This window comes from Micropterus salmoides, unplaced genomic scaffold (genome assembly GCF_014851395.1).
Source record: "Micropterus salmoides isolate LMB-PRFRI ecotype aquatic unplaced genomic scaffold, ASM1485139v1 Ms_hic_scaffold_10, whole genome shotgun sequence".
NCBI classification, from domain to species: Eukaryota; Metazoa; Chordata; class Actinopteri; order Centrarchiformes; family Centrarchidae; genus Micropterus; species Micropterus salmoides.
In genome coordinates this window covers 10602707-10812653 of record NW_024040041.1, presented here as the reverse complement: position 1 = coordinate 10812653, position 209947 = coordinate 10602707, and the positions used below count along the sequence as shown (strand labels likewise).

Here is a 209947-nt window from a genome sequence, read left to right as displayed (position 1 = left end):
GTTTCTCCATTCCTGTCCTTTTTTTGCCCATTCATCTCTGTTTACCGCCTGTCTGTCTAACCTTTTCAGTTTGCTTTGGCTGCCTCCCCTGCCCCCTTCCTTCTTTTTTTTTCCATTTTCACATTATCATTGAGCTTTCATCCCCTCTCCTTTCATCTATTCTCTGGTTCTATTTCTCCTTTCTTCCCGTGTTACTTTCCTTTCCCAAAATGCCTGTCAGTACTACAAATTAGAATAGTGGTGCTGTAATGTGCAGGCATGAGTGCGTGTGCATGTGTGATGCATGTTTGTGTGTGCATCTCTGTGTGTGTGTGTTTGTGCCAGTGCGTAATTACTGCGCTAACACCTCGGCACATCCTCGTCCTTGTGTGAGCACGTCTGGAACACGTGTGTTGCTGCAGTCTATCAGGGCTGATTTAGGGAAAGAGAGAGAGAGCGGTAGATGGAGGGAGAGGAAGAGGGAAGGAGGAAGCGGGAGTGAGAGTGAGAAAAACAGAGAGGAAGAGGGAGGCAGGAAGGGAAGGAGTGGAGGGGAGGAGAGAAGAGCACATCAGAGAGAGAGAGAGAAAGAGGAGAGAAGGGGCTTGACAGAGAGGAGCAAGGGAGGGAAAGAGGAGAAGAATTATCGCAGGGGAGGGAGGTGGATTAAGAAACGTGGGGAGAGCAAACTGGAATAGGAACTGACAAAGGGATAGTGGGGTAGAGATACAGATAGGAAGGGAGGTGCAGACAGGTATGAGGAAAAAAAAGAAAAGCTATCTCGAGGGAGCATGACATATTAGACCTGGAGAGAAGGAGAGAGATATTCTGAGAGAACGCAGGAGAGAGATAGAGAAACTGTCAGGCCCCAGAAAAATGATTGAAGAGAGAGACTGAGAAGAGAAATGTTTTGAATTTTGAATAATCCCACATTTAATGTTGAATATGAACTACAATTTGAAAGAATTTGTGCCTTTGGGTCTGACAATGAACCGGGCAAAACTCATCAGAAAACATTGGGGGGTGGGTGCCAGCAAAGGAAATACTGCTAAATATTTCATTCTGTTTTTAAGTAGTCGACATTATATTCATCTTAAATATTCATTTTTCAAACTTTCTTTTTTTACATAAAAGCTTGAAAGCATTTCACTAATTTCCCTCTCCTTTTCATCTTTTTCTTTTCACCTCCTTCTATTTTCTCTCACACATTCACTACAGAGTCTTGTGCATTTGAGCCACACTGTCTTTTATGTGTGTTGTTTTTACCACCCGTTTCGAATGTTATTACTGCAACTACCCCCAGCTCATCTTCGCTTACTGTTTGTACTCTGTCCAACCCTCTCGGCCTCAATTCACTTAAAATCTCTGGCAAAGTGCATCGGGAGCTATGTCAAGAACACACACATACATACACACACACACAAAATGCACACAAACACACTCCCATGGCTTCACACTACAGGTATGTGATGTGCAACAAATCAGCTCATCCTCTTCCTTCCTGCAGTCCGACATTAAAATGCCCTCAGCACATATTTTCTCTCGGAAAGCAGGTCATTAATTTACAAAAAGAAATCAAAGTTGGACGGAATTAAGATTGGTTTAATATATCTGATGACAGTGAGACATGGAAGCAAAGGGCGTTGGCTGCACAGCAAGATGAGAAGGAAAGAGGGATGAGATGGACCGAGAGACAGAAAGATGGAATGGGAGGAGGAGTCCTAGGGGAGACACGGAGGGCAGAGTACAGATTGAAAGGGAGATCTATCTTAAATTGTTTCCCTCTCTGCTTGGCTGTTGTCTAGTAGCACACATTTCCAACTCTGTGTTTCTATTGTGTTACTGTTGCTCTCCTTCTACTGCACATCTTATACAATATACACATACAGTATCTCTCAAAAGTGAGTACACCCCTCACATGTTTGTAAATATTTGATTATAACTTTTCATGTGACAACACTGAGGAAATGACCCTTTGCTACAGAATAAAGTAGTGAGTGTACAGCTTGTATAACAGTGTAAATTTGCTGTCCCCTCAAAATATCACATCACACAGCCATTAATGCCTAAAGTGCTGGCAACACAAGCAAGTACACCTCTAAGTGAAAATGTCCAAATTGGCTCCAAACTGTCAATGTTTGGTGTGGCCACCATTATTTTCCAGCACTGCCTTAATTCTGTTGGGCATGTTCACCAGAGCTTCACAGGTTGCCGCTGGAGTCCTCTTCCACTCCTCCATGACAACATCACAGAGCTGGTGGATGTTAGAAACCTTGCACTCCTCCACCTTCCGTTTGAGGATGCCCCACAGATGCTCAATAGGGTTTAGGTCTGGAGACATGCTTGGCCAGTCTATCACCTTTACCCTCAGCTTCTTTAGCAAGGCAGTGGTCATCTTAGAGGTGTGTTTGGGGTCGTTATCATGTTGGAATACTGCCCTGCGGCTTTCCAAAGAGAGGGGATCATGCTCTGCTTCAGTATGTCACAGTACATGTTGGCATTCATGGTTCCCTCAATGTGCTGTAGCTCCCCTGTGCTGGCAGCACTCATGCATCCCCAGACCATGACACTCCCACCACCATGCACACTGTTTGCAGGCTTTCTTGTGCATCATCTCTGCACTCAACTTCTTTGGTTGACCATGGCGAGTGGAACTTGTCCTGTTGAACTGCTGTATGGTCTTGTCCACCATGCTGCAGCTCAGTTTCAATCTTCTTATCGCCTAGGCCATCTTTATGTAGAACAACCATTCGTTTATTCAGATCCTCAGAAAGTTCTTGCCATGAGGTGCCACATTGAACTTCCAGTATGAGGGAGTGTGAGAGCGATAACACTAAATTTAACACACCTGCTCCCAATTCACACCTGAGACCTTGTAACACTAACAAGTCACATGACGCCGGGGAGGGAAAATGGCTAATTGGGCCCAATTTGGACATTTTCACTTAGGGGTGTACCCGCTGTTGTTGCCAGCGGTTTAGACATTAATGGCTGTGTGATGTGTTATTTTGAGGGGACAGCAAATTTACACTGTTATACAAGCTGTACACTCACTACTTTACATTGTAGCAAAGAGTCACATGAAAAGATATTAATCAACATTTATTTATATAGCACTTTACAGCAACCAGCAGGTGTCCAAAGTGATTTACATCAACCAAGAATAAACAACACAGCATTCAATAAAAGACAAGAAAAAAATAAGGTTACCTAAAATCATCAGAAGAAGAGGGAAGTTGTTGCACCACTTCTGTGTATTAAAAGCCATTATAAATAAATAAGTTTTAAGTTTTGGTTTAAAATTAACAACATCCGTTATAGTGCGAATGTCAGGGGGGACCTTGTTCCAGAGTTTTGGGCCAGCAACAGCGAAGGCCCGATCGCCCTGCTGTTTGTACCTCAACCTCGGGACTTCTAAAGCCCGTTGATCCGAAGACTGCAATAGCCGATTGTGCCCACCCGAAGTTAAAAGCTCGGACAAATACTTCGGGGCTAGGCCATTTAAGGATTTGAAAACAAACGATAAAATCTTGATATCGATTGTAAAACGCACCGGAAGCGAGTGTAGTGTAAATAGAGCGGGAGTGATGTTTGCACTTCTAGATGTATTTGTTAAAAAGAGAGCAGCAGCATTTTGCACAAGTTGAAGATGCGAGATGGATGTTTGACTTAGACCAACATAAAGAGCGTTACAATAATATAGCATTGAACTAATAAAGGCATGAATAGCCTTTTCTAGATCATGCCTCTTAAGAAAAGGCTTTACTTTAGCCAGGAGACGAAGTTGGAAGAAGCTCGTTTTCACAACATTGCTAATCTGCTTGTCAAATTTCATGCTGCAATCAATATAATCAAATATTTACAAAACTGTGAGGGGTTTACTCACTTTTGTGAGATACTGTATATATATAAGACTTCTAGGGTAATTATCTAAAGCTACTATCTACATCTTCTTTTACGCCACAATAAAATCTATGTAGGTGGAGTGCAATGGAAGTTGTCCTCTAGATTAATTAATTTCCATTCTTACATTGTTTTGAACTGTCATTCTTGCTCCTAATATGTATATGTTAGCTGCCATAACACATTTGGCACTCGATAATATTTTACGCACACAAAATGCACAACAAAGCTCAACTGAGGGAGTTGCACACACATAAAAATGTCAGTGTACCTAAATGTATCAGAAATAAAATATGATTTGTATTTGAATGAAAAGAAGGAAACACAACTGAAAAAGAAAAAAGTAAGTCTAAAGGGAGTTAAACTGAAAGCTGAGTAATTGTTAATTGTCCATGTAAAGGAAATAGAACAGAATAGAACATTTTTCTTTATGAAATGGAGGTTGTGCATATAATGAGAGGACGTTCACATGAACGTGAAAGTTAAATAATTAGAAAGTGGTTGACAGAAATCTGAAAAACTCCTCAGGCCCATTTTGCACGCACTTTGGACACGATCCTTCACTTCAGCATGTCAGTTTCCCGTCTGTCACTGTCAAGTCACCAAGGCCACGCTTCAATATCGGATCATGACGTTAAATTAACACCTGTGCAACATCAGTCAAGCTTTATCCTGCAATATGAGTTATAGTAACAATAGTAACTGTGAAGAAAATAATTGCAATGTTTGTGCCAAATTGTGTCAGTCTGGTCCCTTGGATGTACAGTGGATGCTGTTCAAATGTAGTCCTATCCATTTAAATCCTATTTTTTATTTTGACACCTGCATTCCATTTAAAAGAAGGCTGGATTTTTTGGTCACATTCTGACAAAAGCCAATAAAAGGATACTCTCTCTCCTCTTATTCCTCTGCTCATCTTCTCTTTTCATCTGCTCTAACTCTCTCTACATTTTTCTTCCATTTCCACCCTCTCCTACTCTTGCATTTGTCAGCTCTCTTTCTTTAGTTCCATGTCCTTCTTTTCTCCTCTACTTTCTACTCATCTTTCACCTTTCTTCACCATTTCCTCTCCTCTACTCTCCCACTCACCCTTCATTAAATTTAATAGAAATCTTAAGGAGGATAAACAGGTTAAGTTTCCTCAAAGCCAGCCTCATTCTTTCTCTTCTTCTCTGTCACCGCCGCCTCCGCTGCCACTTCAAACCGTGTCCCCTCTTTACCTCCGCTTCATCCTTTCCTCAGTCTTTCTCCATTCCTCACCTCGTCTTTCCATCCTCTCATCAAACAGTCTCCCACGTCTCTCAAATTCCAGTGTGTGTGCCCCCACCACACCACGCCTGTCACTCCTACTCTTTCTTCCCCTCTGCTTGACTCCCTTTCACGCTATAGCTGCTCGTCATTCCAGTACTCTCTGACTGTCACTCAGCAGAGATCAGTTCTGGGTGGAGATGAACACAGAGAAAAAGGATGGAGTTATGTGAGGGTAACTCAGACAAGGCCATGATACAGCGAGAGGGAGCGAGAGATGAAGGGATCTAAAATAAGGGACGGGCCCTGAAAACAAGAGAAAGTGGAAGTCTGAAAGCAATGACATTGGTGATTACCAAAAGAACGAAGACATAAATCAAGTGAATACGTTAAAGTGAAATACTGAAGTTTGATGACATCTGTAGGTTGATGGATGTCTGCAGTTGTGTTTGGCAGAGTGTTTTTCTTTTTTTTATTTACTGCCCTGTACAGTACCGTCCCAAGCCGGTGCCCTCCCATAACCTCGTCCTTGACTGCAGGGGCCAGACATTGTATACCTGCCATTGATTCGGCGCCAACACACACACACACACACACACACACACACACACACACACTCACCTACACACACGCCTAAACAAAGATATTGTACTCCTTAGAAGTGGATCAAGACAGGATGGAATTCAATGTTTACCCTCTCCATTGTTATTAGGAGTGTTTGTGCCGTGTGTGTGTGTCTCTGTGTGCATTTGCTGCTTTATTTTATTGCCATTATCTCTCTGACCAGACCAAAGCACTGCATTAAAATTAAACATGCTGCTGATTATACCGGGCAGACACTGTCTGGTTTAGAATAGAGCCAAATTTCTTACGTTGTTTTGTGGCATGTCAAACATGTTGGTTGCCTGTTTTGCAGTTTGAGCAGTTCTACAGTCAGCAATCATAGCGTTAGTTCAGGCAAGCAGCTTGTAATGCTCCTCCACCCCAGCTCCTCCTTTCAGACCGTATCTGATAATCATGTCATTCTGTTATTGATGCCTGCTCTGTTCTGTACCCTGGGGGGTCTTTGCTGCTGCTCTCTGCCTCTGGCTTCATGTGCACATGCACATGATGGACAGGGACGTGCTCTCCCTGTCTTATGGCTGTTCCACATATGCATGTGGAAGGGCAGGGAGATCCCAGGACAGACCCATACTGCCAAATATAACTTATTATGCCGCATTATTAGTTACTTTGATGAAATTTCTTCTGACTGAACTGTAGTTTTGACCGTTTTAGAAAAGTGAACAAACCATTTCGTCTACATCTACCTGCAGCTTCATATTTACTTACTTTCTATTCATAGTTGAATTGCACAAAGTAATGCTTCTTTTCTTTCTTTTTGTCAACATTGTTGAGGATGCAGACGCAGTTGTCTTGCTTGAATAAACCTCATTGGAATTATCGAATGCCAAATCCGACCGGGGGTTTCTGTGTTTATGTTCAGTGTGAGCACCACATTGTGGTCACACCGCTGATCCGTACAGTGTGAGCATAAAAGTCACAGGTTCTGGCCATACAGAAAGACCGATCAAATGTGTAGTGAGAGTAAACACAACGTAGAAGACGAATAAAAAGTGTCTGCCCGGCTTTACCCATGTATCAGAACTATATACTTAAGAGTAAGTTTAAAGGGAGAGTAAGTGATTCCCTTTAGTGTTCCCTCAGAAGCTCTGCCCCCCAGATTTCAAAGCTCAGAGATTTCTACAGCGTTGAAACGCCTTTGCCTTTGCCTGGTCATATAACTTTCTTCTCTGCTTATACTCGTCAGACCTTTTTTTCTTTGGCTGTTTCTTGGCCATCTCACCTTCTTCACATTGCCGGGAGTCCAGTACGTTTGATTATGCTTTGTATAGAACTCTCTCTCCTACTACCCCCCTCCCCCCCATCACTCCTGTGCACTAAAGCCACCTGTTGCTGATTGGTAGGAACAATGATGTGTGGCAAGGTCCACAACACTTTTTTTGTTTTCCATTTATTATTTAATAGTGCGTCATTTTAGGAAATATGCTTCTTTGCATTCTTGCCAAGACTTAGATGACTGGAATCTGAAGCTACAGCCAGCAACCAACTAGCTAAGTTTAGTACAAAGACTGGAAATGGGGGAAACAGCTGGTCCTCTCCAAAGGTAACAAAATCCACCAACCAACACTTAGCTCACTAATTGACATATTATATCTTGTCGGTTTAATTCATACAAAAAACTAAATGTAAAAATAACAAGATGTAGTTTTAGACTCCTACTATTTTCTGGCAAATATGTCAGACTATTCCTTTAAAACAGTGCCACTTTCCCTATACCTCCTAGGTAGAAATTAGCTGACAGTGTCTGACAGAGTAGATTTCCAGCCACTATTACAGAGTTGGGTCTAATATTATTTGTGTCTAATATTATCTCAAAGGTTAAAAAGTTCTTCAAAGTAACACTGTCTCACTGGAGGTAAAGTGGTTCGAGGACTCTCATCATTGCAGCTCTCATAAAAGTTTCAGTAGCGGATGAACCCCCCCCCCCCCACCACCACCAAACACGTGGGTCTGCTGCCTCTTAATCCCAACCGTGGGACTTTTGTACCAGATCCCTCTTTGTAACCCTCTCATCTTTCCATCTTCTTCAGTCACAAGAAAGTACACAAAGAGCTCACACTATCTGTTCCTCGTGTCAGACAAAAAATAGAAATGGCCTGCTGTGAAAGGAGAGCCCTGCACTAACCTTTCATAAGGCAATGTGGGTCAATTTAAAATAAATAAATCTATTGGGTGTCTTATGTTTCCTGTTGTATTTTCTCAATTTATTATTGGAATGCATAACTTAGCACTACACGGAGTAGTGTTATAGTGTGTTTGTGTATGCACCATCCTCCATTTCCATAGCTTGTCTCTCTTTTCACTATTTACCTTTGTATTTTACCCAAGGAAGTCTACCACAAATGCTCTCCCACGGACAGATCAATGACTACTGCTAATGTATTTAAGAATTGATGATCCTCTTTGGACATTTGTTAAACAGCCTGTCCAGTGTTGTCAGTCAGCTATCCAAACAGCCATTTAGTTTAATGATTGCCAAGCTTTGCACACATCAGCGAACATTTAAGCAGTCAACAAACCTGAAGACACAGCATAATCAGCTCAGTTACATCCTTACTTATGATCAATATGGTTTAAAGGTATCCAGTCATACACTCTGACCTGTCACCCAAAAAAACACTATCAATTTCTTCTTGCCAGGCTCTGGTCTCAATTTAACATTTATTTGGCAGGGAATTTTCCTTCCGTGTACACAACATGCTGGACTCAATTTGTTTTTAGTTGTCTCTTCTTCCGTTCATCACAACTCAATCTCCATGTGACCCTGTATATATAATGGAAAGATGGATAAAAATCAGTCAGAGGACAGCAAGACTCAGCAGAGATCTGCCAAACAACTAGCAAAACGCCCAAGGAGCCACCAGGCTAGCTAACTAGCATGCAGTGAGCCAGTAGTCATCAATAGAGGGGATTATCTGACTGCAGCTCTGTTGGAGGTCTATGTCATAATTAGCTGTCTGTCTCTGTTTCATCCTAACACAGTCTGAGTACCCTGCAAAGCCATTCACTGTGTGTTTGTGTGTGTGTGTGTGTGTGTGTGTGTGTGAGTGAGTGTGAGTGTATGTGTGCGCGTGTGCGGGACAGACGCTGTAACTCAATCAGCCAGAGATGAGATCTGTCCTCACTTGTGTCTCAGAAAGACGGACAGAGTGCAGAGAGATGTAGAAAGAGAGTGTGCCAGAGAGAGAAAGATGGAAAGAAAGGTCACCCAAAGGTGAACAAAGGTGGGGTAGGTGATAAAAATAAGGCAGAAAAGGAGCTGAAGGAGAAGGGGAAAATAAAAAAGCAGATGCACAAATGTTATGCCTGGACGGTCTCTTTGTGGTTATAGTAGTTTTTTTCCATAGGTAGTTTTTGTCATTGTTGTGTCAGTGTTCATTTTGCATGTTTTTGCAGTTGTTTTGCATCTCTTTGTAATCATTTTGAGTCTAGTTTTGCATCTTTTTGTAGTTGTTTTCTGTCTCTTTGTAGTCTTGTGCTTGGTAGGCCTCAGTAATCTATCATGATGTCAGGACATGCTTCAGGGAAAGAAATGGAGACAGTGACAGAAGACAAAAAGAAAAGGAGCTGGATAGAGTCGCAGTAAGAGGACCTTATTGATGCAGAGACACCCACTAACTTGCCCTCACTTGCTCCATCTCTCCTTTAGCTAAAGTTTTTTTTACACAAAGCGGATTTGTAAAATTCAGTAGACTTTTATAGCAGCTCAGTGATCTGTGCGCGCACATGCATCCATGGAGGTGTAAAGTCCTTAAATGAACATGTTTGATAAGCTACAGAGTGTAAGGTCTTGTAAGTCACACATGTATTAGCACATGTAGTCTTCTATATATAATTCATTTTAAATAATCTATGCAGGCACCACTTTGATTTAAGTATGTGTCTGTGCTTGTGTGTGCACAGTTTGAATTTGTGGATTTCAGTGGATTAGCCTAGTTTAGGGCTGATGTTTTCATCACCGAGGCTCCTAAACTTGTGGATGACTCATATTTGGTCCAATACCGCTTATGACATCACCGTGCATCTCACAGTGCTTTTCCCTGGAGCTGTTTATCCAACTCTATATTTATCATCCTATCACACTTACAGAAACACATTCCAACTTGTGCTGTCGATTACCTACATGCCATGAAGAGCCCAGGAGCATCTTTAAGCTTTTGTGAAGGGCTGTAAACTAGAGAAAATCTCATATATTTCATAGCGTGCAAATACGGGACATATATTGGAAAGCAAATTGCCTCAGGGAGGATATTTTTCCTGATCTAATCAAAAATGTTCATGCTGAGATGGCAGTATCAAAGTCAGGGCTTCCTCTTTAATTTGATTCTTTAAACTTCTTCAAAGGGAAAGTCGAGTCAAGGAGGCTTATGGCGGTGTCTCAGTTACTGAATCCTCTTTATTTCTTGAGAGGAGAGAAACTATGAGAATGTTTAATGGTTGATTCCATAATTTGAACACTGAAATATTCAGAATTAGCCAAAATAATTCATTGTATCCATTCAAATATTCATTCAGAGAGATCCAGCATTCATAATTCAGTTAGACACTCCTGATTTAGTCACCATATGTGTGTTATTAGCCACTATGGGCTACAAACTTTTCATGCATCTGGTGTCATTGGGCAGTGGGGGTTGAAGCATGTCTGTTTCTTTTTCCTCAGACCCCTTGTAGTTGCCAACAGACCCTTAACTCTTCCAGTCTAACAAATTCAGCTACTCAACCAAGCGATTTCTCTTTTTTCTGGCTTAAAATGACCACTTACCCAGGATACTCCAAAAGATAACAGTCCAGGGTTGCGCCGTATGGTGTGAATCAGAGATTTATTAGAACCACTAGTGATTTTGTGGTCGCAGTAAATCCCTGACGTCGACAACAAACTGCCCCTTTTTTCCTTCTTTTCCCACAGATAGTAAGCTTTGAAAAGAGAAATATTTTTACAGTAAAGGCACCTTGGAGCTAACTAAATTAAACTCCTACAAGATGCAGTCTCATTTTCTCTTTTATATTCTAAACTTGTAAGCCTTCAAAGCTCACTTTTCACATGAGCTGGGAATGACAGACATGTTTTCTTCGCCTTCATCAAAGCCCGCGGCAGTGACCTCATTATCCCTTTTGAAATTTCAAAGCTCTTCTGAAATTGGTTCATCACAAAATCCATCTCTACCAATCACAAACAATTTAAATCAAAATGAGATTCTCCAGTGTCGCTACAGATAATATCCATGTTCCTAGAAGAGGAAAATAGATGTTCATTTTAGGTTTAATTTAAAGTCAATTACCCTGAACACAACAATATCTATCTGAATACATTTTACTTAGAGCCATGTTCTTTACTTCTTCAAACAACACACTTGCAAATCAATTGCAAAAATCATATTACATCTCAAAATGTGTCTTATTCTATTAGAAAATGTAATATTCACTTAACGTGAGAAATTTTAAGATTAGCTTATGTGCTTGGCGCATTGCTCAGTGCATCGCCATGACATCCACTGCAAATCTTCACTGCTCACAGCGACATTGCACTCTCTATCACAGTGAATAAAACAACATAAATATGAGGACAGCAGGGAGTAGTCTCATATTCAGTAATATTATCATTCTTATCACAAAGTGAATCCATCATTGTAAATAGGTACTGTGAACCCAACTTTATTTATGAAGGTTGTAATGTTCAGTTTTTGTTAGTTGTGGGAATTCTGGCTCACTTTGAACATTATTGAACAGAGCACAGTCTAAAACTGCTCTATATGAAAAATGCAATGAGATGACTTTTGTATGAATATATGAAATAAAACTGAATAGAATTGAATTGTTAGAACTGTTTTAGAGAGGTGTTGGTTCAAATGTGTGGTCATTTTGGAGGCTAGAGTCTGCAGATCTGTTGAACTGTATTTAGTTATACTGGCAGATATCTCTATTACTTTGTCCACCCCATTTATATTAGTGGAAGCTGCTAAACAACAGCAGAAAAGCAACATGTCGAGCCTAATCTTCACTGGCTCGTCCATCACAGTTCTGCACCAGGTTATTTTTGGTCTCTTAGGTTTCCTGGAAGACCAAAAATAAACAAAGGATAAAAAACAAAGAATATCATGCGATTTCATGTGATTACTATTGAGGCCTCCCTTGAGGATTATGTCCTCTTTCAAAAATGAAAACAAAAGTCCACACAGGCGACATCTGTCTTTCACAGTGGTCCTAAAGCAGATGTTTCACAGGCAGACTCTCTACCGACATTTCCCAGTGGATTTCAGTGCAAACACACATCACAAAGAGAGCAAACACCGAAATGTAATATCATTAGAAATTCATTGCATATAGGATGACATGGAGAAAAGGTGTGAGTGTATGAGCAGACTTTGATAGTTTGTCTGTGAATCCTGTAAGATCTCAAATGTGCAACAATGTGCTGATGAAGTGGCATCATTTCATCATTTCATTTGTTTTGTACTGCTTAGTGAATGTAATCCATGAAAGGACTTTAAATAAATCCTCTCTCCACACATATCTACACATGAAACCTCACTCTACAGATAATCTTTAAACACCAGATCTCATTATCTGATCACACATACACGTGTGAGTTTTCTCACTCACACACTGGCGCTCACACCATGTGACTTTTCCATATAGTGTTTGGATGCTGTGAATGTTTATATATGGTACATGTCCGCTTTTACGGAGAATTGGTCACAGGAAATTCAAAGGCAAATGTGCATAGTGAACGCATTTACACATAAGCACATGCAGTGCTCACAACACTCTTTGGTCTCTCTTTGCATCCAGTTAACCCCTAGAGCCATTTCATTAATGACCATCACGAGGTCATTGCGCAGTCGATAAAAAGACTTGACACACAAATACAGAGGGAAACACACACACCCTCTTTCTCCTGACGAATTAGGCTTTAAATCTTACACCACCACTGTGAAGGTTTATCTCAGATGTAATCAATAGTGTGTGACTTTCATTACCTTTGTCGCTGGTAATATAATCACATCATAGCCCGAGACAACTGTAGCACAATCCTCTGTCATCGTAATCACCATAGTAATTGTTACTGATGTAAGTTGATGGATATTTAAAACACAGGGAAGCACTATACTCGTCCTTTGGAAGATCAATTATTTTGAAGTTCTGTTGCAAGACCTGTTATACTGATCCAATTACATGGGTGAACAGACTATGGCAATGTATTCCTTGCATCAAAGAGAGGTTAAACATGTCGTAGAGGACATACTCCAGAAAATTGATTAATTTCTTAACTTAATGATTGGACCCAGTCATTTTCATTCATTAATTTCAGTGTGGAGGACCTAACATATGAATCATAGGTAAGTTTGCACTTAGTTTTACTCTGCATTAATAATGGACAGTTGTTCCCATTGATATAGTATCACTTCAAACAAAGTGAACATGGGTTATATGGAGTTGTGTGAAACTCGGTTTGGACGAGGAAGTTTTTTGGCGATACTTTATGGACTCCTTTATAAAAGTATTCAGGTGCTTCACTTCAATAAAAGTAAGCAATACTCTGTTACGTGTTAAAGTTTTGCATTTGAAATATTACTTAAGTAGAAGTACTTGACTGTTATCAGGTAATGTACTAATGCAAGTATCAAAAGTGAAAGTACAGCAGAACAGAAGTACAGAAGTACAGAAGTAGTATAAGAAGTACTTATAGTATATATAGTTATATGTTTGATTGTAGATTAATCCTAATCCATCATATTTTATAAAGTGATATTATGTTTTGTACATAAAATCTTAAAAACTGCAAAGTAATTAGTAACTATAACGGTCTAATAAATGTATTGCTGCCTTGTACCAAATAGTACAAAGTAGCATACCAAAATATAACTCACAACTCACTTCACAACTAATCTGTTATTCTGCATAATAACTGTTAGCATGAATGTTTCTTGTCTATTCAGACATTTTGGTGGGCTGTTTACACTGGCACAAGGTGAAACGTGGAAAGTGGAGTCGTCCATTCTTTATAGTATCTTTATAAAGTGGTGGCAAACACTGCATTGACCAGTACCACGTCTCTGCTGTGACCAGTGCAGAAACACTGAAAAATGCAACATTAAATTGATATTAGATTGGAAATATTTTAATACTTTAACTGGAGCATTACAAATGCTATAAGATAATGGTTGATGATTAATCTGTTTTTCAAGACTTCAAGAGAGTGTAAAAAAGAAACAATGATGTGTGTTTGCTGTGTGAATTAGATTAAAGGGTACTTTGCTAAAAAACACAGTTTGTGTGAAAAATCCTCAGCCAACTGTTAAACCTTTGTTAAAATAACCCCAGGCCAGCCTACGAGTGTGCTATGTGCAAAGCTCTATTATGGCTGCTCATTATCTATCAATCATTAGACTAAATTGCAGATCAATTCTTATAATTGATACTAACTGGTAATTGGTTACTATGAAATCCATGTTACCCTGCATGACTTATTATAAATTCATAGAAAAGCTGCCATTCAGCTGGTGTGAGTTCATGCGAGTTCACATGAGATTAACCTGTCATGCACTGCTGTGCACATTAGTTCCCGTATGGATTTGGGGGTATATAGGGCCTTGGTCAAATTGACATGCAATAAATTTCCATGACTGAGTTACTGAGGAGGGGTCATGAGGCCGTCTGTCCACACAGGGAACAGAACTCATAAGCTCATCCAATCAAGGCCAGAATCACACAGCATCCCCATACATCTGTCGTCTGAGTGATCAGGCAACGTATGGCACAACAGCAAATCAGCAGCCCTGCATCAAGGTTCGTGTGCAAGGCTAAGGAGTTTGTATTCTCAGAGGACCTTTCTCTCTCTCATCCTTTCTTTCTTTCTGCAGTTCAACCACAGTGCACTACCTCTGTTACATTTCAAAGTAAATCATCCAGTGATGATGCCCAACAAAATAATTACAGGCATGAAAGCAAAGCACATTACAGATTGCCATGAAAGTCATGAGTCATCAGAAGACATTTTCTTCCACAACAGCTGTGTTTTAAGGACAGAGATTAGCAGCATTTTTTTTTTTTTGTCATTAAGGAAAAATAACAAGTATTGCGTAGTTGTAGAAGCCATTTGCCCTGTACGTTGCTGTCTGTGTGGGAGACATGAGGTTGAATCAGCTGATTGTGGTGTTGGGATTTAGAGAGTGATTATATTTGACATCCTGCTAACAATCCCCCTTTTGGTGAAATCATTTAAAGGTACAAATAGCAAGATGTTTCACTTTTAGCTGGGGGCATATAACACAATAATAGCATCAGCTGTCAGCCGTGAAGACACTGTCGGGAAAGCAAGCATTCAGCTCGCTGGATGAGCTGTTGAATCAGGGGAGGCTAAAACGCAAAGATGGAGAAACTGTAAAGAAGAGGGGAGCTAAGGGACAGAGAGGACTGGGTGAAAAGAAGGTGCCTTTCAGTTTAATTAGCGGTGGCAAATTAATTAGCAGCAGGATGTGAATTAATTAGTGTTCCGAAGGCAGTTTAAAGGCAGCGCCATAAGGAGCCACTGTAGAGGTCCCATAAGGCTTTACAGTTTGTTGCAGCCCAAACATTATCCTATTAATTAGCAATTAAATGCTTCTTGAATCAGCCTTTCTATCATTTTCTCCCTCTGTTTTTTTTAATCTGTATTATTTTTGTCTCTGTACACACCTTCAAGAGATAGAAGTGCAAGGCCCCCCCTGCTGATATCCATAGTAAAAGTCCTCTTAGCACTTGCAGCTGTATTACACATTTGTGCAACTCACTAAATTTGTTTCTCTTCATCCACACAGCATGCAAACGGTTACCCTCAGGGTCTTATTTCCCCATCGACAAAAAGCTATCTTAAGTTTAGGAGAATCAAGGGTTTTCCAATATTTCTTTCTAAAGATTGGAATTGGAGCGCAGAACAGAGCACTATTTGATATTCTCATTGATTTTTAAAAGCCATCTCATTTCCCAAGCTCTCACTCCAGTACTTTTTGCTGGTTGCTTTATAGCCAACATAACCAGGTTGGTGTGTGTGCATGGGTCAGTGCACGGTGTAAAGACCGGCCCCTGCATGCTTTGGTCTTTGCATACAAATGACACTGCTTTTATTGCAAAGGACTTCAAATCAATCACTTCAATTTATGTCATTCAAAAGGGTGCAATGAAGGAGCACTGTGGGCTCTTCATGCTGATGGCCATGTCTCATAGAGACTGAGTAACATTTGTGGCTTTTGTATCACGTATCACCCTGCTTTTCTCTTTCGCCTGCAATATGAAACAATGTGGAATTAATTGGACACACAAATACAAACGTTTTGCAACAAGGAAATATCAAATGGAAGTGTATAATGATATTCGTTGAGGTTAGCAACAGAGAAAGACTCAATTAAACCCAATGATGAAAGCATCTTTATGAACATAGGATATAGGAAAGGATCCTCCAGAGTCTAGATGCTGGTGATGATGGAGTAAAACCTGCATATGAATTATTGAAACCCTTAGTTAAATCTCCTTGAACATCCAGACATTAATGCTGATGGGGTGGTGGTGGGCTGCGGAACTGCAGGCCTAAAAGAAAGAATGACAGAATATTTTTTAAGGGCGTAGGTTTCATTTCAACATTGGAGGGGACAGGTAAAAATCAGGGGTCTGGGGCTCCACCTCTATAAAACTTTGAGCATTAATCACTTTATTTCCTGCATTCTGGGATTTTGTTTGTACCAATTTCTGCCCTTTCTGCAATAATTTAACGGGAAATTGGCAAGTGACAATTCAAAATATAAAAATATAATGGAGTATAATGCACTGGGCTGTCAGGCATTCTGAAATGCTTTCAAATACGTACTCATCTGTAGATCAACCATCCTTGCTAAGTCAGCACAAATGTGGCCATGATATAATTTTCTTTCCTTTTTTGTGTGTTTTGTTCGGGAAAGTAACCTCTTTGTCCATGTGGCACCTACTCACGTCAAAGATAAACTAATTCATTTTGATTTATTTAGGAACCCATGGACTTTAATAGCTCCTGTGTTTCAGCAAGTTTTCTGCTCATGTTCAAACCTTTTTGCACACTCAAAATCACATATCTGTGTTCCCTGACATGTTGAGAAAAAAGGTCATAATACTACGAGAATAAAGTTGTAGTTAACTCATAATTGTTTCTTTTTTAAATCTACCTGCCTGAAAGTCTTAATACTGTAGGGCAGGTAGAGGTGGAAACAGAAACTAACTGAAAACACTTCTGATCAAGCAGAAATCTCCTCACAAATTCACACAAATGTTAACTTCACCACCTCCCGACTTACCACACAATAATAATAAACATCTAACATCCCATAAAAGAACATGTCACTAAAGAAACAATTAGCATCTTGAAAAATTATAACAAAGTAAGGCTGGCTATTGGTGGGGACATGTCCTTACCAAGAAACCTTTATAATAGCCTAAGCATCAACAGCTCTTTGAGACTATACTAAGTGCTAACGTCAACGTGCTAACATGCTAACAATGATAATGCTGACATCCTGATGTATAATGTTTGCCATGTTCACATTTTAGTTTTACTTTTTATCAAGCTAACTTTGGCATTAAACACAAAATACAGCCCATGCAGGTGGGATTGTCATAAACCAAAGCACTGGACAACAAACAACAATTTTGACCTGATGATGGCGCTAGATAAACAGTTAATGGATAGCTAGCTCATTTGTGTCAGCCCAGCAATAGAAACAAAACTGTATACCCTGAATAACCATAATAAAAATATCCATCTGCTTTTTTTATATGACGTCGAATCTTTTATTTGAGGATTCTGTGCAGAAATACCAGGTTTCATACTCTGTGGGTGGAAATTGATTTTCTGTCACCAGTCAGAAAGTTCTGCTAGATGAAGTGGATGCAAGAGTCTGGGAAATTTATAGAAAATTGCAAGTTCACATCTCCATTGATTTGCTCTCCAATGCAATGATGTTAATATAGTGTGACACTTATGTTCATCATAACAAATATAGGGGAAATAAACATCACGACAACCTCCAGCATTTGTTTACAGCAACAGACCTTACAGTGTGTATGTTATTTAGTGTTCCATTTGTAGATCATTTCAAGGTCCACTTAGTGTACAATTCATTACTCATCTCTCTTTTGCCTCGAGCTCTCTTTGCTGTCTCTGCCATGCTAACATTTTTTAAGTGTGTGTGTGTGTGTGTGTGTGTGTGTGTGTGTGTGTGTGTCTTTCTTGATGATTGCTCTCTGTGGCCCCACTCGGCCCCGCAGCGGGAAAAGCATCATCTGTGCTGGGGTTGGATAGTTGAATCTGTCGTCACTTTCTGTTTTCTTCTCCTCTTCCTGACTCAACCTGAAGAAGCGGTGCACCCTGTGCCCTTCATGTCGAGATGTGATTGGTGGCCCAAAAGTAACAGTGCAGTCATTTCCATGGGAACCAAGACAATATAAAGGGGAGAGAATGGGGCATCCAGTTTTCTGAGATGAAACAATTAGAACCATAAAACTGCTGCCATCTGGTTCTTGTTAACATGATCTTTACTTATTTTGAGTAAAAGCTTCAAATAAATGTCTAAATGAAAAAGATATATAGAAATCAGTAACAAAAGTAAAGTTAATTTGAAGTAGACAGGCCACCTGTTCAAGCCCTGTTTAAATTGTAACAGCTTCTCCGCATGCAGCTTAGCTCAGCCTCAGGCTACATATTGTTTCCAGGCAGACAGCTCATCAAGATGAGAAATGAGCGTTGGGTGGTGAACTAACCGAACTGAGCATCAGGACTAACAATACACTTCCTGCCTCGAGGCATAAACTTGCAGTATTGTAGCTTTTCATTCCTAATGTGGAGACTCTCTGCTGACTTTTGGAGAAAGTGAAAACCAAGCGATTTTTGTTTATTTATCCTTTCTGGATCAGTCAATTTCTAAAAAACTCAACAGGCTTACATTTAAGCAACTTTTCAGCAAAGTAATGTAATGGCTGACTCTCTCCTGGGTCCTCAGATTTCTAAGACGTAATACAGATATAGCAGAGTTAATGAGGTTCAGCTGTCACTCACTGCCCCAACTCAGGAGAGCGACTTTACGACATGACGCTGATACAGTTCAAACCCTCCTGTGGCCACAGACTTCCTTCTGGTCATCTCTCTCCCCCGTGTTATGTAACATCAGACTGGAGCTGACCATCGATTCTTAAAGCTGAATGTGTGGAGTCATGGGTGCTGCTCATCCCCACACAGCTGTCACCCACCATTGGTGACAGCAGCCCCTGATCAATGTCAATGACACCACATGTGCAGCATCGCTACAACTTCCACCTTTTGCTCATCTAGCACTAACGCACGCCAGGGGAAAACTCTGGGGCGATCGATCTTAGATGCTGTTTCCTGATCCGGGGATGCTGCTACACTGTGTGCAGTTACAGTACTTGTAGCTCTGAGACAGCGCACAGGCTAACATTTGTAAATACTACCAGTGTCATGACGCATTACTTTCAGAAGCAAACAACTTATCTTCTAAAAATTAGGTTTCTACTACTTTGCAATAGCAAATCTTTTCTGAGAGATACGTAATGTGATTGTTGTTAATCAACAGACAACTCAGTGCAATTGGTTGGGGAAAATTGTGATTTTGTTTAAATGCTGAAAAAGTCAGCCCTGACTTCAAGCATGAGAACCTCAACTCAAATGTTTTAATTGTCTAAACCTAGCCACATGCAGGACTCTGTTTTGTACACCCACAATCCACCCCACCCACCTCCCCATGCTGACTGTCCTCATGAGAAAAAAGACAGCATCTCTTAATTCAGCAAATACCCAAAAACCTCTAGTGCATCCAGGAGTTAAGACTCTTGAGCAATAGAGGAACTAGTGGGAAGTTCTGTGGCCACAAAGCCCACATAGTGGGGGGTGTTGGTTTGGTTGGAGGGGTAAACAAAAAGTTGGACCACTGTTCATTTCAGCGCTTGTTTCTTTTAAGCACGACAACAAATGTTTTCAACCTTTAATGAATCAGTTATTTCAATCTTGGAAATAATTGATGGAGATCTGAAAATACTTACATTTGTCATTCTAGAGGGCAAATAAAAACTCATTTAATCTGGAGGGACTTACTGACAAAATTTTGATTTAGTCATTTCTTGGTAACAAGCTTAAAAAGTCCCACTTACTGAGTTTGTTTACAAAAAACACCCCACAGGGCACCTTTAATGGTAAATGAATGTGTGCTTGCGACATGCAAACATGCTTCTCTCAGTGTGTGTGTATACGTATGTGTTACAGACACACGCACACCTTCTGCAGTCCTCTAACGTTATTTCTATGCAGTCTGAGAATCCTCATTAAATGAGGTTGAAAAAATACAGAGGTGCCAGGCCACCAAATCTGAGAGATTGGAGGGGATGATAATAATACTGGACTTTTGAGTCAGCAATAAATCACAGACTGATAAGGTCAGCTCCGGAATGATGATTGTAATAATGTGATGAGTTCCAGCCATGAGGCATGACTTTTCTTTTCTTGGGCATAAAATTGTTAGAGGGGAGCTCACACGCACACGTCCTGTGGAACGACGGTGTATATACTGTAAATGTTTGTGTTTGTGTGTGGGAGGGTCTGGTGCATCTGTATGTGGATTTGCATGTGCATGACTGAGCGATTGTGCACTTTGGATAGGTTTACTGAGAAAGCTCAGTTTGGCAAGCCATCCGCCTTTCCCATTCTCTCCCAGCCAGGAAACAATAGCTCCTCTGCTAAATATAGAACGTCTGCATTTTACCTCACTCTTCTTTCTCACTCTGTCCCACCTCTAACACACAAAACACACTTTCTTGTCTCTCTAATATATGACTCAAGTCTTCCTCACTCTCCCTATTTTCCCCTGGCAATCTCTCATTGTTTTAGCTGTGATAAAGGGGAGGCTCACGGGACGGTAATAGCGCTCAAATAGTTAATGTGTGAATTCAACACATATCCTTAGCCTTTGGATTGGAGCAGATCTTTACGGTCACCAGGATAAATCCCCATGGCTCACTGAATTATCTTCCACTTATCCATCATTTTAGCTCATGGCAAGATATCTCATAAACTGCTACTCAGTAAATGTTAATGTCAGCCTTAGTGCTGAATATTTTGCCAAACATTCACTGGTTCCAAATTCCGAAATATGGGGGTGTATTTTTATATCATTGTAAATTGAATAACTTTGAGTTGTAGATTGTTGGTCAAAGAAATCAAGCAATATAAAGATATTTTTAATGACATTTAATGGATTAAACAGTTTAAAAAAAAAACTACATTCACATAACTTTTCACGCTAAACTCATTTAACTTAGCATGTAGTGTACATTAGTATGAGCTTCTTGACCTTGATGTGTAGACCTTGAAAAGCATACTGTAGCCATGTTAACATGTTGATATTGTTAGAATGATAACACGCTTTGTCCTCTGGTTGTCATCACACACTACCTGTCTTCTTCCTGCGCTCCTCCATGCTGTTGCAGAGCTGTGATCAGAGGACGCTCAGCTCGTCGTCATAGTAGCCAATGAGGTCAGGCTGATGCTAATAGCTTTGATGAGTGTTTTCTCGTTTGCTCCACACTCAGCCCCACTGCCCCATTATCACGCTTCCCCCCCACCACTCACTGTGTCAGCATTTTCTCATGCCGCATTGGCATATGCAGGGGAAATGTGTGTGTGTGTGTGTGTGTGTGTGTGTGTGTGTGTGTGTGTGTGTGTGTGTGTGTGTGTGTGTGTGTGTGTGTGTGTGTGTGTGTGTGTGTGTGTGTGTGTGTGTGAGTGTGTGTGAGTGTGTGTGAGTGTGTCTAAGCCGGGGAATGTGTGTTCAGTTTTACTGCTTGGTTGTCGATGAGCATTGATTCAGCTGCTTGCAGTCACATTTCGCTTTGTGTCAGATGCTGGAAATGTTAGTCTCTGTACTGACTGCATGACGTGAGACACATGCAGAAATGAAGGGAAACCAATTAAAAATAGTTGTAAGTAGGACAGTCTCTCTCATCACTGTTATGAGCACAAAAATATGCTGATGGGATGGATCTACAGTTTTTTTTTCTTGAATTCATCACTGCTACAATTTCATCCTGTTCCAGTTAAGGGTTAGAAAATGAGATAAAGTTAACTCAAATAGATGGGGATTTTAATATAACTTTCATAGTTGCTTTAAAAACTGTAAAACACTCAACATAAAAAAAGCCCTTCACAATTACTGTGTATCTCTTCTTAAAATGAGATGGTCAACGCTGGTCACATTTACCTGAGAGTCAGTGAAAGGTGCATTATTGTGGACCTAAATGAAGACATATGTTGCAGCTAAAAATGTAGTCCAGTACAACACCACCTTTAACCAGGATCTCAATAATAAACATATAATTTAATTTATACATTTCTGACAATATGATTAAAAAACTGAGGCAGAATTTATCACAGAGCGCTTGTATTGAGCTGCAACAAACTACACTGAACAAAATTATAAACGCAACACTTTTGTTTTTGCCCCAATTCATCATCAGCTGAACTCAAAGATCTAAGACTTTCTCTATGTACACAAAAGGCCTATTTCGCTCAAATGTTGTTCACAGATCTGTAAAAAATCTGTGTTAGTGAGCACTTCTCCTTTGCTGAGATAATCCATCCACCTGTTAGACAGCATGGGTATTGCACAGGTGTGCCTTGGGCTGGCCACAATAAAAGGATCATATAAGAGGTCATATTATGCTTTCTGGCTTTTTCCCTCTCCTTTATTGAGTTATATATCTTTTTTTGTGCATGTAATAGGTTTGCAAAGTGAAAAAGTCTCACACAGAAAACTCTGCTCTGAACTGCCTGAAAACAGCTCGTTTGTAGTCCAGCCACTTCCCTTTCATCCTACAAACGAGCTGTTTTCAGGCAGTTCAGAGCAGAGTTTTCTGTGCAGTTTTCAGCAAAATGCGCCTCATATAACGCTCACCAAGCGGCTACTCCAACACGCCCTCAAAAACACCGGTGGAAAAATACTAAGCTGCAGCACACAACTCTGCTCTCCCTTCCAAATACTAGCTACCCTCCAGGCAGTCAATGGACATAAGTTGTTACAGTGATATAGAGACAGAGCTCAGTTAAAACTAACAAATTAATAACTCACCACTTTGAAACTCTTGCTCCTGTCCATGTTGCTAAGGTGGTAAGGAGAACATGTACAGCTAAACCGAAGCTGTGTTTACCTGCCCTTCTCTGCTTCTGATTGGCTAGTAGTCCGTAACTAAGAACTGTGCATGAGCAACGGCCAAGAAAGATCATTTACAGACAAGATGTATCACTCCATAGCTAAAACGAAGCCTTGAACACACAAGGTGAAAAGAGGATGCTGCAGCATGGTGCAGTAGGACAAAAATATGGTGTTTTTTTTTAAAAGGAAACCATGTAAACCTGTTCTGGTACAACCCCTAAATAAAATGATGAAAATGAGCATAATATGACCTCTTTAAAACATTTCCAGCCGACAAGAGCTGCAGATCAGCTGGCAGCACTCACGCCTGTGTCAGCATGAGCGTCGGAGGAACGGGATTTTTAACAAGCTATTTTACCTGTTGTAATAAGTTGGTCCATTTGTTTTGAAGAAGAGGGGAACGACTTCAGTGCCTTGTAGAAACCTCCTGACTGATGAAAACTTAAAACAACAACTCCAGACCCAGTATTTAGCGTAACTCCATCAGCTGTTAGCTGTAAACACACCGCTGCATACTGGTTGCTTTTCCCAAGCTATAAATATAATTCCAACATATGGTCTCAGGCCGACATCTACGAGACTTGTGCGTGCTATCCTTTTTTATACACAGTGTATGGTGATATCGGACTGTTGATTGTGATTTATTGGTTTGCAAACAATGGTGGAAAAGAGAGGAGCAGTGATAGAATGCTCTATTTAAAGCCGTAGCCTCCACTGGATTTCCGAAATCCCCCTCCCCCCATTTAAAGTTAAACCCGACTTACTGTATATGTCATAGAGTGGATTATGTGAGAGGACGAGTTGGTCTATGAGACTGCTGAATGTGTTGGGGCAGGAGTGCAGGGAACAGGCAACAAAAAGATCAATGTCTGCGACGCCTGAGACAAAGTGTGTTCACATTTTTTGAATTACCATCCCCATTTTTTCAGCACGTGGAGGATGGATGCCATCATCCACCCAATCACTGATTTACCCGCTTAGCAGAGATTCTTCAAGATAAACAGCATCCGTGTCTAAAAGCCAATTACCACATGTCAGTAAACACCCTTAACAACACAGTGTTTATTAACATGAAACATTGTGAAGGACACGCGTGCTATGAAAACAGGAGAGATGGCACTCTGTTTGACAGGCTTTGTTTGAAATGTGATAGTTGTGATATATTTATTTGTTGGGAATACATAAAAGGGGTGTAGAGGGAAGTAATTTCCTTTCCTGTCAGGAGATTTTAAATGCAATTTATGCCATCAACAGAGCATAACAGAAAATGAGGATATTCTGAGAACATTCAGCCATCTGTCAATAACAACTGCCTCCTGTAAAGACAACATAGCTCCACATTCAACAATGTCTAAACTGTAACAAACAGAGAAAACAGGCTTAACAGAAACATATTTTGTTATGAGTTCATTGCAATCTGTACATGATTTTTAAATTTTATTGAGAAAGGGGTAAATGTGTGTAATACTTTGGCTTGCTGACAGATGCTGTTTATTCATCCAGTTTTATCTCTTTCTTTGTAGGCACAGAGCTCTTTAATTTACAACATGACAGCAGCAGTGATCAGGTCAGTATTTACAATGTTTTCATGCTGTGGTGGTGATCAGGATAACAAGCAGGAGGATAGAGTAGAGGAAAGAGGGAGTGAGAGAGAGAGAGAGAGAGAGAGAAATTGCATTTGAGGCAAAACTGTTGGTCACTTCAAACAGCAAGGCACCACAGATGCAGGAATAACACAAAAAACTTAGAACATTTGTTTTACTGGTGCGGTGAGCGCCATGACAACTGATGACAGTCCGAGGTGGCGATGGGAGAATAACAGTTGAATAATCTTCTGTTGTCATTCATGATGATTCTCAAAAACCACACTGAGACATATGATATGCACTCACACAGTCTTTCTCCACAGAAATGAAAACAAAAAAGTGTTGCGTTTTAATTTGCAGCATTACTGCCAGCTCTGTATTCACATGCTCTGCTGTAGGTATCTGTGGTAGGCCTGAGAGCTAGCTGCACAAATCCCCCTCTCTGCTGACACATGTATTGGAAATCAATTCTGTGCAGGCAAGCTATACAGACAGCCCGCACGGGGGCTTTCCAGTGTCCCTATTGTGCCTTAATGCTACAGAAGTAAACACTGCTCCTCCATCAGAGGAGTCCAATTGTCTCTGCGATTAAAATTTCTTTGTTAAAAAACAGACAAAATATATATGTGGCCGGATTTACTAACCCCCCGATTAAAGAGTACTAAATTGTGTGTGCATTCTAAAATATTGCACGTTATTGTAATACCTGTTGTAGTACCTGGGTGATTAAGTAAGAATTATTGCGTCAATGACAACAGGAGCAAACACAATGAAGGTGGCAGTATTTAAATGAGGGTTTTGTGTGTTTTAATGGTTTCCGCCATGGAGAGTCAGGAGGCAAAGCAGCCACTGCCTAAAAACCTTGGTTTGTTTCATTCTGTGCATCCCGAGTATGTGGAAATCGTATGTACCTGCCAGGGCTGACCCCCAATAGTCAAAGATTCGATGCTTCGATGGGCAGTCTCATAGTCAATCTGGGGGGGGTAGGAGGAGGGGGAAGAGGATGCACGGCATGCACGGAAAACTCACACAAGTCCAGTGAATGGCAGGTGAGAGAGAGAGAGAGAGAAAAGGGTCTTCAAAAAGCCTCAGTTTAGCTGGATATTTACAGTGAGTTGAATGAATAGAGACTGCAGCTCTGCAGCTTCTCAAGATTAAAGCTGAGCTACCGTGTGTAAACCCCCCCGCACACAATCCCCACACACAAAAGCACACATGATTCAACTATCAGTCGACTATAGGCAGGACTTGACAATTCTGATTCGACTATGTAAATCCTTAGTCAGGGACAGCCCTAGTACCTGCCCATCCTGGCTAAGACGCTTCGCTTTTGGCTCTGGCGGTAGGAGCTAGACGAGGGCTGAGCTCATCTTTCTTCAGCCGTCGCCGTCCTGGACCCAGACCGGCGGGGAAGATACTGCTCAAACGCCTCTCCCTGCGTTTTGACGTGCTTGAACCTGCTGACGACAGTGTCCACTGCCTCACCAGTAGTCGTGAGGGGTGCACCAAGGAGGAAGGCCTTTTCCTTCTCCTGGATGCCCGAGAGGTTGAGCCACAAATGGCGCTCCGTGGCCACCAATGCTGCCATGGAGCGGCCAATGGAACGGGTCGTCTCCTTAGTGACTCAAAGTGCTAAATCTGTAGCTCTACGAAGCTCGGCTATATCCTCCTCAGAGGGGCCCCCCCTTGGTCACAGTCCTTCAGCAGATCGGCCTGGTATGCCTGCAGGATGGCCATAGTGTGCAGGCTTGCACCAGCTCGACCCGCCGCTATATAAGCCTTGGCCACCAGAGTGGATGTCACCCGACATGGCTTGGTGGGCAGCGCCGGCGTCTTGAGGGATGACGCTAGGGTGGGAGAAAGGTAGCTTGCTAATGCCTCCTCAACCCGAGGCATTGCTCTGTAGCCGCGCTGCTTAGTCAGCTGTTCAGGAAAGGGTTTATTCCATGATTTACACAACTCATTGTGCAAATCAGGAAAGAATGGCAAGGACCGGTGTGGGGGCGGCGCGCGGTGCTGCAGAAAACGCTCATTTAGTTTACTGCCGGCCCGCTACTCCTGCACCGCCTGTGGCCAATCAATATTCAACTTGACCACAGCCCGCGTCACCACCTCCAATAGTTCATTGTAGCTGAGCGCAGACTGATGACGTCAGCTCAGCTCCCGGAAGTCATCCTCCATGATGCTAAGCATGTCCAACTCCTCAGAATCAGACTGTGCGAGCCTCTCCGGACTCATACCTCGGGCGGGAGAAGCTGAGAAACGGGCTCCCGAACAGGGAAGAGGGGTGTGCCGGTGTGCTTATATACGCCTCCAGTTATGCCGTCACACGCTACCGTCCTAGCAACACCAATAGGATTGGAGTAGTTTCATTCATGATTCAGCCCTGCCACGCCCAGAGGCGTTCCCATAGTGTACTAACTAACTAATGCCATTCCCGTCAGCCTTTTGTACTGCCATACAGAGCCACTAGTGTGGCTGCAGACTCTTGTTAATAGTTTTTGGACAACAATGGAGCTCTATGGCTAAGTAATAACATGATTTGGCTTATAGCCGTAAGTAGACAAATATAGAACGCTAACCTTATTCTTTAATGGCAAAATCTGCAGCCACCTTTGTATTGCGGTTGTGGCACTGGCTCGGATTCAGTATCAGCATATTGAGATTTGTCAGATACATTTCTAACAACATTTCCTAATTATGTTAACAGAAACAAAGCGTTGCAGCATCCCGTCGTATATTTTGACTTGTTCACCAGTTAGGAAGCCAGTCATTGAAAGTAATAGATAAGAGAAATCTCATTAAATTGAAACGCGTGCGCAATAAGAATAGGACATCTGTTGTTCAGTGATGCATGCAGCACTCACTAACCTGATTATTCATTAATAGGACTTGAGCACATGCATGCATCATGTTAAAGAAAAGCTGACAAAGCACAAAAAGATCAATTACTGTGCATCTGTGCACAAGAGGTCGCTGAGCGCAGGGAATAACCTCAAATTCCCAGTCTCTAATTAGATGATTCTCTCTCAGCTCCCTCTCGCAACAATAACTCAATTTCCTGATAAGTGATTTCCTCCAACATGAAGAAAAGACTCTGGCCCTGCTCAGTTTGATTAGCTAATGCTCTTTCCTTATAACAACTGTTCTTTCCCAGCACTCGCAGTATTCTATCTTATCTCCAACAAAAGGATTTAAATGGGCTACACTGACCGAGACTTTTGAACATGGCCTATTTGTTAACATAGATGTCATCATCTACAGTTGTGAAAAAAAAGGAGCAAAAGAAAAGAATAATTTGTAGTCTGACAGTTTTATAACTGGTGCAGACATTAAATGAAATTTGCAAAACTATCCACTGTCAGCCAGATTCATTGTAATAAGAACAAGTGCATCAAGCTTCTTTGAGTGTCAACAGAATATGCATAAATTAATTAAACATTCTTGTGCAAAACCACCTGTGGTTTGTGCAGGGGGACGCTTTGATCTGTGTATGTGTGTGAGTCGTTCTTCAACATTTCTAGTTGGTGTAGCTGTAAGAAGAGTTTTGCAGTATAATGTCATCTTCTTCTCTCTCATCACTGCACTTGTACCCATTTCCTTGTTTCCCATATAATCTCACTTCTTTATCAAATCCTACTATTGTGTTGTTGTTGAGGTGTTGGACTCTGCAGGTGTTAGCTGTGAACTTGTGACAAAAATTTGTGTTTTTAGAAAAGAAGTTGGAGAAAGATGGATGCTGGGTGTGGAGAGAGTGAAAGAAAGCGGCTGTGGTCAGGAAATGGGAGAGAGAATGAGAGAACACAAGGTGAAGAGATGAATAAGGACTGACTTACAAACGAAGGTGAATGCACCAGAAATGTATGTTAAAATCAGTGGCGTAGTAGCGTCTTGGTGGTTATACTGTATCTTCCAGAGAGGGAATAATTGTACTTTTTGATTTTAGTATAGTTACTTTACAGATTACAATTTTACATAGAAAACATATGATGATCTATAAAAGATGTTGACTTGTTATAAATTAAACTTTCCAACCGAATATAAAGTAGTTCAAATTAGCTCCAGATGCTACATCAGAAAAATGCTGCTGCTGTCAGTGCCATCATTTTCAGACAGTGTTTTGTTCTAGACAAAATTTAATAATATTGTTGCACACAAGGACACAAGGGACTTCCAGGCGTGCATAAGTCTAAAATCAATTCCTTTACTTTCTTTTCTCTATACTCCCTCTAGAAACACAAAGACATCAGCAGAACGTTGTGGCTACCTACAGCAGGTTGTTTATGTCTTCTGACTATGTTATAAACATTGTCTATGTATGTCTACTTTCACTCTAACACTGAAAACACACACTGATAATATTCTGTGGACACACAACTGATATTTAGAAGGCTACAGGTGGCTATAGTACTGATTTCCTCATTAGCATACTCGCTAATGTACTGTTTGACACAACATGTCATCTCATTTCACTTGCAAAACTGCAAGATATATCTAATTTCTGCATTACCGACAGTCTGTTATAGCTACACATTCATCATACATTTGTGTGGCATTGTTTATACATCTTTTTATCACTTTTGCTTACTTGGAAATACGGAAACACAAGCACATCAGCAGATTTTTGTGGTTACGTACAGCAGGCTGTTTACATCTTCTGACTGACGTGTGTGCCCTCCTGCTAAACCCAATGGACCCTAAACGCTGCCCCAAGTGCCTGTGTGAGCCTTACTCATTATAATCATAAATTGACCTACTAAATTTTTACAGTCATTATTGCACAAGAACATATACATCAGATTACCACATCATACTGAAAACAATAAAAAAAAAACAATACATCAGAATGGGGTTGCTCACGTTTTAGTGTTCATCAATATGCCTAACAGAGTCCATTAACATGGCCAACATTACTGTGGGTCCCTCAATCTGCTTTCGTGTGTCGCGTTCCCATTTACAGTTGTGTGTGCATGATTAACTAATTACAGACATTTTAACAATATGCATCCATTTCATACCGCTCCATTAAGCTTGTAAGTTGTGGCAGCAAGAAAAGGGACTTTTGTTCACCAGGCTTGGTGTTATGGGGGCTATACTAATGTCTCCAGTGAGGGAAACTCCATATCAAAATCAGAAAAAAACTTGCATGAGGCCTTTTGTGGCTCCAGAGAGAGCTGTGTGGAATCTGATAAAATGCTTCAAGTGATGTCATGTGAGTCAGCATTGGTTGGGTCTGAAAACTAGTTTGAAAATTAAAAAGAAAAATCAGTAGGAGTGGAGTTAGAAAGAAGTAATCTTACCTTCTCATCTCTGCTTGAGGCTAGCGACTAGAGGCTACATTAGCCGCTACTAGCATAACACACCCGAATCTCAGACTGAACTCAAGTGGTCTAGTTGTATTGTGGGTAATGTAGGCACCATGTTTTGACTAGAAAGAAGAATGTGTGTGATAAAAAGACTACATCTCTGGTTCTGCAGCATCCATTTTGATCCCTTTTTTTAAACTGGCCATCGTGAATCCAACAGTGTTATATAGCAATGTGATGCTATATTGCTTGAGTACTTCTTGAAAGGGTAAAGTCAGGAAAGTCAGGGGAAAAAAGTCATGTTGTTGCTGTCACCTCCAAATCGCCATAAAAATGAATGCTTGGTCAAAGAAGTGCAGTCTCTCTCCTGAGTAGCCTACAGGCGTGTAGGCCGACCTGTGTTTTCTGATTTGAGCTAAAGAGAACCAGAGAATATTGAAATGATGTGGTAGATTATCTGCAAAAATAAGTGAGATAGTTAATTGAAGATGGAGAAGTAAACAGAAAACAAGGAAGAAGGTTATAAAATGTTTTCAGGGAATGTGTGATTGTAGCAGGCAACAGCAGACATTTTTTAATGATAATGACACAAATAGCTTATTTAATAGCATTTCATTTTCAAAAACCACTCAATCACAATTACATTTAGTATACAGAATTTACAGATTATGCATCTATAAGGGCATGGGGAGAACAGATAAACAAAGACACTTTTCATGTCACCAGACAAAGCAGATGAATGATTTTTACCTCCTTGCTGCCACTTGCTTCCCCCACAACATTAGCTGCCACTGGCTGATGAACATTATCAGTATTACTTTCTTGTCCTTCACCCTCCACCTATCAATCCCTCTTTTTTCACCTCGTTTGTCAACCACATCACAATTATTGGGCTTTCTAAAGAAGCTTTGAACACTCAGCTGCCATGACATTTTGCAAAAGCCAGGTTATGTAGCAATATAGTCTACCAAAGTGATGGCTAATGCCAGCTAGACAAAGCGGTCATACATGTGACTGTGGCCGAAAATGTATATTTCCTCATGAAGAAATGAACAAATAAAGAAGTTACGACAAACAGTTGATTTTGTGCCCCATGTCCAGCTGGACTGCTACAGGTGGTCAGCATGTGGTTATTGACATGTGTTGTTGTTGTTGCATGTGAGTTACCGTTACGCCCTTAGTCTTAATCTGTCAAAATGATGGTGGGCCTTTAGATTTTTCTTTCAGAATCCAATCATTGACTAAGAATATTCAGTTAACGCAACCCCTGGTCCTGGGTAATTGATGTCAGAATTGACTCATAAAGTGTCTGACGTGTGTGTATGTGTAGAAGAGTACATTTGTTTCAAATATGTGTTCCCTTTTGTGGCTATATCACAGGTTATGTTGCAAAGACAACTTATTTAAGCACTTGGACTAATTATTTAAATGTATTTTCTTTTTCAGTTTATAATCAGACTACTTTTGCAATGTAGCGACATAAAAGTTTTGAAACTGTGGTGTGTGCGCTGTGTCAAGTATACATGCATAATGGGAATAATAGCTCGGACCCCAGGCCCTAGCTTCCTTAAAATGTGGCACCCCCAACAATATAGTTGCTCTAATCTTTGAGCAGCACGTCCTGTGACACAATCCTCTTTGCTTTATGTGTGACAACAGGTTTTAACAGACAAAGACTATGTAAAGGAAAAGAGCAAGACAAGAAACGAAGATGTTTGTGTGTATGCCTGTAAAATGTGTGTGTTCAGGGTGTGTGTACAAGTGTGTATGTGTGACGCTGACCTCATTCCCTTACAACTTAACAGTTTCCTTTCCCTTCCCCTGAGAGGAGGATAGACTTATAATGAATCTAGTATAAACACACACACACACACACACACACACACAATAAAGCAAATAATAACTAATAATAAGCTAATAAAACGACATTAACAAATGGATTGGTAAAATAAAATTTTTGCACACTGTCTATACATTGCACTAGTGTTAACTCGGCTGAATAAGAATCTCATATCTGTTTTAAAACCATGTTCTTGACCATCACCTTGACAAACCAATGCCTTCCAGAGCAAAGAAAGTTCAGAACCATACCGCTATACGAATGATCAGATTTATTATAATAATAATATCTGTTTACAGTGTGTGTGAGAAAATAACCTTTTGATAAGTATATAATAACCACAACACACCAACACATGCTCATACCTAAACAACAAAAAAGGTCAGCTGACCCTTTGCTAAGCCCCGCCCCCCTTAATTGCTGTTGCTAACTTCGACAAACTGTCGGCGCTGCCACTGTCTATCACTGCGCTCCCCAGAGAAATATTGTCAAATTAGTTGGAAAAAGCGATCTCAGAAAGAAGCAGACAGCTTTGCACTTGCATTATACATTTGAAGGTTGTATTCAGGCTGTCAAACTGACTCAGACTGACGTGAAAAAAATGAAAGACAGAAACCAAAGCCTACCGATCACACAGTACAAGTGAACCACCGCATCCCCCGACGATTGAGACAAAAGACAACGATATGAACAATCAACACTGGGTAGGCCTCCATTCATTATTACACTCATTAAAAAGCAGAACAGCAGGGCTTTATTACGTTCCATTGAGTAGGAAGTTAGTTAGCTAACTAACATTACATTAAAGATCCACAGCCGACAATTTTCTGGACTTATTTTAGGTTTTGGAAAGAGAATAAATCATACTTCTCCTATCAGCCTCTCTGGGTAGCAACTGTAACTATTAAGTTAATAAGTGCCCCAGGACTCTTTTTACATTAGAGTCAATGGAGTGCAGCCATGAAAGTGTCAGACTTCAGTTAGAGCGAGTCCTATACTGCGCTGTGATTCGCCAGCTGTGTATTTGGGGCGTGGCTTAGCAAAGGGTCAATTGACCCTTCGCTAAGCCACGCCCCCCTTAGTTACTGTTGCTAAGTCAGACATGTCGCACTTTTAGCACGGCGAACACTGTCTGATTACAGCACTCCCTGGAGAAATATTGTCTAATTTTTGGAAAACACGTTCTCAGAAAGAAGCAGTTTTGCAGTTGCATTGTGCATTTGAAGGTTTATTCAGACTATCAAACTGACGTGAAACAAATAAAGACAGAAGCTAAAGCCTACTGATCACAGAGTAAAGGTGAACCATCGTATTACCTGTCTGAGAACGAGGACAACAATATTAAGGATTAACACTGTTCCTGGACAGCTGTGTAGGTCTCTGTTCACTACTACAATCATTAAAAAGCGTTAGTTTGGTTGGATTTACGTGACTAAACTACTTGGTTAGGTTTAGGAAAAGATCATGGTTTGGGTAAAAACAAGTAAATTACTTATGCCATGTGACATAAGTAACGTAACTCATCTACAAAACGTTATTTAACTTCAAACATATCAACTTTGACTTTCTTCCACATGGGACTCGGCCTTCTGAGTGAAAGTTCTGAGTTTACTTGACCCATCCAAACACCCCACAACCCTTCTTACTAGGACTTAGTCGCTCTTTATACTACGTCACCTAACTTCTTCTGCAACTAGAGGTCGCAGCCTAACTAAAGTAGCAGATGCCACTGTGTAACATCAATGAACACTACAAACAGCTTTACTACCAACAACTATAGCAGTTATACAACTTTGCTGTAGGTAGGACATAAAACTTTGGCCTGTAGGAGAAGGAAGAGATCAGAGAGAGAATAACAAGATTTAAACTCTACCTTCCACCAGTTGTCATGGGAAATGTGTGGTTGACGAACAGGAGGTGGATAAGCTCTGCCTTGATCTTCACTCTTTGGGAATATCACAAATGCCTCCTAATATGCTTGACTGAGAATACAGGGGGAAAATGACTCATTGATAGTGCCGCAGGGTTTTCAGAGAGTGTGGGCAGACTGAGGGTAAAAAAGAAACTCTTATCATGCTGTGGTTTGGTTTCTGTGTGAATTTAAGATGGTCTGTGGAAGCAGTGAAACTGTTTACTGTGGGAGAGAGGAAGATGGTGGACAGCAAGATGTTAAGATATCAGATTAAGGCTCTGCCTGGTCAGGCAACACCTGCATGAGTCATACGTCTTACAACTCTAACCTGTCATCACATGACAGATAGGGAGGAGAGAATACAGTGACTCTAACAAGGGCGAAACGGAGAGAGAGGGAGCAGCAGGGATACATATCTGCATAATCTTTTAAAGTTTGGGGTTGCACCAATTTTCTTCAAACTGCTCTAGGCAGGATTTCTGTTTAAAAATACACATTTCTTATCATCATGATTCACAAAGTGGGGCTCCCATAAAGAAGAAATTTCCACAAGATTTGCAATGTAGGTCTGATTTGTTTGGATTTGGAAATTATTCTAGTCCCTCATTTTTGTTTAATTGTCAAGAACTGATCCATGGACTGAAATAGTTTGATCTAAATTTGCACTTGCTATAAACTTTCTTCTTAAACCAGCCACTAACAGGTTCACATAGTACAGTGTATGACTGTGACTGAATGCTTGCTATATTCTGACCCCCTGTCAGGGCTTTCACAGTTCAACATTGCACAGAGCAAAGCCATTATTTCCAACAGAAAGAACGGCTGTGCTCTCTCTCAGGCAGCTGCGTGAGTCATTGTGTCGAGCAGCACGATCATGTTCTGCTAGGTTTTGAAACCAAAGTTAAACTTTATTGAACTTTGTCGATAAGGTCAGCCCAAACAGGCTGACCTCAACGACACATCATTGATGAACTATTACATCTTTCATTTAATGACACCAGCACAAAAGACTGTAACGCAGCATTAAAGCATAAGTGACATAGTCACACATTACAACTACATACAGTATATGTAGTACAGTATACAGTAGTATATCTTCATAGGTAGATACATACCAGTGGTTTTCAATACAGAGAGAGACATATGGCTAGAGCCGCTCTCTCCACAGCCAAAGGACAGACGGATATAAACACAGACAAATGGACATACCCACTTATGAGATCAGGCATATAGACCTGACAGAGACCCTGACAGGAAAAACTGCATCACCATAAACAGATGGGAACTCTGATTACAGCGCTGTCTGTCTTTGTCTTTGTCTTTCTGTGTGTGTGCGTGTGTGTGTGTCTCCTCTCTCTCTCTCTCTCTCTCTCTTTCTCTGGCAAGGGTTCAGCAGTTTTGTCGAGCAAAGGGAGAAAGTATGGAAGCTGTCAGGCGCCATATGATGCTGCCTCTGCAGTTTACACATGGAGACAGAAAGAGAGATTGATGGCAAGAACACTGAGACTCCCATGCAAAAGACAGTCAATCTCATACATAGGGTTGAAGGTGGAATTAAAAACACACAAACCAAAGTGAACGGCCTGTCGATTTATTTTTTCAACCCCTACATGTGTCGCCATATCTGGAGTTTGTGTCAAGTAATGTGTATTGTGTGCAGTAAAGGTCAGTACTGTCTCCACCACTTGGCTGACCTAGATTCAAAAGGCCCTTTATGTGTTCATGTAATGATGTGCACATTTGTCTGTGTTTGTGTGTGTGTGTGTGTGGGTGGCTTGCCACTGTCTCTGTATAATCCCCATGGTAGAATTTGGTTTCAAGCATAAGTCAGAGAACAGTCAGGGACTCAGTTTGCAATACGCCTGACCTACATCGGCTGCTCACAGTGTTCTTAAGACGACACATGAAGTCACATTTACTCTATCTTCCTACAAAATGTCTGCTTTCAAGGGCGTGTGTGTGTGTGTGTGTGCGTGTGACACATACAGACACACACACACACACACCAAGGCTCAACAGTTTAGTAATGATGGTACTTCCACAGAAAATGCTGCTGTCACATTAAGGCAAGGATTAAATTCTCCGTAAGCTTCTCTCACCAGGCTGCCTCTCTCCAGGTGGTTAACAGGAGAGGTATAATCTCCACACACACACACACACACACACACACACACACACACACACACACACACACACACACACACACACAAACACAGACACACACATGCGGAGACAAGAACCCAAAAAGAATTACAGGCAATGAAACATAGTGATTTGATGTGCAGGAACTGTCTGTTAGAGGCAAAAAAGTATGGGGGGGCTCGTATCCTGTACATGAATATATACTGTACACAAGTATATCTACACAAGGATAGACACATGCACAAACACACACACACACACACACACACATCTCTCATCGTGTGCTATTTGGAGCTATGTGGCAGCAGTAATTAGAGGTGCGACAGTCAGACAGGTAGAGGTGATGATAATGGGCCGCAGCTATTTCTGTTCTCCATTCTCTTGTTCTTCACCTCTCTGTCTTCTCCCTCTCTCTCTCAGTCTCTTCCACTCATTTTTTCTCACTGTCAAACACCCAACTCTAGTCCAGGTGGAACTGAAATGTTCCTACACACATGCACAAACACACATGCAGGCACACGCTCCAACACGTATCCCTCTGTCTTCCCTCATTCCCCCTGCACCTCTACCTCACTCCTCTCACATTTACCTCTCACTGTTTCATTTTTCTAAACTGCTTCTTTTTTCCCCCTTTGTGTGTTGAATTGATGCGATGTCAGCGTTTTTTCTCCAGCATCATTACATTTTTCAAGTCACTTCCTGCATGTTGCAGAAGGGGGGAAGGTAGACACTAGTTGTGGCACAAGAGACATTAATAGTCCATACGGCACTTGAGGGAGATTATGTCATAGGTATTGTTGTTTTTGCATCTATGTGTTTGTATCTATTTTCCCTTAAGGTGACGTCACACTCTACCTGCGGAAAATAAGCCATTCTCTGCCTTCCTAGCTGACAGATGCATTAATATGGACTGCTGAGGTTTAACAGAAAATAACAGTAGCACCAAACCTACAGTTAAATTTCACCACATTCTTGGATATAATGAATTAAAAGGTGAGAGGAAAAGTGTTCACCAACTGTTTTGGTGAAAATGTATTTGCAGGGTTTCATATTTGATGAAATAAAACCTACATTTATTGATTTTAGCCACTTGGTGCAGGGCAACAAGAGGTAAACACCCTATATGGCAAACATGTTCTCAAAGACATGCTTTGTCCAGACACATCCAGCAGACACAGAGCAACATAGGCATTCATTTGGAGTCATGTTTGTGTCCACCTTATAAAGGTCCAGTATTCAATCTGCTTTTAGCTCTGTTTTGATCTCCACCAACTCCTGAGGTAAAATACCTAGCTGCTGAACATTTGATTATGTTCAGCAGCTAGCTGCTAACTTTGTCTGCTGATGATGGGTGACGGGCAAGTAGTGTAAAGTGTTTTATAGAAGAGCCTTTCCTGATTTTAGTTGATTTTAATCATCTATTTTTCTTTTAACTGTATTTTAATTTCATAACTTTCTACCTGCTTTTGCCGTGCATCTTATTTTGTTTGCTGGGTTGTATTTTCTTTGCTCTTAGTAAAGCACTTTGTAACATTGTTTTAAAAGTGCTCTATAAATAAAGATTATTATTATTACTATTATTATTACAGTGGGTTTTTAGATTTTCTTTCACTGAACAGCTTCTGTGGGTGCAAAGCTAATGAGAGTGATGACAATGAACCAAAACAATGAGTTAAATAACAGTGATCATTCTCTCTAACTACAAGCGCCCCCTTTCACGTTACACATTCACACACGTCATTTGATCCATTGTTAAATGTGAAAAAATATTAGTCAGAGCAGCTTCAACTAGATATCTGTGTTTGTATTTGTTATAGATGGTAGCATAATGATTGTGCTGCTAATGAAGTTGAACTAAATAGAAAACGTTACAGGTTTTTTTTGTACACAAGATGGTCTGTCATCACTGATCCTTCTATTATTGTAACATTTGACTGGTCCCTTTGTCCCTTAAGCCATGCTGTGGTCAAATAAAGCCTGCAGCTAGATGTGGTATTGTAGCTAATTAGCTAATTAAGGTAAGAAACAACCAGGCCTAATTTTAAAGGATGCACCTGAACTCATATTGATATGGATGAGAGGTGTGGGTGCATCAGTAGCACCTCATTATAGATTTGATTACATTTTAATTTCTTTTTTATTACTTCTGCAGTGTAGGGGAATTGTTCGCTAGGTCACCAGATCTACAGGTCACTAGTTGAGTTAGCTGAGGTTTCATGTGCATGCTGTCATTTTTTGGGAATTTAAACAAATAAGCAGGGGCAATGTAGGTGGCACATTCATGTAATTTCCTGCAGCTCTACAAAGTGAAGGTGAGACAGGTGGTCAGTGGGTGGAAACCAGGCACCCCTTAATAACTGATTCATGAAAATGCAATGAATCCGCCATTCTTTATGACAACAGTGCATTGCTTCTGCCCTTTTTAATATGGCATGCAGTGCTAAACTGCAACGCAAATTTTCACTAAAGCCTTATACTTCGCTTGTATCAATAATGCAATGAATACAACAATATGAGCATGCTTGTGTAACAGTTTTGTGTGTGTTTGTCCTTGTGCTTACAGCCATGTTTTACTCATTCACATGTGTATCTGACAGCCGCTGTCAGCACTTTTGTCTGTGCATGCAGCTGGAGCTGAAATCTGCCACATTAGGGTGTGTGTGTCGGTATGAGCAGCAGGTTTCCATTTGAGCAGTCCAGATTTAGCATATTGTCTGTCATGTGAAGTGAGACTGCTGTGACCTTGAGCATCTTAAGGTACTAAGAACATGTTATACAGTATTCCACTTAGCTGTTCCTCTGTTCTGCTCCCTCCATCCTGTCTCCTTCCATCGCTGTTAATCCCTTTTTTTCCCTACCTCCATGTGTTCTTCTTCCATCTTGAAAGGATGTTGCTTCAGTAGGCAGATATTCCCCATTCCCCCATTGTTACATTTTTGTAATGGCAACCAACCACACATTGTGTTGATGTCTGGTTGGTTGGCCAATGTCAAAAAGCAGAAGAAAGCAAAAGAAGAAGGAGAACATGAGAAGCTCCAAAAATACCAAGGGCTGAAAGAAAGTTTGTCAGTCCAGTCTATCCATATGTTGTTCTTGGGAGCATGGATCATGGAGCATGGATCATATCATATGATCTAAATCAGCAGATGAGTTTGCCCATTTCTCATGGAACAAGACAACACAGATGATGGTCTGCAAAATGACTCCTGAAGAGTCTGGAGAATGTCTCCTCTCCTCTCCTGCTCTGCGCTCCTCTCCTGTCTAACAACAACACATGACTCAAATAATGAAGATTAACGTTACATTAGCGGGACTAGATATGTCAAAGAAGCCACCAATGTTTGAGAAAAACAAACCGCCACCATCGATTTTGATGAATTGTTTTCAACAGCTTCAGTGACTTTAATAGTTTTTTGATGTAGCAATTCCCGGAACCCACAGATGGTCATTTGAGTGGATCCCAGGAAAATTACGTGGGTAGGTGGGTATTGTAGTAATATCATTAGGATTTTATCGATAAAAGTGCTTTTTACAACAAAAAAAAAACATTATTTAAAATAAGGATAAATTCAGAACAGGATTAGAATTTAATATTTTAAATATAACTAAATATTTCTAGAGCATAAAACAGTAAAGTCACTATATACTCTTGAACAGGTTTATTGATGAAGCACTGCCTTATTTACGTGAATGTTTTGTTGTACTTACAGTAATCAGCGTAGTTGTTGTCTCAAGGGTAATCTTGGAGATATCTTCACTGCTCTTCTCCAGCGCAGCCTCTCTGCTCTGCTGACCACTGACTTTGCTCCGTGTGTGTGTTTGTGTAGGATTTCAACATAGATTTGTTGTTCACAATGTAACGTTAGCACAATCACGGGAATAATAGGGTGCATCGATGGTTTTTCGTCCTTTTGATACATTAGAGACGCAGGACACTTACCTCACTGCAGCTTCCAGCACACCTGTAGCCAGTAGCGATGACAACACTAATACAGAAATCCTACTTTGGGGACTAGTTCCAAAGACCCTGTAATGTCACACCTTTGCATTGACTGTATGGGCCGTGTCAAGGTGCGTTCAAGCACAATCACTTATATTCGTTCCATGAATGCGCTTTAGAAACAGCGTAAAACAGCAATAGACAATTTCCCCTAAAAAACATTGTATACATTTTCGCAGGAACGCTGTACCCTCCAGACTTTTACTCCCGGAAGGGCAATCCCGTGCGTTCCCCCAACCATTTCCACCACTACTCCTAACTGATTGAACTGGTTTTCCCCCGTAGGAGTCGTAGAATACATATGTCTGTATCTGTGCACTCCTGTGTTTAAGAATAAATGCCTGTTTACTTTTTATGTGTATTTGTGCACACATGTTTTCCTCTGTGTGTGTTTGCAAATACTAACATGCTTCCACATCACAAGCAGCCCCCACTGTTGTACCGAGACGCATCAAAGCATCTGCAGAATTACTTCAGGCTGCCTGATGGCAACACTCTCTCTGAGCCCAGTCCAACATCATAGCGTTAGATTTAGGGGTGTATGTGTGTGCTAATGAAATTGTGTGTGTGTGTGTGTGTGCGCGTGTGGACACCACTTCTTAATCTTACACCTCTGGCTCATGCCAGTGGTAAAGCTATGCATGTTAGAGAAAGTGGGATAACAGGACGTAGCAGAGCAGAAGCTTGCAACTTGTTTTTTAAAATGCCTCTCATAACCCTCTGCACAAGAGGAGTTTGCGTTCCGACCTGCTGGAAAAACACAAACTGCTCAATTACTCTGCTGTCAATCAAAGTGGATGAAAACTTGAACCAAGACTTAACACCCATTCGCCTGAAGTGCATTTTAAAGCAGCCAATTAAGCCTCAGAAGCACTCTCAGCACTGAAGTTACAGTAAATCATCTCATTAACTGGAGTGGGAAGTGACGCTGAGATCCATTAAGAGCACTCAACACCAAATTAATTGCATCCATAGTTTGTTTAAAATACCTTGTGATAATCTGCAAGAGACTTTCCACAGTTTGCCTATCCCACTTCAGTGCTAGCTTGTTTTGGAGAAACTTAAGGGTGGATGAAAGGAAGTTAGGAAAGGGTAAAAGAAAGAAGCAGTGAAGGTGAAGAACAACCACCATGACCAAAAGCTACATGTCTGGTTTGCGAGAGAATCCAGCTTTGGGGCTTTCACATTCATACAACATCAGTGGTTGTGTACGAGTATGCAAAAATGTGCTTTGGGAGCTTTTTAGTTACACACACACACACCACACCACACACACACACACACACACACACACACACACTGTGGAATAAATGTTAGCCTGGCATCCTCTGCTCCCCTCCATTAGCAGCTACAGATTTGTTATTAGCCAATCATCCGCCTCCCTCACATTCCCACCCATTTCCTGGTCTGGCAAAGACGCATGTATTTGTTACTTTTCATATGTTTATATTTGAGTGTGTGTGTCTGTGTGTGTCTGTGTGTGTGTGTGTGCTCCTTCTCCTCCGAGCAGAGCTGTAACCGTGCTGTCATCTATTTTCCCGCCCAGCACATTTCAACCGCCCAAGTGTGCATGTGTGTATCATTCTTTGACAGCACATGAACATGAAGACAGTGGTGCACCGCTTGCACTCACGTAGGTGGTGTTAGCGTGCGTGTTTCTATGTCTGCGACCTAATGCATCTTCAGAGATAAGTAGCAAGGATGAGGGTGTGAAGATAAACACAGCTATACATTTGAGCATGCAATTATGTTTAGTTATGTACTTCAATGTCATTAGCTTTTCTAATATCACAGTATGTTGCAACAGGCCTCATTGTTGATTTTGTTTTGTTTTTTTAAATCAAAGCTTCTCGGGTTACCATCGGACAGTTCAAATATGTTAATGTGACATTTTAAAAACTGCATCTGCCAGAAAGCCATCTACTAATTATGAGACAGAGTAGGCTACAGAGTCAGAGAATAATAACCATTTACAATATTTACAGTTTAGTAGGCTAAAACTTGAATGCAAATTTTTTTTTTTTTTAAACAAAAATGGAAATTGTCTTTCTCATGGATTAAGGAAGCTGGCGTGTCTGTCGCCGCTTCTCATGCTCACAAACAATATGCACAACTCCAGCTACTCTGTGATTCTAATCCTGCTGCTTCACTAAGATGGTTTTCTACGTTATGCTACTAGTTGGATTCAATTTCTCACACTCTGCAACTGCTTTTTTTCTATGTGCTCTAGTAACGCTACGGGATCTGCTAAACCAGTGGCTTTTTCCAGCTGCTACATTATCTTGTAGAGTTGTCAACAGGCTACTTCCAAAACTTGGCTTTATTCTGTCGATCCCCAAACTGCCAACAGCTATAATTACCACTGACAACTGCTTTATCCTCCACAGTAGTCTCTGTTGAAGCTTGGCCATGATTCTCTGGTGGATGGTCTGTGGCTTGTAAGCAAATGCCAGCTAGCGTTGGACAAGCTAGCAGTCTCCTCCGGCGTCATGGCTTTCATAAGGTACTCCGCTTTGGAACTCAAGAATCTCCCCTCGCACATCGTACCGAGTTATGTTAGCCTTGAGGTGATTAAATCTCTCCATCTCTTACGTCGCCCCACAATGTGCACAGGGCTGCCCGACATAAGTTTGTTTACATGGAGATATCCCCGGCTACTCCTGCTATTCGGTGCATCACTACTCAGCGACGACGTCTTCAGAGTATGATGCGCCTACGTTCATTTAGCCTACGGCCCTTGGAACGGGCTGTTGATGTCATCTCCCATGCCAATACATCTGTTCATAAGACTGCCTCATTTATGCTGCTGAACACTCGCTCACTGAATAAAAAAGCGCCACTCATACACGACATCATAACAGATAGGAAACTGGATTTCCTGTGTCTGACTGAAACTTGGCAGAACTAAATGGACTTTCTTGCGCTTAACCAAGCCACCCCCAAGGATATAGTTACATTCAAAAGCCCCGTAGTTCTGGACGGGGTGGGGGACTGGCTGTCATACATCATGCGGACATCTTCGAGTGCATTCACTTTGCTCTGTCTGGGCCTCTGCAGCTACAAGATTCTTGTCTATCGCCCGTCTAAGGCATCTGTTAGTTTCTTGCCTGACCTTTCTCACCTTCTTGCTCTGATTTGTCCCACCTCTCCAGCTACCATCCTACTTGGTGACTTTAACATCCATGTTGAATCCAGTGATGTTTTCGCTGCATAATTTCTTCACTACTGGACTGCTTTAATTTCATACAAAGGTCATACATTGGACCTGGTTATTTCCGATCACCTTGCCGTCATGTTCTCTGTTTCTGTGCACAGGACCATTACATATTGAAACATCAAACAAGTGTTCATGCCTAAACTATCCTATACCCTTGCAGGCCATCTTATCAGCTATCCCCCAAACTGCACGGTTGATGACTTAGTTAATCACTACAACCTGGCCCTGTCACGTAGTCTGGACTGTGTTGCCCCCCTCATCACTCGATCTGTCTCCTTATCCTGTCCTGCTCCCTGGTTCACTGCTGAACTCCGCCTTATGAAGGCCACAGAGCAGAGGCTGGAGAGGTACTACAAAAAAATCTGGCCTCTCCGTCCGCCAGGAAGCCTACAATGACCATGTTAAAAGCTACAAAAATGCTCTGTCCAGGGTAAAAACTAAACTATTACTCTACACTAATTGGCAACCAACAACATCAACCTAAACAGCTTTTTTCCACCATCAACTGTCTACTCTGGCCACCTAACCCTCCTCGACCATCTGACGCTGCTGGCCTTTGCTCCAGGTTCCTGGAATACTTCCAGAAAAAAGTAGAAACCATCCACCAGCAACTGCAGCTGTCCATCTCCTCCCACCCAACCACACTACTGCTGCTGGACACAAACTCTTTAACTGTCACATCGAAGGACTGCCTCTCCTCTTTCTCCCCGCTCAAAACAGCTCAAGTTCTTGAGCTAGTGTCAAAAGCAAGGCCACAACCAACAAACAAGATCCAATGCCGACCGCCTTGGTCAAGGCATGTCTTCCAACTCTGGGTCCCACAGTGATCAACATCATCAACACCTCGCTGTCTTCTGGGGTGGTCCCCACCAGCTTTAAAACTGCTGCGGTGATCCCTGTACTTACACAAAAACCTGGCCTGGACCCAGATGATCCACACCACTACCACCCAATCTCCAACCTACCTTTCATATGCAAGGTATTGGAAAGAGCTGTGGCTGACTAACTCAACCACCATATGCTACATCACAACTTCTACGAGCCATTTCAATCTGGTTTCAGGACACGTCATAGCACAGAAGCTGCCCTCATTAAAATCACAAATGACTTTTTCATGGCAGCTGACTCTGGCCATGTCAGCATCTTAATTCTTCTCAACCTCTTTGCAGCCTTTGACACTCCTTTCCGAACTCATGGGCCTCACTGGTACTGTGTATTCTTGATCACACCAACAGGTAACAATACTTCATCCTTAAGGGCATTTGCTCTGAATTGGCACCAGTCTCACACGGCGTGCCTCAAGGATCAGTGCTTGGCCCACTACTATTTTATATCTACATGCTACCTCTTGGGATGATCATCCGGAAACATGGACTACACTTCCACTGCTACGCAGATGACATCCAGCTCTACATCAGCACTAAATCTCTTACTCCCCTTTCACCAGTGCTGTTTATACAACTGCCTGAACGACATAAATAACTGGATGGAAAATAACCTCCTCAAATTGAACAAAAACAAAACAGAACTCAGAAAGGTTGGTGACATCACACTGGATGTGGATGGCTGCTCAATCTCTGCATCCCATCAAGTACGCAACCTGGGCATCATCATGGACTCCACCCCCTCCTTTCAACAGCACATCAAAAACACTACTAAAACTGCCTTTTACCATCTTAAGAACATCTCCAGACTCCAAAAGTGCCTTTCCAACTCTGTAGCTGAGACCCTCATCCACTCCTTCATCACCTCCCGACTTGACTACTGTAATGGTATCCTGTTCGGTCTGCCCAGCAAGGCTACTGACAGACTCCAGCATGTCCAGAACTCGGCTAGGATGCTCACCCACACAAAAGCGCCCTTGGGTTTGTGAAAGGCGCTATTTAAATCAAATTCATTATTATTATTATTATTATTTTCAATTACCTTGCTGTCTGTTTCTTCTCCATGTTTGCACAGAAAACAACCAGCCATTTGTTTAGCAGTTGATTGAGTATCATGGGAATGTGCGGTTAATTAATGGATCAACATTTTGGGAAATATGCTAATTTGCTTTCTAACCAAGAGTTAGATGTTGAGACTGATACCACTCTCATGTCTGTAGCTACAGTTAAATATGACCAGCAGCTGTTAGCTTAGCTTAGCACAACGACTGGTAACAGGAGGAACGAGCTAGTCTGGTTCTGCTCATCGGTAAGAAAATCCACCTAGCAGCAAACTCAGAAGATCACTCAACATATTATACGTTGTATGTTTAATCCACACAAGTATAAAAAATTGCTGTTTTACGAGGCGGAATGTGCCAGACCAGTAACTTCTTGGAGTATGCCAACTGGCTGCTAGCTGTGGCTTCACAGATATCGTACAGACATTGCAGGGGTATCAGTCTTCACAAGTTAAAGTTATTGCACAGTAATGCAATTTTAAAATTAATAAACAACACCAGTTTGATTGATATTCCCACACAAAAAAATATGATTTAGGAAAATAAATAAAAACAGAGATCTGTTCTTGCACATTGTAGGTAAAGTGAAGGATAGCAAAATTGCATGTACAGTAGCAGTGCAAGCAGCAGCCACATTCATCTCATAATTTAAAATAATCAAGAACTTACCACACCAGAGTTAATTATCCTCTATTTTATTAATAAATGCTCTTTTGTTTTTAGAAAAAAACAAATACTTACAAATACAGTACGCAAAAAGCTTTGCCCCTAATTTCCAATGACTTTTTCCTAATGTAACACAATAATTTACACAAGGTGGCTCAACACTTACAGGAACACTACAGCAAAAAAAACAGACTTCCTTATTTGAAAGTTTGACAGGGTTGAAGTGTGTTTGATACATCATGCCAGGCACTTAAAATCCTTGGAAAAGCCAAATGACAGGTGAGTAAATCATGCACGTGAAACCATTTAATATAACATAGTTTGCAGTATTTAGCCTAGGTTTGGCATACACCATCTGACTATTTACTTAATACTCCCTTGTAGCATGATTTTTACTATTAACTTCACTAGAATCAGAAACTCAGTAAATCAAGGAGGCTGTACTGGACAAACAATAAAACCTGAAGCAACCACTATTCAGCAGTGTGAATCATACATCTTTCAGAAAAATAATGCAAAAAAATTCAGTTGCACCATTTTGCATCCCCATCAAATAAGGCAATCACCAGTAAAACCTGCAAATGGCACACAATGTGGCTACCACTTAACTATCCAAAGTCTTCTGAATTTAATTTTGAACAGAATAACAAAACAGAAACGAAGTTTTTTGATTTGTTGAATGTACATAATTGCCTTCTTGTTTAATGCTGATTTGTAATTTGATATAAACTCACTCAGAGGCCGACCACAATTTCAGGTATTCAAACCCATCAAACAGAAAGTGAGAATATGATTACAAATGTACAATATGGTGCAGTGTGTTTGTGGTGACAAATGCATAAAAGCATAAAATGATAAATTCAAAAGATGGTGTGAATCAGAAATTACCTTGCGTGTGTTTGTGTTTGCAAGTCTCCAAGGTTTTCTCCAGAGAGGTTTTGGATTCACAATACAGACATTTTGTCAGAATAAGTCACAGTATACACAAACTGGTATAACTAGAGTGTTCCACAGCTATAAATGGAAAAACTATATTAACAAATGTGTGTTATAATACACTTTCAGTGTATGAACTGGTAAATGACAGCACTGTAAAATCTCAAAGAGGGAAAGGACTTGTCCCTATTGACAAAAGTACTGATACAGTACAGGACAGCAAAATATAACCAATAAGATCACCAACCAAATTACTGCAAAAATCCCTATGAATAAGGCCCTACTGAATTGTGTCAAGAATCTATAAAGTGTCCCTTTCCTTTTATATAATGTGTAGTTATTCACTAGAACAAGTGCAAACAGAAAGGGAGTGAACAACAGTAAAGTGTCCAAAATGACCCCAAAAACCTGTTGGTATCGTACTGTATTTAAACATGAAGCATTGTGAGCACAGGAGTAGAGCTTACAAAAAGTTGTGTAGTTCATGTAAGATGCAGTAATGCGTTAATACAGTATATGCCATATGTTTATATTCAGAAGATTGAAGACCAAAAACATTCACACATGAAATATAAACACAAAATGTGTTTAGATTTTTGGTATGTACATGCTATAAAGTTGCATTATGTCAATCAGAATATTAAGACACTGGGCTTTGAATGTGACATATTCAAAGTACATTAAAAAATGCACAACATTCTGAATATGCAAAAATATTAAATATCAATAAATAACTCATTGTCCAAAATAAATTGGACAAAGTTAAGTTTTTCCTTAATAATACCCTTATTTGATTAGAAGAAGTTGGGTTGTGTATCACAATATCTTCGAACACATCCTCAAATAAGTAAAGTTTTCTTTTTTACGTCATGCTTTTTATCTTATATAGTTACCTGAAATTAGTAAAACTAATAAGCTTTTATACCTTCTAACACAGCACAATGGTGTGCTGTTCTATCACTGTTACCGCAGCAGCTTGAGTATACAGCATATATGCAACATTCACAAAGTGCTCAATACTTTTTCTTTCCCAAAGAAAGGGTGTGAGATGTTTCTTAAACATGAGATAACTATAACCTTCAGTTAAGCTAAAGCCTGAATCTCAAGGAAGTTTTGTGCAACATCAGGGTTTCTTTACCTGACTTATGATGATGACAACCTATTGTGTAATGTTACTGTACTGCAACACTGGTGTGAAAATCTCATAGTATTAACACTGTACGTCATAATATTGAGTTAGAATCTCTAAATTTTCAATTAGTAGGTACAAATTTTGACTTTCCTTCAGAAATGTCATACATTCTTGTATTTTGTTGGCAGATATTGGATTCCAGACACAAGGAAACCACCATTACAGTTAAAAAAAATGTGTACAACAGATGTATTTCTTCAGCACTAAGAGAGAATATAAATTAAATAAAAAGTTCCAAAGCATTGGTTGGGGCCTGTTGTATATATGTAAAGTAACATCCATCAATAGAAATATTGATTCAAACTGCAACTCTCAGTGCTGTAACCCGCACAACAACCAACAACACGTCTAAAACGTGGAGATGTGATTGACACGAAAAACACATGAGATTCAGTAAAGTGCCGCTTCAAATTACAACATATTTCTAAATTATGGCCATTTAGCATTGGAACCTCTACTCCACCCTACAAACTATTATACTGCTAGAAAATCATTAACTTTGGTTATTGACTAGCTGCACCTTTTCCTGTAGTGGTAAACTATTGTTTATCTTTACTGCAAAAGGCAACTAAGGATTTGCACTCTGATTGGACAAATGTCAAAGAAACTGAATATAGTACTCCTCCACTGTAACACACTGTTGATAAAGAAGCAAGGAAAGATATAGGACCTGCCTAATAAGTGTCTTCACAAGAATCTATATTACAGTGTGTAAATTAAATAAATAAAGGTCAACCTGCTTGAAGATCCAATATACCAGCATGTGAGAAGTGCTCTAATCAAATACTGAAGCCTCAGCTATCAATTACATGTTGTTGTGTGTGTGTGTAAATGTGTAACTGGACCTTTGTTTTCCGGCTGCTATAAGCTATAGGCAGGAGTCCCAGTGTATCTGCAAGTCGTAAGTGTCCAGGAAGTCCGTGGAAAACACACTAGGGGGTGTCTGGGGAGCCAGCGGGGCCAGCGTGGGGGTAACCTCTCCCCTGTCTCCTCCCATGGTAAGGTCCAACCAATCCATACCGTCAAGCCCTTGCTCCACATCCGCTGCCATGTCGAAGGTATCCATGGGAGATGAGGGATGGTTCAGGATACTGGGAGTGCACAACATTTGACTGTGGAGGTCATCAATCAAAGTCAACAGGCCACCAGGCTCCACCCCCAGGAGAGGCTTACCGGTGGTGCTTTCTAGAAAGTCCTCCAGGCGTCCATTCACTGAGTTACTGACGTGCTGTTTCTCTTCTGTGGTGTCGGCCAGAGTCTGAAGCTCACACCGCACCGAGGAGGCCGACTGTGGCGTGTCGCAGCTGGGTGGGATGGGTGGTGATAGCAACAGCTGGAGTGGGGACGAAGGAGGGGAAGAGGCAGAGGAGTGTGGATTTAGACGGTCCAGAGAAGCGTCTGGCGCTGGTTTGAAGTTGGTCGACATTTCTGAAGGGAAATACACAGAATTTTCAAAATGAAACGTCACTCCCAATCCAACAAATCACCAAACTGCTGAGTACCTTTTTTGAAAAAACTATATTACTTAACAGACAGAACAGACAATGTTGTTGTATCTCACCTCCTGTCTGAAAAATGATGTCAATAAAATCTTGATGCTCTGTATCCTGAGGACAGTCACACAGAGGGAACAACAAGTTAACCTTCCAAACTGTATGTAACACATAAATGTGTGACATGAGCACTTGATGTGACAAGGCATGATGCGACGTACAACAGCATATCAAACAGGAATGTAGAGCAACAATGTTTTGCTTAATATAGGTTAATAAAACCTAAGAGACACCCCAGAGGGCAGTAAAAATCACACATTTTGGATTATGTACTTTACATTCATTCATTCATTGCACAATGACACAATCGGACATGCAGTGCGCCATACTTTGTTATCAGGTGATGAGGCAGCTGTCTTAATGGAAGCTGGAGACAGAGGACTAAACAAGACATCCAGACTGGGGCGCACCTCCTAGAGGAGAGGAAAATTAAGTGAAAAAACAAACAAACATTGCATCCAAAGTTATCAGGAGATCCTTTACAATGTGACTGGGTGATATGAGTCACCTTGAAAGATAATCCATGTCATCCGGATATTACTTACGATTTGAGAGGGAGGTGATGAGGTGTTTTTCCCTGAGGAAGCCGTCTCCTGGTCCTTGAAGAAAGGCTGCAGACTGGGAGGTGCTGACAAACAATGAGCAAATTCCTGCTGAGGCTGGGCTACAGATACCTGAAGTCCCCCATTCTGTGGCTGCAAATCATTTAAAAGGGTGGAGAAGATATAAGTATTTCTTACATGGAAACATTATTCGGAGGCTAATAGAATACTAATAAATCACTCATAATGTCCCTACCTTTGATGTCATTTATTTTTGCTGAGAAATGCCCTGCAACACATTTAGTGGCAGTCGTACACCTGTGCAAGGATTTTAAACTTCCACTGATAAGACTTCTTCACTAAGCTTTAGCCTACTCCCACCCCTGTGTTAAAGTGTCACTGTAGCGTTAAAAATATCACCAATATATGCAATGAGCACACAGTGTTCCACTAAATCTTGGCATTTTTCAAGGCAGGCTTTACCCCCAAAAGACCGAGTGCTCAACTCGACAAGAGATCCTGTACATCTCAATTAGCCAAGATGCGATGTAGTCTTTGTTCCTCCTCTATTAACAACATAAATCATAGTAATGGAGGATGTCATTAGAGTAATTAGCAAAGCAATAATAGTCAGCATTGGGCAAGTATTAGACACTCTTATCAAGGACTGCTGTCACTGGTCTCAAACAGCATACATCATTAACTTTCACTGCTACTAGACCAGTTCTCTCTCACCCTCATGTTTCTCTCTCTTTTTAAGGAGCATTAACAGACAGCTATTGCTCCAGTGACGGGAAAAAGAGGCCCTGGGGCCGGGGCTGAGAATGAAGTGTGTGTGTAGTATGATGGAGATCTATGAAATGTGTAAGAGATCATTTAAACATTTTAAACCACATTGATTTGTGGTGGCAGGAATGCTGCTTTCTCACTAAACCTTGGTCATAGCTAGCCATGGAGATAGTTTTGTTTTATCTGTTTTGACATATTAAACTATGAGATTGATACTACCACCCAAACACAATGGAACTTTGTTTATTGCACTCAAAGCAATCCTTCATTTCAGTGTGCCTTTTCAGAAACAATTGTTGACAATTCAGATCATCAATATCATCAATAGATTTAAACGTCACCTTTGTCTTTTGTTGTTTCAGAAATCCCATGTGCATGCTCTTTTTGGTTTGATTATCAGCTTTAGGCAGCTTAACAGGGTGGTGGCCAGGAAGCTTGGCTGGAGTGGACTGTAGTCGCTAGAGGAGAGGGAGAAATTGAAACAGTGTATTTAGTATTAGTTTTGCTAAGTGCTGAATATAACAATAAATTACATCAGAAAATAGCTTTTTTATGAATCAGTCTTTGCATTCACACACTAATGTATATATTTCTGATCCATAATGCTCATGTGCATGTTATTAATGTTAAAGACTATGTGCCTGTATATCTGGAACTTGAAAGCATGAACACATTACACCAGTGCTGGCCTCGCTCCATTGGCTCCCGGTCCATTTTAGAATACATTTTAAGATCTGTTTGTTTTTAAGTCACTGAAGGGTTGGCGCCTCACTACAGCCAGACCTCTTACACGTCTACACCCCCCCCCACGGTCACTTAGGTCTACTGACCAACTTCGGCTAGTCGCTCCAAAAACCAGGTTAAAAACCAGGGGCGACTGTGCTTTTTCAGCAGCAGCCCCTAAATTGTGGAATGAGCTACCTCCACAGATCCAATTGGCCCCGACCCTCGAATGTTTTAAATCCCGTCTTAAAACCCACTTGACCTCCCTGGCTTTTAACCCAGCATGAGAGCTGTGTAGCCTTGTTGTTTTATGTGTTTATGTTTTATTTCTTGTTCAGCACTTTGTAAACCTATGTTTTTTAAAATGTGCTATATAAATAAAATGGATTGGATTGGTAATTGGTTAACCTGTTCCATCAAGCATACAAGTTTTCAGAAGCATGCACTGAACACATATTCTGAGGCACCACATATAATTGAAGAATCTGGATTTTTTCAGGAAAAAAACAAACATGGCGGCTGCTCAAAGTCATGTACCTGCAGCGCGATGTGATTGGTTGCTTTGCTCTCAGGTGCATCGATTCTTTGATTCTCAGTGGTGTGACTGGTCAGTGCAATCAGGAAGTGGTTACCGTTGCTGTCGGTGACCAGAGTCGGGGTGGTGTTACTCTTAAGGAGATCCAGTGGGAAAGAAGAGCCTGACCCTGACTGCTGGTTGAGGTCCGCTTGAGACATCTGTGCAAAACCAACAACAATTTTTAGAGGAAGAATCTTAGTTCGTGTCCATTTGACTTCATATTCTTTACAAGCATGCCCAAAATTCAGCTCCTCTTGTGATTCAACAAATGCACTGATTTTTTATATATTCTAAGATCTGATCAGGAGACCATTGCTTAGCAGCATCCTTAACAACAGGACTTTACTGGTATCATGAGGAAATCTAACGCCTGTCTTTGTACTGTAAATTATATTATAAAAGCTATTCCTGACCTGCGGTGACTGCGGCTGCGCCTGTTGTTTCTGCTGTGTTAGCATCTGTTGTTGCTTCAGACGTATCTTGGTCTGTATCTGGATTTGTTGCAGTTGTTTAGTCTGCTGCTGCTGCTTATTTTGCTGCTGTAAATATGATTTTTGTTGCTTCAGTAGAATCTGTTGCTTCAGCTGCATCTGCTGTTGGTGTTGTTTGGACTGTTGTTGATGCTGCTGCTGCTGCTGTGACTGCAACAGTTGCTGCTGCAGTTTCAGCTGCTGTTTGTGAGACTTCTTCTTTCTCTGCTGAGACAGTTTCTGGAGGTTCTGCTGAGTCTCCAGCGTCAGACCACGGTTCTGAATTGTCTGCTGCTGGGTCTGAGTGTTGTGCTGTTGCTGAAGCAAAAATGTCTGTATGGCCTGTTGCTGGGCCAACTGCAGAGCGGTTTGCTGGAGGCATATGTGCTGTTGTTGTTTTGTCTGTGTGTTCATCTGCTTGATCTGGTGCTGAATCTGCTCCTGCACCTCCTGAGTTTGGGTCTGCGGTAATCCATGAGCGTCTGATAATGGGGTAGTTGTCTCAGACACAACTTCCTCTGCCTCGATGGCTTCCTGTTTGACAGTTACATTGGCAACATCCATCTCACATGAAACGGATGAAGGCTGAGGGGAGACTGGTGGAGGGCCAAAGGAAAGAGGGGCACTGGGCTTATCAGGAGGTTCTTGTTTAACTCTTAAAAGAACCAGCGGCTCTGGAAGTCGCCCCCCTCTCTTCCCATGCTCCAGCTGCATCCTCAGCACATCCACCAGTCTCTGTTTCTGCATTAGCATCCTGGTCAACTCCTCTATCTGCTTGTCCTTCTCCTGCAGCATCTTGTCTTTGTCCATTGCCACTACTGGGGCTGTGGTTGTAGTGTTGGGGGCAGCTGATGAGACCGGGCAATGTTTCTGCAGAGAGGCTGGCTTTAAAGAGAACTGACAGGGTGCTGGCGTGGAGCAGTTCGGCTCTTCTTTAATGTTCTTTGCAAGCTGAGCAGTGGGATGCGGTTGAAGGCTCAGCTGGGTGAGCGGGGAACTCATCTACACAGAAAGAGAAAAAATAAAATTAGGTTAACATAGAAAATCTTGAAATTAAACTGACTACTAAAATCACATTTAGTTATAGTATTTCAAATGTATATTAATTGATGTCCAAAATAGATTAGGTAATATAATTTAAGAATACTGGTAAAAAAAAAAAATTCTATACTAATATACAAATATCCTCTTAACTATATCATGAGACATAATTAAAGCTGGCAACTTTGGAGAAACAAGCAAGAGACAGTTAGATTTTAAACGTATCCAATCGAAAAAATCCTACCCCCTCCCATCAGGTAGACAGGTAGCCAGCCAGTCATTTCATTTGGATCGTATGAAATGACTGGCCATGCTTATTACAGTCCTGCGACGGCCACAGATACAGGATTTTTGTTTGATTTGATTTATTCATCGCTGTCAGGATGTAAAGAGACCTTCAACAATTAAAACTAATAAAACTAAATTAAGTTGTAATTAAGTGTATTTAAAGTTGTAATTAACTATTATATAATATAATATAACTAATTACATATGCGACTACTGACATAAATAGCAATTCTAGGTAGCTTTGGATAAAAGTGTCAGCTAAATGAATAAATGTTAATGTTATCAATCAATATTGCAAATGGAAGTATAATTAGTTTACTTAAGTTTAATGTAGCCTTAATTTGCAAGTAAACATTATGTTTCTATGTTATGATGATCACTGAACATGCAAGATCTGCTATAAGCTGTAAATCAATATATAAAATAACATATAGTATTTATGTTTCAATACATTCTTGTGGTTATCTAAGATCAAGTAAATGTATTACAACAACAACAAAATTCAGACCATTTCCCCCAATGGGTCGCTGTTAAAGCTGGTATCTTCTGGGCTCATGGCAGCCGGCAAGCAGTCAAAGGGGGGGAGCGAAACGATTGGGTTGGACATGAGCTGCTGAGGAGTGGCAGCAGCTGGGGTGGCACTGCTACCTGCACCAGCTGTAAGAAAGGATGATATGACATTAGGCAGGAAGTACAGAGATAATACATCATCTCAACTGTTTTCTCCATCTTCCTTGTCTGTTATCACTTGAATACAGCTGTGTTGAGTGGGTATTGATTCAATCACTTGACTGACCAGTCATAGAGGATGTCTGATGGCACTGAAATTGTTGCTGTGATGTAATGTTGTTGGTGGTTGCAGCGGTATTGGAGGATTTTCCTGCTCCTTCAGCCCCTGGCCCTGTGGTACCCCCTGCTGTTGGAGAGGAGGTAGTGTCACGGACTCCATTCAGCTCCTGGTAGGTCCTCAGCCTCTCAATGAGGTCATTTTTGGTGCCGGAGACTGGCAAGCTGCGCAGTTTCAACTCGGACTTCAGTTCCGCAACCTGATAGAAGGTGGAGTAAAAGAGAGAATTTGAGGACAAGATAGAGGGAATGCGAGGTGAGGATAGAGGTGAGGATGAATATCAGAGGAAAATTGAAAAAGGTTCAAAGGAAAGAGAAGAGAGAAAACAAAAAGACAAGAGTGGTCCATCACTCTCCATTTCTTTGGCAGCTCTGAGTTGGCAGACCACTTTACGGTGACAGAATTTTGTCAACAGAGAATGTCAACTTCTATCCACCACTTACTCCATCGACTCATGGCTTGTAGACAGCAGAGAGAGCTGTTGGTCTCCACTGTACTGATTCCAGACTGAAAATGTATTATGAGTGCAGCTTTCTTTTGGATTTGTATGTTGTTGTGCGGCTAACCTTCATTTCATCCAGGTTTGGAGGTAGAGACGCTGGTTTTGTTCCACCTAAAGGAGCAGTGCTCTGACGGCTGTGACTGCCCAGGTTAGGGGGGGCCGTTGAAGGGGCAGGTCGAGGTGGAGTGGAGGTGGCTGTGGAACTGGAGGAGGAAGAGGAAGATGGCTGCTGATCTGTCTGAGGTCTGTCAGAGGGTGGAAAAATACAGTAATCTCTAAGTCTTAAGACAATTAAATACAAGTAAACGTTGAATTCTGACACTTGTTCCCACCAAAATTCCCACCAGACGAGGCCAACATTACCTAGCTCCTGTAACAATTTGTCTGGCTGCTTTAGATTATGTGTGCTTGATACATGCTCCAAACCAAACTCCCCTACCAATCCCAGGCAGCAAAAGGTATGTTTTCCCCAGGTGTTACTATAAAATACAAACTTGACCATGCACAAAACATACTTGGGTGGTGCAGGAAGGATGGTGTGGTAGTTGTAGTGCTGCTGCTGCTGACTGAGGATCTGGAGCTGCAAGAAGAGCTGCTGCTGGTGGAGGATCTTGGCATAAGATGAGTCCAGATGGGGAGGAGGCTCTTTATCTCCCTTCTGGTCAGGAGGGATGTACTGATGGTACTTTAACTTTTTAATCTAGAGGACAACACAAAAGTACAACAAATAATCGTTTTACAACTATATTGCTGCTTCTATGACCAATTTGTTTCCACTTAGGTTTGAGGTACTTTTTTAGCTACCGTGTGTATGTCTAAATACATTAACAAAAAACTACCTTTGGCTTGTTGTCCTTAGGTTTCTTGTGTCTCTGATTGGAGCGGTCAGAGTTCGGTTTAGGCTGGGACTGAAAGAAAGAGGAGAGAGCTGGTGCTCTAAAACAACATACCTCATTTTTTATTTGATGTCAGATTAACAAAGACCATTAAACCTGCATTCATTTCTTTGACCACTTCAGGGTAACACAACAAGCTGTTCCAACATAGACATATTACCACTTTATAAAGCTGATTAGGCAAACAGCTGCCTTTTTACACATCCACTGTGCAACATTATCATTCATTTGGAGTTGTGTTTCTGGCCACCTGATGAATGTAAGTCCAGTATTCACTCTACTTGTAGCTCTAATTTCCGAGGAAAATATCTGTCTCTTTAGCTGCTAACTGCTCCACAGTGTTCACCAGATAGTCACAAACTTTGTCTGTACACTATTTGGTGTTGGGTAGATAGTTTAAAGTGTGTTAGATGAGATTTCTTTGCTTGGTCTTGACAGATTTAATTTACCTTGATCTGTAAGGTTGCACCTGTCCTCTGGGCAAATGGTGCTGCTATCCCATTGGTCAGCTTCAGTGAGGGGGACGATCCAGAGATTGGTGGGAGAGGAGGAACAGAGGGAGGAACCTAATTGATTTAGATGAAAAAATAAATAAACTTATCTAGAGCTAGACAAAAAAATCAGCCAGGCCAATATATCACCTGATATTATCTTATTGCAGACATATCAGTAGGGGTGTATATGTCAGCCCATAACAAGACATTTCAGCTTAGAAATGCTAAACTAGGTTTAAAAAGTCTCACTTTTACATGTTGTATTACAGATACGTCCACAAGAGAGAACCCACAAGCTGACTTTGAAAAATGCAGTTGTAACATAGTAACGTAGAGTTTACTACTGTAATGCAATTCACTTGTTTTACAGTCTTGCATCCATGACACACAACATGTAAGTCACGACGCGTCTGCCTCTCATTCCCGAGTGCTCCTACCTGTGTAGGAGATGGAACACTGCTTCCAGCCAGCGTCTCTGGTGGAGAGGGCACAGGTACCAGGCCCAGAGGAGACTCCTGGCTTACCGGCTGTTCTGGAGACAGACTGTAATTGCTGTCCTCATCACATGACGAGTTGTCGCCTGAAAGCTTTGTAAATTGTGTCTCTGTGAGAGGGAGAGGAGGGAGGAGAGAGGAAAGGATTGATATCTAGGCAGATAAAAACATAAATGCAACTTCAAAAAGAGCACTTGGTTTTTCCAACTTGTGAACACAAGTTACTGTATCTACCTCTTAGCCTGAGCTGCATTTACTGGTGTTAAGAGCCATTGTATTGCTCCTGACCATGCAGACATACTGCACTGTGCCAATAAACCAGCACTCTGTGAGCATCCCTTAAGTCAGCCAAAATGATCACCCGTGCTTCTTCTCCAAAGTCTGCTCCAAAACTGTCAACAGTGGATTTGTATGACAGCTGCTGCAGAGTGATCTAAACTCCTTGTCCTCACTGCCTGCACATCGTGCCCTTAAAAGCCCGTTTTAGATGATATCTTCACTTAAATAAATGCTTCTTTTGTCAATAGTGTGGCCAAGATAAGTCAAGCTTTATGCCAGTGATAGTTCTCATTCATCTAAATTCACTTTCAGCACAACCAAATAAGGCTGGCCACCTCATTGATAGCAGTTTTTATGTGACAGATGGCATCTCACTGAGGAATGACATTATGCTGAGAATTCTGGAGGATCAGTTGTGTAATTTATGCTATGAATGCATTAACTGTTTATGTGAAGGCTCCTCCTGTTTATGCCAGCCTTCTGTGCTGCTAATGACATTCTCTTCACAAAATGTTTCCCAGGCAACAAATACTTGTAGCTGATAAATTTAAAAATGGACTTAAAATCAGGGAAAGTATTTAAAAACAAACTGCATAAAAAGTAGTCAACCACCGGACAACTGTTTCAACATCAGTCATCATCGGCATCAGGTTGAAATGTCTTCCAGCACAGTCATGGTCCTGCTGCTAATTTTCCCCTCAGGGATTTCATATAATCATTTCATTATTATGCAGACTTTTGAGTCTTTACAGGGATTTAAAAGAATAAAGTTACTGGCGTAGATGTCCTGGACTAGGACAGAGGCTTTTCTTTTGCTGGTGGATGTGTGTTATTTAATTACAGGGCTGCTGTGGGCCAGAGCAGACAGCTACATAAAATACACCGCTGGTCATTAATTCACCATCAGCAGGTGATGATGAAAAGACAACATGGGGCTGATTTAATACCCTCTGATCCAATAATGTGATGACTTCCCTACCGCTGTGCTGTGCACGTGTGTGTTTGTGCGTCACGCTCTGTATGTTTGTGTCTTTACATGTCGACTCTGTGTAACTCTTGTGCTCCCACTGCTCCTACAGTAAGTGGCGATAATGCAATTGTGTTTATTGTGCGGCAGTGACAGAGATGGATAGTCCACTGACACTGTAGGTTATTGAATCCCAGCCTTCTTCCCTCCACACATCAATCAAGCCGCTGGACCCACTGTCCCCGATCTCATCATCTAATATTTGACAACAATGGTGCTGGACTAAAGATATATACTAAAAGTTGAATAGTACTGCTACTTTTTTCATTGTTGATGTTGTAATGGAAAAGGGTGAAATTGGGGTCATTCTATCTGTCACAATACCTAAACTGCAACTGAATGATATCACATTCATTCATTTACAGTCCTATTTCTTCAATTAGTATGTAATTATCCTTATAAAAGATAATGGGTTTTATTAACAGACACAGTGGCCATTTAAAATTGACAGCAGAGAAGGAAAAGCTTTCTTCACTTCCTGTCTGTCAGGCACGGATACATACATGATTTACTATTTCCTAGTTTAACGTTTCTAATCCCACTGCAGTTGCTTTTTGAAGCATGAACACTATCCTGTCTTGTGGTTCTTGTGTACATATAGCATGTGAATGTGCATGTGTACCTTTGTTTAAAGAGTGTGTATTTCGCCAGCCATCTGTTTGTCTGCCCGTGCGTGTGTGGCGAGCACAGATGAGGCATCTGAAGCATCAGTATGTTTATGATAGCTGGAGGACGGAGCCAGGAGAGACATCTTGTCAGGAGCCTCAAAGTGTGGGTGTGCTGTGATAGATCACACTTTAAAATTTATATTACACCTCCCTCCTCCACATATATGCAGGGCATATTTTATTTAACGGTGTATTTAGTATTTCTTGGCCACTAGGTGGCAGAAAAACAACAAAACGAGCTGACAGATGGAGAGCCAAGTTGTTATAGCTAACATGTTAGGAAACGTTAGTTTAAACATGTCATGTTCAACATTCACTCTTCTTCCTGCACTGTTTACCTCAATGTCAACATCAAAAATATTGTTTAATTTCTGGTTTATCGTATTTATTTGCTTTTGTTTAACCCTGTTTTAAAAAATGTAATAAGGACCTTTCACAAAAGACTGACAGGAACAAAAATAAATTGCCGTGGACTGAAGAAAAGCATGAACAGAACTCAACAGTGTCTCAAAAACCGATGGAGCCTGAAACCAGCCTCTATTACTACATCTGCACTGTTACAGGTGTTCTACTGTAGCTTGTTCCTGCCACATTGCTGGTGTTGCTGGTGATCAAGGTAAAGGAGGCTGCGGTCAGCTTAATCAAACGTAAATAATTCAACGCCTATGTCAAGCTTATAGTTGGCTCCACTAGTCTGAAGTGATTGTGAGAGGAGTTAATTGTAGTCCAGCTGAAGATGGCAACAATCCAAGAAACAGTTCATTTGGTGAAAAGTAATTGTAGAAACACTGAATTGTCTTGGATGGTTTCCATATGTCATTTAGAGTATAAAGATGAATCGGAAACCTTGCCTGGCTTACCAATGATAGCCTGTTTAATACTGTTGTGAACAGGTAGGATGTTTTTGTGGATAAGCTCCATGGGCCCCGGCCGGTGGGAGATCTTATCGTTCAAATCATCAGCAAGGCGAGCTCTCTTCAGCTGCAGCTGTTTGGCCTGAAGTGACGGCTCTGCTGACGTCTCTGGAAGCACGCAAAAACCAAACAACGTAAAGTTTTTTACCAGTGTGCTATGATCCTTGTACGTTATTTACAGATGAGCCTAGACTCCAGACAGACAGCAGGCTCTATGTGGCACTCACCCTCCAGGATGTGCATCCTGATCAGTTCAGATCGCTCCGGTCGACTCCTGATCTTCCTCTTGAGATAGTCCTCGGTCTGGAGAAAGAGACATTTGTGACAATCACTCACTTTTGGATTAATACCATTTTCCAACAACCTTTACTTTTAGCTAAATATCATTTATACATTACTTTTAGCTATTTCCCAATTTATCTTTTATTTGAAGCTAACTATTTCATCTGCTCATTTATTACTTTTAGCTAACTGTTTTTTGCTAACTAGCTTTCATACACTCTTAATGTGTGGCATTCGTGTGTTACAGCTCACACAATGTATGGGTGTATTTTTTATACAAATTGGAATTTGCATTTCTTTTTCAAATTGGCTGAGCTGCATCACAATGTTTCCACGTACCCCCAAGCAACTGCAGACGGACTCCTGGTCATTTATTTAGTGGATACTTTTATACATTTCACCTTACAGATCATTAGTAGTATTCGTTTTATGTGCAGATGGCCTAATCTCAGCTCTTATTTGCCATTTCCAGCCTCTTATTCAAGAGCTGCTGTAATGACATCAGATGTGAATGTCTGCTTTAAACAGGCCAGTTTTGACTCCAGTGAGCGATTCAAGGGTGGCGTACTCACCCGTGCTCGTTCCAAGCTCCGTCTGTGCTCGTGGAAGGCAGCGGAACTTTTCAGTGCTTGAAGAATAAAGAATGAGAGCAGAGCAAAAGGAGAGAGAGAGAGAGAGAGAGAGAGAGAGAGAGAGAGAGAGAGAGGATATTAACATGGCAGTGTGTACATTCATATGGAGAGTGAAAGTGGCTTTGAATGGCTCTTTGCTCTTTCAGTTTAGTTCCAGTTCATTTTGAATAGTTTAACTGATGGTGAATATTATTGCTCTTATATTACCAAAGCTTTTCCTTTCTAATATTTTGAGCACCATGTCATTATAGTAAATGCCTGCTCTCACTGGACATGTTTATAAGCCATGGCGGAACAAAATGCATAGTAGCCTGGGCAGTGGTCCCATTAAAAGGCCAAAAATCTCGAGGTCTATGGACAAAAGTAAATGGATGGACTCAGGGTTCCAGTCCAACGAGTCTCTTAACAGCACTGGAATTTATAAAATATGTTCAGCATTCACAAATAACTAAGACTTCCTGTGGGCCTATGCAAAAACCCAGGGATTAGTGGTGCTAGAAACCTAAAAGCCTAAAGGGTTGTGATGACACCAAAATGCTGTGTTAAATGCAGCATATCAGTGCAGGAATTAGGATTTTGCTGCTAAAGAATCTAAGAAGAATCCAAACTTCAAACTATGAAATAGTGTTAGAAAACTGTGGATTGTTGAGAATCACATACATTTTCCTTTGAGGACGAAACCAGTGGTCAGTGTTATTAAGGCACAAAGTTTGCACATTAGGGTGCCACTCAAAAATAAAGTTTCTAAATTTCATCTTCCCAACAAATGTGTTAATAATGTGACAAAAACTAAGTTGACAAAATTTGAATGTTTTCTAATAATCTTTACTAGTAGCTCAACACTTTTTGAGCTACTAGTTTTTGAGCTACACAGTTTTACAATATTCAACATTTTCCGATTTTATCATGTAATATTAGGGCTGGACGATATGGCCAAAAATTTTATCACGATAAAGATTTTCATATCTTTCGATATCAATAATTATCACGATAAGTATCAAATCGTTATTTCTTTTGTTTAAAGGCTGATTTTTGCTCCTGAGTGGAAGTTGAAGAAACCTGATAGTTATTTGTGGTTTAAACTCTAAATTATGGTCAACACTTGTTGCTAAACAGTAGATCACTTCACAAATCTGAGTTAGAACATAATTATGATAAAATCTTTGTCAACAAATATGCACGAGTCAAATTAAGTAAAAGCTTTTTTCGGTCCCTTTTCCCCTACAAAATAAACATCTAAATAAAAAAAATAAGTCCTAATTTGTGTATAATTCAAGTGAATAAAGTCAAACATTTATTGAATATTTATTGAACATCTGTTATATTGTTATTGGAAAAAATTATTGTTATTGTTATATTGTCCAGCCCTGTGTAATATTAACTTTAATATCACAAGTTAGAATAATGTAAAACTCCTCAAAAAGAAGACACATAGCTGCTAACAGTTACTTCATAAGTTAATAATAAACACTCAAGTATTCATAAGTGTCCAGAGAATGACTGTATTGCATCTTAAAAAACAGCTACATATGTTTTGTTGTAGGTTAGCTCTCCAGCTCACAGAGTAGCTGCAAATTTCTATGAAGTGGACGAAACACATGCACATGTAAACCAGATAGACTTTCAGATAGACCTTAATTATGGTGTTGAAGTGGCATTAGTGGGCGGCTTTGAACGGTCGTCCCCTTAAAAGAAGGCTGGGAACCCGAAATTTCTCCTGTTGGCTGTGCCATCAGTGTGTGAATGAGTTAATTCCTGTTTCTGATAAGCAGTTGGGTCTCTGCTCATAGGCAGGTGAATGTGATGTAGTGTAAAGCACTTTGAATGGTCGAAAAGACTAGAAAGGTGCTATACAAATACAGCCCATTTACCATATGTGACATTCGGAATTGGGGGCGGAAACAGGAAAATGTTCAGACTGTAGATCACCGAGCCCAGTGGAAAGCTAGAGCCTAAAAGAGCCTAAATGTGTACGTCCGCACTGCGCTCCAACAAATACAAGCGACAGCTGCAGAAGAAGCTCTTGTTAAGTGACCTCTCTTGTGTGCTAAGTGTCCTTCTTTACTGTACCAGAAAATAACTGGTAGGTGGTGCAAAAAATGAGAATAATTAAGGTTAACATGACACACAGATGCGACATGGTGGTGCAGTGGTTAGCACTGTCCCCTCACAGCAAGAGGTTCTGTGGATCGAGGCCCAGGCCTTTCTTTGTGGAGTTTGCATGTTCTCCCGTGTCTGTGTGGGTTCTCTTCATGTTCTCCTGCTTCCTCCCACTGTCCAAAGACATGCATAGGTTAATTGGTGACTCTTTCCCCTTAGGTGTGAACGTGTGTATGACTTGTTTGTCTCTATGAGTTAACCCTGTGATGAACGGGCACCCTGTCCAGGGTTCACCAATGACAGCTGGGATTGGCTTCAGCCCCTTCGCGACCCTGCACTATAACTAACTATACTACTGACTACGGCTGCAATAGTGCTAACCCAAAAATATTATTCTGATTACATAGTATTTAAACCAAATAATAACAACAATAAAAAGAACAGTTAAATGAAGTTAAATTACAACAATACTTACTGAAGGATTAATTTACTTTGGTAGAGAAATTTTTTTTGTAGCCCTTTATATACACAGTTCTTCAGCTTTAGGACAATAGATTTGCACTGTTTGTATCTCAAACATGAAGACGAGGCAACAAAGAAGTTTGCAACAGCCAAACAGTGGGATATTTGTGAATGAACAAGTCAGCCATCAAATGCAAACCCAACTGAGCACTTGTTTTAATTGCTGAAGACTGGACTAACCAACCACACAAAACAAATAAGAGGTGAAGATGGCTGCAGTACATTCCTGACTAAGGAAGATACCACTTCTTTGGAAGTAAACACCCTCAAATTAAAGAGTCAGCACTTGAATTTCATACAAATCCAACTTGCTGGAACCAACACAACAGGAAATGTGTCGCTGTCCTAATACATACTGACTGCACTGTATACACACACACACACACACACACACACACACACACACACACACACACGTACACAAGTGGTGTGACTAGATTAGCAACCCTGGGGAAAGATTGCTGGTACCTGCACAAGCCTCAGTTCACGTCGCTGAGCACTGTCACACTGCTGGTATGCACTCACTCTTGCACCCCCTGGGGACATCAACCCTCTTAGACCTCTCACCCATCCACATGGGGTTTATGTGGCCTCCCTGAGGCTGTATGAACCTGTCTGTCACTCAGCTACATGGGAAATGTGTAGTGGGATGGAGGGAAGGATGGTTAGATGAGCACAAAATAAAGTTTTGGAAACATCGGACGAAAGCAAAAGGGATGGAAATAGAATAGCAAAAAGATGCAGAATCAGAAAACAGATGGAGGGAAGACGGGGAGAGGAGATAAATGGAGAGAGGCAGCTGGAAGAAAAATGGCACAACAGACCGAAGGGCAAATGAAGAGGAGGAAATAGAGAGTGGTGGGATGAGGTCAGAGAGAAAAGACCCCATTATGTGCATGAGTGGCTGCATCATGGTTTCTTGCCACCCCGCTAAATCTAAGCAGCATTGCCGGTCTTTAAACTTTGAGAACATCGCTTCTTCTGGCGATGGCTGTCTGTTTATGTTCAGTCTGCAGCTGACTTTGTTTTTCTTGTGTGTTAACCGACTGGCTTGTGCTTAAGAATCTCTGCTCTGTATATGACTCTACTGTCCTACAGGTCAATCGTTATAACTGATATATTTGTCATGAAATAGCTACAACAGCCACTAAATTATTACAATAATCTCTGTACCAAAGACCACAGACCACCATTTCAGATGTGACATCTTTCTTAGAACTGCTACTCAACCACCACCAGCATAACTCTGTAAGTACAAATCCAGTACTTACATGTATGCAAACTTCAAACTTCAACAGCTAATCTGATAACCATGTGTAGATGTGCACAAACTGAGAAACATTTTTACACATCTGAGAAATGTATAAATAATGTGATAGGTAGGGTATCACATTGTGGGCTTATTATAGCACTGTGTCAAATGGACACAAACTATCATCCACCGCAGTCTCAAGCAACCAAGCAGGTAGCTACAGGCATACTGGGGCTGTCACTTTTTCAAAAAGTCAACTGCAAACAAATTCGAACAAACACCCAATTTGTTAGAATGCAACCCATATAGTGTGGTGTCATACAACTGCACCATGTGTCATGAGACTGTGATGCGACTTGGAATTTCAAATTGTGGCTCCAGTTCTGTCTTGAGATCTGAGACAATGCCCGTTGGCAGAATTTCCTTAAATCTGAATATCTTATTGGTGGTTTTTATTTATAATTGTTATCATTAGTATTCATTTTCTTATAGGTCAATAGGAAATGCAAAAGGTCTAGTTAATAGCTGAATCTTAAGAGCGCTATCCACAAGACAAACTACTGTAAACGGTATGTTGTGCTTATTGACTGTACATTTTGAATTTGAAAAGTTCATTACAGTTTTAATATATTTATATATTTAATAATAAAGTTGACAGTCCTAATCCCCAGACATCAGGCCCGCTCTGATCAATCAGGCGACAATGATTTGAACAAGGCAATTTTTATCATGAATGTTTATTATGATAAAAACAACAAGTATGAAGTAGAAGACACAAATGAACAAATGCCACTCAAACAGTGCTGTCACTCAACAGTATGGGCTTTGGACTCACAGTGCCTAGAAATACCTGTTTTCAAACTTGTAAGGAGCTAACAGAAGAAATGGATGTATTCTCTACACAAACAAGACATTTTAAAGATTCTTTTTTGATGGTGGGATAGTGGGAGAGAGACTGGAGAGGGAAAAAACAGAGAGTAAGTGATAAGACATATAGAGCACAGAGGGTTGACAGATGGTGAGGGCAGAGAGAGGGGGAACCAACGCCATTGCTACAAGAGGTCAAGTAGCTATTAACTATCAACCTGGAACTAGAGTGGAAGGCTTCCTCTGTGGTCGAATCTGATGTTTTATGAAATGGACTGAAGGAAGGGTGTTTGGTAGCATTCTGTTAAGAAAGGTCAGTAAAGTCTAACGTAGAGAAAGAGGGTAGGATGTAAGCATGTGGGCTGTCAGTGAAAGGAGGGACAGGAAAAGATCAGTGAGGACTTGAAGCACATGGAATACAATAATTAGCCTGGTGGAGGAGAAGAGGAGGGAAAACATAAACAGGAGGACGAGATGAGTCAGAGAGGGAGAGCAGCGATATAGAAGTAGAAGTTGTTGTGCTTCAGTGGTGATAACTGCCCTTCTACAGTGTGTGCTGTCGCTCCTCCAACTGCCTTCTGTCTCCAGACTATAGAGTCAATTATGATAAAGGCCATGTGACACAAGGAAATAGCTGAAATGTCAGTGGCTAATTGTTCTGCCATATCCTTACTCTGGAATTAATTACATTAAACCTATACCTGAACTTCTTCTAATATACAACCTAAACGTAGTCAAGCAGCATTCAAGCCTGTGGTCAAATATGGGAGTAAATAAATGTCAGTATCACTGTAAATGCACAGAGCACAAATATAGAAATAATAGAATTTGTAAACACAAAACATGATCTACAAATAGATTCAAAATCCACAAACAAAGTCTCCATGATCCACACATATGAAACACAATGGAAGCCATATTTTAATGAACGCAAAATGATTTGTCTGCGCGTGAGGTTCATAATCTATTTGTAGATAGTTGAACGTTTGTTTTCAGAATTTTGACACTGTTTCTCTGTTTTACAAATAACTACTTCTTCAAATGCACCCTTCACAATTTGCAAACAAACACAGTCTAACTTGTATTTTCAAACAAGAACCAAATTAAGCAACAAGCCTTTGGTTGGAATCTCATGGATTGGACTGAACCATGTGAATAAAAACATGTTGATCTTCATCTCAGCCGGTCAGAGGGGAAGAAACAAAAGTTAAGAGACAAGAGCTGCGATGACACTAACTCCTCTGGTCACACTTGGCCTGTTCACAGCTAGACTGCTCACTGCTCTCTCTCTCTTACAGCCACATGCTCACTACACAAACAGTAAGAAACTCAACAGGACAGTTTGTCCTCCCATTGTCAACAATGGTGCATTTCAATTTGCATCTTTCCATTTAAAAGTAGCTCTCCACCAGACGAGGTCTGAGCCATGCTCATTATTAATGCTGTCTGTCTACAAAGATAAGAGCTGGTCTTTTTAATAACTATATATAGAAATGGGGAAACAGTGTGTGTGTGTATTTGTGGTGCAGAACAGAATATATTTCTGCAATAGCAAGGTGAATGCATGAAATACTCCACGTACATACTTTTCATGCAGCTAATTCAACCAATGTAATGAAAATAACAGTGGTCTTTTGCAGAAGCATGTTCTATAGAATAGATCTAAAAGAGCCAAAAGCATATAACCAGCTCTAACAAGCTGAAAATGAAAGCATCTAAACATATTGAGTTTAATGGTGCACGGAGAAATCACTCAATCAGATAAAAAGCAGATAAAAAGCATCAAACGGATGTTCATGATGGCAGTTGAGGTATGACCTTGATTCACCTGACTTTGAAGACTGAAACTGCTGTCTGTCAGGAGACGATGGCGGTGTCATAACCTCAGTTTGAGTAACTTCTGAAAACTGCTCTGTAGCAAGTAATGAGGTGAAAACTAAAGCAACACCACAGATTCTCACAGTGAATGTGATGGTACCGACTGAATGAAACACCTCGGCATGATGCAAAGTCAATTTTATGAAAAGCATAGAGTTGCTAGTTGTTTTAGGTACACATATCTAAAATGAATGCAGTTTCATACAACAGGCCAGCAATAAACCCTACAATCATGAGCGTTACATGTTTAGTTTTTGTTCTGACTGTTTATAGAGGTGTTGATTCAACTTATATGTCATTTTGGAGAATGAATCAACACTCGTTCTTAGCTGGGTAACTTGAAATGCAAAAAATAAAATACAGAGCAACAACTCTAGCTACACAGTATATTGTGTTATGTTTTATGCAACATGTCCTCATACCTAAATAACAGATGAATCAACAATGAAAAATAATCATTACTGACAATCGGGTCTTTATGTAGGGATTCTCTAGTAGTGGATTCTCTTTTTAGTTACCTTTTTTGTAATATAATTTGAAAGTGTAATTTCCATGCAGTGTTTAACCAAGTCAGAGTTATGGTGATGTTTACTGACAGGTTTATACCGTATGTCTTCTGTCCATTAATTAATTAATTTGGAACATTTCACATGACCCATGAATGTGGTTGGGGTTTACTGAATAAAATACACTAAAAGTGATTTTAAAAGTTGCATCAGCCATGTGTTGAATAACCCCATGAAAGCCAACATTGTGAACAAGTTTTAATTTTGTGTACTCAAAACCCATGGGGTTTTTTTGAGCATGGACCAACATTTGTCTTTAAAATATATTTCTGTCTACTTACGCGGCATGATCCCCTGGTTGACCAACTCCTCTCTGGACCTTCTCTGCTGTAGCTTCAGCTGGAGAACTGAACCGCAGGAAACAGGCAGAAGAAACAAAAGTGGGTCACTGAAGATTGAATAGAGAGCATCTCAAAAAACATCAGTATGTCATCTCTACTAGTTCCCAGTCACAGGAAGCCACAAATGTGGTACTCAGAAGGTAATCAAGTTAGTAGTAGTGGTGTGCTGTTACATACAAGGCACTCTACAGAGGTTTTTATCTACCCTGTTAGCTGCTGCTGATCAGAATTGGTTCTCTGCGGTCCTCTGTAAGAAGACGCACAAAGGTTGTGACACACACTACATAAGTGAAGGGAAACACACAGAAACAGACACACCAACAATTTCCTGTTTCAAGTACACACACACTTTACTGCTGCATTTATCACATCTTATCACCACAGAGATGTAGGAAGTGTGACAAAGAGAATTAAAGGAACACTCAACATGTATATTGTTAATGTAACTTTATTTATATTGATATTTATATATATATATATTTTTTTTTTTTCTTTTTATAATATTGTGAATCTTTTCTATTCAAGAGAATGGAGACTCAGGTGCCAACAAGGTTCAACACAGAACTATTATTAAACTCCTGAAGGTCTCTGGAATTTGGATTTTAGGGTCATGCCTCAATGTACATACGCTCAGAAAAGCTATCAAACTCGTTCTGACTCACGGTGTCCTAAGCTAACCTCACATTTTCGCAGAAGAAAACATCTGCAAAAAGTCTAAGGACTGAACTTCCAAGATGAAAATATGAATTGCCAGGAAATCTATAGATCAGCAGCTACACTATATGTGGGTCATGAAATCAGCATTAAAGTGTAACAAAAAATGGCACCTGGAAACATTTTTGAGGGCTCCATTTTTTACACACCCTGACTGTCCACAGTTACAATAACAGCTCACAATTTAGCACTGCAGAGGTGTGTCTGAGGTGTTGAACAGCTAGTTATATTGTAGCAACTACCAGTAATAAGATAGTACTTAGGTAGTACTCTCAGATATAATCTGATGACATTAAAGTGTAAACTGCATGCTGTATGAACACAGTTAAGTTTTTTACCTGTTAATATTCGATTACGTAACAGTTCCTAATTTTAAAAAAATCTGGTATTTTCTACATGGGCCACATTTGTTAATATTTTGGGGTCTAAATGACCATCTAAGGCCAAACGTTTTGTACCAATTAGTCTTTTACACCCTAAAACATGTTTAAAGAAAATAGGGCCCAGGTTTAAAAATAAAAATCCTCTATCCTCTGATGTAAAAACACTGGTTTTGACTCTCACATAGTATGAACACAAGAAAAGCACAAAAAATCACTGCTAGGTCATACTGTCTGTTCAGAGCTAATATTAAAGGACAAATCCATAAAGTCAAAATTTACTGCTGGCTCTTCTAGGCTGAAGCCTATCCAGTGTTCCAATGACATTCAAACTGTAGCTCAGCTTTCCTCAGCACAGCGGCCCTACACCGTGAGCTGAGCCACTTCATCAGCACTCAGGCTAAGTTCATAAAACCAACAAACTAACATTTCATATGATTTGTATAGGAATTGCACCTAAAAGGAGGATCAGAGGCCAGAAAAGTGGCTCAGTACAAAAATAATTAACAAAACTTAACTTTTATGAATGAGCCACGAATCGAACAAAGACTAAGTAACATTAAATAAATATAGATACAACTACACTATAACACTAATTACACTAATCATAACATAATATAATAATAAAATAAAAAAATATTATATGTTTCTGTGATCTAACATACTGATCTAACCCTTTTTGGTCACTTGAGAACAGAAACGAGCTGTAAACACAACACTGCTGTGTTAAGTTGATATGACAAACTTGTTAGCAAACAGATACCTATTTAAACATTCAGCGGACACTGCCCAACATTATCTTTCATCTGGAGTCATGTCTTTGGCCACTTGCTGAATATACAAAATTCGCGCTTCTTTTAGCTCAGTTTTGGTCTCCACCAACTCCTGAGGTAAATATCTGGCTTTTAAATCCTCCACTACAATCAATATGAGCTTTTGTTGTTGTTGGTAAACAACAGCTGCTTGCTGGGGCTCAAAACACTGATGAAAGCAGTGGGAGGGGCCAAACAGTGAGCTGAAAGATCTAAGATATACAGTAGATCTAAGGAGGCTGTCTGGTGAGTCAGAGAGTTCATACAATCAATTCAAATGAGCTTTATTGGCAAGAATGTGTAACAACAATAATGCCAAAGCATCATATATACTACATAAGAACAATTAACCCCATACATTTCATTAAAATAGTAATAGTTAGCACAGTGTATTCATAGTTCATACTATGAATACACTGTGCACTGAGTGGCGGACTCAACAAAATCTTGCCAAAAATGTGCCTGATCCTGTATGCCTAACTCCTTCTCTTGAACCTAACTTCTTCTTCTTTCATTCTCTGGTCCTCTTTCCACCTCCCACACAAAGGGACATTATCCCTCGTACCCAAACACAGGTTTTGTCTTTTCTGTTGGTCTCTTCTCTCCAGAAGAGCACTTATCATTCTCATGCATCTGCTCTTCTTGTTCCTCTTTTTCAGATAAACTCTTTGTTCTTGTTTTATAAATGTATGTTTTTCTACACAGTAGAAAAAAGATCTGTGTTCTTGTATTTCAGCACTGCCTGCATTTGCTTATAATGAGAGCAGGATCTGTCGCTGTGGCCTATTGCAGGCAGAATCTGCAGAGTCCCTCTGTGTGTCCTACAGTAGCCAAAGATAAAAACATTCATATTCCTTTGATTTCTGTGATGAGGATGTGGCTGATGCAGGATGGTGCAGTTTCTCTCCTTGGCAGCAGGAAAGATTTAACTAGCTCCTGCAGGCAAACATCGGCAGACTAACAAAACAAACACTAACACAGAAACTCACTGTAATCATGCATACTATTTGCAAACACACACAGACATACACAGGAGTGCACGTTAAACACATATTTAATACCTCCACTTATGGCTGAATAGTGTGAATATACATACACAATCCTAAGACAAGCCCACGCACGTTATGTGCTCAATCACACACACACACACACTCACACACACTGTTTTTTAGAGGCAGATGATTTGTGCCAAGAGATGACAGGCAAGTGATGCAATGTGCTGATACAGAATCTATTCTGGGAAAGTGTGCTCATTGCTCAAATGCCACTACACAACAGCAAGTGTACCTTCACTCAACAACAGTTTAACTCAGACAAGACCAATTCTGATAATCCATATGAGGATTTGTAAGTAGGATAGAGAGGGAGAGGAGAGAGAGGGAGAAGGTAGCTCTTTCTTGTGAGTTAACTATTAATAATAACGTTTTTAATTTTAAATTAAACTTACAAAGGAAATTAATTTAAAATTCAGGTTTTTATTTCATGAAAAACTACACACAAAAAAAATTGTTGTAGTTGTTACACCACCATTACATTTTTCCTGTCGTGCACCCCCTAGAGGCAGCTCGCGCGAATTGCTGATGTACAGCATGTAGCCATCGAGTGCAGTGAACTAAAAAAATTTAAAAGACAGCAAAGATCGGTACCTACACCGGCAAAATCGCCAAGTCGGTTAAACATCAGAAAATGCTGTCTACCTCTGTCTGAAAAAAATAAATAAATAAAAATTAAGGTCAATGTGGAAGAACGTTGAATTCATACTCTAAAAGCATATCACATATCAGGTCATAACTGATGCAGTCTGCCGTTAGCTAGTTAACTCAGTTAGCCATGCAGCCAGCTTAGCGGCTCTATTAGCATGGGCTCAACAACCTCCCAGCGATCACGAACAGATCGGGACCGAACACAGCCTCTGAGACAGACGGAGGCCAGTTTGACGACAGGGAAAACAGCACCGAGGTGATTTACAACTAGGACCTCCAAGAATGACATGGCTGGGTCAGGCTGGAACAGGAAAGGCGTCGGGCAGGAGAGGAGCGAGAGGGAGGTCAGGCAATGACACCGTGTAGAGCCCAGAACATTTTCGCATCTAACTAGGGATGTCACAAATCAGGTATAGTGGTATAGTGAAATAACTGGGGGAAAAAAAGAAAATAATAATAATAATAATAGCAGAGGCTACTGTGGTGTCCGAACAATAATGCTGCGAGGATGTGTTGAAAAGAAACCCGCTTGACACTGTTCTTGATCATAAAAGTTTATTAAATCAAAGAGTTCAGCATCAATTACAAGCTCTGCAGCAGCTTGGAGAGTGACTCAGCCCGATGACCACTCATCAATGTACATCGAACATAGCTTATATAGGATATGTGTAGGTATCTGTTAGGTACCATAGAAAGGTTTGAGTCTGCAAAATAAAAGGTCAAACCCATAGAAGGGTACAGTACTATCTTGAGGTAACAAAACAAGGGGTTACAGGTCAAATTCTATAGAAGGGTTCAGTCCCTTCAACCTACATAACCACCAATCACTGCTCTCCCCGTAGAACACCTCCCCAAAGGTCACTGAATCTCTGTCTTGCTGCTACAGTGCTATTTTGAACTGTTATGAGTCAAATACATAAGTATTGGATACTACACTACAACACACACACACACAGACGCACCCACCCACCAAAATTACCAACATGGTGACAGACCATTAGTCTGGAAATATGTATTTTAAATACTAATGACATTGTGACAGATGACACAGACTGAAAGGTAACTTTATACGGTTGCCTACTGATTTGAGCTATGGTTACATTACTTTGCCTAAACACAGTAACCTTTTGTGTTTAGCCATTGCAAACATCGTACTAGCTACCTTTGGTACCTAATTTTGGTATTGAAATGTTGGTTGTCATGACATTCCTACATCTGACACAGTAAATTAAGGGTTTAAATTTAGTTTGGAGTGAGATTCTGTATTGCTGTAAGTTGGTGCATTTTACAGGTGACATTACCCACCGCAAGGGTCACTCCTTAAAACCTCAGGAATTTTATTTAAAAAGTTCAGCAGCCAAATTCACAATTTTAAAGCATTTAGAGATAAAAATCCAAGTCAATAACCGTAGCCAATGCTGAATAAGTATGGTTGATCTGCATATTTGCCAACCTCCAGATTCAGGCTATGATGCCTAAATTGGGAGATGAAACATAACCATCATAATCACTCTGCAAGAAAAACCGTAAACCCAGAAACCTACGAATGACCTCAGTTCCTCTCATCAACCACACTATCTTACACCTTCTCATATAACTCAAAATGCATCGCTTTTTAAAATATATTAAAAATACATTGCAGGGCCCCATAGCCTCTGCAATGCATCAAGGCATGCCGTGACGCAACACCGCACCATTATCAGTTATAAATTTCCCTGCGTGAGAAAACTGATGTGTGGCTGATGTGTGGCGTGAGAGCATGTTAAAAGTGTCAGTTGCACGAGTCTCACAGTCAGTTTGAGATTTGGCAGCCCAGGTTTTGGTGAGTTCTGTTGAGTTTGATTGAGGTGTTTTACGATGAGTTAAAGGAAATTATAGTGGGGAAAGAGAGAAACTTAAAGTTAGAAGGTGTACTGTTTCGTCTTGGGCTGTATGGCTGCTTGGGATGTGTGTTCTCTCTGTGCAGGGGGCGTGGTAGCTGGCTCGGCACCTGGCTCTCCTCCACACCTGCAGCAGATCAACTCATCACCTCTGTGCTCTTAAGCTCCAACCTCCTGGAGGGCCGGTGCCAGATTGTTTTTTGCCATCCGTGGTAACAGTTCTCGGCCTACTCAGACGATTCTGTCACTAGCCTTCGCCTTCGCCTTCGCCTTCGCCTTAAAGTTTGTTCCTAAACAGTTTTTTTGTCTCCTCACTTTGTTTCCAGACCTCCGCTGCCTCGTGCCCCCTCGCCTTGCGAGCCACACTCCTGGATCCACAAGCTCTCTAGCTTCCCAGCCTGGCCTTCCCAACCCTTGCCTAGTTATTGTTTTTGTTCTCAAGAATAAACCTTTTTTTCCACACCTTCACCAGGTCTGCGTTTGCACCTGAGTTCTACCACCACCCAACTCGAACAGTGTACATTGTATTTTTATGTTTGTTAAAGCATAATAGATAGAAGAATATTTCCTTTCTTGACATTTTGTGAGTTTGCTTTTTTTTTATTTATTAGATTAAAGAAGCTTGTGGAATGCTAGCACAGATCTCCCACCTGAAACTATGGGGGAGAGGCCTGAAGTATACTATCAGACAATCACCTCTCAAGGCACAAGTGGTATTACAACACAGGACTAGCTGGTTAACAGGCTAATATCTCTGCAACACAGAACATAATAGTCATTGACATGACAAACTATTACTTCTTCAAATTCCGTTTATAACGTTAGTTCATTTTTTAAAATGTTTTACACTAAAATTCTGGCCAAATCGCACACATACCTTTAAGGTATTTCAAGTAGTAAATCTGCCCCTGTTGTTGTGTCATTGTAAACTGCATACAGAACATGGGAGCAACAGTAAATATAAGGAGGCTATATGCAGGCATGTGAAGTTGTGAAATATATATGTATGTTTTAGAATTCTTGTAATTTTAGCAGCGAGTTGTGAATGATATTGTGATTTTAGTTTATTTTGACATGTCTGTTTTGCATTAACAGAGGTCAGACAGTGGTCAACTAAAAAAACCCAAATATGACAGGTATACACAGGTAAATATGGGGTTGACAAACTTGATATCATAACATGATACACCTGTTGCACCAGGGTTTGCACGTGTGGCTGCCTCAACTCAACCCAAATCCTATTCCACAAATTGTTAAAAAAATTTTTACCAACCCCACAAAGCAATATTTCAATTTCACTCCATAATAAAATTGCTTTCTTTTCAATCTTAAACTCTGTCCTCTTTCATCACTGACTTCATTCTCTTGGTCCCATCTCTTTGTTTCCCCCTCCTCTCTGTCTGACAATATGGGTCATCTTTCAACACATTGCTATAAATGAATTTTAAACACATTTATATTGTCCAGACTCTCATGACCATGTGGATATATTGAATCTGTTAGTTTAATTTTTCAATGATCCAATTTTTTAAATCATTAAGAGCTATAAAAGTAAAATGTACTTCTCACTTTTGCCAGTGTTTCTGTTCTTTTTGATACTGTAGTGCAGCACTTCCTGTACTTTGTGCTCTCTGTTTCTATCCCTAACCTGTAGTCCTCATTGCTCCCTCCCCCTTGCTCCCTCACGCACTGTTCTATTTGTGTCCATGCCGTAACCTCTTGGAACCCAATCCTTCTGGACAGCTGAATGAAAAGGAACATTACTGTAAATTGCCTAAACAGACACACAGAGGAAGAGAGACAGTTCAGAGGAGTATGACCACTTTCACCAGAATGAGACGCAATGTAGATAGATGAACAGATCAATAGATGAAGTACGTCTAAGCATATATGGGTTAAAATGCTGCCATCATGCAAATTTCTGTCACTTTCTGTCATGAAGTTAATGTGTCTCTCTGTAAAAATATGCCACAGTCCACAGCAAATCTCTCTTTACAATACATACATCTTAACACTGTGTGGAACACCAGTTTCAATATACTGTATCTAAACAACACCAAATGCTGTTAGAAGAGTTTCAAGTATAATTTCAGTTTTAATGAAAATATCCATCTTATTTTAGAGTTTGGCTCAATCCATGTCATTATATTTTAGACTTCTGTGGAAGTCTCTTGGAGTTCCCAGAGTTTGTCTTTTCCAAAATCGGTCCAAACTGCTCTCAGTCCAGCTACTTTGGTGCGAGGCCCATGCCGCTACAGTCAACAGGTTGATGAGTTCATGTGCTCAAGGCAAAGTGTGCAGTGCCCAGGCTGGCTGAGCCCCAACTGTAACCCAGCCACTTGTAGGGTATTTGATCCACTTAACACCTGAGCCCAGAAAATAAACCTGGACGACACTCGGAGGAAGGCCTAAACACTTAGAACAGTCGATGGAGTTTGTGATATACTGTTTTTTTATAGTGACAGAACATTTTAGACATTTACTTTTTTTTGTGCATTTTTTCTCCAAACAACAAACGATGAAATTAAAGCATTAACCAACAAGCTTCATACATTTGTAGGTACCACTAGACTCCATAGATTCATTTGTTCATTGTGTGACTTAAATCAAGCATTTATTTTGAAACATACGCCATTAAGTTTACAGTTGCACCTCCCCTCTTGTCACTTCCTGTAACTTGATATCCCTTACACTATCCCTGATCAGGTAATCAAAATTCCAGCTAAGCTTTTGTTCTCTCGCTTTCCACTCTCACGGGCTCACATCTCAGACCTGGGGACAGAGGACTCCTCAGCAGTCTAGTCTGGTCGGAGCAGACACACCGAACCAAACTCTTTTTTGTTACGGCAGTGACACGAGGGATCCCTGCAGCCAAGCAAATTCTTTGCATCTATGCTTTGTTTAATCCATATAACTATATACAGCACAGTGTTTTGCACAGACGATTATTACAGTTGCACAACGCGCTTACGCTGTGGACAATTAAAGTCAGCGTGATTTGATGGAGTGGAAGAGACAGTGTCCAAAGTATGGGTGCTTTCAAGCTAAAATGCAAAGCAAAATGGCCTAGGCTACTGCAATTTTCAAATCGCAGTAGGCATATATTATTTGTTAAAGGTGAAATGTGTGTAAAAATACCATTAAATACTAAATTAAAATTAAATTAAATACTGTCGTGTTGCAGAGATGTCCTGGTCTAAAACATCTTTGGCTGCTACTAATCCATCTCAAAAAAGTCACACCATAACCATTTTAACATGTTTTTCAATGAAAATGAGAATAGTAATGTATTAATTAAAATCGTGATGGCCACACGCTAAGTTGGTGTTAGTTGTGCTTCACACAGATGCAGGGTGTTGCGTGCCAACTAACTGTCCTCTGTCCTGGCACTGTTATATTACATATCGAATTGGCTTTAAACATAGCCACACACTGAGGAAACTTAAAACTCCCGCTTCACATTCTTTCTTTGTTTCTGACCTAACCACACGTGTGTTCATGCTTACGCAGGTGAAACATATGGAGGCAGGCAGAACAAAGAAAAATATAATACGAACACACCCACACACACACACTCCTTTTTGCTTTTGACATTTAGTTAGAGCTCCTATTGTATGTTTCACCAACCTCTACTATTCAGAACTCCAAAACCTTCAACCTTTACTAGCTATTATATGGTCATGGTAAACATACTGCATGCAAGGAATGACAAACAACAGGTCTCCCACCTTGTCTGAGACTCTGACAGGCCTGGCGCTCTAACTCAAACCGTATGGCTCTTTCATCCATGTTCCTGCTGATTGGCGGAGGCCTGAGAGGGGCACAGTCAATGCGGACACAATGCAGTTGCTCCAGCATGGCAAGCGCGATCAAACGAGGGAATTCCTCTGAATGAGACTCCGTGAAACAAGAACAAAGAAAACAAGGAGCAGGAGGTCGGCTACAGCTTAGTCCAGGTGTTGGATTCACGCAGCTAAGTCACAAGTCTGTAAGTCCACAAAACAGAACAACATAATCCTTCTTGACAACTGGAAATTGAACTCTTTGAAAGTTGGGTGGATACAGTTGTTATGAGTGAAAAAAAGGATATTCTTTAAAGCAAAGTAAAATTTGAAAAGAAGGGTTGTGCAAAGTTTCTGAAATCAAAGACTATCAAAAGAAATTTCTCCTCCTCCACAAAACAGGCATTTCTTTTGAAAAAACTCTTCGCCTAGATTCAATGAAAATATTGTCCTCTTTAACGAAGTCCCCCTTAAATGTGTCATGTAAGTGGAATAAATAAAGCGTGTATAAATACAAAGCTACTGTATCAGAGCTACTGCACTGCTTTCAAAGAGCTTCTGCTGTATTTGCTGTCGCTACAGGGCTGACTAAGACGTGCGTGTGTGTATGTGTGTGAATCTGTGATCAAGCAGTCACAGCTGTTGCTGTTCAGCCGTTGACAGGCACAAACAGATGCACACGAGGACACACACACACACATACACACACACACATACACACACACACACACACGTTCTGAGAGGAGACCCTCACCAAATTCCTCTCACTTAGCACTTCTGATCTGAGCTCAGTGTGGTCACAATGATATGCACCTGTGTGAGCACCTCTCTGTCATCATACCTTCACGACTAAAATCATCACACAAACACCAAAACACCTGCTGCCAATCTGCATGCACTTCTGTCTGCTCTCACCTTTTTTGTTTGGCTTTTCTTTCTGCCCAGCTATCGGACTTTTTAACCATGTTCAAAGGAGTCTATCAAACTCAGGAACACAACTTGTCTAGTACAGTTTTTTGCAGGAGAGGACACCGCCATTAAAACTTGAGCAGCGCCAAAGACTGTCAGATCTGACAAGCAGATCTTGACCCTCTGGTGGGCAAATTGTGCTGTGGTTGATTATGAGTACTGATGTGACTGGAATCAGCAAGACGAAACGCCCAAAAGGCACAGTTTCACTGAGCTACTCACGCATGAAAAGCCTGGCATAAGACTGAACTGAGGGCAGACTGCTCACACTCATGACTCATGTGTTCTTCAGAGGGTAAATGATGACGAGGACCACAGAGACGTCCATCAGCATGCCACAGATTACCATGGTAACAATCAGTTCCCGCTCAAGTTTTTCAATTTAATGTCATGTGTTTTTTAGGCAAGGCAAGTTTATTTATATAGCACCTTCCAAACACTACAGCCATTCAAAGTGCTTTACAGACGCAAAGATACAAATACAGAAACAAAGGTACTTTATAGTATAAAAGTAGATAATCAACAGGCAATGAATTCAAATCCAAAAAATACTTCAGAGAAATAAATAAATTAAAAGCCTAAAAACAAAAGGCTAATTCTCCGTGTTTTGCTTCTTCCAGTATCTAAAGACCTGAGGGCTCTCGGCACAGGTTCGTGCCTTTGAAGGAGATTATTGATGTATATTGGTCCTAGCCCATTGAGTGCCTTAAAAGCAAGCAACAAAACCTTGAACTTGAATCTCAGTTTCACTGGAAGCCAGTGAAGTGACCTCAGAGCTGGACAGATGTGATCATATTTCCTAGTCCCCCCAGGTATAAAGTACCCCTCTTCAAGCATTTATACATGTTTGTTAGTACAGTGATTGTCAATGCAGGACACATAAGTAGAAATGAAATTCAATATTAACCTCTTAAACTCCACTAGGACACCAACAGTACGTCCTCGGCTGTGTTTTAGAGGCTGTAGCGGGTTTTAAAGTAAGAGTGAAGACACAGGCCTGCTGGGAAGGGGGCAAAATAACACTCCGAATTTAGGGTTTTGTGAATTCAATGAGCACCAATTGTGTTCATGCTCATGAAACTTTACAAGCACAAACTAGAGACCTTGGGCAGAGGTTTTCAAAGTGTAAGACAGGCCTCCCCAGGGGTGCTCCAAAATGTTTCAGGGGGGAAAAGGTGCCTTTTCCTAAGCTTTGTCTGAGGTCCCATCCACACTACTCCGTTTTAGTTTATAAACGGAGAATTAAAACGAATACGATCTCCTTCCACACCAGCGTTTTAGCTGCGTATCAGAGTTGATCTTCATCTATACTAAAACAACTGAAAACACACATCTGGTGGCCGTACACTGGACACGCGTGTGCTGGTGTAAACATGAAGCAGATAGTTACAGAAGATTTTGCAAAAGAACAAAGTACTACAGACAAAGAACCACACCAGATTTTATTTTGCATGGATCAATAACGAGATGGGACTGTTACTGAATGTAACACGGGAGTTGAAAGCAGCTGTGGCGGCGGAAAACAGGCTGGGAGTCTTCGCATACACAGTACAAGTGTAGGCTGCAAGTGTTATTTGCACGGTAGAAAATATTTTAATAAAAATACCAAGTCAAAAACTAGCATCGTGTTTCTACTTTGCATGACTTATGAGACCCAATCAGAGAGCTAAACGTGAGCGTGTGCGTCATCGTTTCTAAAGTCCTCCATTTTTGCCTGTCTTTACTAAAAGGCTCTCTGGAGTTTTAAAACAAAAAACGGGGTCGGCAGCAAACGTAGCAAAAGGTCTCCGTTTTAAAACAGAAACGCAGTAGTGTGGATGGGGCCTGAGCCCACATTTTCAGACTTTTAAAACCGCTGACCTAGGGCATTTGGAGGATATCTGGCTCTCCTTGGTATATTGACAATAAGGGGATTTATGAGCAATACCCAGAACAGATGTTACTTCTAACAGAAAATCTTTTTTGAGAAAGCCTTTTCTTTGAAACCAGCATGTAGTGAACATCAGAAGACTGCAAGTCACTTCTACACTGACTTTGACATTAAGCCATTGTGGTTGAAAGATAAAAGAAAAAAAACAAAAGGTATGACTTCATCCGTAGTCCAACTACCAGCCGATCTGTTCTCTTTCAGTAGGTCAATAATAAAGTATACCTGCCTTTCTGTCTTTATCTCTCTCTTTCAGCTTGACTGTCTTCTCTCTCTGCCAGCGTCAGTAGAAAAAACCTGTTCCCGTCCACTGACAGTTTCATTCATCTCTATTATTAAGGCTCTGTCCCAGGTGACATCAGATAATATGACATGACATTAAAAGGTGAGAAAGGGCTCTTTCAAGGTAGGAAAACCAAGCGGTCTCTTCTCATCTGTCGGTTAGCATTACAATCAACCGACGGTGCTTGTCATGTTCACATTATATTGATGAAACAAATTATGTAGCGCCGGCGGTACTTTAAAAAACAAAGAAACGGTGAGCGCGCGGTAAAGTGTGTGTAAATGATTTGGTTATCACTGACTCTATTACAGGCATAAAGGATTGTTAAGTGAGCTGACGCACACAAACAACAGTCTGCGTATTTGTGTGCACGTTAAATATGCAAGACGGTGTCTGTGGGTGCATTTTTGTATCAGAGAGTGTTAATATGCAAGATGTGGTGTCCCCAGGCAAAGAACTCCTCAGTCTGATGAGAGAGGGGAAAACGAATCAGGACTCTGATCCGCCATTACTCCAGATAAGGCCCCAACCAAAACGCTGGCAGGGATAATCCCGCTTTGCTGGGTGTGTTTGTGAGCATGTGCGTAGGTGTAAGTGATTGTTTATTCTCAGAGTGTATCTACGTCTGTGTTCAACTCTGTGCATCACTTATGTATGTGTATTATTTATGTTATAGCAAGAGTATAAATGTATCTAAAAATGTGTCTGCACATCTTTGCTTGTATGTATCTGAGTCAGTTAAGTCCCTATAAAGTGTGTCAGTCATAAACGCACAAGATAAAAGCCAACAAATTGCTAAGGGCTCCAAGTGGACTGTAAATCTCCATCTCTCTATCTTTTTCCACACGCAGAGCTCGGTCTTGCTATATCCGTGGAGGCAGATGTTAATCACTGTTTATTAATAAGCAAAAAAAAAAGCAAATCAAGTCTACTCAAAGTAGTGGTTTGGTGAGGTAATGTTTCTACAAGCATCAAAATCTATGGATTAGTCAAGGTCAATAACGTAGTGTAAGTGCTGAACTGTTACTGTCGCTACTGTTGCTGAAGTCCTGTGGAGGTCAGTTAGTTTTGTTCATTATCCTTTCTGAAATTCTATTTGTGTGGTGAGGTCAAGGGGGTATTTCCTCTTGAATATCTCTACAACTGCTATTTAGTACTACGTTATTTTATAGCAACCATATTATATATACAGTAGGTCAAATTAAGACGAGTGCCAAATAATCATGTCCATATCGGACATTTTGAGATAATTGACATCGGCTGATGCCTGCACTCAAGAGGCCGATAAACAAAAACTTTCCGCAGACACATCTGCAGGCAGCCTTGTCAGTGTGGCTGCTGTGGAACGATCTTAGCGCTTCCGCTTGTGAGTTTTGGGAAGAAGGTGAAAGTTTGTTTCAAGCCCTAAATTTCCTCATTCACTATTGTCTTTTATGAATGCTAACACATTTCTCCCATCCTAAATGACAGTAAATCCAATCTAAAACCATCACTGGCTAGTGTTAAATATATATTGTTATACTGTTGAGAATAATGCATTTGAATGACGTCACTTCTGAGCCCAACCAATGTTGGATTTTTAAGACCAATACCAAATATGATATCAGCCAAAATTCTTTTTGCCCTTCTTTTCAGAAACACATATAAACAAAGATTATCGCTGACATTTGTAACAAGCTGCGATGGACTGGCGACCTGTCCAGGGTGTACCCCGCCTTTCGCCCAATGTCAGCTGGGATTGGCTCCAGCCCCCCGTGACCCTGTACACAGGATAAGAGGATAATGAAGTAACAAGAACTTCATTGTGTTAGTTTTAGTGACATCTAGGGGTGAGTGTTGCAAATTGCAAAAAGTGGCTCACGGTGCATTCACATGCTCCTCGGATGTGTTCATGTGCTCTTAAAGGCAGGGTAGGCAAGGTGCTTGTTTCTCAAACTTACCTACCCTGCCTTTAAGTCGGAATGTGGAATCAACATGGACGCTATTACAAAGATGTGTTGGATTAGTATTATAAGAGCTAACTAACCATTATAGACATTTTACAAAGTACATGTTTGCAAATAGGGGTGTAACGGTACATGTATTCGTTCACATACGCAATCTTTTACATACGTAAATTCCGAGTTTCCACACAGACATATTAAGTGGCGGAATAAATCTCCACCATGCGGTGCTACAGCGCTACACAAGCAGCCACTTTAGCCCAGCCTCTCGCTAACTAGTGACTTGAAAACCCTACCTTATTGTTAACATCTTTTGTTTGGCAGCACTTCAGTGTCCTTGTGAAATACAACAACGGACAAGTCGATAAGACTAAAGCAGTGGGCCGACATTGCTCAGTAGTGATCGAGTATCTTTCTGCCAACACGTCAAACTTGCTAACTCTCTAAAGGTATCACACAAAGGAGAACGTCACAGTGCAAACACCTTTCGGCATTTAAACAGACTTTAGATTTCGGAAAAGTTGTCTTTTTTCTTTTTAATCAGAGCGGGCCTTCAAGCTGGGATTGATAATGCTCATAGACGGAATAAAAGAAGAATAAGAATGCTGCACTGTAATCCATATTATTATATATTTTATATTATATTTTATTAACTATATGTGGTATTGTTTTGAGAATATTTTATTTAGTAGAGAACAAGGTAGTAGTTGCAGCAGTATTTTATTTCTTATTCTTTTTTATTTTACATAATTTATTCATTATGTGTAATTTGGAAGTTTGTTTAAAAAACTGTAAACTAATTTGGATGTTTACAAAAATTCATAATAAACCAGCAGCAATTTAATGTTTGCATTTTTTTCCCTTACTGTACTAAACCGAACCGTTCAAAACTGAGGTACATACCGAACCAGGATTTTTATGTACCATTACACCCCTATTTGCAAAATATGTATACATATGCAATATGCACCAAATAAAAAGTCAAAGGTTCACCAGAGTGAATAGGATGCATCCTCTGGGGACCATGCAATCATGGCTACTAAAAAAATCTGTTTAAGATATCCACAAGGCCTTCAATGTCAAGATACTTCAATGACCAGATCCTATGAAAAAAGTTTAAATTCAGAAGTGTTTTCTGCATGACCCTTAGGCTTGATATCATTACCTAACAGAATGTCTGGTCTTGTGTTCGTCAATGTGAAGGAAATTAGTCCTAGTACATTTTCATTTTTAACAACTAAACTATGGCTAAACATGTCATTTTTATATTTTCCGCTGTAATTTATGGCTGCATATCAGCCTCATCTTCAGTTTCGTCACCTATAATCTTCCTAAAAAAAATCAAAGCTGTAAACAAGTGTCAAATTTAGAGGTACTCTGATCAGGATTTTTTGGGGCGATCACCAATCACTGATTGCTGAAAGCAGTATCGGCTGTTTGAAGCCTTTTATTTATCATGTAGCATTATACAGTATACGGTTATTAAAATTAACAGATGATAAAGTATGATGAAATGGCAACTGTTTATTTTATTGCCAGGAAACATGGGCAACAAATTCTGCTCAAACTGTCTTAGAGATTTAAACCACAGCAGCCTTTGCCTGGTTACTGTGAACATCTTATAGCTTAACAAATATAGCTTTCCTGTGGAATAAACAACAAAAACAGAACAAACAGCATCTTTATAAATTTACTTCAACTATAAATACTGCAACAAAAAAGGCCGTAGCCAAAATATTTAGGAGATAAAGGAGCACAGGCATCATGAGTCGATGATAAACTGAAGTAGCTGCTTTTTGTTGTGGAGAGCTCAGGCAAGTTCTGTTGGCTTTAGGGAGTAGAGAGAGGAGCAGAGAGAGGGAGAGTGGGCTATAGAGAGGAGTCAAAACAAATAAGGGACATTTAAATAAATAACAGTACAATGTTAATTCCATATTATACTGCTTGTATATTGTTAATATTACTTATAGTTTCTATATTCAGTATAATTTCATATAGTTTACCACTAGTATAGGCCTAATATTATTTCAGTGGGTTGTTTTCATCTATTAAATCTTTGTGCAAGAAGGGAAAACGGGAGGGTTGACATGAGAGGAGTAGAGAGAGGAGTGGGGTAATGTGAGGCTGCATCCACACTACTACAGTTTTTTAAACAGTTTTATCACAAATACAATCTTCTCCGTCTACACCAGCGTTTTAGCTGCGTATCAGCGTCGATCTCCATCTATATTAAAACGCCTGAAAACACACATCTAGTGGCTGTTTAGGGACACTGGGCATGTGCGTGCCGGTGTAAACATGAAGCAGGTGGTCTACTCTGCAGTTGCAGAAGATCTGGCGAAAGAAGTGATCCAGACAAATTTTTGCACTGACTGACAACGAAGTGGAACTGTTACTGAAAGCAACACAGGAGTACAAAGAGACTGTGACTGTGGAAAGCAGACTGGGAGTCGTTGCAAAGTAAATAGCTTACGCCGACATCATGCACAGTAGGCTAACTGTTAAGTGTTATTTACACAGTACAAAATATTTTAATAAAATACTGAAACTAAAACTCTGTCAGTAGCATCGTGTGAAATGTGAGTGTCTGTGTCATCGTTTTATAAAGTCCTCCGTTTTGCCCAAAAGGGTCAGCAGCGTTTTCAAACAAACATCTTCAGATTTGCCGTTTTCTGGACGGGAGGCAGAAACGTAGCAAAATGTCTCTGTTTTATAACGAAAACAGAAAGAGAGAGGGGCAGTCAGCTGATTGAGTGGCGCCTTTCTTTGCATCAGGAAACTCACACTGAAGAATCAGGCTCTCTGCCTGTGGGTCAAGACAATAAACTCTGGTAGCCAGCGGCGTGTGCTTGAGATGAGCAGGACCGCGATAGTTTCACGTTACTCTTTAATTACTTTGTCTGATTGCTGCTCAACTCTCATTGTAAATGATTAACTGGCTGAAAATTACTTTGGTGCTAGCTAGCTTTGAAAACTTCTCAGACCGCATAGTGAAACCATTTTAGCTGCCGTTTAAAATTTGTCTGGCGAATATTGCATCATCTGATCGGCTTTTCATATCGGCCTTTTTAGAGACCACCGATCAAACTAGTTAAAGCAATTATCGGCCGATTATGATAGGTGACCGATCGATCGGAGCACCCTTAGCCATATTAACTCCAACCAACTCCTCCTCCACCTGACGGAGTTGTCATGCTACTATAATGCAGTCTCTGATAATCCTATCCATGCTTTCCACAGAAAGACTTTATTATCTGCCTAAATTCTTTGTAATCTTGAAAAGTTCAAACGTATCAGTTTTTTATAGCCATTGGACCATAGCACCCAGGTTCCATACAGAGAGTGTACTTTTTTTAAATTAGCTGTTGACTCAGTGCTATCAATTTTCCAACCCACTCTATTCACCACTAACCACTTTATATCACGTCTTTCTTTCCATTTTTTTTTCAAACAGGCAACAAAGGAATGACTCACCCCAAAATTAAAATTAATTTATTAACTATTGATCCACATGTCAGTCAAACTGAAGTATGTGTGAAAGCCTGAGACATAATGAGTTGGGTCCATCTCACTTTTCCTGCAAACTATTAAAAATAATGGGACCATGCTGTATTTTTGACAGCTTTAAAAGATGCCTGCAGTGGGAGACGCATAATCCATGTGTTTTGGTGCAGTGTGGGTCCAAAAACCCAAATATATAGTTGTTTTCCATATTTTCTATAACACTGAATTGTTCATGAGCACATTTGTAATTGTGTGCTTGGTACCGCTGAGCCTCTCTGGCTTAAGATGCTACATGCAAACCGACCCTCCGTAAACTCACCTTCACACAGAGAATAATAAATAGAGCCAGGATGTATAGGGAATAATTGTTGTTAATGTAGGGTGAACTCTTCTTTTAACCTTAAATTCTTTTAATTTATTCTTTCTTTGTACCTCCTGAGGACTCATGCCACCACAGTTTCCCGATCATCTCGAGCCAATACCTTTTCTTCAGTTGAAATAACCCCCCCACCCAACCAACCAACCCTCCTCTGATATTACATCTCTCTTTCCTCTTAACCTCTGCACCCTCTCCAACTGGTTTAAATAGCAGGACCAGCTGGCCTCAATGCTATATCCAGAACCTCTTTATCTGCGTACACTGCAGCTAGGGTTGCACACACTTTACACACACACACACACACACACACCACCACACAGAGAGGGGTTATTCAGGGCTGATTAAGGAGATTTGAAGGGGACTAAAACTGAACTTGAGTTTATCAGATGGGATTCTTTTCATTAACTGTTAACACAATGGATACACATTTGTCTGTCTTACAAAAAATGCTGGTTGTAGTACTTGTATTGGCCAGAAGCTGGGGACAGGCACCATTTAAAGAGAGAGAGCTAAAAAGTGCCTTCCTGTCTAACTGGTACAGACGTTTGCCCGCATGTTTCAGTTTACTCTGTCAGCGGTTTACTCACTGTTGCAGATATATTCACATAGCACTTGTGAAACAGAAAAACAAAACATAAGAGCCCCGTGCTGCGTCTTTCTGAGGAAAAGAGTGGGTACAGATTTGGATACACTTGCACCATGTCCTCCTATGTCTTTTTATTATCTCCACGTAAATTAAACATTTATTTGTGCCCCAAAGTTTACTTTAATTGGTCAAATCATTGTTAAACATGACCATGCAGGCTTTTTGACTGAAAGACATTAGATTAAATAGTTTCATACATAAACAGGGGCTCACTGATGCTACGCAGACATAAAGATACTAGTCTAGTGGCCTAGTGAACCTAGTTTAAATATCCAGAATGTTCTCCGCAGCCTGCCTTAGAGACACAGCTGGAGCAGTCAGAAACAGTATTGTCCTATTTGATGTACAACCTCCTTTACCAAAGTGTGTGTGTGTGCTTAGAGACAGACTTACGCAGAAGTCTTGGTGTTTGTGTTGCATTTAAGGTCACATTTGTAGTTTAACCGTCATTTGAAGAAGTGCACTTCACTGAAATGTTACATGTAACAACATTTTTCACTGGTTTGAGAGTCTGTGTGTTGTCTGTAAGCAAGCTCAGCCCTGAGTGTGTGTGTGTGTATTTGGGTATTTGTACTTGCTGTTTATAATGAGGTAATGCGAAGGGAGGCCTAGTATGTCCGAAATGTAAACTCTAGCAGCAGCTAGCAGCTCTACAGAAACTGGAAAAACCATGGCACACAACACCCTCTCTCCCTCAAATCATTCAGTAGACAAATTAATTCAATCAAAATGTGCTTTAATTGTGTTTATGTGGCATCTGAGTATGTGTGTCTTCTGTTTTAGTAATTTTCCAATGTGTGTTCTGTGTGATGGACACTTTCACCAAACATGACTTTGCACAAGTAAAAGCAGTTTCATTTGGTTCGAGTGTAAAAACTGCCACTTACCATTCTTCCTCTCTCTGACTGGCAGCACGCTAGAGGCAGGCTGCAGGGACAACTCTTGCAGCTCATTGGCCACAGCTTCACTCTGAGGGCTGGGGATGGAGGCATTTGCATTTGGTCTCTCTCCAAACTTGGTCTCCATGGTTACCGGGGATTCAGAGTGAGGCTCGTAGACAGACCTGCATACACACACAGTTTCAGGGCCTTTTCCTCAACAAAATAAATCTTAACAAAAAAATAATTCCCTTTTGTATGTAATTCAAATTAATTAAATCACACATTTATTGAACATTTGTTATATTGTTATTGAGGAAAATTATATTACAATAATTATCATTACTGTGTTGTGGCCCAGCCCTACTTTAAGGTCAGATTCTTGTTACACTCAATGCACCAACACCTCTTTTCCCACTTCTAAATACTAAACATTATGTATTGGACATTACTGAGTAAAGCTTTAATTTACTGAACAAATTTTAAACAGTATTAAATACAATATCCTAATTAAACAACAGACCTAACCCACCTCCTAGATATCCAATATTTTTATGCCAACTCTGCGAACTATTAAAATTTTGACAATATTTTGGCTGTTAGAATTGAGAGGTAGTGTTAAATCTAGTTAGACCTAGGCTGAAATAGTTGATGACAGCAGGAAGTAGCTTATGACAGCTATATCAGAACTGGCATATACGGCGGGCCGACACGTGAAACTGAAGTACAGAAAAATTAGAAAATCTAGAAAAAGTGTCTGTTGTTAGTTTATAAACCAGAGAACACTGACAAGTTTATTTTTCAACTATACAACGTCCTGCTTAGTACAAATCCTGCTCATATTTTAAATGATCAAATGCAAACTCTATTTATCTAGGGAAAGTAAAGGGATCACATGTATTTTGTCCAATAAAGTACTAACATTTGCACAATATGTTGTACACATGGGATCTGTCCAGCCTCTGAACATGGTTTCTCATTTCCCATTCTCAAACCAGTGTTCGACTAGCTGTGTTACACGCGTCATTTCCATGGATATTATATTTCCTCAGCCTTACCACCACTAGACATGCAGCTAACACCGTTTGCTTTGTACACGTTTTGTAATTGTATGAAAGGCAAACCTGAAACCACATATCCATCCCACAGCTATGGTTGGACAAGCAGTACAAGTTTACATGAGTGTAAGAGACAAGTATTAGTAGAAGTAGTAACAGTAACAGTATTGGCATTGATATAACTGCAATAAAACCAACCCCAGATAAAAAAACAACATTCCCAAGATAATTCCCTCACAGTTAGAACATAACTTTGTCCTTTTTCAGTGTTTTAGGGAAACACTGACCCTCAGTTAATGTCTGCAAGCACTGTTAAGTTACAAACTGTTCTCTAAATTTGCCTTCCTGAATCAGCCCCAAACAGGTTTATGGTAACGTCTGCTGAGGTGACAGCCGATCTAACTGACTTCTCCCCCGGGTATACACTAAAGTCTGTTGCTTTCCTCCTGGCTCACAAACACAATGACAAGCAGAGTGGCTCACTGCATCTGGCTCACTGAAAAACTCTCAGACAAGCTTTAAAATCACTAAAGCAAGCTATCTATCAAGGACTGTTGTGCATGTTTTGTGACTGTTCACTAGGTCCCACCCCTTTGGTTACTGCTGTTATGTGTGGCAGGCTTTTCCTCTTCACACGGCAAAGCCTTTTCATTTTTAGCTGATGACCGTGTGGATTTTGTTAGCTAGCATAGTTAATGCTAACTCTAAAACTCTTCAGGTTGGGTGAAACCTCTGTCTCCAGCTAACATTCTCTCTTTTTCAGCTGATTCATTTTAAACCATTAAGCCTGTACACAAGTTTTAAATACGTCCCAGGGACTACCTATATGGTATACTGTAGGTCAATGCTAAAAGGCTGAGGGTGAAGCTACATGTCCCAGGCAGAAAGTCAGTGTCCTCACCAGCTGATCAGCAGCAGCATTGTACATTAAAAGCACAGAAATAAGACATACAGTGGGTACGGAAAGTATTCAGACCCCTTTAAATTTTTCACTCTTTGTTTCATTGCAGCCATTTTCCAAAAATCAAAAAAGTTCATTTTATTTCTCAGTAATGTACACTCAGCACCCCATCTTGACAGAAAAAAACTGAAATGTAGAAATTTTTGCAAATTTATTAAAAAAGAGAAACTGAAATATCACATGGTCATAAGTATTCAGACCCTTTGCTCAGTATTTAGTAGAAGCACCCTTTTGATCTAATACAGCCATGAGTCATTTTGGGAAAGATACAAGTTTTTCACATCTGGATTTGGGTATCCTCTGCCATTCCTCCTTGCAGATCCTCTCCAGTTCTGTCAGGTTGGATGGTAAACGTTGGTGGACAGCCATTTTCAGGTCTCTCCAGAGATGCTCAATTGGGTTTAAGTCAGGGCTCTGGCCGGGCCATTCAAGAACAGCCACGGAGTTGTTGTGAAGCCTCTCCTTCGTTATTTTAGCGGTGTGCTTAGGGTCATTGTCTTGTTGGAAGGTAAACCTTCGGCCCAGTCTGAGGTCCAGAGCACTCTGGAAAAGGTTTTCGTCCAGGATATCCCTGTACTTGGCCGCATTCATCTTTCCCTCGATTGCAACCAGTCGTCCTGTCCCTGCAGCTGAAAAACACCCCCACAGCATGATGCTGCCACCACCATGCTTCACTGTTGAGACTGTATTGGACAGGTGATGAGCAGTGCCTGGTTTTCTCCACACATACCGCTTAGAATTAAGGCCAACAAGTTCTATCTTGGTCTCATCAGACCAGAGGATCTTATTTATCACCATCTTGGAGTCCTTCAGGTGTTTTTTAGCAAACTCCATGCGGGCTTTCATGTGTCTTGCACTGAGGAGAGGCTTCCGTCGGGCCACTCTGCCATAAAGCCCCGACTGGTGGATTGCTGCAGTGATGGTTGACTTACTACAACTTTCTCCCATCTCCCGACTGCATCTCTGGAGCTCAGCCACAGTGACCTTTGGGTTCTTCTTTACCTCTCTCACCAAGGCTCTTCTCCCCCGATAGCTCAGTTTGGCCGGATGGCCAGCTCTAGGAAGGGTTCTGGTCGTCCCAAACGTCTTCCATTTGAGGATTATGGAGGCCACTGTGCTCTTAGGAACCTTAAGTGCAGCAGAAATTTTTTTGTAACCTTGGCCAGATCTGTGCCTTGCCACAATTCTGTCTCTGAGCTCTTCAGGCAGTTCCTTTGACCTCATGATTCTCATTTGCTCTGACATGCACTGTGAGCTGTAAGGTCTTATATAGACAGGTGTGTGGCTTTCCTAATCAAGTCCAATCAGTATAATCAAACACAGCTGGACTCAAATGAAGGTGTAGAACCATCTCAAGGATGATCAGAAGAAATAGACAGCACCTGAGTTAAATATGAGTGTCACAGCAAAGGGTCTGAATACTTATGACCATGTGATATTTCAGTTTTTCTTTTTTAATAAATTTGCAAAAATTTCTACATTTCTGTTTTTTTCTGTCAAGATGGGGTGCTGAGTGTACATTACTGAGAAATAAAATTAACTTTTTTGATTTTTGGAAAATGGCTGCAATGAAACAAAGAGTGAAAAATTTAAAGGGGTCTGAATACTTTCCGTACCCACTGTACCTTAACAAGCCACACAGATGTATAACAGCAATATGCTTCACTTTTGTATGAGAAAAGGATTTGAGGATGAGGTAACCGATGAGTTTGGCAAAAATAAAACTATCTTAGGCTGGCGTGTTAACTTCCCCAACCCAAACAAAGAGCAAGACATTTCTGCTAATAGAGACTCAGCATCTAAACAGGTACTTTTTGAATGTAACCTATAACCTGACATCATACACTGCTCAAATAAATAAAGGGAACACTAAAATAACGCATCCTAGATCTCAATGAATGACTCATTAAATACTCCTTTCTTTACATAGCTGAAAGTGCTGACAACAAAATCACACAAAAAGTCAATCAAATCAAATTTATCAACCCATGGAGGTCTGGATTTGGAGTCACACTCAAAATCAAAGTGGAAAACCACACTACAGGCCGATCCAGCTTTGATGTAATGTCCTTAAAACAAGTCAAAATGAGGCTCAGTAGTGTGTGTGGCCTCCACGTGCCTGTATGACCTCCCTATAACGCCTGGGCATGCTCCTGATGAGGTGGCGGATGGTCTCCTGAGGGATCTCCTCCCAGACCTGGACTAAAGCGTTGGAGCGAGACATGATGTCCCAGATGTGCTCAATTGGATCCGGGTCTGGGGAACGGGCGGGCCAGTCCACAGCATCAATGCCTTCCTCTTGCAGGAACTGCTGACACACTCCAGCCACATGAGGTCTAGCATTGTCTTGCATTAGGAGGAACCCAGGGCCAACAGCACCAGCATATGGTCTCACAAGGGGTCTGAGGATCTCATCTCGGTACCTAATGGCAGTCAGGCTACCTCTGGCGAGCACATGGAGGGCTGTGCGTCTCTTGATGTATTGGCCTGTCTCCTGGTAGCGCCTCCATGCTCTGGACATTACGCCGACAGACACAGCAAACCTTCTTGCCACAGCTCGCATTGATGTGCCATCCTGGATGAGCTGCACTACCTGAGCCACTTGTGTGGGTTGTAGACTCCGTCTCATGCTACCACTAGAGTGAAAGCACCGCCAGCATTCAAAAGTGACCAAAACATCAGCCAGGAAGCATAGGAACTGAGAAGTGGTCTGTGGTCACCACCTGCACAACCACTCCTTTATTGGGGGTGTCTTGCTAATTGCCTATAATTTCCGCCTGTTGTCTATTCCATTTGCACAACAGCATGTGAAATTGATTGTCAATCAGTGTTGCTTCCTAAGTGGACAGTTTGATTTCACAGGAGTGTGATTGATTTGGAGTTACATTGTGTTGTTTAAGTGTTCCCTTTATTTTTTTGAGCAGTGTAATATAGTTAGCTAATGCCCCATTCCTTTGTAAATAACACTACGTTACTACTAAGCTAGTTAGCGAGGCATGCTAATGTGTGCAGCAAAAGTGAGAGAGAAAGCACACAGTTTAATCTGTTCCTTGCACTTTTGTTCTTGTGCTTTTCGTTTTGGAAAGGTGATAGAAAAGACACGACCCTCCAAACTCTTCATATACCCAGTATTGTTCTTACCGCAGCCCTCGTTTTGGCATATGAAGAAATCCAAAGCTTGACTGACCTGCGACTAGTTACTGTTGCTTATACTATGACTGTACAATCACTGTTTGAGAGAGAGTTTAATGAACTGTCAGTCGTAGGGATGATACATTTTTGCAGGATTGAGAAAAAAGTGATCAAATGTTTAAATTGAATATGTTGCATGTGGGTAGAGCAATGCTCATAAAGACAAGGGCTGCACAGAGTCATCCTTGTGTCACAGTTACTTTTCTAATTTTGTGTACTGGAGGATTTGAATAGGGAGAGCATGTCTCAGCTCAGGGAATTATTGTCTGCTTACAGCATTGCTCCAAACTGTAGCTAATAATCCAAATGAGAAACACTAAGAGATAGCTTGATTCGAACCATGCAGCTGTTATTTTCGTCCTAACAAAAGCAGGTCTGTGACTCATTTCAGGTCCTTACTCGTAGTAATAAACAGGGCCACACGTGTCAGATTTCATAGCAGATGACCTCACTGACAGACAGAGACTCATCACAAAGACCTGCCAATCATGCTCTAAGACATATCTTCTGTATGAGACACAACGCTGGGAGACAGGAGAGGCGACACTGGCTTCATTTAGCTCCAGAATATCCCGGCGTGTTTGTGTTGGAATGTAAACAGTGTATTGAGCGCAGGCCATACAAACAGTTGTCAACTCAAAGAGGAAAATTTATCCTGGCTTTCACCAGCTTTGTCAGTATCAAATCAAATAGTCACAAGACAGAATGCAACAACCTCGCACATCTGGGAATTACTCTTGAATGAGGTCAACTGGAAATCCATCATCACTTAGACTTATTAAAATACATAACTGTCCAAACAGCCACCTTTGTCAGATTAATAAAGGACACATGAAGATTGATGTACATACCTGGTCTTTATTTCCTGTTAAACAAGCACCCGGGGATTTCCATCTCGCTGGAATCACTTGCACTAAAAACAAGTGAGAAGAGATAAACGAGATAAGAAATTATCAGTTCAAATAATCAAACCGTTGTTTGATCCACATATACACATGGTCCAGTATACAATGGAGCAACTTGGATGTTGATTATGCTGATCCCAGATGTACAGTGTGCGACAATAACATGACTTCAGTAAAGAATCCATCAGCTCTGGATCCCTGGACCCCGAGGAGCCGGCCAGGAATCTGAGACATGAAGCCCAGGTGAGTTGTACACTCAATAACATGTCAATAAAAATGTTTCAAAATGAACGTTTTCTCTGTATAATTGTATTATTAGCTGTGTAGTAAAGTTGTTACGACAGCCAACACTGTATTGTCAATGTTTAAGGACAGCTGGACAGTTGGAGACTGTATCTGCGTTTGAAATGTTTTTAAAAGACCGGATCTTAACAGTATAGGTGGAGAGGTCAAGTAAGAAAGACAGTGAGAGATGACCTAAACTCAAAGCTACAGCCAGACTTTGGGATTAAGGAGCATCTTTACAAAGAATTGTGAGATAATTGTTCTTTAGGTTTTATTGACTACAACGGGATAAAAAACAAAAAAAATACGGGACACCATCTTCTTTAATGGTGACCCGTTGGATTAAAATTAGTGTCTGATGCAAATGATTGTTAATTCCCGGATTTTGGCAGTATGGTGAAGTGAGTCCACAAGCGCACTGTCAACATGGGTTTGACAGTGTGCTTGTCGGCAGTGTGGTCCGCGCACAGGGAGAGCATGCCACAGCGCAGTCAGCTGGAGGCTCTGTTGTTAAATACGTACCTTACTACGTCTGTCCCCGCGTGGCGCCCATGTTATTGTCTAGCTCAAACTGATAAGAGCAAAATACGAGCAGAGCTTTTTAGCTAGTCCGGAGAGGCTGAGAAAGTTTGCTCGACACACATTGTGAAGTCAACCAGGATGAGAAAATAATTATTTCCTGGTAAAACTTTCAAAATACAACTCTTGTTGTTGACCCTATCAGAAGAAGAGTTGAAGAACAATAACGCTACATTTGTTTTGAAAGAAAGAGCGCTAAACCTCCGCTGTTATTGTGCGTCTCGGTGTGTATCGCAGCATCTTACCTGACTTCCTCCCCACTAAACCGGCCTCACAGATATCATAAAGTATCAGTTGGTGATATTTCTGTGGGAGTGGCTCCTCCCTGCTGCCGCGCGGCTCTCGGCTCCACAGTGAAAAGTTCACCTGTACTGAGACAGGAGGATGCACATTGAAGACATTGTGTGGCTATAATAATGCGAAAAACATTTTGCATTATTTGGTTGGGTAGCCTATTATTTACTGGTACAGTAGAAAGACCATGGGGACTTGAAGAAAAGAAATAAGTAAAGTAAATACAATTGCCATACAGTTTTAACTTGCACTAATTTATTTCTTAACAGTCAGGGAATATAGTAAGTTAAGTTTATTTTTTAAAAACACCTTTCTAAAACAGATGTAATAATTTCCTTCACAATAAAAAGACATAAAACAGAGACGCAATAAGAGTGGGGGTAAACAATAGGGGAGGCCCTGAGCAAGAACGGAGCTGTGGGGGGCCCAACCTAAACGCCCATTTATCCCACTCTGTGCAATGTGTACAGTTTTTGTTACAGTAAAATGGTAATTTAATTTAGCACAACTTAATTTAGGAATATGGAACAAGCGCGCAACATTGACATAACAGAAGGTTTTAAAACTGTAGTCCGCCAGCCGCCAGGAGGCCAGACATATCATGTTATTTACTATTGTGCTTCATTTATATTCTTAAATAGATAGAAATTAGTTTGCACAAAGTTGGCCTGCAGCTCTTGGCAGCACCTGCATTTCTGGGGCCATTGATTATTCATCCTTGTATCCTGGCATATCTTTGTTTCCACCAGTAATGTCTTTATCACACAAGTAACATATAACTGTAATTTTATGTTATTTTTTTTAGCCTAATTGCATCTCATCTTTTTAATATCTCTATCACTTGCCATCCTGCTGCATATGGGAGTAACACTTTTTTTACATGATGCCATTTAGAAATCAGTTGTGAAATTAGGTCATCACATATGGGCCTCTTATTGGTCACCACACCACTTTGTTTCTTGTATTCTAAATACTTTAGCAGTGGTAAGAAAGTGTGGGCTAATGTGTAATTATGAAAGGCTGGCAATACTATATAATAGTAATTGTTTAAGAAGAAATAAGAGCTGGAAAATCTAGGTCATCACATCTTGCATATTTGGAATGACAGATTTATTAGCATGTATGCAGTAACACACTAAAACAGTATAAACACACAATGAAAGGATAATCAGAGTCAATAAAAGTTCACTGTAGACAAATATTTTTAGCAACACTGCCGAAATTATTACATCTTGTAACACACATGCATGCATATAAGCCTGTATTTAATATTCAATGTCTTTCTAGGGTCCAAAAACCACCACCAGATGGCGACAAAATCAACAGCACAGACGCTCCTTTGGTTACCGGGCGGAACCATTCTATCGGTCGCAGAACAGGAGGCCAATAATAATGACGGACCAACATGGCGGCAAAACAAATGAAAGCAGGTGAAAGGGAAACGCATGCAATTTTTACATTTTTAATGTGAGGATGCTCACACTAAATCGAGAAAATTCACCAGCTCATATTCAGTAATTTACAGTAATGTCAAGGTCGAGATAATCTACCAACGGACATAAACGTTAAGTTAGCTTTCTATTCAGAGCAACAGGAGACACTTTAGCAAGCTGGTTACCAGTTAATCATGTGGGGTGAAATCGACCCTCCCGTGAAAACACAGCCGAGTTCGTTTGAGAGTGAAGACAAGAGTGAATTACCAGAAGAACCGGCGACACCGTCCCCGAAATGCGACCTTTACCGCCCCACAGAGAGCCAGCAGCCACGACAAGACGGCCAGGTGAGGTCACCGGCATCGGCGGCTGTGCTCACAGTCATCATTCAGCTTCACGGATTGTGTTTGTGTTTATCGTACAGTGCGGGAGCCAGGCTGAGTCCCAGTGTGTAAATGACATGGTGGAGGCCATAGCCAGGAGTGGAAGCCCGGTGAAGAGCCAGCAGATAGGAGAGGCTGAACTGACCCTAGAGGAGCGCAGAGAGGAGCTGCTGCATCAGTACAGGACCAGACCGCTGGTGTTCCTGGAGAGGTACCATGTATGTGTACACAGTCACAGCTCCGTGTGTGTGTGTGTGTGTGTGTGTGTGTGTGTGTGTGTGTGTGGTTTGCCCACACATTTGAGTGTACATGTGCATATAAACAGCTGAAAGGGGCCCTTACGTAGGCTTGTAGGTGCATCAAACATACTTTCAGAGTGCTATGATTAGATGAAAGGTCTACTACTTCCCATATTTTATGTGTTTTTGGAAATTGAGTGATAAAAATGTAACAGCACAGTCATCCTCACTTCCAGCAATGCCAACATCATTTCGCAAAGGGATTCAGCATACTGACAACTTAACCAAATAAAAGAAGAGGTTTTTGCGCTTACCTTTTTTCCTTATGTTCTGTACTCTTCCCCATTTCTAGACCTGTCTCAGGCCCCAGAACCTGCCAGCGTTCGCCCACGTCTGCTCAGATCCAAGGGCTCAGCACTACAGCAAAGTGATACAGAGGCGAGCCGCGGCATGCACCAACAGGACCAGGGTTCGAAACCAGCGCTACGCTGCCCTCAGGGCCCTGCAGTCGGGTAGGGACCCACCCACCACCAACAACAAGGAAGATACTGATTCATAGCAGTTAAGACTTTAGTACAAGGATAGTCCAGGCTCTTTCATTAGGATAGGCTCTGCTTTGGAACTCATTTTACCATAGCTGTGTTGAAAATTACTGTAAATCACATTGTTAAAGGGTGCTGCAATCAATATGATCATGAATATGATGAAGTGTACACTTTAATTTTTAAAGGTCAGTTTAAACAAATGATATTGTGATATAACACACCTTCCAATTGCCGCTAGTGGTGCCATGTGGTTAGTTTTGGTTCTATGGGGCTTTCACACCTACCTCATTTGGTCCGGACTTTCGGATGTGTGAAACCTCCCCCGGGCCACGGTCTGGACCAAACGGATGACAATTGGTCCGACAAAAAGAGATAGTCTCGGTCCGGATTAAATTGAACAGTGGTTCGGTTCTAATGTGAAAGCAATTTTTGGATGGTTTGGATTTTCAGACTATTTACAGGAAGTTCGTTGGTTCCTGTGTAAACAAACGTATGCAAAGAGAAATGCATTGAAAAAAGGACACAATTATGGTCTTTCCTCAAACGGAGGTGCAGAAGGATTGCTTGCAGTCTTCTCCCCCTTTCCTGCTGGTGTCATGCTGAAACGCCGCAGACGATATAGGCCTAATGTTCGCACAACGAGGACGTTTATTTGGCAAATTTGAACTAGCCTGTCTCAAAGTATCGGTAATTGACACGCTAAGATGAGAATGTGTTGTGATTGAAGTTGGTGCTGCAGGTAGTAGGCTAATGCCATAAAAATAACAATATAGTGGCAACGACATCTGTACATTCCTCATTCATTAATTTATTCTGGTCAATCAGTCCTGTCATATAAAGTTCTTTAGTTTGAAACCAAACCAAAACTAACCAAATGTATCAAAACATGAACTCTCGTTCGGACCTTGGTGCGTACTTTCAGTTGTGAAAGCCCCCTAAGATATCCTCTGCCGAGATATCTGCTGCCCACCTAAGAATCTCGACACCAATCACTGGAAGTCTTTTGTACTTGATGAAGTATGTTAATGGTTTATTTCTCGACTTGGTCACTTCTCTGTTCTTGCCTACCTCCTCCTCTAGAGGGTCAGTATTTCAGTGAGGAGCAGATGCGGATGAGGGAGCCGTTGCTGTATGAACAATATATTGGCCAGTACCTGACGGATGATGAGGTGAGAGCGTGATGCAGTGCTGTTGTACTTCAAATGATATGCGTTTCTTTGATTTCACAGTTTTTGACTAATGACTAATGTAGGTGTTGGAGCGCTCCCAGGAGGCCATGCAGGACGGTGCACAGCAGGGACCAGGGGCACCAGCGGGAGGCACAGGAGGGCTCGCTCACCTCCTCCTCAACTCCTACCAGGAGCGTCTCATCCAGAGTCGTCTGCAGGAGGAGCAGGAGAGAGAGGATGGAGCACAGGAGGAGGAGGATGAAGAAGACGATGGTGAGAGAGGATGAGGAGTGGTGCAGCAGTTAAAAAATAAATTTAGTTTCTGTGCTCTTGCAGATTGAAGTGAAGAGACAAGAAGAAAACTGCATCTGTTTCTGCCCTCCTTTTGTCCCCCCACCACTTTTTTTTCTCTGACTGTTTCCCTCTCTGTGTTTCTGCTGTAGATAATACCGTCCAGCAGCAGGACTGGGAGCCCAACGCTGAGGAGAAGGCTCTGCTCAGGGAGGAGTTCATCAGTCAGATGCACCAGCGCTTCTTAGATGGCAAAGACAAGGATTTCAACTACAGGTCAGCCACACTACATTTACAAACATTTACATTTACTCATTTGGCAGGCACTCTTATCCAAAGCAACTTACATTTGAGGAGCAACATACAAGCATCAATACAGCACGAGATCTACAACTGACTAGTAAGGGCAGCAATAAGAGCTAATAGCACGTATGGCATCAATGGGGTAAATACCTAGGAAAGGAAGTAAGAGTTAACAAAAAAGTGCAATTTGTAGTTGTAAGGGGATAGAAGAAGAGCGCAGGAAGTTCATGTTAGAGATTAGGGGTTAGAGGTGTTATAAGAGGAAGTGTTCTCGGAAGAGATTTCAAGAGCTTCTTGAAGTTACAGAGGGACGCCCCTGCTCTGATGGCATGTGGTAGCTCGTTCCACCTTCGTGGACTGGGATTGCTTTGTGTGAAGGGATGGCAGAGCCAGGCGGCGTTCGTCGGAGGAGCGTATTTTCCTTATGTTGTATAGAGCAAAGCGGCATGACCGAGAGACAGCAGCAACATGGTCTGAAAAGGACAGCTGGTCATCAGTCATAACACCCAAGTTTCTCACCACCCTGGTTGGAGTGATGGTTGAGGAGTCAAATTGTAGTTTGATGTTATGGTGGATAGATTACTTGGCTGTAATGACCAAGAGTTCAGTCTAAGAGAGGTTTAGTTTGAGGTGGCAAGCCTTCATCCATGCAGATATGTCCGAGAAACAGTCCGTGAACCACGTCGAGATGGTGGGATTGTCTGGCAGGAAGGATGGGTAGTGTTGCATATCGTCTGTGTAGCAGTGCTAAGAGACAATAGAAATGGTAGAAGTGAAACACTACCACTTAATGGTTGTGTACCAGTCAGGTTAGAGTGATCTCTGATGGATGAATCGGTTATCAATCAAGTCCATTACGAATATAAATATCCACTAAATCCTGATCGGAATATTTTGGGGCTTTAGGATAAGAAATAAATGAGAATTTAGTGCATATTTTATGATCTTTTATTTGTTAACATAATTAAATAGCTTGAGTGAGCAGGCTTTTTGAAAACTGTATTCCTGTTACAACAAATATGGTTTTGTTCTTGAATTAAAATGCTTTTAAAGTCATTAGGGTGCTGCTGATTCCATCCAAATTCTATCAGATGTGTTAAATTTTAAATGTTAACAAGTTGCAGGTGCTGGTTTCCCTTCCACAGAAGTTTAATGTTACATTGTTTACATTTGTCCTAATAAAGTAATAGAGGGACAACATGGTAGTGAACTACTGGTGAATTAATGATAATGTTAATGTTAATGTTACTAGCAAAGTCTTTAATTCAAACAGATGTCACCAAACTTTATTGTGTTGCTTTAATAGTGTGCATTTTGTGTGTGCATTTTGTGTGTGTGTGTGTGTGTTACAGTGAGGTGGATGAGAACCCAGACTATGACAACTTGGACATAGTCAGTAGAGATGCGGAGGATAAGTACTTTGATGACGATGATGAAGATGAGGTGGAAAATGATGAAGAGGAAGAATATATGACTGAATAGTGGCTGTAGTAATAACTCTCAAACACTCTGCTCTGACTCAACTGTAAATACAAATGTACAAAATAAGTGTTATATATATTCAAATAATTTGTTACACATGCAAACATAGCGGGTAATAAATACTGTTTTAGAGTCTTTTGCAGTTTGTATTGATATTTTCATTGTCAACACTCACAGAAACCACACCGCCTATTTGATCTGTCTTTTGTACAAAAATCACTCCACTTTGCTGTCCACCATGAACTAGAGTTTCACTGCAACTTTTACTCACCAGACACTAATGATGAATTGCATTCTGACTTGGTTTTGCCCTCAACTGTGTTGATCAGCACATGGATTAACTTCCCCACACTTCACCTGGTTTTCTTTGAAGCCAGGAATCAGAATGGGACATGCGGTGTCTTGCTTAGGGTATCGCAGGCTTCAGTCCCTGATTGTTGACACAAGAAGCTAAGGTAATGTGTTTTAGCAAAGTAGGCTACATCACATTATTTAGACAGGCAACATTTCACTTTTATAAAAATGTGTCCCTGTGTTTGTGCAGTGGTTTAATTGGAAATATGGAGCCCTTCAAACTAAAGGACTCTATTGGAGGCTGAGATTATTTCAGAATTCCCGCAGGGTGGGAGTCATTCTCACTATTCAGTAACAGACTGGGAGAGGTTGCAAATATGAATACACGCTATTTTCTGATTATTTTTTAATAATCCGGATGGGACGGGAGGCATTCTTCTTAGACAGGTCATTTGTAGGAGCACTCTTTTTGCTCAGCCTTGTTGCTCTCAGGTTGTGGCCTTCACATTTTTCTAAACCCCCCCAGCCCTTCAAACAGTGTTGCTAGCAGGGCGTATTAGGGGCGAAGGCCATAATTTAGAATTAATTGTATAACTGACCCGAGGGACAGTGGGGCCTTTATGGATTTTAACATGTTGCTACTACCTGCACTCAGGCCTGATAAAATACAAGACAGATTAGTACAGTGGGCCTTAGCAAGTAGACTGTAGCTCTGAAGGCGATGTCAAGGTCATCATGTGACTCAGCACACAAACTTGTGCTTGTGTTGATGTCGACTCTGTTTCATGCATGAACATTATTTTTCTATTACTACTATGATGCTTTATTGATCAGTGTCACATTTCAGGCATTATTTCTTTAGAAATGTTGAAGGGTAGATTACACTATTGGTTTAGTATTGATTATGTGTGGAGGTGGGTCTGGCCTCAGATACACGTGTATTTGTATTTAGCACTTATTACTAAACTTGAGTTAATTAGAATTTTACTGGAATCTGTGTTTAATTGAAAGAATACTCTTTATATCAAAAAGTTAGATTAAAGAACACCAAATGTGAGCATGAGGGGCCATTAGGCCTCTGGCCCAGTCTGAGGGGTCTTCTTCCCACAGTATATCTTACATATGTATTACCTTACAAGAGGGAAAAAGTCTGTCTGACAATCGCATACGATGGATTCACAACATTTATCTTTCCATTTCAGTTTGTTTCATGTGCGATTGTCAAAAAATAAATTTCATTTTTACAGATTTACATCTGTACTAATAGGTATAAAATGCAGCGAAGTACAAGAGCCAGTACATTACAAAATATTTCAATATTGCTTCATTTCCAGGATGTTTCTTTGCATCACTGCATGCAGTCTGATAAATCCCCTCATAAACCGTCAAAAGCTAAGGCCTCTGGTCTGTTGATACTTGCCCTCGTCATGTGTGCTGTGGAACGCTGAACCTTTCATTACCGTAACCAGAAGAACAGCCAGGTCTTCTCATGAATGCATGACTCAGTTAACACATTATTATGCTTATTGTTTCAACTTGAGTGCCTATCTTTTTTCATGTCAAAACATGTCATCCATGATTGTTTTCATCAACCACATCTTATCCTTGGGGTGCTCTGCAGAGTACATCCGTTTGTCTGACAAAATATTTATACCACTACAACTAGAACAACTCTATTTCTCCCACAGCCAAGATTTTCACTACGTTTTATCATGTAATGAAGATTTTTACTACGTCAGCCTTATTAGAGGAAAACTCCACAGAAGCCCTGACCTGTTTTCTGACCTTTATTTGAGATGCAAACTTTGGACTCTATAATCTCTTTTGCATGGGTGTTAAGGGTGTGTTGGGATTGCTCAACAACAAACTGAAAACCATTTGGTTAAACATGAAGACATTGCTGAAGTTCTTTAAAACTTCCCACAAAAGAAAAAGTGATCCAGTTCAGTAAGTTTTGGTCGTCTCAAGCTTGTACAGTAAATCCCTCTGCCTACCGAAGAGGGGGGAGCCAGATACAGACGGTATGATGATGATGGAGTTGAGAACTGGCAGGTTTTTTTTACCAGTACCAAACTGCTATTTTCTACATAAGTAAGCTGTAAACATTCTTAGTGATCCCTGAACAGAGGTTGTTCATGTTTTCCAGCATTCTCAGTGATCTCTGATTGCCCTGTCCCATTGAAACCAGCTTTACAACCAGGCTCCAATGAAGCAATGTCATTGTTTCTGTCCCTTTATCTTCTGAGTGTAGTATTCCTCTTGCAACTTTAGGACTTTTATTTGCAGTTTTATCTTCTCTCGCCTCAGTTGATCAATGTCCATTGTGTCTAGATTACAGCTAGTGGAGGGCCAGGAGGTGGATGGATCCTCCACCATGTCGGAGGATGGTGTGCTGCCTGAGCCCTGAGTTTCTTGAGGAACCCTGTGGAAGAAAAAAAAATCTTTCATGGCCTTGAATATCAATTAAGCATCTTTGTTTATCCAAATGTTATTGTTAGTACTTACCCTGTCTCTAGCTTCAACACTTGTAATCCCACTCCATCGTGGCCAGACTCAACCAGCATATCACCTGTACAGATGAAAAATTCAGACATCAAAACTGCCATTTACATGTCTAATTTATAAACAACTTACTCATTGCCTCGATCCTTTCTTCCTTAATACTGCTGTGTATGGGTGGCGTGTTTGACGGGACATCGCTGATATGCCCACTTGCAAGAGGTTGACCACCAGCTTCAGATGCTGCCATGTCTAGATCCTCGTTTTTAAAACCTTCAGTCCATCGTATCTGTGTTTCAGTCACCATCCCACCTCTCCTTCTTTCCTCCTCCTCACCACAACGTCCTGTTCCTTCTTTCTCCTCCCATTCATCTTTGCAGAGGACAAAATGTCAAACAAATACAGATATTAAAACAAATTATATTATATATATATATATATAAATATATAAACCCATCTTACCACTAAAATAATTATTATTTGTTGCTAACCTATCATGTCACCAATGAAATCTGTGTCTGTCACAGGTGCAGGAGAATTTCCTGCTTCCGTTTTGATTTCTCTCTGTTCTACATTTTCCCTTTCATTACTTTGTGTGACCTCCTCTCCATTTTCTTTCCCAACACCTCCAGCGATGGGTGGGCATGACATCTGCAAGGGGCCAATGTGTGTGGCTGCTGTGGTGGAAGGGTCATCTGCTGCCGTCCCGTTGTGTCCTGCCTCATTTTGTGCATCCCTGTCACAGGGCGTACACCAGCTGCCTGTTCACAAGTAAAACTTATGGTAACAAAACAGAATCACTTGAATTACAAAGTAAAATAATACTGTTGGATAAGCTTTCTTGACAATGGTCTGTCAACATTATTAAAAGCACGTACACACACCGACACACATCTCTGGATAAAAATAAGATCAACAGGCAGTGCAGTAAAAAACATAGTATGAGCATCAGCCCACAAATAAATCAAGTTGGTGTAATTCATTCAATTTTAAGTTTTAAATTTAAAAGAAATATATTACAGTAATTATTTACAAACCTACTACTGGAGGCCCCATGCAGCTGGACTCACAATCACTATTTACCTGAAACTAGAGCACATACAGAATCATCAGAGCACTATTTAAACGGGTCCTCTGTATAGTTGACTCTCCATAAGATAACATGTTCAACATGTTACAGTATGTTTCACACATGTGGGACTCATAGTTGGTGAAAAATGCTAGAAAGCTTAAAAGAACTATGTTCTTATTGCTCTATTATTATGTCTCCGCTTTTTTTTTGCAACTAACTACCATAAAAGTTTAACTAAAAGCCTGGACTTTTATTTGCTTCAATCACTGAACTCACCCTGCCTATATTTGGGACAGGCCTTTATTTCCTTTGGCACAAAAATCTTGCTCAGCAAAGATGGATAATACACTACTGTCAATTTTTTTATTTCAACTTTTATGAATATTACTTGTATAACAATGTTTTTTTTTTTTAATCTCACTTATTATGATACAAGTACGTCTGAATTGTTTCTGTAAAATGAATTAAATAATTGAATTGGAGAGAATCCAACTGATCCTGACAAATGACAAAAGTTTTAACATTTATATTTGTATGTGCGATTTAACAGCTTAGAACTAGCTGTAGCAGGTAACCCGATGGGCTTCAAGCGGCTTTATACTGTACATCCAGAGAACTTCTATAAAAAACATGTCAGGTGTCTAATTGAAACCAGGGCTGCAAAAAAGTTGAGCCAAGCCAGATAACTTCCGCTTTAGCCCTCTGCTAACTTGAATGGGGGGTAAAATGATAACTGTGACTTTCCAAATGTTATAGACCGAATGGATCAAATTCTGATAGTGAAATGAGTCATTTCGCTGGGGTTTTGACGCAAAAAAAAGAGAGAAGTTTCCACCATTTTGCAGCCGCTTGTTTGGCCACTAGTAAAATTGGCTACAGAGCACGGAGCACTTTCTGGGGGCTAGGAAATCCAGATACATCGGCTCTACACGAATCACATTAATGAGGATTTCGGCGAAAGATGAGAAGTTCGCACCCCTGAAAAGGGACAGGTGTCTAATTGGGACTAAACTTTTAATTTAAGTTTTACAGTACTTGTACCTTGTTCAATGTGAAAAAATATGAAACTTCATTCAAACATCAAAATAATCTAAGTATTCAGCTCAATAAGGAATTGTGAGCTATTACTTCTATCATTTATACCTTTCATACATTTTCTGGGAAATCTTCCCCATTCAAATGAACAGACGAATCTTCAAAATTTACACAATTTCACATTTACTCATGCATTTTTCAGCTGGTATCTATTCTATTAATACTTTCAAGTAGAAGCTACATTCAAACGTTGAAATGTTCCACATCTTTCATACATTCTGTGTATTATTCAACTTTTAAATTCCATTAAAACTTTTCAAAATATTCTAGTTTGTTTCATGTTTATTTATAATGTCAGTGAATGATAAAAACCTTCAAACCCAGTTTGCATTGTCATTATAATTGTTTTGCCTGCTGTGAATCGCATACACCTCGCGGGAGGTAACGCTCTGTTATACTGAGAAAAGAGGTGGATGCAAATTTCGGTAGGAAGCCTACAATATCTGTTGCGCCGATTTATGCAATTCACTTCTTAAGGTCATTTTAGGACACTTTGCTGTTTGAACGCGGTTACTGTTTTAAAAAAAAAGTGTAATAATATATTAACGATTCTTAACGTTCATAAAATATATAGGCTACTGATCAGTTATCACTATTGATGAACCCCACAATGAATAGTATAGCGTTTAAAAGCAGAACTTTAATGCATTTTCATGCAATTCTCGGCAGGCATGCAAAATTCGGCATAACCCAACCCGCCACAGTTAGGCTGTCAACCTGTGGGAAACACTGGAACAGTGTTGGAGTCCCAAGACTTGTCAAATTCAAAGGAACTGAATGTGTTTCCTTCTTCATAGAGGTGCTGCGGCGATGATTAATGCTGGCTGCTGAGCTTTCTAAAATTGAAGGCCGTTGATACGTTGTTTGGTATCTGAAAACAAAAGCATCAGATGAAAGGGAATTCCCTAAAAACATGGGCAAATCCAACCTTACCTGAGGCCCGTGCTTCACCCCAGTGGAAAAGAAACATTCACCACACGCCTATTGCGTTACCTTATCATTTTAAAACATACAAATTAACATAGTTAACCAAATCTGGTGTGACTATGTGTCTTATTGTGAGAGCATGACCGATGATGCTGAATGACTGGCTGACTTATCTTCAAGTGCATGCCAAATTAGCAAACCAATTCTCTCCTTAACGTGCATTTTGTAGCTACTTGATCATCTAACTTAACGTTACCAGTGTTGACGCCGTGACTAACGCACGCAATAGCTTTACTATAAATAATGTGACCTAAAGTTACTTATACATTCAGCTGTGTACTTCTTTATATTCTCCCGGAAAGCCTGGAGGCGACAGAGCTGTTGATGGCCAGAGAAAGTTCGCTTTCTAGTGAACGTGCGCTGGGAGGAGAAGACAGTCTGGAGAGGAGAGTCTGGAGAAGAGAGGAGAAGAAGGAGATGAAATCGGATTCTGACACAGCCTGAGCCCCATAACGTAGTTTTGCCTCCACGTGGCTCGTCTCAATACAGCGTCGGATCGGAGGCGGGGCCACGTTCATTTCAAGCAGAGCAGAGGAGAACAGCAAACCCGGATACCTTGCCCCGCTTTTTTGGTTGAAAGCAGCTCTTTGACCAGCATTTAATGCAAATTCCGAGGTCTATGTCAGTTTAATTAATAGTATAAAATATAAAAACATACGCCCTATTGCTTGGCCAGTCAGTAAAACATATATGTTGTTGCTGATCAGTGAACTACGGAAGCCCTACGAGGCCATATATTCATACATTTTATTTACTCCGTTTTACCGTGATAATGAGTAAATTTAATTTGTTTTCTCATTATCTCGAAATGACAAATGTTTTCAGAAGATAACCAGCTAATTTTCTCAAGACTTTGAGATAACAAAACAGTGTTTCCAAGATAATGACAAGCCTAATTTATTGAGATATGATAGGAATATAGCTTTGCAGGTATCTTAATCTCAACTATTTGACTAATTAATAGTTCTGTCCTGATGATGGCGCTAAATGAAAAGTTAGTTTATAGTGAGGAGGACATTATGTGTGTAGCCTATAAGCAAAGTTTCATTGAAATCCATCCAATAGTTGACATTTCACACAAAATCACGAATGTCAACCTCACAGTGGTGCTAGATGGAAAGTTAGGGGATGAACTGCATTAGGATTCATCCACTGGGGATAATGAATGCCAGAGTGGTGGAGTGACCAACAAACCAACATCAGACTAATATCATCATCCCTTGAGCCGCATCACTAGCACGGCTGGTTGAAGTGTTTAGAGACATAGCCTAATACACAGGAGGCACACAAAAAAGGGGAACAACTCCTGTTTCTCTCCATCTTACCTCTGGAAGCCTTTGGATGATAACTTTTACTTGCTTCTGCAATACACTTTCTCGAATTTTCTCAGATGTTGAAATCATCAATTCTGTCTCCTTTTCTGAAAGAAGAAAAGTGATATTTATCCATCTACAAAGAACGCTTAGTAGCTTACCATGCTTAATTTCATTTCAATAATATATTTCTACTGATGATGATTCCTGTTGGAAACATCACCTTCATTAACACAGTTGTCTCTGTCTTTATCAGCAACAGCAGGCAAATCCTGATCTTCCATTCCCCTTTCCATTTGATTTTCTTCTTCTTCACTCTTGTCTACTTCTGAGTCGACAACCTCTCTTCCATTTTCAGCCCCTACTCTTTCTTCCTTTCCCTCCTCTTTTTCCAGTGCCAATTCTTCACTGCCTGGAAGCCAGTCTTCATCTATACCAACATCTTCCTGAGTTTCTTCTGCAGACTGTATTTCTGACTCTTTGACAGGGATATAATAATATTTACACTTTAAGTAGTCAATAATTACTACTTGTCTAAAAATGTAGGTAAAAAATGTCAAATAAATACTATGAACTTGGCATGCACTCTGCTTCTTTATGTTTTAATCCAATTTGTGGTTTAAGTTACAGCTACAAGAAAGTGCAGACAAACCTCTAGTGGGGCTCTCTGATGTGTGATTGGATGACAGGTTTTTCTTTTGCTGGCAGATTAAAGAAAAAAATACAAGACTCATCATCGCTATCAAAATTGCATGATTTTATAAAATCAGTATCACATTGTATTCTGTCATCCAGGTACCTGTGTAGTCGCAGTTGCTCTCCTTTTAAATCCCTTGGTAGTTAAGGAACCTTGCTGTGATAACAGTGAGAAGTGAATGCAGTTTGGTAGTGTTTAGTGTAGTGTTTGTTCAGATTTTCTTGAAGTACACTCTGCATAATTGACAGAAAAAGCTCTTACCTCGAACCAAAACTGCAGAGGCTTATTTTCATAGAAAATACTAACTTTCCATTTTTTACTGCAGCCTTTTCCCCCCAGCTCCTCGAAGGCAGGGGGAGAAAACCAGCAGCCCTCACACTTGATACACACCTCACCTATACGGATGGATCAACATTTATTAGAAACAAAAAGGGAGGAAAGAATAAAGGAGTAAGAGATGTGTTTACTTCTTTATATATAATGAAGTAAACTCAACTCAAGTATTAGTTTCTGCTTACCCCTGCCCAGCTTTTCTACATCCAGGATGCCCTTTTTGTTTCCACAGGTTACAGGCAAAGATCCTGGATTTTGCACAAATTCACATAACTTCAACACAGTTGACTTTCCGCATAATCCTTAGCAGTACCCTGAGTGTATTTTTATGTCACATACAATGTTACTGTAGCTTGCAGTACAGATTTATGTCCCTCTTGTTTGTTAATCTTCATTGTGGAATATGTTGTTATAAAAACAGGCAAGTATATTATTAAAAAAAAAAAAAAGAGATAAATGGATGGTCAATGTACCATGGCTCAAAAGACTCACTCTTTTCTTGTGTTCTCTGGTTGTGGATGTTCTGGGTGGATGGGCCTGGCTGCTCATTGTCTTCCTCATCTTTTTCCTCCTCCTCATCATAATCAACATCTTCAACATATCTGACTCTCTTTCTATTCCTTGGGCTAATTCTCCTGTCCCAATCTTCTTCTTCTTCTTCTTCATGACAAATTACTCTTAACCAAGTTCTTTTCTGTTCCATTCAGCCTTCGTTCCAAAGCAAAGCAAAGCAACCCCCCCAAAAAACAAACAGTTGAATTAGACTGTTGTCACAGCTTTTAGTTAAGTTATTTAGTTCATAACTTTATTACCAGTTGAAAAGCTTTTTCACCTGGACAGACTTTAAATATTTAGCAGAGAATACAATCTCAAAAATACGACGACGGGATAACATGTTTGTAGTGTGCTTTTGTCTGCCTGGGTTGCACAGCGGGAAAAACTTGTTATATCATCAGACAGATCCAGGTTCAGTTTGTGACACTTTCTGGTTTGACCATATGGAAAACACTTTGTTGCTTAAAGGATGCCAGTGAGGGGTCCTGTCCTGCGTTTCTTGTATGAAATGTGATATTTATTATCATCATTATTATAATTATCATTATTATTATTATGGCCAATGCGTTATAAGGGAAAATCCAAACTATCATTAGGGACACCAGTCACTCAGCTCACTCTCTCTCTTGTTAAAACAGGTCACACACACCCCGTCACCACACCAATGTCTATTCATGAAAAACTTTGCAATACTCATATTGCCTACTATGTAGGCTATAGGCCTACTGTTGGACTTGTGGACCATTTTTTAAATGACATATTTCTAAAGCCCTCTAATTGTTTGGGGGTTTTCTTTGTGTTGAAAAGTGGTGGGGACATATGGGCTCGGATTAGGGGTGTGATGATACTCTTGGATCTTGCATGAGAACAAGACGAGAATATCACTATCTGAAGAAATATGAAATGATGAAATATATTAGAGTCTGGGGGTCCTCCCCTGGAAAATTGGAGCATTATACACTCAATTTCCTGCATTCTGGAGACCTTTTCTGCTCCAGTTAATGGCGGAAATGTCTTTATTTAAATAAAGGGAAACAAAAGAATTCAGCTGGCAGGTGACAATTCATAAATATAAAATTATATAATAGAATATAATGCAGTAATCAGCTGCTTGTTTTTTTAGCTTACATTTTTTTGAACAATGCATATTTGTTTCTTCTATATTTACATTGCACTGCATGTTTTCTTATAGTGCACTTACAGTGTTTGTTAACATTTATAAGAGCAAGCTATTTTTTAGAACATTTTTAACAAGTGTTTTCAGAAAGTGATGGGGACAAAATCAGCCATTTCAGAATGTAGTGGTGCAAATGACACCTATGCGATAAATATCTTTTATCTGTATGCTTAGATATTTTTAATCTTATAAGATTAAGATTATACTGTATAGTAGGCTATGCTATATAGGCCTATTCCTACATTTTAACGTCGGATTTTAGTGTTTTAAATTACCTTAAGCAGAAGCGCAAGATTGTCCTGTGGTTCCTTTTCAATTAATTTGAATTTCCCACACTCTTTTCCAATGAATAGCCTAGACTGCTGCCAGGAGCCTCAAGTCCCAATACCAGACCAGTTCACACCCACTGAGGGACATGTTACTCTTGTCATTTCTGTATTTGATTTTTTTAAATGAAAATGAATACCCCATTGCACTTTCCAGTTTCACAACAAATTCCCGACCGTTTAAATAGTAGGCTATGATTTCTCAAAGCTTGCAACCTTCTGTAAATATGCAAGACAACGCTGTTCTCAAAAAACTTCACCTGATCTAACAGACTACGGGTCATTGATGATGAACCCAACGATGAATGCAGGTTAACTTTTCGGCATCGCTTTCTAATGACTGTCGCCTAAAACTCATGCTGTGGTAAATAGCCTAGTCAGCAAAATCATTCCGTTTCCTGCACACACAAAAAAGCCGCGCGATGACGAGGAAATATGCTGTCTCGCAGTCTGAGAGGTGGACCGACTGTCTCTATGCTGGTTTTCACTGCTGGGAGTCCGGGAAGGAAGGAAACCCCCCTGTGCTCACTTCACTCATCATGATGACCCGTGAGTGTTTGAAGATAAGAGACGTCATTTCACATGTATGCTCATAATGCGGCAACACATGATACTGACTGCTGTACGTTCTCAAATTCACTGGTTGACAGCAAACTCAGCAGAAACGCACTGCTTTATGCAATCATGTTTGGTTATTATATGCAGGTGTAGGCCTACAATGGTTTCACAGAGCCGCAGTATAGCCTACATGAAATCAGAACAACTTTACATTTGTTGGAAAATCACCAGAATGACAAAGCAGTACTTTACCTCTGCTACTCCCCATCGCAGGAAATGAAACAGAAAGTTTCATTCGGAGACACTCCCACATAAAAACCAGATCGCAACAGTGAGGCTCTGAGACTTTGAAGGCCCGCCCAGCTGTAACATGTTCCTCTGTGAGTTACCACCAGTCAGCCTCACTGTGAGGAGCCACTGCAGATGTTTTCTTTCTAATTTACAGTCACACAAAGTAATAATGACATAATTGCATGAGTAAAACCATTACATCCATGCGATCGGGTTGAAATACCACTTTCAATTTATATTTTATTATTATTATTTTTTACAGTTGTGTTACATGAGAGTGGATTAGATCTTAAACATGAAAGAGCAAGAAAGCTATAAAATCATGCCTTTTCTGTTTTCTAATTATGCACAGATACATTAAAAAAACATGTTGGACTACAATCTATTACATTAATCGAGCATCCACTATAGACCCCCAAGTAATAAATGAGTTATTAGCTACCTTAAACAGCTAGCCTATTTAGTTTTCTTAGAAAGCCCTGATATTTTCCTGACAGATGGAAACTCCCCAAAGAAAATCCAAATGACAAAGATGATTACCACTAGAGGCCACAAACCTGCCAGGGTCAGTGCTATGCCTCCCAGGATTAGGATGAATCTCAAAATATTCCACATGTTTGAGAACCTCCTGATCTCCTTCTCTGCAGCCAGTCTTGAGTTGAACTCCTCTTTCCTCCACAGCTCCTTCTTCTTCTCCTCCAGCTCTTCTCCCTGGTGACGCTCCTGCAGCGCTCTCTCCTTTTTGCTGATCTCTTCATCTCTCTCTGCCAGGATGCTCTCCTGTCTCTTCCTAATCTTCCTCTCCTCTTCAGGATACAGGGCTGTGTGGTAATGGCCCCCTCCATTCAGGGCCACCAGGGTCTGGATCTTTGCTATGAAGCTGGTCACCTGGACCTGGTCCTCCGGGTTCTTGTTGTTGAAGACGTGGAACCCGCCGCTGCACTTGCGGATGAAGTTGCGGAGGTTGTCGTCACTGACAGTGACGATGTCGTTTATTGTTTTTCCCTCCAAACGATCCCCATGGGTGAACAGGACGATGGTGTAGTCCCACACTCTCGGGCCAAACTTTGCTTCAATCACTGCGTTGGTATTTTGATCTTCCTGAGTCATCCTTCCAACAGAGATAACATACACGAAGGCGTGAGGTCCTGGTTCTTGGAGTTTGACACACTTCAGAATCTCTCGCTCAATTTCCCCCTTGTTACGGTCAGTCTCAAAAAAGCCGGGTGTGTCGATCACGGCGACAGGCACATCCTTGACTTTCCCTGTCATATCGACCGGCACATCCTTGACCGTCCCAACCTCCTTTTCACAGTGTCTGGTGACTCTAGCCAGCGTCATTTCTGATCTGAACACATGTTGCCCGAAGATGGTGTTTCCACTCGAGCTCTTGCCCACCCCACTCTTTCCAAGAAACATGATCCTCAACGGCTCTGTGAATTAAAAAAAATAAGATATGTTTTGCTACACAATCTTTTTTCTGTTTTGTTGTAAACTTGACCACAATTATTCTCATTTCTCATATTTGCTAAAATGTTACGTATGATAGTCATTTTAAAAAAAAATAAACACAAAATCTAAAGACACAATCTTAACAGGAATGCCTTAGATTAATTTTTTTCCCCTTGTGACATAGGTACATGACAGTCTTTCACATTTTACAATGTAAAAATCAATGTGTTAGATAAACTATATAAGACACTGTTATAAATTACCTAAAGCCTAGATTGGCATCTCTGTACTGCAATTTCTTGTTACCTATTGGCCGACATACACTGATATATCTGTCCAGCTCTTGTCAAGCGTGTAACTGTCTCAAAGACATGTTTAATTGAAATGTCTATTTTGTATATTTGTATGTGTAAGTTCATGAATATTTGAGTTCATACAGCCATTTCAAAATAGGAAAAACATGTGAAGATGTTAAAAGGGGTAACATTCACAAAAATGTCTTTAATTTAAATACTGTTAAAAATGTTGTGCTTTTATGTAAGGTTTATTTCAACGAACAACAGAGAGTAATGGGAAATGGGTCACATGAACAGTTAAGATAAGGGCATAACCATGGCATTAAGAGACAATGTGGAGGCAGATCAGAGCATGCAGAGGAACAAAATAAAGCCCCAAAATAACCGTATTCTGCACTTAGTTCAAGAGGCGCACACGGTAATTGTCTTTCATTTGTTTACCTTTGTGTATGGTACTTGTTGGTGTACTTTATGTGGACAATATTTATGTTTGGTTATATTGTATGATTTCATTGCATTTCCCTTGTGTTAATGTGTTTGGGCCTGTTTATCAATGGACACTAGCTTGAAAGGCCTTAAAGTGAATGTGAGATAAATGTTTTAAGCTGTATGTCTTTTATTTTCTTGTAGTTTTCAGGGTGTCTGCTGACGAAGGAGAGAGTTGCGATAAAATAAATCTTCAAAAGACATCTGTATGATGCGTGGCCATTATTTCTTGGGACCAGTGTAGCTACAAAGCCTATTATATCTGTCTGGAATTAGCTCAGATAGCTTTTTTCAAGTGTACAAACAACACTTACATTGTGTCATTAGATTGACACCAATGCAGAACACATGATGTATTTGTTGCTGATGTTACAGTACAGCAACAAATACATCATGTGTTATGCATTGGTCAATCCCCCACTGTTACCCATCCACCGTTGTGTCCCTGACCAAGACTCTTAACCCCTAGTTGCTCCAAAAGTGTGCAACCTCTGACATGTATAGCAATTGTAAGTTGCTTTTGATAAAGGTGTCAGCTAAATGAATAAATATATGTAAATGTGATGTATGGTGGTGTAAACGACTTAATGAGGTGTATAGGACATGTTAACCCTTAAACACTCCACACCCAAGTACACGGCTTTACATATGACACGTGTAGGTTAATTATTGTTTATTTTATTTCAGAAAAAATGCTTTTACATAGGCTAATGTTAACAGTTATGTTGAAGAGGATCTACTTTTAGCCTACAGTCATATCGATTGTATTGACACGACTAATACCTTATAGCTTAGCTGCTTAGCTTAATGGAAATATGAGGGGTGGAAATAAATATTAATTGATAAAAAAAAAAGGAGGTGATGAAAATGGATGTCAATGGAAAAATAAAAGGGGTTCAAATGGATGTGAAATTAAAAATAGTGATAAATATTCAAGTGATTTGATTAATTTTAAGTTGATTTGATTAAAACAGTAGTGATAGCATGAAAAAATAACCATTTTTTATTTATCAATCATCATTCACAACGCAAAATTGGCATTCATCATTTAAAGCAGGTAGCCTCAAGGGTTAAATAGTAAAATGGAGGTGATGAAAATGCATGTGAATTGAAATACAGAGTGGTTAAATTTAAGGTAAATTGAAATCTAAAGTAATAAATTGTCAACTGATGTGATAAACTTAATTTACCATTCATCGTTCACCGCATGTAATTTTTGTTACTACCTGCTGAAACTGTCAATCACAAACCACACCCCCTGACGAACTGATCGAGGTTTTGGCTCTCAACTCGTCAAATTCAAATTAGCTTTATTGGCATGAATGTATAACAACAATATTGCCAAAGCATCATACAAACTGCAACTGCTACTGAACTCGTCATCCTCTGAGTACGTCACTGGAGCGAGCCCAGCTGACCGGAGGAAGATTATGCCGTGCTCTGCTGTACAACAGACCGCCCAGGAAGACACTGGCCAGTTGTTTCGGTGAGTGAAGTTGTAGTATTTCATTTATGTGTTAGCAATAATTCACAGGTATCGTTGTCGGCGTAAATAGCATGTTAGCTTAGCTCGTTAAGATAATTAGCACAGCTTCAAGCTGTGCTTACGATGCTAACTGAACGGGAGGGTAAGTTATGCTGACTAACGTTAGTTTTTAGTGAGTCATGCACAGAAGTCAAAACCTGTTAGAGAAGTTAATTTTGCGGTGACAACAGTTTGGAGCAAAAGGTTCAGTGACGTGTGAAGTTGGAAAGTGATGGTCTACCTTTTGGTTTCGCTGACTTTATGCAGCCTCAACATTAAACGTGCCACATGGACAATGTAATGTTAAAGTTAGATTAGTTACTGTAACGAGTGACTGTGTTCAGGGAGAGAAAAGACATGCCGATAGCATCACACGGTACGTGGCTGCAACTGGACCGAGGGATGAAGGTGTTTATGCGGGAGCTGCGCTCGGTGCACTAGTTGCACAACACCAGGGGTGGACTGTTGTGCAGAGTTCTCCCTGTCTGCCGAGCATCGCCTGTACCTCCAAGTACTGTTTAAATACGATATAATATTCTTGGTGGGGTTCATCAGTGGTGATAAATGATTAGAAGTATATACACTGCTCAAAAAAATAAAGGGAACACTTAAACAACACAATGTAACTCCAAGTCAGTCACACTCCTGTGAAATCAAACTGTCCACTTAGGTTGCCAGTCCATCGCAGGGCCACACATAGACAAACAGCCACTCACGCTCACACCTAAGGACAATTTAGGGTAACCAGTTAACCTAGCCTGCATGTTTTTGGACAGTGGGAGAAAGCCGGAGCACCCGGAGAGAACCCATGCAGACACGGGGAGAACATGCAAACTCCACACAGAAAGGCCGGGGCAACCGGGGTTTGAACCCACGACCTTCTTGCTGTGAGGCAACAGTGCTAACCACCATCACCATGCCGCCCGCTAACATTACCATCATATATAATTTACAAGGAATCTAGTGGTGCTTGAATCTTAGCAGGGGCCATCAAAGGTTAAAAGTACATGCAACTGTATGGCCTACAAACTGATAAGCGGCTGTCACACACCTAATTTCATGCAACTTACTTTACCCAGCTCAGGAACATCGCCCTAATTACGGCCCAGCTACCGATGTTGTGCTGATTTAGGCCCTATGCATGCCTGCCTAGAATTGCATTGCATGCACCTCGGTGGAGATAACACTCATATATGCTGATAAAAAGGTTGATGCAAATCTAGGCAGGTAGCCTACAACATTTGTTCTGCCGAATTATGGATCCAGGTCCTTTTCAGACACTTTGCTGTGCACACTGATCAAATGCAGTTATCGCAACTGTAATGAAATACTGATGGATTTAAATGTTCCTAAAATATTCATTTATCACCACTGATGAACCCCACCAAGAATATTATATCGTATTTAAACAGTACTTGGAGGTACAGGCGATGCTCGGCAGACAGGGAGAACTCTGCACAACAGTCCACCCCTGGTGTTGTGCAACTAGTGCACCGAGCGCAGCTCCCGCATAAACACCTTCATCCCTCGGTCCAGTTGCAGCCACGTACCGTGTGATGCTATCGGCATGTCTTTTCTCTCCCTGAACACAGTCACTCGTTACAGTAACTAATCTAACTTTAACATTACATTGTCCATGTGGCACGTTTAATGTTGAGGCTGCATAAAGTCAGCGAAACCAAAAGGTAGACCATCACTTTCCAACTTCACACGTCACTGAACCTTTTGCTCCAAACTGTTTTCACCGCAAAATTAACTTCTCTAACAGGTTTTGACTTCTGTGCATGACTCACTAAAAACTAACGTTAGTCAGCATAACTTACCCTCCCGTTCAGTTAGCATCGTAAGCACAGCTTGAAGCTGTGCTAATTATCTTAACGAGCTAAGCTAACATGCTATTTACGTCGACAACGATACCTGTGAATTATTGCTAACACATAAATGAAATACTACAACTTCACTCACCGAAACAACTGGCCAGTGTCTTCCTGGGCGGCCTGTTGTACAGCAGAGCACGGCATAATCTTCCTCCGGTCAGCTGGGCTCGCTCCAGTGACGTACTCAGAGGATGACGAGTTCAGTAGCAGTTGCAGTTTGTATGATGCTTTGGCAATATTGTTGTTATACATTCATGCCAATAAAGCTAATTTGAATTTGACGAGTTGAGAGCCAAAACCTCGATCAGTTCGTCAGGGGGTGTGGTTTGTGATTGACAGTTTCAGCAGGTAGTAACAAAAATTACATGCGGTGAACGATGAATGGTAAATTAAGTTTATCACATCAGTTGACAATTTATTACTTTAGATTTCAATTTACCTTAAATTTAACCACTCTGTATTTCAATTCACATGCATTTTCATCACCTCCATTTTACTATTTAACCCTTGAGGCTACCTGCTTTAAATGATGAATGCCAATTTTGCGTTGTGAATGATGATTGATAAATAAAAAATGGTTATTTTTTCATGCTATCACTACTGTTTTAATCAAATCAACTTAAAATTAATCAAATCACTTGAATATTTATCACTATTTTTAATTTCACATCCATTTGAACCCCTTTTATTTTTCCATTGACATCCATTTTCATCACCTCCTTTTTTTTTATCAATTAATATTTATTTCCACCCCTCATATCCCACCTCATAATTGGAGAATTTTAACAGTAACATTTCCTTATGTAATAATGCCATGATAGGTACAGGCTACCCGTAAACCTATCGTGATTCATGGCAAACTGTTTATAATTTTACACTTCTATGTTTTACATGTTGATGTGCATTCTCTTGATTTTGTTTTTGTTTATATTTTGTGTTTGTATGGCTTCTACAAGCACAGCTGAAGTGGTCAGTTAAGGATCAGTGATGAGTTTATACTACTAAATGTCCAGAGTGTTTCCTCAGCTCACTAATAAGCATGTTAGACCACACATGAGGAGTCAACTAAAAGGTTAAAGGTGTCAGACTGCCTAAGAAAAAGTGGATAATGTATCATACCAGTGTGCAATGGCCACAGCCAGAAGATGCAAATATTTCTAGCTCTTTTCTTTAAAAATGTGTTAAACATTATGAAGATAGCATATTGGCGACACAGAAACGACAGGAGGTGGCAGGACCCTGATTGTTCTAATGTAGAAACTGAAGACTTTTAGTTAAAGTAAAGTCTTTTAGCCAACTTAGTTTGCCAGCAGGACTGCCTTATCGGCAGAGGCTTCAGCCTTGGAAAGCTAACAACTCTGCTAAATCACCCTTCTGTTGTCGCTCTGCCATCAGCTGCTCATCATGTGCTAAAAAGTAGGCTAAGTGAGATGTGGATTAAAACTCTTGCGGTGAGTAACCAAGTGATGAGTTGTCCTATTAAACAGAAGTTAAATCCTTTCAAATAAAGTTCTGATTATTTGAAATCATTTGCGCATTTTTCGTTATGGGCAGCTAAAAACAGAAAGACTTTAAGACGTGTTTTTCATACTTACGTTCCTGCGGATCCTCTTGCTCGGGCCCAGGCATGCTGTCAGGGATCATGTTGGCAGAAGCAGATTGTGTTATCGCCACAGTCAACTTGTCTGAATAATGTCGGTGAAGTTTATCTGCTAACAAGTCACGTCTGACTGGTCTTGGTGAAGTTTATTCTTTGTTCAGATCGGTCCTCTCCGTATTTCCTGCTGCCGTGTATAATGAAACCGAAAGTATGAGGAAATGTACACTGGCCCAACATTGGAAGTTACACAAGTTTACAGGTTCAAAGGTGATCATGATGGTGACGCATGATATGACATGCATGTTTTCTTATAATAATTCTGCCCACACGTGTGTAATAAACCAAATCAAGGCCTCTCACTATAACATGATAAAAATAAATGACCTCACATGTCAACACAGAAACACAGAGACTATAGCCTACAGGCAACTTTTCTGTAGATAGGCCTATACTCTATAGTACAGAATAAGAGGGTAAGGATGCCAATCCCCCAAATTGTGTGTAAAAGGTCTTATAATTTGATGAAATTAGCCTATTCCAATAACCTTCTAACAGTGATGAACAATAAAGCAAATGTTTATGTGTATGTTTAGTGTGGTAGTGCCAGAACAAATAGGTTAATTAAGTCAAATTAAGCAGCAGTGTTGGTGCATGCAGGTGTAGTCTAGCCTTGCTCACTTTGTTTAATCAATTGTTTTATTCTTATCCACGATGAATGCAAGGTCTGTTGTGGAATAGAGTAGCACCCAAGGAACAGAATAAAAAACAAAATAGATATTTAAAAAAAAAAGTTGTCTTAAGACAACAGAAAACAGCTTGTCACTGCGTCCATTTTGGGTGCTACCACGTTATCAGTTTCTGAGGTGAAACCTTACATGCAATAGGCTAATTGCATGTAAGAAAGAAAATTATTCCCCACTCAACCTACCCTTGTATGAAATGAGGTTAAGAAATAATCTTGAAAAATGTAGCTTGTAGCCTATACATACCACAGTTTTTCTGTTTAAAACACCACATTTGTGTTTAGAAAGAAATTCTTATAAACTGAGACCGGATGAAAACACACATATGGTCTGTTGTTATGGTCTGTGCCTCCTGGATAGGAATGAGAACCTGTAGAGGATGTAGAGCACAAAAACCATCAGATTAGGCAATGTGAGGTTTTTTTTTGTGTGTGTGTCCTTTGATTTGATTTTTTGGGGCATTTACTAAACTCTGAAATCCTGTATAATTGTTAGATTGTATTGTGTAATAAACACAAAATTTGTTTTATTTGAAAAATAAGAAGTGAGAACAGCAAACAGTTTTGATAATTTCTGCCCTGGTCCCTGTCATACTGCACTTTCTCTTTCCCTCCGTCTACTGTTGTATTTTACTGAATGTGGACATTATATACAGGCTGTCCAGTTTACTGAAATAACTGAATTGATTTTAAGTTTATCGGATACCAAATCCCAACCATCAAAAGGTCTGGAGAAAGAGACAAAATGTTCTGAAAAGAAAATTATGGTTGGGATGAAAGTGCAACATCATGTGCAGTAAAAAGTGTATATTTGAAACAGTATTCATTTAAAGTATAAAATACATGCCATCATGGTAAAAAATTTAACTATTCGTTTGTACTGGTTGTTAGTTGGTGGAATCCAAATGAAAGTCACATACAGTATGTGTATCTCTCTGTATCATGATAATAATATATATGGAGATCTCTAACTTGGTGGATCACTTCATACACTGCAGTGAAATTAATTCATTACATATTAATCTGACCCTGGAATAACCTTTAAAAACACAAAGTTCAACAATGTTCATTATGTATTTATGTTATAGGACCCCCTTGAAAATGGGATGCTCCACCTCAAGGGGCTAGCTACCCTTCAATAAATTCAATATTAAAAATTAAAATTCAAAAACATGGGCAATGGAAAACAGGGAAACTTCTAGATGAATGTCATTGCACTACTTTGTAAAACTTCAGCTGACTAACCAATTAGTAGATTAAAGGCGCCCTCTAGTGGCTAATCCAGTTATTGATTTTGAAGAAGAAATATTGGACATTGCATAAAGGAGTTAAATATCACTTCCTGTGTCCACTGTCCATTACACTCCATGAAAACTCAAAACCCTTGCAACATAGCATCATGAAGGTCCCAAAAGGACTCATGTCACTCCAAAACTCATCTCTTTCGAGAAAACTTCCCCTTATAACACCTCTAAACCCTAACCTCTAACATGCACTTCTGTGTTCTTCTTCTTCTAACCCCTTACAATTCACTTGTATTGATTGCACCTTTTGTTAACTCTTACTTCTTTCCAAAGGTATTTACCCCATTGATGCCATACGTGCTATTAGCTTTTACTAGTATTATTTATTGCTGCTCTCACTAGTAAATATTGTCAGTTGTAGATCTCGTGCTGTGTTGATGCTTGTATGTTGGTCCTCAAATGTAAGTTGCTTTGGATAAAAGTGCTATGACTGTAACTCAGTATTGGTGTCTTCAGGTCTGGATTTATATCAGATATGCAAAATTTGAGGCAGATTGGAGTGTGTTCAAGTTAATCTTGCATAACCTCCTAGTGGTTAAAGTGTGAAGCCTGAAAATATAAATCGCAATCAAGCCACCTTGCCACACCCGAGGCAAAGACCCATATAAGATAAAAAAATTTGCCTTTGACTTCTGCTGCATATGTTAACTTGTCAAGCATCCCTAGGCCCTAAAAATATGTTTAAATGGTGTAAATAATATGTAATGTAGAGATCGGACCATATTGATGTTATTCCTCCCAGGAAAAGGATGGATCTCAAAATATTCCACGTGTTTGAGAACCTCCTGATCTCCTCTGCAGCCAGTCGTGCTTTAAAGACAGCTGCACGTGTCCTTGAGCGGCGCCTCAAGGCCTCAGGACTCACTGTTCACAGGCAAGCCTACAGAGGTCATCAGAAATCCTACGCAAGGTCCTTGAGAGATGAACGGTTCTACTTCAACATCATCAACAATAGCCCTGGCAACTCCAAGCAAATTTTCTCTACTATAAATTACATCCTCAAACTGCAAACTCGCTCTCATTCAGAAGCCAAAGAGGAGAGGTGCAACAACTTCATCACTTGTTTCAGAAAAAAGTAGACATCATTTGCTCCGTCCTAAATGTAAATGCTCTGTATTTGTATATCGCCTTTCTAGTCTTTGAGACAACTCAAATCGCTTTTTACGCTACATCAGATTTACCCATTCACACACATTCATCTCACCAGGAGAACTGAGCATGTTGCCTTGGGAGAGGCTAAATCCCTGACACACAATGTCTCCTGTGGTGTCTGTCAAGGCTCAGTGCTCGGCCCCACCCTGTATATCTTCTACAAGCTTGCCCTTGGCGGTGTCATCAGCTGACATGGAATTTCACTTAACTGTTATGCTGATGACATTCAGCTCTAGCTCAGGACAGACCCAACCCAATCTGCTGCTCTGCCATCATCCACTCTGACCTGCCTGGAGGAGATAGTAGCAGTTTGGTAGTGTTTAGTGTAGTGTTTGTTCAGATTTTCTTGAAGTACACTCTGCATAATTGACAGAAAAAGCTCTTACCTCTCTTATCACTGAGCTTGATCCTGTATCAGGATGCATTTGAAGTGGTAAACCCACTGGGATCTGGAAAGAAAAAACACAAGATACTGTACTTGCAGTGTATCTAACTCTTGCAGATTTAATGCCACACAACAGATCCAGCACTGATCAAATGCAACTTGTTCTTCTCTGTAAAGAACACGATTTTAAGAATTTTAGTCAAGACTTGGTTATGGGCACCCTCGTCAATGACCTGAAAGATCTTGAGCTTAATGGTGTTACCCTGTCTGATGGAAAGGTCTACAAGGGAACTTTGTGTGCCATTGCAGGCGACAACCTAGGCTCACATAACATAGGAGGCTTTGTGGAGAACTTCAGCAGATATTGTGATATCAGCAGAGAAGCATTCCATGCAGATCCTCTTATCCAGGGCACAAAACGCTCAGTGCAGTCATACAGTGGTCATGTTCAGAGCAGTGAAGGACCATCTACATCTAGGTGTTAAATTTGACTCTGTTTGACTATGTTTGATATGCTCAAATACTTCCATGTATGTCAGCCAAGGTTGCCTCCATGTCTTGGCCACAATCTTTTTGAAGGTATTGTATCCTATGATCTGGCACAGTACATTAACCATCTTGTTAAGGCGGATAAAATGTTTAACTATCTTGAGTTGAATCGACTAATAAATCAGTCCAGAAGTTGTGGACCTCAGTTGTGCACCTGCAATTTCAAATGGCCAGATAGCCTACCTAAGAGTTCTGATTGATGAATATTTGCATTGCCGAATACAAAACTTTCCTGACAACCCACTGAAGCCCAAACATCATTATGTCAGTCATTATCCTGAACTCATTTTCCAGTTTGGGCCACTTATTCGCCTATGGACTTTAAGATTCGTGAGCAAACACACATATTTTAAGCAGTGTATGAGAAAATTGCGCAACTTTAAGAATCCATGTTCTACTCTTGCAGAGAGACATCAGCTTCTGCACGCCTTTCTGAGCGCTGGTACCTTCTTCCCTCCAGGTGTTTCAATGGAGAGGGGCACACAATTTTTCTCAGATGACTGTAATGATGTAATCATAGAAGCAGTTGCACATCACAATTTTCCACAAACACTCTGATAGCCAATGAAATGACTGTGAAGGGGACAAAATACAGAAAGAACATGCTCATTGTGATTGATCATGATGATGAGGGGCTTGTCACTGGAAAAATCAAAGTTGTTCTCGTTCATAAGGATTCAGCAGTATATTTTATTGGTGAAAAGTATCATGCCCTGCGCATTCCTGACATGGGTGTTTACAGCCTCACACTGATGCAGAGAAGCTACTGTTGTATTAGTCAGGAAAATCTGCTAGATTACTATCCCTTGCCTGAATACACTGTCCATGGCACACCACTGATCATTCTTCACCATTCTTTCCCTCTGGTCCAGAATCATGGCGAACATGACCTTGCCAAATCTGTCTGAAGAGACCCAGTGGCAAATAATATCAAAACTTCAGAGCTCCGGCTTGGAGTCAAAAGAAGACTTAAAATATGTACAACAGGAAGACATTGCTGATCTGTTACCTGTTATCCAGCGCAGAAAACTCCTGGATGCATTCAAGTAACGTATGGTTAATTTAGTGTGACAGTCTCTTGTTATATTCTCTTGTTTATTCAGTTGTGGAATTTCTTTTTTCTAAAACTACATAATGCACCTTTAAACTTTTCAAATATGCCTTATATAAGGAGAGTTAAGTAGACTTTTGGCCAAATGTCTGCAGTGAATCTGATATAGCTTATTAGTTATGTGCCCTAATTCTTTTCTTGTTTGTTTTTTAGAAACCGAGACAGTTACATTGGATCTTCAAGTCATTCCAACTTTGTCACCACTGACGAGTAGTGATCGGTCGGTGTCTAGGTCTTCATCACCAACATTATGACCTCCACCTAATTCTAGCTCATCACAGCTATTGGCCATTTCATCATGTTCAAGCCAGGCAAGAAACAACGAGCCAAGCAACAGACCTTCCACATCTCAGATACTGAAAACATGGCCAGAAACATTCTAGGTCCCTTGGGAACAAATGCCACAGGAAATTCGTTCTGCAATTACAGATGGCAAAAGACCTAAACCAGTGGAGCGACATCAGATGGTACAAGTACTCGCGGATGAAATGAGAAGGTATGAAGCTAACCCCACTCGCGCACAGTGCCTAACTGTGGTTCAAAATATCATTAGGCAGTATCCAAAGACCTTTGCTGATATTGCACCAGATGGGTCACTTCTGTGTGGAGGTTATACATCACTTTTGATTCAAGTGAAAAACCGCATTAAGAATGTGAACCGTGACGGAAGCTTCTCATGCCACCGATGGACCCATGGTACTGCAGCAAAGTTCCTTGATTATTACGCAGAAATGAGAGTTAGAGAGAGAGTTCCTAGCCATATTGGCCTAGAAAATTTCAATTTTTCATTTTCCGTCGGTCTTAGTACACGATGTAATTACAGTTTTAAACAGGAAAAGTATTGAAACTCTTTGGTCATTTTTTTTGAGAGTGATGCTAACAGTCTAATCAGATTCAATGATCTATGCTAAGCTATGCTAAAAGTGCTACCGCAAGACCTGGAGATCGACTGAATAGATTCTAAAATGGTAAAACTCAACATTTTAACTCTAGGGGAGTTGGGGGGGAAAAAAGTGGAGTGTTCCTTTAATGTTCCTTAAATAGTCTTTAAGTTTATTGCCATAGTGTAAAGCAAACACTACTAGGCTGTTTCTGTTTGCTACTAGAAATCTCTTCTCAGTGTCGTCCAACAGGGTTTATTTTCTTTTTTTCCATTTTTTGTATTCATGTTGACATTGACATTGCTCTTTGAAATAAAGGTATTTGGTTTTTTAGTATTTAGTTTGTATTGCTTATTTTGCACAATATTCACAATAATGCATATCTTAAGCAACTGTCTAGGCTTGAGAATAATGAAGTTCATTTCAATCAATATTTATTGCAATGAAGACTGATTTTAGGAAACTGATAAATTTAGTTAGTGTTTTATCTATTGTGTCTGTCTACAGTAAACTGTGATGGAAATTTGATATTTTACTGTGTTTACTGTTTCACCCTGCATGCTTCATCAGAATAGACCAGTGTTTCACTGTGTGGTATTTGATTATTTTATCATGTTACAGATAGGTGAAGTTTTCCATGGGAAAGATGCTCGTTAGAGAGTTTTCTTATCAGACTGTCCTTGATAGGCCTTCATCTCTGGACAGCTGGTCCCTCCTCCCTTCCTCTCCTGGATAGCTGCGTAATACCCTTACAGTATAAAGTCACCTGCTTCTTCACTGGCTCTTTGTCTTACACTCTGGCACTCTGTATGTTTGTCTGACCCTTTGCAAAGAATAAAACCCTTAAAAGACGTCTGGATTGGAATCTTTATTTCAGAAGACTCACTAAAGGACAAATTTCCAAATAATCACAGAAATATGCTACTTTTTTTTTTTTTACTGTATTACACTGTGGAATCATTTTACAGTGTGACTACAGAAATATACTGTATTTCTAGTTTACAGACTACTACTGTAAAATGACGATATATTGCTGGCGTCTTTGCTGCCAGCTCTTTACTGTAAATTATAGAAATACAGAAAAATACTTTTTTCTGGTTTACAGACTACTACCGTAAAGTCATTTTACGTATGATTACCGAAAAAATAACGGTATACTGCTGGCGTCTCTGCTGCCAGCTCTTTACTGTTATTTTACAGGAAGTTAGTGATGATTTGTGTGTGTATATACACAAATCAATTGCGTGAGTCCCAGGATTAGGATGAGTCTCAAAATATACCACATGTTTGAGAACCTCCTGATCTCCTTCTCTGCAGCCAGTCTTGAGTTGAACTCCTCTTTCCTCCACAGCTCCATCTTCTTCTCCTCCAGCTCTTCTCCCTGGTGACGCTCCTGCAGCGCTCTCTCCTTTTTGCTGATCTCTTCATCTCTCTCTGCCAGGATGCTCTCCTGTCTCTTCCTAATCTTCTTCTCCTCTTCAGGATACAGAGCTGTGTGGTAATGGACCCCTCCATTCAGGGCCACCAGGGTCTGGATCTTTGCTATGAAGCTGGTCACCTGGACCTGGTCCTCCGGGTTCTTGTTGTTGAAGACGTGGAACCCGCCGCTGCACTTGCGGATGAAGTTGCGGAGGTTGTCGTCACTGACAGTGACGATGTCGTTTATTGTTTTTCCCTCCAAACGATCCCCGTGGGTGAACAGGACGATGGTGTAGTCCCACACTCTCGGGCCAAACTTTGCTTCAATCACTGCGTTGGTATTTTGATCTTCCTGAGTCATCCTTCCAACAGAGATAACATACACGAAGGCATGAGGTCCTGGTTCTTGGAGTTTGACACACTTCAGAATCTCTCGCTCAATTTCCCCCTTGTTACGGTCCGTCTCAAAAAAGCCGGGTGTGTCGATCACGGCGACAGGCACATCCTTGACTTTCCCTGTCATATCGACCGGCACATCCTTGACTGTCCCAACCTCCTTTTCACAGTGTCTGGTGACTCTAGCCAGCGTCATTTCTGATCTGAACACATGTTGCCCGAAGATGGTGTTTCCACTCGAGCTCTTGCCCACCCCACTCTTTCCAAGAAACATGATCCTCAACGGCTCTGTGAATTAAAAAAAATAAGATATGTTTTGCTACACAATCTTTTTTCTGTTTTGTTGTAAACTTGACCACAATTATTCTCATTTCTCATATTTGCTAAAATGTTACGTATGATAGTAAATTTTAAAAACAAACACAAAATGTAAAGACACAATCTTAACAGGAATGTCTTAGATTAATTTTTTTCCTCATGTGACATAGGTACATGACAGTCCTGCACATTTTACAGTGTAAAAATCAATGTGTTAGATAAACTATATAAGACACTGTTATAAATGACCTAAAGCCTAGTTTGGCATTTCTGTACTGCAATTTCTTGTTACTATATCTGTCCAGCTCTTGTCAAGTGTATTATATCTGTCTGGAATTAGCTCAGATAGCTTTATTCAAGTGTACAAACACTTACATTGTGTCATTAGATTGACACCAATGCAGAACACATGATGTATTTGTTGCTGATGTTACAGTACAGCAACAAATACATCATGTGTTATGCATTGGTCAATCCCCCACTGTTACCCATCCACCATTGTGTCCCTGATCAAGACTCTTAACCCCTAGTTGCTCCAAAAGTGTGCAACCTCTGAAATGTATAGCAATTGTAAGTTGCTTTTGATAAAGGTGTCAGCTAAATGAATAAATAAATGTAAATGTGATGTATGGTGGTGTAAAAGACTTAATGGAGGTGTTTACTACGACGTTAACCCGTAAAATGGATGTGAAATAAAAAAAAAGTGATGAATATTCAAGTGATATGATTAGTAGTATGAACAGTAGTGATAGCATGAAAAAATAACCATTTTTTATTTATCAATCATCATTCACAACGCAAAATTGGCATTCATCATTTAAAGCAGGTAGCCTCAAGGGTTAAATAGTAAAAGGGAGGTGATGAAAATGCATGTGAATTGAAATACAGAGGGTTAAATTTAAGGTAAATTGAAATCTAAAGTAATAAATTGTCAACTGATGTGATAAACTTAATTTACCATTCATCGTTCACCGCATGTAATTTTTGTTACTACCTGCTGAAACTGTCAATCACAAACCACACCCCCTGACGAACTGATCGAGGTTTTGGCTCTCAACTCGTCAAATTCAAATTAGCTTTATTGGCATGAATGTATAACAACAATATTGCCAAAGCATCATACAAACTGCAACTGCTACTGAACTCGTCATCCTCTGAGTACGTTGTTTCGGTGAGTGAAATTATAGTATTTCATTTATGTGTTAGCAATAATTCACAGGTATCGTTGTCGGCGTAAATTACATTTTAGTGTAGCAAGACGAGGGTGTGATTCTATTTAAATACGTAATAACTTAAATAAGTTGCCAACAACGCCACCTAGGGAATTTTGCCCTAGGAAATAATATTGATAGGTCACACAAGTTCGTATGAAATAAGGCCAGGGCAGAGAGTGTTTCACATTTAAACAAATAATTTTATTAACAAAATACTAATTAAAAAATAAATAAAACCCAACCAAACCAAAAGTAAATTAACAAAAAAGAAACCACACCAACTACATATACTAATTAAGAAGGCATGCACTAAGACGTCATGGTTTGAAATCATGCATGGCACGGAAGGTTCCCCTGCTTAAACCAGCACATGTCAAGGCCCATCTTCAGTTTGCCAATGAACATTTGGATGATCCAGAGGAGTCATGGGAGAAAGTCATGTGGTCAGATGAGACCAAAATAGAACTTTTTGGTCATAATTCCACTAACCGTGTTTGGAGGAAGACTAATGATGAGTACCATCCCAAGAACACCATCCCTACTGTGAAGCATGGGGGTGGTAGCATCATGCTTTGGGGGTGTTTTTCTGCACATGGGACAGGGCGACTGCACTGTATTAAGGAGAGGATGACCGGGGCCATGTATTGCGAGATTTTGGGGAACAACCTCCTTCCCTCAGTTAGAGCATTGAAGATGGGTCGAGGCCGGGTCTTCCAACATGACAATGACCCGAAGCACACAGCCAGGATAACCAAGGAGTGGCTCTGTAAGAAGCATATCAAGGTTCTGGCGTGGCCTAGCCAGTCTCCAGACCTAAACCCAATAGAGAATCTTTGGAGGGAGCTCAAACTCCGTGTTTCTCAGCGACAGCCAAGAAACCTGACTGATCTAGAGAAGATCTGTGTGGAGGAGTGGGCCAAAATCCCTCCTGCAGTGTGTGCAAACCTGGTGAAAAACTACAGGAAACGTTTGACCTCTGTAATTGCAAACAAAGGCTTCTGTACCAAATATTAACATTGATTTTCTCAGGTGTTCAAATACTTATTTGCAGCTGTATCATACAAATAAATAGTTAAAAAATCATACATTGTGATTTCTGGATTTCTTTTTTTTTAGATTATGTCTCTCACAGTGGACATGCACCTACGATGACAATTTCAGACCCCTCCATGATTTCTAAGTGGGACAACTTGCAAAATAGCAGGGTGTTCAAATACTTATTTTCCTCACTGTACCATGCGAAATATAATATAAATCAGGGGTATTCAATTAGATTTCAAAGAGGTCTAGTTAGAGAAAATTTCCTGAAGCAAAGGTCCGGAACATCAAAACGACGAACTTGCGTTATCATTCAGTACTATAACCTATAGTTGTATCAACACATGTTTTTAGTCAACAACGGACTGTCAAATCAAATAATATTTCAGTCAGTTTTCACATCAAACTGGAAGGATAATAAATAATAACTATTCAAATAATAAATTCTAAATTTAAGTAAACTAAATTAAAGTGCCTATTTTTTTGAAAAAATGTAACAAAAAGTGTAGCTTGAAGTGATGAAGTGTAGTCTTAACCAATTTTATAATAAACACTCAACACATCATAACAAATGAGCAGCTGTAATGCCTCCTCTTCTCTTTCATTTCCTCTTACAGAGCTACCACTTTCCTACTTTCTGTTGTTCAGTGAGAAACGTGAGCTCCAGCTAGCATATTGGAGATCTATGAGATATTCTGGTTTTGAACTGCCTGTGGGAGGAATGTACATGTAAAAATCTGTACATTCTTGATTAAAAGTCATGTGAAATCTCTTTTGTCTTTCGTCTCCTCAATTCGGGTGTGTTTCCAAAACGTCTCTGGTGAATCTCGCGGACTCGACTCGCAAGCATCGGTATGCACAGATTTGATTGGCTGAGCAGCTTCACATGAGACGATTGGAGCACATGCGATTGGTCTGTGAGTTTCCTGGTCCTCTAAACCAGTACAGTAAATGCTAGAAAAGCTGCGCGGGTTAAAATAGAAACGCTCCATCACGAGGTAGTAAGTCTCAATAATAAATGGGCTGTAGGTCGGCGGTCCGGAGAGGACGGCGGCTGGGTCCGGATCCAGACCGCGGTCCGCCTATTAGTGACCTCTGTCTTAGTGTATTACCAACAGTAACCTTGGAAACGGTGGTCCCAGCTCTTTTCAGGTCATTGACCAGCTCCTCCCATGTAGTTCTGGGCTGATTTCTCACCTTTCTTAGGATCATTGAGACCCCACGAGGCGAGATCTTGCATGGAGCCCCAGTCCGAGGGAGATTGACAGTCATGTTTAGCTTCTTCCATTTTCTAATGATTGCTCCAACAGTGGACCTTTTTTCACCAAGCTGCTTGGCAATTTCCCCGTAGCCCTTTCCAGCCTTGTGGAGGTGTACAATTTTGTCTCTAGTGTCTTTGGACAGCTCTTTGGTCTTGGCCATGTTAGTAGTTGGATTCTTACTGATTGTTTGGGGTGGACAGGTGTCTTTATGCAGCTAACGACCTCAAACAGGTGCATCTAATTTAGGATAATAAATGGAGTGGAGGACATTTTGAAGGCAGACTAACAGGTCTTTCAGAGTCAGAATTCTAGCTGATAGACAGGTGTTCAAATACTTATTTGCAGCTGTATCATACAAATAAATAGTTAAAAAATCATACATTGTGATATCTGGATTTTTTTTTTTTTAGATTATGTCTCTCACAGTGGACATGCACCTACGATGACAATTTCAGACCCCTCCATGATTTCTAAGTGGGAGAACTTGCAAAATAGCAGGGTGTTCAAATACTTATTTTCCTCACTGTATATATTCAATAAAATGGAATACAATACGAGACACGCATACATACCCCCCCACGGTTCCACAGCACACACACATAATCAGCCACAGGCCAGATCGAGATAGCCCGCACAGCAACGATTCGCTCTAAAACAACCAAGGGAGCATTGTGTTTAACCGCGATGCACTACCCGCACACAGCAGACAGTTCCATCAGCATGCAAGCAGACAGCACACTTACCACACGGACCAAGAGCAATGTTGCGTGCATACAGGACGCCGCCCGGCGACGCTGTAGGTTTAGGGGTATTAACCACCGGCTAAACTGTTGCGCTGCAGGCCATAACAGCTGTAACAGCACTCGCATCACCAACAGCCAAAATGCCCAGTCCAGGTAAGAAAGAGACTGACACAGGTGCATCACCACCTGTACTTATAGGCCAAGGCAGTGGCATCCGGTTGTCATGGCACCAGCGCAGTGCCATATAGTGGTGGGAGGGAGAAAAACCCTCAACCTGCCACATCAGCTTAGCTCGTTAAGATAATTAGCACAACTCCCAAACTGAACGGGAGGGTATGCTGACCAGTTTTTAAAGAGTCATGCACAGAAGTCAAAACCTGTTAGAGAAGTTAATTTTGCGGTGACAACAGTTTGGAGCAAAAGGTTCAGTGACGTGTGAAGTTGGAAAGTGATGGTCTACCTTTTGGTTTCGCTGACTTTATGCAGCCTCAACATTAAACGTGCCACATGGACAATGTAATGTTAAAGTTAGATTAGTTACTGTAACGAGTGACTGTGTTCAGGGAGAGAAAAGACATGCCGATAGCATCACACGGTACGTGGCTGCAACTGGACCGAGGGATGAAGGTGTTTATGCGGGAGCTGCGCTCGGTGCACCACCATAGACTGTAATGGACGTAGTCATCGTGACGTCACCCGTTGGTTTGTGGACTGCCGTTTTGAAGCCTCAGCCCAATCCCAATGTCCCTCCTAAACACTGAGTCCTGAACCCTCACAGACTACTGATGTCACTTGGAAAGTGATGGAGTTTAAGAGGCTGCAAGGGCTCAAAATGCTGTAAACGGGAACGGGACAGCACTTGCCATTTTATCATGTTACCTTGACGACACTGAACCACGGTGCACACTTTTTATTTTATGTTTTTGCCTGATATTTAAGTCCTGCAGGCTCTCGCCCAACAGAGTGGAGGAGAGGTAGCCTAAATGTCAATATATATTTGTAATGAATCAATACACTATTGTTGGTCAAATAGCATCATTAAGCAAAAACTAAGTATGTAATAAGGTGATTGCATTCCTCTGACTTCATGTGTTCTATGCACCATCTTAAGTTAAGAAAACTTTCAACAATATTAACATCATCGCAGGTGTCGATTCCAGTTTGTTTACGGTTTTCTTCTTCTCTTATAATGCGGATTTGCCATGATACTTCTCTCGCTTCTGGGCTTCCCCTGGTAACCTCCGTGTTTCATCTCATACCGCTATGAACTGTGGGCAGTTCCCTCAGCCAAAGTCTGCAGAAATGCGGACTTACGAAAAGGGTCTATAAAGGTCTCAAAATGTCCGCGAGAGAGCCCTCGCACACTTGACAGTGGAACAGCCCTAATCCCTCATGGACTTCCCGGGAACGCGCCTCAAAGTCTGTGAGTCTGTGAGGGGGTACATAGGGATTGGGCCCTCGAGTTTGGCCGATAGGGAGCCGCCATGTCGAGTTTTTTCAACCAGGAAGTTCCCGGAAGTGACAATACGGCGGAGCTAACGGCCGTGTGCGGAGCTAGCTAGCTTACTTAGCTAAGTGAAACTGTAACTCACGTTAACTGTCATTTTAACAGAGCTGATAACTTTGTCTAGCGAACAACAGTCTTAAAACTAAATGTACCCACCAGAGAAAGTGAACAGCCGACTCCTAATAAGCTTTTTCAGCGGCGCTGGTTAAATTTACACAGTGCCGAGGGTATGAGTCGGCTTTAGCCTGATTGACAGGTCGCCATGGTAACGACTTGTCAATCATAGATAATCCCGCCCTGAAACATACTTTGCTTTGTGGTCTATTTTAAAATAAATGGGACCATAATTTACTAAATGAACATAATTTTGTATTGAAGACCATAAACTCATCAGGAAAGTGTTTACTGAGGTAATTATTCAGCTGAGAAGTAGCCTCATTTTCCCATTATTTCTAATGGAGCCGGACTTGTTTTTGCAACCAGAAGAGTCGCCCCCTGCTGGATTTTCAATAGAATGCAGGTTTCAGGTACTTCCGCATCAACTTCATATTGTAGACCGGAAGCTTCCCGCTTGGTGTGGAACGGTGGACACTTCTCACCCTCAAGAGGGGTTTCAAGATGGCGGAGTGAGTGGCAACACTTCGGCAGGCTCCGATTAAAATTTGTTAATTAGTCCTTGAAATGTGATTTACCAATGCAATAACCCTCAATTTAAAGGCTGCTCAAGTAAGTGCCAATACTGCAGTGACAAAAGTAGGATACCACAGCATTTTGGGAACTTGTTACTTGTTCTTTTTGCAACCATGTTGGACCACAACTACAACTTGGAGATGCTCCACGAGGCATGTGATGATATCGACATCAATGAAGAATTAGGGGCGGTTGGTCTTTCCGCCAAGGAAGCCAAAATTAACAAAGACAAGAGCAAACCTGATACAAAAGAAGGTGGAACCTGAAGGTTATTGATCTCCCAGAAAAGGACGGAGAGGACACGAGAGAAGTCATTCTCGGGATACTTACTAGAGTTGTCCCAATGTCTGTGGAGCAGCTGCGAGACACAGTTGACACTGTTCACCGGCTGGGAAGAAGAGGGGACGGCGTTACCTCAAATGTCACACCGAGAGCGATCATCATTCAGTTTGAAATGAGAACAGTGCGGGATGAAGTTTGGAAGAAGTCGAAAGATGCAAGGGTGTGTAAAGACATGCACATACGTTTCAAAGAGGACTTCTCATGGAAGACCATGAGACGCCTACAAAACTGTGACCATTAGTTCAAGAAGCCAGAAAAAAAGAGGTAAAAGACCATTATTGAAAGAGGGATTCGCCCTGATTGATAACCGAAATGTAGTCCCTGAATAAATCATTTCAGCCTACACTAACCTGACTGAGGTGTTTTGTTCCATGGTTCGGTTATGTGAATATCACACTTTAACTAGGCTACTAAACCTTAGTTACTACTACTCATCCTTAGGTAAAAGCCTAGAGGACTGGAAAATGCTTTATTCAACTGATAAAGTAATAATTGGGGGTGATTTTAACCTGGCCCCTGATCTTTGGTTGGATCGGCGACCATCGAGGAGACAATTCCACACATTTGATGAAACAATAATTGAACTGACTACAAAGGCTAATCTAATTGACTATTGGAGAATGAAAACCCCCTCAAAAAAGCAATTTACCTGGTTCAATGCATCCAACAATGGCCAGTGCACAAGACTAGACTACTGGCTAATTTCAAACAATTTGGTTAATGAAGTAGATAGATGTGAAATCTCTTCATCACCCTTAACGGATCATTGTATAATATCTTTGATCTGGGGGGGAACAAGACTAATATAAACCCCATATGGAAATTCAATAATAGCCTATTGGAAGATACAGAGTTTTGTAAGGAGGTCAGACAGTTGATTAAGGAAGTAAACGAACTGGATATATCTTTTGTGAGCAAATGGGAATGGCTCAAATTTAAAGTGAAGCAGAAAGCAATTAGGACAAGTAAGCAATCATCTAAACTCAAAAAGATAAGACAGAGAGACATCATTTAGTAACATTAACAAACTGTGTTGTAAAGTTGATTTATCAGTGGAAGAACATGCAGAACTAAACCACCTTCAATCCCAACTTGACATTATATATATATATGGAGAAAGCCAAGGGGGCATTTATTTGTTCAAGGGCTTGTTGGATGGAAGAAGGGGAAAAAAACTCCTCATATTTCTTCAGATTGGAAATACAAAGACAGACCAAAAAGAAAATTCAGAAACTTATTATCAATGATGTTATTATTGACAACCAAACTGACAAAGTAGATGAGAAAATCAAAGCCTTTTACAGTAATCTCTATAAATCCCTTTTTTCTCCGGAAGATTGTTGGTTTTTATTAGAAGAAATCTGAGGTTTCCAAAAGAAAATGGATGATAACTTTAAATAACTTGTGGAAGAAGTACTAAGAATTGATGAATTAGATAAAGCTGTTCAACAGATGTCTAAAGGAAAGTCACCTGGAATAGATGGGATAACATTAGAATTTTTTACTTTCTTCTGGAACGATATCAGGGAACTGCTGCACAATGCCTTCTTAAACTGCATATCAAATGGAAGTCTTTCTCCTATGAAACATGGTCTCATCACTCTGATACCCAAGCCTAATAAAGATAACCTTTTACTGGACAATTGGAGACCACTTACCTTATTATGTAATGATTATAAACTATTGGCACTTATGGTTTATGCTAATCGGCTGAACGAGGGATTGTCACATATAATTGATGAGTGTCAATCAGCCTTCATAAGGGGTCGAAACATACATAACCACACTAGGTTGTTACTAGACATGCTTGATTATCGAGACCATATTGATTCTGAAGCCTTTGTTTTATTTCTTGACTATCGAACATGCCTTTCTATTTGAAGTGCTACATTTTTTAGGTTTTGGAAACAACTTTTGTCAAATTATTAAGTTGTTATATAATGGCATATTTAGTTCAGTGTCTTTAAATCCTGGTATAACCCCTAGATTCGAGGTACTACGTGGCATTAGACAATTCGCCAAAATTATTTATTTTAGCCACCCAATTATTTATCATGCTCATAAATAACAATCCCGCTCTGCATGGTATTTCAGTCTTAGATAAGGAATTTAAAATTAGTCAATTTGCGGATGACACAGTAATCTTTTTAAGGAATAAATCTATGGTGGATATTGCTCTCAGTACGGTCTCGATATTCTCTAAAGCTTCAGGACTGTCTCTTAATACTCAAATGTGAGAAATTTCCCATTCATTCATCTAAGGATTCCAGTATTGCTTCGATAAAGGTTAAGACTGAAGTAAAATATTTAGGAATAGTCTTATCTAAAAATGCTATCAGGAGGGAAGATTTTTCTGACCGTTTAATCGATATGAAAAAGGCACTGAGTCGTTGGTTAACCAGAGACCTCACTATCTTTGGTAGAGTTATGCTATCTAAAACAATTGGCATTTCCAGTGTAATTTACCCTTGTTACTCCCTATATGTTTCTTCTATTAATGTTAAAAAAAATCTATTCAATTATTTTCCAATTCCTTTGGAAAAATAAAACCCATTATATTAGGAAATCACAGCTTGTCAAAGAGTATGAAAAAGGTGGTATCAAAGCCTTGGACTTTGAAGCAATGTTTGGGACCCTTAAGATTAATTGGTTGAAAACATATTTATCACAACCAGACTCTATGTGGGTTTCACATACCCAGATCTTTATTTAAAAAAATAGGTGGGCTTGATTTCTTCTTAAAATGTGATTTTGAGGTGACCAAGATTACTGTTAAACTTTCACAATTCCACAAACAACTTCTTCCTTACTTAAAAATTATATTTACCCCCAATTTTTTCCCCATGGTTCCACCCTATGGAATAACAGGGTCATTACAATAAATAGGAAATCATTATTTAAGATTGATTGGTAAGAGAAGGGCATTGTGTTTGTGGATGATATATTAGACGATAATGGTAACTTTTTAGAACATACTGCTTTTCTGCACAAATATAATCTAAACTGCACTCAGAAAGAATATAAAAAAATATGTAAAGCAATACCACTACCATTACTACAGCTAATCCAAAACACATTACTGTATGCGAGAATAAGACCTCTACCAACCTTACCCAATCTTGTAATTAATGAATCCATGATAAAAAATGTAATAACAAATATATTTGTACTTTTTTAAATCCAAGCTTTTTTCTGATAATAACAGAGGGCTGTGTGTACAGGTTCCAAATATGGACACCTTGTCCATAGATAAATCACATTTCAAATTCATCAAATGGCCCATTTCCCTGATGCTCTGTAGGGGGCGCTACCGAGCCATAAAATACGAAATTTTGCAAAGTTTGATGAGTTTTCAAGCATGTTTAGGTCCCCAAAAATGAGATTACTTTGATTACTAAGGTTAAAAATCAAGGGCAACTGGACTTGGTTGAAGATACTGGAAGACGTTTCCTCCCTCATCCAAAGGACTTCTTCAGTTCTGACTGACTGGCAGGGAAACTCAGCTCCTGCCAGTCAGTCAGAATTATCAGTATCTTCAACCAAGTCCAGTTGCCCTTGATTTTTAACCTTCGTTGGATGAGAGTAGCTTGTTGTTCAAGCAGGGTAAACCTACATACAGAGGAAGCTCTGCGTCATGCGTAAAGCCCGACTGTTCTTTCCACCAATATTTTCTCTCTCTCTGTGTGCATCTAAAAAATGATTGCTTCCTGAATAAATAACAGCTGGTATCTGCTGAGTGAAAACCAAGATTAAGTTTCACCGGCGATATTCTGTTTAACGGACTCACCCTCGGGCATCGATAAAACAAATAGCTTAGTAGCCTATCAATGTGAAAGAACAAAAGAAAGCAATGCTCTTTTCAACAACAGGATCAATCCAGTGATCATCTGAATATGTTACAGTGTGAAGTCTACATTTGATCTGCAGAGGGGGGCTCCTATGGTTCCTATGGCTCCTTATTTACTTAACTGTTTCAGTATGCAAAGAAAAACAGAGTGATGTCAGCAAAGAGAAAATGAAACGCCAAAACGTGTTTGCTGTGTAACGGAAACACGAGGTGACCCTCATTGTTCTAATGTAGAAAGCAAAGACTTTATTTAGAGTAATGTCTTTCAGCCTACTTAGTTTGCCTGTAGGGCTGTCTTACATGGTAGAGGCTTCAGTCTTGGAAAGGTATCGTTAACTCTACTAAATCACCCCTCAATGTTTCTTTTTATTCGAGATCTGCCATCACCTACTCATCATGTGCTATAATAAGTGAGTGGTGAGTAACAAAGTGATGGGTTGTCCCATTAAATAAATAAAAGAAAATTCTTTCAAATAAAGTTTGGTTTATTGAATCCTTCGCGCATTTCTCGTTAAGAGCAGCTGAAAACAGAAAGACAAACTAAGAGTTTTTCATACTTACGTTCCTCCGGATCCTCTAGCTTGGCACCAGGCATGCTGTCAGGGATCATGGCAGAAACAGATGCAGCTATTGTGTTATCAACCAGGATTTATCTGCTACAGGTCACGTCTGACCGGTCTCGGTGAAGTTTGTTCTTTGTTCAGATCGGTAGGGCCAGGACGACTGAAACGCGGGACGAACGACACACAAGTCTGATATGCCAAACTACCTCAGCATATCTTAAAAATCAGGTGGATACGTCACACATTCACGGAGTTATACGGAAATGGCTGTTTTCAATGACCGAAGGTAAATTCACTCAAGCGGCTGCAGAAGACCATAAAAACGGCGGCCGAGATCTAATCCGAACGCGCATTAACTGTTTGATGTTCTAAAAGTTATATAGCCTATTATGTTTTTATTAAGAATAAGGAAATAGCCATATATATATATATATTTGCAATTACATGGGCTATTAAGAAGGACAGTGTCAAACATTTTTAACAAAAAACATAATAATAACAAACAATATGAATGTAGGCTCTATCGTTATGTTTCTTCCGCTCCACCCTTATCTAATAAATTTTGTTTTATTTGAAAAATGAAGTGAGAACAGCAAACACTTTTTTATTTTTCTTCCCCCGGACTCTGTCATACTGCTGCTGCACTTTCTCTTTCCCTCCGGCTGCTGTTGTGCTCTACTACAGGAGAGAGAGTTAGAGATGACTTTAACTATATCAGCTACTGAAGAATCATCAAAAGGTCTGAAAAATGTTCTGAAAGAAAATAATTGCATAAAAGTGCAACATCATGGACATAAAAACGTCTATATTTGAAACAGTATTCATTTAAAGTATAAAAAACATGCGTCATGGTAAAAATTAAACTATTCATATGTAGCCTACTGGTTGTTATTGGTGGAATCCAAATGAAAGTCACATACAGTATCTGTATCTCACTGTGTCGTGTGTGTCATGATAATATGTAGAGATTTCTAACTTGGTGGATGACTTCATTCATTGCAGTGAAATTAATTCATTATATATTAAGCTGACACTGGAATTACCTTTAAAAACACAAAAGGCCGTGAAAAAATAGGAAACTCTTAGATGAATGTCATTGCACTACTTTGTAAAACTTCAACTGACCATAAACCAATTAAATAGATTAAAAGCGCCATCTAGTGGCCAATCCAGTTATTGATTTTGAAGAAGTCCTGATAGAGTTACCGTTAAATAAACTCTGGGAGATCCTCAGAGGGTTCAGTATCTACTGTAAGAGTCAAACAGGACCACCGCTTTTGCCTTGAATGATCAACACGGTTCACTTTTTTCACAAGCCTATGTTAAAACATTACTCACATGGATGTACATTAGTTGCTGTAATTGTTCCTCCTGCCCATGCTCTGTCTCATACTCTGGGCTTCATCTCCCATCACTAACATTGGAAATGCATTAAAGCCGGGGTAGGCAATTTATTTCAGAAGCATACTGTGTTGTATTTGTTACAACATAAATCAATAAATCAGATGCTGCAATTGTTGATTACATACAGTCCCTTCTGGCTGGTTAAGAGGCGTCAGCAGTTAATGAGGACATAAAATAGAGCAATAAATAAAATGTTAATGTTTTTTCATTAAATTAATTGAATATCTATTATAGACTTGAGGAATTATAACCAGAATAAGAATAATTACTTACAATGCTTCAATCAAAATACATCTGTTCAATTTTTTTTAGAAAGCCTGAATGCAAAAAAAATGTTTCCTGTGTGGAATATGTGGCTGTGAAGAAGACGTGTTGGAAGGTTTGTGCACATGTGAACTATAAGCTTTAATTCCTGTTGCCAGTATGTGGTGCTACATGTGAAGTAAATTTTATTAACATAACCCAATATTACAAATTGCAATTCGCAAAAACCTTTAATATACAGCATACAACACAATCTGTCCTTAGACAGACAATTCAAATGAGACATATACAATATTGTGTGTTCAGATTAGATCCACAACAGAAAATCATACAGTTATGACGATCAAATTTAGCAAAAACATGTGTTGTCTGACATGTATACATTTTCATGAATATTGGACGTTGAATGAAAGAGTTAAATATCACTTCATGTGTCCACTGTCCACTACACTGAAACGTTTGCTACGTATTGGACAGTGTGGGCTATAGACAAGTTATAACAGCTCCCTGTTTCATTGCAAATCATGCATATTGTCAATCTTGCCATGGCAACACATTTCCATACAAATTCAAAGCTTTGCAACATAGCATCATGAAGGTCTTTAGATTTAGCTGGCCAGATGTGCGATGGATCTTAATCTGCTAGGAGGAGTTTGTCAAAGTATAACATGTAAATTCCTGTTGCCAGTGGTGCTATGACTGTAACTCAGCATTGGTGTCTTCAGGCCTGGAATTATATCAGACATATGGAATTTGAGGCAGATTGTGTTCAAGTTGAACTGCATAACCTCCTAGTGGTTAAAGTGTGAATCCTGAAAATATAAATTCAAAATGGCTGACTTTCCTCTTGTGGTAGGGTATGGCACCAATAAACTCATTTTTTTAAGTCAGGAGGTGTTACACATACCTCCAAAATGTTGTACATCTAGGAGAAACGTAGATGTAAGGGCACCTTTGTTGAAATTATTTGAGGGGCGCCATCAAGCCACCTTGCCACACTCAAGCCAAATACCCATATCAGATAAAAAATTTTGCCTTTGACTTCTGCTGCGGATGTAAACTTGTCAACCATCTCTAGGCCCTAAAAATATGTTTAAATGGTGTAAATAATATGTAATGCAGAGATCGGACCATATTCATGACCATGACAATAGCTAGAGGCTGCACATCTGGTCCCACGCTATTCCTCACAGGGGATCATCAACGATAGCCCTGGCAACAACAATTTTTTACTATAAATTACATCCTCAAACCGCAAACTCACTCTCATTCAGAAGCCACAAAGGAGAGGTGCAACAACTTTATCACTTGTTTCAGAAAAAAGTAGACATCATACACTCCGTCCTATCCAACTTCTTTTCCGGCCTGTTTTCCGCCCTGGTCACAGCACAGAAACAGCTCTGGTTAGGGTCACAAATTACCTGCTGATGACGTGGCTCCCTATCTCTTCTCATCCTCCTGAACTTGACTGCAGTGTTCAACACTGTGGACCACAACATCTTCTTTCACCGTCTGCACCATTGGTCTCTCTGACTCTGTCCAAAACCACCAGGAGAACTGAATATGTTGCCTTGGGAGAGGCTAAATCCCTGACTCACAACATCTACTGTGGTGTCTGTCAAGGCTCAGTGCTCAGCCCCATTTATCCACTACAAGCTCCTCCTTGGCCGTGTCATTAGCTGCCATGGAATTTCACTTAACTGCTATGCTGATGACAATCAACTTTAGCTCAGGATAAACCCAACCCAATCTGCTGCTATCATCTACTCTGACCACCTGCCTGGAGGAGATAAAGGCATGGATGAAGCAAAACATTCTGTAGCTAAACAGCTCCAAGACTGAGTCCAAAGAATGTTGTCACAGCTTTTAGTTAATTATTTCATAACTGGGCTGATATTTGTCTCACTAGAATGATGTTTGAATATGATATATGTCTAGCATGATAACTACTAAATACCAGGATAATGTTTAAGATGTATATTGATCATTGATAACTTTAAAGATATACTGAACTTTAAGGTGCAGTGTTTTTGCTCAGCCTTCTTTAATGCTCCAAGGCTGTGGCCTTCACATTTTTGCAAGAACACACCCTGCCAGTCAAGCAGTGTTGCTAATTGGCCATAGGGGAAGTTACATTGAAGAATACAATGTGTCAGAGTGAGGGCACATTATGCCTCTGGTCTAGTCTAAGGCAGTGGCGGTTCTAGACCAATTTTATTAAGGGGGCAAGGCTGGGGCACATTCAATCTGGGACAAAGGAGACAAAGGCGATGTTCAAGCTTTCAAAACGTCTTATTTAGTATATATTGTATTGTTTTAGTATGTTTCAGTAACTTACAGTTTTTGTTTCAGTAACTTAGTTATGTGTGTATGGAGGCGTCCTGCAGACACACAGAGGAGGGGAGAGGTTGCAGGTCGGAAGTCTTGAGCCTTGATTGGCGGTGATCGGTACAGCACGTGTGAAACTCAAGAAAGATGATAAGGAAATGCTATAGCTCACTCTTTAGATACTTCCATACACTATGCATGTAATTTACTTTTGTTGTCATATACACTGCTCAAAAAAATAAAGGGAACACTTTAACAATACAGTGTAACTCCAAGTCAATCACACTCCTGTCCAAATGGTATAGACAAAAGGCGGAAATTATAGGCAATTAGCAAGACACCCCCAGTAAAGGAGTGGTTCTGCAGGTGGTGACCACAGACCACTTCTCAGTTCCTATGCTTCCTGGCTGATGTTTTGGTCACTTTTGAATGCTGGCGGTGCTTTCACTCTAGTGGTAGCATGAGACGGAGTCTACAACCCACACAAGTGGCTCAGGTAGTGCTGCTTATCCAGGATGGCACATCAATGCGAGCTGTGGCAAGAAGGTTTGCTGTGTCTGTCAGCGTAATGTCCAGAGCATGGAGGCGCTACCAGGAGACAGGCCAGTACATCAGGAGACGTGGAGGAGGCCGTAGGAGGGCAACAACCCAGCAGCAGGACCGCTACCTCCGCCTTTGTGCAAGGAAGAGCACTGCCAGAGCCCTGCAAAATGACCTCCAGCAGGCCACAAATGTGCATGTGTCTGCTCAAACAGTCAGAAACAGACTCCATGAGGGTGGTATGAGGGCCCGACGTCCACAGGTGGGGGTTGTGCTTACAGCCCAACACCGTGCAGGACGTTTGGCATTTGCCGGAGAACACCAAGATTGGCAAATTTGCCACTGACGCCCTGTGCTCTTCACAGATGAAAGCAGTTCACATTGAGCACATGTGACAGAGTCTGGAGACGCCGTGGAGAACGTTCTGCTGCCTGCAACATCCTCCAGCATGACCGGTTTGGCGGTGGGTCAGTAATGGTGTGGGGTGGCATTTCTTTGGGGGGCCGCTCAGCCCTCCATGTGCTCGCCAGAGGTAGCCTGACTGCCATTAGGTACCGAGATGAGATCCTCAGACCCCTTGCGAGACCATATGCTGGTGCGGTTGGCCCTGGGTTCCTCCTAATGCAAGACAATGCTAGACCTCATGTGGCTGGAGTGTGTCAGCAGTTCCTGCAAGAGGAAGGCATTGATGCTATTCACCAGACCTGAATCCAATTGAGCACATCTGGGACATCATGGCTCACTCCATCCACCAACGCCACGTTGCACCACAGACTGTCCAGGAGTTGGCGGATGCTTTAGTCCAGGTCTGGGAGGAGATCCCTCAGGAGACCATCCGCCACCTCATCAGGAGCCCAGGCGTTATAGGGAGGTCAAACAGGCACGTGGAGGCCACAAACACTACTGAGCCTCATTTTGCCTTGTTTTAAGGACATTACATCAAAGTTGGATCGGCCTGTAGTGTGGTTTTCCACATTGATTTTGAGTGTGACTCCAAATCCAGACCTCCATGGGTTGATAAATTTGATTTCCATAGATACTTTTTGTGTGATTTTGTTGTCAGCACTTTCAACTATGTAAAGAAAGGAGTATTTAATGAGATTATTTCATTCATTCAGATCTAGGATGTGTTATTTTAGTGTTCCCTTTATTTTTTTGAGCAGTGTATATTAGATTATGTGCTGGGTGACATGGAGGTTGCTTCGGGCCGTATGTCTGGAAGGTTCTCAGTCATCTAGGTCATAGTGGTGTCAAGGAAGCCATCTACACCCGGGTTGAGAAGTTGTTGCTGAACAGAGGAGCTGGCCTACGCCACCACTTATCCCCCACTTACAATTCTGTCCTTTCATCACTTCCCAGGAAACTTCACAAATGTAACCTCTTGGCCTCAAGGAAAGATGCCAACGATGGTCATTCCGACTTGGCCTCAGGAAACAGCCAGGAGCATTAGCGAACCAGCGGTATCGACAGTCCTGGCAAACGACTCCACATAGGTTAAAAAGCTGAGTTTCCCTACCAGTCAGTCAGAACTGAAGAAGTCTCTTGGATGAGAGACGAAACGTCTTCTAGTATCTTCAACCAAGTCCAGTTGCCCTTGACTTTAACCTTCTTTGGATTCGCCAGTGGCCAGTTACATAAAGTGTGTCTGTTGTTGCGGTATGTAAATATGCCTAATAGTCCCTGGTACACGTGAATAAGAAAATGTTAATTTGCTTGCCAACGTTGTGTAATTTTTGTGTAGCACAACGCCCCTAACTTGCTTATACCCAAAAGCTGAAAGTTAATTAATAACCCCAGGCAGAGACCAATACAAACATTGTGATTCACAGATATACAAACTGACATTCTGTACAACCTTTCATCAACAGTGTCTTTTCATTGTACAATTTGAAGTCAGTTGGGGAGCCTGTAGAACACCTGGTTCGTTCTGACACTCCAGGTACATTAAACTGCACAAGAAGTTCCCTTTATTGACTCAAACTCTGAATGGAGTCAATAAAGAATTACTATATACTATATTTATCAGTTTTATTATCAACATTTTCTTGGCAATCTGTGGCACTATTACTAAACATTTATCAATCATCACACACAATTATTAATGTTTTGGAAATTGTATATTACTGGTGAGGGATTAAGCAAATAATGGAGTAACAACCAACCCTTGTCTTTGAAGAATTTGTTAATAAAAGAGAATAAAGAGAAAAGTACTATAAGCCGCCTAGGGCAGCTTCGACGCGTCTAGCCCAGAGCGGAGGGATGCATAATCATTTACACAGTCCCCTGTATAACATTCTGGGTTACCTAAGAATGCTGTGGTCTAATACAAACGGTGATATGTCCTAAGTTGTTTAACACATCTAGATGTGAATACCAGGAAATGCGAGCTGAAATTCTGAACTCTTGTCTCATACTCATCTGATCTTAAACCCAAATGTCTTCAGTAAACAACAAAGGAATTTGCCTTCCTGTTCCAATACTTTTGGAGGGTACAGTATATGACATAAAGAATAATAGTAATAATAAACGATTAAATATAAGAGGAAATAATTTTCTGCCATTACAATTAACACCTGTGACATTCGTTTGGTTTATTTGTCATGAAGTGACATCAAACAAAACAAAACAAAACAAAACTTTTATTAGGTAAATCATTATCAAGAAAATCAAGTCAAACAATGAAAACAGAAATGATATACAATTTAAAACTAAAACAATGACATCTTTCAAATTTCCAGTAGGCCACATAATGATCTTTTTCCAGTTACACTTCTTGTCAGACTTACTATTACAAAATAAGATAAGCGATAAGAGTAATTTTATCTTGGGGATTATTGTTGTGCAGCTGTTGCCTGAAAAAAAAAAAGAGTGCAAAAATATAAAAGGCATATGATATATCAAATAGTGCAACTATGGAAGTATCAATAACAGATGTAGAAATCCATTAAATCCAATATCCAGAATTCAAGATTAAATGCAAATATGTAATAAAGAATGCACTAAGTAACTGCTATTATTACAAATCAGGCCCACTGAGAAAACCAAAAACTGGAATGTAAATATCATGAAGTCACAGCAGCTAGTTAATCTGCTGCAGCCCAGTATCACAAAATCAAAGAGTTTAATTCAAGAAAAGATCCACTACTTTTTTAATACCATTAATTACAGAAGTTAACAGGTCGTATATTGGAGTGCTGTTCTCAGCTTCCATTCTAGCCTCTCGGGCATGCCTTTCTTTGAGTTTTTTTTTTTCCGCCTCAATTTCTCTTTCACGAACTTCCCTTAATTTCTCCCTCTCACTGGCAGCTTTCACCTCTATCATTAGTTTCTCAAACTTTTCGCTTAATTTCTTGTTTATTTCCTCCTCCTCTTTGCGTATTTGCTCTTCTTTCTCTTTGAGGATTTGTTGTTTCCTCTCTTCTATGGCCTTTTCTGCTTTCTGGAACATTTCAGTGGTGTAATAGCTTCCACCGTTCTTCTCTGTTATATTTCTGATATTGGTGAGCAGCTGCCTGACCTGAGTACGATCCTTCATGTCATTATTGAAGACATGGTACTGGCCGTAACATTTGGCCACAAGTTCCTGCAGTTCTTTGCTGCCCAGCAGGAACTCCTCAATAGGTTTCCCTTTGAGCAGATCGCCATGGGTAAAGAGAACCATGCTGTATTTGTCTGCTCCCTCTCCAAAGATTTCTTGAATCGTCTGCACTGTCTTCTGTTCTTCTTCTGTGAATCTGCCCAGTCTGATGACGACAAGGAAGACATGGGGTCCAGGAGAAGAATAAGAAATGCTCTGAGCAATATCTTTAATTGTTTTCTCTTCATCAATCCTGGTGTCAAACAGACCTGGAGTGTCGATAACAGCAACCTTTTGTCCATCAACCTCACCAAAGGCCTTAGCACAGTGTGTTGTCAAAGATTCAGCTGATACGTCTGATTTAAAGCTCTGGTTTCCCAGAATGGTGTTTCCTGTGGCGCTTTTCCCAACACCAGTCTTCCCCACCATCACAATCCTGAGCTCCTCATTATTGTGGTAGTCTCAGGACAGAGGACTGAAAAACAGGAACAAACAATTCTCTAAATCTCAACGCTCTATGTATTCATAATTCAAATGTATGGTATGACATACAGTAAAACAAAACTAAATAAGAAAATCATGAAATCCAAATTAAAACCACCAGAAATTAAATAAGTAACACCAACATCAAAACAGGCACAATTTGATGGCTTAAATAAAAATATCATTAAAATTTGATTATTCTGCGACCCTATTCTATAAAAAAGTGCTGACATAACTTTTATAAGCCCCTCTCATTTTTAACATCTGGGTGTGCAATGACAGCACTTCCACAGCATGGCACCGGTGAGAAAAAAAGACCTTCTAGAAACATTTACTCGTGTCACTTTCCATGAAGCACACTGCAGGTATTATAGTTATGCTGATTATGTACCATTGGAATCTGTGAACACAAGTATTAAAGAGTACTCCCATTAATACTATTGTACATATGCTGCAGCTTTCTGTTGCTCCCCCTTTCTACATTAATCAACATAAGTTTGAGGGGATGCATTTAATAATTAATCGGGGGATTGTTGCGGCCATGGCAGTTGCCGGAGGTGGTCGATGCAGCTCTGAATAATCATGTACTTTGGACGACTCGTGAAGGACTTAAACGTCACATTGTGTGTCCCCTATGTGGCCCACAAATGATACGGTATGTCCTTGTATGTAAAGTGTGGACCACTGTGAAAATTTTATGTAAATCAAATGATGAAAATAATACAGGGCTTAGATACTGTTTCCAGTAGGTGGCAATGATTTGGAGGGAATATTAGCATGTAGGACTGTTATCCAACATGTAAAACTTTGGTGGAGATTTGAGCATGTACACATAAGTTATAACAACTTCCTTTTTCATGGCCAATCATAGAATTTTGACGCCACACCATTGACACGGCCATTGACGCCCAAGAGCCTTTTTTGTATTTCTTGGGATAATGCATGTGCCACAAAGTGCATCTCGGTCAAATGTGGCACGACGGCTGATTCGTTCAAGGACCACTTCCTGTTGACAGTAGGTGGTGCTTTGACTATAAGTGAATATCGACATGTAGACATCTTCAGGGCGGGACTCTTATCAAACACGTGACAGCTGGTTGAGATTTGAGCAGTAAAGGTACAATACTTTCCTGTTTCATGGCGAACTGCACACCACGGAGGACGTGCCGTTAAACAAAAACAAACCATCGTCAATGTTGTAACTGTCTCAAGGACATGTTTAATTGAAATGTTTATTTTGTATATTTGTATGTGTAAGTTCATCAAAAGTTGAGTTCATACAGCCATTTAAAAATAGGTAAAACGTGAAGTAAGATGTTAAAAAGGGTAACATTCACAAAAATGTGTCTTAAAATGTGTAATTTTAAATAATGTTGGAGGATGGTTGTGGATGGATGTTGTACTTTTATGTAAGGTTTATTTCAACTAACAACAGAGAGTAATGGGAAATGGGTCACATGACCAGAGTTAAGATAAGGGCACAACCATGGCATTATGGGTAAGAGACAATGTGGAAGCAGAGCAGAACATGCGGAGGAACAACAAACAGCTCCAAAATAATCGTATTCTGTACTTCGTTCAAGAGGCGCACACGGTAATTGCCTTTCATTTGTTAACTTTTGTGTATGGTACTTGTTGGTTGGCTTTACATGGACAATACTTTTTGTTTGGTAATATATGATTTCATTGCATTTCGCTTGTGCTAAAGTGTTTGGGCCTGTTTATCAATGGACACTAGCTTGGCAAGCCTTAAAAGGAATGTTCTAAGCTTTATGTCTTTTATTTTCTTGTAGTTTTCACGGTGTCTGCCAAGGAAGGAGAGTGAGATAAAATAAATCTTCAAAAGACATCTGTATGATGCGTGGTCATTATTACATGGGACCAGTGTAGATACAAATGTGATAAAGCAACATTATGTAGACTTTTTTATCTTAAAATAACAACTTTAAAAACTGACTTGTAATAGGGTGAATGGTGTCTCTGTCATTACCACACCAGCCCACCTTATCTGAAAACATCACTATGTAATGCTTGATTTATACTCCTGCGTAGGATACGTGCGTATCTACGCCGTAGGTGACGCACGTAGCCATGCATTTATACTTGTGCGTCGGTGTCTCCGTCATTCTGCAATTACACCCCCATCGACCGAATGGATCACATTCTGATAGTGAAACGAGTCATTTCGCTCGAGTTGTGACTGTCAAATATATTGATCCACCGTGTTACAGCCAATGTTTTGGCTGCTAGTAAAAGTTACTTCAAAGCACTGGGCACTTCCTGTCGGCTCGGAGGCATTGCGAGGCTACCCAGCCGACCATTTACAGTGCTTACGGTCTGCGTCGCTTCGACGTGTAGTTACATTTTTGAGGAGGTCAGGCAACGGCCTAGGTGATGGAGTAGGTGACAGGGCTACGCAGAGGCTACGCCGTAGATTTGACGCAGAAGTATGCCTATAAATTACACTTAAGGGGGCACTAACAAGCCATTTTGCCACGCCCATGTATGACAACCATATGACACATACATTTTCACCGCGTTTGAATTTTGTGCAAAGTTTTGTGAGTTTCCAAGCATGGTAAGGCTGCCATTTATTACCATGTTCGGGTCCTATAGATGATTACCACTAGAGGCCACAAACCTGGTATCAGTGCCAGTGCTATGCCTCCCAGGATTAGGATGTATCTAAAAATATTCCACATGTTCGAGAACCTCCTGATCTCCTTCTCTGCAGCCAGTCTTGAGTTGAACTCCTCTTTCCTCCACAGCTCCTTCTTCTTCTCCTCCAGCTCTTCTCCCTGGTGACGCTCCTGCAGCGCTCTCTCCTTGCTGCTGATCTCCTTATCTCTCTCTGCCAGGATGCTCTCCTGTCTCTTCCTAATCTTCCTCTCCTCTTCAGGATACAGGGCTGTGTGGTAATGGCCCCCTCCATTCAGGGCCACCAGGGTCTGGATCTTTGCTATGAAGCTGGTCACCTGGACCTGGTCCTCCGGGTCCTTGTTGTTGAAGACGTGGAACCCGCCGCTGCACTTGCGGATGAAGTTGCGGAGGTTGTCGTCACTGACAGTGATGATATTATTTATTGTTTTTCCCTCCAAACGATCCCCATGGGTGAACAGGACGATGGTGTAGTCCCACACTCTCGGGCCAAACTTTGCTTCGATCACTGCGTTGGTATTTTGATCTTCCTGAGTCATCCTTCCGACAGAGATAACATACACGAAGGCGTGAGGTCCTGGTTCTTGGAGTCTGACACACTTCAGAATCTCTCGCTCAATTTCCTCCTTGTTACGGTCAGTCTCAAAAAAGCCGGGTGTGTCGATCACGGCGACAGGCACATCCTTGACTTTCCCAGTTATATCGACCGGCACATCCTTGACCGTCCCAACCTCCTTTTCACAGTGTCTGGTGACTCTAGCCAGCGTCATTTCTGAACTGAACACATGTCGCCCGAAGATGGTGTTTCCACTCGAGCTCTTGCCCACCCCACTCTTTCCAAGAAACATGATCCTCAACGGCTCTGTGAATTAAAAAAATAGGAAATGTTTTACTACACAATCTTTTTTTTCTGTTCTGTTCTAAATTTGACCACAATTATTTTTATTTCTCATATTTGATCATCAATATTATAGCCCTGGAGATTTGAAGTTGATACTGAATTCCATATTTAGCTTTTTTAAAAATCTGATACATTGGCTGGTAGTAATTTTTAAAAACATAAACAAATAACAAAAATAATTTTTTAAATACGAATGCCATAGATTTATTTTTCCCCTTTTATTTTTGACCAAGAGCAAAATGTTTGACGCTTTTCTAAATGACCTCAAGCCTAGTAATTTCATTTCAATTTCATGTTACCTATCGGCCGACATACACTGATAGATCCGTTTAGCTCTAGTAGGTGTAGTTCTGATGTGCCATTTAAGACTCTTGATTTCGTTTTTGTTTACAGGTGCTGGTCATATAATTAGAATATCATCAAAAAGTTGATTTATTTCAGTAATTCCATTCAAAAAGTGAAACTTGGATATTATATTCATTCATTACACACAGACTGATATATTTCAAATGTTTATTTAATTTAATCATGATGATTAAAACTGACAACTGGTGACAATCCCAAATTCAGTATCTCCGAAAATTAGTATATTACTTAAGGATTTTTATAAATGTTGGCCAACTGAAAAGTATGAACATGAAAAGTATGAGCATGTACAGCACTCAATATTTAGTTGGGGCTCCTTTTGCCTGAATTACTGCAGCAATGCGGCGTGGCATGGAGTCGATCAGTCTGTGGCACTGCTCAGGTGTTATGAGAGCCCAGGTTGCTCTGATAGTGGCCTTCAGCTCTTCTGCATTGTTGGGTCTGGCGTATCGCATCTTCCTCTTCACAATATCCCATAGATTTTCTATAGGGTTAAGGTCAGGCGAGTTTGCTGGCCAATTAAGAACAGGGTCCTTAAACCAGGTACTGGTAGCTTTGGCACTGTGTGCAGGTGCCAAGTCCTGTTGGAAAATGAAATCTGCATCTTCATAAAGTTGGTCAGCAGCAGGAAGCATGAAGTGCTCTAAAACTTCCTGGTAGACGGCTGCTTTGACCTTGGACCTCAGAAAACACAGTGGACCAACACCAGCAGATGACATGGCACCCCAAACCATCACTGACTGTGGAAACTTTACACTCGACTTCAAGCAACGTGGATTCTGTGCCTCTCCTCTTCCTCCAGACTCTGGGACCTTGATTTCCAAAGGAAATGCAAAATTTACTTTCATCAGAGAACATAACTTTGGACCAGTCAGCAGCAGTCCAGTCCTTTTTGTCTTTAGCCCAGGCGAGACGCTTCTGACGCTGTGTCTTGTTCAAGAGTGGCTTGACACAAGGAATGCAACAGCTGAAACCCATGTCTTGCATACGTCTGTGCGTGGTGGTTCTTGAAGCACTGATTGTGTAGCCTACAGAACTAGACTGAGAGACCATTTAAAGGCCTTTGCAGGTGTTTTTAGTTAATTAGCTGATTAGAGTGTGGCACCAGGTGTCTTCAATATTGAACCTTTTCACAATATTCTAATTTTCTGAGATACTGATTTTGGGGTTTCATTAGTTGTCAGTTATAATCATCAAAATTAAAAGGAATGAACACTTGAAATATATCAGTCTGTGTGGAATGAATGTATACATTATACAAATTTCACTTTTTGAATGGAATTACTGAAATAAATCAACTTTTTGATGATATTCTAATTATATGACCAGCACCTGTATGTGTTGTGTTGATATGGCTTCTACCTGCACAGGGGAAACAGTCTGATGAGGACTCAGTGATGAGTTTTTTTTAAATGATTACAGTGTTTCCTCAGCTCACTACAGAGCTTGTTAGATCTATATCTAAGGGATGACACATAGTAACTGTGGTCATGTTCAGTAATGATTGTTTCCCTCCAGATCTGCCTTACAGGCCTAGCAGACCCAGGTTGAAAACAAGTGCCAAGAAGGTAGCAGCACACATCATTAACATATCAAACAATTACCGTAAAAAAAACGTATCCAGTTAAAAGAAAGAAAGCAGCAATTAAAGAAGGTGGTCTGCTGTAACTGCGAAGTGTGGAAAAATTCAGGTGGTATTCAGTGAAAATATAAGACATTTTATAGGGTTTTAATTTTGAAATACTACATCATATTGCTCTGATAATAGTCAATCTGAGTTAATCTGCTTTCACTGTGAAGTGAAATGAGATAGTGGAAACAGGAGATTTTTTCCAGTTCAGCCTCAATCGAGTTAGAATACACCTTTACATCTTCGAGGGCTTTAATTTAGAAATTATACAAAGGGAGGTTTAAAAAAAATATAGCTTTAGCCTGGAATGTTGGAGGGCTTTTATTTTGAAATTCAACATCAGAATATTCATATTAGTTTATTTGTTTAAGTCTGAATCATCATTGACAGAACTGAAACAACACATCTTTTGATTTCAAAGTTTAGGTTTGTAGGCAATGTTGTTTTTTAATATCATTTTTATTGATAAGTTAGTATTTCAAAATTTTTAGATACTGGTGTAGTCTTAATAATTTATTTCATTTCAGTTTCATTTCTGCCACACCGATTGAATGTTAAATTGTGTTCACCAGAAGCTCAGCTCACCTTTAAAAAAAAAATAAAAATCTGCTGTGACAAGAAAATACACGCACCGCAAACTAAACCCGGGGCTGGCTTGACCGCTGCTAAATCACCACTCAGTTTTCCGCTATTTTAAATAATTTAAGCTTTTGTCGACATGAGCAGCAACAAAGAAAGAACAAACTAAAATAGTTTTTCATAATTACGTTCCACTGGATCCTCTTGCTCGGCACCGGGCATGCTGTCAGGGATCATAGCAGAAACAGACCCAGCGACCACCTTGTCTGTTTAATATCGATGGTGTTTCTGTGCAGAAGGCCACGTCTGACAGGTCTTGGTGAAGTTTCTTATTTGGTCAGATCGGTCCTCTCCCGAGCTTATTTCCTGATGCTGTCGTGGCAAATGAAACTTAAAGTATGCGGAAATATAGGACAGGACACTTATTCAATAATTTTAAAGTTTTAAAGGTGGTAAAACGTAACAACCAAACCATTCTTTTGTATTGGTTGTGACATGAAAGTCACATACTGTATTTTACTGTGTCATGATATTATATATATGGAGATTATTAACTTGGTGGATGACGTCATTGAATGCAGTGAAATTAATTCTTTATATATAAATCGGACCGTGCTTTTAAGAACACTAAGGGCCACATGGGCAATGAAAAGCAAGGAAACTATTTGAGATGTATGTCATTGCACTACTATGTAAAACTTCAACTGACCATAAACCAAGTAGTAGATTAGAAGCGCCATCTAGTGGCCAATCCAGTTATTGATTTTGAAGAATTCTTGATAGAGTTACATTAAACCAACTCTGAGATCCACAGTGGGTTCAGTATCTACCGCATGTGTCAACAGCTTTTGTCTTAAAGGATCAACACGGTTCACTTCTTTTTACAAGTCTATCTTCAAACAATACTCACATGGCTATATGCAAATTGGTTACTGTAATTGTTCCTCATGTCCATGCTGGCCGTGAAGAGATCCCATTCATATTTAAGTGATGAGGCCAAAAATCCAAAGTCCTTGTTTTGTGTGCGAAAATGCATAAAAGAGTTCAGCTGAAGCTAATGTGAGGCTTCAGAAGGCAGTGTCACACAAATGAAGTGTATATCTTCAAATATTTTGGGAGGGATTTTGTACTAAAAACATTGTAACTTCATCCGCTTCACTTTTCAAACAAAGACTGCTAAAGCCTCATACTAGCTCCTGCATAGCTTCATCCCCCATACATTAAGGGGGGTTCTAATTTGTGGCCAGTAAGGAGAGGAGGAATTATTATATCAACCAAAAGCTGTTCAAATGTACATATGGGCATGTCAGTACTGGCAGTAAAGACAGACCTGAAATAATGTGAACCTTTCCTTTAAAAAGATAAGCACATTTACACAGTGTAAGGCACTGTATGAAAAGGTCCTGCAACATTGTCAATCATTCCTACTCACTTCATTATGAGATGTTAGAGCTAACATAGTCTTTACTGTAAATGATTGGTGAACATGGTAATGATTCTTTAACAACAATCACTGTATGCCCTAAACAGCAGCAATGAGATGTCACAAAATATATCATTTGTGTTACTCAGAGAAAATCTTATTAACTGAAGGTTCAAGGAGAATGATTTTATTGAAAGTTAGTGCAGTAAACTGTAATGCATATTATTATTTCACTTAAGCTTCATTTAGAAAAGTGAGCGGTTCATGGGAATTTATAAATGTTTATTTACATGACATTCAGGGAGGTAAAACCCTTTTCAGCAGCACTATGGAGCTCCGGCTGGGCCGCTACATGCAGCCCCTGCATCACTTCCGATCAGCCAGTCTCTGCAGGAGGGCAATGACTGTGTCCTGTTTGGAGGAGAGCAGCTCCAGGGCTGTGGCTATCCTGCCGAGGGACTCCGCCATCCGTACCTCCCTCCTCTCGCGCCTCTTCTCTCTGGCTTCCACCCTGCGGCGAGCCACCCGATCCAGGTGGGCTTGCTCCTCCTGTCGCTTAAGAACCTCCGGAAACAAAGCGGTGCTCGTTTGCTCCTCGTTTCCTTTCTGGGTCTGTCCTTCAGTTCCCGACATGGCTGTTGCAGATAATGAGGTGGAAATGGAAGAAGCGAGAGAGGAGGAAGTAGGGGGGAAAGAGGAGGAGATGCCGAGGAGATTCTGACTGTTGCTAAGTGGCGCATTGCTGAGGCGAAAGGGTATGACACCTGATGAGAATAATGGAGCTTTTCGGCTTACGTAGCGTGATGTGTTGAATTCTGTGTTACTAGGCGAGTCAAGGGAAGGGGATGTGGAAGCTGTCTCTGTAAAACAAGGCGAGGAGATAAAAGATGAAGATGGCACGATAGTGGCTGGATGAATACCGGCTGTAACAATGTCACTGTTGAGGACGATCAGGGGCTTGAGCTCTGGAGCATTTGTTGGGCTAACGGTCGCTGTGGTCATTGAGGTGATGGCAGCAGTGCTACCGATGATTTGACTGCTGATGACCCCCTGACCCGCTGACTCCACAGCACCAGTCGAAGCAAAGTCCCCCTTAGGGCGGATGATGGTGGTGGGCTGTGGAACCTGTGGTTTTGCAGCGATCTTAGCCAAAGGACCAGGCAGCGTAGAACCAGTGTTGCCGCCTTTGTTTCTTTTGTTGCTGGTGATCTGAGTTCCAACAGTGTCACACAGTGTGGCGTCCATCAACTAGAGTGAGAAAAGACATGACACAAAGAGAGAAAATTGAGAAATAAAACAGCCCAGGTTACTTGTGGCACCCAGATCAGGTGATCATCAGTTGGTCTCTCAGCACTAAGAACAGACCCATTCAGATGTCAGTCCATTCATACACTTGGCTCCATATGCTGCTTACTGCTGTTAACTGGCCAAGGACCGGGCTTTTGAAACTAGAGTATACTGATTTTCCACAGAGGGAAATTGCACATACCATAAACCCTTTAAAAAGCACTATAACCCATGTTTTAACAATAAAAAAATGCTCTTACTATAGCACTGCGTACACTGATTCAGTATGCTATGACTGGGCATTTGCTGTTCGAGGGCAGGGTTTAACAAATAGTCAATTACATTTCAGGTGAAATATTTCTGGAGATGCTCAGAGACATTCACATATATCTAGAGCTGTAAACACAGTCTGTAAGTCTGTATATATTTATTTATTTATTTATGACACTTTTGACAAAAGGGAATGGAGACATGAAATGGGAGTAGAAAGAAGTACATAGTCCTTCCATCCATCGTCAACCGCTTTTCCTGCGTACAGGGTCGAGGGGGAAGTAGGCCTATATAGTAATAATATAAAATAAGTGATGAGTGATGTTTTTTCCCTTTAGAGTGCAGGAAGGAAATACTTATTTTCCTACTGTTAGACTTACATCAAAGAACTCCCAGGACGTTTTAGCGTGTCCTGTCTCCCGGCTGCGGTCTTTAACCCTCTTGTATGTGACAATGAGGTTGTTCCACTTTCGGCGGATCTTTTCGACAGGAAGCACGTGGCCCTTGGAGGCCATCTCCTCCTGGACACTCTGGAAGAGCTGTGAGCGTTCCCGAGTCTCGTACAGGCCCCAGCGGCGCCCAACGGCCTCGATCAGACACAACACAGCTTTGGAGGAGAAATCGGAGCCAGAGGGAAGCGTCTTCTCTGAAGGAGCAGGTGGCATCGCTGAAGCTGGGGGAGGACACAGCTCACTGTGATTTAAAGTAAAATAGGCCTAAGTGGGGTCGCTTCACATGTAGATGGGTATGGAGGAGATCTGTAAAGCTGATGATACACGGGGAAACTTTTAGTGCAACGTTGCTGGGCAATTTTGCCGTCAATGGGCAACCAGGTGAGACACAGGGCAACTAATTAGGGCAACAGACAGTTGGCAACAACCGATCAGAGGCGCAAATCTATTGCCAGGGAGACGGACACGGCAGAGATCGACATTGAAACTTGTGTATCGCGGGAGTGCGGGACTGTATAAATATAGGCTATTATGTTGGCTTCAACAGTTCTTTTAGCCTACTTAAGTAAATATCACGTAAAGCACACAACTGATTTAGGCCTGCGTGTGTCCCACGGTGTGGGAGTAAAGGTAACTACCGTAAGCCCCGCCCCGCCATCCCCGCCCCGCCCCGCCGCTCTCCGTTCAAACCATAGCCGGACTTTGCAGCTCCTTATACAAAACGAGAGGGATCAGTGATTTCAAACACAGACAAATGACAACTTACCGGCGTAAAAAGATATAAGTTGACGCTCCTTTTCTTCACTCCACTGGCGTTGGGGTGCCGCCATCTTGTTTGATTTTTTTCTGAAATCGCCAAGCCTGTCACGTAATTGTCTGCTAGCATTCTGATTGGATGGTCTCAAAAATTGCCCACGACAGATCTAAAGTGTGGAGATAGAAATGCATTGCCCATTCTCTGTGGGAAAGTGACTGAGAAATACTGCTCGGCAACATTGCTCAAAAAGTTGCCCCGTCTATCGTCAGCTTAAGAGAGCTAGCCTATATTGATTTAAAGCCCCTGAACACGTATTTTCCCAACCAGCTTCTGACTATAAATAATTAGTGCTGCAGCAATTAATCAAATAATTAGACCAAAAAATTAATTAATCGGTGAGTTTGCGTTTTTAAGGGCTTTAACATGAAATAGGCCAGAAATAGAGCACCTTTTCTATGTAAATTTTATCTGGCATGGGTGATATACTGCTTTCCTGACTGATAGTGCCTATTGTGGACCCGGTTTACTCTTAGCTGACTGGTGGGTTTGTTATTTTTTTTTATTTTATTATTTTATGTTTGTGTTACTTTTGTTTTCTCAGTCTTTGTAAGCTGTTTTGGTGTTTTTGTCTTTATATAGGCTATACCTTGTTACTTTTTATAAAAGCTCTGATGACACATTTGCATTTGCACATTGCAAAGCGTTTTTATCAAAGCAATACAAGATAGGCTATTTTTGGGATCTAACAGCAGATTCACATCAGCAAAGGTTGAGAAACCTTCTTTAAGGGCTTGAGATCTAATTAAGGTACATGCAGAATTTTTTCACTGCAAAGTCTGTCCACAGACTCTGCACTAATAAGTTTGTTAACACAACAGAGATCACGTGTGACAGTTAATTTCTTACACAGAAGACCTCAATCTCCTGTGCACCTGTCAATCAGGTGTGCTTGGTGTATGGAGTAGCCTATGTTGTGATTTATTTAACTCTGATGATAGAAGCTGTTATAAGAGCTCACACCAACAACAATCACAATAGTATATAAGTAAGATCCTCTCACAGTGACGCACTCACCTGGAGCTATCTTCAGGTAAGTTTTTGCATCCCCTGATGTGGTGAAGAAGCGGTCTGTACTCACAGGATCTGATGGTGAGACACACAAAAGGCACATTTTCCACATGATGGAGAAATATTTTTATGTTGGCAATTTAAAATAGGAAATTAACCCACGAATGCTACATTCATTTTATTTTGCACTATAAAGAAACCCCAAATCTGCACTCACACAGCAGTACAGGAGTGGTTGTCGTGGCTGCTTGCAGCTGTGTGTCAGCCAGCTCCTCTGCAGTCTGATCCACTCCTCCTCCTCCTCTGCATGCGGTATCTCCGCAGGGCGCAGGCGACTCCTGACTGCCCAAAACCAGCGCAGATGTATTCTCATCGACCGCTTCAGTTTTCACGTGCATTATTGCGACGTCGCTGCTGCCTCCTTGAAGGTTTCCCTCCATGGCTGACACACAAACAGTTTTTCTGTGTCATCCGAAACGGAGAGAGAGAGCGAGAGACAGAGAGCGCGAGCCTGTTTTGTCTGCGCAGGCTTAAATTGGGAGAAAGTTTGGAGATCGCGGATCTCATTCGGCGATCAGTTCAGCCGTGGGTACGTGCCGCCAAAGTCATGACTCCCGCACATCAGGTCAGTTATGTGCGTGATGGACAAACGCCACCTCCCTCTGAATGTTTTTCGTGAGGGGCAGAGAAATGGCTGCGCTGTCCACCTCGGCCGACGGATGCGCAGGGCGGCTGCGCAGCTCTCAGCACAGATTTGCTGCTGGCAACCGTGACAGTGACGTCAGCTGACCGCACAGGCAGTAGGCTACATGTTTACTGAACAATAGGGCTTCAAAATTAATTATTATTATTAATATTATCAGGATTTAATCTGTATGTTTCTGACTCTCATTATTTAGTCTTTCTCCTTCTCACTATAACTGAAATGTTAATGTTCCTGCTGTTTATCAGTCACAGTGGAAGAGAAAGGAAGAGTCAAACCTTTCATTTAAATCTGAAATATAAAGTAAACTGCTGTATATTCTTGCTTCTTTACAGCATTTCCCACCAGCATAATACTGTAGGCTATATGGATGTAGCTCAAATAATAACTGGTACTTTTCCACACCACCTTAAGACTGTTGCACAGTACTGTAGATTCAACCTGTAAGAGGAAGGTTTGTGTCATGAAAGATTAACACAAACTGTAAAAAATCTTTTCTTTTAAAAACAGACCAAACAGAGGGAGACAGAAAGAGAGCGCACAATTAAATCACACTTTAAATACTGTGTGATGAAATGGAATTTTGCATAATGCAAATGCTTTAGGCAAATAGATTTGAACTTTTATATACATACATTTATTATATATACATTTTGAAACCTTCCTGAAACACGTGGTGAAACATCAGATAAACATATGGCAATAAAATACATTTTGGGACCAACATACAGGAAATTATGTTTTACTAATAAAAAAATTAAATATTATAATTCATATAAAATACTTTTGCTCCATTGTACAAACTCTTATACTGAAGAGAAACACAGATCCATGGGTTGTTTTTAGTAGTTTGTACTGTACCGTTTGTGAGTAAACAAAACAAAAAATGGAAATTGATTTCATGAATTCATTGTAGTAAAATAAAATTGAGGCAATTTATCAGATTTCATGCAGCTCCCTCTGGAGTAACAAAAGGCTCGAACATATGCAGTAGTTCTCCCCAAGACCCATAAACAAGTTTTTATTGAGTGTGTCCTCTATATGTTAAAACGTCTTAATTTTCCAAATTAAATTTTGTGGTGCAAACAGTACAGAAATCAAACTGGTTACATGTCTGACTTATTTCAAGTCAAAGTCCCTTGCTTTCTCTTGATTAGCAATTATTTCTTTTGGGATGTTTTAACTAGACACAAGGGATATGTCACAAAATATGATATACCACAAGGCTGTAATTCCCAATAACAATATATTAACCTTCCCCAGTGGCTACCGAGTTTGAAAACTGAACACTGTTTACCGGTCAAGTCTTTTAACAGATGTGTAACACTTTCTTTAATTCTCCATCGAAGAACTCCTTCAGTCTGTTGCCCATGGCCAAGAATTCAGCATTATCCTGCAAAACAACATAACAGTCCGTGTCACTGTAATATTTCCTAAAGAATGATAGTTAAAGGCGTAATGAGTAGGATTTTCTAAGTTGGCTCCTGCTCCTCGGCTCAACAAGCGAGAGAGAGAGAGAGAGAGCAGCGTTGGTCTAGCGACCTAAAGGGTGATGAAGAGAGGGAGCAGGGTTAGCTAGAAGAAAGCAGTGAATTAGATTTTTTTTAATGGTTTCACAAATAAACAGCACAAATAAACACAACCTCCTCACAGCCCTGCAGGAAAGAGCAACATTGCCGGATTTTGCAGCAAAAGCCACGCTCCATCGCTTCATCCTGTCCGCTGTGGCCTCTGTTGTGCATGTGTGTACAGACACAGATCTGCCATGACACAGACCTGTTCCTGCTCCTGGAACCTGCTCGCTATGTTATTAAACAGTCCCGCCCTCACGCGCTGCGCTAAGGTTGACACCTTGAAATGTCCAGAACACAGTAAAACAATATGAAAGTACAGGCAGAGGGCAGGGTCTCTGCAGATACAGACACCGCCACACACTAGTCAGTGGGTCACAATTGATGGGTGAGAGGTATTATCTTAGTATGCGTCTATACCTTGTTTTTTCTTTTTGAAAATCCTACTCACTGTGCCTTTGACTGATCATGAAAACCTCTTAGTACCACATGCAAAAATGGTGAAAATCCTAAACCTGGTTTTTAGTGACACCGTTTCTTACCCGGTTGTATGAAGCACAGTTGGTGAAGATGAGCTGGACATCGGACACAAACTCTCCAACAGTCTTGTAGAGCTGCTCCTGGAGTTTGTCTGCCACATTGCCCAGCCACATCGGAGTCTTGATCACAGTGGAGTAGTCTCTCAACTGTGGGTGCCGAGCAGAAATGAATGAAATACTCAACAATCTGCAACACATTTGTGTTTTGTTTGCAAAGACCTGTAGATAGTGTGATTCCTCCAGTAGCCAGACTATTAAGTGTACTTCATTTGATATAAGTTAAATAATTGGCGATATGTTTAATGAATAGGAAGACAGTAAACAGGTGCATGGAAATAGCAAAGAAAAAGACTGACATAGAGGCTTGGGTTTCTGGCAAATGTTTGCTCCTCATCAGCACTCCACAGACACAGAAGGAGATACTGGCATTCCTGTTGACGGAAGGAAAAAGAGTGAAGAGTGAAGGCAGTGTGACACAGAGGCAGGCATTAAGATGTGATAACTTAAAGGCGGAGAGACAGACAGAGAGTCACGGAGTGTATATGCTCACCAGCATGTGTTGTGATATTTGGCAAGACATGGCAGCTTCCCATTCCAGCTCATCCCAGTAATAGCAATCTTGATTGGTTTTGAATACACAGAAAGTACACATCCATGGTGTATCGTCCCTGCTCTCACACACACATACACACACACACACACACACACACACACACACACACACACACACACACATCCAAATACATATACACACACAGTCAGTTGTGAACAGAATATGGACCCCTCTCTTTGAGTATTTAGATTAAATGTAATTTGTGAACTCCCAACATCTGCATTTGTCAATCTAAATAAAATTATACAATCTCAGGTTGTCATTTAACAAAGTTAGTGAAGCAAACATTTTTATTTGAAACTGAACTGGAAGAGGCTTCTTCCTGATTCCACCATTGCTACTGTTACTTCCATTTTTAAGGAGTAAAGGAAGAGTTTTTGGCCACTTGGAGGCGGAGCAACAAGCTGTAAACATCACATTTACATGTTATCACCTTAGAAAGTTGATATAGCTAACGTTGGTTATTTGCTCATCCAGCAGTTACGGAACTACATTACAATTACATTGAAACAAAATACTTTCTCTGTGACATTGAGATTGATGTGACAAATTTCTATATAAATTTAATAACTAAGCATTACGTCAGGAGAAGGACCTCTCAATTCGCTACACAAGTACAGACCATTTACCATCAAAACTAACCGGACTTCCACATGAAATGTGGAAAAACTCACCTTCTTTTAGCTGTTTTTTTTTTTTTTATCTCTACTGGCTCCAAACAGTTTCAGGGGAGGCTCAGTGAATGGATGTGAAACAATATTACATTACTTATTGCATTAGTTATCAAAAGGAGATCACAAAAATAGCCTGTATGTGTGAGAGGTCAGAGTAGTTTTTGGGAACTGCCCCCCCGCCTTTTTTTGATCAAACCTCACCCTATTATGTCGTCTTCTAAATGAGGCAGGTGACATTTCTGGTGGAAGGAGCGAGGGCACTGATCACACACCACCAGCACTTCTTCTTCTTCTTCACTTTTACAGATGCAGCACTCGTCATCGTTTTTCTGATTCTCCTGCCACGACAAGACATGACGCAACTTTGTTTACACGCAGTTACAATTACATGTTGCTTCTGCAGGCATGTGATTGGATCGCAATCGCATCGATTGGATCGCACATCGCATCGATGTGTAGTTACATTTTTGAGGAGGTGCACGTCAGGCTTCGGTCTAGGTGACGGGGCTACGCAGAGGCTATGCTGTTGATTCGACGCAGAAGTATAAATTGCACTTTATGAGGAGAGCAGAACGACCTGCGGATCCAAGCCGTCTGAAAAGGCCTTTATAGCTACTTACAGCTGTGGAAAGAACGCCTCTCTCCCTTGTTCTCCTTTCTTCATTTAGCTTTTTGGTTAACAACTGACTTAAACAACATATGGTGGTCAGGTGCCGCTGAGCTGCAGCACGTCATTCAATGGTGCGTTCAGTAGCGCAGTGCTACTTGGAATAGTAACTATAATAATACAGGCTAACTGTTTTGGAAATAGTAATCCGTTACACTACTCTTTACTGTGAATAGTAATGATTTTACTGTCCAACACTTAACACTGATGCACGAGAGCGACTGAGGTATACACTACGCAGGTGGGTCAGATTTTCAGCTGTAGCTTATTGTGGGAGACAGGTTTTGTACTATTTAACATCACTGATCATTTTACTTTACATGTAAAATGCTGCAATGGCCATTGCATTGTTGCATTGTTCATGCAGAACAAAGAAGAATGTAGAATTAGAAAAGGCTGCTTGTCTAAAAACTGAGCAACAAACTTACCAGGTCTTTACTATCTGGTTTGCAAAGTCTGCAAGGACACAGCGGTGAGTGGATCTTCAAGACTTTTGCCTGAAATAGAAATTATTTCATAGTTTAGGTCTTTTAGGCTTGACAAATCCTGTGGCTCTCCATGGCTACATAAAAGTTCCCTAGAAGATGTATTTCCTAAAAAGTTTATATTCATTTTATCCTATTATTGCCTTTTCAGTTTTCTAAGGCCCTGCTTTTCTATATGACATACAGCTCTGTGCTGAGACTAACAGCACATTTACACTGCTTTACTACATAGCCCTTGAAATCCCATAAGATGATATTTTTTAAAAAATCTTATGGGACATCAGGGGCTCCATCATTTACAGATCCCTGTGAGTTAAACCTTTGGTTTTATTGTGAGGAGAGCAGAGGCCCGCCCTGTGTGGAGTCACACCTTAAATCACACGGGAGCTGAACTTGCTCTAGAATCTCAGCTGCTTTCCACTTTTTGCTCTTTTGTTATCACAATAGCACTCTAAGTAACGCTGAAGTGTGACCTGTCTTATCCAGGAAAGCAACGAAATTCAATACCTTATGAAACAGACGTGTATTGAGCCAATGCAAATCCACTCAGACTGACTTAGGTGTTGGGCAAAGGATATAAATTGTCTGCCTTCAGGACAGAAGTCAGAGAAGTACTGAGGCAACCTGTATGTGGACTGTGCATACATTTTATCTCACTGCTTACTGTTTGCTCTTCATTTATGTGTTAAGTTACTGATAATGCAAACTGAACATTCAACAGTCAAACAAACTGACTTTTAATGTGGAGCAGCCACAGGAATTGCAATGCTTTTTGTCCCGCAGTTGGTGATTGTTCCTCAAAAATGCATCTACACGGCAACTGTCATTTTCAAAATTTGGTTCATTTTTAAATTGTCATGGGAGCAACAGATCAGAAAAGGAGCAGCCACGGTGAGCTGTTAGATGCAGAGTTTCAGATGTCAGACTGCATGTCCATCTCCACAGCAGGGTGATCAACTTTATCATGTGCGGCTGCTCTGTGGAAAACTACTCGCACTGTGCACAGCAATAAATCAGACTGCAGTTGCAATTATTATTGACCGAAACAGCGCTTAGTTTGGCTGCACTATAAACAGATCAACCAGCTACTTTGTTGTTATATTTCTGACAATGTAGCTGCTCAGTGAGCGTAGGATTAAAACCGCACTTGCTGTTACCACGGTTGTCGCCAAATCACCCAGGACTGAAAACAGGTCATGACACCACACTCGACATGGTTACCTCTATGAGGACACAGAGTGGTTTCCCTTCCCACTTGATGTCTTTCCTCCAGGTGGCATCTGTCTGACAGGACGCCTCCTTCGTGAACTCCACTGGACTCATCCAGCTCGTCTCAGTACGAATACTCTTCCCACAAGTCCCTGTTGGTGAAAGCCAGTTTAGTTAACCAGAGTGACACACTGAAATTAAAAATGTGGTACAGATACACATTTTTATCCTTCCTGTGTGTAGTGAGGTATAGTTAACCTGAGGCAAATCGTTTTTTGTGTAAGGTCCCAGCTACAGCTCCACATGTAACTTTGAAAACCTTCTTGCTACTGTCATGGCTGGCTTCTGGCTGCTCCTCAGTCTGTGCCTCCGCCTCTCCTTCCTCATCTGTAATTGACACATGTTCAGAGTATGATTAACAAACTATGGCTATGACACTGGAACAGGAGAGACATCTGAGGTGATCTGTATTACTTTTTGCGTAAACGCATTTCAACCCTGACCATCTCTTTGTAGAAACCTGCACCTGTGACATGTGCCGAACTTTCCCTGCTGCTTAACGAAACCTGGTCTTCCTTGTCCAGGTCACACTCCTCATCTTCATCTTCCTCTCCCTCAGACACTGAAAAAGGAGGTGATTTCTTTGTTTCTTACAATACATTTTTTGTTGTTTGCATATACAGTATCAATCATTTCTCCAACATTAGCAAATAAGAAGCTCAGCTGACAGTTTTTTGTATACATTTAAAAATCTAAATTGCATATATGCGGACTTACATGAAAGATTTGATTATAGATATAGCTGGACAGATAGATCATCTGCTTTGCTTGGCTCTAATGATAGCATTTTTAATATTTTATGTGAGGTAATGGATGCTCTTTTAATAGCTTGTGGGAATGTAGCACTCTCATAAGTATACTCCATGTATACTCCTCTAATTTTCTAAATTTTCTCTGTGTTTTCACTAATACAACCAACCTGTGATTAAACGATCAGCTGGGAACAGTGATTTCTTGGCCTAGCAAGAAGAAGGAGAAAAGTATATATCTCAGATCAGGATTAAGAAAAACAAGTTTTTTTTCACCAGTTTTTGTTTTTACCTTTTTACACCCTCCCTTGTACTTCACTGATTCCAGGTGACCTTCCTGCAGTGAAATTCAAGAGAAGACAAAAAAAAAATTTTCAAAACAAACTGCGTGTGAGGTGATCTAAATAGGAACATTAACGGCCGGGCCACACTGCCTACCTGAGCAGCGTATGTGTGTTGCGGAACCTCTTGCTTTTTTTTAATTTCGGCCATGTTAACTGGTTGGAGCAGCCACGCAGCTTGTGTCACGCGAGTCAATATCTCACCTATTTCACTGCAGTTCTCAGTGAAAATGATCTGATGGTCATATAGACATCATATCAACAGCATGACACCTTCCACTACAATTTAAATATCTACTTTTTTCAAATCAACGCCTCCTGTATCCTTTTCAAATTAAAAGCCCGCTAGTGTTTCTGTGGATCTTCATTTGTTAACAATGCTTTAATTGTATTGTATTTCTCAAAGGCAAACTCAATGTAGAATGATAGGGCTGGCAGCACAAATGCTGTCTGTGTGGGCACCACCAGCGTGTGAAAATGAGCCGCAGCAGTGGAGCGAGGTAGCCATGACACACAGGTAGAGATAGGTAGTGTGGTCCAAGCGTAGGGCAAATGTTAAAGAAAAGCAAGTTGTGTCACACAGTCTTGTTCCATATACAGGTGCTGGTCATATAATTAGAATATCATCAAAAAGTGGACTGGACTGCTGCTGAGTGGTCCAAAGTAAATTTTGAATTTCCTTTGGAAAACAAGGTCCCAGAGTCTGGAGGAAGAGAGGAGAGGCACAGAATCCACATTGCTTGAAGTCCAGTGTAAAGTTTCCACAGTCAGTGATGGTTTGGTGTGCCATGTCATCTGCTGGTGTTGGTCCACTGTGTTTTCTAAGGTCCAAGGTCAAAGCAGCCGTCTACCAGGAAGTTTTAAAGCACTTCATGCTTCCTGCTGCTGACCAACTTTATGGAGATGTAGATTTCATTTTCCAACAGGACTTGGCACCTGCACACAGTGCCAAAGCTACCAGTACCTGGTTTAAGGACCATGGTATCCATGGAAAATCTATGGGGTATTGTGAAGAGGAAGATGCGATACGCCAGACCCAACAATGCAGAAGAGCTGAAGGCCACTATCAGAGCAACCTGGGCTCTCATAACACCTGAGCAGTGCCACAGACTGATCGACTCCATGCCACGCCACATTGCTGCAGTAATTCAGGCAAAAGGAGCCCCAACTAAGTATTGAGTGCTGTACATGCTCATACTTTTCATGTTCATACTTTTCAGTTGGCCAACATTTCTAAAAATCCTTTTTTTGTATTGGTCTTAAGTAATATACTAATTTTCAGAGATACTGAACTTGGGATTTTCATTAGTTGTCAGTTTTAATCATCACGATTAAATGAAATAAACATTTGAAATATATCAGTCTGTGTGTAATGAATGAATATAATATCCAAGTTTCACTTTTTGAATGGAATTAAATCAACTTTTTGATGATATTCTAATTATATGACCAGCACCTGTATATTCCAAACTAAAAATCCCTTTTCAACAAACCTTTATAAGTTTTCCCAGTGGGGTGTTCATACACCGAATGCTCATCTTCCAGTTCTTGTAGCTCTCCTTCCCTGCCAACTTCTCAAATTCATTTGGAGTAAACCACTGTCTCTTGACCACAATGCACTTCTGCCCTAAAATGATCAGAGGATTGGGAATGTGTTAATGTTAATGACAAATCGTCTGCTGTGATGGCCAATATATGTTACTGTCAGCGGTTCTTATATCAAATATTCCATTCAGTAAGATCGGATTAAAGATCTCTAAGCCTGGTCCTGGTTTTCAGTGTTTTGTTTTTGTTAACCCTAACCCTGACCTTTAGCCAGTCTGTTTCTGTCCAGTATTCCCTCCTGGAGTCCACAGGTCACAGGCAGCTGTAACTTATACAGGGGCCAGTTCCAAATGGCGTTCTTCTCTCCCTTCTTCAGGGGAGAAGCTGGAAAATAAAAAAATATATTCATTTTGACTTCATTGTTCCAAATGAGAAACTTTCTTTCCCTCACAGAGAAACATAATTCACAGTGAGTGATTTCTCCCACCCTAAGCCCAGTGAAACCTTCAAGTAAGGTACAGTCATGTTCACAAAAGTAAAGTGTAAGTGGGAGGTGACTCACAGAAGCGTATTCTCTTGGACTTCTTCCTCTGACCTGGAGTCAACTGAGACGAAGGCCCGGCCTGCTCGTCTTCATAGCACACGGAACTACTTCTAAGTTTTCTCTTCTTTTTTACTGAGTTTGCTTTCTTCTCTTCACCCTCCTCATCTTCTGAAAGCTCCTTCCTTTCCCCTTCGTCTGTCTCTTCACTTTCCCCCTTCTCGGGCAGTTGTATGTCAAAATGAAAAGACCCTGCAATTATATGGATATAGGATATCAACTATAAGCCATGAACAAATGATAGTGAAAGAATGATGAGATGTTTTACTTTCTAACCAAGTGCCAAGGGGTATTCCCCCTCCTCAGCCAATGTTGCCAATGACAGTGTTCAGGTGGGTTTGGCCAAGTTTGCTTTCATACTACTTGGAGTGGTGTGAAACTCAAGATTTGAAACACTTTTAGCTAACTAATTTAATCATGATTTATCTATTAGTAAGTATAAGTTTACACCATGTATCCAATAGCTAAATGTTTAATGTCTAATGTATGAGATTCTGATGGGGTGTTTGAGGCCACATACTGGGAAGTACTCAGTGTGCCCCATGGACACGACATCAACGTCACCTCCCCGCCACATTAGGAAACATGCCCCCCCTGCCTATCTTTTTCCAGCAGCCAGGTGAGGAGACAGCTAGAGAGATGGCGCCAGAGCAAAGCTGAAGGGCTGGATGGTATCAGCCCCAGGGTCCTGAAGGCCTGCCCCGACCAGTTATGCAACCTTAGTCAGAGCCAGGAGAAGGTTCCAATGCTGTGGAAGACATACTGCCTTGTTCTGGTAGCGAAGAAGTCATCTCTATCTGACTTCAAAGATTATAGGTCGGTGGCATTAACAACCCACATAATGGAAGTCCTTGAGGGACTGGTCTTTCTTAACTCATCCAACTTCTTGAGGAAGCTTAGCTCCTTTAATGTGCGCAGCAACATGTTGCACATTTTTTGCCAGTGGTTGTGAGTATAATTTTCTTTGCAGCCATCTGTTTGGAGCAGCAGAATCTGAGCCAGTGACACTAAGAGGCTGAACAAGCTGATTAAGAGGGCTGGCTCTGTGCTTTGGACTGCCCTGCAGCCTCTGCACTGGATGTGGTGAGAATAATTTTGCACAAATAGCTCAAAATTATGGACAACACTTCTGGTCAGATAGTAGTCTCTTCAGTCGGAGACTCCTTCAGCTCTCCAGTAATAAGAACAGCTACAGGAAGTCATTCCTGCCCGTTGCAATTAAAATATACAATGACACCTTTCTGGGCAGGGACAGGAGACTTCTTTCTTCAGAATGACAATGCACATCTTTATTCACTCATATGCGCAGATATGAGATATATGACTGAGACATATATTTAAGCTATGTATGTGTATTAGAATAGTAGTTTGAATGAATATATATTTGTTAACCTACCTCATACGTGTTTTGTGCAAGTTGCGTATGTTTTGTAACTGTTATTTTATTGTCTTCATTTTCTGTAAACCACTGCTGCTGCAACATTGCAATTATCTATCTATCTATCTGCCCGTCTGTCTGTCTATCTGTCTGGCTGTCTGTGCAAAGACAACATAAACATAGCAAGCAGAATCACAATCATTAACGCTCTGATGATCATCAAAAAAAGAGTCTGACCGTCCATGAGGCTGTTGCGCAGCATTCGCAGGGTGGGGTAATGGTTCAAGATGGGCTCTTTGAAGACACAGCTCCAGAACACTTTGATGTGGCTTGATCGATTTCTCTCCAACAAGTCCAGAATGTCATAAAGGCCTTTCGTAATGTTCTTTTTACTCCTCATGCGACTCACCTTCTGCACACACACACACACATACAAAAGTATGAAGTCAGGGCTGGACGATAAGACCTAAAATCTATACCGCCATTTATTGTCGTGATTGATTGACACATCGAACAATACTGACAGAACATATTTATTTTCTCACGCTGGCTTACTTCTGATCTATTTGTCTTAATAAGTAGCATGTAACCACTTTGACACTCAGATTTCGGGTTGGGGTCTACCTGATTTGTTCAATGTCTGGTTTTATTTTTATTTTTAAAAATACTTTATTGATCCACATTAGTTCTCTGCATTTAACCCATCCTAATTAGGAACAGTTGGCAGTATGGTGTAGCGCCACAGAAGCAGTTAGGGGTTCAGGGTCTTGCTCAGGGGCACCTTCAGCATTGGTTCATGCTGAACTTGAAATGCTAGACAAGTCCCGACGGACTTAACTATTCAGGGATTGAGGAATGATTTTTAATTTAAAACTTTTTAGATAAACTGAAGGATTAAGTGTTCCTTTGTTGTATGAGAAAATCCTCCTTCTTCTTGGATCAGCTGGGAAATTATTCTTCACAAAGATGCAAACAGGCTGTTTGTCGGACCTCATGAAAAGTTGACTCTTTGATACATGCCTCATCAAAAGACAGTGATGCTACAAACATTTGATGATCATATAATATGAGGCATTGCTGTAGATTAAACTACACAACAGTTTACAAAGTAGTTACAATTAGCTCAACCTTAAACAACTACAGCAGTTAAATAGGCTAAAACATACACCAGCAATCTTAATCCAGAAACATCTATTATATAATATATAAACACTGACAGGGACCATGTTCCTGCAGAATGAGTCATTTTACTTTTGACTTATAATAAGTAGGCTACATTTTGCTGATAACACTCATGCTTTTATGTAAGTAAGATATGGAGTGCAGAATGTATTAGAGCAGTAGGGGTTCTCAAACTTTCACATCAAGGACTCCTAAACTAACACAAAGTAGACCACAGACTGCATTTGAAAAAACACCCGTATCAGAGTATTTTCACAATGTGGTAGCCTATTGATAGGCTACTTGTTAGTCCTAAAGTAAAGGATCTGAATACTTTTTTACCACTGAGTATACATTTTAATTTTTTTTTTTTCATTAAGCACTCCTGTTGCCTTGGCAAATTTAAAATCTCTAAGTTATTGCTGAGTAGGCTGTAAAGTTCCCGCTCTCACTGCGCGCATTTCATTGAACCAACGCCCGCATGAGGAGGTGCGACTCCTCTCTGAGCAGGGCAATAACAAATGCGCAACGTTTCCACTTCAGTGTCTCACCTTGTATGCGTCGTCTGCGATCAGGTCGTGGTCCTTGAGCTGGCAGAGAAAGATGTGCGGGTCCTCCATGCAGGACATTTCTGTTTTATGGCGGCGGAAGAACCGCAGGAGTTCGTCCGACTCAAGGAAGTCCAGCGGATCCATGGTTTGTCAATAAGGCCACTTCACCCCTCTTCTCTGCAGAAAACAATGGGCCAAAAATCTCCAAATACTTAGGCCTACTAGATGTTGCATTCAAACTATGGCGCTAAATAAAAAAAATAATGGGCATCAATACTTTTACCTGTGTAAAAGACTGTGTCTAAAAATCAAAACAAGTTGATGACAAGATTTCAGGGTATAGGCGGAAGTCTTTCCAAGTACGATCAAAGCTCCTCTTCTAGCTCTGCCCACAAATGCTTTCTCAGTTCCTCCTTCCTGCAACTTGTCAAGGCTGCGGCCCGCGGGAAGGCGGGGTTGGACGTGTAGTTACGCCCACACTGAGGAGGGTAACCGGTGCCCTCCCTTCAGGACTGACATGGTATTATGGGTGGTGCTGGACCTTCAGGGCGGGACTGTCCGACAGGGCAGGCCGTTGCCACTACCTTCTTCTCTCCAGTGACGTTGGGAAAGTGAAAGTAGCCCGTTTGTTTTTTCTGTTGGCAAGTCGCAGTTCTGGTCAGTAGCGGTAGGGGGCGTCATCCACAACAGAGTGAGAGGCTCAATCTGTCATATCTTTGGTGTCTTGACTTGGGTTTGTAGTGCTCTGATGTTCAGAGGTATGAAATGACCTGAAATACTGAATACCTATCAGTCCATCTTCGGTAGGCCGAATACAAATTCAAGGTAAAACTGTATGCAAATATTAAAATGTCTTTTCTCTTCTATTAATAGAAAAGTAATGACAAGGGCATGTAGGACATATAGGCTACATTGTAAGGATACACATGATACATTTAATTTGTAATGCACTTTATATTTACGCAAATCCCAAAGTGCTACATGATAAAACAGGTAAGTGCTAAAAATAAAAACACACGGAGAGCATGAAAAAAAATATATATATAAATTTTCTATTCTATAAATAGGGATTTTTTTGTTTGTAAATTTGTACTTTAATTTTGCCAGAAACAACATGAAATTTATTATGAAATAATGGTTGCAGTGTTGCTTTTCATTACTGAAAACCCCAAAAAAGACATTCTGCCAGAACAAGTTGAACCTGGATAGATATTATCATTGATAAATGTACATACATCCTGCCAAAATAGTTTTACACAAGTACAGTGACAAAACAAATGTAATATAATTTCTTTGAGTCTATCTGAGTCTTACAGAAGGTCCAGTTAGGATCAGTGTCCTTTTTAATCTATCCTTAGAATCTATGAATAATCTTTAAGGATACTTCCATAACCTTGTTAATAAGTAAGTGTTTATGGGGCAGCATCCAAATGTTTCTTCAGCACAGATCATTGACAAATTGGTTCCAGTAAAAATTGACATATTGACAATATCTTCTTGGAACAAGGCATGAATATCCCTGTTGTTATGTGGATGGGAAGAGAAGCAGACCATACCTACTCGACACCAGGATCAAATGCAGGTACAATCTGAAGGTCAGGTCTATTAACATTCCTGAAGGGATTGCATCCAAAACCAGAGCAAAGTTTCTGGGTGTTACAGGGCTCCCATATAGTAGAAATAGACATTCCTGATTACTAAGAAGAAAGCCCTCCTCATTTACAAGCTTACTTACCAGTAAAATGTTATTCCTGAACCAATATTCCAAGAAGAGGGACTTGTTTTTATAGAAAATGTCGTGATTGTTCCAGATATAATATTGGTGCGGAGAGAAATTATGTTTATAAATTAGGGCCCGTGACAAAAAGGCCTGTCGATGAAAAGCAGAGAACTTAACAGGTACTTTGTCTATATCATAATTACCGCACAATAACTATGAGCACCACCGTTCGCGGGCAGAGTTTCGGGGGGTACAGTTTACCTTGGAAAAGAATATGAGATACATTTTTTATCCCTTATACATCCATCATTCTTTAATGACTAAAGTTAATCGATTGACCTGTTCAGTCTTTTTCAAGGTAGAAGCCTGTGGTTGTGATGTTTTATGGATTCAGCATATTGAACGAACCAATTTATTCACTCATGAGCATCTTGATATTGGAAAATATTACATGTACTTCAATGTTCTGAATATTGCAGGGGGATGTTCAAAGCTGTCAACCTTTGGCTCCATTTTCACCAGCTTTTACCCTAAATCTATAATGAAACCCTTATTTCAACACAGCCATACGAGACTAATATATCATTTCCCCCCTCAGTCAAGCTGTTGATCGTAGTCGTGATTATATCCCACCAAATCGTTGTAAATTACGTCTTTGTGGTGATGCTGACAGGTCTGCACCACCTGTAGGATGGCTGCAAGGCGTCGGTCCAAAGCAGAGAGGTGTGGTTCAGAGAGAAGGGGGGCCACCCCTACCAGAGGATCCTGGGCCAATGACTCACGCATGACATCACTCAGACGGAAGCCAGGGAGAGATAAGAGGCGCAAGCGGAGGAGGGTGGAGCGACGGATCCTACAAGTGCAGAGCAAAAGAGACACTGACACCCACACAGACTAGAATTTTTAAAGAGCGTTTATGTTTCCTTATTTGCTCTTGGCCTTTTAATTTTATGCAGAACAATATTTTCTGATGTTTTCTGTGCAACACCATGCAACTTCACTTTTGAATGATTACTTCTTGCAGTATCTTTTTACCTGCAACACTGTTGCAAAGGAGTTAGAATAGACGGCTCATCTCGAGAGTGACGCCCAAACCTGGAAAACATTATCAGCAACATGGCAGTCACAAGAAAGTATAAATGAAATGTTCCCACAATGGCTGAACCCCCGTCAGAAATGAAACAATGTTTTAACTGGCTGCTGCATAGAAAAAAAAAAAAAAAAATCTGTTAGTTGTTACAACATAAAAATCCCTTTTTTTCCTTGCACTATAACAACAACATTATGACATTATGATTTATGGTACTCACGCCCGTCCGTGATCCAGATGCAGCAGAAAAGTCTCATTGCCAAATTTCTCAAACGTCTCATAGTGATGTCTGTCCATGTTGCCTTGGATTGAAAAACATTAATGTGTATTCAGACTGTGACTGAGACATTTTTGTAGAAATTAAAAAACACAAAAAGTTAATAATGGCATATATTGATGAAAATTCATGACATCCTGAGTGCGTTAATATGGGAAATACTACTCTTATTTACACATTTATGTACAAAATATCAAATGCCCCCCTCTCTCAAGGAGGATGTAAAGGTCAGTCACCCCTCACATTACACTGACTACCATGTTAAATTTCAAATGTAGAGACTGACTCATGAGGAAGTCCAGCACAGCCATGTCTATGAGATCCACCAGTCTGGTGCCGTGGTTGTAAGGAGGCGTCTGTTTCACTGTGTCACAGAACGCCGGGTCCTTCTCCCACCTGGGAACAACAATGCAAATTGAGTAGAAGAAAATGGATACGACTGAATTTCAGCTGTTTTTTTATCTGGTCAGCCATGGTGGCTAGTGTTGAGACTGAACTCAAGTTAATCTGAGAAACAAATTTAAATTGCCTATTGTGGCCTGACGTTGTGATTTAGGCTGATTGGGTTTCAACTTCACAATGTATTAAGTTGACTATGCTGAGTATATGTTGAGGCAGTGTACAATGTGTCATTCCTTTTCGGGCCAACTGACAATAAGGTGCACATTTAAATAAGCTCATGTTGGTTCCAGCCAGATAGAAACAATAAATGATCAAAATGCCAAAACAGTGCCCAGAAATGACACAATAACAACATAATGTGTTGCCAAATCAATCAAAACAAATCCTGCACATGAGTGTGAGTAACTCGGACAGCTCCTGCCTCCTTGCCTGGGGCAGTGATATGACACACTGTGCATAATGTCCTAAAATAAAATCTACCTGAGCAGAACAGGACACCAGGAGGAAGCTACAGACTGTAGGCTGACAGTCAGCTTAGTATAAAGTTATTTTAGCTCAGTAAGGTTTGTGGTTCACTATTTCTTTGTTGTGATAACGACACAATGTCACATTGAGCTGAGCTCCTGCACAGTGTGTCCACATCATCTATAAAAATATATGCACATTGTCCTCCAACAGGCTCATCGATATTAATGTTATGTTTCAGTTTTCCATTAGGACCACTAGAGAGCAGTGAAGACTCATAATTTTACATAAACTCATCTCAGCTATGAACTCCGCCAGCAACAAGTCAGCAACATTACAAACACTTTCAGTTAAAACTTAAACAACAAAGACATTTAAAACAAACAGAGGCATTCCCAAAACTCTGCCCAACACACAGTGTGAGAATGCATGTAGACAAAACAAAGATGGTAATCACTGCAGGGCTATTTTCTGTTCAAATTGTTCATTATTAATACCTATTCTTTAATTATTAGTGATGACACCCACTGTGCGAGCTTGATGCGACTGTAGGAGCGTCTCCACGGAGACCTCCAGGACCTGCGGGGAGCGAGGGTGAGGTCAGGTAGCATGGCAGCCAGGGAAACCTCCAGTACATGTGGCTGACCGCACACTGGGTGCTCAGTTGAACAGTAGTACTCACACCGGCCGTAGAAACACACATTCCCCACTAGAAGGAGTGAGAGATACGACGGATTAGTTTGTATGGACAGGAAATTCTAATGTTTTGGGTGCAGGCACGGATCCATGCTGACATACGTGCATGCACACACATACCAGGGGACGTGAAGAAGGTCCTAGACAGCCTGTGGTCAGTGGTGATCTCTCTGATCTCTGCGGTGACATTGATGAGTCGACCGACCACCGGAGGGACCCTGTTAAAGCCCAACAATCTGAGACAGAACAGACGCAATCATTAACAAAAGAAAGACACACAAAAAAGGGGGCAGACAGAGAGCATAAGCAAGAGAAAGCGTAGAAAAAGGAATGAGAAAGAAAACAAGTAGGTTGGTGGTGGTTGAGGTGAGTCCTCCCCCACTACACTGTGAAGCGCTTTGAGTTTCCATGATAAAGTGCTATATAAATGTAATGCATTATTATTATTATTCTTTTCAAGTTTCACTTTACTTGTATCTGTATGACACAAGCTGTACCGTAGCTTCATGAATGAATTATTCCAATGTTGGACCAGTGACCTGGTGGGTACAGGATGGTCTGTCTGCCGAGCAGGACACCTGCTGCCTGCTGACAGAGTGTGACCGACTCTGTACCTGTCAAGGTGGAATGCAGCGATCTCTGCGTTGTGTCTTTCAAAGTCTGAGAAGTAGAAGAGGTTTACGTCCGTCTCTGCATCTCTGGATTGTCTGTGTGACAAAAACACACATAAACATGGATGCACAAGGCTGTATGCTGACATATGTCAAGTGTAAAAGTAGAATTTTGCTCTGCTGTACTGTGTTGTTTAATGAAAAATGTGACCTCTGCCCAACAGATACTCAGTCCAGATCACTCCAATTAGTTAACCTAACTGATACCAGTCAGCCATTTGTGTTTTCAGTTACAGTGGTGTCTTACTTCATGGGTTTCAGCAGAGCTTGTCCGTAGTTGGGGAACGACATGACCAGTTTGAGCTGGGTTCCTCCTGTCTTCTGAACTGGAAGATATGCATTAAGTGATCATTGCTTACACCCTTACATTATGATATTTGCAAGTCATCATAAGAAACACATCTCACACACTAAAAAACAAAACGTGTGATGGTTAAATGAGTGCCTGCACAGGGTCCATGTTCAATGTTGTGCAGTACACCTGTTTCTCCACATGGTGGCCTATAACATTGTTAAACCACCAACTACCACCGGAGCCTCCAAATGGAACATTACAGCAAGAAGATCTGGATAAACTACTTAATGCTTAATGCCCCTGCATTATTTATATAAAACCATATGAATTGTTTGGCCATCTTGAAGGCCTCTTTGGTGACATTGTCACCCTTCAACACATAAAGCAAGGAACTCAGCGTATCATTAGCTGGTTGGCAAATAATTTAAACTAATTTTAGCATCACTGTAAATCGGACACCAAGGCGCTTTTGTATGAGTATTTCATTAAAAAAAAACTTCAGACAACAGTGTAAATGAGTTAAATCACACATTTACACCACGGTGAGTGTTATAAAGAATAAACAGATGACATAGTCACGGAAAATCAGCCTGTAGCAGAGATTACTGCTTAATCTGCAGCATATAACACGAATCTCAATGCATTATTCATTCTGCGGTGTGTTAAAGACCGGGACAGGGTGTCTGAGATGAACACAAATAGAGCTTGTGTTGAAGCAAGTGAAGTTGTGTGTCTATTTGTTTATGTATGTGGACTACTTGTGCACTCGGGTCAGTGTTTTTTTGTGTGAGTGGGTGTTTAGATAATATAAGTTTGAGGGAGGATTATATTGATCACCCTACAACAAAACAACATGTGAGCTGCAGATTTAACACACTCGGTTATCTGTTTCTTATAAAACCTCGGTCGTTTTCTTTTTTAACCTTTATGCATTTGCATTTCATTTGTATTTTGTGTGTAGGTGTGGGTGTGTCTTTGGATCTGAGTGTGCATGTAAAACTTAATTTGCTCCAAGGAGCAATTGCTGCTTCCTTTTGTTGTGGTTTAGTCCAATGCAATGTACTGCAATCCACCACACCAACAGCACACACTACAGCCTTTGTGTGAATGTATTTCTAAAAATGTCAACTTCGCTGCTCTCTAAATGTGAACTTTAGCACATTTTACTGTATTCACTGAGTGAAAACTTTAGTCTCTGTGTTGCCTCTGGCTCTCTCGCAGACTAGCTTGTTTGTACAAAGGGAGTTGAAATGAGAAAGCAGCATGGTAGTGACTTTGTAATTGTGTCAAGAGGAATCTGAATGCTCATACTTAAATTAAACCCTAACACTAGAAGGACATTTCAGGGTAAAGATACGTTTCTAAATTTAGATTTAGAATTTGAACCCTCTTGACAACATAATGTGTAAAACTAGGACAAAGATGGGGATAGTGGCACTGAAAATGAAAAAAGTAAGAGTTAATCTAATTTAATTGTAATGTAGACTACAATCTAGTAAACTAGACTCCACTTATATCACAGTTCCTAATAAATGGCTCCTCAGGCTGCCTTGTTTCAGTAAAAGCCTTTTTATCTCTGCATCCTAAATATAGTGCTGAATACAGATACAGATCTTTAATATGTTAATGCCTAAATTAACTACTTTCAAACGAGTGGGTTGTGCAAGTTTTGGCAGAACATGGATAATATTGAAAGAACCATGGCTGCAGTATGTTTTCTAAATCATTTTACACAAGTGTGCCAGTGAGAAGCAATTCTGTCTGTCTGACATTTCAGGAAGTGTCTTTACTTACTGTGCACCCTCCTCTAACGTCTCTCTCTGGCCCTCTCCTTCTTTCTGTCCTCTCACCTGTTGGCCCCACCCCCCTCATTTGCTCACCAGCCTTGACGATACGTTGCGTTGCTAAATAATGAGTCAGCTGGGCCAGGTTGGGATCCTTCCTGTCATACAGCTCCTGGCGAGAAATGCCCAGGTGGAACCGCAGCCACAGAGGGTGGGTATCCACGTCGCTCGTCCAAGTGACTTTGTCATAGCGTTCCTCCCGACTGGCACTCTGCCTACAGGAGAGAAAGTGGAGGTGATAAATAGGCAGAATTGGCCGATAAAGGTTACAGTCAAACTGAAGTTCAGTGGGTTGGATTCAGGTTGGCTCTGAGGTATAAAACAAGCTGTAGGGGTGAATTGTGTAATAAAGAATGCCAAAATTGTTGACTGTCTTAGTTTAGTGTGTTAGCAAGCTACCATTATATTTTTAAATTAGCAGGTAACATTTTTCACTATCTTAGTTTAGTGTGTTAGCACGCTGTGGGAATGTCATTCGTTTTGCAGGTATAAAACAAAGTATTGGACAAAAGAAGTTTTGCCCTGATGGCACTAGATGAAAGTCAGGGATTCACCAAAGGTTGAATATCTGTACCAAATTTCATGGCAATCCGATTGTTGAAACCTGTCACTAAAAAGGAAGAGTCAGAGGATCACTAAAGTCAGTATGCTATCCTCCAGGCACCATGTACATTTGTACAGAATGTCATGGACATCCATCCATTGGTTGTTGAGATATTTCAGTCTGGACCAAAGTGGTGGGCCAACCAACTAACAAACTGACGTTGTCACCAGCATGGCTAAAAAGAGGCTTATGATCTTGTCAGTAAAGCAAGCTGAAACCTTTAATGTTCACGTGTTGATACAAGATTTTAGTGTGGAAAGCCGGGCCGCTGGAACTCAGTCTCATTAAGAACTCGATTCTAAAACCAATGTTAATGCATAATCTAGTGGATATTTAGCAAACCTGCGGATCGTTCTTACCAGAGTTGTTTTACTTACCACTCACTGTCATTACTGATGGCGTCTTCCCTCTCCTCTTCCTCCTCCTCTTCACTTCCTGCCTCCCTTGCATGTTCATTTGTCTTCAACCTCAGCAGCCAATCATCTTCTTGCAGCTCTGGGCGTGGCAGGTTGTACAGCGGGTGCTCAAACAGCGCCTCCAGCTTAGAACGACCCTTGACCTTTTGAATCGTTTTTCCAGCTCCAATCAGTTTCTTTCCCCTCTCAGTGGCACCACTGAATGGGTCTTTCTCCTTAGGGTGAAACGTTGTGGCATTCAGTTTGTGATGCTCTTCATTCTGGGAGATCGTTGGCAGTTTATGTGAAGAGACAGCAGAGGAAGAGGAGGAGTGGGAGATAGACTGATGGTGCTGAGTATCTGTTCTTGGAACTGAGGAGGAAGACGAGGTGGGAAGGACACAGGCTGTCTGGAGGACAGAGAGACAAAAAAATGCCAGAAGGAGGTGGAGAGCGAGGGACAGACACGCCAGACCCAGATAGATGGATCGAGTGGATCGACCCGTGTTCTGTCTTATCATGCTGGAGGAAAGAGAGAAAACAACACAGAGAGATATTTAAAATCCAAACAGACCATGCAGCCCTGCCAAACCTTCAAAGTTGATCAACACGAAACCAGTGCATTCCACTTATACGCACACTGGAGTAGACAAATTAACAAAGACACCAATTTGAGGTAACTGAAAAAGGTAGACAAGTGTTTGCAATGAAGCTTACTGACAGTAAGATACAGTTTCAGACACAATATTTGAGAAGTCTACAGTCATGCTGGCAGCTCTGTGAGGCTGAACAGGGCTTTGAGCTAAATGCTAATGTAAACATTGTCATGTAGGCAAGTGAGTCCTGTCACATTGCCAAGTTTGTCTTTTCTGGTTTTATTTATTTATTTATTTTTTGACGTGTGGCATTCAATGTCACAAACATGCTGGAAAACAGGGTTAGGAAACAGCAGAAAGAAGCATGGAAGCCAGTGACAATGTCACAGTGGTTGCTGGGTGTAGCCCATAGCAGCGAGAAAGTGACCGGTGACAAGTGCGCAGATATTACAGGATGTAGCTGCTGGTGCACTGTTAGCCTAACATGCTAATACAACATAAACATACGGATGAGGCGTTTAATGACATCCACAGATAGAATAAGGTGAAACAGTCGTGCCGGAAAAGGGGCGAAGATTTGCGTGTCCAACCGGGTGTCAATTGTATCCTTTCCTACTGAAAACAAAAGCCAGATGTTAATAGGTCTTAGTGGGTTTTTGTCCAATTTAAAAGGGGCTTAAGATTCATCCTCTGGGGAACATGAGTGGTGGACGACTGACAGACTGATACTGCCGACCATAGAGCTATGCTGCTGGAATGGCTAAAATCACATCAGAAACACACACAACTTCTGTGACACAGTCGGTTATAAACCAACTTTTTTTGATGAACACCTGTTGGAACAAAATGGAAAGCAGAAAAAATGCATCAGTGTGGGACATGGTACTGTAAATTGCAGATGGAATGGAAAACTTTGATACTCAGAATCTTTGACTTGTTTGGAGACAAATAGTCTGCTGAAACATTTTTAAACATGCTGTACCATTCACAAAACCCATTGGAACGAATGTTGTGATGCAAACGTACTTCCCATACTCCCACAATAACATCTCACTTTTAAAGGAATTCAGCAGCAGTTACAAGATAATCAAGATACAATTAAACAACTGTCATAAACACCACTTTATGGGATATTTAGGAGTGTGAAATACATTCCTGCATCCTTTATTCCTCAGTAAACTGGAGGCTCTTCCTAAAAACAATATTGAACAGTATTCTCAACAAAATCACACTAATAGGTAGAAGAATAAACAATCCACTGATTAATTTACACCGGGCAAAGAGACACAACCCCATACATACTTTCACTCACTAGTTGAGCTGAAAACTGTCAGATAATCATTTACATCAAATCCTCAAAGAAAGAAAAGCTAACTAAGAAAATCAATAAATTATTGAACAACTTGCTGCTTGTAAATTCCCTATGTGGACCAGCAGGCTGGAGGAATTACTTACATCTCTTCCCCTTCAAGACCTTTATTTTTCCTCTCTCTTCTGTTTCTTCATCTGTTAATGAGGAAGATACTCAGGGTTTGGTGGCATTTCTACCCTTTTTTTTGCCCTGTTCTTTCCCAGGAAGACTGCCCCTGTATGTTTGTTTGTTATCATGCGGCCACTGCAATCCAAATAGAAGAAAGAGGACTGGCATGCTGCGGTTGCGGTGACCTGTGTCTGCGTGACCCACAGTCAAGAGGAAGGGAATGATATTACTGCTAAATGATCTTTTAGTCTGCCTGGATCACTGCAGGTTGGGTGCTAATGCAGTTGCCACACAACAGTCCTGTACATAGGGCTGACACGATATCACTGTCTCATAGTAGTACATCTGTTCATCTGTTTAACACACTCTCTCTTTTTGTCTTTCATTGAACCTGTCCCCTCTTCTTTTCTCCCACTTTTTATCATACACCTTCCATTACATCTCCTGTATTTTCTGTCCTCTGAGGGTTGAAAAATCATTCTCTCGCATATTATGCTAATTAGCCAACTATATATTTCTGTTAATTAGCTAACTTTGCTCTGAGAGAGAATGTATTATATAGATTGCAGCAGGTCCCAGTAGAATAGGCTGATGTTTTCCAAACCCGCAGCAATAAGCTATGGTATTACAGCTTCTGAGAGTGTTTCATTACATGTAAACAACTGTTAAATGTCACAAATGAGATTACAATATAAACACACACACACACACACACACACACACACACACACACACACACACACACACACACAGATTACTTCAGATAAATCTTACATGTTTGAGAAAGAAAAAAATAAAAATGCATGACAATACCAATTTGCCCTAATTATTCAGTTTGATGATGATAAACTTTGGAATTGTAAACTGGAATATTAAATTAATTAATGGGTTTTTAATATGCTTTGGACAACAATGGCACAGGCAATACTAATAAATCAATTAATTGTTGTTTTTTGTCTTTTCATGGTTTTTGGACAATAAAACAAACACAAATATTACATTAAATATTTGCCAATAAAGATATTTTAAGAGGCCTTGACCAAGTGTAGCACTTAAACAGTAAATGGAAATAAATGGAGGAGCTGGCTGTTATCCTGACAACTGATGTATGAGTGGAGGACATGCTGTCACTCAGGGCACAATACATACAGTATTCAACTGCAGAGTAGCATTATGTAATGTGAAACCTTGAAGTTTTCTTCCTGTAGAGGGAGCTCAGAGGTCACATCAGGGTCAGCCGCTTATCAACAGCCACCAAAAGGAAAAACCTGATTTGATCAATGAAGTAAAAGTCCTACATCCACACCACTCTGACAGTCTGTCAGGAAATCAAACATAATAAGATATTAAAAATATGTGTTTGTGCTTTCAACTACTTTATAGCCCATCTTTATTGACTTTCTCCCATACACACGTTAGTTCCCACCCTCACGTCCTACAGGCAAACTTCAGAGGACTGTTCCCCCTGCTAGCTTCCTCCACTGATCTCATCTGTCAAAAACCCTCTCAGTGGGAATTTTACCTGTATAGACCATTATGAGGCACAAGGCCTCCCGCCCTAACTGCACATGGACTGCACAGACTACAGTGTGCTAACTCCACTAGCTAAATCATCTGTATAAATACACACAACCTGTCATAAGTTTGTACTCTACAACAGCTGATCTATTGAGAACAAAGCCCCTCTAGACAATGACTTCATCACAGATCACAAACTAGACTATTTATGTCTAACCATACATGGCAGCCACATTATGATTTCTTACAGCTAAATTCAGCAGCTTGACCTAAGTTAGTTTAGATAAGCAAACCACGCTCTTCATAAAGCTGTGTGGTTCAACACAAACCTCCACCAACTCCAAAATTACTACATGAGCAGCTGGCCGCTGCAAATGTAACACAGATGAAGTGATCTAGGTTTAAAAATAGGAAAACCCTATAAAAATCGGTATGAGAGTGATTTTATCCTTGAAATGTAACTTGAGAGCTTATCTAGGGGTTTTAAAGGGTTAAAATTCTGTTACCAGGGCAAAATAGACAGACAGGTTAGTTTACTAAGACTAGTGCGGACTACACTGAGGCTAAATTCAACACTACAAACGTGGTAGCTAACTGCTGTAAGAATTTAGTTGTACATTCAGTGTTTAGATATAGTGCTTGAGACTTCTAGCAGCCTCGGTAGCTTTGATGTCTGTGGGATTTCCCGCGACGCACAGTCACAGCGAGGTAATTCATTTAAAACTGTTCTGTTCATTCTTTTTCACATTACTACAAAAGCTAACTTGTTAGATTTATTTTGCACTGAGAGAAAGTACTGAAAGTTGCATACGGTCTTGTATGTTTTGGTTTCAGAAGACCATGTGGCTTTACTGGGCGCCGCCATTTTGGGTGTGTGTGTCCAGCCGCTCTGGTGAAATCGGTGAGAATGTTCATTTTCAACTTAAGAAATTAACTTGCTGTGCACCTTAAATTATTTATGTGCACTTAGTGAATTTGAAGCTACATTTTTAGTTGAACGAGCTGGTTTACTGTGTATTCAATGTGTTCAATGTGTAAACTCGGCTTACTTTATTTTGCACTTGCATCAAAACTTTATTTGCTCTAACGTGCAGCTAATTTGTGCAGCTTATTTGGTTGTGTGCAGCCAAGTTATTTATGTTTATATGCTGAATATTGAGAGGAAAGCACAGACAGGAAACACCCACAGTGTGCATATCATTGTGTATCTTGAAGTTCATGTAGTGTACATTATTGCATGAGGTACTTAAGCAGTGAATATTTCTCTGACCCTGTCTGTTGACAGGTCAGGGTTTTTTTGTTGTGTGTGATTCTTCTTCCATTGTCTGGATCGGATCTGCGGATGAAAATTGATGGCGAGCCGTCCTTCTTGAATGATTGTGGGAGCCAATCCCCATTGCAACACAAAACCCCTTTTACTCATCTTCACTCTCTTTCCTTACCCCACACATACACACATACTCTGACTTACCTTTGACACATCCATTTTTTCATTTGGACTTTGGATTCACTTAAACAAACTCACCTGTTCCCACCTTGGGACTGAGGATTTGGAGCTGAGTGGTAGGAATCATTCCTGCATTTAACGACAATTTACTGTTGTACTGTGTGAATTGTACTGGATTGTACTATTGAACTGGATCTGAGCAAACTTGAATGTGGTTTTTATTAACAAAAATTCAGGTTTAAAGGGTGCACCCAGGAGGTAAATAGTAGAACTACTTCAGAGAGTGAGATACTCACTTTAAGTTTGGAAAGTAAGCATTTTATGCTGATGTCATAGCCTGATTGTGATATCACTATTTGCCTTGTTTAATAATTGTTTTAGTATTGTAATTTCTTATTTTTGGTACCAACCAATTTTAAATTTTATATATATATTTAAATACGAGAAGCCAGCATTACCTTATAATTCTTGGTCTCCTGAGTCTCTTTTTAAACACCTCACTTTGCTCCAGCAGCCACTGCCCTACCCATAATCCTTCCTGTGTGCTACACAAACATCACACAGACAACTTACAATCAGCAAGTGCCATGAAGCTGTCCACATCGACTGTCCTATGTGACGTCAGTCTTCAAACTGAAAATCACATTTCTGAACTTATTACGAAGTCCAACATGTCACCTGGATCCAATCCCCACAACCATAGTTTAAGCATGCTTACCCTCTTGCTATCATTTCCCTGATGTCCTTCATTATCAAATCCTCTCTGTCCTGTGGAACAGAAACTGCCCTTAAGATCACCAACAACCTCCTCCGGTCTACTCTCCATCCTCATCCTCCTGGACCTGATTGCAGACTGTGATACTGTAGCCCATCAGCTCCTCATGGACTGTCTGGCTAGAATTGGAGTTAGGGTCACTGTGTTTCACCTCCTACCTCACAGACAGGACACATTTTGTACACATTTAGTTGTTATTAATCAGAAAGTTACATAGTTCACCACAGAGTACCACAAGGTTTAGTGTTAGGGCCACTTTTGTTGATTATTCAGAAATTAAAACTGTTCTTAAAGCTAACTTTAATAGCATCTACTGCGTCTATACTACAATATCGTTATTATAGATGCTTTGTTTTCTTATTGCTGCTTGTTAATTATATGTTTTTATTACTGATCTTATTTAATGTAAGATGACCTTGAGTGCCATGAAAGGCAGCATTAAATAAAATGTCTTGCCTCAAAAAGCGTCACTACCTGTGGGGACCTTGTGACACAACTCTCCATGTGTTGGTGTGCATTCAGGTTAAAGTCCCCACCGAACATGAAACACACACACACACACACACACACACACACACACACACACACACACTCTCTCTCTCAAATACTCACATTCAAACAGCCAATAACACCCTTCAAAGCTTTGAAGCCTCATTTCCCTCACAGCAGTAGCAGCTTAATGTGGGTTGCTTGGAAACAACCCAGAATTTGGCACATAATCGGAGCATGCATGGGCATTATCAAGCAGGCAGGCGGACGGCGACTCTGTTGTGCAAACTCAGGATAATAAGACAAAGTGAATTGAAGATCACATCTGGCACATTAGAGGGAGAACAAGAAGCAGAGGCCCAATCAGATCATGCGGAGGGTTGACCATGGAAGCATCAGAGACTGTGTGTGCGTGCGTGTGTGTTTGTGTAAAAACTGCCTAGGGTCCTATGAGCACCCAGGGGTGCAAGAGTTTTAGATGTGTACTAATGTGGAATACAAAGAGAACGAAGTGTTTAATCATGTGTCGGCCAATGTTTGACGCGCTGCAGGCGCTGTATCTCTTTGTGGTTTTCTTTCTCTTTGTGTTTAACCTACGTTATCTGTTTTTAGGTGTGTTTGTGTGTGCAATGCAAAAGGAGCGTTTCATCATGTGCTGCCTGGTGTTTGATGTGATGGAGGGGATCCTTGGTCTTTCTCTCATCCTCCTACTCTCTCTTCCTTTCTCATTCTGTCACAGCATATCTCTATTCCTTTCTCTCACCTGCTCTTTTCTGCCTTCACCTCTTCTCCCATTTTCCTGCTACTCCCTCTCTTCCTCCCCCAACACTTCTCTTTCTTGGTCTATCTCGCTCGCTTTTGCTCTCTCGCTCTCTTTTTCTGTAAGCTCAGAGGCCTGAAGTCTTTGAAAGCATTGACTCCTGTGGCTCTGGCTGCTGCTGCTACACTCGCAGTATGGATGGGCATGAATATTTCATCTGGGGAGAGAGAGAAAGAGAGGGAGAGTGGGAGGGATTGAAAGTGGGAGACGAAAGATAGAGAATGAAAGGGAGACACAGAAGTGATGGAGCGAAACGATAGGTAACAAATAAAGACAAAGAGGAGCAATAGCAAATGGAAAGGAGAAGTGAACTTGAGAAAAAACTGGAGAAGATGGAGGATATGAGCAGTAAGATAGATGTTGGAGGAGGGTGAGGCCATGAGGAAAGAACTCGAGTGGAATACCAACTAGAGTTAATGCAACAATGTGTTTGATACACATAGTTTATTTGCAGAGACACGCATGGTATAGCTCACAGCATAAACACATATACAAGTGGAAAATCATATAAACCCTCCAAAAAAATAATGTATTCCCAGTGAAGTGATTCTAATCTTTCTCATCGTCTACATTTCTTCACTCCATCCATCTTTCATAATCCCTTGTGCATCTCTCACTCTCTCACTTCATCTCGCGTTCTTTTCCATTTCAAGGTGACAGATTGTGCTATCATCGAATCCTGCATCTCTCCACATGGGACGTGTGGGATGTGGGAATTTGTCATCAAATGTAGCAAAGTGTGTGGACCTGTGCTGTACATGTATCTGCGTGTATGTGTGGCTATTTGGAGGGAAGGAAGGAAGGGAATAAATTAAAAAGGAAGGACAGGGCACAACCCCAGCTTGCCTTTACTGTGAAACACGTGAAGGTTATTCATTTATCACTGTTAGGTATGACACTCTGCTACAATGTAAAGTAGTGAGTGTACAGCTTGTAAATTGCTGTCCCCTCAAAATAACACATCACACAGGCATTTATGTCTAAACTGCTGGCAACAAAAGTGAGTACACCCCTTAGTAAAAATGTCCAAATTGTGCCCAATTAGCCCATTTTCACTCCCCGGTGTCATGTGACTCATTAGTGTTACAAGGTCTCAGGTGTGAATTGGAAGCAGGTGTGTTAAATTTGGTGTTAACGCTCTCACACTCCCTCATACTGGAAGTTCAATGTGGCACCTCATGGCAAAAAACTCTCTGAGGATCTTGAAAAGGTAATGGTTCCTCTACGTAAAGATGGCCTGGGCTATAAGAAGGTTCAACAGGTCAGGTTCCACTCAGGCCAGAACAGGCCTTGCCATGGTTGACCAAAGAAGTTGAGTTCACGTGCTCAGCGTCATATCCGGGGGTTGTCTTTAGGAAATAGACATATGAGTGCTGCCAGCATTGCTGCAGAGGTTGAAGGGGTGGGGGGGGTCAGCCTGTCAGTGCTCAGACCATAGGCTGCACACTGCATCAAATTGGTCTGCATGGCTGTCGTCCCAGAAGGAAACCTGGAAGGAAACCTGGAAGGAAGATGATGCAAAAGAAAGCAAAAGAAAACATGTTGCTGAAGACAAGCAGATTAAGGACATGGATTACTGGAGCCATGTCCTGTGGTCTGATGAGACCAAGATAAATTTGGTTCAGATGGTGTGTGGCAGCAACCAGGTGAGGAGTACAAAGACAAGTGTGTCTTGCCTACAGTCAAGCATGGTGGTGGGAGTGTCATGGTCTGGGGCTGCTGGCATTGGAGAGCTACAGGTCATTGAGGGAACCATGAATGCCAACATGTACTGTGACATACTGAAGCAGAGCATGATCCCTCTCTTTGGAGACTGGACCGCAGGGCAGTATTCCAACATGATAACGACCCCAAACACACCCCCAAGACGACCACTGCCTTGCTAAAGAAGCTGAGGGTAAAGGTGATGGACTTACCAAGCATGTCTCCAGACCTAAACATGGTTCGAATTACAGTGGGGATTGGGGGGGTCTGACCCCCCTAGTTAAGGCTTGCACCCCACCAAAAGAGGCAAAAACAACAGTTCAGGGGGGTCTTTGTTACCTGTATTTGTAAATAATACCGTGTATTTCCCATATTCATGCCTTATATTCAAGAAACTTAAAACATGATTTCAAACAGCCCTAAAATGGCCCATAACATTTCCTAACCTTGACGTTAGTTAAACATGCTGCTACAGTCCAGTCAACCACACGCTGGTGGAGACACTGTAAGTTAATGTCAGTAGCAAGCTATCTAGCTGCTTTAATACACTTAACTTTGCCACCTTCAGAGTTTTGTAATTAGCATTTCTTTTACTTAAAATGAGCCATCTAATGTTACTGCACTTTTTATATAGAGCAGGGAAGAGATCCAACAATTCCCAATTCCCCAACAGCGTATGACAACTGCTTTATTGAACATTTATACATTGTATTCACAGTCAACATGAGCAAGAGGAAAGGCGATATTTGCTAAAAAAGATTAAGCTGAAACTTTACACTTAAAATGATAAGAATTAGAAATTAGAGATGATAATGCAGCCTGTATTTTATGGTTGTGTCTTTGGTTCTGGTTCAGCATTGTGCGGGTCTGTGTTTGAGTGTTTTGATGGTCTGCTGTTGTGTGTTGTATTTTGCTCTAGAATACTTGGTGACCACTGACTACAGAAGTTGAAGTTTGGTATGGGGCACCCATCAACTGGTGGAATGAATTTGATTTATCATCTACAGACTGATGACATTAGTTAAATATCCGAGGATATTGTAAGATTTTAGTTCACTGTCGCACATACCTTCGCTGTACTGGGTTTCCTTTATGAACTGGGAAAAAAAGTTGACCCCCCCCCGGTTGTCATTGTATAATTCGCACCCTGGACCTAAACCCTATTGAGCATCTGTCAGGCATCCTCAAACAAAAGGTGGAGGAGAGCAGAATCTCTAACATCCACCAGCTCTGTGATGTTGTCATGGAAGTGTGAAAGAGGACTCCAGTGGTAACCTGTGAAGCTCTGGTGAACTCTGTGCCCAAGAGGGTTAAGGCAATCCAGGAAAATAATGGTGGCCACACAAAATACTTTGGGCCCAGTTAGGACACTTTTACTAAGGGGTGTACTCACTTTTGTTGCCGGCAGTTTAGACAATGATGGCTATGTGATGTGTTATTTTGAGGGGACTTGCACATTTACACTGTTAAGCTGTACATTCACTACTTTACACTGTAGCAAAGTGTCATTTTGTCAGTGTTGTCACAATCAAATATTTACAAAAATGTGAGGGGTGTACTCATTTTTGTGAGATACTGTATATGGTAAATTCAAATCAAAATGTCCCTGGTATGAACATGTCAGTGTTGTGACTTTTTGAAATGTTGCTAAATAAAAAACAAGTGGGTGTTAAGCATTTTGCAGATCTTAATTTGTAAGAATAGTCTGGAGCTCAACGCTCTGAAAGCAGTGGAGATGGTCGTGGACTTCAGGAAGAGCCCAGCCCCGCCCTCCCCCATCATCCTGTGTGACCACTGTGGACTCCTTCCACTTCCTGGGAACCACCATCTCCCAGGAAGTGGGAGCTAAACATCATCTTCCTCATTAAGAAGGCTCAGCAGAGATTGTACGTCCTGTGGCAGCTGAAGAAGTTCAGCCTGCCAAAGTCAATGATGGTGCACTTCTACTCCGCCATCATTGAGTCCATCCTCACCTCCTCCATCACTATCTGGTACGCAGCTGCCACCTCCAGGGACATTCGGTGAGCAGAGAAGGTGATTTTTTCACCTTGCATCTCTTCAGGAGTTGTACACCTCCAGGACTCTGAGGTGAGTAGGAAAGATTGGAGCTGACATCTCCCATCCCGGACAATAACTATTTCAGACACTCCACTCTGGCGGGAGGCTGCGGTCCATTAGGACCAAAACCTCTCGCCACAAGAACAGTTTCTTTCTGATTGTAGTGGGCTTCCTCAACAAGGCCCGGGTCCCCCACTGTCACTGACTCTCATGCCCCCCTCCCAAAACACACACACACTCATACACACTCCTGACACCACACTTTACACAAACGCTCAACAGTGCTTTATGCTCATGTTGTGAATTTTTGCACATACGTGTCAGCATTGTATTAGTATTATTGTAATTTTTGTAAATTTTTTGATCTTCTTACTTTTTATATATTTATATTTATGTTCAAGTCTACTGTAAGCACCGGTTTATACCAAGGCAAATTCCTCGTATAAAACTGATTCTGATTCAGCCAAGCACTCTGGGCTTGTTTGTCAGTAAAGCATTATAGGTGGTAGTGATGGCAAGATTATTTCCACAGAGCTATGGGAGAGGTCAGAGGTCACCACAGCTTACAAACAGAGCCTCAGGTGGTCAGTGATGAAGCAATATGTAGGCCTTTGAAGTGGATAGCTTACAGCGGCATGACACAGTTAGAATGAGGATATAGTGACACTGGGACTGGCAGCATCGCAGAGTGGTAATGACTCTTTTATACTTCACAACTGCCCAAAAATCACACACCCAGCAGATGTTACAGTGCAGAAATAAAATTGGAGAGGGACAGAAACATTGGAGACATATAGTAAGAGTGTACAAAGATGTAACTGCCCATATGGCTCATGACTCAGAGAGCTGCACCGTGTCGTCCAGCTAATACATGCAATACAAGCATAACTGAGTTTTATTTAGAGTGACTGTTTTGAAGAATCTACTACTCCTGAAGTCAGACTGAAGACGTGGGTTGTGTTCTTTTTTCTTGACTGGAATTTTCAAACACTGAGGAGAAGAGAGACTGAGAGGACGCATGGGGGGAGAGTCATTTTTAATTTTCTCAAGAAGAAGTTGTCAGCAAAAAGCCAAGACTGCAAATGTGTGTGTGTACCTATGTTTGTGTATATCTTTCTACCCGGCAGAAAATTGATTTCCAGCAGATGGCATGAAAAGCCCTCAGAGGATACGTTTGTGTGCTCGCTCAGAAAATTTTTGGAGGACAAAACACAGAGACAGATGCATTTTTAAACAGGTCTACTCTTTCTCTCTCTCACACTTACACACAAGAATATTGAAGGGTGACTGAGGACACAACACATTTATATTTTAGTTTTTGAAGTATTTAAATAGACAGCATCGCTTCTAGACTGATCTCTGTTGTGTACACACTGTATCATTTTTGTTCTAATGATATTGCACCTCACTTTTTTCAAATTGGACAATTGTTCGACTCTCGTGTTGTCACTCTGCATTTCTCACCCTTCATCATTTCCACACTCCACTCATCCTCTCACTCCCCCACTCATCTTCTGCCACTCATTTGTCTTCACACCATACTTTCATTATCCATTTGTTTCCTTTCACTTGTTGTTTATATAAATGCTAAGAGAGATGGATTTGCAAAATGTATCATCCATCCATCCATCCATCCATCGTCAGCCGCTTATCCTGCGTACAGGGTCGCGGGGGGCTGGAGCCAATCCCAGTTTACATTGGGTGAAAGGCGGGGTACACCCTGGACAGGTCGCCAGTCCATCACAGGGCCAAAATGTATCAGCTCCAAAAAACTTAATGAAAAGAAAAGGTGAACTTTTATCAAAACAAAATATGTGACAGTCTTTTGCCTTGAGACACACACCACGTTTATTTTAGTTCAAAATCCAAAGAAAATGTCACAGACAAGCATTTAAACAAGCGCATTCATGAAGAACAAAAGTCCTCAAGTTTAAATATTTAAAGAGTACAATGTACAAATTCGGGATATGTTTAATAAATAAACGAAGGCACAAAGTGGATTGTCACAGAATGTGTTTGCACACACACACACACACACACACACACACACACTTGAGAGCAGAGCCAAAGCCCTCTCTGAATTGAGTCACATGCTTCCAAAATTATCATGCATCTGCTCACTTCATCGCAACAGAATTGGAATAAGCGTGAGACGAAAGGTTGAGAAAGAGGAGGCTACAGAGATGTAATTAGATGCAGAGAGAAAGTGAACGGGAGAGAGAGGGAGTTCTAAAGGGAAATATCAGGATGAGATTACATTAGTGTGGAAATAGCTGCTCAAGAAGGCCCACGTTGTGGGACATATGGAACACATTCGATGTGATGTGAAGAATAGTTTAGAGAAGTGGTCAAGTAGAGCCATGTAAGCCTTAAAGTTGAGGTAATAGGTGTATGTAGCATGAGGTTGCCACAATAAAACATTTTGAAACTCTACAAATAAAACAAAATAAAAAGGGCCTTCTCTTCCCTCATAAACAGACGCTAAAGTAAATGCTCCGTACTTGTATAGCGCCTTTCTAGTCTTTTCGACCATTCAAAGCACTTTTACACTACATCTGCATTCACCAGTCACACACATTCATACACTGAGCCTAAGTGCTCAAACGGAAACTACACTGGCGGAATAGCCACCAGGGGAAATGCGGGGTTCAGTAATCTTGCCCAAGGACACTTCGACACGCAACCAGGGGGAGGCAGGGATTGAACCGCTGACCTTCTGATTAACGGCCAACCCACTCTACCTCCTGAGCCACAGCCGCCCCAAAAGGTGTGTAAAGGACCTGGTATTAAAACAAATGAATTGCTATTTAAAAATATATGTTAGTTTGTATAGTGGTGTACAATGTATAGCTGTAATATGAACTTTAATAAAGTATTTTTGTCATTTCATATTAACAAAGAACACTGTGAATTTGGTGAGTGCGGCACCAATATGTTGCTTTTATTCATTTTTTCCCTACAATCTAGGTTGTTTACAGTTGTGTAAAACTGGAATGTTGCCAAAGAAATCGGGTAGTAAGCGTTACCTGAGTTTGTTTTAAGGATAAAATACCATTAAAAACAAAAGGAAAATGCATTGAGTAACATTATTTAAGCAGTACTAACACCAGAAACATGAGTAATTCTAACAGACACACTATGTAAATGATTTATGATTGTTAGTGGAGAGATATGTAGTTTGTTAATATATTAATAATATAAGAATACACATTACTACCAGCACCAAGAATCCGTGGGGGTCATGTCCTGTCTCCTTTCTTCATGATTTTACATTTCATAAAGATACTTCATGTTTATGAAGCCTAAACACTAAGGGGTCTTCTCTGTTGTTTCTTTTTCTGTAAGTTAATACTAAATACTGCTATTCATCTCCAGTTAAACTGGGATATTGGCATGAATGTGAGAGGCCTCCCACTCACTGCCCAGCAAATATTACGTGGGCATAGTCTGCATATTTAAGAATTCTTTCAGCAGCAGAGAATTGACTAAATAACCAATAAAACAATCAACCATGGGAAAACATGTGAAATAAAGCTTTTTCTAACAAAATACAGATTGACTGCCTGAGATAACATGGCTTACACAACCTCAAGTGAGTCAAGACTGCTGAAGTATTTTTACAAACATAGCAGGAAAAAAAAGCAGCCGCAATACGCAGAATAACAAGAATCCGGGTTCTTTTTTTGATTAAACTAAAGGGAGATGAAACACACCATTACATGTTTACTGGTCACTAAATAAGTGACTTGGTTTTACAGCACCGTGAGTGGATACATTTTTAACACGAGTGGTCTCGGAGGAAACCTATTGACTTTGGCAGTGTTACAACCATGCTTTGCCCTTGGAGTTATACAAGTCCACCTACAAGGCACTTGAAAGAATATTGCATTAAACCAGGCAGGAAAAGCGAGGGGGCGAGGGAGGAATATGAGATGCAAAGTGGGTGACAAAGATGGAGGAAGAGCAAAACGTGTTCCTGTCCAGATGGAGCCTCTGTGGGAATTTTGGACTGTGTGTGTGTGTGTGTGTGTGTGTGTGTGTGTGTGTGTGTGTGTGTGTGTGTGTGTGTGTGTGTGTGTGTGTGTGTGTGGGTGGAGGGGGGGGAGTAACGATTCTGGTACACTGCCATGTGGAGGCTGAGTAGGTGGATTACCTACTCTGGTTCAAAAGGGAAAGTGATGAGTAGGTGGATTTAAGGATTTTGTTATCATGATGACCCCCAAACGTCAAAATGCTTCTGTCTGGTGTACAGACAGAAGCATTTTGAATAAATGCTATTCAACCAACTCAGAGGGTTTAGTTGCATGTGAACATGTACTGAACACTGTAAACCCGAATAAGTTCAGAATACTCAAAATATTTGTAGAAACTAATTACATAAAACTTTTAAAGTAGTGGTAATAATATTATTGAGTAAACCTCAACTTAAATATAACTATACTTAAAAAAAATAAAAATAATTTCCGCACGCTAAATTACATTGATTCACTGATGCTTATTAAAATTATATTCCACTTATTCTTTACTCAATAAATGTAATTGTGCACAACTAATACTCTGAGGGAAATCTATTCAAAAAAATGAATTACTAATGGAAACTCACTCAACAAAATTACTACTAGTAAACTTCAAATTTACAAAATGCCTATTTTCAGATAATAGTCCTCAAAAATACATCAATGTAAATCAATGTATTCAAATTAGAGTAGAGTGATGTCTACAAAATTGGCATTGGACAATGTCAACAATGAAACACTGGGATGGACGATGACATTGACAAGCTACGTAATTGGGGATATCTGGTACTGCCCTAGAATGGTTTTCATCCTACCTGTCAAATAGGAAATTTGTCTGTAAACAACTATGTCTCTTCGTTCTGTCCAGTTAAATATGATGTGTCTCAGGGGTCGGTCTTAGGACCCATTTTGTTTTCCTTGTATCTGCTTCCCCTTGGACATATTATCCATTATTTCTTTTCATATTTATGCTGATGACACACAAATATACTTGCCCGTCAGATCCACAGACCCTGGAATGCTGAGTTCACTTAACAACTGCCTTTGTGAAGTTAAAAAATGGATGTCAAATAATTTCCTCCAGCTGAACTCAGACAAAACAGAAATCCTGGTCATCGGATCCCAGCAGATGGCAAATCAAATACTGCCATCTGCTGGTTCCCTAGTAAATCACATTAAGCCTGTGGCAAAGAACCTTGGTGTTTGGTTTGATTAGTAATTTTCGAGAAGCACACCACAAAACTTGTTCAATCATGTTTTTATCAACTTAGAAATATAGCAAAAATTCGATCTATGTTAACTTTTAAGGACACCGAGACCATTTTACAAGCCTTCATCTTGTCACGCCTGGACTACTCCTATTTTAGCTCCCAGTATGTTTTAGAATTGACTTTAAAATTCTATTGATCACATTTAAAGCTCTTCATGGCCTCTCGCCTTGTTATATTTCTGAACTTTTAGTCCCATACACACCAGCACGTACCTTGAGATCCTCGGGCAGAGGTCTGTTGTCTGTACCAGAGTCTCGACTGAAAACTAAAGGGGACAGAGCGTTTGCTGTCAGGGCCCCGAGGCTCTGGAACAGCCTGCCTGAGGAAATCAGGTCAGCTGAGTCAGTGAACTCTCTTAAGTCCCTTCTTAAAACATACTTTTATAGGAGAGCCTTTCCCGATCTTATTTGACTTTATTTTATCCCTTTTATTTGATTCTATTTTACTAATTTATATTTATCTTAAACTTGTATTTTAGTCTTTTCAATGTTTTCTTGCTTTTATCTTGTATTGTTTTTGTATTATTGTCTTTGGGTATTATTGTCTTTACACTTGTTAAAGCACCTTGTAACTTGTTTTTGAAAAGTGCTCTACAAATAAAGATTATTATTATTATTATTATTAACAAGCTGGCATGCGGTGCACCTGCTGACGTGAAAAATGGATCACCGGTAGAAAAATCCAGAAAAAAAGAGAGTTCTGTGTCTTTTTGGATTTCTTTATAAAACTTAACCTACTGCTGATGGATAAACTCAGGGGAGCAGACAGGGAGACAATAATAAACTACACTCCAAAAGCTAAACTTGCTAAATAAGTCTACTGGGGTTGAATTCTAAACATTAGATCTGGGAATATTCATTTGGTTAGTTTTGATGTTCTCCACAATGATTTTATATTCATTGCGCAAAACCAAGCTGTTTTGAGCCTCACCACCTTATAATGGCAGGAAAACACATGACCTCAGAATCATTACAGATAGGACAATTCATGTTTGCCTTTTATGTCTTAATTTAGTGCTTTATACATTTGTAGAAATTAACATAAATAATAGGCAACATGAGAACAACCTCCCTTCTGTATAATAACAAGCATTTCATTTGTACATCAAAATCCAAAAGAATAATCTCCTCATTAGCTTCAAAGGGCTAACGTTAGTTTACTGATAATCGTTAATGATCGTATGTAATTTCAATAGCAGCGATCATTCATTAAGCAGCGACAGTAGGCTTCAAATACGATGCTAGAGACTGGTTTTAAGCCCTAAGATTGTCACGAACCCCCGGTTGTGACCCTGGCCTTCGTATTGGTATGTGTGTGATTGTAGTTTTTGAGTTCTTTTTCTCTTTGGTATGTTTGCGGTGTGTTTGGTGTGTTTTGGTTTTTCGTCTGCCTCTGTGTTCTACTTCCTCCCTCATGCTCTGGGGCTGCTGGTGGGCGTGGTCACCTGAGCTCCTGTCAACTCACCGCATCCTGTTAATTAAGCACACCGGTGTTTCATCCTGCAATCAACTCTCTGCCTGATCACGGACTCGGATTCTCTCCTGAGACACAGAACCCCCTGAACATAGGAGCCTGGAGCTCATTACCCTCGGAACGACCGCCCCCCCAAGCCACATCTCTGTTCTCACTTGTGTTACTATCCGGCCAGAATGGACTCAGACCTAGAGCCAGTCCGCCACGCGGTTTCCACTTAGGGAGCAATCTTGGATCAACACAGCACAGCACTTCAGGAAATCATGGGAGGACTACAAGATCTGTCACTCCGCATGGGAAACCTCCAGGACTCCCTGCAAAACCCTCCACATGCACCTGGACCTGCCGCATCTGTGGCCGCAAACTCCGCCAGGGAACCGTGGGTCTCACTACCGGAGAGGTACGATGGCAACTTAGGTCAGTGTAAGACATTCCTCATACAATGTGGTCTTGTTTTTGCTCTCCAACTCCTCACCTATGCCTCAGAAAGGTCTAAGATTGTCTACCTCATCGGATTACTGCGCGGAGCAGCGTTGGAATGGGCCTCTGTTCACTGGAGGAGACAGGACTGGGTAACTACCTCCTATGCTGCATTCAACACGGAGATGACCAAGGTTTTCGATCACCTGGTTCAAGGTAACGATGCCTCCATGAGACTGCTCACTCTCCACCAAGGACTCCGGAGCGTGGCTGAGTACACCATTGAGTTCCGGACGCTGGCCGTTGAGAGTGGATGGAATGAGGTGTCCCTGCTGTCTGTGTCTATCAATGGTTTAAATGAACATTTAAAGGATGAACTGGAGTCCCACCCTGAACCTGTGAATCTGGATAATCTCATCATTCTGTAAATTCGTATAGACAATCACTGCCGGGAGAGACAACGACAGAAACGACGCAGCCCCAGCAGTGACCCCCCCTGCTGCAGAGTGCACTCTCCAGCTCCAGTAAGATCCAGACCACCTCCTCTTCCAGAACCTCAACTGGAGCTCATGTGGTGAGAGGAGAACCCCGAGGGTGAGCCCATACAGCTGGGCTGGAGCCGGCTCAGTACGGAGGAGCAGGAACGTCGCAGAGGGAACAACGGCTGCCTCTACTGTGGATTACCAGGTCACTACATCGCCTCTTGCCCTAATCCTGAGTACCACGAGATATCGGAGGTGTTCAGTAAACAACAGGATCTCTTCCACCGGACTGACCATATGACTGCGCCATAGACTTGTTGCCTGGAGCTACGTTCCCACGGAGCCGTATGTATAACATCTCCAGACCTGAGTGGGCGGCAATGGAGGAGTACATTAACAACTCACTGGCAGCAGGTATCATCCACCCTTCGTCGTCACCTCTAGTAGCCGTGTTTTTCTTTGTGGGCAAAACGGACGGGACCCTCCGCCCGTGCATCGACTTCAGAGGTTTGAATGACATCACGGTAAAAAACAAGTATCCGTTACCCCTCATGAACTCTGCCTTTGAATCCCTCCAGGGAGCTACAGTTTTATCTAAACTATCACTTGGTCCATATTCGTGAGGGGGATGAGTTGAAGACGGCCTTCAACACCCCCCTGGGACACTTTGAATACCTGGTGATGCCCTTTGGCCTGACTAACACACCTGCAGTTTTTCAGTGTCTTATCAATGATGTGCTTAGAGATATGCTGGGCAGATTTGTTTTTGTCTACCTTGATGATATCCTAATCATCTCCCAGAACCAAGCAGAACACATCCAGCATGTCCGACAGGTCCTCTATCGTCTCCTGGAGAATTACCTGTTCATCAAGGCAGAGAAGTGCGAGTTCCATGCCTCCACAGTAACTTTCCTCGGCCACATCATTGCTGCGGGTCAGGTGAGGATGGACCCAGAGAAGGTGAGAGCAGTTTTAGACTGGCCCTGACCAGATTCTAGGAAACAGCTACAAAGATTCTTGGGGTTTGCCAACTTCTACAGATGTTTCATCAGAAATTACAGGCGCACCGTTAACTGCACTTACCTCCCCAGCTAGGCCATTTCGCTGGTCCTCTGAGGCAGAAGGAGCCTTTTCGGAGCTCAAGAAGAGGTTTATGTCTGCTCCCATCCTCATCAGCCCTGACCCATCCCGGCAGTTTGTTGTGGAGGTGGACGCCTCGGACGTATGGGTGGGGGCCATCCTGTCCCAACGGTCACCCGAGGATAATAAACTTCACCCTTGTGCTTTTCTTTCTCATCGTTTGTCTCCCACAGAAAGGAATTACGATGTCAGGAACCGGGAATTGCTGGCCGTAAAAATGGCCCTGGAGGAGTAGCGACATTGGCTAGAGGGCACAGAGCAACCGTTTGTGGTTTGGACCAACCATAAAAACCTGGAATACATCCGCTCGGCGAAGCGCCTGAATCCCCGTCAAGCCAGGTGGGTTCTTTTCTTTGGTCGGTTCAATTTTGCCCTCACCAGGCCCGGATCCAGGAATGCAAAACCAGATGCTCTATCCCGGCTGTTCGTAAAAGAGGAGACTACTGCAGAACCAGACACCATAATACCCAGAACCTGGTGGCCAGAGATGATGTCTGATGTCCAGACCTTTGTTTCTGCCTGTCTTGTCTGTGCACAGAACAAGGGCTCCAACCAACCTCCCCCAGGGTTCCTGCAGCCACTCCTATACCTCGTCAGCCGTGGTCTCACCTGTCGCTGGATTTTGTGTCCGGGCTGCCCCCCTCGAAAGGTATGACTGTGGTACTCCCACATTGAACCTACTCTGGTCTGCGTCTGAGTTTCTGGCCCCGGTCCTGACAAAGATCTGTTTTTCCATCCAAGAACCGATGAGGTTGCACTTCCCCATAGCTGAAGACTAAATCAGTTTTATAGCTGTGGTACAGTCCGAAAGACTTGCGGCAATAACACGAAAACTGCCATTTAGTCTTTGTAGTTGATTTGGACTAGCGATAGAAAGAACTACACCACCACGGGAGGAAAAAACATTCTTGAGTGCTGCGGGGCCATTTCAATGACCTTTAGAGGTAGTGTTACATGGACGTTGGAAAATAAATAGCTTTTTAAAATTATTTAAGATCTAGAACACAAACTTAAGCGAATTTAAGACTTTTTAAGACCCCGCGGAAACCCTGCAGGACGTCTACCTGACAGGTGCTGTTATCAGAGCAGCTCCTTTAATCTGGAGGTCTGGGAGTGTTTGATTGTCCGAGTGACAGAAAGTGCTGAGAAAAATATTCTGGTAGAAAAAGTACTGTGTCAGTGTGTCAGGTAATAAATGCTTCAGCTTCTCCAGACCAAGAAAAGTCTGTTCCCAAACAGCTGCAGAAGTGAAGCAGGTTAACAAACATCTCCCCTTCAGACTGGAAGCTGAGCAGGAAGCTAACAGGACGTCTTTTAGTTCAATTTATAGAAAGTAACAAGCAGCTGTATTTTATTCCAGCCTACCTGTCAAGGTGAGAGAAAAGAGGTGTTCAGGTCCATCCTTAAGACAGACTGAACATCCATGGGGTACCATATTTGGGTCACACATAGGGCCTTTCTCATTTCCCAAATTTCCACCTCCTCGACTCCTCTATCCTCGACTCCTCGAGATGCATTTTAGAGTAGAGATGGTTGAATAGGTTCAACATTTGTAAAGCGATGAACTCGGCAAACACCTGCAAACACATAAATGTATGCAGATTAATGGTTTCCAACTTGGGCCTTGACAGAAAAACGTAACACACTACTTACTTGTTTTAAGAAGGATGGCTGGCTGGACAAAAAGGATATAGTTTTTACCTGAGAAATGGACATGGACCACTGCATTGACAAGAAAAGAAAATGCAGGGTCATCCTGCAAATTTCTTTAACCTAACTTAGATTTTGCTGCATCAAAATGAATGATTATGTGGCTAAGAATTGAGTTAGCCAATCAAATATATTTTAAACTAGACTAATTGTATAATATTTCATCATTTAGCTTCTGTCTGATGCAACATTCCCACACCAACACACATTCTCGTGTTTTTTCTCAACAGTGCCATTTAAAGAGTTTAAGAACCATAAAGGAGTCATTCAACCACATCATCATAAGTTTATAACAGCCTTTAACAGAGCCTACAGTGAAAAATGTTTACACTTAATGCTATAATAGATCTACAGTTTACTCTGCTTTTGATCACTGCCAATCATTCTGAAATGTCTAAAAAAAATCTATGAGAATTTTAAATAGCTAAATATACATATTCATTATGAAATCTCACAGTCACAGCTGGACCAATGCACTTTTCTAAAACAGTACAATACCCCCCTCATGTCTCAAGTCAGGGCTGAAATATCTTCTTTCATGTTAAAATGTCATCCACTGTGAAATGTTGCTGGCTCCAGTTCTAGCAATGTAGTATTTTTATATCCCCAGTATGTCTGATTAGCAAGCCATAAATTGACGGAGAAATAAGCAAATTGATAACATACCTTGGACAGCTGTAGTGCCATTCAATACTCTGATCCTGCGAGAGCAAATATAACAAAAAATATAAAGATTTCCCATTAGCCCATTCAATAAGAACATCATCAAATGCTGATTTTCTTAAAAAATACAATATTTTATCTGACTCACCAATATCAGAGCTGCTTTCGCAGGTCAGGTGATTATGGGCATGATGAAATTCCTTCAGCAGCACTCCCTAAGGTCCTTAACGGGCACACAATATATGAACACCAACTTTTGATTAGTTTACAAAATAAAGGCCATGCAAACACTTCTCACAGATATGAGCAGAGTTTATTGTTGTAATAAATGCATTTTGTCTTTAAGACTTAGTTCCCAGTTTATTTGGTACATCTAGCTAAATTTAATGCAGTCTAATCCAACATTTATGCTATAAATCCTCCCTTCATAAAAATTACAATGTTCAGATTTTGTTGCAACTATATGATCATTTTGGATCACATGGACCGGTGTTTCTGATATTTTGTCTATCCCATTTATATCAGTGAGGCCGTGCTAAATAAAAGAGACTCAGCGATTTATAATGCAATACAGTTCACCAGACCACAAACTAAGTAAAAGTAATTTTGTTGTAATATTTGGAATCTTCCGTATATCAGTTAAAATGTCAGTCTATGCAGAGTCCATGTGTGAGGAGTTGGCTAACGGTAAACAAGCTAACTTTAGCTTGATGTAGTGTAGATATCCCTGCCGAACAATTCGTGGGCATTCTTACAAGGAATGAGTAACTAACTGCCTATTTAGTAGTACGTAGTGTTACCTTACTGATATACTTTCACAGCCCTTTCAAAAGGGTGTTTGGCAGTCATGTTAGCTAGTTAAATTATTCTTGCTTTGTTAATGCTTGTATGTTGTTCCTGAAATGTAAGTTTTGGATGAAAGCGTCTACCAAATGTGCAAATGTAAAATTGACAGTCTTGTCTCAGTAATGTTAAATTAAAGAAACATTGCTATAGGTGGTGGTCTTGACAAACAGTTGTGTTTCTTTTAGGATGAGTATTAAATGAGCCCCAGGGCTAAATTATTAAAGATTGTTATGTTGGTATTGATAAGCTGCAATGTTATTGGTTCTTTTATCTCTGCTTCTTAAGTTTTGGTGTAAGTTAGTTTAATAGCAGCATCTGCCTCATACACACCAAGCAAAGTCAGCAGACTTTAGCCCTGAAAGGGCGGTGTGGCCAGTAAAGTGAACCAGGTGTAGTGTATTCCACTTATATAATAAATACATTTAATCATTGAACTCATGCTTTTATCCAAACTTTAATTGTTAAATTGTCAATTGCTTTATATGTTAAAGGTGGCATGCCTCTGGAACAACAAGTGTCTTGCTCAGGGACACACTGATTGAAATTGAACGCAGGTCTCTCACACCAAAAACATGTGTCTTTTGAGTGTAGTTTATTCAAAATCTTACTCTGCTTGTTTTTCACAGATGTGGTAATAACAATGTTCCAAAATTATGTGGAATTGCATATGTCTTAATTTGAAATTTTTTACATTTTACACCCTGCAAAAGCATGTTCTAATCCCCACGGGCATTATTTTTATCATTATTTCTAAATGAACCTGCTTTGCACCTGCACTCACTCACGCACACCTTTACCTCTGGTCTCTCTCTGCAAACACACCGGCTTTCCCCGCCTCTCTCTCCCTGTCTGCACCCTGAGTTTCTCCATAAGCAGTTGGTTATGTTTTATAAAGTCACAGAAAAGACACAGAACTCGTAATTTTTTGGGATATTTCCACCAGTGATCCTTTTTCATGGCAGCAGATGCACCGCAGGCATGCTTGTTAATTAAGTAGCTTATCAATGTCATCGTCCATCCCAGTGTTTCATTGTTGACATTGCCCGATGCCAATTTTTTTAGACATCACTCAATCCTAATTTGAATACATTAATTTACTCTGCAAGTAATTTTGTGACTGCATTTCCTTTGTGCGTTTCATTTTTTAAAGTCATGATAGTTTTTAAATTTCCTTCATAATGGTCTTAAAAAGGTCTTAAATTTGACCAGGTGAAACCTGCAGAAACCTTGATATTGTTCCTTTACCTCATCTACCTGACTTAAAAATTTGCATAGTGTGGGACTATTTTCTTATGATTCCATAAAACTCCACATTTAAATCTCCCTTTTATATTTAAGTAAAAGCACTGTTCAGGGAACACAAAAAGGAAATTATATTTAGCTCAAGATTCAAGTTATTATCACTTAAGACCAAAAAATCTCATTAACAATCTGGAAATGGAGAATGTTCAACATTATTACAAAAAAGAATGAAAACAAATTGATTATCAAAATTTTTGTTGGTTAAATATCTGATCAAGCAGTCAATTACTTTGTCCTTTCAGTTTTATGCAAGATGTGCCTTATTTTGTGTCTGTTAAATGTAGAAATGACAGAAGATGTTTAAGATTTTGATACTAATAAAGGGAACTTTAATTGTAATAATGGAGTTGCATTCGTATTTTACTAATAGGACTACTATCTGAAAATGGGCATTTTGTAAATTTCAAGTTTACTGGTAGTAATTTTGTTGAGTGAGTTTCCATTAGTATTTGAGTCTAGCACAATTAATTTTTTTGAGTAGATTTCCCTGAGTATAAGTTGTGCACAATTACATTAATTGAGTAAAACATTTGTGGAATTTAATTTTAATAAGCATCAGTAAATCATAAATGTAATTTAGTTTGCAGAAATTAAATGTTTTTAAAAAATTATTTAAGTTAGCCCTACTTGCAACAGAGGCGTGCGACCTCTGACATATATATATACAATTATAAGTCGCTTTGGATAAAAAACTCAGCTAAATGAATGATTATTAAAGTTACACTCATTTTATAGTGCATGCAGCTTCGCTCGGTGCACAAACGCACACACACACTCTACAATGTGCATATAACCGATATTGTTTACATGCGATTCTTCAACAACCTAATTACATCTTGTAATCCAGAGTTTACAGTTTCATAGTTTCACATGCTTAGTTAACAGCGTTATCTGTTAACATATCACTGTTCAGAAACAGTTCAACCCACCAAAAATAGTTCCAGCAAATCCAAAAGTTTATCTCAACAGGGCGAAATTGATCTAACTGCTCATTAGTATTAGTTTTTCCAGACAAAATCCCACAGAACAGGCCATACACTCTTCCTGGCTTGGAAGACAGAGGTTTTTTTTTTTCTTCATTTGCTCACCACTCACTTTCTCTTCTCTGCATCTCGCAGCATAACGTTGCTTTTCAGCCTGGTGATAAGCTACTCTATAACTTGATATTCAGCTTAATTTTCAGCTTTCACTAAAATGCATTTGATTGCTTTTTATTGTGTGTGTTTTAGAAATTGTAAAGTGACTCAAGCTCTTGCAGCATGATGTAAATCCCATACATGTGAAGATCTTGCAGTCGTAATCTCTACTGGAAGAGCACTTTGTTTTCAGATTATATGCACCCCAAGACTAAAATGTTACTTTCTTTCCAATGGGACAGTTCAATAAATGTTTACCAGGGCTGTAAATTAAAAATTAAAAGTCATATCCCAGTAGAGTACTTCACTTCATTTTGTGATCAACAGACACTTGCTGCTCATTTGACATGGAGCGAAAAAGCAACTTCAAGGCCAAAGATCTGTTGAACAATGAGCTTCATTTTACAGTTTAGCACATGCAGTGACATGGTGGACTAATGGACTCTTTTAGCATGAAGTAGTTTGGCGGCTTGAGAGTTCATTTAATTCGAGGCAAACTGTTTGTTGGTCCATCCATTTCATGGATTATATGGGATTACAATCTGTCCATTCCTAGATGGAACATTATGGATTAGACAGGGATTGGTAATCCATCAGGGAATATCATCTTCTGGCTGTGGATGGTTAAGGCAGTCATCCTGGAAGTCATAAAGGTTTTACAGGAACCGGAAGGTCAGAGGTTAAATCCCTGGTGTAGCGGGTATGTTCCATTCCTGTCACAGTGTCCTGTGACTTATTATTCTTCAAACCCAATGCTGCAGGCTGCCACTCTACTCAAAATTTCTATTTTTTAGCAAGACACCAATTCCTAACTGCAATAACTTAGTTTGGGGTGTCAAAACAGGAAAAAAAATCATAAACTGAGAAAAAGGGATCTGAATTCATGTGTGAGAATAACACGTGAATTTGTGTCTCCTCCATTTGCTGCCTCTGAGAAACAGCCTGCCAAATGCAGTTAGAAGCTGGCTGTGACAGGCAATTTGGTTAAAGCCACAGTACAATTGCAAGTGAGAGACACATAGTAAAAACAAAAAACCCTGTTGCATGACATGATTCAAATGTTTTAACCTCTTCAGCCTCCACAGACTCAGTGCTAGGCCCACTGCTACATGTATGGCAAAAAGAAGTCAAATATCTTTTTCTCACACATAGCAGACTTAAGTTGTAAGTCCATTACTACAAGAGAAGATAGCATGGACCAACTGTGCTCTGTCTGGTCTTATACACTGGAATGGTTGAACGGATTGACTCATGCTAATTAAGGATTACAGATATTGCTGTTGTGCCACTCAGCACAGTATCTGTTAGTGGCTTAACTCATTGGTAGGAAATTTATCAGTCATTTAATGGCTTGTCAATCACCACAGTGTGTTGGTACAGAGGCCCAAGAGAAACTCAAGACTAAAACTATTATGTTGCATGACTTATGTCTTTAGGTGGAGAAGCATAGATAAATGGATTTGTTTTTAAATCCCTGCTCATAGCTATTGGTTTTTACAAATCCCTTACATGCTTTCTCCCTTTAATTTCTTTCGAACATATCTGTAAAAATAACAGTTTCATTTGCGGCAACCTTGAAGAGTCAGCGCCTCGTGCTGTGTATGCATCTCTATTATTTTTGTCAGTATGTGTTGAGGATGTCTCAATTAAATTGATTTTTATTTATATAGCGCCAAATCATAACAGAAGTTAGCTCAGGGCACTTTTCATTTACATCAGAGCTAGACCATACTCTTCATCCTTGGCTGAAGAAATGGTTGAGAAATGCGACAGGAGGAGTGCAGGGACTGAGTAATGAGGGGGAGGAGGAAGACGTGGGGGTCTGAAGTGGAAATGTCACTGAGAGGAGGAGAGCGGGAGTGAGAAGATGAGAGGAGGGTGAGAATGGAGGATGACAGAGAGGTGGAGAGAATGAAGGCAGAGTGAGAATTGAATGGGTCTATTTTAATATATACAGTGACATGGTAATTACATAGTAATGGGATACAGGGATAGATGCAGTAAAATAAACAACTGTACAATTTGATAGCTTTCACCTTAGGGTTTTCCATAAACAGTTCATTCACCTAGATCATACATCTTGTGTAATTAGATACAGTATATTATAAATAAAATATATCTCTGTGAACTTGTAGACCAATTAACTGACGCACAAACCATTTGTGTACTTGCTGGTTGCAACTCAATGTAACTATGCAGTTTAGCATCTTGTTCATGTCACATTTGCTTCTCAGTAAATCATGTATTCATTACCGTAACTTTATTCAGTGAACCATGTGTTGCCATCAAGAGAAACAAAGGGTTAAAGAACTGTATAAGATAACAATATAGGCAAATTATTTAAAATTAAAGCATTCAAATAAAACATTTGTAACTTTATCTAGGGAAAAGGCTATGCTTATTATTTTAATGTATGCCCCTCAGAAGGATAATCGTCAGTGTGGTAATTAGCTAATCAGAGCTTTCCTATTTCATAAAAAAAACAACTAGAGGTTGTATGCAATAAGTCACATGCAATGGACCACCTAAGATCTCTATTATCCAGGGCCATAGCTGCGCTATGTAATAAGTACTAGCCATCACAGCACAGTAGGGTGGCCTAAATCTGCCTATGATGTAGGACATGAATTTAAATTTTGAATTTAAAGGAATAGTTCAACATTTTGGGAAATCCTCCATATTGTTTTCTTGACATTATTTCGATGGGAAGACTGATACCACTCTCATATTTGCTCCTTTAAATATAAGACATTGGCTATAGCAGTTGGGTAGCTTAGCATTATCTAGACCGGAAATCGAGAGAAAACGCTAGCATGGCTCTGTCCAAAATTTAAAAGACCATGAAAGCTGCAGAAACAATCGTGATGTGATAACTGTAATCACTTCTGAGCTATTACCCCTATGTACAGTGCTTCATATACCTAGTTTTTTACTGAACATAACAGCTTGAAACAGCAAAAAGTTAAACTACTTATTACTGAAATAAAAACAGATCAGTGCTGAACATCGGGCTGCAGGTGATGTGGCTAGGACGTACAACAAACTACACAATGAGTGACTACACGTCTTTGAAGTGAACTGATCAAATCAGAGAAGTGATTTGTAAATTCCGCCTATAACAACCACAAATACCTCTATAGATGATGAAGCCACTTCTCCCGGCCTAGAAAAGCCCCCCCTTAAAATGATTCAGTTTTTCTACAGATTTAACAAACAAGATACAACATGTTAAGTAATGGCTGTTAGAGCTGCTGGTAGGCAGATTTTGTTACCTTTGGACAGAACGAGGTCAACTGTTTCTTCCTGTTTCCAGACTTTATAGTAAGCTAAGCTAACTGCCTGCTCGCTGTAGCATTATATTTAGTGGACAGATATGGAAGTGGTATCAATCTTAAGAAGTGAAAAAGCATTTTTCTCAAAATGCCAAACTATTTGTTTAAAATCAGTTTCAATCTATTTCTCAAATGCATGGTAAAAAAAAAAAAAACATTTGTAAGCTTCCCCAAAATCGCCGGTCTGTTTCTTTGGATTTGTTTATGTTTTTGTATATAAAAGCATCAGAGTGCATATAAAATGTATCTGTCTTGACAGACCTAAACAATAAATATACTCTTTAGTGGATACAGAAAACTGTCATATCTTCTGTGCGAATTTCATATCTCTTCTGTCCACTTAAGACCGAATGTGATGTCCTGAACCTTAATATGCCTCTAAAGCATGTGCTACAGAACTAAAGCCATTTTTTTCACGTCTAGATGAGTATCTGAGACACAGCAGCTGACCTTGGCTATTAAATCCTCAGTTTACTCTTAACTTACATCTATACCCGCTGCACCCGAGGGAGAAGGCTCCAGGCATCTCTCCTTGAACTCTCTTCTTTAATTTGCTTGGAAGGAGAACGAAGAGAACACTAGGGGAAGAAATACTGTCTTTTCTGTCATTGAAGAAAAAAGTATTTTTCTTGTGGAGTCTGAAAAGCACAGTAGGAGGGTTTGCTCTCACAGCAGGTTCTCTTACTGCTCCACTTAAATTACAAGGATGTGTGTATATTTGTGGATGTCCTTGACAGAATCTTGTCTTTTAATTCACTCTTGTCTTTTAATTCACTAATAATGTATTAGATATCAACAAAATGGCATTCTTTACATCGGAAAATTAGGACTTTAATAAAGATTTGACGTTTGTACACAGCACATGTGCAGCAACAATACAACACCATACAAGACATGGACAT

General features: G+C 40.6%; 10 protein-coding genes across 20 annotated transcripts; 1 reads left to right on the top strand and 9 right to left on the bottom strand.

Annotated features, from left to right (window-relative positions):
* Positions 1–45646: 45646 nt before the first annotated feature.
* LOC119885652 (myocardin-related transcription factor A-like) lies at positions 45647–95399 on the bottom strand. 5 transcript variants are annotated; one of them, XM_038695800.1, is made up of 21 exons: positions 95285–95399; positions 94122–94183; positions 88069–88244; positions 68200–68265; positions 60674–60729; positions 60047–60122; positions 59766–59927; positions 56875–57041; positions 56393–56509; positions 55887–55955; positions 55563–55747; positions 55112–55292; positions 54495–54744; positions 54207–54355; positions 52313–53371; positions 51860–52057; positions 50941–51057; positions 49814–49963; positions 49598–49681; positions 49277–49322; positions 45647–49143 (listed from the first exon to the last, which is right to left on the bottom strand). In XM_038695800.1, exons 3-21 carry the CDS (start codon positions 88205–88207, stop codon positions 48584–48586), a joined length of 3831 nt encoding a protein of 1276 aa, XP_038551728.1. In that variant the 5' UTR covers positions 88208–88244; positions 94122–94183; positions 95285–95399; the 3' UTR covers positions 45647–48583. The 5 variants fall into 5 exon arrangements, with proteins under 5 accessions (XP_038551728.1, XP_038551743.1, XP_038551719.1 ...); XM_038695815.1 differs by lacking the exon at positions 95285–95399 and adding an exon at positions 94983–95262 and having other exon boundaries at positions 55112–55250; XM_038695791.1 differs by lacking the exon at positions 95285–95399 and adding an exon at positions 94983–95261.
* A 1561-nt stretch (positions 95400–96960) lies between these two features.
* Positions 96961–101316, top strand: ccdc97 (coiled-coil domain containing 97). Its single transcript, XM_038695765.1, has 7 exons — positions 96961–97113; positions 97191–97367; positions 97741–97900; positions 99014–99102; positions 99186–99375; positions 99546–99669; positions 101049–101316. The coding sequence occupies exons 1-7, from the start codon at positions 96961–96963 to the stop codon at positions 101176–101178; spliced, it is 1023 nt and encodes a 340-aa protein (XP_038551693.1). The 3' UTR covers positions 101179–101316.
* A 1156-nt stretch (positions 101317–102472) lies between these two features.
* Positions 102473–112445, bottom strand: LOC119885607. 4 transcript variants are annotated; one of them, XM_038695724.1, is made up of 13 exons: positions 112337–112445; positions 109961–110176; positions 109654–109716; positions 109397–109530; positions 109238–109291; positions 109091–109139; positions 108662–108916; positions 108451–108545; positions 105009–105060; positions 104463–104732; positions 104107–104343; positions 103978–104041; positions 102473–103894 (listed from the first exon to the last, which is right to left on the bottom strand). In XM_038695724.1, the coding sequence occupies exons 2-13, from the start codon at positions 110169–110171 to the stop codon at positions 103690–103692; spliced, it is 1689 nt and encodes a 562-aa protein (XP_038551652.1). In that variant the 5' UTR covers positions 110172–110176; positions 112337–112445; the 3' UTR covers positions 102473–103689. The 4 variants fall into 4 exon arrangements, with proteins under 4 accessions (XP_038551652.1, XP_038551643.1, XP_038551660.1 ...); XM_038695715.1 differs by having other exon boundaries at positions 109961–112445; XM_038695732.1 differs by having other exon boundaries at positions 104562–104732; positions 109961–112445.
* A 139-nt stretch (positions 112446–112584) lies between these two features.
* Positions 112585–120724, bottom strand: LOC119885626 (GTPase IMAP family member 7-like). Its single transcript, XM_038695753.1, has 3 exons — positions 120601–120724; positions 119607–119795; positions 112585–113808 (listed from the first exon to the last, which is right to left on the bottom strand). Exons 2-3 carry the CDS (start codon positions 119653–119655, stop codon positions 112832–112834), a joined length of 1026 nt encoding a protein of 341 aa, XP_038551681.1. The 5' UTR covers positions 119656–119795; positions 120601–120724; the 3' UTR covers positions 112585–112831.
* Positions 120725–126584: 5860 nt separating this feature from the next.
* LOC119885646 (GTPase IMAP family member 7-like) lies at positions 126585–139288 on the bottom strand. The gene is made up of 2 exons (XM_038695777.1): positions 139073–139288; positions 126585–127838 (listed from the first exon to the last, which is right to left on the bottom strand). The coding sequence occupies exons 1-2, from the start codon at positions 139119–139121 to the stop codon at positions 126940–126942; spliced, it is 948 nt and encodes a 315-aa protein (XP_038551705.1). The 5' UTR covers positions 139122–139288; the 3' UTR covers positions 126585–126939.
* Positions 139289–146441: 7153 nt separating this feature from the next.
* On the bottom strand, positions 146442–147616 carry LOC119917344 (GTPase IMAP family member 9-like). Its single transcript, XM_038737639.1, has 2 exons — positions 146888–147616; positions 146442–146462 (listed from the first exon to the last, which is right to left on the bottom strand). Exons 1-2 carry the CDS (start codon positions 147614–147616, stop codon positions 146442–146444), a joined length of 750 nt encoding a protein of 249 aa, XP_038593567.1.
* On the bottom strand, positions 147470–154187 carry LOC119885597 (GTPase IMAP family member 7-like). Its single transcript, XM_038695702.1, has 3 exons — positions 153993–154187; positions 150312–151190; positions 147470–147662 (listed from the first exon to the last, which is right to left on the bottom strand). The coding sequence occupies exons 1-3, from the start codon at positions 154039–154041 to the stop codon at positions 147616–147618; spliced, it is 975 nt and encodes a 324-aa protein (XP_038551630.1). The 5' UTR covers positions 154042–154187; the 3' UTR covers positions 147470–147615.
* A 1205-nt stretch (positions 154188–155392) lies between these two features.
* On the bottom strand, positions 155393–159785 carry LOC119885590. 2 transcript variants are annotated; one of them, XM_038695681.1, is made up of 4 exons: positions 159279–159785; positions 159068–159136; positions 157165–157457; positions 155393–156475 (listed from the first exon to the last, which is right to left on the bottom strand). In XM_038695681.1, the coding sequence occupies exons 1-4, from the start codon at positions 159499–159501 to the stop codon at positions 155594–155596; spliced, it is 1467 nt and encodes a 488-aa protein (XP_038551609.1). In that variant the 5' UTR covers positions 159502–159785; the 3' UTR covers positions 155393–155593. The 2 variants fall into 2 exon arrangements, with proteins under 2 accessions (XP_038551609.1, XP_038551619.1); XM_038695691.1 differs by lacking the exon at positions 159279–159785 and adding an exon at positions 158003–158159.
* Positions 159786–160378: 593 nt separating this feature from the next.
* Positions 160379–172330, bottom strand: sp100.1 (SP110 nuclear antigen, tandem duplicate 1). 3 transcript variants are annotated; one of them, XM_038695652.1, is made up of 17 exons: positions 172192–172330; positions 171909–172085; positions 170434–170608; positions 168780–169010; positions 168482–168601; positions 168166–168299; positions 166624–166668; positions 166502–166541; positions 166049–166144; positions 165781–165909; positions 165535–165674; positions 164257–164325; positions 163363–163499; positions 162425–162542; positions 162231–162305; positions 161878–162021; positions 160379–161157 (listed from the first exon to the last, which is right to left on the bottom strand). In XM_038695652.1, the coding sequence occupies exons 2-17, from the start codon at positions 172050–172052 to the stop codon at positions 161074–161076; spliced, it is 1881 nt and encodes a 626-aa protein (XP_038551580.1). In that variant the 5' UTR covers positions 172053–172085; positions 172192–172330; the 3' UTR covers positions 160379–161073. The 3 variants fall into 3 exon arrangements, with proteins under 3 accessions (XP_038551580.1, XP_038551588.1, XP_038551596.1); XM_038695660.1 differs by lacking the exon at positions 164257–164325 and having other exon boundaries at positions 171909–172304; XM_038695668.1 differs by lacking the exon at positions 166049–166144 and having other exon boundaries at positions 171909–172303.
* Positions 172331–173098: 768 nt separating this feature from the next.
* On the bottom strand, positions 173099–182566 carry LOC119885559 (extracellular serine/threonine protein kinase FAM20C-like). Its single transcript, XM_038695640.1, has 11 exons — positions 182419–182566; positions 180350–180889; positions 179405–179583; positions 177477–177555; positions 177173–177265; positions 176679–176794; positions 176391–176571; positions 175282–175391; positions 174939–175020; positions 174664–174723; positions 173099–174481 (listed from the first exon to the last, which is right to left on the bottom strand). The coding sequence occupies exons 2-11, from the start codon at positions 180886–180888 to the stop codon at positions 174223–174225; spliced, it is 1698 nt and encodes a 565-aa protein (XP_038551568.1). The 5' UTR covers position 180889; positions 182419–182566; the 3' UTR covers positions 173099–174222.
* Between the last annotated feature and the right edge of the window lie 27381 nt (positions 182567–209947).

Coding starts and splice junctions, on each gene's coding strand:
- LOC119885652 (XM_038695800.1), bottom strand. CDS start 88,207: ATGGAGACCAAGTTTGGAGAGAGACCAAATGCAAATGCCTCCATCCCC. Junction 68,266..88,068: donor AGTCAGAGAGAGGAAGAATG/GTAAGTGGCAGT, acceptor CCTGCGGTTCAG/TTCTCCAGCTGAAGCTACAG. Junction 53,372..54,206: donor GCGACCCATTGGGGGAAATG/GTCTGAATTTTG, acceptor CTTTCTGTGTAG/ATGAGTTCCCCGCTCACCCA.
- LOC119885590 (XM_038695681.1), bottom strand. CDS start 159,501: ATGGAGGGAAACCTTCAAGGAGGCAGCAGCGACGTCGCAATAATGCAC. Junction 159,137..159,278: donor AACCACTCCTGTACTGCTGT/GTGAGTGCAGAT, acceptor TCTCACCATCAG/ATCCTGTGAGTACAGACCGC. Junction 156,476..157,164: donor CGTCCTGGGAGTTCTTTGAT/GTAAGTCTAACA, acceptor TTCTCACTCTAG/TTGATGGACGCCACACTGTG.
- LOC119885626 (XM_038695753.1), bottom strand. CDS start 119,655: ATGATCCCTGACAGCATGCCTGGGCCCGAGCAAGAGGATCCGCAGGAA. Junction 113,809..119,606: donor GCAAGAGGATCCGCAGGAAC/GTAAGTATGAAA, acceptor TTTAATTCACAG/AGCCGTTGAGGATCATGTTT.
- LOC119885559 (XM_038695640.1), bottom strand. CDS start 180,888: ATGATAAGACAGAACACGGGTCGATCCACTCGATCCATCTATCTGGGT. Junction 179,584..180,349: donor ATCAGTAATGACAGTGAGTG/GTAAGTAAAACA, acceptor TCTCTCCTGTAG/GCAGAGTGCCAGTCGGGAGG. Junction 175,392..176,390: donor AGTCGCATCAAGCTCGCACA/GTGGGTGTCATC, acceptor TGTTGTTCCCAG/GTGGGAGAAGGACCCGGCGT.
- LOC119885607 (XM_038695715.1), bottom strand. CDS start 110,171: ATGGAACAGAAAAGAACTTGGTTAAGAGTAATTTGTCATGAAGAAGAA. Junction 104,733..105,008: donor CATGGGGCCTCCAGTAGTAG/GTTTGTAAATAA, acceptor ACTTGTGAACAG/GCAGCTGGTGTACGCCCTGT. Junction 104,042..104,106: donor AGAAAGGATCGAGGCAATGA/GTAAGTTGTTTA, acceptor TCATCTGTACAG/GTGATATGCTGGTTGAGTCT.
- LOC119885646 (XM_038695777.1), bottom strand. CDS start 139,121: ATGATCCCTGACAGCATGCCTGGTGCCAAGCTAGAGGATCCGGAGGAA. Junction 127,839..139,072: donor GCTAGAGGATCCGGAGGAAC/GTAAGTATGAAA, acceptor TTTAATTCACAG/AGCCGTTGAGGATCATGTTT.
- LOC119885597 (XM_038695702.1), bottom strand. CDS start 154,041: ATGATCCCTGACAGCATGCCCGGTGCCGAGCAAGAGGATCCAGTGGAA. Junction 151,191..153,992: donor GCAAGAGGATCCAGTGGAAC/GTAATTATGAAA, acceptor TTTAATTCACAG/AGCCGTTGAGGATCATGTTT. Junction 147,663..150,311: donor AGCACTGGCACTGATACCAG/GTTTGTGGCCTC, acceptor CCTGTTTTTCAG/TCCTCTGTCCTGAGACTACC.
- sp100.1 (XM_038695652.1), bottom strand. CDS start 172,052: ATGGATCCGCTGGACTTCCTTGAGTCGGACGAACTCCTGCGGTTCTTC. Junction 170,609..171,908: donor TCGCAGACGACGCATACAAG/GTGAGACACTGA, acceptor GTGTGTGTGCAG/AAGGTGAGTCGCATGAGGAG. Junction 168,602..168,779: donor GTCCAAGAGAATACGCTTCT/GTGAGTCACCTC, acceptor TTTATTTTCCAG/CTTCTCCCCTGAAGAAGGGA.
- ccdc97 (XM_038695765.1), top strand. CDS start 96,961: ATGTGGGGTGAAATCGACCCTCCCGTGAAAACACAGCCGAGTTCGTTT. Junction 97,114..97,190: donor AGCCACGACAAGACGGCCAG/GTGAGGTCACCG, acceptor TTTATCGTACAG/TGCGGGAGCCAGGCTGAGTC. Junction 99,103..99,185: donor AGTACCTGACGGATGATGAG/GTGAGAGCGTGA, acceptor TGACTAATGTAG/GTGTTGGAGCGCTCCCAGGA.
- LOC119917344 (XM_038737639.1), bottom strand. CDS start 147,616: ATGGTGGGGAAGACTGGTGTTGGGAAAAGCGCCACAGGAAACACCATT. Junction 146,463..146,887: donor AGAGGGAGAAATTAAGGGAA/GTTCGTGAAAGA, acceptor TTTTTTTTTCAG/GCAACAGCTGCACAACAATA.